Genomic DNA, 276,406 nt, shown 5'->3' with positions numbered 1-276,406 from the left:
TGGTCCATACATTCACTGTTGACTTGAAGCTCTAAACACCGGTGTCCCTGATCTCACTGCTGCTTGCATGGACGTGGTCCCTGTTCTCTGTATTTAAATGTGTTGAAATACACTTTTAGTTCAGTGTTGTTACTCATGTCAGACTGACTCACTGTTTCATGTAAGGATCTAAATGGTGACTCAAGACTGTCTGCCTCTCCACCATGGAAACTTACAGAAGTGATGAACCTGCTAGCAACCTAAACATGGTCCTGCTATGCTGAACTGGAAGGAACATGAGAAATCAAGCGATTGTAACTCTGCTACATGTCAAAGGAGAGCTTGTACTGTGCTGTACTGAAATTACGTTGGATATCTAAGTTGGAGAGCCTGGGGATCAGTTAATGGCAACATGACAATGTCCATTACACCAAACTACCCATGTTTAATTGCTTCCGTAGAGCCGGATCGCTCATGGGAAGGATTTTCCGCCACTGAGAAGATCTCGCGGTTACGAGTGGGAGGGGGTGTCTTGGATGGGGAACAAAGCCGTGGAGCTGTCGTGGACGGTGGGGTTTGAGGGACTGTGGGTTAGGGGCGAGGGGGCGGTGGGTTGTGGGGTCCCCTCCCCCTCCTCCTCCTCATATTCCCTCTCCTTCTTGCCCCTCTCTCAAAACGAACCAGCAACCATTGGGCAGCTTCCCAAACCGCTGTCTGACAACAACATGGGCAAGAAGAAAACCCCAGTTAAACAGAAGAGAGGAGAAGAGGAAGAGAGTCATTCGGTGGCCACCACTGTGGGAATGTTGGAAACTGTGCTTTCCTGAGGCCTTGGGAATCCCACACCAGAGCTGGAACCTGTGGGCATGGAAAATGGGGCCTGCCTCCCCTGAGAGAGGAGATGTCAGATGGAGAACAACATCACTTGATCACTTGGTGTGGGGGAGCTGGCAGTGACGCACTTTCTCTACTGTGCATCGGGGGCAGTTTGATATAACAGAACATCTAAATAATACAAAACAAAGGACAAAAGGTTTGTTTAGTCTGAGGTACAGAGGTACCCTCCAAGACATTGATGGGATTACCAACCTGACAAAGTGGGCAACTGCCCTGAAGTCCACCAGAGTCTCCAAATTAGGGCCTTTACGTGGTACCTAATCCTGAGGCCCTGACTTGTGGAGCATGGAGGGACCCTGCATCAAAATCTAGTTTAATGTCATCATCATAATTTGTTAATATTATATATTATATCATGCTCACAAGGTAAAGCTGCATTGTGTAGTTTTCTGTGAGCACTGCACTTTCTTATACTTATTTAAAGGCAACAGGATCCATACTCAATGAGTGGGAGGAACTTTGCCCTGAGGTCCCCCCGCAGGTTGATCCAGCCCTGCTTGGACCAAATGACACTTTATACTGATCCAGATGCTGGAGCAGTTCTCTTAGCCCTGGAAGCACAAAGTAAAAGTCTCAGTGTGCTCAAACTTCCAAATGGCCACATTTGTTGGCAGGGCGAACCTTGTGGTGCTGCAATGTCCCATAAAACTTAGTTTGTCTACATCGTATTGGTGGGAGTGATTTTTTTTTAGACCTCAGCGCTATTCAGAAATAGCCCTCACTAAATGTGGTGCCGTTCAGCGTTTTCTGCCTAATTTAATACTTGGTTGGTTTGGTAGAGCAGCGCGAGAATTTGGTCAGTTTCTGGTACTATCATAACCAAAGACAGAATGCCTGCACATGTGCTAATCGGAGTCACGACGACCAAAGATTTTACCACATTTCTCTTACGATTGTCAACTTTTATTGTTCGAAAATCCCACAGTTTAAAAAAAGGACTTTACTTTTACACCAGGCTAGTTGCTGAGTGTATTTACTGTTATTGACGGATAGTGTGTTTTTGGAAATGTACAAAAAATGTGCGACACAGTTCTGTCAGAGAGGGGGGTTCAGACTCTGTTAGAAGATCTGAACAGCACTTAGTTTGAAGCAGAGTGACACTTTTACTCTGTTGGCTCCCTGCTATAATTCTCTCTTGTTTCAGGATCATGTTCACTTGTCTCTCTCTCTCACTCTGTCTTTGCCTCCTGAGTCACTGTCAGTAGCTTTCTTTACCTGCAGTTTTTCACAGTGACTGAGTGCAGTTATTACAGACATATAGCTTTCATGGTTTTACAATATTTTTTATAATACTGTCAAAGCAACCAGTAACTAAATGAGCAAACAAATGAGCTCAAATCTGTCTGCGAGTAGGAGACTTCAGAATATTCGTTGAAAGAAAAATTGGATTAAAATCCTAAAATGTTGACTGAAAATAAACAAAACATTGAAAACCATGAGAAAAAAGAAGGCTGTCATGACGCCGATACCTAAACAGAAGCTTGCCAACAGCATGTGCATGCATGTTTGTCCCAGGGTGCAGGTTCAGCTGCGAGGCCACAGTGGAACACCACATCAAATCAACCATTTCCTCCACTGATAAGCAGCTTCCCAGATCTGCTGGAAAAGGCAAGAAGAGTTAAAAAAGACCTTTAAGGAAATGGTTTTGAAAAAACTGAGCTCTACACACTTCAACTTAAAGTCTTAAAAATGTGAAACATTCTTCATACGGTCTGAGACATTTTCTCCTGTTTGGAGTGTTTGTCTGTTTCAATCTTGAAAGTAATGTGGCTGGAATAACTGTGTCTCTGTGTGTGTGTGTGTGTCTGTGTGTGTGTGTGTGTGTGCGCTGTAATGTCAAAAACAATGAATCGGCATATCTCTTTGAACTGAGGCTATTCTGAGTATACCCAGGAGTAATAGACAGACACAGACTCACACACATAACCACATTTAGTATCACAACGTTCTTTAAAACTTGTTTTACTTGTGTAAAACTTGTTCTCTTGCTGCCTTTTTCCTATAATCCCTCTAAATGTCCCTAATGAGAAAACAATTCCAGATGCATAACTGCATGGTGTGAAAAACACTTGCACAAACTAAGAAGATAACGGCATTGCTTTTTAAAAAATATACAAAACAGAATCTGTGTAGACATAAACACGGCAGCTCAGAGAACAGAATATTACCCACACGTATAATGCAGAGTGAAATAACAAGGTCTTGATCCACTCTGGCAGTATTCAGCTCTTGATACAGATACATGATGATATAATGTGCGCAGGGAATAAAGAGTGAAGGGATGAGTGCAGCATTGCGTGACCGTGAAGCCAACATCCTGTCCTCAGTGAATTCCATGGAGGAGTGTGCGGCTCTTTTGGTTTCCGATGCTTTTTCTAGAGTCCCAGCGAGTGTGTGTGTGTGTGTTTGTGTGTGTGTGTGTGTGTGTGTGTGTGTGTGTGTGTGTGTGTGTGTGTGTGTGTGTGGGGAGAAGAGAGTGACTTGATTTATGTTTCTAGAAGTCATCTTTTGTACTGTGACTTTCCACTGAGACTAAAGTAAGAGGATATTTAAGTGTCTGACAGTAAAGAGAAGGCGGGGGCAGTGTTTTTACTGATATACAGGAACTGATGTAATTATCCATGCTGTTATTAAACTAGGGTTTGTCTGCACTGACATTTGGACGTTTTTACAAAGGTGTACGGGTAAAAGCTTTGCAGTAAGATTAATAAGACTGGATGTATTTGAATTAGACTTTAAAAAACAGCTCCAAAAAGGTCATTTCAGCCACCTTCACACATTCAGGACATTTTTCATATTGAGTCCAGTGTTGCTTGAAATCACTACTTGAAATGAATGCTGACAGTGGACCATGTGTCTGGACCATTGGTAATGGATGCATAGTGTAGTTTATAGCACTGATAAATCAGTATTTGTCACATAAAACTGGACATTTCCAGGAAAGACATTTTTACACGTCACAGTAGCAGAAGTATATGTGTAGATAAATAAATAAAATTATGATGGCTGAATTCCGTTTGGCTGCTTCGCTGTCAGAGTCCTGTTCCTAGGCATACTGGCTCCGTCGGTTCCCTCCCAAATGTAACACAAATCAAAAGAAGACACACATCAACGTGAGTTTCCACCCACACTTCAGTGGACATTTCGCTCACATGCTTCATCTACATCCTGATGCATTCAGTCTGTTTCCATCACACGTCGTCATATTTCGTTTTTAACGATGCATCAACTTTTCAAGAAAAACTTTTGCAATAGTTGGACTAGACTTTTTTTTTTTCTCTAGTATTTCAGCATTTCCACTCAGGTTTTTGTTTTTGTGTTTTTGTGCAAATTGAAAATAGACATAAAACAGGTCAGTGAAAACACACTTACTGTGCACTGAGCTGCTCAGTTTAGCAGCACACACATCTTTCTTTTTTCTCTTCTGTCAGCGTGTCCTCCTCTGCTGGGACTGTTCAGTGTAGTTTGTTTAGGAACACACCAAAGTGAAAGCTTTGTCTTGCCTGCAGTAATGCCTGTGGTGAGAATGTGATTAAAGAAGCAAATATTAAAACTCAGCGCTGTTTGACAACTAAAAACATTAAACTAATCAGTAAATGTAACGGCCATCTAATTGGAAAATGTAATTTATTAGATTAACAGGTTCATGCAGGACACTTTATCATGCGTTGCTGCGGTTGTTTCAAAATGAAAACCTCAAGTGAGTAATGACAGAGGCGTTAATATCTTTGATGGGATAAAAGGACACGATAGCATTAAAACTTTAGATTTTTGACTATCAACCTCTGCGAATGATTTACATGTAAGCAGATTCCTGCTGATACTATTCTGTATCTGACCTTAAAGATTTAGCTTTAGACAGGAAGAATTTGTCCTGCTCCGCTCCTCTCTGGGTTGAGTTGTCTGTGATGTGTCCTCTCCTGTGGTCTGAGAGCCAGGCAGCCATTAGCACAACCCCGTCTCTTTCATCAGCCCTCTGGAGGAGGTACCGAAGGACCCGCTGTTGACCGCAGTACGCCTCCTCTCTTATTTTCTCACCCACTGGCACGCCCGCTCTGTGGAAGAGCCCTGAGGTTTGTAAAAGCCTCAGTGAGTCAGTGACAGGTGAACAGGTGGTACTTCAAGAGCAGAAGTGGGAGCCGAGGGGCCTTGTGGCTGCTGTGCAGCTAAAAATATGAAGGGAACCACCTCCAATGCAAACAGAAACAGTTAGTGGATGAAAATATAAATATACGCTGCAGTCTTGTGACGAAACAACACTTGCATTTATAATCTTTATATTTTTGCATGAACATTTGCTCTTGCTTTTTTCAGCCTTTGTGGGAAACACTGGTTGTGGACGCAGCCTCTAGATAAACAAAGATGTGAGAACTTGAAGGTGCTTTTCAGACTTATTGCACAACAATGAACTTGACAAAATGCCCAAGAGAAAAACTCTCAAAATCCAAACCCATGTGTAAATAATGACAACCCCTACACAATTTACATAAGCCTGTACAGCCCATACAAAATAAATATACATGTTTAGCCCACGGAGCTCTAAACTTTGAAAAGAACATAAAACACAACAGAAATCTCACCGGAGAATAGTTCAGAAGTACCAACTTCATCCAAACAAACAATAAGCAAATGTTCCAAGTTGTTCCAAGTCACTATAAAAGAGAAATACAGATATGTCAAGATATCAAGAAATGTGCAGCAATAAATCCCAAGATAGCCACAACCTCATTCTTTGGGCCTGTTCTCGGTTGACTGTTTTCCAAACTGCCCTGCAGCCTGAATGATAGACCCTCCAGTCAGAGCCAGAGGTTACAATATTCACAGCAAATGTTTCGACGGGTGAAAAAACAAGAGCATACAAGAGGAGCAGCCATACAGGCTGTTTCTTCCTCTGCTGATGTTTTATTACTGTCATGAAACTGAGCACTGGGGTCCTCTTGACGCCATCTTACCACCTCTTAGTGTTCATGCACCCTTACTCTTTGATTATGTTTCCTTTTTTGCCGCTTAATCTATTTCATCTCCAGATGGTGACTTCATTTCCCAAAATGCTGCATGTACTTTATTTAAAAACAAAATAACAGGAATCTGTCTGGACCACATACTATGTCACAAAGACACAGCTTCCATTTGTGAGCAACGCAGTGGGGAACCATAAGGAGGCATCAGCATTAGAGTATTTCCATCTAACAACAGCAGTAGTTTTTTTGTTTTTTTTACTATCAAAGTCCTTTCACAAAATCACAAAATTGGCAGTAGAACATTTCTAGAAAGCGCAACTGATTTATATACTCACATTAACTCATAAACACACATTAAACAAACACTTATGAGTGAGAGAATTAGATTTTCTGTTCTCACAGTTTACTCACAAGAAAAAAACTGAAAAAATCAGCAAATAGCAAAATAAAATGGCACTTGATATTTTAATATTTGCTTTAATATCTAGCAGTATATGATACATTATTTGATATTTCTAATTTACATCTTTGCCTATAAAACATTGACCTAACAGTGTGAAAATATGTCTGACCGGGACTGCCGTCTGATCGAGCCACAGTCTGGACAGACCTAAAGTGATGGATTACCAAGCCTGCATCTGTGCAGGATCTGTGGAGGATGATTTTCATTCTTACAAGAATGAACTGCAGCAAACGGCTTCTATCAAGAACAAGGCCAGATAAACCCCCCGGTGCCAACCACGCCGACGTAGGTCCAACAACAGGTACAAACTCTGGAAAATAGCAGTAAGTGTATTTACACTGTGAAAGCTATTTACCTGCAGCAGCATGTTATACCTGTATCGTTGTACATTTCACTGGTCAGTATGTTCTTCATGATAAAGTGACTAAGATTCCAGATTTACAGCCCAAAAAAATCTCGAGCTCAAGTCAAAGACTAAGGTGTTCAGTTTGTGTGTGTGTGTGTGTGTGTGTGTGTGTGTGTGTTTGTTTGAGTGTGCATGTACAGTAATCAGCCTCCAGCACTACGGGTTGCTTCTGATTGTTTCTGTGTTATTTAATTTGGTCTGCGTTAAAGGGAAGAGGGGAGGAGGAAACAGGCCTGCTCTGCTTTTGTTTTTTTCATAACGCAATAAACATTTCAGATTCAGATCCTGTTTTATTTATCACAGCTCACGTCCACATCCTATGGTGATGGCTGCCACATTTCTAGGATGAAAGGGTGTGAAGTGTTTGTATGTGCCAGGAAGTTGTTGATGGGGGGAACGTGTATGTATACAAAAATATGAAGGTCATTGGTCAGAGAGAGAGAGAGAGTGGGTGTGTGGGGGAGGGGGTCTATACAGGTTGTTTATGGGAGCTTGAGGAGGCTGTATGTGTTTTGGTCTGTGTGTGTGTGTGTGTGTCTGTGTGTGTGTGTGTGTGTGTGTGTGTGTGTGTGTGTGTGTGTGTGTGTGTGTGTATTTGCGTGGGTGTTTCACAAGCGACGTGGCAAACTCTTTTTTCTTCTGTCGTTGTGTTTGATGGACAGTAGTCCTGCCAAGCATGTGTGTGTACATGTGTGTGCATGTGTGTGTGTTTACTCTGTCAAATGTGTCCCACATGTGGTTGCAGGTGTAAACACCCACACACACACCTCCTCTCCTCTCCATCACCACAAACACTGTTTGTCCGGTACATGTACATGGCATGTTGAATTTACTGTGGTTCAACAACAAGGATGACACTTTTCACCCAGACATAATTAAATATCGCCAAAATTACAAACAAATAGTTTAACTTTTAATTAAATCTTTTTGTTTTTCGAATTAAAAAAAGGGAGGTGTCAGTAAACATGAATTTTGGTATAAAGTAATTGCTAATGAATATCTCACAGTGGTGTTAACAAACTTGTTAACCTGCATTTGTTTTTGCGTTTGGTTCCACACTTGGATTTCACAACTTTATGACAAAAATGTGAAACTGATTGTTTCTGAGGTTTTTTTTTTTTTTTTGGCAGTATTTGTATCAGCCTACTGCTGAGATAAAACAAATACAAACACGCCACTAAATACAAAGCATACACACAAAGTCCTTTACAGTGAAAAAAAAAAGACAACAACAAAAATATGTAATTCCTCACAGCACCAGACGCACATTGCTGTAGCCATTTCTTAAAAAGGTCTACACCACATAGTACGGCAAAACACTCATCATCACTCACCACGGCTGTAAAGCCTCATCTAGCTGTGGCTTTTTGTTTTAAATTTACTGCCCTGTCTGAGCGCACCCCGGTCTACTTCACCAAGAGAGAATCAAGCAACCATCTCATTTCAACAAACATATTTGGGGTCTTTGTTGACAATAATCTAATCTGATGTCCCCGGGGGCCCCTTTGTGCTGAGAGACTTTCTCAGAGTCAAGACCACCGGCTCTCATGTAGTGACTGAGTGAGGCACTGACATGTTCAGTTTGCAGTTTGTCATTTGGATGCAAGCTCGTCTTTGCTAAATATTAATGCTGGGATATCCGGTCAATGCTATGAGCAAGCAAGCTTGGCAAGTGTACTGATGTTCCAGATGTTTTACACTGTACAATGTCATTACAGAAAAGGCCTCTGTGTTGATGCTGTCATCATAATCTATTCCTGCATAATACAATACAGTAAGTGTTTGCTGTGCTATAGGGCGTTATTAAGATAGGCCGTCTATTATCTCATCTTTTTACCTTTAGACCAGGAAAGACCAAGTGGCAACCCACTGTGTGAACTGCCGTTTTGAAGTCCCGGGTTTGAGATTTGACCGTCACCATCTTGGTTTTTTGAAACCAGAGGAAACCATATTTGGATGAGAAGGTGGAGCTGAGGAGGAGAGATTGGTGGAGCTGACCTGCTCTGTCCTCTATCCTGATTGTCTGACAGGTCGCTGTGTGTGGTACAGTCTGTCAGTCACACGGTAGCCCCGCCCTAATGCATACCCCGCTTTATCGTCTCTTTTCCTCTAAATGGGACCACAATTTAAAAAATGAACATCATGTTGTATTGAAGAAGACTTGAAACTAGAGATTGAGACCATAAACTCATTAGCAAAACATTTACTGAGGTAATGAATCAAGAGAGAAGTAGAGACATTCTCCTATAGACTTCAATGCAATCTGACTTCTATTTGCAACTAGTGGAGTTGCCCCTTGATGGTCAGCAGATAGAATGCAGGTTTAAAGCACTTCAGCATTGGCTTCACTTCTCATACCTGGAGTCTACGTCTATTTTTATACACAGTCTATGGGAGAGACACATATTGACACAAGCCAATCTAAATCATTTTCCAAGTACCAAGGCAGGTGAGTTTTACATCAATATCCTTTCCTCACACATCTAATTCAACATCTGTTTAAAGAGAAATAGACCAAAGACATAGATGGTCTTAAGGAAACTCATTAAAAATTTAACAGCCCCTCAGGAGAAGAACTGTAGTGTCCTGTAATACACACAGGAAGAATAAAAATGTCTCTTCATGACTTCCATGCACATGGGGGTAAATGCACAGTGTGTACATGCATGAAATTGCCCTGCACTGCATATCTGTAAATATTACTTACATACAACATGAATACACACATAGGACCCTCAGAAACGTCAACTACAAAGGTCCGACACTCATATATGGTCTCACAGAGATAGGAAAAGGTACTAAGACACAACAAAAAAAGATGCAACCTCATCTCTTTTTGACTCCCAGACACTAACAGAAGGGAAGACCGACCACAAAAGATGAGTTTACTTCACTGATTTAAACCTTTTGGTTCAGACATCTTTGATCCAAATAGCACAATGACTAAGTCTCATCACTACAGTGTGTTATTTTCCTTTGCTTATTTACTGATGGAGATGGTAAATTCACCAGTTTTCACATCAGTCCCACGCCCTGGATGTCCAGATAGGTTAGGTTAGCTAATCAGAAATCAAATAGATATAACATGAGTGGATCAGCATGTGTTCAAAAATATATTCAGGGGCAATTTACTTGACGCTCACAGTACGTACGCTTTTAACTGATGTGCTGCGATTGTAAAGTCCTCTGCAGGGATTTCTTCAAAGTCTAATTTTAAAGTAAATAACTGTTGCTTTGACATTGCATCAGTCTGCAATGTTCAACTTTAATTACCAATAAATAAATAAATAAATGACAGTTATATTGTGACGTAATGAGGTACCTATTTTTAGACTCCCTTTTTCTGACCTTCTCTTGTGTATTTACATACATACACTACTGGGAAAACCACCAACACTGGATTCCCTGGATGTTCTTATTAGTGTCTTCCATTAAACTTTTGAAAACTATGCAGGATGAAAAGGGGCCTATGTGGTTTGCAATATATGCTCCTACAGAGACTTCAAACCGAACCTTAACTAAGACAATGACAACAAAGCAGAGACGGCAGAAAATGATTTTTGCTCCTGTATCTTAGAGGCCATTCGAGGTCACATGAAGGACCTCCAGGACTCGACCTGAGCATCACTCACCCTTTCGCTCCTCTCCCTGCCTCCTCCTCTCTCCTAGCATCCCATCCTCTGGCCTAATTCAAAGCATCTTGTGGGGCGACTGCCTCGAAAAGAAGGATGTGGCTGAGGCAAATAAAAGAATCATAACAACAGGATCAAAGCGGTCGTGCAAATCTATTCCTTCTGGACATGGCGGCTTTTGCATGAAACAAAGAAAGTCAAAGACAAGACAGACAGGGCGATGCGCAGAAAGGGAAGGAAGGGATCAAAGAAAAGTAAAGGGGAGTAGAGAGGAAGAAAGGCTGAATCCTGAACTCTGTATCTTATGGAGAGGGTCATCATCAGCGTGTGCTGCTGTTTGATTGATGCCCTGCTCTGCTATTCCAGCTTCTTTATGTGTGTCTCTCACTCTGCTGAGTGTTGATCACCCTCTCGCTGCGCTTTCAACCGAACATCTGTGTCAAGACTTATCCATAACTCTGACCAGTCACGCTGCCTTTTATATCCTTAACTTAATACTTCACATGTTAATTTACTGTGTGTTTCTGTTTGATGGAAAGCTGAAAAGAGAAAACAAAGAAAACCAGCTGGCCTCAAACATGCAAAATATGTTGCAACAGCAAATCATGAACGTTTAATGTCAGAGCAGTGAGTTTATTTTCATGTTTGTACCATCATAGATGCACGAGTACAGTTCTACTCATGATTGATGAGCTGTCACAATCTTACAATTATACATTCTGCTGTTTTTCTCGTTTTTTTTTTTTTTTTGTTTGTTTTTTTTTTAACCCTAACAGTAAATTTAGATTCTCAAAATGGCTTTTGTGGACACATGTACGTGTTCATATATATAAAATGTATGTGTTCCGTGAAGTTGTGTGATACTAGTAATTAGATGGAAACTAAAACAAAAAAAACTCTCTGGAGTCTCAGTTCACTTCGGTCCATTTTTACAGATTTTCTGTGAATTCATTTTTGTCTCTGTTTAGTACCTTTAAAACTATTCCTCCTGCACATACATGATATCAGTTTTCACAACCCAAACTCAGCTCTAAGTCTCATTTAATCCATTCAAACAAATATAAAGATGCCAGAAAATCTAAATGCAAGAGAAACTGCACAAAATAGCACCTATACAAATGTACCAATCCTTAGTGATAACCACTCAAAATATTACCACAGAACAGATCAAGAATGAAAAATATAATTTCATTTTTTATACTCAAAAATGTAGCAGATGCAATAAATAAAACTATAATACATTCTATCAATTAGTAAAGTGTAGTTAACTCAGTTGTCTAGTCACTCAGTTTATTAGGAACACCTAGCTAAAACTAATACAGTCCTTAAATAAATCCTCCTTCATGAAGGTTATAATGTTCAGTTTGTGTTGCGACTTTGTTAAAGAGGCGTTGCTTCAACTGTGTGATACATTTTGAGGATGGAGTCTGTGTTGTATTGAACTGTACTGTGTGATGTTGACAGGTGTTGCTATTATTTTGTCCACCCCATTCAAATCAATGAGAGCAGGCTAAACAACAGACACACCTCAGTAGTATAATGCAGTACAGCACAAAGTGCAACCTCCTCAACAACTCTTTAACACAGTTTCAACAAAAACTGAAGGTTATAACCTTAAGGAATGAATTTGTTCCAGGACTGTTGTATAAGACTGACTTAGTTTGAGCCATTTGTTCCTAATAAACTGATAAGTGAGTCTACGTTCGTCTTTAAATGACTGAAAATATTAATACTTCAAAGTTTTAAAGATTTCTTCAGTTTTAACAGGTTTTCTTTACATGATTTATAAATAAAGTTGTGTTACTAAAACTAAATCATGCTCAGTGTATTCACTGATGTATAGACAGACTCCAGATGCCAGATAAATTGGGTTGATGCTTTCAGGAAAGTCTAGAAACAAATAAACTGAAAACTTTGCAAGTACTTTTGTGTTAACATTTTGTGGCACCAGTTGTGTTGTTGTGTGAAGTAGGATTAACCAAACCAGTAGGTACAAATACGACTGTGGAAAGAAGGCAGGAATTTCTTAATTAAGATCTACTCTTTCACCTTTTTAACATTATCCTCCTTATTCTATTCTTGCCTTTGTTGCTCCGAAAGTCCTTGATCTCGCAGGAAAGTCAAATCAGTGTCTGGAGATACTAAATATAAATGACATTTAAAAGAATAAAGGACACTAATTTTCTGCGATGGGTATACTGACCATTTGGTCCAGTAGTATAAAGCTGAAATGTAAATGCTCCAGCACTTCCATTCTTTCCCTGAACTCTCCCTGTTTCATCTCCCTCAGGCTGGAACCGAGATTTCTGCATTAGAAAAAAAATAAATCTGCACTCTGCACGAACTGCATATTTTTATCATGATGCATTGATCCTCATAATTCACATGGTTCTGTCATTTTACACTCAATTTACAATATGTTACAGCTTGGGAATCCACAACACATTTTCTCTAGCACAAAAGAAGAAAGAAAATTATGGACAGGCACAGGACAGAAAGCAGCGGGCACTGTCGATCGAACTGTGCGCTCTGTTTTGAAAGATGTAAAAGAAAATTAGGATTTTGCATGACCCCCCTCCCAAGTCTAGCAGTTCCCGGGAGGAAAAGAAAATGTGGAATTGCAGAAGTATTATTCCAAAAAAATATACACAATATGACCAAGAGTGAGAAATACATGTTCCAGATCTCTCTAAAACCCTCTTGTTTAGGTCCAGGCCTTTTTGTTTGACTCTGCAGAGCTGCCAGGGGGTCTACAGGGATTGGCAGGTTTACAGTTTGGGGGTAAGTGAGGCTGTTGGGAAATTGGGGTGTTTGCTGTGTAAAGAGCCACCTCCTGAAAGTCTCTCTGAAACAAAGAAGTCGCTGTGTGACAGTTCAGTGGAAGCTTCCCAGTCGCTGTATAGGCCTTTGTAATCACCACAAAAGAACATACCAGCAAAGTAAGTCCATAACTCATCCACACAAACAAACTCTGAAGTCGGTAAATGAGGCCGAACTCCAACCCCTGAAGGGTGAGACTTGGCTTTTGCGGTGTTGCTTGATGAAGGCAAACAATGCAGCTGTATGCCGGCGAGAGGACGGGATGGGAGACTGGAAAGTGGCAAAACATTTCATCAAAGGCTTCACAACACTGGTGTGAAATTCTAATCAATGCACCATAAATGGAAGATGTCTTGAGAAATTTGCTTCATGGTAAAATTCACTGGCCATATCCCATTTGTGCCGCTGGGTATTTTTGCAATCACTTTGGTGCGTGACAAACGTTTGGGATGATTTTTAGATTGAAAGCTGCTGGATGTTATTTCAGATCGCTTGGCTTCATCATGGTCTGTCCATAGAAACAATCTGTTAACAATTATGATGTAAAATCTCTATAAAAAAAAAAAACAAACTCTTTGTTGTTAGGCAAAGAAATTAAGTTTTTACATAAATCAAATTAGGTAATCAATATGAAGTTTTATCGCAGTTACAATAAATGGTGTTATCTAGATGTCTGTGAGACAAATAGACCTTTTTCCTCTTATTGTGTCATTGGCTTCTCGCTCCTCACATACCGACAGCGGAGCTTGGGTGGCCGACAACGGGGCTCAGATAAATCTTTACACTTAAGTTGTGAAAAATCCTCCGTGGTGAGACCCCTGTTTTTGGTCTAAACTTATCAGTGTATAGTTTGACGTGACTGCCAAAGACCTCACAGAGAGCACTTGTAATGACTGAGAAACACAGAGGCCTGAGGAAAAAAAAAACAAAAAAAAAAAAACAAAAAAAAAAAACCTTGGCCAAGGCCATCCATGACAGCTGGCATGCCACACGGCCTAAAACAATACACAATCTGTCCCTCCTGACAGCCATCAGTACACACTTGTACAGTCACGGCAGGGGAAGAACACACGCTCGCCCTGACATCTCCAGACAGCGAAAAATAAACGGACAGATGGAAAAAGAAGACACATAATGGATACCAGTGGTCAGGGAGAAAGGAAAGCTGATCTTCTTCTCCATCGCACAGAACGACGTCTGCACTGTCGTTGTGTAATAAAGATCTTGTTTGCCCCTCTCGGTCGAGACTCTTCCACATGCATGCTCCCTAAGTGTCACTGGAGAGTTAGCGCCAGGTCCATGAAAGCACTAGCCGCGGGTCATTAAAATACCTTTGAGAATATGGGATGCTTATCAAATAATATGAACCACATTGCTCCACTTTCCCCCTGTGTAAATGGGGAGTGTATGTGGGGTTGGGTTAGATATCGCTACCTTTTCAAGTGCTCTTTGAAGTCTGGGTCTTGAAACAAACGCCTGGGAAAGTGGAAAACTTTATACATAAGTACAGTAGAGTGCTGGCTTCTGTAAAGGTCATGACCTTAGCTGTTTTTCTTGTCTCCCTGTTTGAAAAAAAGTCAGAGGAGAGGATGGTGTTAATTCAACTAATGTAGGTAATGTATCTCTTCCTGTGTGAAAACAGCTGTGAATACATTTTGCAGGCTGAATTTTCAGATCAAATCTTCTTTTCTTTGTCATCTTTCCTTAGTTTTGTTTTAAACCATACAGCTGAAATCACAGACCTCAGGGAACACCATCAGATGCCCTGTAAAAATACCAATCATCGTCTCCTCATAAAACAAAGGGATGGACTCTCAGAAGAAGAAGGAGGATTTTCCATCATGGTCTTTTTTCCAAGCTTCAAATGTCCGGCTGATTTAACAAGAGGAGAATACCGGAACACCGCGTCAGTGGAGACAATGGAATCTGCCAAAGTCACTTTGTCTATTTTTGTCTTTTTTTGCCATGGTGGTGCAGCACAGGACTGTAGTTTGGGTATTTTCCTTTTGTAACTTAACTTAAAAAAAGAGTTATATCATAGGCTATATGGTACCTTCAAACCTCTCATTATCTATTGTTTCGAAAAAAAATTAGCAATAACATACCCAGATAGATACAGCTAGGGAAATGTGGGTGGTTGAAAACACCTACTGTAGTGGGAACTACCACAGAGTTCACACAGGTGTTTATATGTGTGTCTGTCAAATATTTTTACCACGATAGCATTGCGACCATGCAAGATGCAGCCACGAAACTTTACAGGTGTGTAGCTGAGATTCGAGCCATGAGTACTGAGTATTCATGTAATGATGCAGTAACAGCTCCTGATTACTCATAGGTCAGAGTGACAACATTTGACAGGCAGTCTCTAGTTTTCTGATATTGTTGATTTAATTAAGATTTAAGTTTGCTACAAATGGCTGACTCCTTAATGAAGGTGTCTCTAACTGAATTGGAAAAATAAAAAGGGCCAAAGTTTTCACAAACTACTCAGCAGATCCACAGGTTGGTCTTCACAAATGGCAGAAACGAACTGTTGTTGAGTTTATTTTTCACATCAGTTCCATTAATAATGACACTCCCTAACGACAGTTTCATAAGCTACTAGCCCATAAATATAGATAAAAAAATACAGGTACATTCTATCAATAACACTGAAATTAAAAAGTAAGTTCTAACACATGATATATTCCAAAAGGTGGTTTTCGAATAAGATTGTCCCACTTGACCTTTCTGCAGTGTACATCAGTGACTTTAGGCCTGTTGTTTGACTCATGCTCCACTCTGGATGTTGAATTCCTTCATAGTGCAGTTTAATCAGGTATTGAGTAAACAGGTCTGGGATACAGCAGCCTGACGCCGCTGTCTGTCTTTGACATTTCCCTCTGACGTTCTCAGTCACCCCGCCTTGGAATTCCTCCTGCATAGCTCACAGTCCTCTGCTTTGGGCCAAGCCGGATCCCCCGAGGCCCATCTTCAGGAGGAAATTATTTTTCATTGCCCCCAAAACACTGTGATCCTTGCCAGTTTGGCCCAGTCCACCCTAGTGCTAAGTCTTCAGGTTATAAGACTGAGCTTCCTCCTGCCTATGAGGGGGCAGCTGTGGGGTCAGGCCTTCAAGAAAAGCAGGTCACAACCTGAGCTTCACCACCCTGTGGCTCATGTGCCTTTGTTCCCTCCACAACCCCGAGTCTAGAGCCTCTAAAACAGTAGGAGCATCCAGTCCATCATTGCTGGGTCCCTGCAGGAACTCTTGTCAAGCTTTATGTTGGTTTTGTTTCATTTCAAGCAGGAGACACGGTGGTTTTAATGTCAAACAAAGGTTTCATGTTTTAATATTAAACTTTGTGTTTTCAGTGGTTAGCTTTTGCGACTGGGAAACCCTTACCAAAAATATTTCACTTCAAATAATCCAAAGTGACTGAAAATAAATTTTTTGCTGTTGTTGTGGCTTCACTTATGAGCCTCAGTGAACATTTTAAAAGTTTGTTTTTGACCATTTTTGCTGTAGCTGACTTATAGTCTGTTTGATGTTAATTCAGTAATTTAGAGGTTTGGGTACCCGCTCTAATTCACTGTGTGACATGTCATGACTTTGGCCTGGAGAATGCAGTGACTCATCAAATTGGCTAGATGGCTCCAGTGATTCAGGTGACTCAGCAGGAAATCCACTGACACTATTGATTACAGTGGCCATGTGTGTATTTTCAAAAATGTTTTGTTCATTTCCACAAGACAGAAGAGCATTTCTCCCACAAGACAAATGAAGGGGGCAGAGAGAAGGAGCTTCTGTCAAAAGACGCATCAAAACATTGTTGTAAGTGTTCAATTACTGTTTTAAATATAGATTTATTGCTTTTTGATGAACAGTTCTTAGTTGTTTTGCTGGAAACAGGATGAAACAGCTACTGTGGCTTTGTCCAAATGTAACAAAATCCAACTACTAACATTTTCAAGCTGCACCAAAATCGTACAAAGTGTAAAAAACAACAACTTGTGGTATTACAGGTGTTTATGTACTGGACTATTTCTTGGCCGGGAGCGTCTCGGAGGATATATTGTGCCAAAATCACTAATGAACATCAATATTAACAAGAAAATAACAAAAACTGTGAGCTTGAGCCAAACCATACTGTCGTCGTTACCCTTGGAATATACATCTTTTTGTCATCTTCTCGAGCTGCTATGAGAAATTGGACTTTGAGTCAGACTTCGGATTTCGGACTCTTGGCGTGTCCATGAAGAGACACTGGCGGACACACTGTATGAGGAGAGGGAAGAGGGTGGCTGATCAGCCTCTGTGAAGCTAGGGCCGAGTCTCCTGTTGTATCTCGCAGACCAGGGAAGAAGACTCGGATTGTCGGGTGTCTTCTCCGACCCACACTTTCTTCCTTTCTGTTTGATCCCTTACTCTCTGTGTCTTCCTCTTCTGTCTCTCTCAATTTGTTTCCCTCTCTACTCCCCCCTCCCCCTTTTTCCTTGTCCAACTGTGGCAGTTAAATACAATGAATCATTGATACTCATTTTTCTCTCATGGATGCATTTTCCAGCTCCTGGGAATCTAATTTCCTGTTTCTGCTCCTGTCAACTGATTGGTGTTTATGTTAAGAAATCTGTTTCTTATAACCTTTTTGTTTTCTCCTCTTTTTTCCTTCTCTCCTCCAACCGACCACATTCGCTCTGTCTTTTTTTTTCCAGTTTTACTCGCTATTGTCTATACGACATGTTCCAAGATTAGGCCTACTCAAGGATGAGGGGGTTTCAGTTTTGGCAGCAGTTAAACCAGTTAGAAAGTAGCAACACCTACAACATGAGCCATTTAATGCAATCCAAGCATCCATATTGGGGAAGGGGTGTGTGTACATTTGTGTGTGTTGGAGGTGGGGTTTTCTGAAATGGAAAAAGCACATTATTCCCGGATGGAGAGAGACCTTCTTCTTACACTCCTCACATTGGACATTGTAAGGTTTCCTAGATGAAGTGTTGTTCATTTAGATGTCACAAAAATCCTTACACAGTGCCAATTATCCCCGTTTGACATTGGACTAATATAGTGCTGCACTGACGCAGAAATCTGGTAAAAACACTTAGGAAATCAATTTTAATGAGATATAAAACAGAACTGTCTTCAGCTCATAATGTGCTGGTTCCTCTCTTCTTTCTTGCAGTGTAAAATTAGAGCATCATGCCACAAGCACTATGAGGTTAGAGGTCACTTGTGGTTGCACAGCCTCTATGGGAGACTTTACTTTATTCTGCTCACCGAGAGGAGGCTCTCTGCGGAGGAAGACTGACTGACCTCTGTGGGATCAGTTGAAACTTGGACCTGGACCATAATCCAATTAAACAAGGGTAACATTTTCTTTATTTTTACTTTATTTATCTGGGGGGGATTCGTTGAACATATGTGCTCCTTATCGGTAATGCCCTGCTTTAAATTTGAGCTGTTACAGACATTCACACCTGGGAGCTGCTGCTGAGCAGCTCCATGTGGAAAATTGGAGGATAAGCGCCTCGCTCAACAGATCCTGGATGGTGGCTGTTTAGTGAAGACAAAGGGACGTTATGAAGTTATGACACTAATTACTAACAACACTGTCCGATAGCAGCACACTGTAGCCTCCAATCTGCCCTGAACACATAGCTCTGCTCAGAGGGCGTATTGTCACCTCCTGTCTTGTAAACGCAACAATGGCTGAAGCTCTTATCAACCAACAATCACCATAACCCGTCCCCGTGAAAAAACCATGTTTGGTGGCAGAGACAACCTTAGAAATAACAGACAACCACTTAAAGCAATAGAAAAACAACTCCTATTCACTTTCTTGCAGAGACATGGGAGAATAGAGCAATACCACACTAAAGCCTGTATGGTAAACAAAAAAATGATGCTAGTAAATGTTTAGCTTAGCTTTGCAAAAACACTGGATAATGGGAAAACAGTTAGTCTGTCTTTGTCTAAATGAACAAAAATCCACCTACCAGCACCTCTAAAACTCTCTAATTTACACTAAATCTTATTTGTTGAATGTTTACAAAAACACATAAAAATGAGACACAACCAGTGGGACATTTTTATACAGATTAAACAAACAAGATATGATCTTGTTTGATCTTGAAATGAGTTTTAGAGGTGCTGGTAGGCTGGTTTTGTAACCTTCATAAAGAGCCAAGCTACTTGTTTTTTCTGCTTCCATTCTTGGCGCTAAGCTATGCTAGCTGGCTATAGCTTCATACTCACTGTAGAAACTTGAGAGGGGTATCAGTCTTCACATCTAGCTTTCACAAAGAGAAAAGTTTATTTCCCAAAATGTTCAAACAAATGAGAGAATGGATGCTGTATTTCAAGACCAGGGAGAGAACGCATAAACTCTTAATCAGTGTCAAAGCTTATTCTTTGGGGGCCATTTTGAAATACCCATGGGGTCTTTGAGGTGGTGCCACCAGGGAGGCAACGTGCTGTATCAAAAAGCAATGCGCCTCTCACATCTGCAAATGGATTGAAATATTTGCAGTGCTCTTATTTCCAACGTTGTTTCCTTTGAATTTTTGATTTAAAATCACCCATGCCTCACTGCTAATGTATGTTGTCTGGTGGTATGATTTGGTGCAGGCAGTAGGGTGCCCCCCCCCCAACCCCACCCTGCAACTGTCAACTGGCAAGTCAGCCTCTCACGGAAACCAGACGTTTAATTGTTTTCAGATGCTGAAGCTTTTGGTGTGAGCTGCAATGTGTGACTTTGCTCTGGTTTAAGGTTGGATTAATTCATTGCAGTTGATTAGAAATGCTTGCGTGCCTCGCAGGCTTGAAGTCTGAGTGAAAGTGGGGCAGATCGAGCTGAGGTCAAATAGTCATTGCAAAGATTGGGGGGGGCTTATTTTGAATTGTTTGTACCTATGAGCGGTAAACAGATGAATTTGCTTTACCTCACTTGCTTAGTACTGTGTTTGATAAACTCTCAGTCTCACAAATGTATGCCTAAGGAACTTTCAAATATTTGTATGTTATTATGAAGCAAATTTCACCCTGCAGGATAAAAGAAACCAAAAACACGACTTGGAAAATGACTGTAGCAGATGCTCAGTTAAATGTTGTATTGAGCTGAAAGGCTGCGGGACACATAAATACATAAAATCACTAACCTAAAAACACCTAATCTTACATCATTTCGACAGTTCCAGCTGGTTAGAGTTGGTTATTGAGTATTTTGTTAACACTTCCATGTTGGATCCACAATACATAGAGACACTGACTAATAAACAGATGACTAAGTAAGGATTTCCACAGAAAACTGGTGTTTAGTGATTCAGAAAAGTTTCCATTCACCAGCTTTTGATATGATCCTTTAAAAAAATGCTCACCATGCACTCCGTCTCATATTGCAGCCTGCTGTAGATCATGTGAGCCTCAGCTGAAAGCAGCAAGATCTAGACATATAATGAGTCTAGATGAGTTGAATGAAAATCAATCAGGAGAATCGCGTCTCGTGTTCTGCTGTGATGAGGAAACTCTAGCTCCACCTCTGCATCTCCCCAGCATTTGGTGGATGATTCAAAAAAGTTCAAGTCAATCATTGGGTGATTGTTCCATAGTCAGTTTCTAGTTTGACCTGTAAACTCTGATCAAGCTGCTGTGGACTTCTAATGTTACAGACTCTGAGTGACCAGTTCTGTTCTCCAGAGCGCCTTGGTGCAGTTGTGATTCCTTCCTGTTATGCAGGTTTGGCTCGATCGTGCCAACAACTTGGGGGAAAAATAATAGAGCAGTCATTATTCTTTCAGATGGGCCCTGATTGAAAGAGCTCTCTATATGTTTAACAGCCAAACCTTCCTCCGTTATGCACCCACTCTCTTTCCTCTCTCTATATCCTTGGCAAGAGCCAGAGTTTCCTCCTGGTTGAGATGTTTTTGTCATATGCCAGTTGAGCCGTACATTATCTGCAACTCTCTGCCTCTGTGGCACTTAATACAGCTTCCTGGGCTACATAATGCTATATTGCTGGACTATTTGGCATAAGGGAAAGAATATTTAAAAAATAGTGTCATATATTTTATGTTGTTTTATGTTGTCCGAGACATGGCATCAGAATACCCTTCTGGTGAGTGAATGCAAACTCTCAACAGCAGGCGTGAGGCATAAAATATCATTAAATTGGTAGTGGAGGTTTTATCACAAAGAATGTTCTGGTGGTGGCAAAAATGTGCAAAGCTTGATTTAAGTTTACATCAATTACTTCTCGCTCATCTTCATCCACTGCTTAGACAACAACAACACGTTCTTTGATGTTGATTTTGCATTTTCTGACACAACATAAGGTTTGGGTTCTGGTGGAGCTGTGTCACTAATATAATTCCAAATTTGAATTTTATATTAAAATGGAAAGCCATGATATTATTCAAACAAGCAAAGAAAAAAAAAAGTTTCCTCCCTTTTTTGGTTGCAATTAACTTCAAAGAGTTAATAGTTTATTGAGGTTTTTTTTTTGTACTATAGCTGCATCTGTGATTTATGTGCACATAATATTTAAAGAAATGGATTTGATATGAGATAAATGCAAGAAGTTCGCAAGTTCGCTTGTTATGTTCCCTTTTCATTAAGGCAAGGATCGGTCCCATCGTCGGTGGGGAGCATCTGTCACCAGAGGGGAGGCTTTCATCTGAACAGGAGAGAAGAGATAATTGGATTATCAGATAATCACCAAAGAGTGACATTAGAGATGCTCCCTGTTTGCATTCTTTGTTTTGTCTCTCTGGTCTCTGAGCATTCAACAACTTATTCATCTTCTGTGTTCAATGTTCCCTAACCTCAATTTGGACAAAATAACCTCCTTTGGGCACTATATCCTACCCACCACTCGACCTGTGATAATTGTCCCAAGTGTGAATGTCCTAAGCGACACAGTTTCTTTTCAGCTCTAAATCAAATCCACTCAAGCACTGGGTAAAAAAGACTGAAGTGAAAACAAGTTTCTTCCATTTTCTCTTAATAAAGATGGGAAAACATGCAACACACCTCGCTGACCTTAACAACAGGGTCAGGACAAAGAGAGATGAAGACAACTGGTGTGAAGAGGAGAGCTAGCAGCTGGTCTTTAGGGGCATTGTGTCCACCAACATGTCTCTGCAGTGACCTAAGACGCCCTCGTGCCTGTTAAGACCATCTCCCGAGTGTCATCTGTGTGTGTGTGTGTGTTTGTGTGTGTGTGTGTGTGTGTGTGTGTGTGTGTGTGTGTGTGTGCGTGTGTGTGTGTCTCCATGGACCTGATAGTGTTTTGTGCCAAGGAAGTGGAGTCACAATAGGAGCATATTCACATCTGGTTTCAGAGAGAGTGTCTCCATAAAAGATACCCTCAGACTCAGAAATCATCACTGTACAAGTCCTTCCCTATCAGAGCTGCATGTTTAGCCTCTGAAGATCCACCTGTTTTTAACCTAATTTGCACACATTTGCTTATGTAACTGTAATAAGCTTATAACAGAAGAACTGCAAGGCTAAAATGCATTGATGAGACATCATTTGAAAGGTAACATCTTCTAGTTTCTGAAAATGTGCTTGTTTTGCATGTGACTAAAACCCAACCTACACTACATCAGCTCATACGTGGTATTTTTATTTATTCATTTATTTATCTTTCTTTATTTTATTATTTATTTTTGTCCTTGCATTAAAACAATTTATATTTAATAAAACATAACTAGGATATACTTTATACAAAAACTATGAAAGGCTTCATGTCTACATCTTCTCAGAAACTCAGTTTTCAGGTTTCAAACCTCTGGGCCTAATATTATTGTTGCAGTTGCGCTTTTTAGTTGAATTTTTTTTTACAAGCTCCTATAAACCTCTCTAAAAGGAAAAATGTGGGGAAAATGTGCTTTAACTCTTTAATAAGAAACAGTAGAAAACATACTGACGCATTTGATGAAGCCTAAAAAAAAATCTTCTGAAACCATTGAAAACACAGCTGACTGTGTCTGCTGCTTTCACACCTCTCAGGGGTCACTGCCTGAGAAATGCAGAGCCCACCCTGGACGTGTGACCCCCGCTTGTTTGCTCTTATTGGAAACATTAGACTTCTGTCCTTCCCTGACGCAAAGAATTGCGTCATTACGTCATGGCGTTTTCGCTCAGGTACGCTCGGTGTAAGAGTTGCTCCATAACCTGTTAGGGATTTCTCTGACGATATTCACACCTCGGGAATACTTTAATGAGAAAAACACTTTTATTTCCGGGATCTGTGGATCCTTGCGGACCAATGGAGTTTAATAAATGGAGGATTGGACGGAGAACCCGGCTTCTGGATCATCTAACAGGTAGAGATGATAATTCCTGTGGCTGTTACATCTGGTACAGGATGCTGATAGATATTAATAAGTCATATTTATGTGCTTAAGGTTAGTGCAAAACGATCTGAATTGTAGGGACTCTGACCGATCTAAGCAGGTATAACATTCCTGTAGTGACAAAAGCTGAAGCATTTACACTTTCAGAGCCCTGGATAAATAACTTCCCAATAAATAAAGCTATTGATTGAAGATAACTGTCTTATGCAACAGGTGTTAAATATCAGCCTGAATCTTTGTGTCAAAAATATTTATATTACAGATACATTTACTTTGCTCTTAGCTTTAATCTTCCACTCAAATATTTTAAGTCACTTCATTGATTCTACACATATCATTTTATACACATTTTGGCCACATCCACAAGATATGTTTTAAAACGCATCACTTTTGGGCTGGAGTTTTCAATCCCCTAAAACTGAGACCTTTGGAAACGCTGCTGGCCCCGTTTTAGTTTATTAAATGTTGGGGTTTGTGTTTTAGTGTGTTATTTCTCCATTTAATGCTCATCTGGACAGAGATAGTTTTGGGAAAATAACCTTGATTATGTCATCAGGGTTATTTTAGTTTAGGGTTGAGATATATAGTGTGTATCAAGAAGTCTGTATGAAAAATTTGAGGTGTGGAGTTTGAAAGATGTGGGTGTGAAGCAGAATGAGAGATCTCAAGTTGCATTATGGGAGGAAAATGTAGGATCTAGGGTTTTGGGCTCATGACACATAGCAGGGGCTAAAAAGTCAGGATCTCTGAACCTCTGCCGCTTTGATTTTGACGGTTTGTTTTGAAATACTTTTTCCCAACCTCTTGGAAGTACAAAACTAAATTGCTGGAATGCCCTTTTACAAACATGATCATGAGTGTGTCTTGTTTTGGCCATTTTCCAGAGGTAGAAAAAGTTTTATGGTCGGCATGCTGACATCATACTAGACTATGACTTCGCCAACTATTACTAGTATAGTTTTCATAGTGACAACCTCAAATTTTATTGGGTTATGAAATGCTGTTTTCACTCTTTTCAAAAATACATGTGAACATGCAGGATGCCCTACGCTGACTTGATTCTTACACCAGAGAAATGAAGTTTAACAGTGTTGATATTGCAACAAGCATATTGTTGACGTCATATAACTAATATGTGACTTGGCATTTTTCTGTTCATTTTTCTCATTTGAGCTGAATGTTTAAACTTTTATTACACGCTGAGTGGGTTTCACAGTCCTGGAGATGTGGAAATATGCTAAAAATCTGTTTATAATTTCCAATGAAGAAAATTAACAAAACACAACACAACATAACACAAAATGACAAATCTCCATGTTTTAGAGTCAGGTGATTTTTAGAGTTGGGGGTTGGGGGGTCATATTGTCATCTGGTATTCTGTAGATGTCACCCCCGAAAGGCTCTGTGGCCTTTCACACATTCCCCTCAGACATACACCAGAAGTCTCATAATAGATACACAGGTTGGGATTAAAGAATATAACCCCAGGGTAAAGGGGAAGCCCACGATGTGCTGTACACACGTGCACACATATAAAGTCACATTATCTAAATACCACCTGTTGTCATACAGTATATACGCACCACTAAACCGATGTGTTTTTATCAAGCACAGGGCTGAGATCCAGCCTCAGGGTCGAGCAAGTCCAGGGAGAGGGGTGGTACCCCTGGAGGGGTGTTTGCTTGAGGCCCACTTTATGACCATGATGCTTTTTCCAGACCAGACCTGGGCCTGAAATGCAGACAGGAATGGGCTCGGAGCCAGTGAGCTGCTTCTTAACTTTAAGAATTAGAGTCACATTCATTTCTTTGGCAGGTTCAGCAGAAGCAGCTACCTGAGTCTGTTTTGACGGCACACTTCGCACACAACTCACAAATGACTTCAATTTAAGAGAGCGCACATTGAGCATGCGTTGCAGTTGCAGTAACAGTTAATGCAGAAAATCAATGTTACCCCAAATCCACGATTTTTTCTTTTTTTAAATGCAAGAGAGGTTTGCATGCAATCAGTTGAGGCATTTCCTGCATTATTTTCATTCAGTTGACTGGTGTGCCCTTTGATGCTGAGCACATACTGTTCATTGCATTAATGCTGATTGTAGCCTACCTTTAAAGGTAAAGGCCCGGGGCTATCTGAATCCGAATCTGTGGTCAAGGGTAACTTCTGCTCTGAGATATCGCTTCAATGTGCCGTGACACTCTAATGGGCTCAGTCCCAGCGCGGATCAAAGAGCTGTTTGTGGCCAACGCTGAAGATTACACTTGGCTGCTATGGCTGCTATGCCATTCTCTCATAGCAACCCAAGACTTATCCCAGAGGCCAAGATGTTTATCTGCCCTGTACCCAAACAAACAGGATGCGCGCCATTGAACAGAACCCTGAAATGTTAATCTTTCTTTTTGTTGGTACATTGATGGCGAGTGGACTATCTCGTGTCTGCTGTTCACAACTTTCACGTTGTGTGTGTGTGTGTGTGTGTGTTTGTTAGATAAAATGAGGCAGAAAGACGAAGAGACAAAGAAACAGAGAGAGAAATAAAGAGCTTGAGAGAGAGGTCTGGACATAGCAGCAGCATTATTACAATGCACTTTGGCAGCGATTCTGAGAGCTCGATCACAGTTTAGCAGCACAGCTCAGTAATTTTTAGGAAATGACACAAGCACTGTGTGAGCTGGGCCTATACAGTGTCCACAGTAACCCCCGAAGTATGTCACTGATTAAAAATCATAATATAATAAAGGACATGAAAGAGCAGGTGTGGATCTATTCTGATGTGCGTTTGATTTACAGTTTCATTAACTTCCTTGTTTTCCACACGGTAATTCCCAGGTGGGAAACAGCTTCAAAACCACAGACCTAATTGCAAGCATGTGGCCTTGCGCTGCGTCCAAGGCGCACTTGACTTTTCCATGCTGTCCGGTCCTCCGGGCTGACAGCCCTGGACGGGGTTTCACAGTGGGCCACGGTGCAGCCGGCGAGTTAAAGCACCACACACACGAATGAGGGATTTGACACGACAAGAAAAAAAAAAAAAAAAAAGATTTCACTTCTCAATCTAGATGTTAAAGACAAAATTGAAGATTTCCTGCTACACGCAGTTTGGTCCAAGCGGCTCAGTGATGTTTACAGTGAGTTCATCCTCCCTGTTCATTATGTCACTCGTTCTTTTTTAAACCCTTCACCCCTCTTGAATTGCTGTATCAACAATACGGCGGGTCTGAATCTGACAGGCGCGTCTCTTCAGCCCGGACCAAAAGCAAACCGAGGCCGTCAGCTGGGCGGGAGGTGCCGCCGGCAGAAGGTCCTGACAGGGCCCGCACCTCTCGATCGGCCTGGTCGGCATTAATGAGACAGCGCGCTGCGGCCTCAGTGTCACTGTGAGGGGCTGTAAGCTGTCCGGAGCGAGCCTCCGAGCCCGTGAACCGGCTCCCGAGTCTGAAAATCGTTTTTATGGAATGAGATAATTTCACTTTTTTTTTTCTGAATTATTTTAATTTTCCAGTATTAAGACTCTGGCTGAAAGCTACTGTATTTTACACAGGGTGAGCCTGTGAAGCCTTTTCTTTTACATAAGAATGTTTTTTGACCAAACATCTAATAAACAGCTCCGTGCCACAGGAAGTAGTGCGTCATTAACTCAGACGTTAAATTTGTACAATTGTTTCCTCTCATTAGAGCATCACGCCTCCTGCTAGAGGACAGCCGGGGTTAGAAATGTAAAGAAAGGGAACTTGATCAGGTTTTAAATCCGCGAACATTGACTCAGAGTTCAATAACAGTTACTGCACCAGGAGATCAGGGTGTTGTCCTTTAGGAGCGTGTGTCAGGCTCTCTGGGTGATTGAACTGCATGCTGGGACGGGAAGGGTTAGAGCAACACTGGAGCTGTAGGTTCATTAACTGTTGTAACTCAATCCGCTGGAAAATAGGCCCAACTTTGATGTGTTTCCTGAAACAAACAGAGCTAAAGTCTCAACGGGGAAATCAAACTCAGTGAAGAAGAATGCCGACAGGATTGTGGCCTTTATATTCAGTGTGAGCAATTAAACTTGTCTGTGCGTCATCTTTAAAACTTGTTTTTTCAATAGAAAATCACATCTGCAACGATTTAGGAGGAATACATTATTTGAACGCCTTATTAAACTTGGACACCTCAATGAAATGAGCGTCAAATAAGACCAACATGCCAGGAGAGGTGCCTTTCTGATTAAGATAAAATAATAATAATAATAATAATAACAATAATAATAATAATAATAATAATAATAATAATAATAATAATAATAATAATAATAATAATAGGCTAATAATAATAATGGGCTAATAATAATTAAACATTTACATATTGTGCATTTTTCTGGCAACAATACGGAGCTACCTTTTCGAAGTGAATTATAATTAATTCTTTTTTTATTTTAATTCTCTCCAGTACCTGTGGGGCCATAATGTTTGGTACTGTCACCGACTGTCTGTCTCCTGTCTCTTTGTCAGTCGTCTGGATAATTCTTGGTGGGATCAGCTGCTGCCTCCCTCTGCGGCCTGTGTTTGCTGCAACAAGCGGATTCCCTTTAAATTAGCATCCTGAAGGACTTTGTCAAATCAAAACCACGTGTTAGCAAACATACAGCCTTCTTGAATTAAAGTTCATCCCCCGAGCTGCCCTCCATCCAACCTCGGAGAGAGAAGAGCTCCCTTTGGCTATTTGATTAACCCCGGCGTAATTACAGCGTGCGTCCTCGCCATGGTTTGCCATGTAGTCAGTCATATCATTTGCAAATTAGGAGCATATTAATGTGGCTGCTGGAGCCGCATTATGTGGGACGAGTTGTGGTGGTACTGCTGGAATATTTTACATCTTGTAAGTCTGTTTAGTATCTGACTTCAGTGCGTAAAAATATGTCTACACCAGAATAAACCCCGAAGGCAGAAACATTCAAATGCTCATTCTCCATTAACATCTCGTTAGATTCTGTACTAACAAAAAGCTTTCATGTGTTTTTGACAGTCGTGTTTGTTGTCAGCCGAGCTTTGGATAGATAAAACAGTCCCATTCAGAGGCCACTGGGTTTGCACGGCCTGCTGCGCCATAATGCTCGGCTCAAACCCTCCAATGGCTGCTGAACACTGAGTGTTTTTTGTCAATATTAGCGGGACTACTTGGGGGGGAAGTTTATAATTGGACACGTGTTTCCCCCGCTTTTTTGTCGTTTGGAGATCAACTGATTCCTTTGTAATTCGTTTTTAAAGCAATGAACGATCCACAAGGAGGGGTAAAGTGGTCTTAAGAGCCCCCTTTCAGTCTTTAGAATTGGCCGGAGCGACCCGCCGAGAAACATGGAGGCCCTGGAAGTATTTAACCCAGGAGATGTGCCTCCGATGCTGTCACACGGAGGAGACTCGGGCACTTGCAGGGAGCCAGTTTATTAAGGGAAAGCCGGGCCCTCAGAGACTTCGTCCATCAGCCCTGCGCAAGTTTATTTCTGTCTGATCACTAAATACGATATTTTCATTTTACTTTTCAAACCATGGAGGACATACTCTTTGACTTCGACCACGATGGCACCACGGATTTTGCATTTTGGGGACAGATGGACCAAAACTTCCAGTTTCAGACCCAGCTGGACACCTTCCTGCTGGACTGCACAGCAGCCACAGGCCAGCTGTCCCCATGGTCCTCTTTCGGCTGTCAGTCCATGTTCCCGGACGCACAGCTGACTTTCACCGACCTCGACGTGCAGTCTCCGGGGGCGGGGGCCTGCGCTGAAGGAGAAAGCTCCTCCGTGGACGAACCCCTGGAGGTGACCAAGCGCAGGGCGCGACGGCTGGTGTCCCATCAGCCCTACAAGGTGCAGCGGCACGCCGCCAACATCCGGGAGAGGAAGAGGATGCTCAGCATCAATTCCGCCTTCGAGGAGCTGCGCTGCCATGTGCCGACGTTTCCCTACGAGAAGCGGCTGTCGAAGATCGACACCCTGAGACTGGCCATCGCCTACATCGCCCTGCTGAGAGAGATCCTCATGTCCGGCTGCGACCCCAAGTCCTATGTGGACGAGTGCATGAAGAATGGCTACAAGAACCAAACCAACGCCATCTGGAACACGAGTGGTGAGCTGATCACTCTCAATAGCCCGTAATGAAAATGTCATTAGCTAATGTTTGAGTCTGCGGTTGCAGATGAGATCAGAGTGATGACAAATCATCATATTAGGCCTAACATGAAAAATGTGCTGAACACTAATTCTGATATTATCAGAGATCAATTAACTGTTTAGTCGTGTTAGAGTAGCAGGAGTCTCAGAGGCTGATGCAGGGTTTTGGAAAATGTTTGAAAGGATGGTGTTTTAAAATCAATAGGACTGATATTATAGATTTAGATTATTGGAAAAGCTATTTATTAATTGATTAATACATTTACATCAAAAACTGCAAGCTTCAGTGTTTTACATTTATTCCACCTTTATTCCTCTTCTACATGAAAAGAAGCCCTGAGTGAAACATTGGTCATAAACACACCAAAAACATGAAATACTTCATCTTTAAAGTTTAATTAAGTTTCTGCTAATTAGCCAGGTGTATGTATTATTAGCGTGTTATGATAGAAAAACAAAGCACAAGCTGACGCTAATACCATGAAACTGTGAAATGATCCCTTTGCAGCCTGCAACTTAGACACTTTTAATGGTTCATTAAAATGTAATCAATTTTCAATAGGACAGAATGAATTAATTGTTGTTATTCACAGTAATCCCTTAAAGAAAATGTCAATTTAAGCAGACTTTTATCCCCAGGTGTGTTTCCCTCGGACATTTGTTCTTAAATAAGCCTCATTTTACCAAAACAGAAGTATCTGTACTCTTACTCCCTCCTTGTACTTAACCAATTCTGTGGGAATCTGCTCTGAAGCCTCTTTATGGGGGCTTTTCAGGAGTAAGTGTGCCCCCAGTCTTGTTAAACAGTCATTAAAATGTATCAAAACGTATGTGTTTGTCCTGCTTTTGTGTCCCTCTGCCCCCACGCTCCCCTTTCCCAGATCTGACAGCCCGCCTCTCTTGGATAAAGTGGGATTAACTGAAGATCGAGGGGCACAAGCGAGTGTGGAGATGTCGGCGTGGAGGTGGGTCGGGTTTGTCCCTCCCTCGCCTCTCTCGCTCTCTCTACATGTCAAAGACAGGCGGCCGGCGTGACAGAGCCAGCCGATCGACATCTGCAGACTTCTCACCGGGTCACACACCTCAGGCTTTCTCAATCCCATCCACTCCTTCGTCCTCCGTGGCTTTTAATATTCTAATTTATTGTCGACTGGTAATTGAGAGCCATTGTTTCTGGGGCTGGGGAGGGACAGGGGGTTGGCTTTGTTTGGTCAAATGGATGGCACTTGTGACAGAGAGAGAGGGGCACACTGGCATGAGACTGAATGGACTTCCTAAGGGCTCATACTTCTGCATGCAGCACTGAAGTGTTTTCTGGACTCCCGCTCATTAGGCTGCGAGTCGATGTGTTAAAAAGAGCCTTAATCATGTAAATGAGACGATGGGCATCAGAAGCAGATTGGTGCAATGTGTTTTAACATGTCAGGTGCTGTGTCCAATGATGGCAGTAAGGTTAATTGTCTACTGTTTGTTTCATGTGCAACCTCTGTCATCTGCTTTATTATTTATCTATTTATTTACTTATTTATTTTCTAATTATTGCTTATTTATGATAAATCCTTGTGCTGCTTTTTGATACATGTGTTACTACAAACTGTGATTATCTCTTGCTGTGTAACTTAAATGAAAAATATTTATTGTGCTTTACTGTGTATTTGAAGCTACTGTGAAAATGTCATTTTCCTTAAATGGATCACCACAAGAAATCTCCCACAGCATCACAGAGGAGGGATTTTGTGTGTTTGTGATCATATAAAGACAATCTATACCTTTTCCACAGTGGTTTGTGTTATTTGTGGTGAATTCTTTAATGTGTTTTTCTGTTGAAGGCTTTAATCTTTTACTGGGATAAAACCCTCTTCTGAATTATTGGCCTGTTAGCTGACTCTAAATCACTTTTGGATTTGGATGGATATTTCTATTCATACCAGAGGGCTAAGTTTATCCAATTTCTTCCAACAAACACCCCATGAATTTAGACAACACTTAATGACAGTGAGTGCGGCTGGAGAGCTGTGCTCATCACATGACCAGCGTCGGTGAAGGTTATAACAGGAGCACAGTTCCTCAGCGTGATCTTTATTCCCAGCCTTAAACTGCGTCTGTTCCTAACAGCGTGATGGATGGAGTGCTGGTGCACTTCGAGCCAACCATCGAAGTCGCTATTCAACAGGACAAAAGACACATGGGAATCCATACTTCTTTACGCCAGTGTCCACGTGTCCCAACAACTACAACTGGTGTCATCATGGAGCCATAGAAACTGGATGGATAACAAGTGGTGGAGGAAGTATTCAGGTGACTTACCACAGTGTAAAAAAAACATTACAAACAAAATATGAAAGTATTAGCAATAAAAAGTGCTTGAAGTATCAAAAGTAAAATTACTTATGTATGTTATGTAAAAAAAATGCATGATATAATTATTATCTACATAATATATTGATTATTTTTAGTTATGCATTCATGTGCAGAGCTTTATGTTGTAGTTGGTAGAGATCATTACTGTTGGGTAGGATAACTAAAAGTTATATATATATATATATATATATATATATATATAAACAATCAATTGCTGAGACATTTCACTCGCATGTCAACCTCACTCATCCTCACTACTTCACAGAGAATCACAGAAGTCATTGCACTCTTCCTTTGTTTCATATCAGTCTATTTAATAGTTGTTGAGGCCAACATCTCCATCCCTAAAATGATGTCATTAGGATAGATTATAGATTATAGATGGATTTTAATGTAACCTGAAAACATAGATGTATCAGTGGGTAAATGATCATCTATCTGCTACCACTTTTTCCCTACTTATGACAGTGTAACACAACCCTCAAAATTGTTATTCTATCATTTTGAATTACTGTTCGTGTCGTCATCAGTCTATACAACACAACATGTAAAGACGGTGACACTACATGCTATAGCTGAGTTTTTTCCAACAGTATTTTCTCATATTTTTGTCTCAGCGGGCCACAGATGCTGCTCCAGGTGTGTAGTCAGATGTGTAAAACAGGCGAAGGGAGTCAACAACAAACCTATTCTACTTTAGCACATGTTATTTTAGTGCCACTAAAGGAGCCCCGAGGAAACAATTCAGTAATGAGATCTCCACTTAGGACATAGTTTATGGGTCATGTTTAGCTGATGAATTTCTGGTATGGGAGTTTTGGTCACAGTAAACTGAAAATTACTGACTATTTTTTCTGGAGATCAAATTAATAAGACTGAACATTTTCTGTTTTTTTCTGTTAGGTGGTGACACACAATTTCCATCTAAAACAGGATGACATAAACATCAAAGATGTATTAGTACTCAGCAAAGAGGGGTGGAATTAAATTGGAAGCCTGTCCTCTTTGGAAACACTTGAACCAGTTACTTATATTTTTCCCCCAGTGTGTGTTCAAGGCAAACACTTTAGTGTTCCACCGCTCTTGCAGGTGTCCCAGATGTTGCCATGACTCCCTCAGCGTACTGTACACCTGTCTGATGTAAATGCACACCAGAGACCTTGGATTATGTGAGCAAGGGTTTACGAGGCGGTGCTGAAGAACATGATCAAAATTTGATCACAAGTAAATAAATACATTTTAAATTACATTATGGACCTCTAAAAGTTCTGTTTAAACCATAGGCCTCCTGATAGTGGTGAGCACCCAATGGCAAGCAACCTTTGTGCTTCTCACTGACCCCTGTGTCCCCTTGGTGGTATTGGTTGGCTAAATTGATGCCTAAATATGACGCTTTGTGTAGGAATCGATATCTTCATGGGCTGTGTTTTAAAAAACCCAACCGGTCGAGGCAGACGGCCGCCCACCCTGAGCCCGGTTCTGTTGGAGGTTTCTTCCTGTTAAAAGGGAGTTTTTCTTCCCCCCTGTCGACAAGCGCTTGCTCTTTGTGGGAACTGTTGGGTTTGTCTGACCTTGCCCTGTAAAGTGCCTTGAGATAATGTATATTATGATTTGGCGCTATACAAATAAAATTGAATTGAATTGAATTGAAAAAGATTGTATCACTAACTGTTGTGACAGGTCTGATACTTGTTGTATGGCTGTGATAGAAGGATGCACATGTCATAGAACTGAATTATTGCACTGTATCCTAAATATGAAACTCAAAAATGAGTGCAAATAAAATCAGCACTTTTGTTACTCAAAAGGAAATTTTTCAAGTTTAAAGGAGCTATTTGTAAGTTTTGCCATTTCTGTCTGCTCTTGCCAAGAACTTCAGCCATTGTTGCTCTACAATGGCTGAAGCGATGAGACAGTTTGAGCGGAGCCAGAGCTAGCTGGTTAGCATTCTAGCATCAGCAGAAGAAAAGAAGCTATAGAAATTGAAGTAAAACAAGAGGGTTACTTTCCACCTCTGAAGACAGCTCTTAATCAGCAAGGGAATGAAGTTTGACGCTGAACTCCCAACGTTTGTTCTACACTGGTTTGTAAATAGCTCTTAATGCTAACATTGGCTATGTAGCAATAGCAAAACTTACAAATAGTTCCCTTAAAGTGTATTATATACACCACTGGGAATAAAAATAAAATAAACTCAAATTAATATTTATAATGTTTTTACATAAATGTAGATAACCTGGGTATTATTGACAAAATAGTATCACCCAATCTTCTTCATAGTAGAGATAATACAGGAAATAAACACAAAGTATACCAATTATTTTCCTAGTTTAGATTTGTATAGTAAATAGTAGTAAATATTAATATATATATATATATATATATATATATATATATATATATATAATGATGCATTTATGTAATTTATCTATCCATTTAGAAATGGATTTTCAGTGTCACCTGACACCATGTAATTATATCTAACCATCACCACGGGAGCTCTAAATACCATTCAGATGAGATATGATTCAGCCGAGGGGAAAATTTTGGGAGCCAGAATGAGTAAGATTCTTCCCGTCTGTGGACTGCATCAGGTTTTCTTTTTTGAGGTAATTTATTGATTTAACATCCGGCAGACTTACACCGACAAACACTGTGAGGCTGTTCTGCCATCATTCGGCAGGTGTGTTTATCATGTTAGTGTAACTCTGGATTCTGGGCCCTTCCACTTGTAAATATAATTAGTGTATCACATCCTGTTGAAACAATGTAGGGGTCTGGGCAGACGAAATCTGAAACAGCTCTGTCAAAAGGTCACACATCTTTCAAATCAAAAAAGCCCAACAAATTTTGATTGTACCATTTGTTAGATACACAGTTAATCCTGTGTCACGTAAGACTATGGATAAAAGTTTATACCAAAATATATTTTAAATTTTGTTCAGCCCTGTTCGTGTTGGGACAAAAATGCCAAGAAGCTCATAAATATCACTTCCTCCACGCGGCGTCCACCGACGTAAACAACATTTGTTTGCCATACACTCACTGTCGTAAGAAGAAAATATGGCTTATATCAACTTATATGCACTGTACAATTTGGCACCGTGACAGCGAAATAAATATCTACAGCAGCAATGTAAAACTCCAAGTCTGTGTGGTCCGTAGTTCCTGCACATTTTCAGCATTCAGCTGCTTCTGTAATCCAACCTGTCCCACATGGAATCCCTCAACTCTTAAATCAAGGCAAGCAGGTCTTTCTAAGGAAAAGAGTTATTGTTTAAATGTATTATTTTATCCTCTGTTCTCAAATGGCCATGCTTAATCTGCTGCATTTTACAATACATTAACAGTAATTCAATAATAAGTAATACTGGCAGTGTTGATACCACAGTTAATTCTTTTTCAGACATCATGTGATCATTTCATCTGTTCACATCTAAATACGTTGTGTGTGTGAACATTTGTTATGGCAGTGCACATATATGTTCTGGTGAAGACAAAAGTTCATGTTTCTCACAAAGTTTTACAGGTGAATATGTGCAAAGAATTCAACGAGTGATAAAACATGTATTTATTACCACCCATAGTCGTGTCGCAATGGAGCTTTAAAGGAGCTATTTGTAAGTTTTGCGATTGCTACATAGTCAGCGTTAGCATTTACAGTTGTTGTACCAGTCTAGAGGACACGTTATGAGTTCAGCATCAGACTCCATTCCTTTACTTACCAAGAGCTGTCTCCAGCGGCGGCCAGCAGCTTTACTTCAATCACTTCTCTTCTTGTACTGAAATTAGCATGCTAACCAGCTAGCCCCAGGCCATTCAGCCCACTCCTCACTTCCTTTCAGTCTGCCCTGAGGGAGTAGCTCCTCTCAGAGGGCACATTATAACCTCTCATCTTGTTTATGCAACGACGGCTGAAGTGCTTGTTAAAGCTGCTACTTAAACAGCTGTTGATGCTAACGCTGGCTACGTAGCAGTAGCAAAACTTACAAACAGCTCCTTTAAAGAACCTGAGAGCAAGCTGCGCCCTTCAGAAGCTAAAGGCACAGACAGAACCTGTGACTGATGAGACCTGATTCAGCAATGGACTGAAAGCTAATCATACGTTATTTTTTAAAAACAGACTGAGCGTTAAATTAGACGACAAACATCCGCCCCTCACCAACAAAAATGCTGACTCCCCAGAAGCCTTGCACCCAGCTCTCATCACCATGGTGACCAAGTGTGTTGGCACTTTAATAGCTGTGAAACTCTAGTTAAATAGCTCACCTGCTTTTCTCATTACAGCTGCTCTTCACAAGAGCATGCTTTCAGCCTCTGAGCTAATAACTCAGATCAGAGAGTGTGAAAGAAAAATGCGGTGTTGTCTTTACAATGTGTCCCAGGGGCCTGCACTCAAGGGCCCTGAACAGTGGGGGGCCACGCATTTGAAGCCTTCTCAGATGAGCACTGAAACATTCAATAATTTCCTCCTTGAATCTGAACCGCAGCCCTCACTGTGGCCGGAGCAAACACACTGCGTCAGCTTTTCAGGCTCTCTGAGGTGTTGGCAAATGTGGAATGGATCTTTTTCATAGAGCTTAACAATAAAGATGAAGGGTAGAAATGAATTGTTTTATCAGTTTAGGCCACACAGAGCAGAGTTATTGTCCTGTAGTTTCAGGATAAACCAACAGTTCAGAGCGGAGGATGTCGTTGGTGACACAGGTGACACTGAGGCAGTGACAGTGGACTGTAAATGCCACCTCTGTGTTGACATCCGTTGAGCTTCACCCTGCCTGTCCCCAGCTCAATCAGCAGAACAAACAACACCACTGTTTACCCAGCCTTCCTGCACTGCCTCCCCCAAAGCGCCTCAGCTCAGTCCAACCTCCCTGCAGCCCGGTCTAGTCAGGCCACCTGGCTGACACATCGCACTGTGAACCTGGGGCCGACCGCCATGCTAACCTTGGCACCAGGGTTACAAGTGCAGCACTAATTACGCCACATTATTTGTGCAGGAGGCTGCCTCATCAGCACCCGAGTGCACGGTCCCTCTGTCATTTGTTCAGCAAATTTACTCTGAGCCAATCCAAAAGACCTGCCCCCCGCCCCCCTTCCCTCCTGCTTGCCCTGGTTAAAGTTCAGATTCTGGAAGTACTACATGCATAATGAATATAATTGTGTTGTAGCCAACATAATTGCTCTGGCAACACTGTTTTTTGTAACTGTCAAGTCAATGAAGTGCATTTGAGTTGAGTATGAGTATTGAATTTAAGGTCTAAGCTTCCATTATTGGACAAAAGTGATCGGCATTCTCCACAGCTAAACCATTTGTGTATACATACATAAACATGGAGCTCAGGTGGTGAAGCATTATTCATAGGGCTAGATGGTTTGAACTAAATGCCCCCGCCCCTGATCCACACACTGAACCCCCAGCTGATCCCATTGTGTGTGTATATGGAGGAAAAATGACAATGGTTTGGACAAAGGTGTCTGTGAAATTCATGTAAAACACTGCAACATATATTTTGTAAGATATCCTATCCAAGTATTTATATTTTTCAGCTTCTTTTGTCGAACAATCGGTGTGCTGGGACTCAGGTAGCTTACCTAACAGATACAGCATGTGCCTGACGTGGACACAGTACTGTATATCATGATTTCTTTTCTCTCTCCTATAGGGTGAAACGCTTCGGAGAGCTGCACTTCAAAGCTCAGCTTATTCATTGGACGGCCATAACTCTACAGGGCAGCAGGGCAGAGTCAGGTATTGAGCATACAGGTTTTTTTTTGGGGGGGGGGGTGTTGAAGAGGGGTTATTCTGCTCTATTTCCCCCTCCACCTCCAGATATCAAAGCAAACCTTGACAGTGGGGGTCTCTGGCGTCCCGGGCCCATTTCCACACAGGAGACAAAGCATCGAGCAGCGAGTCTGCATCGTATTAAACAAAGCCTAAATGCTTCAAGCTGTTACACACTCCCCAATGAAACCTTTATGAAAGGGCCCCTAATGCGATTTCAGAAACACCTTGTCATCAGCCCAGGGGCAGCAGAATGGAGAAGTGTGGATGTATGAATGAACGGGCTCTTGGCGTTACTGAGAATTACTGAAGAATGACTCTATGAGTGTAGGTGCATATAGTTTTATAGCCCAGTGTGCACCTCTCACCAATATTGCCTGTTGTTTCGTTCAATGTCAAGGCCTATGCTAAATACAGGCTTATTAAAAACACTGCTTGTGACTGCTGTTGTTTAATGCCAGTCTTGTTTTTTTTTTGTTTTTTTTCACATAAATGAAAGCCTGTGGCTGTGCCCTTTGGGACGCGGCAATAGCTGAGGAAGAACTTGAATAACAACTAACTATTTTTAGCATGAAAGGAAACAATGGTTAATAAGTTCTGAATGATACCATTCTTCTTTTGAAGTTACACAATCAATTACTTTTTTTATATAAAGGCAGTGATTTTTTTCATATGCAATTCAACACTAAATTCAGACTCCCATCGCGCTTGACATGCAAGTTCTGAAAAACTGACTTGTGAGTCACATTTTCACAACTTACTGGAAAAGACACAGAAAACAATGTTTTTCTCAGGGAATCGCCCACTTCCTAAAGACCAGGTTTTTAGTGAAGCTGATTTTTTGACAGCGTTAACATGTAAATGTACCGTTCTTATTCTTACATTTCTTTTTTAGCAGGTACAACCACACCTTTAGCCGCTGGGTATCATCCCAGCGCAGTTTGTTGGTTATATTAGACAATCAATACATTTTTCCTTAAAATAAAGTTTTTTTGTCCTGTTTCATGCTGTGGTTTTTACAAAAGCAGATCACAGTTACAGCTTGTTAAATGGGATTTTTGCATTCCTTGTCATGAGGTGTTTTTTGGCCGGTTTACATGAAATCGTTGCTCTAATGGAAATGGTGGGGCTACAAGTAGCTTTAAAAGGGATAGCACTGCTGCTAATAAAAAGTGTATTCTGTGCAATGAGAACCAGCTGGGCCTTTCCTCCGCTGAACATCTTTGGTTCATCTTGAATCACTTTCTGACACACACACATACACATACACACAAACGCAAAATCCCATACACACAAGTGCATGTATGAAAAGGCAGTTGTAGATAGGCCTACACTGATGCACACAATAATAAGGTGATAATGTATACTGAACACGTGTTAAAAAGCACATACACAAGCAGGCCCATGCATATGCTTGCACACAGGCCGCGGCTTCAGATCCTCTTGCCAAGAGCATTTGGGGTGAGCCTCACAAGCGTTTGGGGGGGTTGGAGTCAAAGGTAACTGATCCTGGCAGGCACATGGACAGTAAAATTCCACTCATCACAGCCTCTGACAAATCATCTCTTCCATAACTTCCCTCACACGTCTATAACCCTCTCTGTCAGATCAAAGACTCCTGTGAATCATCACGCATCCATACATTTGGCCTCTTCTCTCTGTTTTCCTCTGTATCCCTCCTTTTATGTTTCCCCTCTCGAAACTGTTTTCTGTCTCTCAGCGCCTCTCACTCTCACTTCTCGTCTCACGACCAGTCCTTTCTGTTTATGAGGCTGACGTGAAGGCAGAGGGCCGTGCATGAGACGAGGATGTGTTTTTCCCTGGTGTGACAGCAGAGAGGATCTGGGCTTATTAGGGCCATGCCCTCGACCCATGTGGAGCCGGTTTCAAAGGTGTCGGACAAGACAGAGGTGCGTCATCTTGCTCTGCTGAATTACGACCCGAGATCATCTTTGATCTGAGAGGCAGGTCATCCCCCCCCCCCCCCCCCCCCCCCCCCCCCCACTTCTTTTTGCCTCTTTTGCTCCTCCATCACCTCTCTCAGGTTCATGAAAGAGCCACAGGGACTGAACTGAGCATCGGGTGACAGATGAATCATTTACCTACATCCCTGATGGATTAACGAGTTCTTTTGAATATTACTGTCTGTATTTCCACATCGACACGTTTTCACAGGCCTGGCTGAGGTTTAAACGAGGCCTAGATGATCAGTTCAAGCTTAAATATTGCATTAGAGAAATTCTAATGCAAATCTCAAACTTTTAATAGATTTCACACCCAAACCAGAGTTAAATGAAAAGAAAAATAGTGTATGCTGTAATTCCAAAAAGCGCATATTAAATTATTAAACTTTTGCTTAACATTTTTTCTTTTTATTTACTCACACACTATATTTTGCAGTGGAATAAACAGAGTTTCAGTGAGTTTGAGACTAGGGCAGGTTGTTGTCCCAATCATTCACTGCCTGCCTTTTTGAAAAGGAGCTTGCTTATCATTACCCACAGCATGTACAGTGGGTGGAAAAGTGCTGGCCTGGGGGCCCGCTCTCGCCCTTTTACGTCTTGTGAAGTGTGTATATGTGAAGCCTATACCTCACAGACACTGTGCAGGATCAGCCTCTTGCTCAGCAAGTCTCCCCTGGGTATGTAGGCCTCCTGCAGCTGAGACAGGGAGGAGAAGGTCAGAGGGCATAATCAGGCAAAGTGTGTGTCATCGTGTGTGTGTGTGCTCCTGTGTGTGTGTATGTTCCTTCTTTCATGCGATGCACTTGCAGATATTTGATCTTTGCTTTCGTATTTACATGTGTGAAACATTACCTTCTTCATAAAGAGGTTGTATGAACTAGACCAGTAAAATGTAGCCACACTTTGACCTGTGCTGATGCATACCAGGGTCTGAATTAAGAGCTGTGGCACCGACTAAAAGTAGCATGACAGTCACCATTACCACTGCAGCCCAAAACACAAAGCAGACCAGGTTTCCTGTAGGCCAGGGGAGATTTCAAGGGAAAAGCAGGATATGTCCCAATACCAAGTGAGCACTCATGGGTTTAAAGTATGTTGTGCAACGTTCAGGAGGAACTCGGTTTCACCCCATTTACAGCGACCAGTCTCCCCGGATGTGCAAAACACACATAACATGGGCACATGCACTCAAGATACTGCAGTTTGATTATTTTCAGATACTAGTGGTGAACTAAAGTGTACGCTACAGTGTGAATTAGCAAAATTGCTTCCTAATAGGAGGCAATTATTCAGTACAATTTGAATAATGACAGAGTCACGTTAACAGTTGAAGCCTTGTTTCCTCACTGAGGAACATCATCCAATACAGTGTTCTTTAAGGGTAAAGTAGCCTGCCTTACAAAAAGGTAAAATATGTTTAATAATTAATCTCCATTAAGAAATCTTGTCTTAAATGAATTATTTTAATTCTTTAAATGATTTAAATTGTTTTCTTAAAAAATCTGACACAATAAAGCAGCTCATTCCTCCAAGAAAGCTGAGATTTATTTTATTCAAGAGGAATCTTGCAAGCAAGATAAATGATCTCAGCTCACTCAGCCCCAGATTTTTTCCCCCTGTTTCTTTCTTTTTAGATAAAAATAAAATGACTGGTTAAAGGCCATGATATGTTTGCAGTTATACAACACTGGCTTTAGCCAAAAAAAAAAAAAAAAACACAATAATATAGAGCCACAGAAATCTCGAGAGGTCAGTCAGCTGATTTGGACAAACTCTGTATTTTGGCAGTGGATAAATTCAGCTGTATAATATGAGCCACCTGTGCGCCGCTCTGTGTAGGGAAAACATGACATGACAGATGAAGAAGTGGAGCGCTGACAAAACGCACGGAGAGAGAGAGCGTCCGCTGGAGGTATCCGCAGAAACCGGAGAGCTCCTCGGTTAGTTTAAGCCTCCTTCCTGTTTGACTTCCACATTATAGGGACTGTGAGAACGCACAGACTTGATTCGATTAAAGATCAAGCGGATAGATTTCCTCCAGCCCGACGAATCTGCGCGTAAATCTGTGCGCTCCCTCTGAGCTGCAGTGAACACACAGTATTTACTGTGCGTGGCTGGTTTGCGTGGATATAAAAGGCCTTACAGTGCGTGAGTGGACTTTGACACACAGCCTTAACACTCCAGGACCAAATGGATTTTATACAGCAGTTAACTCGGTAGTTTTATTGACTCAGACTGATGTTTTACTTTAATTCAAAGCCCACAGGCCTCTGAGAGCAGATATTGTTGACTGTCTGGAGTAGAGAATAATGATAATAAAATTATATAATATGAGCTGAAGTTTTAAAAATAGCCTACATATAAAGATTTATTCAAGATAAATACCAGCATTTAAATAAACGCTTAACAATATATATATATTAGGCCCATTTTATAATAACCCAACCCATAATTAATAATTTGATTAATTCTGATTCAATGAAGTATCTCATTAAAAAAAAGAAAATAATATAAAAATGTTGTTTTGATGGGACTAACCGTGCACAAAGGGGGAAAGCAAACAAAAGGAGCAGCTCTCCGCCGCTTTTTGACTGTAAATAAGAGCCTTGTTTCAGTCATATCCCGGACACATGAAACCGCGACTGCTCCCTCCTGCTTATTAGCGGACCGGGACGCACACTAGCTCCCCCTCCGCCCTCCAAACCCCTCCCCTTCCACCCTCAAAACTATTTAGCATCTGAAACTGGGATAAAGTTTCCAAAAAAACTGAAGGAAAAAACTTCCTGCGAGAGGAGAAGCGTGCCAACCTTCCAGACTGAAACTTTTAAAAGCAAGAAAGCGCAGCGAGTGAGACACCCTGAAGTTATTCTCCTCCTCTTTACGGATATCTATACACTGCTGTAACCACGGCTTCAAAGGTGGACAACGTTTTTTCCTCTCTATCCCTGCATTTCTTCAAGAAAGAAATGGAAGAGGGCTCCAGTTCTCCGGTCTCCCCTGTGGATAGTCTGGTGACCAGCGAGGAGGAGCTGGACAGACAGCAGAAGCGCTTTGCGAGGAAGAGGAGACACAGTAAGAAATCCAGCGAGGACAGCAGCGGCAGCAGCCCGGGGCCGGTGAAGCGGGGGAAAAAGCCGAGTCCGAGCAGCACCCAGTCGTACGAGGAGCTGCAGAACCAGCGGGTCCTGGCCAACGTCCGGGAGAGGCAACGGACTCAGTCTCTGAACGAGGCCTTTGCGTCTTTGCGCAAAATTATCCCCACGCTTCCCTCGGACAAACTGAGCAAGATACAGACGCTGAAGCTCGCCTCCAGATACATTGATTTTCTCTGTCAGGTGCTGCAGAGCGACGAGATGGACAGCAAGATGTCCAGCTGCAGCTACGTTGCGCACGAAAGACTCAGTTACGCGTTCTCCGTGTGGAGGATGGAGGGCGCTTGGTCTATGTCAGCATCTCACTAGCACCCAGAGACCTTCACTTACTATGCCAAAGCGGTGGGTACCACAAGACCGAAAGCAAAGGAAATCCAATGTTATTAGTGTATAGAGCAGAAGTAGGAGGCCTAGAGGAGCTTGGGTTTTTATTCTTGGATTGGACAAATAATATCCTCACAAGACAATCACTGATATAAAACCAAATTTTAAACAACAGCATGATGCTGTAGGCAGACACATGAGGTAAATTACTGACTGTATCCTTTGAATTTTACTCACAAATTAATGCACTTTTCTGCACTAGTTTCTGTAAAATATGAGTAGGTGTGTGCTGGTGATTAGGGCACGTCTGTTGGATTTGGAGGGTGTCCTTTAAAACCTGCTGCCATATCTTTAATGCAGATTTAATATATATATATATATATGTTCTGAACGGTCACATGACAGAGCTGTGCACCACAGTTTCAACCCATGTGCTGAACAGCCTGAAGGCCCTGAGCTGTGCGGGCTTGTTATTAATGCGCCAGGTTTCACACTGAGGCCTCAGCATCTTGTCAGCGCCCGACAGACACATCTGCATCTGCATCTGGATGCTGCTGCTGCTGCTGCTGCTGCTGCTGCTGCTGTGCGCCCTGGCTCTTATGGTGACAACCGATCCATCAGATCACCTGTTGACACCTTTCAGGATCCCACAAGGATCCAGTCCAAACTGAGTCCAGTCCAGGATGTGGAAAAGGGAACAGTGTATTTATTTGGAGAAAGGGATCAGGCGGAGGGAAGTAGGTGAATTAATACAAATAATAGTTTTGGATCATTTTCACCTTCGAGGCCAGAGGAAGAATAGCTACGCCTCGTCTGTTTCTGTCTCTTCTATTTTTGACCAGAAAACGCATGAAATTAGCCAGTTGTGAGTTTTGCAGTTAATCCTTATTTTAAAAGCACTGGGCCGCACCAAGACGCAGCTGTGGTGCCACCACGGGTAATTTATATCCACAATAGAGGGCTTTCCTGTGCGCAGACCGCAGGAATGGGCAGCTCGGCAGGACATGAAAGTTCAAGCCAGTGCAAGACAATAAAAACAGAGGCCCGCATTAACAGGCGGTTCGGGTTCGGTCACGTTGTTTTGCAGATTTGCAGCCCGGTTTGCTCATTTCCACCAGGCTCCGTGATCCAGCACAACACCAAGACAAATGTGTCGTTATCACAAAAAACCTGACAGCGTGTGTTTTATGTTTTCACGGGCATGGTTTAGGAAAACTGAATTCCACTTTGCAGTTTAGCAACACAGGAAAAAATCTATCATCTTGTCTGTTATCAGGAGACACCAGGAAATGCCATCACAGTTTGAGCTTCTTGGAAAGATCTGACGGATGCGAATATACAACCATTCAGCTGAGGCCTCAGACATGTCTGCTGCAGATCAACTTAGGAAAATAAAGGCCCGGGCTGTTTATTTGGGGCTGAGCAGCAGCATAAAGCAGCTGATGCTAAACAACACTTCACAGTTAAAATAATCTAGGAGCGGGGTTTGTTTAAGTCTCAGGGGCCTGACCTGTAGTTTGACTGCTCATCAGCAGCCAACTCTGCTGCTGCTGCGGGGACAGCAATAAGCTGCCTTATTACAGGCCTGGTGATCTGTGTAAGCATAGTAAATTTGAAGGTGTTTTTTTTTTTTTTTTTTCCTGAGTAATCCTGAGTTTAATTGAGCTCTGGGGAACAACACAGCACTGAGAGGTGTCGTTTAGCTTTTAAGAATGTCTCTTTTTCCTTTAGGAGCATGTGAGGCACAGACATGAGGTGACCTGCTCTCTAAGAACAAACCGTGTTCATTTTGTTGCGTGGGTCAAATCAAAATCCACGTGGCGATGTTATTCATAAATATGTGAAAGCCCTTTCAAAATAAACCTCCCAAATCGTGACCTCAGTGAAGGTATATTTCGATAATAACTTTTAATGCTGCTCTGAGGAAATAGATGTTATTGTCGAAGGACTGGGCCAAAAGCAAAGCGTGAATTTACTCAGGTGCTTCAAAGCAAAGGCCAGAGAAACTGCAGCTGTAGGATCCCACTCAAATACAAAAGGTTCCTGCTTCTCTGTGGCCATATGGTTTTACTCAGCTCGGTGGATAATAATTGATTCATTAATGACTTCCCACACGCTCAGCGAGCCAGTGAATGTAAAAAAAAAAAAGAAAAAAAGAAAAAAGAAAGATCAGATGTGGCCTCAACTCACAGACAGGACAGAACCTAAAGCGTGTCTGTACGTGTGTCCATATCATCAGTGACGTTTCTGTGTCTCCCTCCTTGTCTCCATCGCAGACTGTTTACTTCTACAACGTATGAAGACCAAAGGTGTGACTGAAGAACCCATCGACCTCAGAGGCATGGCGGAGAGACGTAATGTGACCCACATCTGTGCGTGTGTGTGGACGCGGATCCACCGCGCTGCGTGTGCCTCTGTGGAGCTCAGACAGAGCTCTGCCATGCGTGGAGGCCAGAGGTGTCACAGTTCGGCCTGCACTGCAGCAAAGCCATCCTTAAATCCTGTTTTTTTTTCAGAAGGAGATATATTTTGTTTTGCAAAGACTTTAAACCAAAGTATAAATATATATATAAATGAATGCATATTGTACATACCTGTGTAAGTGCGCCTATAGCTTGTAAAGGGACCAATGCAATTTAGAGTCATTCCTGCATGGATTTATTTCACCGACTTTCTTTAGCAAGTCTCCAAAAAAACTCCGTCCAATGTACATTTTTTTTGTTTTTGCTTATTTATTAAAACACATATTTTTGAACAAAATATGCTTGATTTTTTTTTTAGCAGTAGATTTGAAGCTATAGCATAAATTCAGCTGAATAAATTCCAATAAAAGCAGTCAAAGTCATTACAGTTTCTGTAACTTCCATCCAACAAGATGAAAATTAGACCAACCTAAAACAATACGCCTGCTTATGTGAGGTTTCCCCTGATGGCTGCTAGATTAAGAAAGAAAGAAAGAAAAAATACTAACACCATTTTTATTTCCCTGCTGGGTGTGAGAAGTTGCCCCTTTTCTCCCCTCTGCGCTTGTTATGGAAAGAAAACGCCGACTTAAAAAAAAAAAAAAAAAAACACGACCATAAAAAAATACAGCTTCATTAACAGTGGAGGAAATTCGAGCCAGTTTCAAACTCAGGCTTATAAAATGCTTGTCCGCTTAAATAACGAGTAATCATTTGAAATGGCGATGCCTCTGGGCTCTTTAACGAGCAGGGAGCCCCAGCAAGCGCAGATAAGGACAATAACTCTCAGCCTGCAGCTTAAAAAAAAACAAAAAAAAACGGACCCCAACCAGACGACTGCACAAATTCCTTTGAATCTCTCCCGCTCACTCTTAAAACATTAAAACTGTTTACATCTCGTTTTCCCAGACGTGGTTAGATGCAATCTAAACGCTGAAAGCAGCTCATTGTTAGCCCAGTGCAAATGCTGGGCTGACTCTGCACTGAGGGTCTGCTGCTGCTGAAACCCTCACTTCTGAATAGCTCGATAATGACACCTCCCCCCCGCCCCCAAAAAAAAAAAACTAAACACTGCCCTGTCATTTAAACTGCAGTCAACTCACAGCATCTTACATTTTACAGCAGGCTTCACTCTCTCTCTCTCCCTCAGGTGGAAAAGTGCATCACAAAATACAAAGTGCTCAGGAGATCACAGAGGCCTCATAGCTGCTATAAAATCACCACTGATTTCCACAGGAGAACCGTACACTGGTGTGGAAACAGCAGAGTGTTTGTCAGTCTGTGTGTTCGTCTCAAGATGAGCGTGTGTGGTGCGGGGGGGGGACACACCTGCAGCCACAGTGGCTTCATCCTCCTGCTGGTTTGTGAAGATGCCGATGCACCGAACTCACATTATCCACTGATTTATTAGAGTTTACACACACACACACACACACACACACACACACACACACACACACACACAAACACACACACACGCACACGCACACACACACTTTTATCTGACATGTGCATGAGTGCAGTCTCACCGAGGGGGCATCCACACTTTGTTTGATTGATGCTCTGTTTCAGTGAATCATTTGTGTTGGTGGGTGTTTCAGTGAAACACTGTTGAACCTGCTCCTCGCCGAGTCGGCTGCAGGAGGCACATTGTGATTTATCTGACAGAGTGTGTGGCACTGTGATCCCTGTGACCAATTCTGATTTTGCTGGTTGAGGAATGACGTGGCTCTCCCCGTGTGAAGGCTGTGCATCAGGCCTCAGTAACTTCACACAGGCTGGAGAAACACAGCTGATCTGCAGGGCAGTGAAAACAGGGTCATACACGCGTGAACAAAAGTCACATTTTCTGCATAATCTGAAACAAATATTCCCACTGCCGCCTTCTGATGAACATCTCAAGCAAAATCAGGTGAAATCCTTTTATTGTAAAAATTTTTCACAATAACTTTCCAAACATGCAGAAATGCCACGATGTGCCGTCGCTTTTGGCATGGTGGTCTCGGATCCTGCCGGACTGCCCTTCCTACCTAGGCCGGCCTATCCATAGGAGCCTGTTTGATACCTGCTCATTATCCCGGGCCCTCACAGCTGAGCAACACAGAATCACCCGGGGCCACTGCTCCAGCGGTGCAAGAGATCCAGATGTTTCCCGTAAAATCAGACGGAAAAAGCTACAAAACTTTAATTTGCAGTAAAAAGGGAATAAAGTAAAGGTTTACACTCTGTGCGCCTCAAACGGTATTCAGTGCTCGTCTGGTTCAATAAAAAAAAAATAAAAAAAAATCCCAAGGTTAGCCTTATACCACTCTCTGAGGCTGATGTCGGCATGACTGAACTAACCCTGTGTGTGTGTGTGTTGGCAAAGCTGGAGGTCAGCTGTGTCGGCTGCCACCATGGCGATACACAGGCATTAGTCAGACTTTAAATAAGCTTCAAGCATTGATGCTTCTCTGTTTTTCTCCCACTCTGTGTTGCAGATGATAATTTTAGCAAGTGACTGTTCAAAGTGATGAATGGTGGTGATTAATAAGAGTCATTATTATCATTATTAAATTAGATTAAATGTTGGTTTTATTCTGTGGTTTACAGGAAAAAACATGTTTTATGCTCATAGAAGAGAAATTACAATAAAGTTTAAGGTGAATTTTTAGGTGAATTTAGGTATATTTTGCTATCTTTGTTGGGCCTTTTTGTTCACTTGTTTTATGTGACTGAAACACTGCAGCTGCAGTCATTCCCTCAGTGTTTCCTCCCTAAATCATCATATCTTGGTGCTGAGTCTACATGAGCCAAGGTTCCCCCAGAGAACCACTGTATTTCCCTTCTACAGTGAACCTGGATGAGTTTAGCTTTGTCCTGGTCTGTGCAGATATTTGACATCCAAACTAACAGAGCAACGAAACCAACAAAACCTGACGCAGAGTGGAGTGAGCGTGATGCCGCTCAGAGGAACCTGGCAGAGCCTGGGCTGTCAAGGCCGCCTGGATGAAAAGGAATTAGCAGAGGTTCTGGCTTTTTTCTTCAGCTCGTATCCGCCTTTCCTTCATTCCATCATTTAATCAGAGTCCCTGAGACTTTGATCCTGCACAGAAGGGCCCCGCCACATTTTCATCAGGCCTCAGGCTGGTGATTTTTGTTTTTTTCTTTTTTATTTCTCTGGAGTGGGTGGGTGCACAAAATTATATGCATTCACACTAGCTGTAGGCTTTTTCAGCAATGCGAAACTTGTCTTAAGGTTTCGACAAGTAACTTCCAATCACTAACTGTCCTCTCGAAGTCCATCTAGATTCCCCTCAGGACACTGATCTGCAGCCTCAAACCTCTGGTGGATGTAAAACCATAGAGAGACTTTATGAGAGCAACATGACATTGCCTCTGCAGACCCTTGAGCGTCTCTCAAACTGGGCTTCAGGAGAACTTATCATCGCAGCACCTGTTAAAGTATCTATTAGCAAACTGCTTGACCCTGCCCTGATCTTGGTGCTCGAGTCAGTGACCCTGTGAAGAGAGGAATTCCTCATGCACGGTGGCAGTAAAAGAGAAGAGATGATGCCACCCTGCTGATTTGTCCATATCTGTCCTCTGTCCTCTGGAGCTCACTGTGTGTATATTTTTATACATGACTGAAAGCCTCTGTAGATGGCATCCTCTCACCTCCGAAATCTCACTCTGCACCACGTGGCTCCTCAGGGTTTTCTTGTGGACTCTGGAAGCTGGGGGAGTGGAACTTAGACGGGGGAATATAGTTATAAAAGCAGTCCTGCTCCTGGGATACTCACTTTTTCCTTCTTAAGTGATGTAGATAACATGTCTGTGCTGCACGTCTGTGAAAACACCTTTCATTTCTGATTTGTGACTTCAAATCTAATGCTGTTGCCATGTGTGCAAAGTGTGATCTGTCATGTTGTTTGTGTATCCCACTGTCATCATAAAAAAAACAAAACAAAACACGGAGGACGATCACTCAGACTCCTGGCATGCAGAGAGAGCACGGCTGCAAAATGAATTCATGTTTGTGCTTTGAATCAGATCCTCTGTGGTGTATGATGGGTAATTTAGGTGTCCACCATGACAGACTGTCCAAACAAAGGCTTTTGTTGTTAATTTTGTAGGAAATAAAGAAATGCATTCTGTAAATAAGGTCCTGTGATGTGAGCGCTGCCTTTAGCTGCGCAGCCTTTGGAGAATGTGTATGTGAATGTGCTGCATTACTCTCCATGTGTTTGTGTGTGTAGCTTGGCTCTTGGCACTGAGCCTCTGAGCACATCTTCTCTTCTGGCGTTGTCCAAAGTCCATCTGGTCTCATCTTACACACACATACACAAAGTGCAGACCAAAGTTATATAAACTGCTCTGTTCCATTTCTGAATAAATCAGCCTTCACCAGCCTCCCTGCGTTTCTCCACTGGCACATCTGGCACTGTTACAGGCGGTTGGCGAAGAAGGGTATAGACCTCAGCGAGGTTCGCACTAATCATCACATTTCAGCGGCCACAAAGTAAGAGCGTATCTAACTTTAGTGTCAGTGATGTTAGCCAAACAATAATTACAGCCTCTCTAACCAGGTCAGATGAGGGACAGCTACAACATGTCATCTCAACAGGGAGACATTTTCGAGGCATTCGCTGTTTGTTGTATTCACAAACAAGCAACATCCATTAACAGTAATCTCTGCTCATTAATGTGTCAGATACATGTTGGATTTATCCGTGCCAGACATCCAGGGAGTCGGGTCAAACGTTTCAGAGTCACTGCTTTGGTCTTATCTTGGCTCTGCATCGCCAGTAAAGCACAGTTTTATGATAAAAACTGTAGGCTTTATTATTTACCATGGTCATGAGAAAACCATGAAGCAGCAGTTTGAGGTGGGTGAGGCACGTGAACCTCCACAGACATGACCTGTTCATTTTTCTTTCCTTCCCCAGTCGCAGTAACAGTCCCAGCATCCTCCTAACTGACCTTCAGCTGTAACATTTGATCCATCTGCAGGTTTAGGGAGGAGATGTGGGAAACCTTCATACTAAATAGGAAAGTTTTTGTCACTGTAGGAAAGAATAAGATTCCAATTTAAATAATAATAAAAAAAAAAAGTTCTCCTAAGACTGTTCTCCAAGATATAACAAGGTACCACTGGACAGTTTGAGGCTTAGAAAGAGGCCTTGTATTGTTCAAAGTAACTCTACATAAGTTCAAGCTGTTAGATGAAACCCCCTGGTGGCAAGAGTTCAAAATGTGCAAAATCCAAACAACAAACAACTGCAGGGCTGTCATGACAAACTCAATATTACCTCATATTTCATCTACAAACATTCGCACCCCGGGGGAGCACATGTTCCAAAGTAGCAGACAAAAGGTTTACGCTTTTGAAAATTAAAAAAATAAATTAAAAAAATGAGTTGATGATCAAACTTTAATCTCTAACATTTCCAACTCAAGGGCTAACTTACTAGCTTTTTTTGTATCACATGGTCTTCATCAGAACAAATCCATCTCTTTGATGCATTTATCAATACATATGGTGGGATGTGAAAGTTAGGAAGTGGACTTAATACCACACACACATATATATATATATATATATATATATATATATATATATACACATATAAAAAGAACAAACAGATGTATTTTCTTTTGTTTTTATTTGTAAACAAAATATTTTGTTCATTTTAAGTCATGTTGGTTTGAAGAGAATCTGGTAAAATGTTACTTTATAGTTTGTGTTTTTCCATAAAGGACATATTTCATATTTTAGCATCAAGGGGACATTTGGAGCCAGTTATGTGAGTGGAGTTAAATAAATCGAGGCTTGGCGTTTTGGTTTGTCCTATATCTTTAGAATAATGCCTTCATTGGTAGCTTGTGTAACTGAACTTTGATTTGCCGCTTTTACTCTTGACACCCAAGCTGACAGTGACCCAGCCTCAGCCCTGTGTCTGCAGCAGCTCCTCGCAGCCTCGTGTGTCCTTGTCCTTTTGATGTCAGAACATGCTCAGCACCAGACTAAACACACACAGTAGCAAGACAAGCAAACGCTGCACAGCTTTTCAAATACACTATGGATCAGAAGTCCCAACTGGACTGGTGGAACATCCACTGGAAAGAACAGCAAGCTCTCACAGACTGTCTCATGTACATTGCCATTGTTTCCACCTCCACGCTCGGAATAAAATAAGTTGAGGGAAACTGAGGATTAAATGTTGAATTTGTCAGCAACAAACTGCCTGGTCTAAAGACCTTGCCAAAGTGTTTCCTCGTTCACACTTCAACATTGATGCTTAGCAAACATGTTTGTGTAGGCTGTTGATTCAAAACTGATTCTAATGACTCTCATCTGTAATTAGTTTTATTTGTCGTCCCAGCAGCTGGTCAAAGCCTCATCGCCCGTTTCGAGTCAGTCCAACCTGCAATTAAAAAGTGCGGTGATGAGCACAGCTGGGAGGATGAGGCCTTTTTTTTTTACGCATATGGGTGAGTAATGACAGAGCTAACTGACAACACCCGGCACAGCATGAAGACGAGCTGCCGCAGACCAGAACGTCACCGCGGAGAAACAAGAGGGAAAACAGAGGGAATCCCTTAGTGACATTACAGCCCTTTGCTGTGGAGAGGAGGCGGCCATCTTGATGCCCCTTGGGAGGGGTGAAAGTTCAACTCAGAGGGCTCCACCTTTTCGCCGACCTGACCTTAGTGAGAGGTCACAGGGGTCGTGTGTTGCTACATAGCAGAGATGACGAATGCGTCGACGCCTACGGTGAGCTAAAGGTGAGACGGGCAGTCTGCGTGTCTCGAACGTGGTTGTTAAAGCATCTCCAGCCACTGAGGAACCATAAAGAGAACACATTCCCGTCTTTAACATCATCCTTTTTTACTTCTGGGAGCCTTTAGAACTCAGCATCTGTATGATGGTAAATATTGTGCCTCATCTCTCTGTTTAACCTCATTACCTCAAGGACTCAGAGATTTGCCTTTGACTCAGCATGGTGCCGTGATTTACGGAGACTGTGACAAGCCCACAAAGCTGTATTATTTACACTGTTACTCACTAAATTCAGAGTTTGACAGGAAAGCAGAGGAATGTGTGTTTATTTGAGGGGAGGTAAGGCAGGATTGGTTTTGTTTGCCTTTGGACTGTTGTCTTAGCGTTAGTTCCACCACCAACAGGGATTCACTACTGTTTATTTGGACACTAGCTCAGACCTTTGCCCTGTCCAAATGGGTGGCTAATCCCTGCTCAAAGCTACTGTGGGGCCCTTGCTGCCCTTCCTCTGATGCCGCCTCCCTCTGGATTTAAAGGGGAACTCCACCAATTTTCACACATCACAGTGTGTTTACAGACATCAGGGAGCAGATGTTGTACAAAGCTTTTTGTGGCTCCAGAGGGAGACGCGCAAAGGCCAATAAATTGCCTAAAGTGATGTCATTTGAGTCATCACTTCAAGACTTCAATTTTGAGAATGAAAAAAAAACAAAAAACAAAAAACTGCTCCCACTGCTCACTGGTCATCTCTGCTCAGACAACACCATCGAATCACTAACTGAACTGCTGGTAGTGGTGCATTGTGGGTAATGTAGGCACCAGGTTTTGACCTGAAGGAAGAAAGAGGAAGGAAAAAATATAATAATTCTGATCAAGTTTGATCCTTAAAAACTAAAACTGCCCATCATAAGTTACCAGGGTTACCATGGGAGTGTGATGGTAAATCAGTGCTGCAGGACAGTTAAGAATAAAGAAACCTGACCTGGAGAAGCAAATTATCACTGCATGAAGTTATCGGTGCTGTTGCAGTGTGCTGCTGTTTGCCATTAAGCCTTTTCTTTGCAATGAGAACCAGAAACCAACATTTTTAATATGAAAACCAGCCAGTGCACTTTGTCCAAAACAATACTTTATATTGTAGATGTCAAAGACAACATGTTAGAGCAAAGGTTCCCGAGAAAAATGTACTATTTCTGTAACAATGGTGGAACAAGTCAAAAACATAACTGATAAAAAACAAACAAAACATAACAAAACAAAAAAAAAAAACAGAATATGCATTTTATACATATGTAAACCTAGAACTGTTTGTTTTTGAACCACAGTGGTCATAGTGATAACTGGCTTATTTACTGGAATGGACAACTGTAACAATGACCAGGCAACTGGATGAAGCCCTTTTACAAGTCCAGATGTGACTAAGAACAAACACGTCTTCCCAAAAGTCCACAAAAGTCACATCTAGCCTGGTGTTAAAAAAAAAAAAAAGAAAAAGAAAAAGAAAAAAAGTCCATTCTGTAGTCGCAGTTTACATAGCGTCCCCCTAAAACAATTTGTTTTTCTACATAAATACAATAAAATCTATTGTCTGTGTTACAAGTGCTAGATAGAATTTTTTTTCCCGTTTTTTTTTTTGTAAAATATTCATCTTGAGTCTTTCAGGTTTGAAGATTCCATACGCTACAAGTAAAAGCACAACATGGAAAGCACCCGAAATCCTCCCCACCAGAGACAAAAGCAGTAAAAGAGATACGTTTGGATACAGTGAAAGTACTAACATCCTTCAGTGCTCGATCCCTTGTGCTGATATGTGGCATGAGACAGAGAGACAGACAGGTAGGCAGTGCATGCAGACATATGGATCATGCAGAGAGAGAAGAGGAATGGAGTGGAGCCGGACCAGGCCACGTAAGTAAACAGACAGTTCTTGGACCTGGCTGGACTGAATTGCGAGGGTTAAAACAAAGAGATTTGCCCCCCTTCTAATGAATGGAAATTATAACAAAATGGAATGTGGCTTTTTTTTTTTTTTTTTTTTTTTTTTTTTGGGTTACTGGACATTGTGTTAAGACTAACAGTGGAGACAGACGGCCAGAGTAGCCAGAGTGTGCTAGTTTTGGCTCCTTTTGAGAAACCAAAGCATTCAATGGTAGAAAACCCATGACTGGCACTGATGTGCAAAGGTTCTGGGAATGTTCTGGTCTGGGTTACCGAAAAGCATCTCATCAGCTGTATTTACATGCACGGAGATGTCAGCACATCCAGTAAGAGTAAGGTGATTTTAAGGACAGCCTGGTTATATGCATTTTTAACCACAAATATCCCTGTATGGATGATATATTATTATAATGTGAAGAAACAAACTGCCCCAAAATGACAAAAAATACAAGAGGAGGTGATGTATTTATAAACCAAACAAAATAAAACTAAAGATGTGATTAAATGCCTCAGACCTTTGTTATCTCTTGGGTAAAACCTACTTTATGTCATTAAATTTACTGCACATCCACACATTTTCCTTTGTTCTTGCAGACTTACAAAGTGGAAGATGCTTACAATGACCTTTGACCTCCCTGGCCATCTGCAGAAGCCATGGGAAAGGATACCACGGTGTTGATTTAGAGACACGTGACCTCAAAGGTGCATCTGCAGGAAGAGACGGCGTCTTTACGCCATTATAGGTCAGATGCATTCAGGCAAAATGAGAAAATCTACTAATTTACTCTGATTGAGATGTGAAAATGTAATCGTATATTTTCCTTAAGACACAGATATTTTGGCCCTATCACAGGAGAAGCCAGGAATGGATTTATGGTGTTTTGTGAGAAAGGAAAGACATGAGGGATCAAGCACCTGTGATCTTTTAGATGCAGGACAGTCTTACTAAACACCGGGCCACCCAGAAACCCACAGTCATCACTAGGATTACACAAGTGAGCTTGATTTAAAGGAATGTTCTTTCAAATAAAAATAAGGACATTGGGCCTGATATGAAATAAGTGGTGATCATGTGGGATCATTTTAAAGGTCCATCATAGTGATTTAATGTTCGGGAAGAGCATCTTCATGTTTCAATTCAAATCCACCCTTCCCACTGCTCTTGTTCTTTCAAAGATGTTAGAGGGTGAAGTTGTAAAGCTGTGAAGGAGAGGAACGGATCACCACTTTGGTCATTTCTGAGATGTGTAGAATCCAGATATCAAATTTTAGTCACATGTCTCTGAAGACACTGAAACTTTGGACGTGCCAGCCAAAATTTACATGCATAAACCTAAAATGTGTGGAACAGTATGACAACAGTGTGGGAGGCTGAGCAGAGGGCAAATGCACACCTAGTGTAACAGTGTTATGGTACCAATGGGATGAATAAAGCCAAAAACTAGTCATCAGTGTTAAAAGACAAAAAGACAACCAGTAAAATGCTACTTAACTTGTAACAAACTGTAGCCAAGTACAGCAAATGGTGCCTTCAGGAACACCCTAAAAGGGCCGACTGAATGTAGGACCCATGAAAAGTATACTTTTTCAATACCAACTTCAAAAACAAGATCATAGTATTTCATTATGTATAGATATATATAATATACTCATTTCTTTTTATATATAAATCTACTATGAACAGACAGTAAATACACAATTGTCCATCATTATACAAAGTAGAAACATTTGCATCCCGACCCTCCTCCCACAAAAACCCCCAAACCCAGAAAACATAGTCATGTAAAGTCCACTAAAAGGTGAGTCTGAACCCTCACCTGCTGTGAAGTACGTCAGCTTTACAATGTAACAGAACAACAGAGGAGAGGAACAAAAACAGAACATGTTTAGAAAGTACAAAAAGAAGTCACTGGAGTCCACTGAAGACCAGACAAAAGACACGGATGAAAGGAGCAGGAATCAACAAAAGTCGAGTAGTCATTGACAAACGTGTGTGGCAGGAATACTCAGGGATCAATGTCCTATGTACAGTAAACAACAGTAAACACCACATCACTCTGTTTCTGTTCACTGGAAAACTACATTAAACATGTGATTAGCTTTTCTTTGATGAAACAAAGACAGAAGGTAGTTTCCCAGAGGCCAAACACACGTTGGAAAGATGGTTACAGACAGGAAGTTAAGTTTTGCTCACTGGCCACACAGTGCACAGCGGCTGGTATAGTCACAATCACTCATGTAAAAGTTTTAAAAAGGAAAAGTAAAGTGTTTTACCTGCCAAAACGGATGACCAGATTTTACTACAACTAGGCTGGTGGCTGGTGTTTTGTATAATCTGGCTAGTAGGGTTGGGCACTGAGAGCCAGTTGGTTGCGTAAAGAACCCAAATTCAATAAGCACCGAGTATAATGAAACTAACTAATCTTCTACCCCATTTCTCCTTACATATTAAGACATTTGTAACTGAAGAACTCAGATGTGTAAGGCAGATCTGAAACAGCATCAGTTTTAATATAGAAATCCTTCTGAAACCCAACCCCAGAGGAGGATTTGTCGAGAGGAGAATCTGAGCTGCATGTGCTATGCAACGTTGCAGGGATATTCTTTATGCGTGGTCTGATCCCAACAGCTGTGGTCAAGAAAAAAGATGATTTAAAAAAAAAAACAAAAAAAAAACAACAACTATAAAAATATGTGTATACACTTGAATATTTATAAAGAGCAGCTTGTGCTTCACTGTATATGAACACCTGCCTCGTAGCACCTGACATTTGGGGAGCAGATGTGCTTAACAAGGGGCATAACAAGATGTGGAACCAGCTGTGAGAGCCTGTGGAGCCCTGGAACACCCCTCTGGAAAATCCCAGGTGGAATGGTCCTCGTTACCACGGAGACACAGTTGTCTTAAAGAGAGGGCTGGCCCAACAAATTGGCCCATATGTGATTAATTCCTCTCTATCACTCATTATTCTGCAAAATGTGACTGACATAGATGTAGAATTGTTATTGTTCAGTCTGTGTTACATGCTTGTGATTGTGAGAGGTTTGACTCTACAGAGACGATAGTCCATCATGCTTTGGCTTCACTATTGTCTAACGATAGTACATACAGTATGAACAGCATTCTAGTTTCCAGTACAGTGCATGCTACTTAACTCCTCCCTTGTGGAGAGCTGATGATATATGGTTACACTGAGTAATACTAATCCCAACTTAAACTTCCTTTTAAACTGAACCAACTCCAACTTGTGGCTGGGAACTACCTTCCAAGCTCAGATTGAAAATGGATTGGGGGGGGGGGGGGGGGGGGGAGGAGATGGGGGTACAGGGAGAGACAGAAGGCTGGTTGCAGGGAGATACGGGTAAACATGCCAAGGTCCTCCAGTCTATGTGCCAACAACATGCAGGCATTGGATGTCTTGCCAGGATAGAAATGTTTCAGGGGTTGAGGAGAGGAGAGTTCGTTCCCAAACCTGTTTTTAAGGCAAAGCTCTTTCAGTAGAGTTCAACAGAAAATACATCAGGTTTTTTAAAAAAAAAAAAAGGCACGAGCGCACAGTCTTTTACTGTCGATCATTTTGGAATCAGAACACCTGCTGACATTTCCCATCTGAGAAAATAGCAAGAAATTTGTCCACTTTGAAAAAGCAGGAATGATCCATCCTTAGTGCAGAGTCACAATCACATTAGCTCTGGTGGTTTGTGATGAAAGCGAGACGAAGACGATAAAGCACAGAAGAAGCTGAATAATGAGATAAGCAGACGACTGCAGATCGTCTGTGCATGGTTCTGACTGGCATTCAAAAAGTACATCTGTATAGTGTTTTCAAAGCACTGGCACTCGAGGTTGTCTGCGGGATGATGGCTGAGTCAGTCCTCTCATATCAGAGGTCTTGAAGAGACAATACATCGCATTGATGCTGATCAGTCTGTGCACTGCTGATCAGTGAATGCACCGCTCATCCTCAGTGATTGCCACTTGTGTCAATTCTACTTTGTTCCCTCCCATGAGAAGATGCCATCTTGATATGGCAGGGGTGAGACATAGGAGTGGCATTTAAATGGGAAATTGACCAGATGAGAACGCTGTCAAAGATAAAGTCTGAGTGGTCAAAGGCTAAGAGACGTTTCTTTACATGGGAGCTTCCTCTTCCATTGGCTCCTCTTCAGCCCTGGGGAAAAATAAGACCATAAACAATGTAGTATCAGTCACTTAAAGTACCATGACTGCACATTTTCAAGTACTGTGAATGCTATTATAAAGTGCTGAACTGCAGCCATAGCACCTGGGGAAGATAATAAGAACTATACAAACAGGCCATCAAACCAAAACAATGAGCTTAAAGAGACTAAACTCTGCAGTGTAAGTTGCTGATTTGTTGTTGATTAAATATAAAGCAGTGATTAGTGGAGATTTAAATAGACTAATATGCAATAAGATTCATTAGTCCTCGGGAACAACCAGGCAACATGCTATACCTCTTTCCAATATGCTTGTTGGCAACAGACAACGAGGCCATGGCGGAGACAGTCTCGGCTTCCTCTGCGTCTCGCTGGAGGGCTTCACTCAGTGAGCAACCGAGCGTGGAGGCTGAGCGCCGCAGTGACCGCCAGTATTTACCTACAAAAGACCAGGATACGGTAGAAGTGTAATTAGAACACTGGGCCACTGGCTACTCATTAGTGCGTGCAGACTGAGTGAGAACTGGGATTCATACAAACTAGACTGTTATTTATAATGAGAATACATGTAATAGGAGATGCTGGTGTATGTTGTGTGTACATGTTAATAATCCACTCACCGTGAACTTCAATAACTTTCTCCATAGAGTGGACAGCGTTGGCATTTGGTCTCTGCTGCAGCACCTCATCAGGGATGGGGTCCAGCTGCAACAAAAAGAAAATACTATCAAAAAACACTTCCTGCTTCACATTCTCTACTGAAAGCAAAACTAGTCACAGAATTATATCTTCCCACTTGCTGTGTCTCGTATAATTATTTAAGACACCTGTGCTGCGATGTAGCTGCTGCAGGGCAGACAACTTGGCACTGAAGCTATGCCTGTGGGGAAGCTAAGTGCATTAAGCATCTTGAGCCATTTTTATAGATATGGCTGAATATGAAATTTCATGAATGTGACTGACAGTTGTTCAGAAATCTCACTTGATCTAATGTGGTTCCCTCCTGGGTTAAAGGATCACTTTTGAATGTGGACTACAGCCCAGTGTTGAATCTCTCCAAGAGGTGGGGAACAAGCTCGAGCTGCTGACACAATAGAAAAAGGACCTGCAGGTGCACAACTCCTCCCACTCACCGCCAGCTTTGCTACTCCTTGACACAAACTACAATGCAGGCTTTGTAAAGTGTCCCACTCTAAGAACACATACTGTTGTACACAGATGCATACAAATGGAAAACTGCCTGCTCGCACAAACACATACATGCATACAGGCATACTCATGCACGCACTTAAACACAGACACACACCTCAGGGAGTGCTGCTAAGCCTATGAAACTCTCCAAGCCACAATTCAGAGGAAACAGGGATATTCCCAAATGTGCCTTCCCAACCCGGAATGATTCAATTTCCCCTTTGGCCGACTGCACATACGACACTTTCTCATCCCATTCTGTCAAACAGGCCCTTTCAGCTCTTCATTCCAACACAGACGACACACATCCCTCTTCTGCTCAATCATAACCCCGATGGAATAAAGGACCAACTGAGAAACATAAAGGAGACATAAGAGTAAAAAGAAAAAAAAAAAAAAAAAAGGTTTGGCCTGAGATTTTGGAGCAGAATGCCAGAGAGAGGAGGAAAAAGTCATCGCTGGTCGGTCTCGCTTGGCCAAGGCTGGAAGTTTTCTTTTAATTAAAACAAATAGTGTGTGGGAGGGGTTCACGGGGGCTGAGGGAAGAGGCAGTCTAGGGAGAGGGATACTTTAATCCTGCTGTGGCACGACAGGCTACATCATGCACACAGGAACGAACAGGGGTGCGTGCACACAGGCACAAACGTATACACACAGTTTGTGCATGAATATTTACATTGGGTTATTTGGTATTTGGCCGAGACTCTGATCCAGAGCAACTTACAAAAACGTCCAACAGCAGAGTCGGCTTAATTGCCTCACTGGCTAGAAAGAGAGAGCAGGCGACCTGCAGATTTTGCTCTGTGACTGCACATCCACCCCTCTATAGTTCAATAGTTTATCCAAGTAATAACTCAAAGCCAATCTTATATGCAACAGTTGCAAGCAGGAGGCAAAAGAACAAGCCCTCAACTGCGATTGTATGAACAAAAAGAGGTAGTTTGACCCACAAAGGGAACATTCCTGCTATAACTTGAGTGGGATTTACCACAGCAAGACATGTCAGATAATTTCATGTAATGTAATATTCAAAAACTGATGCGTATATCTATGGCACGTCATATCATATTTTATATAGTATGACACATCATTTTTCTGTGACAGCCCATTTAGGTTCGACTACCTCTCCAATCAGGTTGACTTAGAGAGCATGTGTCTCTAGTCAGACTTGCACTGACGGACAGTCGCTCTGCATCACAAAATGCAAACTCTTTCATTTTAATTTCCATTTCAATGAGACTGCTCTGAGACACAGTGGTGGCGCCAAGGCAGAGGTTTCAAAAGGTCGCAAGATTTAAAAAACAAACTTTCTGTTCCCCTTGTGATTGTGAAGCGTGACCACACCAGTGTAGCCCCCTGATTTTATTAACGCGGGGATATTTTTGGTCTGAGAACAACACTCACACACACCTGGGAGCTGCCCAGGAACGGCAAGCTATAGTGCCCAAGGGAAAGTGGTCTTTTGGACCCCACTGTATGGAGAACTTCAAGGCTATTTCAGTTGTGGTGAGGGGGGGGGGGACAGCAGTACTTATTCATCACTCCCATCTCAAAATTTCCTAGCCAGTCTGGGGACTCAAACCATCAATCTTTCAATCAAATCCCACTTTTCCAACCTTCAGGCTACAGCCGCCAACTTCTCACCATGCCCTTAGCCAGTTCCAGCCCAGCCCCACCCGGCCCATACTAACCCAGCTCCCTGTCAAAGCAGGGTCAGGGGTTCTCTGGGGTTTCGTGGGGTTCACCTCAAGGCAGCGTTGGGCGGGGGCAGACTGTCAGCTTGATTGACAGCTGGGCCTCAAGCTTATAAACTTTAATGGCTCTTGTCAGGGTACCCCAGGGGCCCCCACCTGACAGGTATGGCAAACACACATATGCACACACACAGACATGCACGTGCACTATATACAAGCGCACATTCGTCTGCTACATCTTCCAGCAGCGTTTCTGTTTATTGAGTTTGTGGTCCTGCTTGTGCCTGGACTTCTTCATCTTCATACCATCAGATGTCCTGCGGCTTTGAGAAAGAGGCAATGAAATGTCGTTTGAGGATGGTTTGCTGTCACGGCGTTGACGGATTTCTGAGTAAGTCTATTTGTCTGTGTGACACAGCCGTCCAATGCACAAGGTCCTGGCCAGCAAAGCAGAGACACCATGGAAAGCCATGAGCTGAGAAAGAGGAATGTGCCCCGGTAAAAACATTCCTGAGGGAGGCTGAAACCAAAACAGTGGAAAGAGGAGGAATTCCACTTGTTCAGCAAAAGAAAAGTGCACAAGGCATCCATTGTTTACTGTTGTGTTCATGTGCACATGTTGGCGGTCCCTAAAACCGGTTGATTATGTTATGCTAACTGAACAAGGTAATGACGTGTATTGTGCAAAGCAGGTGACCTTTTCGGAAAAGGGGTGTAGGTTTGCCTTGTAGTTGGGGGTTGGTGGGGAATAGTCAGACCCAAGGGGGGACAGGTGAAGTCAAGCGTCTTACTGTAACTGGAGTGTAAACACGCTGAATAACCTCATTGACAGCTGGTAACAATTAGCATATTAGCCTGTTGTTTATCAAATAATTGCTAACAACCATGGTTCGAGCTGGGCCAACATCTGTTTGTGAACAATCATCAATTAGTCCCGGGTTCAGAGTTGACTAGTGTAGTCGCCAATGCATCATTCATGAGCTATTTAACTAGGGAGACTTCACGATTACGCACTACAGTGGTGGGGGTGAATAAAAGAGGCTGTAAAGTCCATTCAACAATTTTCATCCCTCTCTTTCCCAGCTAATCTGAGCTGTTTTCAAAGGAAACCTAATGCTCATTATGGCAAAGCTTGTTTTAACCTGCCAATAAAAGCACAGATATATTTCTCACACTAGCGAGCTGTAAAACGCTGGACGTAAAAGCTACACAGGAGGTGAAGAGGATATAAGGAACACCTTTAGGATGTTTTGGGTCCAATGTGCAGGCTGCAAAAACCTGCCTTTTAACACTGCCACATAATAAAAGCACTGCTTGCGTAATAAAGTGATTTCTTAACCATTTATATTGCCCCCAGTTGCCCCTCTTAACTCCTCTGTACTTGTGCACATAGTAGAATACAGCAGCTCATCTCTCAGCCTAACTCACTGGTATATACAGTACGATTCCACCCATATTTTATGGTTATATGCTATAGTTAGATCAGAGATTTCTATTATGGTGACATCCTGGGTCCTGGACAACTCCAGACAATACAAACTCTCAGGCAGTTTGAAGCTTCATAAACAAAAGCACAGCTGACCGGCTAACCCAGCTGTGGTCCCATGCCTGAACCTGCTCGTTCCCTCCATTCACGCTCCAGCCAACACACACACATATGCACAAACTAAAATATATCCTCCAGAAAAAAAAAAAAAAAGACTACTCAGGGGACACATTCAGACAAGTCCAAAATGAAACCTGACTGTTGACCACTTGTTGTCCAGATCTGCTTTGTTGCCCAATCTTGCTGGTGAAGCTACATTGCACATTTAGGCCTGAAATTTAAAACAAGTCTTGCCTTAAGATTTCTTAATATTTGCCATAGAAGGCTATTACCAGACTTACTCAGTAAATGAAAAAAAAAAAAAGGCCTTTTTTCTCTCCCTCTTGCTCAATCCCCCACTGACGTTTTCCAGCTAAATTCCACGTCCATTACTGAGAACTTTGCTGGGATTATGATAAAAACACTTGCTTCCTGCCATTTTGATCAGATCAGGGACATTTTAGCCTCCTTTTTTCTCTTTGCTATCAGTTATCAAAGCTGCACACAACTGAATGATTTGCCTTTGTTCAAACAGCTGACATCACTTGCTGCCAAAGGGCCAACTGATGCACATCATGCGAACTCTGGAGCTATACTTAACTCAACAACATCTACATCTGTGTTGTTCATCACTTTATCAAAGCCATCTTCTGCCTAATGAGGTGTCCTGTACAAATCTTTCTATCAGGCTGATGTCATGATAACTTTAAAGGATCCCCAAAAAGTAAAAGCTAAGACCTTGTAGTTGTGACTTGTGTTCCACCGTAAAAACTGCATAGCTTTAATTGAAAGAGTGCTAATAAGGCATGATGCATTCTAGAAATTGCAATTCTAACCAATATAAAATATAAAACTATGCATATAGGGAAAATATGATTATTCTTTTGCAGACTTTGAAGACCTACATGGTACAGCTGCTTTCTAACAATAGTTTCCTCCCTCCCAACTTCAAATGATTACTCCATTTCCCTTTATTATCTGAACCCTAGACCCACGCCGACATTGCTGGGAGAGGTGTGAGGGTAACCATTTTCAGATGTGTACCAGTGATGGGGGCCCGGTCGAGAGGGGAGTCCTGCAGGGCTGAGGCAATTGACGCTCCCTGCCTCCTGCCGATTTTCGAATTTTCAGCTCCCTGTGGCACCCATCCAGTGACCTCCTCCAAACTCCCTGCTGGGGCCGGTGCTCCGCAGGCTGCTGAAACCTTAGAAGCAAAGCCCCTGATCCGATTCATTATTTTTTCAGCAGGGCGGTGTTGTGAGTAAGGAGAGTGTCCTTCAAACTGCAATTCCTGAGTACAAACCTCTGTGACAGCAAAAAGCATCCGCCCGGCTGATATGTCCATGAATTCATGAAACCTTAACAGCGGTAACGGCAGTTTCATGTAGCTTGGAGTCACTGGCGGGCACAGTGCAGGTTAACAGAGGTATTAGATTAAGCCTCTTATTGGTGCATTTCCCCTCTCTTGCAAACCGTGATCAAATAGAGCTGTTGGTTTTCTTTGACAGGTTTGGCAGGTTTTCCTACCTGAAAACATTTATGGGTTAATAACTTTGCACACGTGTCACTTCAAAATGGGTCATCTGCTTGTGGCCGGGCAGTGTCTTCATGTCCCACAAAACAGTGGACTGGTTGGTTGCAGTGAGTTTTATTAACGTGATCCTATGTTATTGTTCTGTTTGTTTTGCTCTGGCTCCAAGATCCACATGGAACAAGGCCATGCGGGTTTTTACGATTCCAAGAACCCATTTATAGCTGAAGCTGTCTGAAGGGCTGGAACAAGAGGCCTATGGATGCACAGATACCAGCTCCTATATGGCAGATACAGATTCAGAGCTCAACATTAACAATCAATGACTTTCATTCATACAGACTTAATTCATTTTATGTATAATATAACTATTTTTGTCCATTGGATAAATGTGACTAAATTTCATTTTATTTCATCTTTAGTATGAATGCTTCTTTTTGTATGTTCGCACTTTTATGAGCATGGATGTCAAATTAAAACTGAGGCAGGAACAACTAATTGTCCCAGGCCACTGACTACATGTTGTGTTTTTCATTACACCAATACATCGTTACACCATATCATAACTATATGCAGTCAAACAACTAATCTCACTATAGTACACACTCTAAAGTTGTGTGTATCCCTAGTTCGAACTGAAGAACCATATGCATTAGTAACACTGTTCAGACTGTCTCAGTGGGCAGAAGATAATGGCTTTAGCAGGTACAGAAGCCATTCCAATGACAACCAACACTTAGAGGGTGTGCTTGTGGCTGGGCCTGCAGCAACACTTCGCCACGGAATAAATGAAGTTAATGTGAGAGGATCGGTCTGATTCACTCTTAAGATGTGTGGTACTGACTCACTTGACACTCTTGGTGTTGATGCACTTCACTTTTTGCTTGTGTAGCTGACATAAAATGAGGAAAGGATTTTTGCCGAGTAGAAATTGGCAAAAATCTTCTTACTTCTTTACGTGATCATTAGTGAGTTTGAAAATTGGCTTCACTGCTCAAACATGAACTGAATTGTACAGAAATACATTGAAACGCCTCACTGACACATGAAGGCTTTGTAAACGCTTTTTCTGAAACACAAAAACACATCCACTGTGATCGTAAAGCAATCTCCCAAACAGTTTCACACAACAGATACACTCAAGAAAAATCACTCAACAAAGTGTCGGAAGAGAGGCACCAAACAGCCGTCTCACTCCTCTCTGACTGTATGCCTAAAAGCAAATCTGGATTTCATCCTGTTCATCAGTTGTCACAACAAAGAGCCCAAATCACATTACTAGCAGACCTTAGAGACACACTCTGATGCTCGACATGGACCACAAGCTGGACCGCAGGCTAGATGCAGCCTGGACATACAGCATCTGACAGGACGAAGGAGACACATGTACAAGTTCTCCTACACAAACAAACAGTCACATCCTCTTCTCTTCCCCTTAAGCTCTATAATCTCCACTCTGTGCCACAGCCCTTTCACAGTAAAACTCTGATATATCTTGGATGCATGATGTGCAGGGAGAAAATAAGACTGAGCAGTCCATCCAAAAAAGCACTCCAGCCTCTCCACTAGCTGGAAGAAAAGGCTGGAAGGCTGCGTTGAGCTGCTATTCTGTTGAGCAGCCATGAATCACAGAGAGCCAATGTTTGCTCAGCTCCTCAGCCCAACCTACACACTCCCACAATTAACCTTCTGCCTGGAAATCCTCTCACTCTGACGTGTGTGTGTGTGTGTGTGTGTGTGTGTGTGTGTGTGTGTGTGTGTGTGTGTGTGTGTATGTGTGTGTGTGTGTTGACTTCCCAGACAGAGGCAGTGCAAGAGAAGATGACGACAAGGCGGTTTTGACTTAAATAAAAGCTTAATGTTGAAGGAATGTGCGAGCCTGTTGTGTATATATCTATGTAGCACATCATACCGTTAGACTCTATCGTTTTTTAGGTTTGGTGATTAAATGAATTCCTGTTACCATCATCAGGCAAAATGTGTTTCAGCACCATTCACGCAAGTCACCTAATCACGGGACACAAATGTCAGAGTTGCCTGAGATTTAAATATTTACGGAAGGAGTTGGATTTTTCTGGCTTCAGAAAAAGAGGAAATCAGAAAGATCTATCATTAAAATTTTATGTTCACTTGTTTTGCTTTTTAAAGTCAACCAAAATTACCCAAATCTGAAAGTCCAGCCAGGAATAAAAATTAGTTGAGGAGAAACTGCATTCTGAAACTTTGATGCTGACAACTCGAATAAACCAGATCCTCTTCAGCTGCCTCTAGTCCTGCATGTTCAATACCTCAATGCAATTAAACACAAAAACTATGCTAATGTGGCTATAAATAAAGCTCATTCACTCACTCAAACATCTTCAATTAATTAGAAATAGCTGGAATCAATATGAACTCTACAGACTTTCTAGTTGTGTATTTATACTCTTGGATCCAACCAGATTATATTTTCTATTTGAGCTATTTAAGGGGTAGGCAATGCAGCTCAGTCCCTATTTCATTTCACACCAGCCATAAATTCAGAACCCTGGTGCCTTGCTCAAGGATATTTTGACAGTAATTTATACCTTCTCCTCTTGGCTCTCATCTTACCTCATTGCCAAGCAGAGCAGAGACGCAGGCTTCGGAGGCATCGCATATGGCTGTGAGGTCATGACCCCCCTCCAGGGCAAGCACCAAGCGACCGCCTGCCAGACCCATCAGCTGCCTGGTCAGGTAGCCAAAGCCTGTACACACAGGAAATGGCAGAAAAGAAAGAGGGAAGGAAGGAGGGAAGAGAGGGCGAGAATAAAAGAATGAGATGGGGAGCACTGCTCTTCGAGCTCCAACTTCCTTTTTGGATATCGATCAAAGAAAAAAGGGAGTTTGAGCATGAATGAAGGAAGGGGTGACTGCATCAGGGAGAGGAAGAGAGAAAGAGAGTGCACTGTGGATTTACTGGGGGCCAGAAAACAAGCCATAATATGAGCCAGGTTTAATTTTAATAAATGCAGCTTTGAGTTTAAGCTTGGTCGCAGCCTTTGATCTTTGTTTTTCAGGAGGAGGGGGAGTCTGAATATATGCATTCAGCCATACTTTCTTCCCCACTCAATTCTACCCATATCCCCTCTTCCTGCAATCCTCTCTAAACCACCCATATCACCCCCCCTCACAACCGAGACTCCTGCTCTTATTTGAGATCTGCAGGATGGTTTTAGAAAAGCTCTTTGCTGGCACGCCAAGGCCTCGATCTGAATACACAAGTCAGATGCACAAAATAAACACAAGATGTGTGTGCAAGTCTGACAGTCTATTCTGCTATCAGAATATATATGTTTAGTTGCACAGGGAGAATAGAACATACAGTATGTGTGAGATGTAGAGGGTTTGCATTCAAATGTGCATGCATGATCAAGTTCTTAGGAAAGAAACAGATGTAAAAAAAACTTTATCTACATGACATTTTATGGTTTAAGGGAAACAGGATAGCTGAGGTCAGCACTTACATTTGGCTGTGAGTTTGTATCCTCCCAGGGGTGGAGCATGTCCATCTACTGCATCAAAGCCTGAAGATACCAGAACCACGTCTGGAGCAAACTCATTGGCAATAGGCATAACCACCGTCCTAGAGTAACCAACAAGAAAATAACACAAAATAATGTCAGCAAAATACTGTATTTACTGTATTCAGACTGTGTAAGAGAGGTAGGTACATTTTATTAAGTCACGTAGCCTCCTGTATCTGACCAAGAATTGTGGCTTTATACAGGCTACTTAGTTTGATGCATTTGGTTATTGGCTTGCTGCCTTCCACATGAAGGCCAGAAAGCAGAGGTGGTTTAAAGATTCTGTGGAAAGCTTGGTGATAATTGAGGTGAAATGTTCCCTCTTCTCAGTTTACTTTCCCGTTGAGTCACATCTTTCTCAGGCAAGCCTATCGAATAGTCACACTTCATTTCATTAACAGATATTCTTGCAAAAACATGTGTCGCATCCACTGAATATGCTGTCTGAATGACAGGATTACTGGGCTACAACGATACGTGAATTACTCCAAAACAAATTAGATATATATCCCACGATAAGATACTGCTGCTCAGCCCACTCCAAAGTACAAAGTGCAGTACAGTCCAAACCACCGAGCTCGATGAGTCAGGATTCCAAGATTTCATGATACCATTTTTGGAAACTATCGCATGTGAATATAAACAGTTTGTTTTTTCCAACGACCCCATTTCTAATACATGTAGTTATATCAAAGCATGTGGAGCTCACAGCTGGACGTACAGGGTGATAAAGAGGCACCAGAACCAAAGCACTGAGAGCACTATGGACATCAGCTGATGTGAAACTGCTGCTGACTAGCTCCTGATTAAGCTACACTTACCTTAAAAATTATTTTACACCATATAGTATCATATTATAACAACACCTTAACCCTAAAGACGGGAGATATATATCAACTGAGAAGAAAGATCAACCTGCTGCCAGCAAGCTAAATGCATAATGATCACTGTGACCTCTGATGTCTAAAAGAAGACAAGTGGTATTTACTATAAAAATAGGTATATATGCCTTTAGTGTGCTTACTGTCCCTCTGATGACGGGAGGATATGAGGTACCCGGTTGGAGATGCTATGTGTCATTTTACGGCTTTTCTCTCCCTTTCATGGTTTTCTGAGCAAACATCCACCTAATGAATCTGTATGTACAGTATGTCTGCGTGAGGGAAAATTACCATGTGCACTTTTTGAAGTGGAGAGTTAGGAAATTTTGAGGCAGTAATAAACTAAAAGATCTTTCAGTAGAAAGGAGAAACGGAAGGACAAATAAAATTGCATGTGTATATGCAGGATAATTCTAACACTGGATGATGGGTGTGGTGAATGAGGGATACTTGTGCACAACCTTCATCTAACACACAGCTGGTGGAGAGGGAGTGCTCATGTTCAATGTGTCATACGCAGAAATCAGATCAACAGTGGGATTCTGTGTAATGATTCACTGCAAGTTGTGGCTGGAAAATCCAGACTGGTTTATATGGTGACCCTGTTTGACAAAAACAAAATACTGTACAGTGTGCAGATTTAATACTGAGAAAATTTTGCATCCATTAGATCACATAAAACCAGATGATGGAATTGCACAAAAACTTTTTTTAATAAAGAAATGATTGCAATTATAAATCAGGTAATTTACGCACTGCTTAAAGAAAAAAAACATTATATATATTATAACTATTATATAACTCTAAGTTTGGCTTTATGTAGGGGTATCTATAAATTAGGAATCTGCACTGAACTATGCCACAATACTAGAGGTGGTCTTCTGCAATCTTAGTCCACTTTGTGTCAAAGTATAGTATTCTGGTTTAGCATGATTTAGGATGTCTCACTTAGTTCATAAATAGTCGGACTTCCCAGATGGCAAAACAAGTGGCTCTCCCTGATTTCACTGTGGGAGCTCAGGTTCGACGTAGGAATTTTTTTGGGGTCTGGGATATTTGGGCAAGCTGTGTTTTGGTGAGGTCTGCGAGTGACAGAGTACCACAGGGTTCTGTTGTAGGTCCCCTCTACTTTGCAGACCTCAGGAACACGGCGTTGGTTTGCTGGCTGTGGGTGAGCAGCGTGCCCTGAACTCTGAGGCCACCGGTTTTTCCATCTCTCGTTCACCGCCAAATTATAACCCTGGACTGTGCACACCACACCCCCCACCACAACACAACACTCATACGTACACACAGCTGTCTGAGGGAGAGGAGGGCGGTAGTATTAGGAGCTCTCTGGTAGTCCCAGACAGCAAGGAAACACGGAGTGCGTGCGTCACTGAGTGTTAGCCTGCATCTGGCAACATTTCAGAAGAAAACGTCATGTAAAGAAGATGGAGGAGCTTGAGTAAGAAAGATAGAGATACAGAGAGAGAGGAGATGAAACAGGCCAGGGATGAAAAAACCAGGAGAGAGGGCATGAACTAAGACGGAGTGAGTGCAGTTATGAATGAACAGTGGATGAAAGAGGTGAAAATATGTCAGAGGTACAGCTAGTGTAAATGTTCCAACATTTTCTGGGCTTCAAGGCAGACAACAGTCAACAACACAAACCCATTTATGTGAAGACGTCACGGCTGACTCAACTATAAGATTAAATTAACAACCACTCTGCTTAGGGACAGTGTTATTGTATTTTTCAGCTTTATCGCATTTGTCACACATTTTTCTCCCTCTGTCTCCACCTACTCACAAACTTACATACACATGCAGCCTTGGCTCATTAACATTTGGGCCATAAAAGACCCCACACTAAAGGGAGTTGGCCACAGGCGCTTATGTGGGCTGACACACGACGCAAGAGGGAAACCTTGACTGCCAAGGATACTTTAACCACCACCGCCCCCCCCCCCCTCCTCCTCCAACCTTGAACATAAACAGAGACGGTTCTGCTCACGACGATGATGAAAACTGCTGGTCTCATCAGTTCCAGCCCTCACCCCCCGGAATAATATCCTGACATTTAAAGAAATAAAAAAGCCACAGTAATCAATTAGCAAACTGGCATAAAGGGGAGCTAGTGGTTTCGAGGAAGACTAATTGTGTGTGAATCAGAGGCTACGTATGTGGAGATGAAAAGGCCTTTTTGATAATTAAGGGAGGGGAGAGTTTACGACTGAGCCATAAGCTATGGGACATCCTGAGCGAAGAGGTTGTGAGCTAAACCGCCGCCGGGTCTTATAGCTTGATCTTACTGTGAAAGGAATTACTGGGATAAGCATGTAGTGTAAACTTTTGTTTGTTTTTGTTTAGTTTACCTAGCAACAGGTGTACGTGTGTCAGCTGAGGAATGGCGGGCCCGTGTTTATGTGCATGACAGAGTATGTGGGAATGTTGTGTGGTTATTAAACTTTAGCACCCGTTAGGTATTGCTGTTCATTAAGTTGGGGGACATTTAAAGGTCCCATATTTTACACTTTTCCTGTGTTTTATTTGAAGTGTTTATATCCGCAAGAAGATATATTTGTGGTTTTTAGAACTAAAAATCACCTCAGTGTAGTTTTACATCTCTCTCAGGCTTCTCTCTGGAGCTCTAGCGACACACACAGCCAATCAGAAGAGGGGCTCAGAGCCTCTCTTCTGACATGGTTGAGGGCAAGTCCTGATGGCTTGTTTCAAGGCTCAGTTTCTGAATACAGGCTTTGTGTTTTTCTCTGTGACACAGAGATACTTTCACAGTATTAATATAGAACCTAGACCTGCTTTATTAAAAAAAAGACATGGAAGCCTGATGACATCAACTGAGTTATTTTCTTAGACTTTAAAAAGCTCCTCCAGAGGACTTAATTTAGCTCCTGTCGCAGTTTCAGTAGTATTCCCATTGAGTGGACTGATTTTGATGTATAAAATAGATGTTCTCTTAAAGTCCTATCAGTGTCTGTGCAGTAAACTGTATGTGTGGTTTTGTTCCAAATTATAAATTGACTGTGATGACGGACAATAATTAAAATGAGATTAATTTAGCTGGAATGAATGCTGATGCAGTGTGTCGTTGGGTATGTTTCACCCAGCAGTGTGGAAACTTGTGCATCAGTGCATTATATACCGAAATTAAATAATACATTAGAAAAAGATACTGCTTCCTAACTGAATAATGACACCACTATTATCCAACAGATAATGCCAAACACAGACAAAACAAAACACAGCTTCCTTTGCCCATCAACTCCTACTGTATTCTGTGGACAACTAACTTCACGAGACTCAACAGCCATAGGTTTTAAGGTTTTTCTTCCTTTGTTCTGCTCTGACTAATTATTCCTCCTCTGATCCTGATGAGCACATTCACCTTTTGGCAACTGTCATTCCACAAGTCCATTAGAAATATACTATACTTGTATTACAGGTTAATTCAGCAGCAGTAGGTTTTGGCATGCTGGTCGTTTTTTGAGCCAAGGAAAACAACCTCTCTAGGGACAACTCATCTTTGTGTAATTGCTGTGGTCCTTAATTTATCCATTTCCACATCCTGATTATGTATTCTGATCAAATGAACTCCAAGTTTTCAACATGGGGCGGTCGTGAACCACTGGCTACTTAATAGACAAGAAAAGGCCTTTGTGACTAGATATAATCTGCTGGCATTTACCTAATGACCAATATTCTCTAATTCCAAGATTTCTAAAGGTAGTTGTCCAAACCAAGAGCCATTACCACTGGAGAGATTCAGCTTCATCTGGTCAGTAAAGGGCCAGGCGAGGCCCATTGTAGAAGAAAATACAGATTCCATCCTTTAGAGGGAGCAGTGCCCATCAAACCAGTCAACAAATGGTTAAACTGCAGAGCTTCAAGGCTTTCCCCCTCCGTTCATAAAAAAGTAGAGGAGAGCGGGAGAAGAGAGAGAGAGAGAGAGAATAAGAGAGCGAAAAACTCACACACGCACACTTACACTTCAAAGCCCTGTCATCTGGCGCTGCGGAGAGCTGGTTTGAATTAAGTTTAATTCTCCTCCTCTCTCGTCTTTCCAAGTTCATGGCAAAAGACGGAGTGAAGGGAGGAGGTGAGAGAGAGGGAGAGAGAGAGAGGGAGAGACGGTGCTTCTGGTTTTCATTAGGGCCAATTTTCTTATCTTTTTTCTCTGTGCTTTCTGGAGGCTCAAACTTGATCCCCTGCAAATGCAACGTGGCACAGGCCAGCGCAGGAATGGTAAGGTGCCGGCTGCGAGGCACGCATCCCCTCCCAGAGTAAGAGAGGGAGGAAGGAGAGGACCACAACACACAGATAAACACTGAGATATATGGAGAGAGAGAGAGAGAGAGAGAGAGAGAGAGAGAGAGAGAGAGAGAGAGAGAGCGGCTGTGTGTATCAGGTGTCCATCCACATGTCTATCTGCATGTGCTTCTACATGTGTATGCACTCTGATGTAAAAGCTGCATGTGTGAGCATTTGTGCAGCTGTTTAACGGTGCATTTCTGCATAATCATGCACTTTCATATGTATTTGAGCCAAGACCTGCATTTCTACAAGCATGTGCATTTGTATATATACATGGAAATCCAGTCTCTGTATCTGTTGTTACTTTGTCTGTGCATGTGAACAACCATGCTACATGTGTGTGTGTGTGTGTGTGCGTGTGGCAGATCTATGAGCTGCAAGACAGGTTTGTTACTGTCCTGTGGGGCCGATAAATTATCCACGACTGCAACAGCCTCGGGGGATTAATGACACCAAGATCTGAGGTGATACACACCCAAACTCTCCTTCTCCTTCACTTTATATCTTTGGACCTCTTCCATAATGCAAACAATGCTGATTTAATAACCTACAATTACATAAACACACACACACACACACACACACACACACACACACTGAGTGTGCAAGCCTCTTCTCATGTGTGTTCACTCAGATGCCTGCATGCACCCCTGAACAAACATAGAAAAACCAAAACTGTAAAAAATAGTAGTTCCAGATTTTTTGTGTCAACAGAGTAAACTGTTTTAGTTACTAATTAAGTTATGTATGCACTGATTGACTTAAATTCAGATGGACCAGCTCCAGTAATTCTCTTATCAAGAGTTTAGTGGCTGCTCCACCAATTTTACTCATTCAAATTTGTTAAGAGGTGTTTTCATACTGTACTCAGTTACTTTCTTTTATACACAGGAAGTGTAACTGGTAAGTGGTATTTAATTCATGTGAATAACACTATTCTTTGTGTATCAAGATGTTTAAAAAAATAGTATAACCAGGTACAGTATATTGTGAGGCATACTGCACTAGCTATAGGCTTCAGTGTTGGATTATGAATCATGTCTATACTGTGATATATATTAGTTGGTTGTCATCAGTGCACATGCAGACAAAGGGGTAGAAAGAGGAGGATGAGGAGGGGATGAAAGAATAAAAAGCGGAGAGAGGGAGAGTGAGAGCTCACAGGGGCCTGGGGTGCATTAACGGGCTAAGGTGTGCTTCCGGGGGGATTTTCGGCCAGTTTCTGGCTCAGGCCAGATGGACACACAGTCACAAAAATGAGTTCATCTTCAAAGAGTGCTGGAACCAATCCAGACCTGCTCCTCGCCAGCTGTATGAACCAGTGATGTGTAAGAGACGTGTACATGTCTGTGGTGAGTCCATGTGTGTACGCTTGTCGGCCTTTCAAGCTTTATGTGTGCATGTATGAGTGTGTGTGTGCATGTGTGTGTGTGTGTGGGAAGTTATAAATATCCCCAGACAGTGGACCTAATAGAAATCAGGTGTGGCATGAGGAGGAACTCCCTACCTACTCAACAGCTCCTGACAGACCACTTGACAAATCATGTAGTGCAGAGTCAAAGGCTAGAGTATGACTAGAAGAATTAGAGTGCTGCTAATTTTTTCCTTCAACACACTTACAGAGCACATATTTAGTGTTAGTTTAACAGTGAGGACCTACATCTACAGTATTAATGTCCAGTGTCAGATTCTCTGTAAGGCAGCAGGTGATACTATTGTCTTACCTGAATGCAGCTAGATAGTCTGCATCACTCATGGGAGGCTCCAGTCCTCCAGTAAAGGCCATGTTCACATTGAAGCCAACTCCTGCTCCACTGCCCACCTACAATGCATAAATGCACACACACACACACACACACACACACACACACACACACACAACACACACACACAGATGGGTTTGTAATGCATAAGCTGAAACCAACGGTTGGGCAGGGAGGAGAAAGACAGACTAGTGGTCCTTCCCACCTCGTCAGGTGCTCCGCTGCCTGGGAAGAAGTTTCCGTCATCGTAGCGATGCAGTGACAGGTAAAGAACGCTGGGGTCAGCGTAGAAGGCCTGCTGGGTGCCATTTCCATGATGAACATCCTGGAAACACCAAATAGCGACAGGTTATTGCAAAATTGGGGAAAACAAAGGGAAAATATGTTTTCAGCTACATCAGCCGAGTATTGCTAAAAAGAAACTGCCTCGCAACAAAAGGGACATCAAATGACTTGGAAAATCAAAGTGTTTCACAGAGACACGGCCATCAACCCTGCACCTGCACTAAGACCAAGGAAATGACATAGACTGTAGTACTGCAAGACAGTCGAGTCTGTATCTCAGCTGCAGCCTGTTGTGATGTCAAGAAAGGGATGGTCAGCAGGATTCAATAAAACACTCAACTTCAATAGTTGTTCACTTTTGCCAACAACATGACATCAATTAAATGACCTCACTGTCTACATCCCAAGAATGCTTTAATACGCCGAACCTAAAAATGTCCTGTTGGCTGGAGGCTTAGTGGCATGACAATGAGTTTGCTAGCTGCACTTAAAGTCTCCCTGTGACAGACAGGACAGGAAATGAAAAGGCCCTTCAAAGGCTTTTGGGAATGGCCATGACCAGCCAGGGACGCTGCTGAAGAGCAGCAATCCTATGCGACCAAGGCTTTATCATACCCTCTTATGAACTGTCCCTTTTTTAAAAAAGGGACAGTGTCTGACCTAAATAGCAAATCTTTCAAGCCCCTTCTTTCTCACACAAGCACAACCAGTGGTTTGTATTAGAAACCTGCAGAATGTTTTCTGAAATATAATAATTACAGAAAACACACAATTCAAATAAGAGTTCCTAATGCCACCATCACAACAAACCCCCCAGGTCAAGTAATAACAGTGACCAGACCAGGCCAAAAAGTTAGCAGAGCTCATTAACCCTAACACTGAACAGACAAGATCACAAACTGATGATGTGTTATCAGTCGAGGATCTTTTTTCTGAGCGGGGTCCTCGAGTAAAAGCCGTAGGGGTCTTTAAAATCCGAATGCTTTATGTCGGCAGATTTAATGGGAATCTGCCTACTAGTCTTGTGCAAAGTTGACCTTTTAGAGTAAATTAACAGGAACGCTCATAAAGTGGCCTGACAGGTACTGGAGGAAAGATTGATGGTAGTGTCACCAAAACATTGTGATTTATCTTTGAAGATTCAAATACGCTCTTTAAGACTTATACAGTGTTATACAGGGAAAAGCACTGAAAAAAAAACATTATAGCCAGGCAGAAGTGATTCCTCTGTGGTTATGCAACTCTACTATAAACTGATATACACATGTGTTTCAATGGCAATAATCCTGGTTTGGGCAAACAACCCATAGGCCTCCAAACCACTGGGAATACTCAATGAGCTCAGAGGAAGAGGTGGTGGTGCACACATGCAGAGGCGTGCATTCTCCAAACAGGACTCACCCAGTCCACAATGAGGATTTTACTGACGTTGAGCCTCTGCTGCAGGAGTTTGGCTGCAATGGCAACGGAGTTGAAGTAACAGAAACCCCTGAGAACGGACAGAGAGAGAGAGAGAGAGAAGACATTAACAAGACAATCTATTAACTTTCTGAAGTGGTATATTAAAAAACTCGATGAATACTGTATAAAATCCAGTGGTGGACTGCAACAAAATATATTAATCAAGTACAAATTTAAGGTACATGTACTTTAATTGCGTAATTCCCATTGTGTACAGCTTTTTTCTTGTACTCCACAACATCTGTCTGACAGCTTTAGTTACTTTTCAGATTACAATCTTACACACCCTTACTGACCAGTGACCATGTAGCTCAAAATTTGTTGATTTTGAATGTTTGTGATAAACTGAAGGATTAAGTGTTCATTTAAAATTCTCCTACTGTTTAAAAAACCCTCTTTAATTAGCTGGAAAATGCACCATCACAAAGCTGAAAAGGAGCTGTTTTTCTGAGCTCATGAAAAGATACATGGTTCTCACAGGACAGCGACACCACAAACATGTGATGATCTTATAGAATAAGACACATTGCCTTAGATTAAATCACCCAACAGTATATAAAGTGGTTCAAATGAGCTCAAGATTAAATATCTACATCAGTAAAATACAACTCACACATTAATGCAGCAGTAATATTGATTACTGATGTCATCATATATAATAGTAAAACTCAGACAGGGACCATTTACGGTAACTGCACATTGAGTGCTGTAAATACACTTTGCTAATAAAACCAACAAACTGGAATATCTTTCACTTGTAGAGGAATATTTTCACAGTGTGGTATTAGTACTTTTACTCTAAATCTGAATACTTCTTCCACTAGTGACTAAAACACAGAGATGGCTTTAAAGTGTTGCTCAAACCTGTCTGTTTAAAAGATGTGAAGAAATTTCTGCTTAATAATGCTATGATAAAGGCCAGATTTGATCTTTTTTCTTAGTCATATTTCTAGTTTACTTACATCGGCGTGCTCTCCTCGGCATGGTGTCCAGGTGGTCGAACTACAGCAAAACCGTTCTGTCGGGGAGAACAAAAACTCAAAGCACATACTCACAATTATATAAACCATATTTAATCTAACAATTTGTTTTTTTATTTCTCTTTGAGAAGCTAGAGATTAGGGGGTGTCGAGAAATCTTCCTCGCCGTCTCATATCCACTTGCCATGCACAGAAATACACACATGAAAAGAAGCACATTTTCCCAGCCTCTTATTTACCCTGTGAGGAAAATTTTGTCAAGATTGGATTGCACAACAAAAACATGTGATAAAATTTAAAAACTACAAACAACATTTATTTAATTTCATGACCTCCTTTCTACAAAGTGTGTCAGTCAATACTAAACCTAATACTTTAACCTAACAATCTTTCTCCGAAAAATGTCACCAGGCCTTAGTTAAAGATTTAGAAGTGTTTTTTTCACAGGCAGAGTAATTCAAAAATGTGCACACAGACACACACAGAAACAGATGCTTACATAGGGTCAGTTAAGGGGAGCTTTGTTAAGGCAGGGACCAGTGGGACTCCCAGCAAGTGTTTTTGGGGGCTCCCACTGCTATGTGGGGACATTAGATCGATGTTTGGGCTGATGTGGAGCGAGGCAAGCTGGACTAATGATGTTGAGTCAGCTGCTGTGGATTAGCAGCCAGCCGGGAGATTATTGTAAAGACAACTGCCTTAGCTGTTTTGAGGAGCCCCGGTTACAGCAGGTTGCATATTACGACATGTAGAAAGGTGAATGAGAGACGGGGGTGCAGAGAAAAATATCAATGGATTAAAATAGATGCGGGGAGAGAAATAAAACAGCAGATGGAGAGACATAAATGCGTGTGCGCGCCTTGAGTAGATTTATGGCATTCTGTGGACTTCAGAGAGTTGTTGGTGCAGGTGGAATCTGGTAATTTGGCTGCAGAGGATCCTCAGAGGACCATCTGTGTGTGTGCAGACATGAGTGAGTGAATATGTGTGTGTGCATGATCATATGTACATATGTGCACATATGTGTTAAGATCAGGTTAAGCTGAGGGCAAGTCAATACCTGTGCACTTTAACCCTAGCTGGAGCGAGTCCATATCATTCATGTTAAAGCTGAGTTTTACCTCCCGGGCTGCACAATATTTTTTAAACCGTGATGTTACCAATCACACAATGATCTGTATAGAAAGACCAGACCACTCTTCATAGTAATCATGCCCACGTGTAGCAGAGGTACTGGGTGCCAGAAACCATGTGGGTAATGCTATGGCGTGCTACTGTCTCTCCAAAGAACGTCATTAGTCTGTGGTATGTTGGTGCTAAGCTAACGCTAAGTGCGACGACTGCTCTGCAGGTGGCTGTGGTGTAATACCAATAAAGCAGGCCTGTTAGTGGGGACTGTTAGCGTTTGCGGTGCCCATGCTCCAGGCCTCCCTGCTGGGTTCAAACAGTAAGCAGCCACTGCCACAGACACAGGAAGGCTGGCTGGTGGGCAAAGCATGACGGGGGTGGGGACGTCTGTCTGGGAGGTGCTAACGAGACTTTGGGATGGATGGTTCTGGAAGGAGGGTTCTCATTTATTGAGGTGTTTGGAGGATGAATAGTACGCGTTGGGTGTAATCCATTAGCAATACTTTCAAATAAACATTTACACAATCACTCAGAGTGATGCACAGAGCTTTTCTCTGTAAAGGTATGTGGCTGTCTGAAAATGGAACAGAGCCGTCAAATCTAACAAGCAGACTAATGTAAAAACCCCTCAAAGTCCTCATCACAACTTATTTTGGTGAGGTCCATCTGTGCTTTGTGTCATGTTGGCTCCATCTTTAAGGTTGTTAAATGCTCACACAGAATTATTCACATACAAAGACCACACAGACACAACAAACATCCTTTAGTCATTCCAATTCCTTACAAAAAAAACAGCCAAAGCTCTCATTTGACTCCACGCAGCATCCAAACTAACCTTCAGTTCCCCTGATGCCACTTTGAAGACCAGCTCCACCACTGAGCCAACAGCCAGACGAGCTGCGCTGGATGAATGGACCTCATTCCAAATGGTGTCGCTGTCCACCTGCCAGAACGCACAGACACACACACACACGCAGTCATGTGTTATTTATATCACTTTTTTTTTTTTAAAGGAGCAAAAAAATATGCAACTTTGTGCTGTTTTCCATTTGTTTAAGAGGTAAGGGATATTTGATAGTGTGGTTTACAGTACTTCAGTGTGACAGCAATTGTAAAACAGTGAGCACATTTGAAATCATTTAGGTTGTAAAACAACAGAGAGAGAAACTACGAGGCAGTAAGACATACTTAGAAATTTAATCATGCAGGCAAATGGTCAGATCTGCATGTAGTCGACCGGACTTTCTGAAGATTTATTTTAGTGCAGCAGAAGGAGCAGAAGGAAACTGTAAATCTATGTTTGAAGATGTTAATTACTAGAGTTTGAATTTGAATAAGGTGAAAACATAAAATATTTTTTAAGTCACAAAACACTGTCATTAATTTCAAAATATGACAAATTTAAAGGTTAAAGTTAAATCTCTTTTGAAAAAAAAAAAATGTTGTTTTCCATTTTTTTGCAAATCAATGTATAATTAAAATGCATGTACATTAAAGTTGGACTAAAATCTTCACTGTTGGCAGCTTACTACTGATTTTTAATTTACCTAAAGATGTCACAGGATGTAGAAGTCTTGAAATATGGGAAACAAAATCAAAGTAAAAGCAAAACTTTTCTAATTTCTTTTAATGAACTTAAGTGGAGCAAAGTTTAAGAAAACTTGGACATTACTGCATTTATTCATGTATTTACTGAGTGAAAGTAAGATTTCAGGATTGATTGTATGCGTGTCTGTGTGTGTGAGCGTGTGTGTGTGTTCAGACACAGGGCAACCATTCAGTGGTCAAGCCTGATTAATGCTGAGGCACGGACGGCCCTCGGCCCCAATCACAACAGTACATCCACACACGTGTTTACAAGCCAAATGGACCACAATATTCTATGTGACTGATTGTAGGCAGGGGCCATGCACAGGATAATATACACACCCTCCATCAGGCATAGCAGATACTGCAGGCAGATGGAGCAGATGATAAACACAGAGAGAAGAAGCTGGCAGAGGAAAAGAGGAAAAGGAAACTCTGTGTGTCAATGTGTTTGAACTGTCCACACATGTGCGGAGTGGCGGATGCCAGAGCTCTGGCGAAGGCTTTCTGATGTAAACCCGGGGCTCTTCTACTTTGAATATGTTAACTTTAACCTGCCGGTCATCCATTCTGTCAGACAGCCCGGGTTTTCATCCACACTCGTGGCCTTTCAGTCAGTCAACTGGCCAAGTGCTGGATTAACCCCTCGCCACTCAGCTTTTCAACCGGCCGGCCCACTTTCCTCTCGTCTCCAGTGGCGGGAGCGATCAAGGCTGGAGGAGGGCTCCATAATAACATCCACAGGGAAGAAAAAAGGCGCTTTTTAAGCTGTGCCAAGAAAGACTTTGTCATGAAATAAAACTGCGGAGCGTTTACCATAGATTAAAAGTAAAGACGGAGGGAGCGGGGAGGCATAGAGAGCATTGTTGATGAGTGACTGTTGGAGCTGAATGTGAGGAGAGAAATGGTGGTAGTAGCTGCGTCAGTGATTGAGTGAGCGAGCAAATGAAGAGCCAAGTGAATGAGTGGATGGGAAACTGAATCATATATACAAGTCAGGTTAATGAGCACAAACAGATGCTGTTCTGAGGCAGCGTGTGGACAATGAGCGGTTTATTATTTCCCATGTTGATGTTAGTTTTGCCCCAAGCCAGGAGTGGGACACAGGCTAGTCAGGAAAAAGTGAAAGGGAAGCAGTGTGTGTGTGTGTGTGTGTGTGTGTGTGTGTGTGTGTGTGTGTCAGAAGTAGAAAAGAGCGGGAACGTGCTGGTATGACGGAATGATGGTTCTCCGTAGGCTGACAGCCTAATTTCACCCCCCTTCCTCTTTATGTGTGTGTGTGTGTGTGTGTGTGTGTGTGTGTGTATGTGTATGACAGGAAGACAACAATTTAGTCCCATTTGCCATTATAAAGAGCAGAACAGAGCAGCGCAGAGCTCGGGCTCTTCTTGTTCCCACCACAGCAGCAACAGTGAGCCCCGAGGGAGGAGAGACCGAGGTGGAGAGAGAGAGAGAGAGAGAGAGAGAGAGAGAGAGAGAGAGAGAGAGAGAGAGAGAGAGAGAGAGAGAGAGATCAGAGGGGGATAGATAGTCTAGAGGTATGGAGCACATATAAAAGAGTTGTAGAGAGAGCAAGTAAAGGGCAATGGAGGTAAGTGAGTGGGTTCTGGACTGGCCTTTGGAAATTCTCAACATTGTGACACACACACACACACACACACATACGCGCACACACACAGACACACACACGGGCATGTACGCACACACATACATACAGGTGTTCCTTTCTAACATATCTGTTTCAAAGGACAGGACTTCCTACTCAGAGCAACCATCTAAATCATTGCTTTAGCACACAAAGATCCCAAAACACACTGGTGTGCACACAAACAAAAACATACCCCCCACCCTACGAACCGAACACACACAACACACACACACACGCAGCTCGTATGCTGAAAACATCTGGTTATAATTACAAACATGGCGGAAAGGCAAGCAACAGCTTTTGTTGCCTCTGGTCCTTGAGGGGCGGTGTTTGTGCGTGCGTGCAAGTGTGTTAAGATCGTGTGTGTGCGTGTTTGTTTGGTGGAACAGGAACAAATGGGACTATTATTTACGCAGGGGGGCAGAGAGAGTGCGAGTGGGCGAAGGAAACAGAGTTATTATACCACTATTTGATGATGCTGAAACTACGCTTATTTGTTTCATAACAGAGTCAGATGGAGCGGCGCCAGCTGGGTATTGATTAGATTAACACAGTACAATCTATTACAACAATTTTCCACTGAATAAAGCAGCATGACTAACACTGGTAATTTGCCTGTAATATCAGACGCACAGATTTCACATACTTAATTAGACTGTGAAGATTCGTCATATGATGAAACAAGAATTTATGGGCAGACAGAGAGACGACTTACCCCTATGCCTCCACATGGTAACCTCACAAACATGGGACTCACTGAACCTGGGGGAGAAGGACAGACATTCAGAACCAGAAAAAGTCATCGACAAAGAAAGAGTAAAAGGTGAGGAGGTGAAAAGGTAAGACTGTGGACTTGCAGGTACAAATGGGTGCATGACCCCTGAAACCAAGTATTTGACTTTCTGACCTAATCTAACAGTGCGAGTACACAGGGGCAAGCTTTAATTGGGTGAGGTGAAGAAAAAAAAAGTATCTACCCCCTCTGCCTCTTCGGGGGGGTCAACATTTTAGACCAGAGAGGGATGTGTTGTGTCATAGAAAACTTAAATAAACAGAAAAAAGCTGACTCATATGATTTCAAAAGTACAGACAGAACTTTATACCTCTGAGGAAGCTGCTCTCTATTTTCCTCTGAATTTAATCTGTTTAACTGCTTATGTGTTTTTTAAGAAAGGTTGCAGCGTCAAAAACTGCTAAATGATTCACAACATTAAACTGATCTCAATCCAGTGTTGACAACCGGACTAGTGTAAAGTTTCATGAGTACAAGAGCAGACCTCTGAAGCTCAATGGGCACAGCATGGCACTCACATTACCAGGGTTAGGAGTCCAAGTCTCTTTGAGCTACTTGCTAACTTGCTAAAAATACAAGGATTCAATAGTGTCTGAAAAAAAGAATCAGTCCCGATAAGGTATGTCATATATTTTCTATGAATACTTTAATCCCTGCCCAGTTGCCACCTTTGTGGGTTTATTACTGTTTGCATTTTCACTTTCTTCTCCATCTCAAATGTGTGCACAAACCCACCTGCATGCTGAACCTTACACAGGAGTATCTGGTAATACCCTTGTGTACACAGTAATAATAAGGGGAATTTATGTCCTCACTGGAATGAAAGCTAAGATGACCACTGGGGTTTGTCCCCCAGTTTTAGCACTCACACACACAGAGAGGCTGATTTGGCTACACCTGCTCTTAAAGCCACAAAGGCTCAACCTAAGTGACTAAGCAGCCAGCGCAACTTTCAGTTTAACAGCTTCAGCGGCTCCTCACCTTATCGTAACACCTCCGAGACTTTATTAGATTGGACCTTTTGTTATGACACGGTTTTAGCATTAAAACTGATTCCTTTAACAGACGCTGCAGATTTGTGGCATTCACATGAACAGGGGAGACTCAGTCTGCTCAACAGGACAAAGTTACTGAAGACTCAATGTTGGACGTATACATGTAAATTCATCTTTACAGTGTGTTGTCATCGTCTTACTGTGCAATCAATCTCTTTGCCTAACTGGGACTGTACCAGCTGGGTCACCTACAGTGAAACACTATTACACTCAACACTCATTAATTTCAGTGTTTGCACAGTTTATTAGACTAATCTTGTGGGAGATCTGTGCTGTAGGTGGTGGAGCAGCGCACATCTGGATAATGTGTATGTGTGTTAATGTATGTCTTACAGTCTAGTTTCTGCCGCAGTGGGTTAGTTCCGTACAGCATGACGTGGGCTTCAGAGTGGACTGTTTGCAACTCCTCCAATAAGGCCTTCCTACCACGGATACACTGCACACAGAGTAGGAGAGAGGACAGGAAAAAAAAGAACATTTAATTGAGTCTCCATGCTCACCATTCAAACTGTCACCCTCACCCAAGACGGGGGCAAGGGCAGAGTGAAGCGCTGCATGAAGAAGGTCACATAGTGTGAGGTTTAGGAGGAAGAAGTGCACATATACAGAACTCAGTGGTGTCTGCAAGTCAGAATCAAGGAGGGGAAACTAATTCTGGATCATTCTCAAACCATAACCTCAAAGTGTGTGGTTTTCATTGGCAAAGCCTGGTGTCAGCAGAAAATGACTGAACACTGCCCCCTCCTGGTCAGGATGGCAACCTGCACTTGTGACTTGAAATTGATCTTGGCTGTGAAAGATGTTTTCAACATATGTTAAAATGACCAAAGAATCAACAATATACAACAAACATACACACAAGTGAAGAGAAAAAGTAACACAAACACTGCTAATATATCAATTATTTGATTGTTTATTATGTAGCTTACAGCATAAAATGCCAACATGTTTGCATGTTGCATCTGTACACAAATGTAATTTTATGGCCTATCCCTCCATAAACATGTTGTCTGTTTTTATTCTTTGTTACAACCTTTCATACTACTACATACTTTTATGCATTCAAAGACTGACAAGGATAATAATTTACCTTTCAATGCTAGATACTGATTGTTTCATTCTCTTGAATGTTATAATACTATGAATATTGTATAATAACCATGATGTAGGAACCACATTGTATTTTTTGTTAGTGCTGGGTTTGCTCAGTACTTTAGGCGAGAGAGGATAGCAATACTGCACATAGGTGGTGTGGACTGTTTTTGATACTTGACTTACAGACACATTTGGTTGCTAGGTTAATTATTTAAGTAATTTCTTAGGTGCTTGTTATGTTGGATTGAACAAAAATCTGTCTGCTCTGCTCATTACAAACAGCTGATCAGAAGAAACTTTGTAGATGCAAAACCACAGGGATTAATAAAGACTGTAATACTGGGTTATCCATCATTTACTGTGTCCATTCAACTCTGTTTCTTTGGAAGGGATCCATAATAAATGTATCCATCAAGCCTTCGTTCATACCTGTGTGTTTAAGTGTGACTGTGTCCTTACCTCGCAGTGCACCCTCAGGCCTGTTTCCTGTAGTCGGGACCAGATACTCTGGATGCGGCCGGCGTGCTCTGGATGACTGGTGGTGTTGCCACATATACACTGGTGCTTCTGCATCAAAGAGTCATACACCAGACCTGGAAAACACACACACCATCACACACAGAGAAAGATGTTCTATGTGATTATGCATCTGTGACAACACGATTCCTATCAACACACTATAAGACACTGAGTGTGACTGTCTACTGCACCTGCTCGAGAGGTGACTGGCGATTCTGTGCACTACATTACACTTAGAGGTTTATAATGTCAGGGAGCCTGAATACCTAGCAACACCTTTGTGTATACACACAGCCGCTGTATGTTGGCTCAACATGCTGTGTATTTCCAGGAAAAGATTTCCTCTAACCAGCAATCAGTGGGATGATGGAGTGTTACTGCATTCATATTTAGTTTCATTTCAGATTTAGTTGCAGCATCTAAAACCCTTATTATAATTTTCAACAGACCTGTAGTAAATCGAGGCTTGGCAGGCGGCTCCTGTACTACCATGGGGAAGGAGGCAGAGGCTGGAGATGACTGAGCCCTGGAGAGGGGGCGGTGTCCAGCAAAGCTGACTGATAACCCGGCTGCTTCCATGGAGGCTTGGTAGTTCCTCAACTGGTGAATCCGCTGCTGCTCTAACAGCAGAGCCTGCTGCTCTCACAGACAAACACACAGTGACATGAACCATGTGAAGGTTGGACTGCAGTATCTGTCTCTTGCCAGAAGATGGCACTAGATACTACACTATGGAATACACATAGGTTGACACTGTGTTACATAGAGACGAACTAGTTTTCTGTTCTACTACGCAGCTGAAGCAGCAAACCAACTGTATGAGCTTCACATGACAACACCAAACATTTCCAAAAAAGTAATAATGCAGGAAATTGCTCTCATTTGTTGAATGGCAGCTTATTAACCTTGAGCCCTGTGAATACACTTTAATGCGAGCCTTCAGTTGAAAGGACTGTTCACAGAGCCGTCTTTTCACAGGGATAATGGATGCTATTAATCTGAAACCACTTTATTCCCAATTATTATCTCCCTGTGATTTTTTTCTCTCTCAAACACTATACAATTATGAGCCATTATAATTCTTGCATGACAGCAAAGTGAGAAGTCAGACAGGTTTCTGAACACGTACTTATTCATGATTTTGATTCAAAGTGTCTCATGTAAGCGCTTGGAAAGTATGCATTTATCTGACTTAAATATTTGGGTGCTGTTTCCAGGCTCATCGTGTAGTTCTGTTATTCTATTCATAGTGTAAGGCATGTCTGCTTACACTATGGGCGCCATGGCGACAGTGAGAGGAGCGCCTGATTGAATTTGGCTGAGCGGACGGCAGGGATGGGCAAGACAGATGAGGACATGGTGTCCTGACTGTGCATGGGTGTGTGTGTGTGTGTGTGTGTGTGTGTGTGGCCATGCAGAGACAGAGAATGTATGATGGTGCGTCCATAGACAAGTAATGCAAAAGTGGAGACCCTCTGTGTAATAGCAGGTTTTTGTGTGGGTGTACAGTATGTCTTTTGAAAGTATACGAGTGATTGTACATATGGCGTCTCGCGAGGGAAAAGTGTGGAGGAGGTGCAGATGCCATAAGCCGTTCAGGAGAACACATTACTCTGCACTAGCAGTGTATGTGTAGTGTATGTAAGTGTGTTTTGTGTAACTTGGGGGGGAAAAAATGTAAATATACAGTAGCTTCAGTTCTGCCAGAAAGTGGGCTGGACAGTCAGACGGGAAGAAAGGCAGATCGAATTCAGAGTGTAATGTTTCAGTCAGTCACTACTAGTGCCATCTGTCACTGCTGTCAGACTCTTTCTATCCATCTATCCATCTATCCAAATTTAGGTTTTGTTTTCTGCTTATATAGAGAGACAGAATCTGATTCCACCTTCAGATGCAAGTATGCAATTTGCAGAAAGATCAGCTTCATTCTCTTGGTTTTTAATTTAACATTCTGACTCATTCTTCATTTCACTTCCCTCTCCCGTCTCTTTTCGCCCCACCCTCTTTCGATATTCTATCTCTCCAGCTTTTATCCTGCATTTATCCCCTCTCTTCCTCTACACCCACTCCCACCTTCACCTTCACCCCACCCCTTGTCCTCACCTGTCTGAACAAGAAGTCCTGCTCAGCCTGTCTCTCCCTCTGCTCCCTCTCTTCCTGCTCCTGGACGTCTGGGGGCTCCTGCTTGATTACCAGCCCCCGCAGCGGCCCTGTCTCCTGCACGGAGGTAGAGGAGGAGGACGAGGATGAGGAGGACAGCCCCTGGTGCTCTCTCAGTTCCTCTTCTGTCTCCTCTGGATGACTCTGATGCTGCCTGGCCGGGCCTGAGGCGCTGGAGCCTGCGGCTGAGACCTGATCGCTGGGCTTGGACATTATCTAGAGGAGGAAAAGAGAAGCTCCTGTGAGAGGTTTCCCAGAACACTGCTATGTTTATGGGTCTAATTTCCACTGGGTCTTGTGTTCTTAAAATAAACAAAATAATCACACACAAAAATCGTTCACCAAATGTCATGACAAAATTTAACTAATCGGTGTGAGATATGGGGGTGATAAAAAGCTAAAACAAAGAACCAGTGAGTGCAAACAGCAAAAACTATATACATAGAAATGTGAAAAAACCATGGCTGAAAAACGACTTTTTTATTTTTTTTAGTTTCACAAAGAAAATAAAAAAAAGAGAAACCAGGATCCAAAGAGGACAAAGAGAGAATTTAAGCTTTAATGACATGAGAACAGAGAGCAGGGGAAAAACAGTGTACGGTGCCAGACAACTTGCACCACTTTAACAAGCGTCGGTACACTGAAGATGTTTTTCATTCCAAAAATAGCCACCTGATCAGTTCCAGTACAAAACAAATGTAAATAACCTCAAGTTTAATCAAACAATAGCTGACATTAGGCAGGCACTTGTACTTTTTGTACACAGAGATAAACCAGATCTGTACTCTGGACTCTCTGGGTATTTATTTGTTTTAAAACTCCTCAAAGAATTTCTATGATTATCTGCAGTTCATATAGGTAAGTTCACTCTGCCTGAGGCTGCAACAGAGAAGAGAAACTGAGCGAAGGACACGAGGGAGAAAGAGAGGAAGAATTGCAGAGGGGTGATTTTAGGACTCTTATTGTGGCAGCTGTCCCTGTCCCTGTCGTCAAAGACCTCAACCTTGATGTGCAGGTCATGATTGGAGTGGACCACTGATTGTGCATGAAACACACACACACACACACACACACACACACACACACACAGACACAGACAGAGAGAGAGAGAGAGAAAAAAAGACACAAATACACACGCACACACTTGGCTGGCATATTGCCCAGGGAACAGTCCATTGACGTCAGAGAGCAGGCTCTTGCCTCATCCCAGTCCCTCTTCTCCAAACAAACTCAAAACACTCTTCCACTCCTGCTGCACCAGTTCTTGCTCTTCCTTTCTCTCTTGTTTTGCTCTTTCTCCCCCTCCTTTCAAACAGAGGAAATAGTTGCTGGGATATGAACCTTAAGGGGGACAGAGACTAAATATGCCTGTTGAATCTGTTGGAAGATAGAGAGAGTGGGAGAAGGAGCAGGGAAGGTGCCTGTATACACAAACACTTGACACCAGTTGACTCTACATATCTGTCTTACTTACACACACACACACACACACACACACACACACACACACACACACACTTTCACAACAATATTAGTTAAGTGAGTATACCACAGTGTTGCCTTAGCTGTCTGAGGTTATTCACGGTAGGCACCAGGCTCACGTTGGAACAGTTTCAAGCTTCTTTCATTCCCTTCTTTGCTGCCAACATGTCGGACTGTTAAAGCCAAATCTTACATTTGCAGGAAGGGCCCACTTTCCTTGCTGACTGGACTAAAACATGTGAACAAGGAAAGGAAGGAAGGCAGCCGATGACTCATGTTGTACAAAGTAGTGTGTTTCCCATGGTGAACAGGGTAAATAAATGGAACCAATCATAATGTACAACTAGGGTATTTGTAACATTTGCATTTTTACAGTACACAAGGAAATAATCTGATTTAATGGCAGCGATGATTGTCCTTATCACTATGATAAAAATCAATCATTCTGCAGAGACTGCAGCTGTCTGGAGTGCTGTACTTCCTCATGTTAAACAGAAAGTCTGTGTTGCAGTTCTAAAGAACCCGACGTGATTATGGAGCAATCTGTAGCATTTCCTTGTGCTATTTTTTATTCTGTTGTGTTGGATTACTGTGGGTTCAACTGCGTACATTAACATTAAAAAATATCCAATCCACTTAAAGAAATTAAAAAATAGATAAATTAAATTTAACACCGCTGTCAGAACTGGTTTCACAGCTGTTGGTGGTTTTACCGTTATAGGATATGATTCCAGCCCCAAAGACGTCAAACCACAAAATCTGCCAAAACCTGAACATCATCTGTGCAACTATTACGCAGATCACTCACTCAAGGCTATTCTTGCTTAATCATACACAGTATCTCTGCTTCTAATAAAGGAATATATACATGCTTAGATTAATAATAACTATTCAATAAAACGAATCACACTGCCACACTTATCTCATTCAGAGACTGAATGAGAAATCAAAGCATTTTCTTGCTGCATGGTAAAGTTGCATGTTGAAAGGTTAAGATCAGAGCAGATCAGTGACCTTTTCATGCAAAACAGAAAATGACCCCATTTAAGTGAAAGAACACCATCCTCTTTATGATTCTCCATAGCAACAATCTGAACTTCGAACTGAACAGAACACTTACAACTTGCGACAAGCATTGAGGTTATTGCGTTGAATTCAGCTAAATCCAGGGAAAATGCAAACAGAGGATAAGGCAAGTGGACAGACTGCCAGTGTGTTACAGGTCTGACAAACAGATACCTAAGTATAGTGGGAGGAAAATGGAGCGCCTGCAGAAGACCACATCAACAAACAGAGAAACATCAGCTGTCTCAATGATTCCACTGAGACAAGTGGGCTAACCACTGAGCCACCAATAATCAAAAACAAATGACTGCAATAATAAAACATCTACAATTATACAGAAGAGCCAAAACTGATAAAAAGGCTTGAGCATTAGAGTTTGTGGATTAATATTGTTATATCGTTACTGAAAGCTGCTGATACAGTCAGGGGGAAATCATGGGAATTACATCAGCTGCAGTGAGAATACATGTTTTTATACTTATTCCACATTTATACACTCACAAAGGTAATGAGGGAGTAATTTGTAGTGTTGTTCTATTGTAAAGTTAAATGTTAGGTGCATTTGCAGTGACCCCAACAGAAACTTGGACCCAGGGCTGCTTTGAAACAGATTTAAGGAGCTGACAGTGGTAGTTGATTCTGCTGATGACAGATGAGTTGCACATGTGGTTTGCATTTCTAGACATTATAAGCCTTTGATTTGACTCAATTATATTAGAGCAATAATTGTTTGAAAAAGTGTTTCTCCATGTTGCCTGTGAATGCATCTTTTACCCATGTGATGCTGGCCTTCTGGGCACTCCATACTTCCTGCGCCCAGACAGATTATGTAAGACATTTTTTTAATGGAAACTTTAAACAAACATTACTACACACTTCACTGGAGATCTCTGCAATGGCTTCTGTAGATTGGTGCTGCGCACCAGTGCATTGCCTAGTAATATCCAACTGGAGCGTCTGGCAACTCTCTGGACAAACCTTTGCTACTGTCCATTGAAGAGAATTGCCTTCATAGCCCTGCGAGCTCGAGGCTGCGTTTCAGTCACTATTTCATATTTTTTCTGTTGTCAGACAACATAAACAGAAAAACATGTAAATGAGAATAGCTTTACTGGTAATTCAAAATACTGTATATGTGAGCACAGAGAGTGGGAGAGACACAAACAGATAAAATACTGAAACCAGCTGACACTAGGCAGAATACCCACAGTCCAGCCATATACTAGGTTTTAACCTAGTCTTGTTTAATATGCAACGCAAACTCATTAAACACATTGTCATTTCTAAGTATTCTAGAAAAGAGCAGTAATACATCTTCATGTTACACTGGTTTTACACCTGAGCTTTACTTAATTAGCTGGACTCACAGCTGCCTGGAGCCCAGGAGCAGAGGGAGTCACCTACAGCCAAATAACACACAAATAGTGGAGTTTAATCCTGCAGAAACTTCAGCACACACACATACACACACCTACAGTGATGTAGTTGGTCATTTCCTTTGTGACCATATATGGAGGCAGCTTCCTCTAGAGCACAGTTGCCAGGGTGACAGGGAGAAGTAGGGAAACGTGAACACAGACAAGAAAGACTGGCTAGAAGACTTGCTGATTGCAGCCTGATTCATCCAGCTCTTGGAGCAAAGAGAGGATTCACAAACATTAACCAAATCAGTGTCATGTAGATGGACAAATACCGCTAAACACACACACACACACACACACACACACACACACACACACACACACACACACACACACACACACACACACTGAGCTACCTTGTTGATGATGTGCTGTTGCTGCTGCTGTTGGAACAGCTGTTTGTGTTTCTCCAGGAACTGCTGGTGCTGCTGCTGGACCACCAGCTGCTGCAGGGCCTGGGCCTGTCCACACTGCTGCTGGGGCAGAGGGGCCGACTGGGTTCGCCCCAGGGGACGGTGGCCCCGTGCAAGCTTGGAGACAGTAGGTGACGGTAGAGGAAGACCACCCAGGCCAACTGTGGTAAACACAGAGGGGTTAAAGCAACTTTTTTTATTATTTTAATAAAAATGGTCACATTTCTGTCGTTTTGGCCCCCATTAGGTATAATAACATTTTATTTGTCAACTTGATTGTGGCCTTTGTAAACAAAAAAAAATGTTCATATTAAAGCTCTGTGGACTTTTGTGTTAAACAAATTTGCAGCATCTCAAAATGTTTGTAATTAAGCTGCGGAGTGAAATGTTTTTCTTGCTAATAGGATTATAAAATGTCAAAAATAAGCCCAAGATCATAAAAAAGAATTTTAAGTGAAGACATGGCAAATATGAAATTGCATCAAGAGAAGTACTATTTATCTTAAAATACAACCACTACTTATAATTATTTACATTACTCACTTTAAAAAGCTTGGACAACAAATAAGTCTTGTAGTCATATAAAACAGAGAACCAATCATACAAAATTACACTGTAACTTATATCCTGTCATCTTACCAAGATTTTTTTTCTGTGCATGTATTACAACAGTCAAATTAAGGAAATGTGGAGTCCCCATAGCCCGGCTGACAGCGAGAATCTACTCTAAAGTATTATTATGGCGTGAAATTGCTTCAGGGATCTGCAAAGTCATTAGTTCAGAGACCAGCTACTCACTGCTGAGAAGTAAGGAAAATAAATATTGCAGTGAACACCGACCCATTGGATTATGGCTCTGCTCCAGCAGTACCATGTGTTGGAGAAGGGGGTTGTGACCAGTTGTGCCCCCTCCTGCCCCCTCCCTGTCCAGCGTTGAAGATGCCAAGTAAGAGGGCAGGTGGGCAGTGGGCAGGAAAGGAGGGGTCAGAGGAATGCCCTGCTGTAACGCAGGCAGATGACTCTCACCATCTTGGTGTCCCGATACCACCTACAAAGAGAGAGAAAGAGAGAGAGAGAGAGAGATTGAGACACAAGGAGGGAGAAGAAAAGAGGCAGGCAGGCAGAGAGAGGCAGATGGATGGAGACAGAAGGGTCAAATGAGACAAATGACACGAATGAGAGGAAGTGAGAAGGAGAAGGAGAATCAGAGGGAGTCTGTGAAATCTATGAAAAGACTTAAGTTTTGTAACCTCCATGTACACAACCATGGAGCCAACATCTTATTCAAACTCAGGATTCTTTATAAGTAATGATATATTGTACACTTGTATAATATTGTGTACCGAGCATACTCACAGTGTTAGTGAGGCCTGTGGCTGGCAGTCCCAGGGTGATGTTGGGTAGAGAAGGGGAGGTGTATAGAGAGAGTTGGCTAACTGAACCTTCCCTTGCAGCCAATCTCTGAAGCAGGGAGGCCTGGACACACACAACCACATGGCAGTAAATACTGACTCAGTTCAGATGCAAAGTAGACACAGTGTTACATACGGTACATTTCTTCTCACACACATGTATTCCTGTTTTACTACATTCATGGGGACATATCACTGATATAAAACATTCCCAAGTCCTTGACATAAACTTTACCCTTCACAACTGAATACCTAAATCTAAAATCAAGTCTTAAACCTCAAACAGCCATTTAACTGAACTTATTTTGGTCCCCACAAAGCTATCAACCCCATAAGTATACAAGCTCCCGGTTTACTGACCCCACAAATCTGGCAAAACAAGCCCACACACTCAAAGAGATTAAGCCCTGGACGCTGCCAATCTCCTCCTGGAGTCCTCTGGTCACCCGTCCGCCTCACAACCACAAAGACCAGCAGACACTCACATCCCTGTGCATATGTGATCGTCCACATGCACACACGCAATATAACCCTGGTTACCTCTCCTGGGCTGCTGGAGATGGTGACCCCGTTCTCATTGGGAATGTTGCTGGAGCTGTTGTTGGGGGAGCTGGGACCTGAACCTGGTGCACTGTTGCATGCAGACTCTAAAGTAGATGCAACACAGAAATGTGATTTTTAATCATAATATGATGATAATAATAATAATAATAATATTAATAAAAATAACAATTCACTATTTATATGAGACAATATAAAAAAATCATGTCGTTAGGCAAAATCCATACAGTGATGTTTCAAATATGGGGTAGAATTTGGCTGCAAGTGGTGGAAAAATAAGATTCTGGACAATTTTATCCTGATGTCGAATTAAAACAACAGTTGTCAAGAGTCACTCACCAGCCACGTCCAGGGAACGCTTCTTGGCAGTAGTGACTGGACCATCCTTCCTGCGGAGCAGAGGGCTGCTGCGGCGCTCGGTCACCTTCTGCTTTAGCCTGGAACGAACCTTCAGGTTGGGCTCCGAGGCTGATGAGATATAGAGAAAAACAAGGACAGGATGGAAGAGTTACTCAGAAGGTGGAGACATTTCAGTCTAGAGTCAGATAACACAGAAATGGGTTGTCAATGTCTGCTTCTGTTTACAAATGTGGTCCAATCCAGCAGTAGCAGACAACTGTGGACAGATCTACACAATGCAAGGGTTAATTATTTGATTTCACCCATTCTAAAAATATGAATCTTCTATAATTTTCAACCCATAAATGTGTTGAAAGTGACAGAGTCCCTCTAAACTGGCAGTCTGTTTTGTGGTCGACTGCTCGGCCACACAAGTGGGAACATGTTGGTGGGCATGTAGTGGGGCTAATGAGCTCGTCCCCACAGGCCACACTGTGTGTTGGCCGACAGATTCGGGAGCTGAGGTTAGCCATCATCATGTGACAGGAGGAAGCGCTGCAACGAGAGCTGAAGCAGCCAACTGGCAGCTTCCTTGACCCCACGCTTAATGATGCTGCCTCCATGCTTTGCTAATGAACACTGCTTGTAAGCGTATGGGTATGCGTGTGTGCCTGATTCAACATTTCTCGGGGACTCTGCTTGGAAACAGATGCTCCCATTCTGGATTTGCTATGGAGCTGTACTGGTGAGTAGCCTGACCTTTTCTGGCCAGGGCTGCATTGGTGTCTCTCTGCCAGACTACACCAAACACAGGCAGTTTTATTCTATTCCCTCCTCCACTGGCTTCCTTCCGTTCAATTAGCTAAAGCTAGACAGCTGACCAACTGCTGACCCCATGCTCGTTCCACGACCTTGTATCAAAGAGACCACACTACATTTCTCAGAAAAGGAGCAGCGATTGTTGATTATTCTTCTTTGTGTACTGTATTGCTTGTTAGAAGAGTTACTCAGAGTCATTTCAAACCCCTCCCGGCCCTTACGTCCTGCAGCCTTGAATGCTAATCAAGGTTGGATGAAGCTTCACCAAGTTTTAATGTACTTCAAAGAGGTGCAAGCACTATACCTCCTGGTCAATGGGGATGAGCTGACCCGCAGTGAATCTATAATGTCTAAGTACTTTTTCATATGCACTTTCAATTGTAGAGGGGAACTACGCCGCTGAAGTTATTAAACTCAATTATTTAAAAAAGTGCTTCTGCTGAGTGGAGGCCGCTCTTCCCAAGTCTTTGTTAATTGGGATGGGGTGTGTCTGGATAAGATGCATTAGCTGAACTGCAGGAGAAGAAAAGACTAGAAAAAAAGCACAGTGCATCCAACTTCAGTCCTTAGTCTAGTGCAAGATTTTGACACCACAATTACTGCCATAATTATTATAATATGCTTATGATTCCCTCTATTTCAACAATCTGTCATCTATAAAAGAAGCAGAACTCAAGTAGCTTTTTGCAGATTTCTGAGATGTGTTATCTGTGAGTCTGTTTGGTTCTGAATGTGCTGACCATCCCTAAATGAAATAAATAACCTTATCATGTTGTTGATGAAAGGAAGTGTAAATGAAGCACACTGCTGACTGTTTATCTCTATAACGGCTTCAGCTGACATCTTGATAATGCACATTAAAGTCTGAACAGCTTGAATATGAGCGGTAGCGTTGGAACCACCGCCATCAGAAGAGGACATGAGTGTCTCTTGATATGCATATGATAAATCATGTACAAACATTATGTTGAATATATCCCTTACATTATTTGTTTGTAATATCAACTAGGTGTCACAGGCAAAAATCTCACAATGTGAAGATCAAACTGACACTGGGCTGCAAAGGTGATCGAAACTGTAGGAGGCAGGACAGAGGAAAGAGGGCACACAGAAGTAGTGGAATGGAAAAGGGGGTTGGCCAAGGTTGTGCTTGTTTGTGTGCATCCAATTAAGAAATGGACAAGTAAAAGGAGGAGGGGCTGAAGAGAGAGAGAGAGACGAGTGAGATAAAGGGAGAAATGGAAGGTTAGAGGGAGGTTAGGAGGACAGTAAAGGAGAGAGAGAAGGAAGGTGAAGTAGGACTGTGGTCGCAGTGGGGGCGTTCACCTCAGGACACAGTGACTTTGAAGGGTGTTAATGCCGACTGGGCAAAAGCACACCAGTGTGCACACGTGCGAACACACTCGCTGCAGAGGGCCCAGACTGGTTTTACTGCTGACGCTGGCCTTTCACTACAGCCCTCCCTCCCTCCCTCGCCTCCATCCATCCCCCCCTCTCTCTCCTTTCCTCTAATTCCCCACTTCTCTCTCTTCCCTCTGCCATCTCTCCTTCATTGCTGAGTCTTTCTCCTTCGTCTTTTTCCCGTAAAGCAACCATGAGCAAAGGTGGACTTTCCGCCTCGTTACAGCATGCGTCACTGTCCTGCTTTATGATGGTGATGACCCAGACACACATCTGCAGTTTAAGAGGTTTCTTTTTTTTTTTACTTTACATCCTCTCTTGTCAGGTAACAGCGGGTCTTCTTCTGCGCTCTTGCGGCTGTCAATCCACAGTCCTGACATTATCACAGAAACATTAAATAAGACATTTCCACATTAGCCATATGTGGCCAAAATGGCTTTTAAAGGGAGGAAGTGAAGTAACACACAACAATCCTGAATCCAGGTGGTGGCATATATTTAATTCATATGCTTTATATTGTGCTCAGTGTAATGTCCTTGCATCTGATGGCATATCGATACCAGATTAAACATCTCTACAAGTGGTGCTTAGTATTTCAGTGGGGAGTGTAGGAGGAAACTGGTTCTCTCATACAAAACATATTGATCAGTTGCTCAACTGTTTTGACAAATGGGAGTCCCGAGCTGCTATAATCATGCTGGGGGAAGCCGTGCCACTCTTCCAAGGAGAGGCAGAGAGGAAGAGAGATTTATAGAAATCAATAGAGTAGTTTTCTGAAACTCATCGACAGTGCTTCCCTGAAATATCATATGTGGTTGATACATTAGATAGATAGATCAGATGGGCGTGAATGAACACACAGACACACATGTAGATGGATATATTTGTCTTTTACATATTTTCTAGAAACATTAAGGGGAAAGGAACCAGACCAAATTTGATTAGGGCCAGATTATTGCATAAACAGGATTAAAAGCCATTAATTCTTAGTTACAGTTTTCAGGAGACACTCTTTAAATTACATCAAAATATTTAACAGTCTCTCCTGTGAGCATATAAAGTGGATATGAGCACAATACAGCAAAAAGCTGGCTGACATTTTGCCTCTGACAGTTACAACTAGTGAGGCCTTTTCTTAAAGGTGACATGAGCTTGTTAAAGTCAGCGGCGTCTGTTACTGATTGTTGTGACACCCAAGTGATAAACGAGTGAGGTGGGTGGAAAAACAGATGGGGATTTAGTCCTTTATTTAGATTTTAGCTATTTAACTGCCACTTATAACATGTCAGAGCAGCGTACGTGCACCCAAGCACTCCCAGTTTAAAGTCCATTATCATCAGCATCACAGGCAGCACAACAGAGCCTGAGATTATGTCCGACAACCAGTGATGATTCAAATGTAGAGGCAAGGACTGAGTGTTAGAACGACAAGTCAGACATCAGAGGAGATGGGTCTAATCTTGGTCAGCAGGTAACAAACTGACCATCATGATAACAGCCACCATGCTGCACTGGTCTCCTTTTAAAACACAGCCTCTTACCCTCACTCACTCTCTGTGACAGGGGCATCAAATTGTAAAGCTATGCAGTGGCTTATGAAAGTGCTAAATTGCATGTGGACATCCTGCACGGTTTCAACATGTGTGGCATGGGAATGTCTGCGACTGTCTGAGAGAGTGTGCAGGGGCCGGACAGACTTCCTGCCGCAGCTTTCAAAGTGGCCCTCTGTGTTCTGACAGCCACGATCACAAAGCCTCTCAGACTTGGACAATGGACCCCTGTTGTAATATACTGTACGCCTGGACTTGTGAGAAAGAGAAAGAATTCTTTACATACACTTATAATTTACACGCATACATTAGCAGCAAAAAACGTCATGTGTGACAGTTCCAGTCGTCAGAGTGGCGCACAACTGTCACTCACTTCCTCTTGAGCACAGTTCGTCTCTCTGTCTGCCGGTCTAATCTGACCTATATCTGCTCGCTATTGACACAACAGTTCCTCAACAGCTGTGTCGTATGTGTGCACATGTGCAGTCAGTGCTTCCCTCTCTGCCTCTCCACACAACTGACACAAAGACTTCAAACTCCGTTTCTCCTAAAAACAAACCTCGTTCTCTTGCCATGTATGAACTCTACAGCTTTGTTATACCTCGTGTCAGGCTGAACTGTGAAACTGTGAGATGTGAATACTTCTTTGCACCGCTGGCGAACTGAATCTCTGAATTACATCTGAGTGTCCCTGAAAGTTGAAACTTGCGGTCTAAGGATGTGTGCCAGGATAAATCTCTCCTGCCTCCAGTTCACAGCAGGTGGGCAGGAGTGCAGAGTACACAGAGTTTAGCCACCAGCTGTGAAAGCAGGCAGCGATACTGCCAAAGCAGCTGCTGACGCTAAGTGAATAATCACAGCCTGGCTGTATTTGACATGGACAGAAGGACAGAGAAATAACAGTCTGAGGCATCCAAAAGGCAGGAACTGCGGTTTGTTTCCTGGGACACGTCTCAGAGCAGTCAAGGGTTGTTTTGTTGAACAGCGCGATCTGGAAGCTCTGTGAAGGACTGTGACTTGAATGTGTTTGTCAGTATCAGTGTGAATGAGTCAGAGCAAACAGGCTTTAAAAAGATTTTCTTTTTTCTTTAAAGGTCCCACATGTTTACATCTGTCTGTGATGGCCCCGTGATCTCTGGTCTCTCTTGGTCATTATGACAATCTTTGTAAGCCAACTTTCAACTGATTTTAGGGTTTCTAAATTCTACTTTAAATTACATTAACATGATTCATAAGACCTCATAAAATAACCTTGAATATCTTAGGGGCTCCTTTTAATCCTCCAGCGACCGGCTCCCGGTTCATCTCCCTGACTCTGAAACCCAATGAGCCATTTCAATTGCTTATGCAGGGGAAAAGGAAGATTAGGGTGTCCTTCTGGACAGTTAATGGGTAGTTGGCTGTGAGAGGCGGAGGAATGTGGATGTCAGGAAGTAACAAAACCTCAGCAGGATCACGGTGCTGGTCTGTACCTGTTTTGCGGAGAGGGAAGTCGTCTTTTGAGTCGTATGTGCCCAGCATCGGGTGGTTGTACGCTGACAATGCTGTCTGGGGAGGAGAGCTCTGGTCCAAAGAGCTGTGCTGGGTTTTTCTACAAAAAGATGTAAAAAAAGGAAAAGGAAAAAACATTAAAATATTATTACTATAACATGCAACATGATTTTAGTAATTCTTTCAAGGTAAAGTCTGGCTCCATGTACTCTTGCTATGCCTGCTGTAACACAAAGTGTAGTGAGAGAAATAGCTTCCAACACCCACCAGCAGAGTGTGGACAACATTGTGAGTGGAATGGAAAAAGAGACAAAGAGAATAGAGAGAAGCTATGGAGACGGAGAGCTGAAAGCATCCTCTCCTTTTTAGTGTAAGACAGCTAAGATCTGAAGGTTTAGTTTCGTGTTTGAAAGGTGAGTGAATGACGTGCAGAGACAGGGATGGAGAAGGTGAGAGATGCAGGATGACAGCAGAGATGAGACTAAAGGAGGAAGGACTGACATATGGAAGAAGAGAGGAGAAAGCAAACAGGTAGGAGTCTGAGGAAATTGGAAAAACAGTGAGAACCGTTTTCCTTACTGATGGCACACACCTAAAGAAAGCAGAAAAGCTTACAACCTCTTCAAATATTTAAAGCACATGAGAGGTGCAATCGTCTTTTCTGTCCGTCCACTTCAAACATGCACGCACACAAATGCACCTCAAAGAAAGTCAGCTGCCAATCACAGAGAACAAACACTGACAGAAAAAAAGGCTCCATCCTTCACCATTTTCTCTGCTGTGTAACTCTCACAGGCTGACGCCGATGTTGGAAACGTCTTACACATGCCCGCACAACAGAGGTTCACAATAGCACAGGTATATTTTGTAAAAGGCTTATAACACCACAAATACAACAGATACTCATATATATAGGGTTTCGTCAGTGTGGAATTCTTTTAAAGCCTTCCCGTATTTTCTTCTTTTAAATGCAGAATTATAAAGTAACCTTCAAAAATCAAAGATGAAGAATGCGAAAGAGAAAAAAAAGGGCATGATCTTGTCCTTCACTTGCCTTCCAAAGCAGCTGGAAGTTAAAGTTTACAGAAGTGTAGAAGTATGCCTTTGATACAGTACACATAAAAAAAGGTTCATTCAATCTTTAGCATTTTAAGCTGAATAAAATAAAAAAGGCATATTTTGTTTTTGACAATGATTCTTGCCGTGAAGAAGGTGTGTGTGTAGCACAGGGAAACAGTGTGAACATTGGGATTTTATACTGACATAAACTTGAACACAGACTTCATATTGCATAAATTAGTCACCGGTCCTCAACAAGTTATACTCCAAACCATTAGTGGCTCTGCGGTGGTCAGCTCTGACACTCACCCATACCAGTAGCGTGGGTCGCTGGGCAGACAGTGGTTTAGATTTCGCTGAGCCAGGGCTTTCTTCTTGTTCAGGACAAACTCCTGAAGCCGCATCTTTACCTCTGTACTGGCAACTGCACCTAAACATAGACAGAGGCACAGGGAGAGGGATAACCAAAGATTACCAAAGCATTTCTCCAATTAACTCCATTCACACTCCCACTATGCACAAACGCACAAAGCCCTGTATACAAAAATACTTTTTTCAGTATTGCATTTCTGGAGAGGATTCTGCTTCAGTGCCTCTACTGTACTGCACTTCCTGTTCAATCTGTGACACTAACATGAAGATTATAACAACATCGATCCATGCTTTGACAGATAATGGGTTTCTAGCTACATGCGGAGTGCACCATCTTGCATCAGAGTTTCACTAAAACTCTGGAGACGACGGTGGTGCTATGTGACTCGTCTCGATACACATCACGAGCTTCACTCAGCTCCAGGTCTCTCCTCAATTACCACTCTCATTTCACAGCTACAAACAAATTGTCCAGGGAGGGAGAGGAGTGAGAGGGAATGAGAGACCGTGAAGAAATATGAGAATCGGAGTGAGGAGAGCAATAAAGGGGGCAAAAAAATAGGTGTTTAGAGGATACAGGAAAATCAGCGGAGGTGTGTTTTTCTAAGAATGTCACAGAGGGAGTGATAACAGGTGATGCTAAACTGGAGAGAGAACGTGGTAAAAAGAGTATGTGAAAGCGACAACGGCTAATATATGATCTCTAAATCACGGTGCAGCTGGAAGTGCTGACATCCCAATATGTCCGCTTTGCCACTGTAGCAAATTGGCTTTTATGAGACTGCCTTCTATGCAATTTACTGCAGCACTTAACAAAGCTTCCTCTGTTTACAACCCAATGCTCTTTCCATAGACGTCAAACTGTAGGCTCATGTTGTCCAGTGGAGAAGGGCTGAGAAAAAGGACCTTTAGTGGCAGAAAATCCTGGTTCTAAATGTGCATCCACCATTAACTCTGTTCAGAAGGATTTGTATTCATCGTAGCCCACATCAGACCATTTAACAGCCACGCTAACAATAATCACGATAAAACACCATCTGTTGTGATGAGGTTATTCAATAAGTTATAAGTATAAATAATAAGCATGCAGGTTGTGTGCAGCAAAATATAAATAAAGCCAATTACAATAATTCTGCTTCATGCAAATATGTACACACACACACACCGGCGAGAGAAAAGGGAGAGCCACTCCAGTGGGTAAAAAACATTCAGTAACACAGGTGATCAATAAGGCAGGGCAAGGCAAGTCTATTTGTGCAGTAGCTACGTAGTGAGTCAGGTCTGTCATGTCGCCGTCTATTTATGTAGTTTAGAATTATTACAGGAACAAGAAAAGCAATTGGCTTGGCACAGATAGAATAACTGCCACAAAACTTGTGCAACTGTGTCAAAGGTCATGTAAGGTTCAATATCAGGAGCGTTTTTATTTGTCATAAAAAGTGGAAGAGCATTTTGTAGCTGAATCAGCATGAGAGTCAACTTTGGTTTAAAGGTTCGGCCACTGGTTTTATCAGTGATATTTACACACTAGTTTAATTGCAGAGAACTTGCTTTGTTCTATTAATGTCACCATGTTTACAGATCTCAGCACATACTTTGCTGACTACAACATTATCATAACAGATGCAATGACGGCCAGAGCAACACAAACTAGAATTACTGCCTCCTGGTTGTTTGCCTGTGCCAACCAATCAAGTTACAGGAAATATGGCCACAATCTCCCCTTCTTCTTTTCCTGAGATACAGCATTGAATCGTGGCTTTTGGAGAACATTATAATGTCACAGGGAAGGTGACCTTTGACCGTTTGGATATAAAATTTCATAATTTCATTATTTTATCCAATTAGACGTTTGTGTTAAATTGTGTCAAAATTAGCATATGAATTCCTCTGTTTTGGCCAAAATCGTGTTTTGCGAGGTCACAATGACCTTGGCCTTTGACCTCTGACCACCAAATTCTAATCAGTTTATCCTCCATTTGTGGCAAATTTTAAGAAATTCCCTTGAGGCGTTTCTCCTAAATTATCCTTTAAAAGGAATGTATGCCACATGATTGTCCTGCTCTCCTAGCCTCGTGTTGGCCGTCTTATTCTGAAATTCCCTGTGGTGAGTGAGCGAGGTCAGGCTGCTCTGACTGCTGTGCTGTAAGGACAGGTGCTGTGACAGAGGGGCTGTGAGGGTCAAGCCTCTGTGGCACCTGCTGTGATAAAATGACAAAGTGCTTCAGCACAGTTACAACAGATGTTGGCAGCGTTCAGGAGGTGGAGAGTGAATGTGCTCGGTCAAACATGACAGCTATATTTAGATCTTACTCATGGCACTATTGACACTAACACATGTAACAGATCACTTTTTATGCTTACATACTAGGAATTTCTTCAAACTTGTTAAAAAAGTTCAACAAATCTTGTTTTTGGCCTCGTGAATGTGATATCTCCTGAACGCCTCGAGGGAATCTCCAAATTTGGGACAAACATTCACTTGGACTCAAGGATAAACTGATGAGATTTAGGGGTCAGAGGTCAAAGGTAAAGGTCATGCTGACACCTCCGGCCACAACTCAAGAATGCATAATCTAATTATGACAAAATTTAACACAAATTTCCAATAGGGAAAAATGATGAAGTGATGACATTTTATGTCCAAACGGTCAAAGGTCAACTTCACTGTGACATCACAATATTCTGCTTTACTGGCCATTATTAAATGCTGTATATCAGGAACAGAAGGAGAGATGTGACCATATTTCATGCAGCCTATGAGGTGGTATTTCAAGCTCATCTTCAAAATCATTTCCTCAATGTGCATTTTCATCATAATAGAACATAGTGTATATTTCTGAGGCCCTGTGTAATGATGGCATTCAGTTACAGTCCAGCTCTACCTCTGTGACATATCCTGTTACTACAAGTGCGCAGCATCTCTCAAACTTTCCTTCACAAACCATTCTCTCTAACAGGTGCTACTTACTCTCCTGTCCCCTCTCCTTGTTCTTGAGCTGCTGGAGTTTGTGTTCCCGCTGCTGCTTCTCCAGCTGCTGCTCCTGACGTTGCTGCTCCATCTTCCTCTGATGCTCCAACAGCTCCTGTTGGTGTTTGAGTGCCAATAAATCCTGTTGGTGCTGGAGGAGAGTGAGAGAGAGAGAGAGAGAGAGAGAGAGAGAGAAGGATATTAAAGGAAGGAAGAGTACAAGGAGACACAGCAGATGGGGTGGGCAAAAAATATCAAAGCTGAGGAGATACTGTTTTGACATGGTGCAGCAATGACTGATTGTAAAGAATCACTGATTTGAAAGTTAGCTTTTCTAAAACGCATGACATCACCAGCCTTGAGTCCATAATGAGAGCCATGCTCACCTGAGGACTGAGCAGACTGCAAGTTATTTTCAGCCCAGACTCAGCATCTGTATTGGCTGACTTTGTGGTTGTAGCAACACCAGTGAGGCTTTTAAGTGGAATGAGTCACATACAAAATTCACATTGGGGCCAGTGGTCTTGTCATGTAGATGACTAAGCAGCAAAGTACTGCCACTGGATCAAACTACAACACCATACTCACTGAAGTGTACACATGCACAAGCTTCCTCCTGTCCTTCAGAAGGTGTCTTTCTGCTGAGCACAGTCCTACAGTGGCTGTCTCCAAAGAAGAACCTCCTCCTCAAACCTCATCCGGAGAGGAGGAGAGGAGGGGAGGGGAGAGGACCTGTATTTTCTTCCCCACCCTGTCCAACCAATTCACCTTGATGTGTTCCTGAAGCTGGGCTTCATGTTGTCGCGACAGCTGTTCATGCTGCCTCTGAAACTCTGCGATCAGTAGCTGTCTCTGGAGCTGCTGCTTGTGTTTCAGCGCCACCAGCTCCTGCTGCAGATGCTGCTCCTGGTGGCCTGTATGGAGACATACACAGTTCATCATTCTTTTTTTAAGATATTTTTTATTGGATAAGACAGTAGAGAGTGACAGGAAAGGGGCAGAGAGAGGAGGAATGTCATGCAGGAAAGAGTCGAACCGGCAACTCGCCTGCTAAGAGCATCTGCACTCATGTGGTACGCGCCCTAACCACTCGGCTATCAGGTCACCCCAAGGGTTTATCAGTCTAAGCATCTGGAGGATGGCATATGTTTGTGATCTCCAAAGATCACCCTGACTCACCCATGACTGGCCCGCGGCCTGGCTCGGTTGGTGCGGGACAAGCTGTGGAGGTGGGCGGTACAGGGTGGGTTTGGGGGACCAGGCCGAAGGAAGGCTGCTGGTGGTGGTGGTGAGGGTGGTCCACTACGCGCAGGTCCATGGGAAGGATGGCTGTGGTGGTGGGAGGCAACTGCGTGGGCAGCGCTGCCGTGCTCACGTCCACTGAAAGAGGAAGCCAGGAAGGGAGAGGACAGGAGGGAGAAAAGAGGGAGGAGAAGAGGAAGGAGGAAACAAACACATAAAGGTGGAGTTTGGTTAGAACAAGAACTCACAGTGCAGCTTCTGCAGTCTAAACACTGCAAAGAGGAAGATTTACTGTGGATTTACAAAAATATTCCATGAGCTCTCACTCTGACAGGTCACACACACACACACTGCCCACATGCACATTTAAAAAACGAATATTCATAAAAAAGAAGACTCTCCGCACTATATACAGAGTCACTTTCCTCTCTGAGGTTTCCTATGTACAGAACACCTCATGTGCCTCGGTGTACAACATGTGCAACGCTGCGTGAGTCTGAACTGTGAAAATGTTGACCCCAACAGCAGAGTTGTCTCTGAAGGTTGCTGAGTTAAAACAGAGTGGAAATCTTACTAGAGTGCACTACTGAGATCCTCAACAGGACTAAATTAACTTAAATGAAAAACTGAAAAAAAGACTTTTCATGTAACTTTCTTCTCATTATATCTGTCTATAGTGAATTCAAAGTCCAAGGTTTTGAATTCCCTTTAACAGCAGCCAAAACACCCTGTCCTCTCTCATCCAAATAAGACCAAAGACGACTTGTTTCATCAGCTGTCTGGACGCTGCAGCCTTGACTGTTGTACTCAATACTACACTCCACACTCGCCGTGGTTGCTTGAAATGTTAGAAAACTCAAGAATCCAGCCTATTTTATCATTGTATGCACTGAATAAGAGGAATAGCAAAATATCAAAATCATAAAATGTGTGAGATTAAAAGAGCCAGAGTAGATCGGAGCAACAGTGTGTGCTTTGCTGGGAGCAGAGTGTATAGGATGCCTCCCTTATATAGTGTTTACACACATCTGTACAAACAAAAGTCTCAGAGAAACCTTGTACTTACACTTTCTGTACACAAATAAGTCAAAACACACAAACCAAAAAAAAAAAAAGAAACAGACAAGCACGCACACAGGTAAAATGATGAAAACATGGCAGCAGAGAGCAAAAACAATCCTCCTGCAACATGAGTTTTGCAGCAGGGATTTGCTGACACGCATACAGACGTGCTGTGTGTGTGTGTGTGTGTGCGTTCCCACTCTGACTGTGTGTATGTGAGCAGTGACACTACATTTTGTTTGCTGTACATTGTGTGCGTCTCTTACAAAGACAGAAAAGTTGTGTCTGATATTGAGGTAATGCAATCACACACACACACTGTGCGACTGTAAAATCTGTATCCGACACAAAATATGAACGGCTGCTTGTGTCATGTTCCTTATGTTTCATTAAATCTCCGACATTTATTCTGCTTTATCTGAATAAATCCAGTGAAGTAGCCTGAGCCTGTAGTGCTGCTGATGCACGAACACGCACAAGAGCGAGCAAACACGGGAAAAGTAATAACCCTGCATCAACATGGTTGACATGCAGAAACTGGGGTATTAGTGCAATCAGATTATTTCTCCAAAACAAGCAAACAACACAGCGGCTTACACACAAACAGTAGTGCAACCCTACAACACAACACTAGAGGAAGAAGGAAAAAACTGCAAATAAAATATGTGCCAGCTTTAAAGCCCTGACATGTAACTGGAATTCCGCATGCTGGGGATCAAACGCTGTCAACACGCTACTTTGTTTATCACAAGTACTTGGAGGCTTCATTTTTCAATCTAAAATTGGTCAGAGTTAGGGACGGTACGCTGTGCATGTGGAGGTGTGTGAAAGTTGAATTCAGGCTATAAAAAGACAAACCTGTTACATTAGCCTGAGGTGAACCAGACAAAACAAATACACATGACAAAACCTTCAAACTCGTGCAACCGTATAAATTCTTGATTTGTGCTCGACACATAAACTCAACATCGAATCCTCCCGAGCAACATTCAGTCTTTTCTGATCAATATCTGCTCCGCGGAGAACCACCTCACCACCGTGCCACCGCCCTCTGCCAGCCATCAATACCCTGAGGCAAGTGGAGAGCATCTCCATATCACGGACTGTCCTGGCGTCCCCCAAGTGACCAATGAGGTGGCGATGGAGTTGCAGTTACTTGCTGAGATAGCCAATGACATCTTTGGTACTGGGCAGGTTTTCAGTGCGGGAGGAAACTTGACACCACCCAACGGGACAGCAGGGAGAAAAGAAAGGGTGTGGCCACCCTGGGCCAGACATGCTGGTGCTTCACTGGTGCATGTGCCTATGTGTGTTTGATTATTTCACTACACTTGTAAAGACTTGTTTGGGAGCTGGACATTAGGAGCAACAATTTTTTTTTGTTTAGTTTGAAAAGCTGAAAGAGCTAGGTGTTTTTTTGAATCATGCGAAGTTGAGGGTATAATTCAAAAGTTGATGCGATGTGTTTATTATTTTACAACCGGACAGTTCTCATGTGCATGATACCTGGACCTCTGACCTACAAATTTGTATGTTTGCCACTTCCACAATAACGAGCCAATAGGAAGAGAGGCAGATGAGAAGATGCCAGCCACCAGTGGTACATAAACAAACCCTCCTCCAGTGAACCATGGTAAACTCCTCCACCTTTCACATTTACAGGCTTGTACACGCATACGTATACACACATGCCTCCCAAATGTTTACACACATATTTGATAAGCAATAAACAACAAGGGCAAACAAACAAAACCTTTTGTTGGGCCATCAATCAGGTCAGTGCACTTCAAACAGAGTGTCACTCCACACACTGGGGCCCTTTCAGAGAGATTCTGGCGCCACGGTGCCACACATGCATTTAGCATTACCTTAATTAACGCCTTTTCTACTGTATATTTTCCCACATGGACTTGGTGAGCTTCGGACATAAAGCTCTTCCCTCTAAATGGGACTCTGGCAGGCCCCTGAAGTTTGACTAGCACTTGCTGTCGACGCCACACTATTTATGTACGCTACCCCAAATGCCTTTCTCTGCCGGCATGCCACAGGGGCTTCACAAAGGCTGTTTGTTTTCATAGACAATCAGGGCTCCCACCCCCAAAAACTACAAATTAAAAGATTTACACATTCTGCCTGCACAGCATCACATGCAATAACACAATCCAAAGAGTCCATTTGGGAAAAAATATACATAATCTATGAAAACCTAACAGTATTTATTTAAAACATTTACAGGCTTGTAATTTTGCTTCCTTGTATTACAGTGGCTTGTAAGTGACAAAATGTTTTCACAGCATGGATCAGTAAACTTAAAAATAAAATGATATCAAACACAAACGTTTACAAAGAAGGTGACAAGTTGCTGTGAGTACCTCTGCCAACTAAGGCCACCAAAACTGCTGTGTGTACTTGTGTGTGTGATAAGAGGCAGCATAAGAAACAGGCACAAGTGTGTGAAGGAAACAGCAACTGTGACGCCCAAACCTAGTTTCTCCTTGGGGAAAAGTACAGTAAATTCAAATCTTGAATGCCTATGCGTATGTTTTATTCTGTCAACATGGCCGGTCACTTACATCCTTGTGGTCAATGGCCGTCTTCAGCCACTTATCCTCGAGCCGAGGGGACTGCAAGTGCAGGCAGTGCAGAGAGAGACAAATGGAGGTGGTGTAATCACTGCTCAGCCCAGCTACTCGGAGGCTAACCACACTGGCTGGCCTATTAAGATTGCACTGAGAGCCATAGCTGGCTGCAGATTGTGATGTTACTATAGCTACACAAAGCTACACACAGCTGCAGTCAAACGTTTCGATATCCTTGATGTAGACTGATATGACCAAGTGCAATGTCCAAATTTCAGGAGCTGCAGTTCTTCTGATAAAGATGAAAGATGTCATAATATACCATAAATGAAGCACAGTGGGGCTGCAGAGATTCCCCCCCACCCTTCAATTCATTTAAGGAAACATGCTTGTTTGGTACACAGCCAAACAAGAATCACATCATCATGATTTTTATTTTTTTTCTCAGTGAAAATGAAAAGACCACGTGACCATTCCAACTGAAATCTTGATCACAATACCAAACAGAATAATTGCAATGTGATTTTTTTTTTTTGCATATTGTTTAACCCAACCTTAAAGTATTTACTGTGTGTACTACAGCCCAGACCTGAACCACACAGACTTGTTTTCTATTCCATTACATTTCAATGCCCAGAGTAAAACTTTTTGGTTGAATTTATGTGACAAATCAAATGTTTCTGGGAGTAGAGTTGTTTCAGGCGACCAGCTGTTTCAGCAAAACTGATGCATGCCATAGGATGTAGAGACAGAGGCTGTAACGGTATTTTCCCCCTGCACAGATCCCAGTTCGTCAGACAGGTCTGCTCCGGTCGGGTCTGAAAGACTGTTTTAAAATGCTGGGAAGAGGTTTTATAGCAGACAGGAAACACATCTGCGTCACGTCTGACTGACAGTTCATGGTCAAGCTGACATGGCTCTGTCACAGCGCTGGTATAGTTGTACCGTGACCAAAGCTACAGTGGCTCACTGAATAACAATCCCCAGAAGCTTGTTTACAGTAAACAAAGCTTTGTGAATGGCAGCAGGCCAACAGGGCGACATACAGAGCCCAGCAGGGTGCAGACACCTGTGAAGTAATTAGCCCGGCTTACAAGGATGGCACTTTGTGAATAGGCATGATATTATGGTCCTGAGCCAACGTGAGGAGAGATGGTTGCACAAGCTGACTCACCCTGACAGCACCGGGCATGACAATGCATACATTCCTGCTGAAGGCATGGCCCAGCACTGCAGCATACACACTAACATATACGTAGCAACAGTCACCACTCTAGTCTTCCAAATTCAATTGACTGCAATATGTGAAGAGACGAGGAAAGTCGAGCATGTCCTCATTTTCTTACATCACCACAAATTTTCTTTACTGACGGAAAAATGTCAGTAAAGAAAATGTGTGTTTTTCTATTGGTGACAACAGTGTAAGTATAGGTGGATTTGAAATGTGTCTGTGTTCTGGGATCTTCAGCAGCTCGAGGACCATAAATGACGGGCGGAAGTGAGATAAACTCTGTTGATTTCCAGACGGGAAATTGTGTTTACTTTGTGAAAATCCCACAGTTGTGAGGTTTCCTACTACAGGCAGGGTGATGTGAAATCTAGTTGAACTCACCAAAAAAAAAAAAACACAACTCAAACACAAGTGGTGAAAAGCCTCCTCTTCCCTCTCCCTTCATCACGCTCTCTCTCTCTCTGTGTCTCTATCTATCTGTGATGCCCCCTCCTCTCCCCCTTCCCCTCCCCCGTGATCAGGCAAAGATTATGGATCACACACACAGGGAGTTATTTATAGAGCAGGATTCCCGAGGGAGCCCCTTGCCCCACCGGGCATCTGTGCACTCAGACAAAACCCCATGCATGTTTAATCACAGTTCAGGAGGAACGGAGCGCACACATTCATTTACAAATCAAACACAGTGAGTGTGACAAAAACTAAGCTGCACAAAGACGCAAAAGTGACAGCGGCGTTAAGGCTTACAGATTAAGAATGAACTGTAATTGCTGACATAATGTGTCTCAGCTGTGAGCCGCACACGCACACACACACACACACACACACACACACACACACACACACACACACACACACAGACATACACAGGTGCTCACACAGGAGGGGAGGCAAACGCCATGGTGACTGGTGGGATGGTGACCAGCAGTTGGTTGGACAGGGCAGGAGGGGTGGGGCTAGAGACGGAGGGAGAGCCAATGATGGCAGGCAACTAATTCAACAAATACCCCGCATGTGCATTCAGCTCTGTGCTTTACTGTGAAGTCCAGGGTGGGTGTGTACGTGTGGTGATGTATTGCATGTAAGTGGAGTGTGGCACTTTGTTGTGCTTTGTGTCACCACCTCTCTGCTTTCTTCAGCTCTCTCTTCTCTTTCCCTGAGGACAGCTCGTCAGCGACTCCATTGGGTTAAAGCAATCAAGAGTCACCAATCAAATCATTCGAGGAATTATTTCGAGATTACGTGTTTTCAAGGGGGGTACACACAGATACACAACACCTTAACTAGCTCCATCACAGCTCTGTGTGCTCAAAGCTGAACTGTTGGTGCTGAATCCAGGTCAGATATAGACACATGAAGGTGTAAAAGCCCCGTGATGACACTACATGCAAACTGTCCACTAAGCAAAATGCAAATTAAATTCTTATCATAGGGTAGAAAATCTAATCTGGCCCGGAAATCTAATCTTTTACTCCTGCGAGTAAAGAGTGAATGAACTTCATGTCATTCATGACAGAATTCAACTGTTTTAAATACTTTTTCTGTCAAAAAATGTGCCGAACAATTAATGAAGCCCTTTCTACTCGCATTATGTTTAAAAATACAAACTTTCAAAACACATTTCTGCACACACAAAGAGGCAGAGACACAAACACACACATGTACACACAATGAGCTGCGGGGAGGGACAGACGCAGCCACTGCCATCTGCTCCATTCAGTTAAAGGCTGCAGTGAGTGGTGCTGAGCGAGTGTCTCCATACATCAGTACCATTCAATAAACACTGTCACTACTCAAAGCTGCACACCCACACAGCCAGTGAACACACACACGCACACGCACGCACACGCACACACACAGTAAGAGAAATCCATGCGCTAAACGAGTTTATATAAACACATGTGTGCTCAGGTATCACGCTCATACACAACAACCTAACATAACACACCAATGTGAATGTAATCAGCGGCACACACGAGAACTAAATACACTTTTCTTCACATGACAAAAACACACAAATTACAAACAAACCAGCTCAATAAAAACTGAATTTCAAAGATCCACATCAGCTTCCCAAACAACAGTCTGCACATAACAACAACATCTCTTACCCATCAGTTGTTTCGTGCTGTCCGGTCGCCGTGTGTTTGTGTGTGTCTGTGTGTGTGTGTGTGTGTTTGTGTGCACTGTACAGAATCTCAGCAAGAGAGAGAGAGAAAGTGTGTGTCTGTAGCCAAAAGTGAGGCTCTGAACAGAGCTGTAAAGTCCACTGTAGCGCCAAAATACAGCAGACCGAGCTGGTGGTGGTAGTGCGAAGAGATCTCTCTCCCTCTCCGTCTCTCTGTTTCTCTCACTGACGGGCTCTGCTCTGCGCTCCGGCTGCCACTGTCTCTCCCTCCCTCTGTTCCTCTGGTCCCCTCCCACTCTCGCTCTCTCTCTCCCTCCCTTCCTCTCTCCCTCTCTCTCTCTCTCACAGTGACATCAGAGGGCAGTCTCAGGCATGTTGAGCATTTTACTGGAGTCTCTCTCTCTCTCTCTCTCTCTCTCTGGCTCTAACTCACTGATCCGTGGGGAGGCACAGAGATTGTGACTAAATTCTCATTTGACTAAACAAACACTGTGGTTGTGTGCACTTTTTGGCCTGAACAGAGCTCATTGTTGTTGCTGCTTACATTTCTTGATGTGTGTTACTTGTTGCACACGAAGATATTCCTGGCTCTTTTTGTATCTGAAACCCTCCTACACACCAGCGGCCCCCCCAGCACAGACAGTTGTTGTGAAGCTGACTTGATGATAATGGAGGCTGCAACTGCAACACTTTACAAACACACACATCTGCTGCACCCACAGTAGACGCTGCTTACAGCTATGGCTTTGTATCCAAACTCAATATGTTGGAGTAGGAATTTGTGCTTGGATGTTGTTGTCGTTTTGTTTACATATTTTTTATGTTATAACTTGGTTGTGACTGGAGCTAAAAATGTTAAAATGACCATCACAGAAATATCTACAGAGGTGCACTGACGGAGTTAAACATATTACAAATATATATTAATATATAACATATAGAGCAAAGGTAATTCTTATAAAGAAAACACAAGAGAGGGAGAGAGAGAGAGAGAGAGAGGGAGTGAATCAGAGTTGAGACAGATTTATACATGGACGCCTGAAAAGACCGTCGAAGACCAACGATGAGGTTCGGATTGAATAATAATGAGGAGCCATTACAGCAGCTGGAGGACTGGGCTATTGACTGGCATCAGAGTCCACTAATGACAAGTGCTCCTCTGGGGGTGAGACTTGACATATGTCTTACTGTCATATCAATGGGCAGTGTGACACGAAGCCAATATTAACAACAGGCAGGAAACCAGCAGGATGGGACTGACTGGAGTATGAATACTGAGAGTCTAATTGTATAAAAATGACCACATTTGGGCTCCTCCTCATTTGCAAAAGAGTCTGCTTCATCTTTCCTTTTCCATCACACAGACTCAAAGGGTGAAGAAGGGACAGGGGGCCACTTTGTGAAGTGGTGCTGGCTGCTAATCCTGTGACGGGTGGCGGCAAATGTTTACACTTCGATGCAAATGTCTTCTGATGCATGAGAGAGGCAACTATCAGCGCTCGTTCTGATTTCCACAGGAAACAGAAACACAAAGGTGTTTTCTATTCATTTCACTACATCAGGATCAATGAGAAATGTTGAAAAACTGATCCTAGCAAACGATGAAAGCTAGGATCAGAGTATGAGCTGCCTCATTAGATCAACACTAAACATGCTGAAGAGCAATGTGTAAGGTGTATCCAGGTCAAGCAGAGTAAAAGAGAAGTGAGGGGATGTGTCTTCAGGCCAACAGTGGACACATCAATTTACTTTCACTTGTCAATACCCTAAAATTGCAGAGCACAATTACCTCATTATTTTACACCAGCTGCTTTTATATGCAGGGGGTCGATAATCAGCAACCTCTCCATCCCATTAACATTTATTTGGACATATTACTTTAAATAAATTAATAAACAAACACACACACACACACACACACACACACACACAAAGGTGTTTTTCCTTAGTGTAATTCATAAGAGCTCTGCTCAGGCTGAAGATGGCTGGAGCCATGGCAGGAATTGTCTGATGATGTCCTGACGTGTGATTGTCCAGCCCTTACGTCAAAAGTCAAAAGTCAGAAGTCAAAAAACCCTGACAAGAGAATGAAGGAGATGTCAATCTCATCTGTTCACCAGTGACCAGAGATCTGGGTAAACAGACGTAGTTACACTTAATTATTTAGTTTCAGTTTCACTTTTAATCAGACTCCAGTTAGAATATTTTGGTCGGCATGAAGATCAGAGTAATTATATTTCTATTGATCCCACTGCTGTTAATCATTTCTCAGTGATGCCTTCACTCACCTAGTTTTACATATGTGCAGAAAGTCACTATCAGAAACAAGTGGTTTGTTGTTTACATGGTGTTTATCCAATCTGGTTACTTCAGAAACCAGATTTTTTTTTTGGTGTGTGTGTGTGTGTGTGTGTGTTTGAGGTCCATGTGTGTCTGCAGGTGTGTGTGTGGGGTGGTCTGCGTCTGTGTGATGTGTTTGCAGGAGCTATTTCTGAAGTTCAGCATAGAATCCAGGAAGCCAAGTTCTGTTTGATCAGACAACACACCCACACACCTGGCTGCGATAAAAGTCTCTGTTATCAGCTTGTTGTATGGTGTTGACGTCAAAGGCTTAGCTAAGTTTCATGCAGCCATGGCACTGATAACAACTAATGCCGCTGAACCAAAACCATAATGGCACACACACACGCACACAAACACCTTTTCATTTTTAGAACAGGGAGAATCACCGTCGGGGAGGGCACTGTGCAGACTGCGAAACTGCGCAAAGGAGCACCTCATTAACTGTGGTAAAAAAATTAATGTATGTACATTGGGTTAGTGGGCAACTAACATGGTCAAAGATCAGCGGCGGTGAGCCAGAAGCTTGTCAAACAAAAACGAACAGTGGGGCAAATGTGGACGGCTTTTGAAAATGTTCTCTGGCCTTCACACGACCTGCAAAGAAGTAGATGGGAGGATGTTTAGATGGATTATGCAAGCAATCAAAGTTTCTAAATAACAGATTCAAAGAAGGAATTCACGAGAATCTTAAAAGATTGTGCACTCTGTCATAAACGATTACAACTTTTTTTCATGTTGTCTTGTGGTTAAAATTGTTTTGCCTCAGTTCTTGTGAAGGAGCACATCTGTACAGCTGTGAGGGACACATTCTGTCACATGTTTGTGAACCCACAGCAAGCATGCATATTCTCATATTCAAGTATGTACAAAAACACATGCAGGGTCTCGGACCATATGCGGGACTTAGTGAGTGAGGTAAGTACATCCATCAACTGAAAACAACAGATATGTATGGAAGCTTGTGCATGAAACCTTGTGTAGAGGGTGGTGTGTGACCTAAAGATAAGACAATGAATGTGTGTGTAGTTGCAGTTATTATTAACAGCCTGTGAGAGAATCAGACGGGGCGATAAGTGAGCATATCCGAGATAAATAGCTTGTGTAGCTATCTGCATCAGAGTCAGCGTGCGCGTGTGCCTTAAATAATGCATGTGGCATAATGATTGCAAGGCATGCTGAAGTACACAGCATGGCAGCGAGGCAGACAGGACTGATGAATAAGTAATGGACGGCGTCCGCCTCGTAATGTACACACATGTGCGCACACACACACACGCGCACACACACACACACACACACACACACACACGCACACAGGCATGCATTCAAACCATAACCACAAGCTGGTTCATGCTCAAGAGAGGGGGAAAAAAAAACCCTCTTATTTTTGTACCTTCTTATGCTCTTGTCTTCTCCCTCCTCTCCACAGCGACAGAGGGATGGTGGGAGGAGGGTTGCTTTTTTTCATCCATCTCCCCAGAGAACCCCAGACCCGACTCCAAATATGTGAGATACTGTGTCGTTTATTATTGATTTGGGTTATTTATAATACACACTCTCACTTCAACCCTGGCTTTTATCTCTCTGTCTCTCTCTCTCTCTCTCTCTCTCTCTGCCTCCAGTTCCATTGAGGGGTATCTCTGGGAAACTCAAAATACAATTGCAAAAAAAAAAAAATAAAAAAAATCAATACATTTTTTCAAAACAATCATAAAGCTCACTAATTCAAAGCAACAGACTTTATAATTACTATCTGAACACGCTGAATTGATTTCTATATTTCTAAATAGATTTTAAAAGGTTTTAAAGTAGAGAGTCCGGACCTGTCAGCTATGGCTGGAGCTACCACAGGTGACAAATAATCTCAACTGCTTTAAATATGTAAAAAACCAAAAACAACAAAAAAAAACAAAACAAAAAAATGATAGGGTAAAGAGAGGACAGACCCATATTAAATGGATAAAAAGGCAGAACTATTAAAATTCTTTATTTACACCTGAACGAGGAATGCAATTTGAGTAAGTTATATGTTTTTATTGCTTTGAACCCATCAACATTTACACTAGGGCTGCACAATTTATCAAAATATTATCGAAATCGCAATATGGCCAAGTGAAATATCGAAATCGCAGGAGCTGCAATTTTTTTCATAAAGGTAAAATGTGTTAAAATATTGTTGTGCAGTGTTAGCACCGCAAGTGATGTGGTGCTACAGAGACACTCCAGACTACAAATCGTGTTCTCCAGACATACAGGAACATGTTTGTTTGGTACAAGACCCAACAAAAATACTATCATTTTAAATTCTTTTTCAGTGAAAATGATTTTTTTTTTTGCATCATCATCATTCAGCCCTAATTTACACACATGAAGACCTTTATACTCAAGATCATTTGACCAAGGTTGTTCCAGACAAAAGAGGAAGTGTTTGGAGCAGTTACTGTGTGCTTGTGTTAGTCTGTGTTTGTTTGTGTGTGTCAGGGTGCTTCCACAGTGTATTGTGTGCTATGTTAAATAAAAAACACTCAAAGTGAGTATTGTTGTAGATATAACCCTGTGAGTTCGTGTCTCTCTCTCACGCATACACACAGGAGCTCACACAATCCTAAATTGGAGTTTGCTTGAAGCTGCCCATGTGATCCAGGTGAGACAAGCTCTACAAAAATGTAACTATAACAAGAATCAACTCCAGCTGGAGTAACTCTCAGTTATGAAGAAATCTCAAGGCTTCAAAACACCTTCTTAAAACCCAGACACAGTAAGAAAGAGAGATGCTTTGAGCTCTTGGCTGCAGAGGGGAGCTCCGTTCATTCATATTTTACGCCCTCTCCTTCCGTCTCAATGGTAATGCCTTCCCAGTCTGCAGCAAGCTTTGCAGCAGACGGAGAGCCATTAGCCGTCAGCGATGCTAAACTGAACTTATGAGAGATGTCAGCTCACCACACTGTGCACTTACAATCAAATGGGTCAGAGGAATGCCCCTGTGAACTAAAGCTGGACCCACAATCTCTTTATGGACAGAGCAGAGATTATAGAAACCTGCCTGATATGGGCCTTGTCAATAACGAAAACAAACATAGATGGTTACAAGTGGAGGACTGCATTAATAAGAAAGATGAGCCCAGTAGTAAGTCATGACAAGAGAAGACTGAGCATTCGTATTATAAGAAAAAAAAAACAGCCTGGTTCAAAATGTGTAATGTCATGAACCTGTGCCTGTCATGTAAAAAAACAGCCTATCCATGGCTTCACTCTTCACAGAGGTGAAGATCTAGTGATCATCTGTTATGTGGAGGATCTTGATAACATATTTACTCACAGAGGCTTTATTTAATTTATTTTATTTTACTTTTTACATCAGTAATTGAAGAGGAGAAAGTCTTGAGAACTTGTTTTCCCAGTTATGCAAATGCCCAGCTGTCTTCATCCCACAAAGAACACTGCTACACATAATGGCAGACAGTAAACATGGTCTTTTTTCTGTTGAACAAGTTTGTGGTAAAATAGTCTATCATCAGTCTCTTCACTGTCATCACTGGCAGCCATTAGGCCGTGGGCTCGGCTGTAATGAACTCCTCTTCCTGGACTGAGTAAGGCTAACCTCTGGCCATGGTGGTGTTGTCAGCCAGAAGCTAGCAAACCCCTTGCAAGAGTATGGAAAAGGTCTGAACCCTGAAGTGGTCATCCATAATAGATAGATTCCAGAGGGCTCTTCTAGATCCATATGACCCTGCTAGGGCTTTTAAAAGCCTTTACGCAACACACCTCAACATTAACGAGAGTTTAACAGGAAGTGAAAGGGCGAATGAAATATCCATCTGTTTACGTCTGTTACATCTGCACAAAAACAGATTCACAATAAACTCATCAAGTGTACAACCTAACCTTGAATACATCACTGCAAGAATTACAGAAACTACAGACTCTGATATGTGCCACCGCCTGCCAGCTCTAATGAGAATAATAACAGTTATTACTGAGTATGGAAATCAAAAAACTTTTCACAGAACTGCCTACTGCTCTGACGTTATCGGCTGTTGGTGTGCCAGATACTCATATGTAAGCTGGTGAGACATCTGCCTTAAAATTGCGAAAGGGGAAGCTAATGGAAACCACAGACGCACATCAACAAGTGAAAATCAAGCAAAGTGAAACCTGCTGCAGATTCCAGCAGTTCAGAGTTTCATCTGAGAGCCTCAGTTTGGCAGCAGGTCACTGGTCCTATCGCAGCATGACAAATGATGCTTGAACTAAATACTGAGACAAAGTGTACAGCTGAGTCATACCAGCGTTTATATCAGGAAATTACAAACCAAAATCAATTACTGTCATTTGGAAGTGGTCGGTGTATTCACTCGTGGAGTTTTCTACAATTTTGTGCTGCCGACCAATTGCTAAGCTCCCTGATAGCGTTGACCTTTGAGATAATGGAGGCCCCGCGGGTCCAGAAATGGAAGAACCTATCACACTGTTTTCTTCAGTAAGTTTTGACTTATTGTTCCGTTCACAACCGAGAGCGTAAGAAACTTCCAGCCCCAAATATTTGTAATGGCATGAAAATGTATTTTGCTGTGCCACTTTCTGATATGACCATACACATGCAGAGAGATGAGTGATGTTCTTAAGCATCTTCAATATGACCGATGATTATCACCAGCTGCTAACTTTTCACCCATGCTGAGGATAATAATAGCTGCTGTTTTAAAAACAGACTTAGACTAAAACTGTGTGTCTGTTTTTGGTCTTCTCTTCCTGCTCTCAGCCTGAACTGTACGAGTGCAATGTATTTCTTCACATGCTAACACAGCCCCACACTCCAGACGTCCTCCAAAGCTCAGCCAGACAACACAGCAAAAATACCAGGTTGCATGTAATATTCATGAAGTGGTAACATGGTAAAATCTTTTTCGCTCTACTACAGCCACATGAACACCAACTCTCGCTCTCTCCCACACACACACACACACACACACACAGTCCACCTGCTATAGCTGTCAGGATAATGGCACCGATGCAGATAAAGTGGGTTAAGGCATTGCCTGCTCTGCTGGAAGACAAAAACAAGTCTGGCTCTGAGCACTCTGCCATACTTTCTTAGACCTGAATGTGAAGAGTGTGCATGTGTGTGTGTGTGTGAGTGTCTCTCTTTAACCGGGTTGACATGAAGGCCACAACCTCAGGCTATGTCTGTGGATATAATTAGGTACTGGTGCACTGTCTTGTACTCCCTTTTATAACTCCAATCTTTCTCTCAGGATCAAATTTAATTTCACCTTTGCTCTCTGATAGTTTCAGGTTAGTTTTAGCATGTTGCCTTAAACCTTCAGCTTCAGAACAGTGAGTGGGCAGTTATCTGATGAGAACCTCTTTCAGCTTTAATTTTTACCCCAAATGTAGGTGAATGATCCTGAAACTGTGAAGTGCAAAAGAAATAAAAAAGACAGATTCAAGGAGACGAAAAAAAGAACAGAGAAGATTATATTTCAGTTCATCAGGAGTTCAAGAGGAACATTTGGAAAAACCCCTTGGGCAATGACTTTGACATGGTTGTTAGTGTGTGTGTGTGTGTGTGTGTGAGCGGTGATGGCTGAGCAGAAAAGAGGCAGCTGCCCACTGACTCAAGCCTACACGAAACTGGCACCAGGCAGAGGAATCCATGCCAGGTCAGGGAGTACGTGTGGGTGGTAGGGGGCTTTGGGGGCCCATCTGGGGAGCTGGCACCAGGGCCAGAGGGATGTGTGGGCTCCCTGGTGAGCATGTGTATACAAAACAGGTTGTCTTCCATCAGGAAACAAGGTGATTCAGGCAGGTGCTGTCCCACTGTTCGGGAGTAGGACTAAATATTCAATACGAGGTTATAATTATTAGACTCCTGATTCAGGACTATTTTTGGTGGTTCTGTCATGTAATTAATGCTTCATTGCTTAATACTTACACATTAATTCTGCTGGAACATTAACTTTCATGCAGGATCACTGATGAATAAATGCAATTATCGCTGGCAAGTCTCAACTTTTTTTATGATTAAAAATTCAAAAATAAGTTCAATATTTTGACCCATTTTCCTCCCATGAGATTTCGAGCATTTATCCAAAACTAGTTTGCAAAAAGTAAAAAAAAAAGAAATTCAGTGATGACAAGCAGGTGAAAATGTGGCTGTTACACAAGCGAATGAAACTCCCCAAATCTGTGTGTAGGGCATGTCTGGTTACATGCGAGCACAGACACACATATTGACAATGTCAGGACTGAGGTCAAGCATTCAGTCACACACAGAGACACAAAACCATGTTCCAGTGTGCAGGGAGGGAGGTAGCAGGGGTCTGGCTGGCAGACAAGTGTGTTCGCACAGTCATGGTGACCTACAGACGGGGTGTCGTCTGGAACACACCTCGCTCTCCATCTCTGGCTTCTCAGCACTAATCCTGCCCCCCCCCCCAGCTGCTTTCTCACCCTCTTTTTTTCACTCATTGCCTCTTTTCTATGAATGCATGATTAAAGATGATTAAAACTCAACACGTCGGACGGTGTTAATTGTTAACTTTACTTATTATGGAATCACAAGATAAAGATCTCGTAAGTCACGACCTACGCTGCTTCCTCTGAAGATTTGTAGCTTTGACAAGAAACTAGTGCTTGGAAAATAGAGAACATACAGAGGAGAAGTAATAAATCTACTGGAAGTGACTCCGGCAGTGCGATGACTGATGCCAGACAGGGTGGTTTGGGTATCTCAGAAAACACTGACCTGCATTCACTCTGTGATACTTACAGTTAATGTCAGTAAACATTTAGCGAGCTGCAGTTCTCTTTGTTAATAAGAGAGGTCAAAAGAGGAGGCCAGGCTGGTTCACGCAGACGGGAAGGCAACAGTAACTTGAGTAACTATGTGTTACAACAGAGTTATGCAGAAGAGCATCTCCGAACACACAACCTTGAAGTGAATGGTGGTTTCCAGGTCTGTCATGAACAAGAAACAGAGGCTGTAGCTGGCGCAGCCTCACTAACACTGGACGGCAGGTTCACAAAGATCTGTTAGACTGGTCTGCAGTGTTGGACCAGTCTTAGTTTTGCTCACAGATTAGTCTCATGTTAGTCAGACTGTTCCACAAGAAGACACCTTACCCACAGGCTAACTCAGGCCTAACACCAGCGTTACCATGGTAACAATCAGGCACACAAGTAAAAATCAACAAATTAACAGGAAGACGTGGTTCGTGGTTCATTTGGATAAAAGTGTCTGCTAAATGACTAAATGACTAAATGAATGAATGAATGAATGAATTTGTGGTCTGCTAACAATTGTATGGAGACAGCAATGAGAAGTTTTTACAGATCTTTTTTTCATATCAGATTTTTCTTTTTATTGTTTCACTTTTCCCAAGTAAAATGTCCTTGTAACTGTTGAATTCTCGTAAACTTCTTTGTGCAACGGATGAATTCAGACGCCAACCCGTACCTGAAGTCTGACAGTTTGTTGTATCTAAGCCCCCGGTCTCAATTTCTGCTGCAACATGCAGCTGGTGGGTTGGATTGATCTATGATCTATGGCCACATGCTGAGTCCCACGTGGGATTAGGTTTAGACAATAACAAAAGCAAGTCAGTTTAGTCTTAAAGAGAACCATCAACATGTTAAAGCATGCTTCATTGCTACAAGCAATACTGTGTCACAAGAGCTCAAATTACTGGGAAGATCTGCAGGATAGAAGCTTAATTTCTAGGACCATGTCCTTCTCTTTAGGGCCACAGTCTACCCATCTTGTAACGCCTATTTCCAGCATGATAACATACTGCATCACAAAGCACACACTGAACATGGCAATGAGCTCGGTGCTCATTTTCCAATGGCCTCCACAGTCAGAGGATCTCAGTCCAGCAGTGAAGCTTAGCAATAGGCAAGGTGGGCATTCACAAATCTACAATTCAATCATTGAGGCTTTCTCCTTTCTGGATCCATGCCACGAAGAATTCAGGCAACCAGAGAGGCGTACTTAATAAAGTGACCACTAAGTGTATAGTTAAGCTCTAGATGCAGAATGAACATGTAAAAATCAGAGGCCAAGTGAGCACAGATTTATAAATCACACACTGAGAAATGATTTGGAGTTGAGTGAGCGAGCAAGAGAGAGGGTTGTGATGTGTGTGTGTGTGAGAGAAAAAAAAAACTGGAGAAATGCAGATGCAGAGAGCGAGAGAGAGAACGGGCCAAAAATATGTTTCTCTCCACTTTTTGTGATTTCCTTTCCAGAGTTTTGAAATGGTAATGAACCGGCTGATATTTGCATAATGTGCCTTTCCTCACCCCTCTTCTTCTACTTACCCAGGCCCTCTTCTCCTCAAATTGCTGCTTTACTCCCATGCCCCACCCCAACCCGCCCCACCCCCCTCCAGACACCCACCTCCATTCATTGCATTTATTCTACCTACTTCTACCACTCTCAGGTTTTTAAGTACCCAAAGATAATTGACAAGTCTAAATAAAGATAAGCTGTTCAGTCAGGGGGCAGGAGCTGACCAACAGGTCTGCCACTTCCTGTGTGAACCGCTCCTCATCCTCTCTCAGCATGTTTGCCTCTCGTTCTGCTAAGCCTTACTATCAGCGCCGTGCAGACAGAAAGTGGACATGTGCACAAGGAATTAAGACTAAAAAATTTTTTTTTTTTTAAATTAAAAAAGAGACACCTGTCACATTTTCCGCTGATTGCGACAATGCACACCAGGCTCTGATTAAAGGAGCCCAAACAAAGCCCTTCTGTGAAGCTACAAAAACGCTTCTGGTCTACATTATCTGTCACTTCTGCTCCTTCGCCTGCCCTGATCTGCTCTTTCTATTTTCCTGTCCTCCTCTTCTTCCAATTTGTCTTCCTCTCTCCTCCTCCTCCTCCTCCTTCATCACTTCTCTCACCTTCCCCTCCCTCCTCCTCACTCCCTTCAGCGTCTGTGCTCTGACAGTTATGTGTGAGTGGAGCGTGGGCTGCTGCTAATTTGTGCAGAGTGGGAGAAAGCTGTTTTGGCTTGGGGAGAGAGAGCCGAGTTTAGCCTATACGCTGGGATGGACGGACAGACATGCCACACAAACACACACACACACACACACACACGTTTATCTTGGGTTGGGTGTGAGGACACTCATTGACGTAAAGCATTCCCTAGCTCCTTAACCGTAACCCTCACAAATAAATGCTTAATCCTAAAACCAAGATTCAACCAGTTGAGACACGGCCCAAATGTCCTCACAATGCACATACACATGCCCACACACATGCACACACACATGCCCATTAATACATGTTCGTCTAGGCTGTAATTTCCTGTCCCTCTCCTCATGTCACATGTGCACTCACAGATACTAACAGATGCTCAAACCCACATCTCGCATCTAAGTGTGGAAGTGACTCTGAAAGGTGCTGACTTCTGCTCCTCTTACAGTACCTCCTCCTGTGCGCACTTTAGTCATCCTGATTAATATGCTCCCAGATCTGTCTCCATCACCCAGTCTTCCTGATCCTCCTCCTCCTCCACCTCGCTCTCCCTCAATTTGAAATTTCCGCTACTTCAGTCATCCACTTTGATTGATGCTCATACTTACTTTTAATCCCCAACTTTAAAAAAAAAAAAAGGAAACACACACACACACAGACTGAAGGTCACCAGCGCTGACGGCAGCTGCTGTCATCTCATTACAGGCTGTGTTGAAAAAGACTTCACAGCACAGGACACATAAACACACAGGAAGTGCTACTGTTGCTCTTAGCACCCAGTTAATTCATTCTAACACATCAAACGAATGTGTTAATAGAATATTGTACTGTACCTATTCCAATAAAATGCTGTTGTGTCCTTTTTTTGGCAGGTATTTAAACATGTAGTTATTATTAGGTATCAGTACGAAACTCCGGCAGTTCAGTCCTACGATTTGACTCAGTGACCAGACTGTGAATGAGACTTAACGCCTGACCTACTAAACTTCTGTCTAGATGCTTTGGCTGCACAGTGCTGAAGTTTGTCTGCAGTTTCTAAATATTTTAAAGAGATACTCGAAAAAGTGTGAGATGCCTTCAGCGAATGCTGGAAACAAAGTCAAAACTGATCATTTTTTAACTGTTATTCACTAAACCAGAGAAGCAGCAGTAATGTGTAAAGGTTTTAGGCACCTTTGATTGATTGATAGATTCTTCTCCATCACACAAATACCATCAGGGAGTTGTCTGATCAGCAGCATGACAATGGCCCCAAACACACAAGCAGAATCATAAAAGACTCTCTGCCACCACCGAGCTCTGATATCAACACCGTGGAGTCAGTCTCGGATTACACGAAGGGACAAAAGTCTGAATCCACTGAGGATACTGTGGCTCGACACAACCTACCTGCCAAGTGGGCTGATAAAACTGGGTGTCAATATTTGCTGTGGTCGCAGCAAATATCGATTTGATTGAGTTTTTCTCTGCACTTTGTATGAAGTAGGGCTGAATAACATGCAAAAAAAAAAAAAAAAAAATTAGATTGTGATTATTCATCAGATAAAAATAGAAAAATGATGATGATGTGACTTTGCTGGAGTCTGGACCAAACTTATGATTTGTAGGCCGGGGCATCTCTGTAGCACAACGACACTTATTGTAACACATTTTATCTTTATCAAAACATCTGCAGCTCCTGCGATCTGGATATTGCACTTGACCATTAACGATTTTCAGATTTCAATGAATTGTTCAGCCCTCGTATGAAGTTATTTGATAAGTAACAACTATTCATGGCATTATTTTTTGAAAGCATCCTCACTTATTGTGCCTAACACGATAGTGCAGTCATGTACTTCTGCGTGTCACCTTTTGGCTGCCGGACTAAAAGCAACAGTTACATAACAAAAACAAAAAAAAGGTCACTTACTTAGAACCTGTCCTACTTATCACACACTATTTATTTAAATTTTCATTAATATGATCAGTAAATCTGTTTGTGAAATGAAAGCTGTGAAATTAATGTGGGGGTAGTTGCATCCAGGATAGTTTTTTCTCTCTCCGTCAAATGGGTTTCTATTTGTTTTTGTCAATGTGCCATTGTCTTCATATAGAAGACATGCAAATGACAAGGGTGTACGCACATTGCATGAAACCCACACTGGTCCCATGCAAATGAGGCAGCTATCACAGGTTGTCATCTGGCTGTCACAGAGAATCCTGGCTGCAGTGTAACTCTAAGACTTCAGCCTACATCTTTACCAAATAAGTTAAGTTTCAGTTTTACTTCTCCTTCTCTCAGTCTCACTCGCCTACGCTCTCTCTCTCTCTCTCTCTCTCTCTCTCTCTCTCTCCCTCTCTCTCTCTCTCCTTTTCTCTCTCTCTCATTGGAAAATGTCAACATCATTAAGTTAATTTCTGTTAATGCCTGGTACTAAAGACAGGTGTTTTAAGTTGCATTCAACCAGGGACAAGAGCAGGATAATAAAGGAGTCAGAGGATGTGTGTTGACCTGTTCAGATAAGCTGTCATCAAGAGTGTGAGGTATAAGTGTGTAAGTGTATATGCATTTTTCAAAGCTACTATACATCAATGAAAGGCAGTAAAATACTTTTTTTCAAGGAATTTCAAGGAAAGCTGCATCTTTCTGTCGCCAGATTGTTGATGAACCCTGTCTAAAAACCAGATCTATTTTTTCTGCAAAAACATGGTTTCTGAAAACCTGATTGAATACTGAATTTCTGAAAAAATAAATAAATAAGTAAAAATCAGACATAGAGCCCATGTAATTTCAAACCTATAGTATGTCCTACATATGTTTGTTGGTGTAATGTGTGTCTACATCTGTCTGTGTGTTTATGCTATTACACGTGTCACTGCTGCAGGCAATGAAACATGCTATTAACAGGTTACGGCTCCAGGTCTTGGCAACCATAACTATGATATCACTGCTGCATCAGCATGTCCTCCCGCCACATGGGACAAACATACCGCATGTGGGTTGATGACATGCTGATGGGCTGAGATCATCACACGTTCTTGTCAACAGGAGTGTGAAGTTCTAACAAAATGTCTTGTTTCACATGCACTTTTACATATGCGTATGTGCGCGGGCACGTGCAGGGCGAGTTCTAAAAAGATCACTGAATTATACTTAAAACTAAAAAGGACGTGCAACGTCAGCCGGTGGAAATGATGACATGCACAGGAGTAAATGATAAGTTTCCTGATAAACAGACACTGACGGAAAACATTACTGAGCCATCCATTAGCCAGCTAAGGCAGCCATGATCCCCCACTGAGCATTGAAGTTCTGTAATCACCCGCAGTGCATTACACATCAGTAACCCCAAAGACATGACTGCATCAATCACTCAGCTCCATGGGAGTGAAAAGGCTCCAGAGTCAGTACTCTGGAATATAAATACCAGACAAAAACAAGGAAACCTGACCAAGTCTTATTGCAAATGAGAGCTGAGGGAAGTCTTTGTTTCTACTTTCACTCAAAAATATAAAATATTTCTGTAATTTCAATCAAATGATTTACCCACTAAACCTGGGTATACCGGTCATTGTTCAGGGTTTGGGCTGAATTAGGTTGAATCACAGATTTGATAAATCAGTCTTTAGTATTAACAAACACACATTTACATGATGACACCTGGTACAACTATGTCTTCAAATCAACTGTCAACCATGAAACTTCAAAAAGCATATTAAAATTCAGTCTGCTGGTCCACTGCTTTGTAATCAAGCTGCTCAAGATTCAGCTCCAGTCAGGTTTTCATTCTAGCCAGTGATTTGACCATGTTGTAGATATAGAAAAATTTGCATGGCAAATCACAACAAAGAGACTGAAAACCACTGAGTTATCAGTCCATCAAGTCAGCAGTCCAGAGGCACATCTCTCTCTCTCTCTCTCACACACACACACACACACACACACACACACACACATAGTCCTACCAAAATGGTTGGAAATGGTAGCAGGTTTAAGAAGCTCCAGAGGCTGCTCCTTGCTGCTCAAGCCACCTGTCAGAGAGGAGGAAAAGTTTAAATGGGTTAAATGTGGTTATAACTGTGGCATCAAAACTAGACTAAAAATAGATTTAAAACACCAACATCTGTCCACACAACAAACTGTATAGAGAAACTGGACATGTGAGAAAACAACCAAAAATAAAGTGACAGGGCAGAGGCGTGTGGTTGTATGATATCTTGTTAACAAAGAGAGGCAGACAGACAAACAAACACACACACAATCTGTTTTCTCAATAGATCCAGCTATGGTGCTGAATTTATAACCAGAATGCCACTCAGTAGAGCGCAGACCTCTGCCAAGACGAAACATTGACCAAAATGTTGAAAAAGGCCCGATCTCGCAATGTTGAAGAAAGTAATAAAAAAAATTCTCCTTTAACTTGATCCACTCTAAAATTTAATGGGTTCCTCCCTGACCCATGCCCCAACCCTCCACCTCCACCTCCTCCCTGGTGCAAATTGGTTCAGTCATTTTTCCATAGCCCTGCTGACAAATAAACAAACACACAGATACGGGTGAAAACATAACCTTGGCAGACATCATAATTTCATCATAAGTTCTTAAAAAGTGGCTTTCTGAAACACGTCTCAAGTTAATTCTCAATTCTGTCTTTACTGCACAGTTCTGGACTTAGTTAAACAGGATACATTTCAATCATCTTTGGAATTGGTAAAATCTGAGCAGAAAATGGACAAAATAACTAAGGAAGATGAAAGAAAGAATTCACAAGTAATCAGAATCTGAATTTTTTCCAGCACGTTTTACAACATTCTTATCCCTAACAACGCAGCTATCCTGGCCTCTGGGATAAGACCACCTTGAGAAGTCTCAGACACATATACAGTTAAAAATTAAATGATCTGCTGTAAGTGTTTGTCTATTCCTCCCTCAGGAAATGAATCCAGACGAAGCTATGGACTATTCTGACATGCCTGAAAAATCCAAATCTGGTTAAAAAGGTGTCTGAAAGTCAAGATCTAGGCAGAGGCAAAGTGTACGAATTGGCCAATTGTGGATTTCATACTCCAAACAAATAGTAAATAGTGTGTTGTAAGAAATAAGGAAATGGATTCCTTGGTCCCCTGCCATTGGGCATGTCAGGACAAATTCTTATGGATCATCAAAAAATCCTTTCATTCAAGATTTCACCGGCCCTCTCTGTGTACCTGTAATTAGGGGTGCGCATAAACGTGTCCTGTGTGCGTGTACAGGGTCTGGGCTCACTGGCCAAACACAACCAGGTTTCAACCCTCACTCTCATGCTAACGTTACCTAGAATAAATCTGACCTCAGCATAGCTGTTGAGGGACCGGACACTACAGTCACTCACTATCACCTCTTGAGGTACAGAGTGGTATTATGAGATGTGACGGACCGGGGCTAGCAGGTTAGCATGCTAATTAAAGTGGATGCAGTGGCAAGAATATGCATGTGAACCTTTGGATTGACCAGGTTTTTTCTTTCATTGGTAATACATTTTGATCTGAACTTCATCTAAGTCACAAACAAACACAAGTCTTTGTGTCTTTGTGCCATTAACTATACACAGTGCTGGAGGAGAATGTAAGCAAACCCTTGGATTTAATAAGCAATTGAACCTCCTCTGGCAGCAATAACCTCGAACCAGCTCTTCCAGTAGCTGCTGATCAGACCTGCACAATGTTCAGGAGGATTCTTCCTACACAGCCGCTTCAGCTCAGACATATTCTTAGGATATCGTGTGTGAGCGACTCTCTTCAGCTCATTCTACAGCATCTCTACTGGATTAAGGTCTGGGCTGTGACTGAGCCACTCCAGAAGGTGGATTTTCTTTCTGCAGTAGATTTACTGTGGTGTTTAGAGTCATTGTCCTGCTGCATCACTGAACTTCAGCAGGGGGACGGACACACAGACATTATCCTGTGAGATGCTTCATAAACTTAAAATTAATTTTCCCCTTGATGATGTTGAGCGGTCCAAGCCCTGAATCATGATGCTGGGATGATGTTTTTATGTCGGTATACGGTGCCCCTTTTAACCTTAATTTCATAAAACCTGTCCATAAAACATGTTCCAAGTAGTGCTGTGGAGTGTCAAGCTGCTCTTTTGGAGAGAATTAGCTTCCTCCGTAATGTCCTGCCACGAACACCATGCTCCATGCACCATGATCTGTGTAGAGTCATGAACAGAGATGATAACCAGCTCCAATGATTCCTTTAGCTGTTTTACTCTGTTACCCTCAAATCTGGTTTCATTGATTTTTCTCCAGGTTTGATAGCTCCAGACTCCAGGTTTTTTTTTGCTCATGTGATTATGATTAGCCAAGGGGTTTACATACGTTTCCAACCTACACTATGAATAATTTAATGATGTTTTCAGTATGGAGAAGAACAATACAGTCGTTTGTGTTTTATTGGTTAAAACAGATTCTGTTTGCCCATTACTAATTTAGATGAAGATCTGACCATATGTGAAGACAAATTTATACATAAATGACAATATTTTCAAAGGGTTCACTTTTTCTTTCCACCGTATCTCTGCAACACAATATATAGACTTCTTTGACATAACGTCTAAACTTTTATTTCTTTGCATTCTGTTAATAATCAGTTTGTTTTTGAATGTTTTAAACTAAAACAATTGCATATTGTCCTTTGAAACCCTGTCCAGAGTCTCCACCCTTCATGTGCTTTAACTTACACAGGCCTTTGTCTTATAATTGTGCCGTTACAGATAATAATAAAACCAGTCGTAAATAACCTTTAGTAAAATGAAAAATCATCGTCCATTTGCTCGTGTTTTCTTTGCTCCAAATTTGTTTTCTAGACTTGTCTGAAGCTCGGAGGGGAACACAACCCTCCTTCCTTTGAACTAGGTGTTAACATGTTGTGCTCTGATTAAGTACAATAAATGAGAAGATACACTGTATTGACAACTGGCCTTCATGCTTTTTTTATGGTCATTGGTAATGAAAATGAAAACTCCAGCTTTGATTTCAGGGTGTTTTCATCCACATCACATAAACACTGCTGGGAGTACAGCCCTTGTTATCTACAGTGGATATTATTGTCACAAAGTACATGAGCTTAAATAAATACTTCACATTTAATCTTTGCCTTTGAAGTCAATGACAGACTGAAGTCTACACCCACGGACACCTGCAAACAATGATGTTCTACGATGCCTGTAAATCGGCAATATTCACTTCTTACTTGATTCCGGGGCTTTTTTTGCCTTCAAGCTGGTCTTTAGCAAGTGAAACACATGATCAGTCAGACTGAGGTCAAGTGACAGTCAACATAAGAGAGCTTTGCCTTCTCATTGTCCTGCTGCACTGGCCTAAAACTGTAGGAATATCTATGGAGAGATGAGTCCTATGACTCATTCACCCAATGAGAAACAACCACATATATTACATATCAAAGTCTGTTTACAAATCCTAGGGAGTACTACTGCATATGTGAAAAAAACGTTGTATAAAGCCATTTGTGGCTCCAGGGGAATGAAGTCTGACAAATTGCCTCAAATCATGTCACTTGATTCAGGACCTAACCAGACATCATGGCTACATTAGCCATAACTAGCCTAATTTCCAACATGAACTATTAGGGGCTGAGGTGCTTTGTGGGTAATGCAGACACCAGGTTTTGACAAGGAAGAAGACAGTGTTTCTGGTTCTGCTGCATCAACTTTGATATATTTCTTGATATATCTTTTATTGTGAGTCTGACAATGTTAAAGTTACACACATTAGTCAGAACCTGATTTCATTTCAACTTGATGTGATGGAGAAGAGACTAAACAAGTAAAAACGTATCAATGTCCTAACACCTTCTGACCCAGAGCAGACTATAATTAGCCGGCTGAACTGAACAGCCTGCTGACATACTCAACATTTCATTTTGCTTGGGGATTATTCCACCATTCTCATACCTCATACCAACTTGTATTCAAGTTCTTTTATTGAAAGTCTGTGCAATCGCTACAAAAACTTGCTGCAATATTTCTGCTTCCACCTGCAAACAGCTGCGTGGAAATTATGCAATCACTCAGCCTACATCAGTTTAATCTTAAAGACTGGCAGCTCATACCAACAGTGGGGTCAGTAATCCTGCAATTATCAGCACTTTGAGTAGGCAGACTCTCTTAGAGTGAAATATTTCAAACTTTGCCAATACTCAGTGGGTGTCAGCCCAGACACACCAGGATGTATTTAGAGTTCAGTTAAGAACGTCTGCAAGATAAGAAAATACTTCAGAGGTCAAAAGCTGAAGTTTCTTTTCCAAAGACAGCAACACTTCCCAAAGTGAAAAAACTTCAGGAGTTAAGTGTGGTTGTTTATATCTTTCATGCAAACATCAGAAATCTCCATCAACCACGTCCCTGAACCAGTGGAGACAGACACAAGGAAAGAAAACCTAGTGTGGAAGAAAGGAAAATGTGAGGGGAGACCATGAGACCATGTGCTATGTCACACATGAGCGAGCAGCAGCGCATGACATACCCACAACTACTATGAATTTTGTTTTTCTGGGTTGCTAGGTGCTATTTTCAGCCCAAGCAGACTGCTCCATGATTAATACATGATGGAGGGAGGGGCTGAATTAAATATTCATATTGTTCACACAAACACACACCAAATGCATTTCTTGATTTTCATATTCAAGGCAAAGCCTGCTTCCTTTGTGTCTTCAACAAGATTAGACGATGACAAACAAAACTACAGCAGAAAAGCAGAGAGAAACAAACAATAACAGAGAAGAGAACAAAAGAGAAGAGAAAAGAAGAGAAGAGAAGAGAAGAGAAGAGAAGAGAAGAGAAGAGAAGAGAAGAGAAGAGAAGAGAAGAGAAGAGAAGAGAAGAGAAGGTTTTACTGGATACAGTATGTGGATACAGTATCTGTGTGTGCAAGTCAGTAGGGTGGCAGTGGCAGATGGTAGGAAGACGACACCAGAGCTTGATGGGCGAAAGACAAGCCAAGCAATCACACACTCAAACACACACACAAAGGAAGAGTTGAAAGTGTAATTGAGTGTTTTGCATCTTCCCTCTGTTGCACTAATAACCATCACATTATTTTTCATTTTGCTCTTTGGTGTCCTCACAACCTTCTGCCAGGACCTGCATCATGATAATCAGAGTAATAGACATAAAAAAAAGAGCATGACTGGAAAGCTGTGGATGTACATGTGGATATTTATGTCTGAGAGAGTGTGTGTGTGTGTGTATGTAATGACAGCGTGTATGCAACATCACATGGAAGAATACACGTAAATGTGTGTATTTATCCATGTGTCCACAGGAAACATATCTCATGGAAACCCGGCAGGTTTGCAGGTCGTCCACTCATGACTGAGCAAAGCATGACCTCTGACACCTGGGGAGGAAGACAGGTCAAGTGCTCTCTGCCTTAACACACAGCGATGATAGAAAATCTCCATGGAAACCACAACAAACAGAGAGAGAGAGAGAGAGAGAGCGAGAGAGAGAGAGAGACTCTTGTGCAGACAAAGGAGGGTGTTCTTTCACATCTAGTTTTTTCCATTATTAGTAGAACTGAATATACTTGCTTTTAAAAGCACTTAGGTATAGACATGTGACCACAATGCGAGATTCTGTTATATACTTACTTTGTACTATATACTGTTAAATACTTTGCTGCATACAAGGAGGCAGATGAATGTTGAACAGTCCCTGGTTAACAACTGGGGTCACCATGTTGAGAACTTGAGTTAAACATGGCCTAGCATAGCATTGCTGCTCATCTTCCTTACGTTACATCAGGATATATAGTTGTTAAATCCAAGAATATCAGCACTCTGCTGCTGAAACAAGCTGATTCATCAATGAGTTGACTGAGAAAACAATTATTTATTATTCATATCAGTCATTGAATATCTTTGGACTGGCCAGGCAGGTCTGGTGACCATGGGAGAATATATAGGGTATTTTTCACTACTATTTTGTTTGAAGATTAATAAATTGATAGAAAAATAATCTTCAAACTGACTGGTAAGCAAAAAACAGCTCTCACAGGAATAATTTTAACATTTTGGGAAACTTCTCTGCTCTCTTGCCCAGAGTTAGATGAGATGATTGATACAAATCTCACATTTGTACACTAAATATGAAGCTACCAACAACAATCTCTTAGCTTAGCATAGCATAAAAAGTGAAAACAGGCGGGAACAACAACTAGGTTCTGTACAAAGGTAACAAAATCTGCCTAACATCGCCTCCTTCTACACGTCAGTAATTAACTTATTTTCCAATGTGCACAAAAATCTTTGTTGATAATTTGTTTCCATTTGATTAATCAATGGATTACATCTAATGACAATATGTATCTTACTAACCAACCACTGGTCATTTCCCCCTCCTCACTCCTGAATTACTGTCTCCCAAGGCCAGCCATAATGGATAGGGTTCCTGTAAGCTTAGTCCACTCTAGAGTAGACTCTGCGTGTATAGCCACACATTTGTCTGCAAAGCACTCTTGTCCACTTGAAAACAGGCACTTATCCACCCTGTCCAAACCACGTCGCTGATGCCTCTGAGTTTGATTGAACAGTTGTCCCCTCTACAGTGAAACTATTATCTGAAGTTACGGCAGTAACAACAGATAAAGTTCAAGAGAGATGAGACTGAGAGGTTCACTCCCTCTTACAGCTCGTTCTGTGGTCCGGATAAATGGAAAGAAGTGCACTTGAAATGGCGTGGACATTTAGTGGGAAATCAAACCATAATGAGAGCTATTTTTAGAAACATTAGTCTGGTAACTAGAGATATGGCACTTTTTGTATCACCAGTTATTACACTATTTAGAACAAATACCCGTAGGGCATTATAACAACAGTATGTAGCAATATATTTTCACACCCTGCAGGATGTATATAACATCCTGCAGGGTGTGTAGCACAGTTACAATGGAGGACACCATTATGTTGGCCTTGAGTCATGTGGACTGCGTGATGGATATTTTAATGCACTGACCTATGTGACCTGTGCCATATGCATGCCTGTCAGTGATAGTTATGCATATCCCCCAGTGACATGTGGGGATGTACATATGGCCAGTAAAAGTAGATCTATGCGAAGAAAAAGTGCATGCATGTCTCCAAGCCTAGATGGTAAAGTGATTTGCTCTTTTCATATGTGTCATATCCCATTTGTAAAAGCCTTGATGTGTTGACAGACTTCCTTGCAGATAGACATACGTGATCACCACATGGAAAAGGAAGAGGGGCAGTGCCAAGTTACCGTTGCCTGGCAAGAAGACAAGTTGGCTTAGAGGCATACAGGAAGCAGGAGTGCCTGCTTCAGTGAATGCACACCCGGTGTACAGTGATGGGGAGAACCCTTCAACAATGCAAAAAATATATAAAAAATAAAGAAGATACACAAAGCACACATGAACACTCATATAAACACTACACACTTGTGCATAAAGGGCACACTGAATGTGTAACTGAATGTGTGCACAAGCACACCTCTCCTCCTGCTAGACCGTGAAGGTGCAAAGTCACCTTGTTCTGAGCCACCACCTCCACCTGACCAGCAGTCACCACAACAGTGTGCCAGCCACGCCAACCTGTCTAGTCCACTACAACTCAGTCTGGTGTATTCTGAGCCCCCGATATCAGCGAGAGCTCTGCCACCATCCGCTCTGCCAACTATGCCATCCTGTCTGCTGAGGCTCCACCAAAATTGCCCTTCTGCTACAACCAAACTCCGAGCCAGTGCAAGCGCGTGCCAGCCACACCAACCTGTCACTGCCACCCTAAACCACAAGATAATATGGTTGGAAGCCAACATACGAGGAGATTCATTTCAAAAAGAGACATCTATCGTGTGACTGGAAAGAAAAAACTGTACTTCTCACAGATCAACATGCAGTAACTTTACTGAAAATGTGTATGGGCTCTTCTTTCGTGGCAGTTTCCTCATGGAAATTTACATTTCATCTAATCTACTTCACTGAAATAATCTGTTTACATGATGCTAATCAGTCACAAGACACATATAAAAAAAAGACTCATGACTCAAGAGCATAACAAGCAGTCACCCTAACCTGGATTTAGTTGCAGAGGAGCTAATTCTGTGTGCCCTTGAACCTCCCAACAACACTGGTAAATATCAGGCTGTAAAATGTCTCCTGCTGCCTTGTAAATAACAGAAAGTCAAATGACCACGGCTACGGCCAAATCTCAACACTAGGACTTAAGGAACACTTCACCTTGGTGGAACACTTTTCCCTTCCAGACTGAGTTGCCAGCACCCATTTAGGAAGTGTGTAAACACAATCATTTTCATGATTTAGTGCACATTTATGAGTGGTCTCACAAAGACTGTCACCACTATAATTCACTGTGAGGACATGGAGTTAACATGAGGGCCTCAGTGAAGACTCACATGCAGTTTTAAATCTGACACTTTTGTACCAATGAAGCTGAAGGAGAAAAATGATGTGACAAGATTATAATTACTATCATTTAAATATTCTCTTTGATAGATTGGTCTACAAATTAGGAATCAATAAATTGGCTAGATCATTCTTAGTTCATTGAAGATATACCAGTAGTGGTGTATATGTCTGGCAATAAGTAACAAGATAGTCTGTTGAGTTGATTCTTCAACTGTAAAATGTCCCGTCTGGTTTTTATCTTGGTCATGAGCCTTAAAAAACAAATCTAATCTCTATCAAAATTGTTGTTTACGTTTTTAAAATAAAATAGGTTTGATTTCTGTTTAAATTATTATGTTTGCAAATGCAAAGCAGTAAGAATCAAAAAGTGAGTAATCACATTTTTAGGTTTGTATTTATTTATATTTTCACGAAGCTGTCACTCTACGTTGCACATGAAGAGGCAGAATTCCTGGTTTGTAATATGAATGAAATACGCAACAGCAAATCTGACAAACTCCTATTTGCTTTGTTGCTAATTTGTCTAAGTCTATGCGCATGCATAACTTCTCACCACTGCCTTGCTAAAAACCACTTGTTGGTGTTGCGGCCATGTTTACCAACTGCTCAGCACTTCCTCTGGGCATTTTGAACCTACAAGACAAACCACAGCCTTTGACTTTATTTTTACTGCTGGACCTTTCGAGGTTTGCGTCTGTGTTTACATGTGTGTGCCTCTGTGTGTGTTGTTGTATATTTGTGTTTGACTCAGTAGCTTTGACAGGGACAAAGAAAGACTTTTTTTTTGTTTGTAGTACATGTTTGTGTTTATCTAGTATTTCATACTAGACAGGTCATCACAGACATACAAAACCTAAATTTAAACTTATTGACTAATATTTACCCGCATATCAAATCTCAATAAATTAATTGCTTGAATCCAAAATAATTAAACTGAGAATAGCTGCTAATAAAAATAAAAATAGTTGCTGTTACATTCTTTGTTATCGAGTTGAATGTGACATTATATTGTGGTATAGCAGCAGATAGGAAGAGGAGCCATGTGGTCCTACAGCAGGCCAGCAACATGAGTAAGTCCATGGGGAGACAGGAGATCCCTGTGATACTTAAGACGGGTGACGTGTGCGTGCGTGTGTGTGTGTGTGTGACTTTTCACTGCTTAAAGGGCTTAAAGTGAACCAAAAGGAGAGGAGACATCTGTGTAGTAATAGACGGGTCAGTGAGTAGAGAGAAGGGCCTTTCTGTTTTTAAGAGCATTACGCATGTGGACATCACATGGTAGATTACTCTTACTAGTTACGCAAATACTATAATATATACATATGCAAGATGACAATATACATATTAACATCACTCAGGCGAAGTACGGTCTCCGTGTGGGCTCCAGGCTGTGCCTCCACAGTGAGAGGGAAACTATTTTTTGCGGGCGGAGCATATCTGTGAGCTGTCTGTTTCCATCCCATTTTTACACTCGATACTCAGCGATGCCACTGAATTTCAGCGCGGGTGACTTTTCATCCAAGACAAACAAAAGCTAACAAACATGCAAATACAGATATTTAATGCTACAGCAATCGAACTTTATATCCATGTTTGCAGAGGGGGTTCCAAAAAGTGTGACAAATCGTATTTGATTGAGCTCATGTAAAGTTCCTGTCAAGACAAATCAGCAAATTTTCCAAACTGTAATATCCCAAACATCTGTGTTTGTTTGGGCAATGAGCAGTGGTTACTTGTGGCTGTGTTTTCAGACTGTTGTCATGGGTATAGAGGCATGTCTGACGTGCTGCGATCTAGTGTCATACTATACAAAATGAGAAGGCGCTACATGTTTTATTCTGAAGGCAGGAAATAGTAGTGGTGGTCTGCACTCTCTGCAGACACCACCAGATTAAAATGTAGGATGTGTTGTTTGTATTGCCCTTTAACAATCTCTGAGACTGTCATAACCTTCCCTCACTTTCCTCTCACTTCCTCTCTCACCTTATCTGATGCTGTCACCTTATCCTCAGTTGCACCTTCTTATTCTAGTCACTGAGCTTCACGCTGCAGGGAAAAGTGTGCATATTAAAGAAAGTGAGACAAACAGAGACTGGACATGAGCAGCTAGCTACGCCACCAGGCTGTGAACCACTGGAGTTAATTACACCTCTTGTCTCTAACAGTCTGTTTTCACACGAACTGTGTTTCGCTGTGTGTGCTGATGCCTGGAATATGGGTGTGATTCCCAACATGTCCACTCATGTTGAGTCACACTAAGTGTGTGTTACAGATGCCAGTGTTAAGGAGCACTGTGTGTGTCTATGAGTGTTTATGTTGTTGAGATTAGTTGGTATCTATAGGCTGTGTGCGTACATGCGTGGGTGTGCAAACAAAGTGAGAGCAATATAATGTTCATGCCTCTTTAAATTTGTGTTGTTCATGGGGTTTTGTCCAGCAACATGACTTTACTTTCTAAATGTTATTTAAAGCTGCAGTAATCAATTTATGGCTAATAGCAGATAGATACTGACTAAAACAAGCAAACAGACACACAGTCCTGACATATCATCGCATTGTTAAGTTGTTACAGATAATGCAGTGCTTGGAGAAACATAATTCATTGAAGCTAATGTAATGTTTCTGGCCACCTGATGAATCAAATCCAATATTCCCTCTGCTTTTAGCTCTGACAGGTATTGTACATTATTGGGTTTATCAGACCTCCAGATGGAAATGGAAAAAGAAAATTGAAAAGATAAAATATGGGACCTTTAAAATCAAATCTTCAAAGTTGAGTTTATCACTGCGAGATTTAGTACTGTTATGTTAAAGAGAGCATCTGAGACTCAAGTAAAGGTGCCAGAAAAACCAACACAGCAAGCTAAGAGGAGGCTAAAAATCCCAGTGGAGTACAGGCTTTTGTCTGTTCAACATTTTGGACAATTTGCAACCTCTTAATATCCACAAATCCAATAATAACTTAAAATCTTACGTAAATCTTGTAAGCTATGGATTTTCCTAAAATAAGCTCAGCTTCAGTGAAAACCACAGTTCTCGTTCTCCTCTTGCCTCAAAACACACGTTACGAGTACTCAGGTCCACCTTAAGATCCACTAAGGTGTTGGGCATATCAACATACAGAAGCAACACCCAAGACCCTCCCTCTCCAGATTAGACTAACTATAATTTAGACCCAGCCTGACTCGATCAGGTCCCAGGTCAGGTCAGTTTCTCAGGATCCAGTGAACCCCTGTTCCCTTATATGGAAATGTGATTTATGTTAAATTTAGATTAAGCCTTCCTCCCAAAATAAAACATACAAACACAAACTGACTTTCAAAACCCAGTGCAGTCTGTGCAAATGAAAAGGATCTGATCAGGTCCTAAACCGGACCATAATCTTCCCTAAACATTAACCAAGTGCTGTGAGTCCCTGGACATAACCATAAAAAATGTAACAATGTTGTTGCCACTACAAGTGGATACTGTACTGCAATTTCAGCAGAAAACAAATACATTCTCTGTGAACATTTTACAACCTCTATAAATTCACATTTCCTCACTACAGTCACAGAAAATTTCATCACAATATATGTTTCCTGCAAAACATCTTTGCTGTTGTACAGTACAAGGACATAATTTCCAGCTAAGGGTTGAATCTCCCAGGAGGAAAAGCAAACACTAATCCAATAACTGCTGGCAGTCTGTGATCCAAACTCATCAGAGAGAGAAAAAGGGACTGAAATATAAAAGTGCAGTAAAGCAAACAGAGACACACGTGGGGGAGACACACATCACATGAAAACAACAACCAGAGTGAGCTGTTGTCCCAGTGTCCCAGCCTCAGGTGCTGTTGACACGGATGTAGGGTTGTGGGCTGGGGTCAGGGGTTAGGGCGACACACTTCACATCTTCTAAGAATGGTGTGTGTGTGTGTGTGTGTGTGTGTGTGTGTGTGTGTGTTGTGACCAGTGAAGTGGTGAAAGCAAAACAGAAGCCAGCAGCATTAAAGGCCCCTGAGGCTGCTGCTCATGCACGTCACACGGTCAGGCCTGAATGTGGCTTTTCAATAAAAATCTGACAATTTGTCACCGTCACTAAAAATCAAACTTGCAACCTCAGCGCAAGAGATCATCTATGCTCACCACAGACCAGCATTATGTTTTGTTTTTTTTTACTGCACTGATGATCTTAACTGGAGCTGAAGCAGAGTGCCTGTAAAAGGGAACAAATGGAGCCGCTAACGCCACTATAGTTCAGCAGCTGATGGCCTCCTTCTCTTTGTCTGCCAACTCTGTTTTTGTTTCCAACATCTGCCTCTCCATCCGCCAGAATGTGTCCAATCAGTAGCTGTGCCACGCTAATAAAACACATCCAGAGGGAGGAAGAAAAAGCTTCAAAGGCATTCCTCCTGTCGATGCAGGAGCCTCCGCAAATCTCCCCAGGTTCCCTCCTATCTCCATTTTCAGAGCAAATCACAAATGTGTGTGTGAAATCCCCTTACACCTCACCATCACACTCCTCTCTCCTGCATCAACTCTCTCTGCACCCATCTCGTTCAATCCCCTTTCCCTTCTCACTAAAGCAGTACAGTGCATCTCCACAGACGACCTGATTCTAGGGACACTCTGTTCCACTTTCAGCTTTGCATGGCTCTGTCACAATTTTTTTTAAAAAAGGAAGTTGGAGAAGGCAAGAGTTAAGATTTTTAGACACATATCTGTACTAAGATTTGTTTTTTGTTCCCAGAATGTCACACTAATTTTGATCGCTTTATTATATAACAGCTATAATAAGTGACAAGTAGTATAGCCAGAAATACTATGATGGGAGGGGATTGCACATAATTAGGTGGCACAAGGATAACCTGAATCAGTAAGTTTGAAATATGACAGCGAGACTGAGTGAATTATCAGTTTGTCGGTCAGATAATAGTTGTACATAATACAACACAGCAGGCAACTTACATTCAGAAACTCCACAGTGGGCAAAAACTGTACATGCTAAGTATGTAGCTTATGTACAGCAGCTTATCAAATGAATACTGGCCAGCCAAAAACAGCTATCTTGTTTATCAAGAAGTTGGGAAGTAGGGAAGACTTCAGTATGAGCTGTGTAGCAGTATGGAGACTGAGGGCAAAACCAGCTTTAAGAATATTACATATAAAGTTGCAAATAAAGTATATTGATACCCAACATATCAGTTAAATGTTCACATAGAACATATTTGTTTTCCACCAAAACATCTGATCTTGCAGTACAATATCTATAACTACTACTGTGGTTTCTTACAGAAAAAAGTTCACAGCAGCTTCAGGTGCATGTTTATTTCCATTTAACAAAAACCCAGATCTTTCCCTGACCTTAACCAAAATGCTTTTGATGCCTAAACCTAAACACAGACTGAAGTCAGGAGTCAAACCCTGGTGTCTGGTGTCACAGTTCTGCGCTCTGTACACCTACCATCCACCCCACACTCCTCCCAGCGAGTTTGCTGCAGTTGTAGAGCTTCATTCATGCAAAGATGCTGCCTGCTGTTAAGATAAGAGATTTGTTTCAGCATGTATATCTGGGGAGTTTGTGGACTTTCTGGCCTTTACCATACTTTAATAATTAATAAAAAGCACAGTTGACAAAATTTCACATTCCACAACTTGTCACATGGTGTCATAATCAATATCAGACCAATGCATCACACCTGATATCAGTTAGGAGCAGAAGTCTATCGCATAATAGTGATCCGCAGATCGGCTGTGATGTCATCCGAATCTGCATCTACACATAAATAATCCTCCACCCACCCGAACTAATTACTGCCCATGATTTAGAGACTCTAACTTGATCACACATTACCATAATTTCTCAGTGGGATATGACACATGATCTTGCAAAAGCTAAATGTATTAGTTATCAATTACATCAGTAACAGAAATATTATTTTAGGGAAAGCTGAGCAGCAATAATAAAGAATAAGCCTAATTAGTTTGGGCCCACTTAGGAAAACAAGGCCATGTGTAGCGGTGGTACATTCCTAGAAGGAGGAATAACAGGTGCAGCACCAAGACCAGTGGGTCAGCAGAAATAATCCAAACACATCAGCCTTACAGCACACAAGAAATAAATCCCGCAGAAGTGGGCGTAGGTGTCTGCCTGCGCTTTCAAATGATCTACCACGGAGCAGTTTTGCAGGTTGGAGTGCAGGAGGAAGGAAGGAAGCAGGGGAGGAGGAGAAATCAGGTGGGCTGAAGGGGAGAAGGAGGAAGAAACTGGAACTGGAGACAAAAAGTAAGAAGGTAATAAAGAGAACATGAAATAACAGAGCTGGATAAAGTGGAAGAACAGAGAGAGCTAATGTAGCTCTGAGAGGTAGAACAGACTATAAAACAAAACACCACCTTTTAAAAAGATGAATATGAACCAGAACATTTTTTCATACAATAAGCCAGTACATTCCCAGTAATTAGGAAGGAATTTCTTACATGTGGCTCTCTCTGACGTCAATCCTGTACCTTCCCAGAGTCTGCTTTCTCTTCGCCTGCGCTGTGAATGTGTAGTGTTAGGCTGCTCTTGGCAAAGCTCCTGGACTTGGGTGCTAGGAGGGGTTTAGGGGGAAGGGTGGGGTTTCTTTGCTTGTTTAAAAAGCAAGGATGAGCATGGTAACCTCAGTTCAAGTATTTGAACTCTCATGTGCCTCTGTGCTGTTCGTGTGTGCGTGTGTGCATTTGCCAAATCGGTGGAGCTGAGAGGGTCAAAACGTTCAAAGTATTTACAGCGCAGTTCTTTAGCGTTAGTGCATTTTAATGACATCCTACATCCTGTATAGGCCTGTGCAGTCTAACAGATCATGCAACAAAATGAATACTGTATGAAGATGACCATTTTTGAGGTTTTTTGTGAGAGTCAGAGATTTGGATTAATCTCCTGATTGGTCAACTCTACCAAGAAGATGTGTAAAATTGGTGAAAAATAAATTCTAAAATAAGGGGTTAGGGTTAGGGTTGACAATAGATCTTATGCTATAAAAACTTTTATTACAGTATAATAAAAATAACCCTTCCAGAGCTGGTTCTTGGTAAAGGTATTCATGTTCTGAACTCATATAAATTGAAAACCAGTTGTGTGGAATTTGGACCTTTGACCACCAAAGTCTAATCAGTTTGTCCTTGAGTTTAAGTGTACGTATGTGCCAAGTTTGAAGGGATTCCCGTCAGAAGTTCTGGAGATATTGTGTTCACAAGGCCAAAATTAGTTTTATGACATCAATTTGACTTTGACCTTTGACAACCAAACTCTAATCGGTTCATCTTTGAGTCTAAGTGAACTTTCGTGCCAAATTTGAAGATGTTCCGTCAAGGCTGGGATATCATGTCCATGAGAATGGGGAGGATGGAAAACCAGAAAACAACATGCCTCCGGCCCTGGCTGTCGCCACTGTAGGGGCCTAAAAATGTGTCATGACCTCATGTTTTTAAGTACAAGTAACAACATTTAGTTGATGGCAGTCCTTTGACAGCATTCAGCCAGCACTGCATCAATAAGTTAAAACAGTCTCTAAGTGACATTATATGCAGCAGCCATCTGCTTTGTACTGTGATCTGAGTGGCTGCTGAAACTGAGACAATAGCTGAAAAGCAATCACTTTGGAAACTGAGAGGCATGTGTATGTGTTTGTGTGGTTTAGGGCTGCGTTCACCAGCACATCACATAAACCACACCAGGGGATTATCTGTAATAATACTGACTCACTCAGGTTTTAGCAAGAGTTTACTGTGGGATTACTGAGCAATCTGATGCTGAGTGGATTGTGCTGTCATTATGATTATTATTATTATCTATTTTACTGGGCTCTATGATTTATACTGTATGTTTCTTTTATCAAGTGTCCTGCTTGCACAAGCATCCAATATTACACCATAGCAGTGGATAATTTGTGAATTTCCCACTTGAATAGAGCACTGTTATCATGCAGCATCTGGACAGAGTCACATAGACAACAACTGGTTCAAATATTTGCAGTCATATTTACGCATAATTGCAGTGTTTTATTTGATATGCAAAAGACTTGATATTGTCAATGAATCTGACTTAAAATGGCTTAATAACTTTGGACAAATCCATTCAAACTGTTACACATGCTGAATGTATTTTGACCATTATGAAAGACTGAGAGAAAACACCAGTAAGTCCCTCACTGATAACCAGAATGTTCTTGTATCCATCCTCTCTCTCTACCAAATGTCTATGGGAACATGCCAACTGTGGGGATACTTGCCTTGGGCTCAGTTTATTTGTTTTTCCCCCTCTCTACGTGCCCACTGCAGGTTTGCTTGAGCTCCTTCGCTGAGCCTTGTGTGCAGATTCATGGTTCCCATGCCATCTGATGTCAACAAGCTCCTTCAGCAACACTAATCCACTCCTGAAACTCCCCTAAATCAGTCAGCGACCGCACAGAACTAGAAGACAGCCAAGTTTCTCACAAGTGTTGTTTGAAACTCAAGAAATCACTTCGTAAAAAATTGTTATTATCAAACAGACTGTTTGACACTTTTGCAGATGTGAAGAAAAGTGAATGTGGCAAAAACTGTTAAAGCTAAAAAAAGTGAATGACAACACGATATTTGTCACATACGTATAAACAACAAAAAGAATATTGTCTGTAAATGCATGTTTTTGAGTTAAGTTATTATCTGGTGCTGTACCCATATCTATGGCAACAAGATAAACATGGGCACTCTTTTTGTATATACGTTGTGATATTTTTGAATTTATTTTAAAGACCTCTGATGAAAATCATGTTTTTAACTGTGTTTTTTTATGTAATACAAGACACATCATGAGTGAAATTAGCAGTCAACGCCATGACTGAGTATTTCTACCTTGGAACTGCAGTGAACTAATGACAGTCTCATCAAAACGGATTCAGACAACCAGGATTTCATACGTCTTATAACCTCAGGAAGTTATAAGGGGGAGGGCAAAATAAACCTGAAATCTTGTCAGTACAGAGAGCGGGAGTTTGCATTAGTACAACGACTAACACTGTGTCAGCCACTGCCAGTTACAAGCTAACAAACAACATAAACAAATAAGAGATGCTAACTGTGCTAACTGTTCTGATTAACGTCTGCTAGTCATTGATTTTGGTCAGAACAGAGTCCTCATCAGAGTCTGGGTGTGACTGAGGCTCAAACATGTGGCTGAGTCTCTCCGATGTTTCCTCCTCTAAACATCTTGATACTATCGGCACTTTCACCAGTCAACCTAGTGTAAGCAGCGGTTTTGGGCGGGACGGAGGGCCTGATCCAGAAGTTCCTAATGAGGAAGTAAATGTAGCTGTAAATTCTAACCCCAGTTTTCCAGTTTCTTTCACTTTTTATATAAATATAAAACCATGTTAAACAAAATATTAATCACAGCAGAGTACTGTGTCGTTATTTAAAACATGTCTGGAGAGGAACTGAAGCTTTAATTTGTCCATGTGCACTGTAAATATAATAAAGTTTTGCCATGCATCATACATTTCTGTGTATTTTTTAAAACTTTTCACATATTACACAAGATTTAAATGTATGAAATGTAAAGTAGGGGTCATGCTGATGCCTGTCAAATTTCTGATGAAACTGTATACTGTACTAATATAATGATGTGTATTCTTTAAACATTAGAATAAAAACATCATTTCTGAACCTGTAAAATATATAAAATTATAGATGGACCTGTGATATGTGATACCTTCCTGTCCAATCTGGAGGATGTTTTCTCTGTTTACACAGCTTAACTAGACGAACCTTCAAGGTCAGCCTCTTCCCTGCTCTACACCAGTAAGTAGTCCATTAGCCTGCTCATCTTTCCTTAAACTGCTGGGATATTTGGGGAGGGGGTGCTGCCGAGGGGTGGGCTGAGATGACAGACTGTCAACACGGGCCTCTGACATGGCAGAGCACTGCCATTACTTTCATGTGAGAAGATGGGTTAATTATAAGATTTGGTTTCTAATATGGAGCCTTTCAGAGGAAGTGCAGAGCTTATAACCGGTAATTAGACATAAATCGTTTGACTGAAGCAAATGTAGGGATGTGCAGGAGGAGGTGGGGCTGAGTCAGATCAGGCTTTGTCTGTGGTAAGGGGCAGAACATATCATCCACTGAGAACACAATGTATTCTGAAATCTATTTTAGTGTTGTATTATGATTATTGATTGATAACAATATATAGTATGACATGGTATTCAATAATACAATATACTGACTTTAATATACGATCATATGGTTTTATTGATTTACACTTGAAGAGATTTGATTAGTGTAATGCATAGCAGTTGAACTCAGTCCACCGAGCTGAGCATCTATGTGACTATGTTATGTGAGATTTTGCTTTGCATTGCTACTTGCATTGCTGTAGCAAAAAAAAAGATCACCCACATTGCATCTTGCCCTACTGTATTCAAATGTCATGCACCAGTCCTTGCAGTTTATGTCAGACCTGTAGCACTGTCTGTTGTCATTTCTACACCCATATTTGCTTTGCATCCAAGCATGCACTAGGTTAACCATAAAGACCTCTTATCTTTTTGCCATGCTAGCAGCACAAGTCTAATTTGATGCGTCAGATAGTTTGTTACACACAACCATGGGAAGACTTTGTTGGTAAGGGTAGGCGCTTGAAGAACCATCTGTCTATTATAGGACGCAGTAGAGGAATGCCCAAGAGGAAACACAACAACAAGCCACAGCCTGAGGAGCTTTGAAAGCTTCTTTCTGCTTCTTACCGTCTTTTTAATAAAACAGTCACTTCCCTGTCACTGCCAGTAGTTCCTCCCTCATAGGATGTTATCTATTATATTAGCTTGGCAAGAGGGATTCTCACTTGCGAGAAATCCAGCTGCCTTGCAAGGTAAGCAAGACTCAAGGGATGGCAAAGCCGGTCTCTGTGTCCACTAATCTGGTCCAGTTTGGAATATCTTGACCACTGGATGGATTATCATGAAATTTGCGTACAAATTTAATTTCTTCTAGCGCCATCATCACATGAAATTTTTTATAATTTAGTTTTTGACCAAATATCTGTAAAACTAAAGACACTCCCATCAGCCTCAGCTGTTAGTGGTGTTTGAAGTGAATTTAAGAGACATGTCCATGCATCACGTGGTTTCATTACAGTGCCCATGTTAATTGATTACACCGGAAACGCTGCCTACGTGAGACGAGACTCAGCAGTCATGTAATCTAGAGATTGGGCGTCTCGTTTTTCACGTGTGATGTGCACGTCTTGCAGCAAAAAGTCATTTTAATATCATACCAGCAATCTTACACAAAATTTACAGCTTCCACTATAGTTGTCTATGTCTAATCTGAATATGACACAGACATGAAAATATATTGAAATTTCTTTTACCATTTTAGCAGCTGCATGCGTAGAGAGTGGCATTTTAGAGGCATTTACTGCCAAAAATAAATGAAATTTGCAATTCATATTCAAATCCAGTGCCAAACTTCTGATCTTAGCAGTCTGATCTTAACAACAGGCTGTCTAGTGCTGTCAAGGTGCGATAATTTTACCAATTATAAAGCCCACTGTACTTTTTGGGGAACACTTCTGGAGGAAAGACATGCAGTATGACTCTTCGAGAAAAGCAATCTAATTGGTTGTGTCCATAAAGTCTTCATATATGGGCCTTATGAAACATTGGTGAGAACACCCCTGAAAGCTTCACTAGGCAGCCAAGCTTGCTGCAGATTTTAAGTGGCTGAGATGACAGTAAGATGACACACAGGCAATGAAATGTCAGGATGTGAGTCATACTAATGAAGCAGCGACTTAATAAAGGTAGAAGAAACCCCTCTGGAACATTCCCAGACTAACAAATGTATTACCACTATGACTAAACAGGCAACAATTACAGCCTTTGACTGCTCGATTTTAAAGCACATGAAGTGTCAGTCATGACAGCTACAGTATTCACATAAAAGGGGGAAAATCAAAGGCCATGTGACAGCGTTTGCCCTGTACAACTATACTGAGAGTATATCCGCATACACTAAACGAACACGCACTGACCCACAAACACACACAGTCATTCACTGCCTATGATTGGCTCAGACCCTAAACCAATTATCTTCCTCTAATTAAAATTAAAATAGTCACGCTTGTTTTCATGCAGCATAAGCACACTAGAGCTGAGCTGAGAAAGGCTTGCTTGTTTATTGTGGACATGATGACAAAAGAGCCTTCAATAACGGGGGCCAACCTGACCTGTGCCAGTGAATATGGAGGCTTGTCTTATTCTCTGACCAGAATATTAGCAGATTGGTACCATGTGCTAAAACGCTGTCGGCTCGAATGACAGTAGGCTACAGGTGGAGATTTCTACTGTAACATGAACAAGGTTCATAAAATGCATCAACATGTCAACTCCCCAGGAATCATGCATACTGCAGACTCGCAGGGATCTAAACATGTCATGTCAAACTGGCCCGACACTAATATTGTTTTGACAAATCACCAGCAGTCATCTACGTCATCTCAGTTTCATGTAATGCTGAAGCCGTTCTAGATCAGCCTCCACAATAAAGGGTCCCCGTCTAAGTCTGAGAGAAGTGGCTCTGCTGGTAGCCATTACGGTTTTGCTTAAATTTGTTTTGGTGAGCAAATATGGGTGTTTTTAGTGTCTCTCTGGTCCTCTACTGTTTACCTTGGTTACCATCCTAGCAACATCTGCCAATTAGAATTTAAAGGTGCTAGTTATAAGTTTTCTCTGCTGCTGAACGTGTTTTCTTACGAGGAGCAGATGGTGGTGATTGTCGCTTGACAAGAGCTTTGGTCATTGTGGCGTTTAGAAGACAAGAGGTTATAATTAGCACTCTGAGCAGCACTACGCCTTCAGGGCAGACTGGAGGCTACAGTGAGTCTAGCTGGCTAGCATGTTAACTTTAGTAGAAGAAAAGACGTGATAGAGACGTTGATTTCCACCACTGGAGACAGCACTTGGTGAGTAAAGGAATAAAGTTTGATGCTGAACTCACAATGTTTCATCTAGGCTGGCAAACTGGTAAACTGCTGTTAATGCTTATGTTAGCTATGTCACTGTAGCAACACTTAAAAACAGCTCATTTAAACACAAAAGAAAGCTGAGACCAATGGGGTTGTCATCGGTTTCTAGGGTATTTAGTCATGCACAGAGTGATATTTTGACCTGATCATGCAGCTCAGTGAAAAGTCTGATGATTACTGACGTTAATATGATCAACCTGCTGAGAAATATGAATGTACCAGATTTTATTGCAATCCGTCCATTAGTTATTAGATACTTCACTCAACCTGCTGATGGCCGTAGACAAAAAGTCAGGGGGGCCATCAAAGTCATGAGGATATGTCATCTGGGAACCATAACTGTCTGTACAAACCTTCATCATCCATCTATTGCTTACTTTCCTCCACCCTGCTGACAGTAAGGAACGTGCAACAGCAAAAACAACACTGTGTATTAACGGCACATTAAGTGACATTACATGGGCCGCTAAGGTCAGGGTGATTACATCATTCAGGCACTGTAATCTAGCACTGCTTTTAGATCACTGTCAACCTTATTACAGGGTCTTTACTTCATTGGGTAATGCAGCTGCCTTGATCCCCGTCGATGTAATACCCTGGTCATAACGTCACCCGGCAGACCCAGGATGACACCGTGCATGGGGAGCTTAAAACAATAGTCAGTGTATGAAATGGGAGTCTCTCCAGAGCGTTAGTCAACAAAAAAATCCTCAAGTACTTCAATTTTCAGTCATTTTAATTTGAGCAAAATTGGAACCAATTTAAAAATTAGCTAAAAAACAAGGATCATGCGATTAAACACTTTCTACAACAGAAAATTACCATCACAAATTCAAGAGCAAATCTCTCTGCTGAGTTTGTGGTTTTGTTTACTTGTGTTTTCACATCAGACTACTCTGTGTCTGGTGTAGACAAAAGGGGATGGGGGGCCACATTAGATCTGTGCTAGCAACAAAATCCCCTCTGTTCTCTAGATGAATGTGTGAATAAATTTGTGAGAGAGGAAAACACTGGAGGGGTTGTACAACTTGTGTCTATTAATAGTCTCTATAAATAGATAAAAAATATAACTGTCTTTCTTTCCCTCCTCACTGTTCTGCCACGAACAATCCTTGCCTTACCTTGCACTTATAAAACTTTATCAGTGCTGAGTATGTTCTGAGCTCTAGTTCTGTAAATTGTGCTAGCTTGGCATTACTATTATAATTATAATAATAATTATAATATAATAATATATAATAATAATTATAATTATTAATTAATAATTATAATTATAATTATTATTATTATTATTATTATTATTATTATTATTATTATTATTATTATGCTAAACTGAGCTGAAACGCAGAATGTGACAATTGAGAAAATCAATACAGTCAACTTTTAATTTGCACACTTTGCGTTCAGTAAATAGTGTTGAATTATCTATGTAAAAATCTTGAAGATCTCCTTGCTATGCAATGTTATGATCAACCTTCTGCAATATTTATTTTGCTCCTAATTTGCTTACGTGAAGCTATTTATTTAACAATCAACAGTGGAGTTTGAATGGAGAATGACAGACAATATGGTGGTGGGAGGAAATTGTTTAAACATGAGTAAAAAGAATGACTGAATGAGATGTGAGAAATTTTTACTTTTCTACGTCTCCATTCAAGCACTGCTCGGCGTCACCTTCTGCACCCAGTGAGCTCGCTTCAAACTATCCACACACTTGTATCTTTGTCAGGTCATATAAACGTTCCCACAGACGAACCAGTGTTTGCGTGTATTACATGATGTGTCGGCATCTTCCACTGCATTTCCATGCGGGTGAAACGCTTGCTGTGTGGCTTGTCGTTGCACGGATGCTCATTAGAGTGTTAGCTTCCGGTGTAATCATGTGAGAGTGACAGTGAGGCTGACCGACGCTGACACAAAGACGAAATCTGAGTCAGGCTGATACAGAGGAGACAGTTTAGCATGAGCTAACCATTACTGCACTTTCAAATTTGCCCTAAATATATAGAAAGTTTTGACATTTTATCTCAGCAATGCCCAGCTTCCCACTGTCTGTACAACCTGTTCACTGCATGCTAACACTAAGCTCAACTGTAACAGTAGCATGGCGCACACAGACAAACAAAGCCTTTGTAGACTCTAACCTTTTTGACCATACTTGGAGATGAGCTTACAAAACAACAGGTGACAGTGAGCAACATTTTTCATTCAGCTAGACTGATCACACCAGCTCATTAATCTAGCAAATCCACAGCATACCCACGCTGCTTCATTCATCTAACGGGCTACTGCTTCTGAAAGCTGAAGAAATGAGCTTGCTCTGTTATGCTAATGGGTGAAAGAGAAGTCTGGTAAATTACAAATGTGGGAGGACGACAAACCTCGGTTTCATGAAATTTGACTGATGGCCGCTGCTGCTGAACTCGGTGATCTCGCACAGGTTTTTACAGCAGGGTTCCCTGCTGATGGGAATAGTGATGCAGTAACTGAGGTATACAGCTGTACTAGATAAATGGAAGCTCAATTACATATTGTTTATGATAAGATATGTTATAAAATAAAAGTACAAGAGCCACTGCGTTTACGAATGGTCAGGGTTCATTTTCAATCAGCTGGAGAAACATGCTATTATTATTAATGAACACTACAAATAAACTTTTAGAACATAACTAATTAAAAAATAATAATAAAACAGTGGCATTATATCTACTGAAGGCAGGAGTATATGATTCCAACTCCTGGTAATAGTGCCAATTTGTCAGCAAGTACCATCTGACAATGTTAAAGCTAATAACATATGACTGACAAACCATGAATTATACTGTTGACTGCTGTAGTTCATGGCTGAGCTAACATTAGATTCACAGACAGATAATATGAGCTGCTTCACAGCTCCGATTCATGGGGGCGTTGATTCACAGCAAAAGTTGACAAGCCTAAGATATGACTGTGATATGTTTAAAGGGTTTAACATGGCGACTAAACAGAAGCACTGTTCAATATTCACCAGATGTCTGTCATTTGTTGTCAGCTCTTATCTTGCTATCTGTTTACTAAATGTCTGAAGATGTAATTACGCAATGAGCCAGTTTGTTTCCCTAAGAAACCTTTGGCACTCTGCTGGTCTGTCTCCACCATAAAAAAGGCACAGTCAGTGGTAGCTAAAGAAAAATGACAGCTTTATATCATCAATATAATCGATTTCAAAGAGCTATTGTGGCATAAAAAGCAGAACAGTTAATGTCTCCTGCTCTGTAATCAACAAGCCTAACATCAAAGTCCCTCTTAGGGTTTCATTCTTCTGTGTCTCCCATCTGCTTCCCTCTCTATCACCTAACAAGCTCTTAAGAAAAAATATAAATGACTAAAAGGGAAACTTACATCTTCCATTGCCCTGTTTAAAAGTTCAGGGGTCTTTGCAGTTCACTATATGAAGCTAAATATACCATAAAAATAAACCTGACATTTTGCAAGTCAACCTCACAGTCATTTGCCCCCACGTATCCAAAATAGCAGGAATGTTTAGCCTAAACACTAATCCTGTCCCAGTGGCTGTGTATAGTGGAGGTAATAGCATGTAGCATGGCATGTGAACTGAAACTGACATTATTGGATTGAACTGAATATATGAATATAAGAAAATCCCACAAATCTGTAAAGACAGCAAGAGAGGAGTAAACAAAAAGAATACCTAATCTCTTGGAGAAAAAAATGTAAAAACCCGCAACCATTTACAATCACTGCTGGTTACTGACAATTTTCCTGTTATTAGGTAGAAAGTCTATGATTTGCTATGAGAAGGGATTTTCTCTTGGATCAGTTATTTATTTAAGGGATGTTTACTAAGTAGGCAAGATTTTTTTTTTTAAAAAAGGCCTTCAAATTTACACACATTCACACATGCAAGCTGCCAAATACAACCACAGGACTCTACTGTTGGCAGCTGAGTAGCTCCAGTGGCGCAGGAGGAGTTCAAAAGCCTTTCTGAGCAGAAGGCTCTAAGAGAGAGGAACATAATATGTTCACTTAAACAACCCTGATTTCCCCAGCTGAACCAGAGTTATGAATGGAGAAAACTCCTTCCTCTACCTCATACATTTTCAAGGTCCCATATTGTATAAAGCAGGTCTAGGTTATGTATTAATACTGTAAAAGTATCAACGTGCTCAGTCCACAGAGAAATGGACACAGCCTGTATTCAGAAACTGAGCCTTAAAACAAGCCGTCAGGACTTCTTTAACTTTGTGATGTCACAAAAAAGCAGTCACTGTGCTCAGGCTTGCCACCTGGACCCACCATCAAGCTTTGCGGGATTTGGTTTCTCTTAGTCTTTACCTAAAATCTGCTATGTTTTGTTCAATCACTCAGAAAAAAGTCAGCCAATCAGAAGAGAGGCTCAGAGCTCCAGAGAGAAGCCTGAGAGAGGAGATGTAAAACTAAATTCAGATGTTTTTTGGTTCTTAAAACCACAAATGTATCTTCTTATGGACATCAACACTTCAAATAAAACACCAGACAATTGTAAAGTATTGGACCTTTAAGACTAATCTCTTGCTACAGACCAAATTTCAACAGTTAACTGGAGACCAGCTTGTTTGGTGGTGGTAAGGTTAAGGTTGCGAGGTGGAGGTGCTTTACCTAAGGTCTCTTTTGGAGTGGACTGATTTGCTGAGTGACATCAAGAAATGGACAGGGTTGGGGTCAGGTGGAGAGTGTGTTCAATTATGATCTTCTGAGTGGGAAAGGCACAAAGAGACTCCCTCTAAAGCAGAGTCATGGCCCAGCCCCCCACTGCTGTCTGAGAGGGTTAGAGGAGGTCTCTATGAGATCACACTGAGCTGGCCTATGTCACTTACCGTTGCAAATGTTACAAAACTCTATGGGAGCACTTGGGGATTAGGACATTCTTTATGTGATGTATTTTAGTGGCATCAAAAAGAGCTCATAAGAACTGTCAAGGGTTTAAAATGCACAGCAAGAAGTGTGCTGCCTGTGCGGCTGAGTTACAGTGTTAAAACAGCCACAAGGTCTACACAGCCGTCTGCTATTCTCCCTTCACACACACACACACACTTACACAAACACCAGAGATCTGTTTAATCATCCTTTTGGGGACGCTTTAAGTTATTTAATTGAACTGGCTGGATCCCGAGTTGACCTGTTATAATAACTGCAACTTGTTACAGCAGTAGACCTGCTGTAAAGAACACCCAACTGCACTCCATTAAAACACCGGAAACTCTACTATGTGAATAAAGAAGTTAAGAAGGGCACTTCAAAGTTAAATTTTCTAATTATGCACTTTCTGTTTAGGTTTTTTGCTCTTCAGTATCTTGGGTATCTGGTGATTCTGAGTCCCGTTCATTACAGGAGAACCTCATCTGTGGATGCACTAGATGTGCTTTAGCTGTCATTTGATCAATTCACTGCTCTGACACTTCAAAGACTCCAGGCTGCAGATTTCACTTCTAAACAAGTGAATTTATTACGCAAGTACCAGAAAAAAATCAGTTTCAGTTCTCGCTTTCTTTCCACTGTTTGCTCTTGTTATCTCTCTCACGTCTCTCACTCTTTTTAGATGAGTTAAATTTCACTTTGTGTTCAGTGATTATGTTAAAAACAGAATCACTTCATGAAATCCCACCAGCACCCAACCTTAAACCAAGCTTGGAGAGTTGAGAAGAATGTTTTTGTTTTTTTACTGGGTTGCAGATTACACATCTCTCAGTCTGGAAGGGGGTGGGTGAGTGATAACAAGCTATTACAAACTCATGTAACTGAGTCAGTGGGAAAGACGTACCACTGTTCCTGGGAATATAAAAGCTGGGGTGTATTCCAGAAAACAGGTTTAGTTTACTTTGAAGCAAACTCTAAAATCACTTTAACTCTGAATCAGTTACCACAGTAACTTACTCTGTGAAGCTAACCTGCAGGTCTTCTTGAACAAACCCTGAGTTTCTCTCTTGTCTCCTCCCCTCCTGTCAGACCTGAAGAAGCTGTCCTTGTTCCTACAGTTGATATCAAGGAGCATATCAGAGCGCATTCATTCACTGAAGTCTAGTGGAGAACAAGATTAAAATGCCAGATGGATATTAGTTAGTTGCCTCAGGCCTATCAGTCAGCTCAATCAGTCATGAATGTAAGGACACAGACAGAGATCTCTGCCCTTATGTATTTCACATTTATCCTCAGCTCTGAATAAAATCCATACACAGCTTTATAACACTGTCAGGTTGTCAGGTTGTCAGTCAGTAGCCTTGCTCTGAAACGTTAACTGTACATTCCTGTAGTAATCACTGTAAAAAATACTAATAATAATAAAAAAATCAATATGAAGCTTTAGACATATTCCTCATGTTGTGACTGGTCGCACTACCACAGTTACGATACTGCAGATTAAGTGATGTTTGTTATTATTATGTGAGGATGATCGTATGGCAGCTGACAAGATTTTAAAACCATCTAAATGAGTGAGTTTCTGAATATAAACTGCCAAGAGATTTAACTTCTTTTACCAGCAGTTCAGTTATTAATATATAGGAACATAACTATATAATGTATAAAATATGCTGTTGAGCAATATTTTAAATGTAAAATAGGCATCTACAAATGTACGCTACAATCACAGCTTTATGAATAAACTCATCTTTTATCTGTTTGATTTTTATCTTCTGCTGCCACCAGCACTTTGTCTCCATCAGGTTACAGCTGAATAAATATAGTTAAAAATGTCATCTATCAAACAGTAGGAATCCAGCATTATCATCCATTAAGGAAATTCAAGTCTGTTAAATAATGCATGAGTGGACTACGCTGAATAAAATGTGACAGTGTTAACTTGTTGACTCTTGTCTCCACTCCAGCTCCGGCTCTTTACCTGCTGCTGCAGTTGTTCCAAAGATAAACGTGGACAGTCGCACATGAATATTTCTAGCTTAGTGGAGGCTCTGCTACTAATTTACCTGTTGCCATGGTAAATCATAGTATCACACTTCTTTTCATTCACCATGCGCTAACTGAATTCAGAGTGAACATACTAAGAGATGACTTTACAAACTCTGAGCACCTGTTCAGGGGCCAGGCCCTGTCCCAGGATAGGTCAACTCAGAGGTCAGAGGTCAGGGTTAGGTTCAGAGTTTGTTAAACCTGGAACCTGTATTTTTAAATCATCACACCGCCACTGTGAGCACAAATCTGCAGGGAATGCCAGTCACACTGAACACAACAGCACCATGGGGCATTTCTTGCATTTTTAGTTCACCATGGCACACAACAGAGTTTGAAGGCCTCTGTTTCAGGGCTTATCCTCGGATTAGTGCCTGGAAAAGTTCATTCTGCCCTGGGAGACCCAGGGTGCACTGAGCCCTTCCTAACACGCATTGTGTAACTGCTGGGAACTTTTGATTTTGTTTTGTTCATAGAAGCAGGAGGATTACATCCTCAGGGACCCACCTGACCCGCCTCCCTCTTCTCCGCTGTCCTCTGTTGAACCCATACAGTGGATTGACCCTCTCAGCCAAATGGAAAATACAGCGGTGCAGGGATTCTCTACTCATACTGTACCATGGTTGTTTGTGGCACAAAGATCCCATAGACAATGTGACCTCTTGCATTTTACTGGTTCTATAAGCTTAGCAGCAGATGTGAATCCTTAGGGGTTAATCGTAAAGGTCTTGCATGTTCTTAATCTCCATATAGACTGGACATCTGGGCTATTCTGACTTCTGTGTAATGCCCTCAATAGTCACTAGCTGTATCTGTGTAGTTTTGGCTCAAATATAAATCCTATAACTGATTACTTGTCCCAGGCCTCAGTTCTAAGCTATAATCATACTTTTGCCACTGCAAGAAAACCCACTAAGCTTTAATTATATGTTTTTTTTTCCCACAAAGCAACAGCACCTGTGGTATGTATACAGCTTCAAGGCAACTCTCTTTACTGGCACATTGTTGAAAGCCAAACACACTAAACAAGACAAAAGGTAGAAACAAAAGGTCAAAATGTTAGTTATCTGAGCAAGTTAACAATCCAATGCCACGATGCCTAATTTAGCTGCCAAATCAGCCATAAAATCCTCAAATGACTGATAGCGAAAGAACAAAAAAGAAGAGCGGTGGATCTTTGTTTATTTGAAAGAACAGTGCACAGCACAAAACCGTAATTCAATTCTGAGCTTCTCCTCCGGCAGAAGCAAAGCTTTGAATGCTTAATAAATTCTTCCGAAGGCTAAATTGCACACTTGTTTCATCTGGCAATGAGATTACTTGAGTGGAATATTCTGGAAAACTGTGGGGAGAAAGACAATAATGAGGCAGTAATCTTATTTCTCCACAGCAGCTTCCATTGTTCTCTTAAAAAGTCTTCTGTTTATTCTGCCTCAGCTCTCATTCCCATCCATCTTTCCACTGAGGAAAATTTTTGCAGAGCCAAGGATAAATGAGAACAATAACATTTCTGCAGGACTCAAATGCATCAAACACAGATAGAAGAGGGTGGTATTGTGTCCCCCTGGCTCTTTGGACAATGGACAAACTAGATAGTAGCGGCAGCTATGAGCGCAGTTGCAAACGTACAAAAGCACAGGACAGATGAAAAGCATCACTGTCTGTAAAACTTCTTTAATAACTTCCTCTGAATAAGCTCTTACACTCAAACTTGCCTTGGTTGACTTCAGTCGCCTTTACACAACTTCCCAAACGTTCAGACTAAAACATATCAATTAACACTCCGAGCCTTTTCCTTATGACGGTGGCCTCTGTAAATGAGGAATAGTCAGAGTGGGCCAACAGAGGTTAAGCTCCCTTTTTGAAGATTATGCTTCACTTTCCAGTGGCCTGGCCCAGGACTAGCCACTCTCTTCTAATCCACAACTGCGGGCTTTTGATAGCTCCCACTGTGAGTCTTTATTACAGTTACTGATTAAAAGAGGGAGAGAGAGACGGATATGGAAATTAGAGTGACAGAAGAGAAGGAAGGGCAAAGGAGAGAATTAAAAATGAATCCTATATCACAAGCAGGGGCCTAAATTATACAGCAGCTGACTCTGATTACTTCTAAATCTAATACTTAAAGCAAAACTAGAACTGTACAAGGAGACACCAGTAACACACTCCATAGCAGCGGGTGGTGGTCGAGAGACACTTCACAGTTGCCAACTAAAAAAACTACAAGAAAGGAGGTGACAACAACAAACATGAAGACCCATCACAATGTCCCGAGCTGATCCTAAGTATCAGTATCGTGGCTGATCCAGGAATATTTCAGGGAATCGATTTATAAAAAAAAAAAAAAAAAAAAAAACACAGATCAAAATCAGATCCTTTAATAACATTTTAATATTAATTGGGTGCAAGAGTGACTGACTGAGTTCAGACACTGAGGTGACGACGCTAAGAATCATGAGCACTGAAAAGAACTTCAGATAGAGCTTCTCACTGTAGCCGCCACTGAGCGTCAATTTCAGTGGTGAAAATGACAAACGTCTCCGGTGGTATGTAGTATCAGCTGTAACTAATTAATTTTTATTAAACTTGGCTGCCGTCGTTCTGTGTGCTCGCTGCACGCCGCTGTTAGCACTTCTCAAAGACAGTTTGTGAGGGAAGAGCCTCCACTCTGTGACACAACTGTACAACCACAAATGAAATGAGAAGTGAGTGTTTCTTTAGTAAAATCCAACAGAGCGAGACGTCTACTGTCTAACTTTCATTCATATCGAATCAATAATATAAGCTCATAAACTTTATATTTTTGAACCACCACCTTCAGTATTTGGATCAAGAAGCTCATAAAAAGTGTGTGAGATGAACTAGTCTACAGCTGTGGTGTTGTATGTCAGCATATGTTTCCTCTCCTGGAGCTGTTAGCTGCTTGAGCTACGCTGCTTCCAGTACACTTCACCACTCAACAGAATTTAATGCACCAGCGTCCTGTAATTACCACTCTGGCTGCAGAGGCCATTGTTACTGCTGCTGCTGCTGCAAAAGACACATAGTCCTGCTTTAAGCTTTAATTCTGTTATATTAATACAAACTCATTTGCTTAGAATTTGCTTTAAAAAAGGACAAATGTGACTGAAAATGAAAAATGTCCAGATTTATTTCTTATTAGACAGAAAATAGTTTCCCCAAAAAAAGGCTTAGAAAATCACACCCCTGACATCTTAGTTGTACTGTAACATAAACATCCTCAAAGCACTAATACCAAAATACCAGAAACAGACATGGCCGCAAAATTGGCTCAGACAAACAAAACAGTGAATAACACAGCTGTAAAAGAAGAAACTTTGATCCCACCTACTGATGTCACAGGGCTCCATCAACCACGATGGAGAAAACAATAATGATATTCTTATCTGGCGTGAGCTGTTTACACTGCTCTACGTTTTGTGAGGCTTATTGTGCTGTCAGTCCTCTCCATCTTTTCTCCGCTCCTCTCACAGACTGAGTAATCTCTAGGAAAAATAAATAAATAAATCGACACATGAATAATTCACAACCATCTGCCACAGATCAGCGGTCTGAACGAGACTCGGAAAAGTGAGGCGGTGCGTTTCTTGTGTTTATCTTAAAAACCAACTCCTTGCAGCGGCCCCCACCCTCTGCCTCAACACTGCACGGCTGCAACAACCGACTACAAGACAACTGCAACTCCCCACATACTGACCAGCTCATCTATAAAACTGTAAGTTAAGGTGATGATTTTGTTTTTGCTCCATACCCTCACTGGACTCTACGCTTTTAGTGTTGATGCATGTGTAATGGTGAAAGGGTGTGAACGCATCTTGGGATGGACAGATGGATGAAAACACACAGTAAACAAAAGTTATTCACGGGATGAAAAGTAGTAGAACAAAGGGGAAAAAAAAGTCCAAAGGGACCCTCAGCAATTTATGACTCTTCTCTGGGTCTCACTCTGCAAACACACACAAACAGTCAATAAACAAAACCTGCAGATTCTCCACAGGCAGCCAGCTTAAAGCACAACTACGACCCTGCAATAACTATATAATCTATATACTATATAATCATGGATAAGATCAGTAGAAGAGGCTGGGATCTAAAAAGTCAAAACATGACTATAGCAAAACCTTAACCCAGAATTAGCTTTCTTTTTGGTCAGAGCATACAGACGGGTTTAACAAGCTCTACAAGGCCTCCAGCAGCAGACGGCCCCTTGCTCTGTTTGGGTTCCAGGCAGGGGAGCCGCTCAGCATGACGATTTATTGACGCAAGATCCCCCCCCTCCACCAGGACCGGCCTCACTGGGATGAGAGAGTTTGTCTGTGTGTGTGTTCTAACTCTGGCTCCAAGGCCATAAACCCTGTTCCAAAATGCCAAGTAGCATGTCAACATGCCAGCCTCTGCCACCCAAGTTTAAGACAGACAAAAGGCCCTTCAGTGCTCTAAATGGTGGTTTAAGAATAGGAAATGATGATCAGTCATATATGGAAAAGGGCTTAGCAATGCTGCGCGGCCTGGAGGGCGACGAGGGGAAAATGAACTGCTAACAGGAGGTGAAACTCAAGAGTGAAAGCTTCATTCTTAATTTCAGAGCTTTTCAGGGTGGAGAAAAGTCTGGAAGTTCAAGAGTTTTGGCTTCACACAACATTTCAACAGAACTACCCCTTATGGTGTTAATGGGGAAAAGTTGTGCGTGTGTTAGTGGAGAATTTAGCTTAGTTCATATCATAAGAAATGTGCTTCCCAAAAGTGGGATTATGTTTATCCATAAACTGACATATTGTGGGTGAGTGTAAAAAGGCTCCCTCCAAGTAAGATGGAAAACAGTCTGGTGATTACACTGACGACTGTGGACTCACGCTGGGTCCATTTTTCCATTACCTTTAAAGTAGATTTTTGTCTGTGAAAGCTCAAGAAGGTCAGGTGATGTTTGAGAAATAACCAGTAAACTGACAAAGGTGAAACTGTACTCCTGCACCTTGAAGTTATTTTTTAAACCAAAAGACCTTAAATCAAAGACTTTAAGGATAATAAACATCGTGTGAGAAATGAGAACAGACAGAGCATGGAAATGATCAGAATAGGAGGAAAGTAAAAGAGGAAAATATGACCCACGCCAAGGTTCAGCTTACATAACAATGTATTTCAGTGAAAAGAAGAAGAAGAAGAAAATCACAGATCATTTCTTGGCCTGTGCCAGCGTTCACAGCTATCTGGACGGCCTGAAGCATCCACTCTGACGCAAACCCTCCTGGCCACGACTCAACCACGTCTCAACTCGCAGTTCAAGAGAAAAGAAGGTGATGCCAGCAACCCACGCTGTGCCACACAAGACCAGTAGCACCACAACAATTAATCAATGGCTGTGACATCATTGCGTTGAATACGACCGCTAAGACAGCCAAAGCATGATGGGTAAGGAGGGACACAATTGGCCTTTTGTCCAGTTCGGTCAGAGGTTGAGAGAGAGGAAAATGCAGATCTGCATCATGGTTGTGATTAAAGAAAAAGAGGTTTGTGAGCTGGAGCATTGGTATCTCTCACTGATGGAGGTCAAACACACCGGGGAGCCTGTTTTAAAGCCTGCAACAAGAAACATACTGCGAAATATAATTCAGGACCAGTGAAGTGTCATAAATGGGGAGAGCTGATCGACAGACATGAAAATGGACTAACTGTCATGAAAGTAACTTCAGCCAAGGAAACAGTTAAAATGTAAATGAATGAATCACTCCTCTCCTTATTTATGTACATGATGTTCTGTTGTTGCAATTATTCAAAGAGGAAAAACACGATGAAGAAAAGATAAGTTTGGGTGACCAACATTAGGAGACATTCTCTTTAGGAAGCCAATACAAAGAGGTACAGTATGATGAGATATTGTCTATATAATAAGAGTGTACTTCACTGGTTTGCTACTATCATTAAAATGTCAGGGGCAGAATGTAGATACTTTAAAAGGACAGCTGTAGTAGGAAAGAGTGACACAGCATTATATGTTTAAGTACAGTTTTGCAGCAAAAAAAAAAAGAAAATTGTCCCCTGCATTTCTGTTGTGACTGAGGGCAGAGGACCACACTCCTCCCATTCTACTGTGCTTTCCTCTCTCAGGTGCTCAGGCAAGTTTCTTTACATTAAATTTAGTCACAGCTAAATCGCTTCTATATCAGTGAGAACCAATCACTGTCTTTTAGTGTTTTCTTGTTGGTGTTGCCTGGTTCCACTTTCATTACCCGACTTAAGACAGTGCAAATTTGCTTGACAGACAAGAGACAATAATAAATCTGCACCTTACAAATTAAAGTTGTAAATACCTGAATGAATAACTGCAAAATATTATAAAATACGACAAAAAGAGGACATTTCATGGCAACAGTCATATTTTTCTGCTTCTTGGCAGCAGTGAACATGAGCGAAATCAGTTACACCAACCACAAAAAAAAAAAATGCTTGGACAAACTGTGCCCTTTCTCAGATAGCACTGTGTAAGTGCTGTTTGAACAATGCAACGTGCTGGAGGTGGTGGTTTTGCCAACTCTCTCAGCCATATTCAATCACTCCTTGGAAGATTGAAGAGCTCTTGTAGAAAATGTTAACTCAAAGCAGCAGGTATGGTCTGTTCGCCAGGGTGAAATCAAGTGATCACAAACATAATCAAAATGGCAAGAGGCTACAAATCTACTTTTTCAACATCACTGTTCTCTGCAAATAAAAAAATGTCTTAACTTTAGCTAGGACCAAAATGTCTGGCATTTTAATAGCTCCCATCCAAGTCAAAGCCTATTCCTGTTAAAGACTTCAAAAGTCAGCTTTTTAAGTAATGACTTCACCCAGACGTTAAAAAAAAAGGATGTTGTCAGGAACAGGGTTTCACTTATCATTTTCTACTGTTCTAACAGAAACTTAACACGCAAAACATTGACTAGGTTTAGGGGTTAGGTTTAAAACCATACTGAAGAAAATGAAACAGATGTTCTGGTTCCCAAGAAAGGCACACACACAGTATATTAAGATAGAAACTGCTCATCATCACAGCATTACCCCATATTTGCCAGATGACTCTGAAAAACATTGCATGCAAAAACAAGCCTAAAACCAGGTGGTTTTCCAACTATTTCCATTTGAAGAACAAAAAAAAAAAAAACTATATGCCTCACAGTTATATGCCTCCACCAGTCAGACTAGTTTCAGATGACATCCCTGTTTATCTAGATTCATATTAAATAATAACTACTTGTGTGAAATATTTTCATAATTGCTATGTGTGCTGTCGCCAGCGCAGAGGCATAAAAAAAGAAGTGTTCACTACAGACAAGCTGTATCATAAAAAAATATACACTCATTATGCAAATTCATTAGTCATGATCATAATCCCTGATGCCAGATGCTATTTTTATTTGAATGGAAGAAGGTTTCTCCTTGTCACCTGCACTGACAAGCACAGAAGAGTTCCCGTTAAGAAATACAGTATTTTCTTTTTTTTTAACATCTTACCTTGTCGACTGTGAGAGCTCATTGCTATGGTTGCTGGTGCCAGGGAGACTTGACGGGGGGGAAGGGGGTGAGGGAGGGGGGGAGGGGGGAGGTGAGCAGTGACGGTGTCAGTGCACCTCCGCAGTGGCTGTAATGACCACCATGTGCTTCCCAGGTGCTGCCAGGTCAAGGAGGAACAGAGGGGTGTTGATTCTCAGGGCCCCATCACACCTCACCACAGGTGGAGACCTCAGCTGTGTGTTGTGGAAGGGTTCCTTCAACCAAACCGTCAGGCTGTGAGAGGTAGATGCAAAAAAAAAAGTGTTTTCCCATGAACGGGCTATTCCAGATAGAAGTTCATGTATCTATTAACGCTGTAAAATCCCAGCTGGCATATTGTTCATCAGGGGTCATCGTGGGCTGGTGCACTGTGGGCCTTTTATCCCTCTCTAGCAGTTACTGAGCTAAACCCGCTATGTGTGGCCATGTGTGCTAATTTTAACAGGCCAGGACAGACCAAAGACCTGCAGGTCACCAGCCTGACCCCTGTTGTTCTTATCACTTCATGTCTATCTCTGACCCCAAATAAATATGCATACATCTCCTTTATACCTAATAAAGGCTTTTTAATCATGTACAGGAAGGTGTGGCACATATTTCACTTGCTACATGAGTTAAGTTTTAAATATGTATGGTCAATGGCTTCTCTCTGGAGCTCTAATAACAACACGTCAGTGAGCCTGTCAGTCATCCAATCAGGAGAGAGGCTGATTGGATTGCTGTTTTCTGGGTGATTAAATAAAGGTATTTCAGGTAAACACTCAGAGAAACCATTTCCTGCAAGGTTGGATGGTGGGTCTAGTCGGGCGGGGCTTGGGACATTGCTGAGAGTGGTGACTGTTTTGTTGTGACATCACAAGGTTAAAGAGGTCCTGACGGCTCGTTTTAAGGCTCAGTTTCTGACTGTGTGCATTTCTCTGTGGACTGAGCGCTTTGATACTTTCACAGTATTAATACAGAACATAGACTTGCTTTATAATCAAAAAAGAAAAATCTCGCTTTACACAACATGGGACCTTTAAAACATGAATACATGTTTAGCTCTTGTTTGATGTGGGACATCAGTCATGAGTGTAGTCATAACTCCATTATTAAAAAAAATCATTTGGCTTATTTTGGGCAAGAGAAAAGAAGAAGTGATGTAAAAAGGCTATGGCTTCCTCCAAATAAAAGTCGTATCACATCTGGTTTTAATCAAATGAATTTGGTCTAATTTGGACCATTTGGGTTCACTAAAATCACAGCAATACAACGGCTAGCCTTGTAAGTCACTGTCAGTACTGTTGCCACACCCAGTCACACAAAGTTTTTGAATTTAGTCCAATAGCTACAGTGTCGACCAAAAGTTTTCAAACAGCCCCATTTTCACAGTTTCTATTGAAAGTTAAGTTGTTCAAATCAAGTGAACAACCTGAAATGGTACAAAGGTCAATGATAAACTGAGAAATCAAGTAAATTTCACAGAAAACAGGCTTTTATTTCAGGGATTAAGAAATTAGTGAATTTATACAGCTTTCCTGCAGCAACGGAAGTAAATGAGCCTTCAAAATTCATGGAAACAGGTTGATGACTGACAAACGCTCCATCTGTTCAAAGGCTGTGTTGTAAAAAGCTGTGCACGACACCCTCTGATGCATTATTAGGACTTTACTGTACTGCAGGAAGTGGTACTGTGTATTAAGTGAGTAAAAAAAGGCAAGTAACAAAAGGAGGAGAGACTGGGCTGGTCATACAGCAAGATAATGACCCAAAACATCAGAAGAAAAAAAAAACAGACGATGGCTTCACACGATGGAGGAGCAGCTCAGTCTCCAGACTTAAATCAAGCTGGATTGGGAAGAACTGGTCAGAAGATGAAAGCAAAGCAAACTACATGTGTAACACATTTATGGGAACTTCTGCAACAGTGCTGGGAAACTTTCTGGACATTGATTCATTTCCAATGTTGAAAGAACTTCATGAGTGTGTTCAGCTGCTTGGTGAGTCAAAACTTAAATTAAATTCAGGATTTAAGAGTCCATGATTCCTTGTTTTTCAGTCTTTACTATTTATTTATTCTAAGCTCTAATTTCAGAGTACATAGAGACCTATTCTGTTATTTAGAGTAACAAGTGGAAAAATGGAAGTGTTCTAAAATTTCTCGTTCTTATGAAAAAAATTACATTTCATTAAACACAATTAATAGAACGTGAATTTTCCAGAGTTTCAACATTTGCCAGCTTCTAGTAACATGACTCAGTTTTATTTTTACAGCTTACATGGTCAGCTGGGGAAGTCAGTGCCTTAATAAAAGCCTCTACCCTGTAGCAGAACCCAAAATGAAATGCAAACAGAGGCCTTCCTGAAGGCTTAGACTTACCTCAGAGTCAATAGCAGAAGAGAAAGAGGAAGAAAACTTCTCATACTGTCTAGTGTGTGTGTGTGTGTGTGTGTGTGTGTGTGTGTGTGTGTGTGTGTGTGTGTGTGTGTGTGTGTGTGTGTGTTATGCAATCAAAACTGCAAGAAGTACATAAACACACACAAACACATAAAGGAAAGCCTCTAGCTATTCATATATACCCAGCATAAACTAAAGCTCACCTCCGTCCCATCTAACAGGTGTCAACATAGCTGAATCCAAACAAGTGGTAATGAGAGCTGCAATCAGTCACTAGTAATACCACAGAAGCCACAATAAAGTGTGTATGTGCTCCCTTCCTCTTTCTCTAAAATACACACACGGTCTCTTCGCTGTCGTCGTTGTTAAAGCTGTTGAACTGAATTACTGTCAAATGAATGAGTTCAGTGGAAAGAGGGTGCAAGCTTTGCACGGCCAAATAAAACCTCATGGAAACGCACCGCTGCCAGGATTCTCCAGGGTCTTACTTCACTTATCAGGAATTATCGTAGAAGAAAAACAGTCCCTTAAGTGAGTGACAAATTCAATTGTGGCCCATCTTAATAATTAGTGTGGAATGTGAGGAAATAAAGGCACTGTACTGGAGGGATAAACAGATATTTGAGTTTTTAAATCTACTAAAAATGAGTTCCAGTTTTGCTCCCACAGTCTCAACGCAGTGACACTGACATTTAAGTGCAACCTGTCAGCTTTCGTTCTCGAGTTTGAGAAAACAAACATTGTTGTGTTGTTATGACAAAGTGCTTCCTGAGCATTTTGCATTCACTCTGAAATTTGAGGGGAGAACCTAATAGCATCCTTCAGGCCAGAAGAAAAAAATACAGAGGGGGGGGGGTTTAGATGTCTGTCTGAATGTTGCACATGAGTTTGTAATAAACAGTCACATGCATGCAGACAATACTTGGACGGCCAGGAGGGATGCTCAGTGGGAGGGCTGATGGATTTGCTGAGGCGTGATGTGTCAGAAAAAAGTCGACCGGAGGGCAGCGAAGCTAATCTCAGATCAAGCCGCCTATTTTTGTCAAGGGAGTCGTCTGTCACACAAGAATTCAGACTGTGCTTTTACAGCTTGTCATACAATGTCAGCAATGACCGCGGGCATCGAGTCCTCACACTTCTTCTGCCACACACAAACAAACAACCAAAAAAAAAATGTTAAAAAATGGGAAGGGAATCCAAAACTATTCCCTTTCTGATGCCATCAACCTGCAGTTAGTGGCACTGATCTGCTGTCAGCTGTGCAGTTCTTAATGTTCCTTCCATATGACTTCACTTTTTCTAAAATTTAAACTGTTCTTCAGGGATCCCATTAAAAAATGGAACTTTGTACAACACTGTGGGTATTTTTCCTGCACTGTAGGGCCATAAAATACACCACCTGCATCTCTTCATGCGTCTCATATCCACAGACTGACACTTCAGATTGGACGAGATTTATTGCTGCTGTGCAGCAAAGTTTGAATCTGGAAGCGTTTCATGGCACTTGACAGGAAAACAGCTCTCAGGACGCCTTAATGGACTTCATTTCCCAAGCACTCTGAGCGCTGCCGGGAGTAATCACGATGGCATAAAAATAACATGTGGTCGGATAGTGAGCAGTAAACAACAATTAAGAGACCCCTTGCATAGCTCATGAAATGAATCATTGAAAATGCACTTACGCCATGAAGACGGCTTCTGCCTCTCGACCCTAATTGACCATGAATTATTCAGCTGGCGAGTGGGATTAGCGGCACTGCGAGTACGCTACTGATTGACATGTTCCTGATTTTTCTTTGTTATTGGCAAAAATATTTGATGTACTACCTTAAAAAAAACACATTAATCTAGAACCTGCAAAAACACCTAGCAAGACAAGGAAATAACATGTCTGGACTGTTGATTGTTAAAGGAACAAGTCAAACTGAACCCATCTTCCTGGAGCGCAGGGAGGCCTGAAGTCAGTGTGACACAGGTGACATGAGAGTAAAAGTGGGTGAGTGGGAGAAACGTGGCAGAGGGTGTGAGTGAGGAGATACTTCATCTGGCATGAAAGGACCTGCAGTAACACAATACTCTCTGCGGCTTGTTTGCAAGTGAGCGAGACCTGATATGACGGCAGGACATCGCATCAATCAGCTGTCGGCTGAACAGGGACAAGGTGGCAACAGGAGGAGCGCACACATCAAGTGGCATGGAGGGATCATTTTGCCCTCAGAGCTCCGACAGCCTGAGGGCAGCTGTGTGTTAGGTTCGACCAGGCAGCAGCTCAAACACAAACCAGTGATGGATAGGATACAAATGATCCAGCTTTGTGTGATATCAGGTTGGAATAATAGGGCATCCAAACGAATGACTAAAGATCAGTCAGTGCTACAGTGCTGGAAGAAAATAATACTGAATACTGAGAAGTGGCACATGGCAGAAAATCTTGATGTAGTTGCGTGACCAGTTGATGGTCACAAGAACACAGTGAGAACGGGGTGCATCCTGTACTTCATTACAATATTTGACAAAAGACCCTGATACATTAAAAGGGGTCAATTATACTTATTTCCATATTTGTATGCCTCCACATGGGCGACAGCCAGAGGCATTATGTTTTCAGCTTGTCCCTTTTTCCCATTCTCGTGAACACAATAGTTCTGCAAGTTTGGCACAAAGAAAGATTTTGGTGGCCAAAGGTCAAAGGTCACCGTGACCTCACAAAACCCATTTTTTTGGCCTCATGAATGTGATATCTCAAGACGGCCTTGAGGGAATTTCTACAGATTTGGCAGAAACACTGCCAATCACTTCCAGACCTCATGTTCATGTGATATATCAGGAACACCCCAAGGGAGTTTCATCACATCTGGCAAAAATATTCACTTGGACTCAAAGATGAGCTGATTATAATTTGGTGGTAAAAGGTCAAAAGTTCAAGGTCACTGTGACCTCATGAAATTTTTCGCCATAACTCACAAATTCACGCACTTTGACACAATTTCACAAAAAAGTCTAATTGGATAAAATGATGAAGTGATGACATTTTATATCCAAATGGTAAAAGGTCATTTTCACTGTGACATCATGATGATCTGCAAAAACACTTGTGGCCACTATTCAATACTGTAACACTGGAAATGGAGATTGTGACCATATTTCCTTCAACTTGGCTGGTTGACGGAGGCATAGAACCACAAGGCGGTCATTGTAGTTACTGTAGGACTCCACTACAGTAGCTTTGCATGATTCATATTTCAAATAAAGTCCTTATTTATCTCAAACTTCCAGAGGCCTGGCGCAGGGCCGTGCACCCAGCTCTTGTGAGCACCACCTCACCCTCTTACCATTGTGGAGGTCCTGAATGCAAACTGATTAGAAATGAAAACTTGTCAAACCCATCCAGACATGTTTGAGCTCGACTCTGCTCTGGAACATGAGAGTGGACGGCAAGAACATCTACAGCAACAAAGGTTACAGCACAACATTTCTGTTCCATTGATATCACAATATCACCCAATACCTGCTTATTGTGTGAGAGAACCATGGATTTAGTCTTTCAGTCACAATCCTTATGTAAAATTTGTTCTATATATATCCCTGTTAATTGTCATACATGTGGGAAGGTGCTAAAAAGTAGAAACCCACACCGCTGGGTTTTTGCCTATAGTAACACTCAAGTATTTGTTTTGGGAGAACGGGCTCAGCTTGGAGCAGATGACCATATAAAGAATCAGCTCATCACAGAAGAATAAAAAACCATTAGAAACCAAGTGTTCAGACCAGTCTAATGTCGGAGTTTTTGTCTCTCAGGCATAAGTTTCATATACGTTTACTTCATTATTTGAAACTCTGGCCACATTTAATATGGTCATCTGATATTGTAACATTATATAAATATGACAGAAAATGAGGAAACGCATAAGGCCCCTTTGATAAAAAGGTGAATGTAGGAGTACAACGGTAACATGAAAAATATTTCATCATGCACATCCTCTCAGCTAAACGGACGTGGAAAGTATAGTTTTAATCCAACGGTGCCTGCAACCCAGTTGAGTCTGTCAGTTAAAGTCGCCTTGCTACAAACACACATGACATGCCCCCCACTCTCTGCATTACATATTCTATGCACCCATACAAATTGGTGATATATTCATCAAAACACCAGCCCCCCCCCCTCTGCTCTGCTGATGCCTCTGCGCGGAGTGACAATGTCAGAGCCAAGACACCGAACATTAATTGTTCTGCTGTGCTGTATTCTTATGTAAATAAACTTTTCTCTGTAAGCTTACTGCTTGAGTTGAATATTTCACAGAAGAATACAAACGAAGTAAGCGTTTCAAATGATGATGAGGAGACGGGAATGTGTTTGAGACCTGTCACTTCAGATGAGCACAAATGCAAATCAAGACAGAGACCTCCCATGCAGAATTCTTCCAAATTAGTCACTTGAAAACACATTTGTTATACAGATCTGTGATGAATTTTTGTGATGCATTTTGAAACTTTGGTACAAATTGTCTCTGAGCATTCAAATTTGAACAGAGGGGGGGCTTACAATTTCTAAACAGCAGAGCATAATAATCAGGCTTGTATCAAAATGAAACCTCTATTTCACGTTCAGTCACTTCATTAAGTCTTTCTTTCAGCTTTGCAACACAATATATACTAAATATCTGCAGAAATACACAATGGAGAGTGTCTGAAAGCAACAACACAAGCGACAGGCATAAAGATCCACTTCTTCTGCATTATCTGTAGGAGTGGCTGACAGGCTGAAATGTATCACCTACATGTAGACGGGGTCTTAATTTAAAAGGATACAGCACCCTCCCCAGATGTGGTAACTAACCTCAGCATATAAATTAATCTTTCTGATACTAGTAACGGCCAGCAGCTTCTGTTGAATAGCTGAGTTTAGGACAGTATTATCATTAATCTCATGCCTGAAAGTGATGGAAGTAAAATGTGAACTTTACTGAGGCCGACCATCGTGACTTCCTCAAACCCAGACTGCCTGAACTCAAAAGTATGTTTGTAAGTTTTAGGCTAGGGGGAAAAATACTGGGGAGTGCCATGTTTCCCTTGCATGTGTGAGTGTGCATTCCTTTGCAACCTGCATGGAGAGAAATGTGGGGTTGGGGATTCAAATTTGTGGCATCAAATATCATGGCACAGCATGATGAAGCACTTGGACCAGCCCCGTCTGTTGTTATATAAAAGTGATGTGTGGAGTCTTTAGCTTCAAACAACATATTGATGAACATTCGATCTATCATCAGCCACTTTAGAGTTATGAAAAAGGACAGTCGTAATACACACACATCTGCTGATGTCAACGGACAATGAAACAATCCCCATGTGTTGCTACCGTGGCAACAAATACCAACTGTTCTGAGTCAAATAAAAAGTAGGAAGTAGCATCTTCCCATGCAGTTTGTGAAGTCCTGGTAATAACAGCAGCCTACTCAACTTCCATTTCTTTATAACTCACATTCTTTAAATGTCACTCTCACTTTCTTACTCGTACTGGAGTCAACCATGGAGAAAATCGAGGTAGTGTAGAAACAAAGCGCTCTACCAGCGTTGTGAGATGTTTGAACCTGTACTTTGGCCCTTTTTATTGCTTTTACTGCCAGCGTCCCTGACTTCCCTTGAATCTCTTGTCTCACCCATTATAAATATTCTGTGTAAAGGGCAGACGTTGAGGCAGTATTATTGGTGAATTTGAAAGCAATGTGGCAAAAGGCACACACAACTCTAATAAGATAATGTATGAATACTAATATTGCATATATGAATATTAAGGTCACAGTTATTATTTGTCATCTACACTTGTTCTGCTTTCTTTTACAAACAGATAAGTTGAAGCACATAAATATAAACATAATATAAACATAAATATGTCATTATATAAGGTAAAAGGAATGTCCTTCAATAAAACTCTGACATCGTTGGTTCTCTATCCCCTGGAGAAGGCTGTGTAGAGCAGGCCGAGAGCGAACAGTGGTTGTGGGAAGTAGATGTCAACTCCATCATTTTCTTGCATTTAAGAACAAGGGCACAGGTTTGTATATGGACGTTAGGGACATGTCCCTACCAACATTTGATTGAACTCGTTTGCACTGTTTGGAGTTATGTCATATTAAAAAGTTCTGATGAGCCCTCCCAGAGGCTGATTTTGGCATGGTAGCATCTGATTGCCTGAGAGGGCGGAGACTATCTAGAGGCTTATGTCACATACAAATATCGCACTGACTGCCGAACACGGAGGAGGTGAGAGCAGGTCAGTGTGCTGCCATCGGTAAATTATTAATCATGGGCTGCCCAGGTGGCTCACCTGGTAGTGCACACGCCCCTAAGGCTCAGTCCTTACTGCAGCTTTGAATCCAGCTCAGGAACTTCACTGTATGTCCCCCAACTTTCCTGACACTCTCTCACTATTTCACATTAAAGGCAAATGACTTCAGAAATAAAACTGTCAGTGGTATCAATCCATACCTGAAGCATGGGCGAATATTTAATATTTCATGTATATGCCTCCAAAAAAGAGACACCAGGTTCTTTTCCACCACTCAGAGAGTAATAGGTAGTAAACTAACCAGCCATGAGCCAAAATGATTTAAAATGAAAACCTGTTGTAGCTCCTTAATTTTACCTGCCATATATTATTAGATTGTAAATACTGATGCATCACTGGATTAGCAGCATTTTACTGTTGAGGCCAAGGTGGAGCTAGTTTTAAATGTGAAATCGGGGGAAAGGGGGAAAGCAACACTGATAGTACTGCTGAGTATAAAAATGTTGATGTTGGATGCAAAAATATTTTTCCCTCTTTTTCGTTAACAAGTAATTTCCTTAAGTTTTCTTTGTTGTCTGTTTCTGTGTATAGTTTTTATTTGAATATAAATACAGATTGTATATGTCAGTAAACCATTCGGCCTTAAAAAGGCCTTTGATTTGGAGGGGTTGCTGTGTCCCTACCAAACCCACACCCTTGACTCTTGCAATCTGGTATCCTCACAACTTGCCGACTGTGTTGTTTGTTTCCTTTGTGCCATGATATAGAGCAGGGGGATTCAATTAAAATTCGATTAAAAGTCCAGTTAGACAAAATTTCACCAAGCAAAAGTCCAATAATATGTTCTTTTCTCATTTCAAGGAAAAAAAAGGGCTGTAATAAACTATAAAGCAGATAATAAATAATAATAAGGAATAAGGAATAATAATGTTAGCAGTGAACCATGAGCCTCGTCACAGTATTACCAGCCAGTACATGCACAATATGAGCAAAGGAAAAAAGAACAGAATGACTCAATTGAGCAAACTTGAAAGCGTCTTTTGAAAGGCCTCATTGAGAAATAGTTCCATTCAAAATTTGCTTCCTAGGTGGAACAGTTACACAGACACACCACACACACACACACACACACACACACTGTTCTCCAACTGTAGTGGTAGGGTTTTGCTCCAGCTTTCTCTCAGCATCTTTTCTAAAGCCTGTTTTAACTGCAGTTAAACCCAGCCTGTGAAGTTGCCCTCACATGACCAGACCATGAAGTCAAACCACTTTTTAATGGAGGGAGCACTGACGTCCAGCACTGTGACTTCACACTAAACTGCTCGAGAAAAACACTGAGCCACTGAGTTCAAATTCTTTCAACTTTGACCTAGACCACTTAGTTCCTCTCATTTGGACTCAGGGCCTGACCGGGTGAAGAACAGAGTGCTCGGCTTTTATCATGTGGAGCTCCTCTATAATTAGATGCTGCAAAGACTTTCACTGCATGGCTTTGCATCCAGTATTGTGAGCAGTGTAGAGAAACCAAAATTCAACCAAACTGGGACAGTGGGGGGAATCAAAATCTGCTGCTTAACAGTCATATGACCAGATAGATTAGCAAAAACCAGATTTGTGCATCGTTTGGGGTTTTTTTTTTCCTCAATACTGCTGCAAAAAACAGTACAAAAAAAAGCACAAAACGATGGAACATTACCACCTGTTCAACAAGCATCTAGAAAAGAGATATTTTCAACTATTTTGTCGGCTGGTTCCCCGTGTCTTTACACAACAACATCGCACTGGTTAAGATAATAGCAAATTGTTAGCAAAAGCTAAAATGAATATCACAATTCTTGAGTAATGATAAGGAACTAGTAATATTATGAGCTGGATCAATAAGGATATGGATGAGATAAAGATAAAATCCTAACAATGGCCATCCCTACAGCTGGTTAGTGGCTGACTTTGGGAGGATGAGCAAATCCCAGTTCAAATCCCTTCACTAAAAGCCTTGTTTAACCAGTGTTACTTTGCGACCAGTCACGGAAATGTGAGGGACAGCTTTGATATCTTTTGTCCTTGTAGCTGCTGAACACACTCATAGAGCCATAAAGTCTTCTGCCTGCTGCCTTAAAATTTCCACTAATTAAGTGTTTGAGAAAATGTTTAAGCTATAATCTGGATTTATTGTTCATTAATCGACAGTGTCAGTGTGTCAATTCGATTTTCTGGAGGACAATTAATCATTTAGATTAATCAACTAATTGCTGAAATAGTCTATAGATTAATTGATAGGAAAATAGTCATTAGTAGCACCAGCTACTAATTCAATCAACAGCTCAACTGTTAGAGTGGCACCAAAATGAGGCACAAAAAAATCTGCATTTTGATGAAGTGCAGCAGATTCTTGTCATGCAGGAACTGGTGCCACATTGGCAACAGGTTTTGGTACCAAACCCTAGCAACAACAGCAACTGCAATGTCAGCTTTTTTTTCCTGAGAGATGTATAAATGTTGACCATCACTTCATCTTTCAAGCTGCTCTGTGATCACTGAGAGCTCCTTAAATAATACAGAGACAAATACAGAGGTTTGGATATAAAACCCAACTTTGGAAGATGTAACAGAATATACTACAAATGAATGTAATTATGGCAGCGTAAATGACAGAGCAGGATCCAATCTGTGATATTGTGTCTGTTCATATAATCAGTGATCAGGACAGAGTGTGCCTATGCAGGACAGGGTCATCACACTAAGCTTGTATCCAACACTACAATGCCAGATTTAATTCATAGCCATTAACATAACATCCACAACAAACAAGGATGCCTTCACTAACTGCCCACCACTTGCTAACTGTGTGTGGGGAGAGGATGGGTTCAAGGTCAGGACAAGGTCCCAGCGAAGCACAAAGGAGCTAAAACTGGTTTATTATTGGAGTCGTGAGGCACACTGGGGCATCATGGGGTGAATCTGGGAGAATGATTCGCAGCCATGAACTGATTGGGTGCCCACAAGGATCAACACAATTCATCAAGCCTAAAATCACATCAGTTGAGGCTGAGAGCTTCAGCATAGTTGCCCATTAAAAGCTCTGTGTCCCTTTTACCTCTCTGAATCTTCCTCTTGTCTGCTTCTACTGGCCAATATCCAACTTCCTCCCTTTTATGAAGCTGCGCAGCGGTAAGCCTAATGAGAAAAAGCAAAGTTAACTGTGCAGTGATTGATTTCATTGACCTTTGCATTTTATGCCTACATAATCCAAAAGTTTCAAAATAAAATTCAAACTGGAGATGGGTCGTGTAAACAGATTTGCAAAAAAATTGCAAATAGGCTGTGGTGGCAAAAAAGATACTCCCAAGTTTCATTTAAACTGTGTTAGAGACAAATAAATCAACAAAGATACAATAATATGCTGGATGGCTCTGGGCTGAAGGGAAGATCCTGCCAAGCAGTTTACAAATTCCCGCTGGGAGAACATGTCTGTGCATTACAGGCTCCTGTCACCTTATTTGTCCCTGAGCACAGCAGTGACATTAATAAACCCCATCAGTAGCCATTAGCATGACAACACCCACAAAATATCCACAAACAAGCAAACTTTCCCAGTGCCAGGTTGTGCTGAATGATGGGAGGAAGTTGGAAAGTCAGGCCCGAGCCCTGACAAAGCACAATGGGACTGAGCTAAATGAGCTTATTAATGAGATTACAAGAGGCCAACTTTAGTACAAGAAAAGAACAAGAATAAAGTGCTCCTAAACTTTGGTAAGATAGTGAAAAGGAAGTTGGCTCAAGAGTTTAACAATGTAATGGGCTTGATTTGATTCAGAAAGCATTAGTTTGATTACAAAATAAAAGACATAAAGAATGTGAAGAAAAAGAACCTGTCAGCGAACCCTTGCTGAGATTCAAGATCCACACACAAGAGTAAGAGTGTGTTTAACGCTCCTCAGGTTGTCCTGAAAGACGCGTGTGAAAAATAAGCATTATTATATAGATTCTGTTCAGACCCGGTATTAACATGCGTCTCGAGTGATCCGATCACAAGCGGTCAGCTCCAAGATCATCAGTTCACACCTGGCTTTAAAATGTGTCTCCACATGTGTCTCAATCGGATCTCACTTCCCCGCTTTATATGCAAAAAAACAGGTATGTGGTGTTGTTTTTAGCAAATCCGACAGACGGGTCCTTTGTCAATGTGTTTCTGTGTGCGTGTGTGTGTGTGTGTGTGAGAGAGAGAGAGAGAGAGAGCACAGGCGGCTGTGGAGGGGAACTGTTGCCCTTAAATAGAGTAGTTGCACAAAAAAATCTATCTTTTGTGTGTCCAACACTCACAACTTGCAGGCTGGAAAGGCGGCTTTAAAAAGTCTCCTCAGAGATGGAGAGCAACAGTTACGGTCAATCTGAATTCAGTCTGTTGTAATTGACTCCAGTGTTGTGGTATGAGACATGATCCATGCAACCGCAACATCAGCAGTTTGATTACAGCTGGGGACCTGGAGACCACAGATGTTCCTTGTCTTTCTGTCACATAAGACAAAAAGTGCCACTCCATCCTTCTGCATGATGGACATTAAAGCCAAAACATGGCTGGACTTGCCATTACTCTAAGAAGTGGCTCAAATGCATAACAATGCCAATGTCAAAGTTTATGTTATCTATGGATAATACTTTAAGATAAGGTTTTAGCTTTTAGCTTTAAAAACAAATTTTATTTAACTGGGGAGCTGTGTGCAGTGCATTGATTCATGCAGCTTCTCCTGGTTCCCTCTCTCTCTCACTCTCTCTCTCTCTCTCACACACACACACATGTTCAACAGTCCTTTGGGTGCACCAAGAGAAATCCCGCCCCTTTATGTACAGTATATGTCAGCTAATAACTAGTCACAAAGTGAATGGCAATTTAAATGTTTGCAGTGGGGAACTAGAATCTAGCACTAGCAACAGAATCTGATTCTATGAGGAACACTGCAAACTCTTTATATTTGCCTGTGTGAAAGTGGATTTAGACATTGCAGGCATCCATCTACCGTCCTCCATTATGTTTGTGCATCAAAGTCCCACAAGATATAATTATCAGACAAGTGTGCACACACATGCAAACTTCAAAATGCGAGGCTGTTACTTCAATTTTCTGCAGGTGTTTCAGCTACAAAGAGGTTTTCTCAGAGGAGGAAATTCACTCTAAAATTCATTAGCTGCGTGAAGTTTCTATGAATAAGGATTTTCCCACTGTCTGAAACATCTCACTGAAATATCAGGTGTTTGTGTCTGTCTCTCAGAATCAAACTTGAAGAGCTACTTTCTAAACTTACATTTTGTTGCACACTCTATAAATAGCATGACCACTTGTCAGGAAACAGAAAGGTGATATACATCATATTACAAATAAAACAAGAGTGAGAGTGAACATCACACACCACAGAGTCACTTCAACACTTCCCTTGTGGTCAGAGTCCTCCTGGTGTGTAGCAGACGGCAGGTTTCAGTCACACCCATTATTCAAGATGCAACATTTCGTATGGCTGCTGTGTATTATGATCTATTGAAACCCTTGCAGAGAACAGGCCTCGTCACCCCTTATTCCGCTGCAGTGGATTTCTTCATTTGACTTGTCGATTATTAGAGCCTGTTGAGAGGAGATAGTCTAAAATTAATCTGATACGAGCTACTGATGTCAAAGATATGCATTTTTCTCATATCTGATGTCACTGTAGTGGAGCTGTCATGTCGCATCTATTTTCAGTTTCAGGGCTTTGCTCAACTGAGAAGCAAACATGTCAGAAACAAAAACAACGACAACAGCAAATATACTGTTTTACATCTGCTCCAATCAGGGCTCCGCTCTCAGCACATCATCTTTAAGGAGAAGCACTCAGCCAATTTTTTTGCAGGGCTGCTGTGACCTTGTTTCTGTGGGGCCTGGAGTTTACAAGCACACTCCTCCAGAGCTTGTAATGCTGAGGGAATAGTTTCCGCTGGTGAAGGCTTAAAGGAGTCTCAGCAGAGCAGGGACACAGCCCTGCTGCTGCTGCTGCTGCTGCTGCTGCTGCTCTGCTCTGTTTACACTTCATGAAGACACAAGTTTACACCCAAAGCTGTGGCAGCGGCGGTTCAACCTCAGCACAAACCTCTATCACACAAACACTGCTTCCTCCTCACACACACACACACACTGGCGCAAGGTCTGGTTGTGTTGTCTGAAGAAATACGTGCAGAGGACAGTGTGCAGCTCGGCTAGCGTTACGTTAATGGTTAATGGTAATATCTAGTTCCTTTAAACGAGTGAAGTAGCTCACTTGTACACAAAACAACTGTAACTGGGTGACAAATACATCTGGCAACACCGTGGGAGGAAACAATGTGAGAAAGTATGACTTGTAAATGGACACTGAAAAGAAAATAACAGTAATAGCTGTGTAGTTATCCGCTGCCTGGAAGCCGCTTTTCCGACCTGACAGCTTGTTTGAGTTTGAAACGATGAAGTTACTGAGATGAAACCGAGAAGCCGAGCTAAGGTCGAGGAGTAACAATGTTGCACAACATTAAAAAAAAACATTTTAAATCAACTCCAAATTGTTAACAATGAACAACAATGTCCGTATTGCGCAACTCTTACACTTTCCCCTTTGCTGGCTCTGAAACACGACAGAGAAAGACAAGTACAGAGTAACAGCAGCTCGGCTCCGAAGAGGAAAAGCGCTGAAACCAACTACAAGATAAACACTTTTTTTTTTTTTTCTTTTTTTTTTTTTGGGTTGTTCTCTCTACAAGTTCAAGTCAAAGAGGGAGCTGCGGGACAGCGTTTCACGAAGAAGAAAAGAAAGAGCCAAAGAGACACTACCTGGACTGGACGCGCTCTGAGCGCAGCGGGGCTGTCTCTCTCCCGGTCTGCAGGCGCATCCACGGTGCAGGAGTTTAGGACCCGTCGGTGCTGCAGGAGCCTCTCAGCCCGCAGCTCCGCCATGCTGAGGTCATCACGTGTCGGACAACCTCCTGCGTTTCCGTAGGAGGCGGGGTCTGCGGGACAGGATGACTGACAGCTGAGAGGAGAATCAAATTATGAGTCCTCTGTTTCCCAATCAGCTGAAGGACACACTGAACACACACTGGGCATGTTTGAGGTTTACATGATGTTCCTTTACTGCCATCTTTATATTCTTTTTAATTCTGTTTTATATGACTGTGGTAATGAACAGAAAGTTAGAGTATTTTCTGTTACCCATGTATCACTATAATATTTGATGCTCGGTAGTCTCTTTATATTTAACTCATCCAATCTGTTCTAAAGGGAAACTCTATAGGGACATGTATGTGTATGTAAAAATTTCTTCATCTCTATTGCAATAGGAAAATAAAATTTCAGCATTGGTTGTGTCTCTATTGAACTCAACAATGCAAGATGTTGACCAAAGAAATTTTATATATTATATTATTATTATTTATTTTTAAATTATTTCTCAATCTCAAGCAAACAGCCCCCTGACTGCCATAAGATTTAAGTGTTGCTATATTCTGATTGGTGTACAGAAGTAGGTGAGATCACCTGTTTTCATCTGAGCACCACCAGCTTCAAACCAGTAAAAAGAGCAAAGAGAAAATAAAAAATACAGAAATCTCTCACTGTGGAATAACCAATAGTGATGCACAATCATGCAAAAATAATTATATGATTATGCAAGCCCTAATTACTCTCGGTAATAAGCTGAGTTAAAAAAAGAATTGCATTTTTTCCGCACCTTTAAAGACATATCAAGAATATATAAGGAAAATAATCAAAAGGTAAAACAAATTCCATAGATTCAGAGCTCATTATGAAACCTTATATGCATGCAACATAAGCCAAGGTCCCTGTTTACTGAAACATTCAGTGTGACTCTTTTCAATGCAGCAGATAATATGAACTTCCAAGACCTTTCCCATTACTAATCTGCAAAGTTCAATGCACCACTGGCACTGAATATTATAATCAGCTTTCTTGTGTAACCACCTTCTGCCTCACCTTTTTCTATTTAAACTGGTGATTTCCAGGCAGCCTTTTCCAGGATTACTCTCCACGACTGCAGGAGAACATGTGTCAACTTGTCACACTCAGCAGTTGTTTTAATACTTAGGTGGAGAGACATTTATATACCAGCAGTAGATTTTCCAGTTGAGAAAAGTGAAGCTTGTGTTCGTTCTGTGAAGCACAACATGTTTGCTAACAGTGATGTCGCATCACTGTTGATGAAGAAAATGATAATCTGTCTCCTGGAAGGAACAAGACTTGTATTGGCACATTTGCTGATTTAAAAAAAAAATGTTTCTGGAAATGTAGGATTTATCACCGCTAGCTACTCGCAAACAGCTTAAACTCTCTTTAAGTGTTTAAAGGCTGATTCATTGTGTCCAGGGAACAACTCAACAAGACACTGAAACCTTACCCTGTAACAGTGCTTTTGATTATCCTTATTTTCACTTCGTCTGCCACACGTTCTCCTCACTTTATGGGTGAGAAGAACACTTCCTTCAAAGCAAAGAAGCTGCTGATGGTGGCTGGTGGTGTCATGTTGTTGGCTCACTGAGAAATCAGAAATAAAAAAAAAACTGTAAATAAAAAACTATTTAAATTCTTCCACACAAAAAGCAGATTCTCCTCCAACAAACGCTTTCTAAATATTCCCCTTGCACAACAGCTGGTTCATTATGTGATGCTGAATGATGATGGATGCAAATTGTTCCCCATTATGCAGCTTTATAACAGTTAGAGTGGCTGCGAACGAGCCATGGGTAACACAGAAACACTCTGTGAACTGTAAATCTTCAGAGCATAATCACGAGTGGGTCTTCATGTCTAATAATATATCAAAATAAGACTGAAAGATTTAATCTAAAATAAGTAGATTATGATTTATCTCCCATAACATTTTTGAAATAAATACCATTTGTCTTTATTATTATTTTGTATGGGAAAGTATAATTATAATTATAATTAATCCCCGTTTTAATTTTTAAAACAGGGATTTTTTTTTTTTTTTATCTTAGAATTAAATGATTTGAAACAGGCAGTAATTCTGTCCCTGAGGAGGCCTTTAATTATCAAGTCACATCTCCCCCCAACTATTAATAAACATCTCACAGCTTAAACAAGTAGCACAGAAATCACTGACAAGTGTTGTCTTGAAAACGAAAATGACACCAGTGAAAACAAAAAAGAAAAACAGTGCTTTATGGAAGAACAGTCCTGAGTTGAGTCATGAATCTCCTCATCCCCTTCAAACACTTTTCAGCTACTCAGCATCCAGATAATTGGTCTGGAGCTGATTATTAGGACTGGGCAGGAGGAAGATTTCTTTCACGATCAAAGCAGAAACTGTGAAGTCATTCATCGTGTGAAGGATGAAGCTCTCATGGAGAGTGGAGGCAGTGGAACCAGATAAGAAACACTTGCTAATACACACAGATTGACATGAAAATGTGATGAATTACAGTTATGTGGTAACTATGTCCTCCAGTAGTGTATAACGTATTACTGCCCAGGCATGAAGGGACGCCTGACGTTGCCACAAATAGAGCAACACTAAGACCAGGACTGTGTAACCACTGGCGCTCCAGCTTTAAGAGTGGGGACCCATCTGAAAAGCAGTGGAACAACTCAACCCAGTGGAGCTGGTCTCTAAAGAAAACACTGACAGCATAATAAGTATCCACTCAAGTGGGCCTGTCTACATAAGCAAGTAAAGAAAGCTGATTTGAACATAGATGGGACAATTCAACCCGGCCACACTCTCCTCCAAAGGGAGACTGCTGACAACATAATAAGTATCCTCTGAAACTTGTCCATGGCTTTGTAAAATGGGATGCATCCAGAGTTTATCTGCTCTAATGAAAGCAGATATTGCTCACACATGATGCCATACCATGCAATATGATATACCACTAGCTCTTGGGGCAATTATAGAAGACGATATTAGAGCTCTTTTCTTGTTTCTCTCCCAGGAGCAGACTCTACATCTATCTAATGCCACCAATGCATATGATGCATCCTGTTTTTTGTACAAGTTGTACTGTACAATTAATTTCTTGGTGTGCCTCTTGTGTATAGGAAAGATACTTACAGTATTAAAGTCAAACATTCAACAATTGTGCAAATCTGTACTAAAATTCTGTGCAAAAATTTGAACATTCACCTCAGAGACCAGTTGGATGCAGAGAGGTTAGAAGAGTTTATTCTGATAAGATTCATTTCCTATTTAAAACGTGTTTGTCCTGTCATCTTGGAGCAGATTCATGCATCATTATCTGAACAGACACATTTACCAGGAAGTACAATTATTTACTGTCTTGCCAAGTACAAACAAGACATAACATAGCTGCTAGTGGGCTAACAGGTTACCTGTTTCCCCTTGTTTCCAGACTTTAAGCTGAAATAAGTGAACAGGCAGCTGGTGGTGTGTAGCATACAGAGAGTGGTATTGATCTTATCCAGTGATTTCGCTGGGTTTCTTTGTGCAGGCTTTCATATCATCCAACGATCATATCAGCTGAAGAGTATTTAAAGAATATTTTTCTCTCTGCTGTCTGTGCAGTCTATGTCACTCCACAGCTTTGCCCCTCTGACACCACCAGTGTCAAGAGCCTGTCTGAATTCCTTTTTAAACGGGATAAATATATTTACTGTGAATGTAATTGCTGCAGTTTGTGAGTTTCAGTTCTTTGGGGTTCATTAGGCTGCATTATGTTCCTTAAATTAAAAGTTCCCAAGGTAAACTGTGTTAGCTTTTGGTGTCTATGACTGAAGGGAAAACAACTGGAACACTACACCTAATGGGGACTTTTACCAGGCATTTCATAACGCGTCAGAATGTCATTTTCTATGTTACTTCATTTGACAGAGAAATGTGCCAAAATTGATTGTTATATTTCTTATTTTTTAAGAGTTTGAATGACAAGAAAATGTGGCAGGAGACTTTTTCCCACCTGTGTTGGCACCCGTCTTGTCAGTCTTGTCAGAAGAGCTGACACCTGTCTGGGTTTCAGAAAAAAATAGTGACAGTGAATAGAGGCTTTTACTGGAAAATTTAGCTCAGTGTCAAAATAAAAAACCGTAACGCTACGACAAACTTGAATGTTGTTGTTGGTAGAGACCCTGCAGCTGTGTTGTACACTTTGATGTTATAACTCAGCAAAGTGATATTAACTTAAACCTAAATGAGTCACTGTCTTCACAGTAGCACATTTCCACTGTCATTTGTGATATTTCCACAGTAAACTTTGTGTCTCAGATGGTTGAGCAACTGAGATAATCTCTGTTGACACACTGGAAAACAGGGTGAGATGTTTTAAATGTAAAAATTTACTTTCATGTCATTTCTATTGATTGGCATTAAGCTCAGGTTTTGAGGCTGATGGAAAAGGTTATCCTCACTAAGGCTTTTCAGACAATGAATGAATGGACTGTACAATGTTAGAAAATAAGATTTCTGCAGCATAATGAATGACAGCATTCACACTTGGTAATGTGCAGCGATGTGCAGAGTAAGGATGAAAGGATTTGAGAGGAATGAAAATCAAGCTTTAGTGTTGTCCTGTTGGATAAAAGTGAGTAAATGTAAATGTAAATGTAAATGTAAATGTAAATGTAAATGTAAATGTAAATGTAAATGTAAATTCACCCTGAATCAGACCTCAAGCATGACTACAGATAAAGTGAGGGAGGAGCAAAGTGTTGCAGCAGGGTCTAAAACTTCTACTTATTATTTGTTGACTCTTAATTTAATTTTTCTATGTATGTATTAGTTGATCTTCCATTCGAGGAAATTATGAGTATCGCAGTGCATTCTGGGTAAGATGTCCTGCATGAATCCATGCACTCCTGTGGCTTTTGAAGAATAGACATCAAAACGGACTGCTTGAGATGCTGCTTAAGATGGAATCAAAGTGCTGAGGGGAGGTGAGTGAGGACTGGAGTGCACATCAGACGAAGCCTTCCTTACTGAACGGGTCCATTACATCATGAAATGAAAGGATAAAGAATCCTAGGACAAAATAGAAATAATTTTTGGTCTGTCTAGTTGGTTAAATCTTCGATTATCAAGTAAATAATTAAATAAAACTAAACTGAGAGTAAGATAGACGAGCACACACACACGCAGAGGAGGAGAGAAGCCCCTCCTGACAGATCAACGTCATTGTTTCACACCATGGTTTGGACTTTCTTACAGTCAAGAAGAAATAGCCATCTCACAGTAATCATTCATAAGACTCTACTGTTAAAGCTTCCAAACTACCTCACATCTCTGCTCTCATTTAGATCTAGTATCCACGGTACACGACCCAGTAACTACCTAACCCTTGATATCCCTCATGTTTGCACTGATTTTGGCAGGACTGGTTTCAGGTACTATGCACCATTTAAGTGGACTGAACTGCAAACTGCCCTAGAGTCTTACATTTCCCGTGGAGATTTTATTTAATGTTGACTATTGTCAATGTTATTCTTAGTTTCTTAGTTTCTTGTGCTGTGAAGTTGTATTATGTAAGAGATTGTAATCTCAATGAGACTGCCTTATTAAATTAAGATTAAATCATTTAAAAAAAAAAGGTTGTTGCAGAGGAAGTGACGCCTCGCTTATCCAGGAACACATAAAAATATGAACACAAAACATAAAAACTGTTTTTGAGGTAGAGCCATTTTGTATCAAACAGAATCCCATTGGCTTTAGTTCAGTTTCTGTTAAGAAAAACAATATGCATTTTATACTGATCACACAAAAATACTAATAAGCCACAACTAATTCCTCTCTGCTAACAGAAGCAGCTTGCACACCCAAACACTGTCAACAACGCTCCAGAAATGCCAGCGCAGGCCTTTCAAAACACCTGCTTCATCAAATCTAGCTGCTTTTCTTCCAAACACGACTGGTGATTCAATTTGAGCTCCCGAGTCATCCAAGATCTGCAGGAAACACACACTGTGTGCCTTCATTGTAATATTGCTTTGACAGCAGTGGATGGATTTCCTGCACGGTGTGATGGGCAGATCGATTTTTCCGATCCCACGATAGCAGAGCATTCTCCAGAGCATTATCTTTTAGGAGATAAGCTACCGTTGGCACATTTGCACGCTGTAGGTTAATACAATTCAAACTGGGAAAGAAGAGCACAGGGTGGATGCCAGGGTATGCAAATGTGGCACACATGATAGAAAGGGGAAATTGCTGGTACTGCTATAAACTGCTGTGAGAGAACAGGGTTTTACTTGTAACCCTTGTGGGTTAATCTAATCATTTCCCTCTTTTCCATTATCTTATTTAATTTCAAGATTTTAGCCACCCACTGAAGAGGGGAAAAGGCTAACAGGGCGTGTGTTTGTGCATCCAGCTAACTTAATTAAGGCCCAGGGTTTTAGTCGTTTCTGTCGTGAACGCTCAGCATGTTGATTTGGCCCACTCGTCCATTACAGAGACGACTTTCTTTCACTCTCAAGCAAGGTTTCTGACTAAAGATAACAGTAACAGTAAGCAGGATCTGCATGACTGCATACTGACTGCTACAGGTCAGCTGATACTGTGAATAGTCCTGCAGGCTGTAATTTGTTCCTCTGTCATCTCAGCTGTTCAATCACAACAGAGTCAGGAAAGACAGGAAACACTTATAAAGGAGTTCGTGTTGCATGTATCAAAGCACATGATACATGAAATCATTATCACTGTGAGATTTTTTGAGCATTACTGGACCATTTTAGAAGCAGATTTTTAAAAAGTGGAATGATTTTCGTCTTCCTCTGTGTCCAAGTAAAAAGAATAATCAAAAAAGTGTCTTTGAAACAACAACACGGAACAAGTGCATTCAGAGATTTCAGGATTTCAGGGATGCTTTTTGAAATAGAATTGAATAGAATACAATGCCATACAATGCACCAGAAATATCAACCAACCCCCTCCCTCCCTCCCAAACAAAAAGAAAAAATAATGTGTATAATGACTGGAGATATGCAATGCAATTCAAAACTCTGTAACACACACATAAGTGTGTTTGTAATATGTAAATCTTCCACAGATGCAGGTTTAAAGAAGGGATAACCAACAGGAAATAGCACCAGCTTGCTATAATGTATATCCTTCCTCCACAGTTTAAGGTGCAGTAAGTGGATAAGAGAGATTAATGGTATCCAAGTCACAAAACACCAGCCAATCCTATTAAACCAAGCCAGGCACTGTGGCAGTGGTTCAGATGTGTGCAGCTCCGGTGATCCCTCGTGGGTCTCCTGACACTGAGGATCGCTCAGATGACTGTTATCATGCCTGCCTGCATATGTACCATCTCCCCATTGTATGTTCTCCTGTGTGTTTCATTCTCTCTCTCCCTCTTCCTCTTCCTCTCAGTTTTCTTTTTTTCATTGCAGTTCACAAGACTCTGTTGGCCTCACCATGGTCAAGTGTGTATTTTCTGTCATTCTTTTTGTCCTTGTTTTACATTTTGTTTCTCCAGCAGCAATCTCTTGCCATAGTTCATGACATAACTTAAGATATAGTACATACCTCCTTTTGATATACCATTTAATCTGTGTTAAATTGTGTGACATACTTTAAGTGAAATGGTTTAGACCCATGCGAGCCAGATAAAGTAACTTATGTAAATGTAAAATCTTTCTGAGTATATCAGAAATGACAGAATTTCACTATAATCTACTCAATTTATAGCACATCCATCCAGAAAATCCTTCCTAGATTGACAGCAAAAGACTGAACAGTTTGCTTCTCACTTTTCACTCACTTAGTATTTTTCATTAGAAGTGGCTGAATAGATAAGAGCAATAAAAGGGCTCAATATTAAAAAATGAAATGTGTTATATCACTGCGTTAGGTGTATATTTGTTGTCGGAGTTGTGTTGCAGCAAACTTTTGTCCCCCAGGTTCTGAGCACCTACACAGAACCTGAAACAAGCAATATATAATATTTACTGTAAGTCTGACCCTCAAGACAAAAGCTTTACAGAGTACGTTCCAGATATTGTGCTTGTCCACATAAACCCACACAGTGAGGCTCCTCAGGAAGAAGAGCACTGAGAGGTGTGGAGAACACTTTGAGCAGACTCACAGTCCTGTGACAGTGGGACAAACAAAATGCAACTCTAACCCACCAACAACACCAACAGAGCTCGAGAAGTGACAGTGAGGGGGCAGAAGGCACTTTGATTTATGTTTTCAGTACAGTGTCCGAACCAGATGTGAGCAGCTTTCCACGGTAACAGTGGATTATCATCTGTTACATAACTGGGGCTGTACACTTAAACCTGTTGGATAAAGAGTCACATTGTGCAATATGCTTGTGCAGTATAGGCAGGACAGATTGCACTACATGTGTTACTTGAATCACAACACATTAGCGAGTATTTGTGCCGAATATGCACCCATTTTGCCTTAAATAAGTTACGCAATTGCAAATGTGCCATCAATAAATCTGTGAACAGAGTCTCAAAGACCAAATTAAATAAAGTGAAAATCAAGCACTAACCTTGGAACCCTGCAGCTGTGATCACACCATTTCTTGTAACCTTAACACTTGAGAGATAAGAATTAAAAAAAAGCAAAACATGTGGCAGCACAAAGTTACCTCTGATCTGTCAAAGGGATTCATAGCACACAACTGCCCGAGCCAATTAAGAGTGCAGTTCTTTCTAATTACTCCACTAGACAGCAGAGTTTGCATGCTGTCTTAGATGAGATCATATCAGGACAAACACATACGAGCAGAGTGGTCTGTCAGTCTGACTGCAGCTGAAACTGTGTCATAAAAGTCAAGATGATCTCTTACATGCACAAACCCCTGCAGCGTGTCACTCCGTGGCTCTAAATCAGTGTCTGATTGTCTAAGGAGGGCGACCTTTGAAATAAGAGCCACTCACGTAATTTAAACCCAAGACCTGCATGGTTCACCTTCACTGCTAATTGCATAAGTGGTTGATTAATACCAATGGAGCTTACAACACCATGTTGTGTAATTATAAAACAGCAGGTGTTTACTGTTGCACTTTATTGGTATATACAGTAAATGAGGAGGCAGAGATGTTATACTTCCCTACACACAAGAATTTGAGGAAAATAAAGTGATTTTAAAGTTAAACAAGGTTTTAAATGAATACAGTACAATAGCACTGTTAAACACAAAATCTTAACTAGACTGAGTGTAAGCAGTCACACGTGACAAGTTTGAATGGGCAGATTTTACAGATCAGGTCGTTCTGGAGGACTGATAAATCCATTTCCCCCTCTATAAGCCATGTTGTGTTCACTTCAGCACACAAAAGGAGCCAAACAGTGAACACCTACAGGGAATTTCACCATGCTCCAGTCAACAATGAAATCCACCAGGGCAAGTGTACCTCTCACTCCTAATTACAGTGTTCCCCAGTGAAATCCTTTTTGTTCAGTGAAAACACTTTTAATGCAGAGGCGAATGAAACACTTTGAAACACTTTCAAATCAAGAAAAGCAATTAAGCAGAGAACTAGTATTCACAGCAGAGTTGAGCCCCGTGTTACAACAGGTAGTTTCATTTAAGTAATCTGTTCTGTCAGAGACGTCCAGCTGATCCAGTTACACCTGATGAAATCTTTAGAGATCATTAAATATATGAGGAACATGAATGTTTGTAACAAATGTCATTACTATCTATCCAGTGGTTGTTGAGATATTTATCTTATGATGGCGTCACAAGAACAGTGGAGATCATCCTCAGTGTCTGCCTGAAATTCAGATAGTGGACTAAAGAGGTGGACTTTAGAGCCATACCACTGCATTAGAAAAAAAAAAAAAGTGCATTATTGCCACAAATAGAACTGTTGCCTGGGTTACAATCATTGACAACATTTCCCTTCAATCTAGGAGGTGTGACAGCCACAATATTACACCAAGGAAGCACAGAGCACATGTCTTTGACACCTCAGACCAGAGTCCAACATGTGGCTCCTCTGGTTAAGTTTAGGGAGTGATGCTGGTTTTTTTTTTTTGTGCCTCACTGAAAATGAAAACACATCCTGTCTTGTGAATGAATCCAACATGAATTCAGTTTAACTACACTTGACTCTGTCTCACATGCGCAGCAGTACAGGCAGTGAATGGCATATGAGTCATTCAGTGACTCATTTGGCGGCTCTGTTCACTTGTTCCTCTTTCCATTTTTTACATTTTTGTATTAACACAGAGTGAAAGAATAAGAAAAATGTGCACGGGAGAGATAGAGAGAGGGATGGAGAGGGAGAGAGATAGAGACGGCATGTGACCAGCTTGAATGTTGAGGCCAGTGATATAGAACCAGAAATGGTGCTGATAGAGTGATATTGTTTCTCTTTTTTTATTCTCAAGCACAGACGCTCAAATCCACAGTGTTGTTTCATATATATAGATATGTTCACAGTTAGAGTTGAAGCATGGACGTCGTATTTATGTGGTATACGTCTTAAAGGGGCTATTTGTAAGTTTTCTCTGCTGCTGAATGTGGTTTCTTGCCAGGAGCAGGTGGTGGTGGTTGTGGCTTGACAAGAGCTTCAGCCATCATTGTCTTTATAATAAAAGCACTAATAATACGCCATCTGAGCACTGCTGTGTCTTCTGGACAGACTGGAGGCTACAGTGAGTCGCTATGGGAAAGTAAGCAGAAGAAAAGACGTCATAGAAACTACAGTTAACATTGACGTTTCCACCACTGAAGACAGCTCTTGGCGGATAAAGTGAAGTTCAATGCTGAACTCGCAACATTTCCTTTATGCCAGGAACACACTGGAGGACTGGAGGACAACTCTTTTCAGCATGGCTACAAAATTAAAAAACTGGCCTTCACTGAAAGTAGTTGTGTGCTGTGCAGCTGTGTCAAGCTTGCACGTGGGCGGCAGAGGGACGCACTGACGTCAGTAGGTGGAAGTAAGGCCTGGATGTGTCGTGAGAACTTGCAGCGCGTTTGTGAGTTTGGTTGTGTTGTCAGTATTTGCAGCACATTTGTGGATTCGGTTGTGTTGTCAGTATTTGCACAATGTGCTGTCAGATTGATGAAGATGTTTTCTGAATTTGTTTATGTCTCACATGCCGTAGGAAAGGGAAAACTCAGAAAAGCACAACAGGTCCTCTTCATGCGCTGGGTTTCAGGCAAAGCGCACAAAGTCACACTTGCATCATTGGAGAAGCATCAGCTGCTTTATTCATGTGTTGTCATCAGTGGCTAATTCATCAGCTGCTTGGCTACCAGCTGAGTGGGTGTGTCCAGTCATATTCACTGAGGTTCAAGTCAGCTGTTATGACACTTCTACTCTGCTTCTGCCACCACATCAGCGCCGTTTGTTGCAGCAGCTCTCATCCTATTCGTTAAGCTTATGTTAACCAAGAGTGTTTGTTTAGGAGGATTAGTTTTCCCAGCAGTGTTTTTGTCGCTGCTCTGAGAGCTTCCCTAAACCCACTTGTAAAAGCGTTTGCTATACATGGTCAATTTATCAGTTTTTTCAGACCAAACCAGTACTTACAAAGATCAAGATTAACCTTGGATTAGATTCATCAATTCATCATTATCATCTCTTTGATGACACATGATCACAGACTGATGATATGCAATTTAATGATGTCATATAGCATCATCTCTATGTTTCACTTAAAATTTCCAACTCTTCTGCCGTTTGGAGACACTTACATGGATGCTTGCAGAGACTTATAAAGGTAGCTTGAAATGAGCGTGGTTTAAAATGACAACAATTATGATATCAATAAAACAATAAAAGAAAGGCTTTGCTTGAGTATATACATCTATAGCACCGCTCTCGTAGAGCTAATTAAATTGCTCTTGTCTGTGATGATGCAGAAAGTTCCTGAGTGTCTGTTTGTTTGTTTGCTTGTTTGCTTGTTTGTTTGTTTTGAGTGAGGAGAGTGCAGCGCAGGTTCTGCTCAGCAGGATGAGTGATCCCAGCAGGAGAACGGCGGACTGCATCCTGTCATGGTGGGGCTTTCGCTAATTGTTTCCTGGAGACCAGAGCTACACCAGACAGCCAGACCTAATTAGGATTTTCAAACAGTCCAACCTGCCAGACGAAGTTGTTCAAACCCGCGCTATGAGCAGAGGAGCACAATGACTTTGCAGTGATGCTGTCACAAACAAACAGTTATACTCTTGTACAGATGACACATACTGTTGCATAACAGCCTGACAGTTTATTCTGTTCTTTTGGTTAGAAATACTGTGCTGAAAAAAAGACATAATTATCATTTTTAACTTTAGATGACAAAATAATGACATTTTCATTTGCTGAAAGTTGATTGTTTGCATCTTGATTGTGTCTAGTCTTATCTGCCCCCCTTCAATCTCCCTTCTCACACTAACAACTTAAAGTAAAGCAAAAATCTCAACAAAAAAGTAAAATATAGTAACAAAAACAGACTATGGTAACTCAATTTTCTCAATTTACCCCTGAAAATGAAGTTTTCTAGTCCTCAGAGACTCTAAACTGGCGTTGGCACTCAGTAAACACTGGTGAACAGTCTGTGAGCCAAGCTGTATGCCAGCTGTTGTGTGCCATCCCGCTGCATGCCCTTTGAAGTGCCACAGCCAACCAGGCTGCATGAAGAATGAGCCAAGACAGACTGAGGATGCCAAATAGCATAGCTACTGCCATGTCAGTACCCTAACAATAAAATGTAATCGATCTTTGAGACAGCAACAGCGTTATGGATAATACTGCATCACATGTCTGACCAGAATTTCCCCCTCAAGGACTGTGAGGATTATTAAGACAGGGCATAAGTACATCTGGTGAGTGGAAGAGACTGGCATGTTCAGAGGAAATAGCAGTAGGCACAGCGGTCTCCACAACACAACAGGACCCCTCTTTTCAATTTCCTGCTCCAGTTTCCATTCCTGCTTTATTTCGTGCAGGGACCTGTAAAGTGGGATTTGCAAAGGAAGAATGCAACATTTAGCAGATATGGCACCGCAGAGCACAAAACAAGGAAATTGATTCTGTCAAAGGCAATATTTGTGATAATGATCTCAATAGAAACATAGGGTGATTTCAAACAGGGTTAGCAGGATTCCCTCTGGAAGTTTTACTCCTAACACAGCAGTGGTCTCTAACTGGCTTTAAAACAAGTGCTGTACACTTCAAGCTTTATACCAACCCGTTACCTGATGTGCATTTTATTTCCTTATTCAAACTGAAGCTTTTCTTTAGAAGTTTGACATCAGGCCTGAGTTAAACAGTGTTGATGTACATATATTTTCCAGTATGATTTAGTGGCCATTGCAAACAAGTCACATCTGGGTGGCAGATGTCAGTGTTTTCATGAGCTGTATCTAATGAGTTGTATCCACACGGTTAGAGAGGCCTCCTTCTGAACAAACATTACCACTAACTTTACCTTTTTTAAATTCAGTTTTACTGCACAGTGAGTAAGTATAAATAGACTTTGCTGAAACTAGTTTTTGAGACTAATGCCAATTTTACAGTACATAAAAAACATATAACAATATATTAGCTAATATTTATTTCATTAGATACACAACATGTAAAATTACAGAAAAACAAAGATATATGCATATGATATATAACTGTCCCAATTTTAGCCCCAAATTTGCTCATTTTCTGTCTTTGCCAACTGTTATTTGTCCAATAGAAGCAGAAACATCATGAAAACTGAACTGATCGGGACGTTTTACAGCTTCAAAATAAACTTGTCAGTGCTCTCTAGTGGACAAACTATGTAGTGCAACACTAGCCAAGTTTCCTTGCAAACTTAATGCTAATTTTAAATGAACTTCCAGAAAATCAGCAAAAGAAAATGTAAATTATGTGCATTTCCATCTACTACTATTATGTGAATATTAGGAGTTGGACGCATCAAGATAAACAGCTGGTGGTGCTAATTTTCCTGTCAGGGGCCATTAAACCATCGCAGAACGAGAGGGTGCAGTGAGATGATATAATTAGAAGAGCTCCAGTCGCCCTGCACTGATCTGGTGTTTTCATCTGCCATTATTTTTAGTCTCTTCAGTGGAGAAGAAGCTTCAGTGTTTGATTGAGTAACATGCTCCATGTACATCATGAGTAATTCTCTAAGTCTGTTTGCATTGTTTTTTGCCTCATTTTCCTTTTATTACAACTTTTCCACTTCAGCCAAGCGCTGAAACATTTTTGTATCATTTCAACTTTTTCAACTTTACCCAAATTGAAAATGGACATAAAAACAAGTGAATGTACGGTTTATTTTCCAAAACTACTGTAAACAGAATTTATCATATAATTTCTTTTTCTGTATTGGCAGACACACACACACACACACACACAGAAATATTTTTACTTTAAGCTCATATCTCCAGGTATACTGGGCCCGGCTGATTCATCAGTATAACTTTAAAAAAGACCCAACACACAGCAGCAACTCCTTGTTTTGCTGGGGTCGTGTGTTCTTCTGTGTGTGTGTGTGTGTGTGTGTGTGTTTGTGTGTGTGTGTGTGTGTGTGTGTGAAAGATACAGAGAGAGAGAGGACATGTGCTTCAGTAATTAGACTAAGAAACAGACACAACAACACCCAACAGCTATTTATTAGACTGATTATTTACAGATGGTATATTTGAATTTTTTTTTTTTTTTTGACTTTTTGACTTTTTGAAATCTCAGTTTTTCCGATGCGATGAATGCAGTCATGGCAACATCTTGGGAACAAATTGTAACACTGAAGACAGAAATGGTTGACAGAGCTTTTTATGTTATGTAGAATGTACAATCATTCAGAATTGTCCATTATGATGGTTTGATTTATGATTCGGATCATTTTGAATAATCCTCTACTGTACTAGGATATATATATATACTGGATATATACTGGCGCCTGGTATAACCTGAATATTTACTATATGTTGCAGAAGGTGCTGGCTTTGGCTCAGCTGGAAACATTCCTACAGTATCACACTGCAATTATTGGAATGAAAATATTCCCCCTCCATTTTGGTAAGCTCCAATTGCAGCGGCCCATCCCACACCTTTTTTTTTAAACAATAATGTTTTCCTGAGCTGGTATTTCAACAAGGAAGATCTCAGCCTCTTTCCTGGGAAGAATGGAAAACACTCCCACTTTTCTAAAAAAAAACAACAAAAAAAACACCTTCTGCTTTTGTAAGGTGTAATTTAAGCGCTCATTGTGTGTCAGACTAGATAAGAACATCAGACAAAAGCTCAAAATTTAAATGTAAAATGTGACTGCACATCGCACACAGCCTGAATGTACAGGAATAACACATCAAAACACGAGAGCAAAGTGTGAATTATTTTCTTTCCAACTTGAAAAAACTTGTGTTGAGAGTAACTGTTCCATCTTGTGCTCATAAAAGCAGAGGGCTTACCAGGGAGCGAAGATGGCATGCAGCAGTTTGTAATCACCATCACTCTGCCTCCATGACACTATGGGGAGACGTCCACCCAGCAAGCATTTGATTAAAGCAACAACATAGCATCAAGTCTCATCTTGGTGCCAGTGCCACACACGGCATGGAGAGGTTGTGCAGAGGAGCAGATGTGTAATACATTTCTTCTGTTTGCCTGTGCAAATGAAGTTGTCATGGACCCAGATGATGAACAAGTGTCTCAAGGGGCCAAAGACATAATGTGACAACTATTTTGATATAAGATGAAAATTAAATGTCATGTAAATGAGTCATTTCCATGAATGTACCATGATTTATCTGAACATACTTATCTTATTTATATTATATCCATATCCACATAACTGATGATAGTACAGTAATCTATAATAGTTTTCTCTTGTGTTAGTGGTATATTAAGTGAAGTGTTCAACTGTATGACAGTTCTTTGCCACTTAGTAGCCGACTTTGAACTTTAACAAAGTCAAAGTACTTTACAATAAAGTGTATGAAATAAAGTATGTGAGTGATGTAATGTTTTGGAAAGGTTTTGCACATTCAAGGGCTGGTGTTTTTGTTTCTGGTGTTTTATTTGAAGTGTTGATATCCATCCAAGACGACATATTTGTGTTTTTTTGTACCAAAAACCATCTCAATATAGTTTTACATCTCCTCTCTCAGCCTTCTCTCTGGAGCTCTATCAACAACAGGTTGTTGAGCAGCTTTCAGTCTCACTCAGAGAAACCAAATCCTGCAAGGTAGGATGGTGGGTCCAGGTGGGTGGGGTTTGGGGCATGGTTGAGAGTGGTAGCTGCTTTGTTGTGACATCACAGAGTTACAGAGGTCCTGACGGCTGGTTTTAAGGCTCAGTTTCTGAATACAGGCTGTGTGCATTTCTCTGTGGACTGAACACTTTGATACTTTCACAATATTAATAAAGAACCTAGACCTGCTTTATGATCTAAAAAGAAATGGAAAACTAATTTCATACAATATGGGATCTTTAATGCAGATGATTGTCTGACAATCAGAGTGTTTATGCCAGTTTGTGCAATAAATGTATACACATAAGCAAACATTTATTCAACCTCATTTTCAATGGTATTGAGAGTCCACTTAAAACAAGATAAATGCACACAAACATAACTGACAAGAAAACAAACAAACAACAGCATAGATGTAAAAAAAACATGCAAATTGTAATGTATGCTTCTCTGTATTTAATGAATTATTAGTTGAAGTTGCTACTCTGCATGCAGCCTATCATATTTTATTTACTGAATCTACTGTGTCCAATTATTTCAATTTATTATATCAGTTGCAGCTACTTAGTCTTAACAGTGTCTTATAGGAATGTGTATAACCCACAGATCAGCAGGTGCTCATACATGTGCAAGTCATCAAACTTTCATGCAAGTTACTCAACTTGACCTAAAAACATTTCATGAAAACTCTGAGTGAATGTGTTTTCCTCCAGTCTGACTCATACCCCGTCCGGACAGACTCTGGGGTGTCAGATACTGAACGGACCCCTTGTTGATCAGAGCTGTTGTGTAGCAAGCAGAGGAGAGCATGCAGAACAGACACCCACCGTGAGATAATGCGTACATCCTGTTGAGAAGATGGGTCGCCCTGGAGACCAGACGTAGGCATCCTAGCAGGAGTGCCGAGAGGATGTGCAGTTGCTCTGCTAACCCCTTCGTCAAAGAAGAGCTGTTTGTGTAGATCATGTTATTGAGTGGGGAAGACATGTCTGACTGGCTCCTCCGGGCCACTGACACTGTTTTACCACTAATTTTGAGCTAGAAATAATTGGTAAAACAGAAATCAGAAACAAAATCCTATAGGTGTTGAATTGTGTTCTGAAAGTCGCTGGTTCATAGAATCTTCAGCTCATGTACTGTCGAGACCTGGAGGAGGACGATGGAAGCACTTAAATACTTTGATTTAAAATTACTACTCTCCGCCCAGCAGTTAAAGATGTACCACAAACTATCTAATAAATAAATAAAATGCTTTATTAGTCCCAGTGGGATACTCTGTAAGTATTGCATCAGCATAAAGCAGGTTATGGTGTCAAAGCTTAGTTTAGAGAAGTCAAATCTATTTCTTATCCAGAGCTCGAATATAGTTCTTGAAATGGTACAAAAAGAGAAAAATGTGTTAAACTACACTGCATCTCATTACTTTTTTTTTTTTACTTTTGTTGGTTTATAACCTTAGATAGTGTTAGTTTTTGTTTCAGTTCAATATTAATATTTAACAAATATGAAACTGAGCAATAGCATTGCAGCCAGTGTACAGAAAGTGATTTACTGGCGCCTCCCAGAGGTCATTCATTGACAATGCCACAAGCATCTGAAAACAGTACAGGTATAGTCTTTATTTCACAAATAAATATTGTAAAACACTGCAATAATCACAACATTACACTGGCAAACTGGATGACAGACTCATGAATCCAATATTCAGGGACTGTTTTGGTACATCAACAAGTGAAAGACAGAAACTGCTGTAATGACACAGGGACTGGAGTGACTGAGTGACTGGAACCATACTCATTTCTTAGAGCATGTATTAAATTGGAAATACACAGGGTTTGAAAATATTTTTTCAAAATTACATATATATTAATTTACTTTCTGTTTATTAATTTACTACTGACAGTTTTAAATTAGATTGTTAAAAATAATGCCACTATTATCAAGTGTCTTAATAAAAAAGTTGAATCTGGGCATGATTGTAATTAGCTTCTTTTGACAAGAAGCTGTGCCCATACATGTTTTTTTATGTTGGCATCTAAATGGGCAACCATGAATTCATCAGCAACCCAGCTGGTATCACTCCTGATCTGGAGGACCTGATCTGGAGCTGGTCAAAAGCACCCAAGAGCTGACAGATCGCCCTTGACTGTTAACGGAAATTTCACCCTCTTCCAAAACCTTCCTCACATTCTCTCCATCTTAAACTCTACAGCTGCACTCTTTAACTTCCTTTTTGTTTTCAGGAGTCCATACACAACAAAGATGATCCCTTGTACACTTACAAGAAGAAACCCAAAGATGACATAAAGTGCTACTTCAGCATCACTAGGTGAAAGCTCCAGACCCAAGAAGTCCACAATGTCCAGAGGCAGAACAGGGACGGTTGTATGAACAGTGTTCTCTATTGTGGTCACAGTGGGCGCACTTGTAGCTGTTGCAAGACAGGAACATGAAACATGCAGAATTTCATTAATATTTCTGTGGTTTAAATAATAGTAATATTAAGACCAGCAGCAGTATGTGTAAAATGTGTATATATATGTTGTGTGTAAGTATGTTTCCCAGAATTGAAATCTAGAGGCAGCACTACTTCCTTCAGCCTACAGTAATTGCATTGCTTTTGATTCTGTGGCCTTAGCATTATATTACCTTCGGATTCAGGGTTCAAACATTCATGTGGCCCAAGGGCTGGATCTGGGAAGCCATTGCAGGTGATGATGGAGGTGTAGCGAGAGGCTGATTTTTTCGGTATACGAGGGAGTGTGGGGTCGGAGCGGTTCACATAGAAAAGTCCAAATCTCTCAGCGTAGCCTGCAGCCCACTCAAAGTTGTCCATTAATGACCACGCAGTGTAGCCTCTCAGATCGACTCCATCCAGAACATGGGCTGAAAGACAACAATGATAATGACTACATTTAAAATGCATGTACATCCATTAAAAACATTGGGATAATTATCTGCTGCTCATAATACATAATAATATATTTATCATTGTGGGGGTTTTTTTCCATAGTCTTTTCCAAACTAAATATGTCAAATATTTATTGGCTTTGGTACCTTTCAGGGCTTGGTTAATGTAGTTCTCATAATAGTATTTTCTGTGTATGTCATTCAAGTCCACTGCTCCTCTTTCTGAGATCCCGTTCTCTGTGACATAGACAGGTGGGTTTCCATACTCATCCTTGATGAACTTGAGGATCTTCCTGAATCCAAATGGTGTGATCTTCAACCAGAAGGAGCCAGATCCAATCCAGGTGCGGTCGTGTGTGGTTCTAGTACCCCTGGATTTAAGATTAGATATTCTCTCAGCATTGCTCATACATGTCATACACATTTTTTCATGATATTTTCTGCACTGTGAAGTTAAAAAATGCAACCATTTAAGGTTATCAAGGTGTCTTTTTTTAATTCAAGCTTACCTGTCACCTTCATAATCCTGCTGATTTCCCAAATCAACAGGGGATGCAAGAACCGAGGTGTAATGGTTAAAGCCAAAGTAATCATGAGTCCCTTTAATCCTCTTGATTTCCTCAGGAGTGAACTCAGGAAGCCTACATCAAGGAAATGTCTTTTTTAAAACCCAATCTAGGATTTCTCCACGTACATCAGTCCTCAGACCAAAAAAATTATATTCATCTGTCACTGACAGTGCATATTTCAGAGTAATTATTTTTAGTTTACTGAACCGAATCATAAACCAAACTAATTGTGGTAGTAGAGCATGACAGAATGCATTTATTGATTGAATATATAGCAAATGTCTGTGTATGCCGCAATAATATTTCTGTGCTTCTGATGGTATAAACTGTTATTAATTTACCGTGACTCAGGGAGACCTGCAGCAAGGCTTCTTTTGCGAATGATTGTTTTCATTAAGTCGGGATAATCACCATTGAAGATGGGGTGGGCAAACCAGCCAATGAAGAACTGCAGAATAAATCAAGTGTGTATCATATAATTCTGTGGTAGACTCAGTTCTGATGTTTGCATCTGTTTGTCTACCTGCAAGTAGCGCTTGGCTGCGTCCACATCCTCCTGCTTGTACGGGTTCTGAGGCTCCACCCAATCAGAATTAATGGTAATGGAAATGAGGCCATGCTGTGTTGCACGATACTTGTCATTGTAGAGGTGCCAAGCCTCAGCATGGGCCTTGATCAGGTTGTGAGCTGCAATATACTGCTTTCCCACAATGCCTGAAACATTTAAAACATTATTAACAGCGTTTTTAAGCAAATTTGTTGCTATACAATGTAAGGATATTGACAACCAATAGACCACATAAAGGATGGTTTTTGTGGTTTAGAATTCTTAATGGGATCTCAAAGTTAACCAAAACAAAACAAAACAAAACAATTCTCCAAAGGATGTTCATATGGATCTGATCTGGCTTGACAGTAGACATTTACTGCATGTATGGTTCAAGGTGGATTTACCCTCCCTATATGTGTTCACCCATATCCTTGGGCTTCAAGCATGATTTCACATGGCTAAGACTGGGGCCCAGAGGGGTTATATATAAGCCCACATGTGGTGCAGATATCAAAAGATTGGGCCTGGAAAAGGTGGGGCCTATACGGGTCTTGTATAAATAACCCAACTGGGCTGCAGCCTAGTCAAATTCCACAGGAGCCACTGTGGAACCCCAAGGCAATGCTGAATGGTTTGGTGCTGATTGCACCAAAGATAGTGAGACTGGATCATTTCTAAAACTTATAGTAAACAGTGCTGATCCATAGAAAAAGAATAATATCTACACTGTAAGATAAAAATTGGTTAATAAAGGGAGTATGTCAAAAGAATGTTGTTTGGTTACCTGGAGCAAAGGTCCCATATCCATAACCGAGGTTAGCTACAATGTAGGGTTCATTTAGAGTGATCCAGAACTTCACTCTGCTTCCAAGTTGGCTGAACAAAACATCAGCATAATCTCTAAATCTGTGTACAATGGTTTCATTCTCCCAGCCTCCCACTTTCTGTAAGGCCAGGGGAAGATCCCAGTGGTATAGAGTGACCTGAAAAATAGAGGAAAGAAAATGTTGACTATATTACGGAACACTTTTCACACAGGCAAAAATGTTTGCATACTACATATTTAATTAAACGTTCGGTATCTTTATATCAACAAGAACACTGCCTACCTGTGGCTGAATATTAGCAGCTTCCAAGGCATCCAGTAATCTATGGTAGTAATTCAGCCCAGCTTCATTAATGTGATTGTTGGTGCCATCAGGAAGCACCCTGGGCCAGGACACAGAGAAGCGATAGTGGGATACCTTCAGCTTTTTCAGCACTTCCACATCCTTGTCAATCTTATTGTAACTATCACAAGCAATATCGCCATTGTCACTGTTGTCCACTCTCAATGGAGTATGGGCAAACTTGTCCCAGATACTCAATCCTTTTCCATGGGCTCTCCAGCTCCCTTCGATCTGAAATGCAAAAAAAGTAATATTATAGTACCAGCCATGGGAAACAGCCTGTGCATCCTACAGCAGCACTGAAAGAGAATGCAAGAACTGACACTGCACAATGCTTCTGTGAAGTGATTTCCACCAATGTGCTGGCATTGCCTACCTGGTAAGAAGCACTGGCAGTACTCCAGTTAAAGGTTTTGGGAAAATGTCCATAAAGCACCTTCTCATCATCTGGTAATGGGAAGCCATTATCCTTCATGACCTGGTAATAATAGTGAGCTGAGCGTTTGGGTGTCCTCGGCCGGTTTGAGTTGGTGAAGTCCACTTGGTGCAGCCCAAATCCAATTTTATACCCATTAAGCCACTCAAAAGAATCCATGAGAGATGTTGCTATATATCCTTTCACCTTCACACCATCAAGATTATGAGCTGCATAAAGAACAACACAATTAGCAATAAAGATTTGACATTTGTGGATAGATGGCCTCTTTTTGTACTGATGCCACACAATATGGTGACTAGTCCACACGCCAATAAGCAGCCATCGGCCAGATTTCAGTCTCAGAATGTTTAGTTATGGGACTTAATCAATTTATATTTTCTAAATATCTAGTAACTGGTGTATGCACTCACCTTTTAAAGCCTCATCAACGTAGGTCTTGTAATAAAATACTCTGTCCGTGTCATCAACTGTGGTCCTAGTGTCTGTAGCTACTCCATTCTCAGTAATGTAAATCTCTGGATCTCCATACTCTTCTTTGATCCAATTGAGGAGTCTTCTCAAGCCCCATGCTACAGCTCTCTGTTTACTGATGGCAGTAGTTGGTGAATCACCTTCCTCTGCTTCTGACAAATCCCGATCATATTCATAAGATTGAGGGGTAAGCCTCAAGGTAGCATGGCTTGCAATCCTTGTAGTGTAGTGATTTACACAGAACATGTCAGCAGTTCCCCTGATAAAGCTCCTTTCTTCCTCAGTGAAGGAAGGTATTCTTGACTCTGAAAGACCTTGGAGTTCACTTTTGTTTCCAACTTGCCACTTCATTGCATCAGGATAGTCACCATTCTTGAAAATGGGATGTGCAAACCAGCCCAGTTGGAACTGCAGAGCGCGGTCAGCAGCAACCACTTCTCTGGGAACATTAACATCTTTAGGTTCAATCCAGTCAGCATTGAGGGCTATGGATACTAGACCACCTTGGGATTTGCGATACTTATCATCATATGTGTGGTAGGCTTTGGCGTGAGCTTTTATCAAGTTGTGTGCAACTCTGTATGGTGCAATTCCTGGCTTTTTAACATTTGGTGGAATCTGTCCAAGTCCATATCCTGACCATGCAATTGTTTGAGGCTGGTTGAAGGTCATCCAAAATTTCACTCTATTGCCAAAAGAGGCAAAGCAGAAATCACAAAAGTCATTAAAAATATTAATCATGTCTACATTGTCCCATCCACCGAGGTTCTGCAATGCTTGAGGGAGGTCCCAGTGATAGAGTGTCACCATGGGGGTAATGTTATGTGCTACAAGGCCATCAATGAGTCTATTGTAATAGTCAGCACCTTCCTGGTTCAGTGAAGAACGCTGACCATCAGGAAAGATCCTGGACCAGGACAGAGAGAATCTGTATGACTTCACCCTCAGAGCTCGTAGCATGTAAAGGTCTTCATCAAGTCTGTGGTAGCTGTCACAGGCCACATCTCCGTTGGAATTACCAGGAATACTCCCAGGTTTATGGGTGAATGTATCCCAGATGCTGGGCCCCTTCCCATTTGCATTCCACCCACCTTCAATCTGGTAAGCTGATGATGATACTCCCCAACTGAAACCTTGTGGGAAGGTACCATAGTGGTAGAGTTTTCTCTGAAATTTGGTTTGTTTTGAGAATTTCCTCCAGACATCCATGGCTTGTGATGGGACTGTGGAGGGTGGCATTGAGGAGACTTTATTTGACCTCATGTTTTTTGGTTCTGGTGGATAAAACAACTGGTTTTTGGAAGCAAAACCATTTTTCTCAATGACTTGGGAGTAGAAGTAGGCAGACTGCTTTGGAGTCCTGGGTCTGTCAGGCAGGTCAAAGTTGACATGGTGGAGTCCAAACCGTTCACTGTAGCCTTGTGGTCCTTCAAAGCCATCCATAAGTGACTGAACAGTAAACCGCTGCACATTTAATCCATCCAAATGTATAGCTGTTGAGAGAATCAATACATTGAGCCACTAAAACTCATTTAGCATGACCTTCTATGACAACTGTTGAAAAGTTTGAAAGTCGAAAAGAAGAATATAGTCATGTGTTTACATTGTCCAGGACACAAACAATAATTTTCTTATTTCATTTGATCATGTTTTGTGGAAAAAGGTGCACCTAAAATGTTAATAAAACAAATGACAGAATCAACAACTCCCAACAGCATACCTTTCAGGGCCTCATTGATGTAAGTCCTCATGTACTCTATTCTGCTGGTGTCATTAAAAGTGTCCCCACTGTGCTCAGTAGGCATCCCATTCCCAGTTATGTGGATAGGCACTTTGGTAACATTCAAGTATTCTGTGGAAATGTAGTTTAGAAGCCTTCGGAGACCCCATGGTGTTGAATATATCCAGTCAGAAGCTGTAGAGGACCATGATGGGTCCACATGTGCCTGGAAGTCACCAACCCCCTGAGGACCAGGGGTGCAGCCTCCATCACTGTTGTTGACCAAACGAGAGGTATAGTGGTTTAACCCTAAAAAGTCAGCCGTTCCATGTATCCTCTTTCTCTCATCAGGAGTGAAAATTGGGAGTCTTGCAGGCTCAGAGTGGGGACACTCTCTTCTTTTCTCTTCAACTTGAGTCTTCAGTGTTGCAGGATAATCTCCATCTACAAATATAGGATGTGCGAACCAGCCCAGCATGAACTGCAGGTAGCGATCTGCAGCTGCTATGTCTTCAGGTCTGGAGGGGTCCATGGGCTCAGCCCAGTCGGAGTTCAATGCAATGCCCACTTTCCCTCCTTGTTTCATCCGGTACTTGTCATTGTATGTATGCCAGGCCTCAGCATGGGACTTCAGCATATTGTGAGTGACCTGAAAAGGCAAAACAACTGAGCATCAGAATGATAATGAAACATTATATATTTATATCAGAGTAATGACATTGCTCTCACCTGATAGGATGCAACCACATAGTCCTTTACTCCAGGGGGATGCTCACCAGTGCCATAGCCAGCATGGCTCACTACCCAGGGGCTACTGAATGTGTTCCAGGTCTTAACCCTGTCTCCAAACCTGGAGAAGCAGAAGTCTGCATAGTCCTTGAAGGCTTCAATAATGGAAGTGTTGGTCCATCCACCATAGTCCTGAAGCGCCTGAGGCAGATCCCAGTGGTAGAGAGTGACAACAGGTTGTATGCCAGATTCAATGAGCGCATTGATGAGATTGTCATAGTAGAGAGCCCCTTTCTCTGATTGGCTGCCTCTGTGGCCTGAGGGAAAAATACGAGCCCAGGAGATGGAAAACTGGTAGGTGTTGACATGGAGACCTCTCAGGAGGTAGACATCATAATCCACCTTGTGGAAACTGTCACAAGCTAGATCAGCTGTCTGATTCGCAAAAGCCAGGCTTTCATGACCAAAGCGGTCCCAGATTGTCTCTCCCTTTCCACCTTCTGACCAGCCACCTTCAACCTTGAAGGACTCACTGGAAGTGGCCCATTGGAAGTCAGCAGGGAAGGATTCTTTGAGGAAAGCATCTCGCTCAGATGAGGTCATGGTGGCAAAATTGCTCCAGGTTTTGCAGTAGGTCGTGGAACATGATGATGTTAGAAGATCATTTCTGTTGGAGGCAGCATCCCTTTGATGTGATTGGATTAAGATAAAGAGAAAATGTTGAATGTTGAAATGTTGAAAGTGAGATGAGATGTAAATACTTCAGGAGAAATCCAACATATATTGTTTTGCATTGACTGCATTGTTTTTTGCTTCACAAATTAAATTATCACACATGTACACAGAAACATTTTCACAGAGGTGGGTCAAGATTAAATCATTTACTTTCTAAATACCTTTTTGGGAAAGACTCAGCTGGATGTAACATATCTGCCATGTCAAACCCAAGAACATTTTGGTCTGTATTGCTCAGTGCTGTAAGAGTATAATGAGATGCACATGTCCTTCAACATCATAAATCAATAAGAATCATTGAACCATTTTAATGACATGACATAATTATAGACAATTGCAATCTCCCTTATGTATTAGATACATTAATGTCTGATTTACTACCAAACATTACTTACATAATCACAATACATTAGAAATACTTGTATTTTTTAAAGGAAGGCAAATTAAAGTATTGACCTGTTATACAACTTGGTTTTCAACTTTGTAATTTAAGTTCCAGTAAGGAAACAAAACTGAACTCAGGTTGTGACCCTTTATTTAATACATTACCTTTTAATATCTTGGTATCTGACAGGAAGTGATAAGGAGAACAGTCAGTGATGTTCACCTGATAAATGAGAACTGGTTTCTTTCCACACTTTTCCTACAAGAAAACAGTACCATTCAGTACAAGTGAATGTAACACAGCTGTCAGATTAAGACAGAAAGGTCTTATCATTTATTATTTAAAGGACTGGAGACTGTTAAGTGCTACATACCATGACAGTTTGCAGCTCCTCAGCCAGGTTTTGCCCATTGGTGCAGTCATATTGAACCTTAATCGACAGGAAATCTAAAGATTTCTGAACGAGAGGTGCTTGTGAGTGTAGTGGAGAGTGGAATGTTTATCACTTGTCTCTCACACAAATGAAGAGCTTGTTTATCAAAAATCTATATCTGTTAGGAGAAGTCTTGACATAGTATTACTGACATATTATTATTATCACACTTATATTTGATGTGACTGAGTAATCTTACCAGTTGCTGGGTGCCACAGATGATGGAGATTTTTCTGCCCTTTACACCAATGGATACTTGTCCATCTGCAATAAATTATATTTGAGTTCAGTTATTAATTTACCCTTTCACATTCATCACATTCTCCTCCCCCTGCATCACAACATTCTCCTTATCATCACCTTTGGCACATAAGGTAAATAGATATGAAAACCATTATCTCATCAAACACTGCCATAATCATTGTGAATCTAATAAAACTGGACAGTGACAGCACAGCAGAAGATAAAAAAATAACTTTCCCAAATTGTGATTATGTGTCAAAACAACTACTTTTGTACTTTTCTAAGAATTTAGTGTCCGGTGGTGATTATTTGCCTCTGAGCTAAGATAAATAGAGTAAAAATAAACAAAAATCAAGTATGGAAATGTGCATAAAATATTGTGCATCATTAAATTTGAATGTTTGTAAAGCTTCAATAATGTATCAGGGCGAGCACAAGATTAGAGGAAAAAACAATGGCACAAGAGGTTAAAAAAATACTAACATTTGCATGCTTAAGTTTTTAAATAATGACTAAGCAAATATTTCCCCTTTCTCTGAATATGTAACCACAGATTTATATTTCACATTCCAAACAGAAGAAATTATTAATGTTCAGATTTCTGATTCTGCAAGCCCAACACAAAATAAAATACCGATCTCCTACCTCCCCCAGGAAACAGCTGGTGGTAACGCTGGTAGATCCTGGTGTGTGCATTGAGAGCGTTTTGCAGCTCAGCACCCCTCAGCTCATCCAAATCACTCAGTGTCACCCAGGAGTCTCCCAGCTCTCCAAACTCCCCAAACACAAACTCTGCGTACTGCTGAAACACGTGCACCAGCTCCTGGCTCTCCCAGCCTCCATACCTTGATCTCAGAGCGACTGGCACTGTGGAGCCATGAAGAACAACCAGAGGCTGAAGGCCCACCTCCAGCAGCTGTCTCAGCAGGGTCTGGTAACAGGTAACCACAGCCTGTTGGGGCTGGCTGGGGAGGCCTGTAGGGAGAAGTTGAGCCCATGAAAGCGGCACTTTGAAGTGAGTGACCCCTCTGCTCTGGAGGTACTCAAAGTACTGTCTAGAGCCAGGAGGTATGGGATGACTGCAGTCAAAGGTGTCCAGCAGTGCCCCCTCAGATGGTTTTCCATTCAGGCCTCTCACCTGTTCCTTGGTCATGGCACCTGCAAGGAACATGGCCTGATGTTGATCATCATGTTTCTGGCACATGCACCCATACAGAGTTATAAAACACAGAGGAAGAAGTTTCCCCAGTAAAGACATATTGCCAGTGTGAGGGGAAGTGAACGAGCCCTTGAGCAGCTAAGCATTTATAGTAGTCCTGTTTTAGTCACAACAGCGTTACATAATAGTCACTACTGTATGCTGGGGTCACCACTGCTATGACACTTTATGGAGTGTTTGGTAAGAGAAGTCACAGCCTTGAGAGCTTCTGATAAAATACAAAGGGTCAAACAGGAGGCAGAAGAGATTTATGATGAACGGTAACAAACATCTGTGTAAAGGTGAAGGAGAAAATTCTAGAAAAAAATAAAGGACACAGTTGGGTTTACAAAGTGCAACATTAAATGTCCATAGAGAGGCTGGCTGTAGTAGTTGTGTTTTGACTATGGATTATTATGTCAAACAGTGTGGAAAAAGTACAATATCCAATTTAAATGCTCTTCTTTTATAGAGACCTCTATTATATTATAAATGCTCAATCTATAAAGTAATTTAAAATATTATAAAATATTGTTTTTATGATTTATATTATTACTGTTAAAAAAAATGATGCAAAGCATTTTTGCACCACATGGATGCAATACAAATATCAATATTACTGCATAAAAGACTTCAGGAAAACTTAATTAAATGATAGAATTACAGCAGAATAGGAGAGAAAAAAAACTTACCCCTCCATCTATTAATATAGATCATTTTAAGACCATATTCAGTGCTTCATTTTGTCCACCTGTCTTATGTGAACTTTATTGACAGGTAAGGTAAACAACTGCTCAGACTCCTAAGAAAAGAGTTCATCCTGAGGTCTGACAGAAATAGATAAGAAATAGATAGGGTCTGTTAAGTCACTGCAGGAAAAGATAATAATTGTAACAGCTGTACAGACATGGATGTAAACTAATTCTAGTTGTATTATATTCAGGCACGAAGGCTTTCCTGTAAATCATTAGAAATTCCAGTCAACTGAGGTACGTTTTTTTAATCTGACATGAAAAAGTATGAAAGTTGCTCTTGGCAATGAAAATGCATGTTTTTTTGTTTTCGTTCACATTCGTGCCAGCATATCATTTGATGAGATTTATGGCTGCCTATCAAACTCTTACTCATCATTCTACCTTGAATGTCTAAGGAGGCAGAGGTAGTTATTTCCATCTGGAGGGTTACTTTGTGTCATCTGTTTTACTGGGAAAAGCAATAGAATTTTTGTGTTGAGGAAAAAGTGTTGTCAGTGCGGTCTGCACAATACACTTGCCAATGTACACACAAAGATGCCTTGAGATGAAACATGATTGAGACAGAGTCTGTACCCAGTAACATGAATCAATCATGTCTTCCAGCTGCTTGCAGGGTGTATAGGTGCTCCCCTTTCAGCAGCATGTGCATCAAAATATACTGTACAATGCAACTGGATTCAACCAATTAAATAACTAAGTTAAAAACCACATGCAGCATGCAAACAAAACATGATTTGTTAAATCTAAATGTATTCTATCCATTTATTATGCTCATCCTTTGTGACACAAATACCCATGTTTGATAAATCTGAAGAATCAGCTGCTGCTTTACCCTCATGCTTCCTAAAAATAGTACAATCTTTATTAACAAAACATAGTGAAACTACATTTTTCATGGCCTTCAAACACAAGCAGAAGAGAGGGATGTAATAATGACTTAACATGTGAGTCCAGAGTCTTTACAATTATCACACAGCTGCAATAAAACACTATAAATTGCACCACTTGGATGTGATATTGATCTTAATTGTGTAACGATGCAATAACAAGAGAACGCTATTGATTTAAATAGCGTGACTATCAGTGGATAATATCAGTCTATCCTTTTCAAGCCACAATGAAGAACCTGTTGTGGGTTGTTGTGTGGCTGTGTGTCTTGTGTGGGTATGAGTGCTGGAGCAGTGGGGTGGATGGACAAGAGGACTTCATGCTTCTTGCTGGCCCTCAGACAAAACAGTTAGTGAGAAGCTCAGGCAGTGGAGTGAATGGTGCCTTTGACTGCAGTCATCCCATACCTCCTGGCTCTAGACAGTACTTTGAATACCTCCAGAGCAGAGGGGTCACTCACTTCAAAGTGCCGCTTTCATGGGCTCAACTTCTACCCACAGGCCTCCCCAGCCAGCCCCAACAGGCTGTGGTTACCTGTTACCAGACCCTGCTGAGACAGCTGCTGGAGGTGGGCCTTCAGCCTCTGGTTGTTCTTCATGGCTCCACAGTGCCAGTCGCTCTGAGATCAAGGTATGGAGGCTGGGAGAGCCAGGAGCTGATGGACATGTTTCAGCAGTACGCAGAGTTTGCCTTTCAGGAGTTTGGAGCACTGGCACATTCATGGGTGACACTGAGTGACTTGGATGATGTTTGGCATGCCTGGCAGCCAGCAGATGCTCCCAAACTTCTGCAAAATGTCCTCCAGCTCAACAGGAACATTTACCAGCGCTACCATCAAAGGTTTCCTGACAAAGGTGGGTAAAATAAACAGCAGAGGAGGAGATGATATATTGACTTAGTTTACGTTTTTTATTGTTTTTAATAGTTAAATAGAACAGAAATTACCTTAATGATCAAAGGTATTATGTAACCATGAATAAATAAAGTTATATTAGACTGCATTTTCAATGTGTCTTGAGAGTCATGATGACTTTATGACTGCACTGATACTGAAACCCTTCACCCCATTAGATTAACATGTGTGCTCAGATTGCATGTGTAGATTATCATGCCTTTGACAGTGATCAGTCCAGGTGATATCAGCTTTTTATGCTAAGCTGCAAGGTAACAGAAGTCTGCCAGATATGGTCCTTAAAATACATTGTGTTAAGAGTGTCTTCATGCTTTGTATGTTCACAGGGAGACATCTGTCAATTGGGTTGAGAGCTGGAGATGTGGCTATTATTTCTCAGATCAAATCTTCAACAACAGTAAGCTGCATCTTCTGTTCTCTTCTGTATATGTGTCTTTTGAACTTTCACCTTCCATTACATAATATAGACCAGGTGCTATTGCTGTTAGGCTGACCATGAAATCCCATTTGAAAATAGTAAATCAACACAAGAAGACAAAAAGCTCATAGTCAGTCAATATTTTGTGGCCAAACTCATATAAATCTCAATAAACTCAATAAATATGTACATTTGGGTCAGAGAACTAAGACAAAAAATTCAACTTTTTTTTTCATTAGATTTTACATACAGCACTTAAACTGATACTACACAATGTGTTTCCTCATGTAAGATCAGTATTGTATAGATAGTGCATTCTAATATAATAGCTGTTGTTTGTATTGTTCTGGAGTTGTTTTACTGATTTGTCAAAATTCTTAGTGGCTTCCCTGTCAAGCTTCCTCTTTGTACAGGTGTCCGTCTGGAAGTAATGGTCCTAGTAGTATATCTATGCTAGGAAGCATGTTGACAACCTTTAAAAACCATTTTGAGCCTCTCCTTATTTTAACCCTTGAACAAAAAGCACTTCAAGGTAATGTGTCAGCAAATTGTTGCTGTGCCTGTCTATGCCCTCTTGTGGACATGCATCGTAATAACAACACCCTTAGTTTTAACTGAAGCTAAATCCCTTTTGTGTATTTATTGAGCACACATTTTGTCTGTGTGCATCAGGCATTTTCTGTGTGAAAATGTATGAGCTTTCTGTGTTGTAGATCGTTTCTTTTCACAATCTAATGGCCACATGTTTGCATGTCAGCCTGTCCAAGGTGTTTATCAGCTCAGTCTCTAATGTCTGCTGTTACCTGGTGCAATGTCCTACTGGCATATGCTTCAGCAAAAAAAAAAAAAAATTACCAATAACACTTGCACGTTTTGGAAAATTTCATAGTCATATTTTGAGCCAGTGTGTTACAGCAGATAGTCTCAAATGGATTTAACTGCACAAGCAGTTTGTTTTTCATTAAGGGACAGGAGTGTGATAACAACCTATTTCTGTACTTGTCACCTGTTCGGAACAGGTGGATTTCCTGTCAGTGCACATTGAATATAACTGTGCCTCCACATCAAACTTTGCAAAGGAGCTGAGGAGCATACAGGTACAGTGAACATTACAAAGTCTCTCTTTTCATTTTGCATTTCATAGCTTGTATTGCAACCACATGCATTTTATGTTATGTTGTAGATGTCCAGTGGGAACTTGCCTATACTGATATACAAGATGACTGTTCATGATTGTTCCTACAGTCAATTTCAGCTCCTTGGCAATTTCCTGCAAGGTAATGTCATTACAGCTTACTTAATATTACTCTGGTATCTACATATAACATACAGATAATTAGCAATACATGTAGAAATGTATATATTTTTATATATATTTACATATAAAAGTATTACCTTCCAGGCATCTTTCTTTAGGCATTAGTATACATTTATGTAAAAATCCTGATTAATAATCTCCTGTTATCACTATTTCTTTCTCTATGTTACAACGCTGCCTCTCAAGCAGGAATTGCACAGATCAAATTAAGCAAACTCTGTACTCTCAAAGCAACAAATCTCTTTGAAATAATAAATATGCCTGTGGTTGTAATACCACTGAATATTGTGTGCAGCAGCATAAATGCTATCAAAATAAACTTTGAAATAAAATTTGTTGTGACCTTTCAACACAATTATAACACAATCTGCAGTAAATGCAACAGTTAAAAGATTAAAAGTAACAACATTACCTGAACCTATGTGTTTTTAACAACCGAAGAAGATAATGTTTGAGGTTAGCCAAGGCTAGTCTGTTGTTAACTGGAATATCATAAACTTTTACAGTACAATAATCATAAAGGTTTATTTTCTTGGAGGTGTTATCATATGGCAGTGATTTGTATAAATTGTTCTTGCTATGGGCCAGTAAAGTTTTACAAGGAAAATCATGTGCGTGGTGGTGCACAGCCTTAGGACTAGGATTTTCTATCAATAAGTTCATGCATCAAACAACACAATTACAGTTAATTACACAATCTGGCCAGCATTCAATACATATTGTTGAAAATTGAAAAAAATTGTGTTTTTTGTCAAATTTGAGTGTGGTAAAGAAATTTCAGAAAGCTAATTGGATAGATGAGAAATTAAGTCTTAAAAATGATAGCCTGAATTATGTGTTTGTTGTGGATATTAGTTAAGGCAAACTTCTCCAAAAAAGACAACAAACATTTTAGTAAATATTTAAATATTTAGTCAACTTAAATGACTAACGTCTGAAACTCTGTTGTGAATGCCTTTACAGTCCTTAACAACAATGACCTGAATATTGCGGGGTGTGATGTAAAGGACATGTTGGGTAAGCTGGACATGGAGGATGCTCAAGCTGGGTAAGAGTTTGTCCAGATAGAAATGCACTTCTTCATGTTCATATATTACCAAGATTTCTTCATGTTTATTTTCTTTTTATGACCTTCATTTCTCCAAAACTGACAGCATTCCAGATTATACAGGGAAGACAGGGTTCAGAAACAGCTATCAGAGTGTGTGGGATAAATTTGAGGCCCAGAATACAACAGAGCGAGATGCTTTCTTCAAAGAATCCTTCCCTGCTGACTTCCAATGGGCCACTTCCAGTGAGTCCTTCAAGGTTGAAGGTGGCTGGTCAGAAGGTGGAAAGGGAGAGACCATTTGGGACCACTTTGGTCATGAAGGCCTGGCTTTTGTGAATCAGACAGCTGATCTAGCTTGTGACAGTTTCCACAAGGTGGATTATGATGTCTACCTCCTGAGAGGTCTCCATGTCAACACCTACCAGTTTTCCATCTCCTGGGCTCGTATTTTTCCCTCAGGCCACAGAGGCAGCCAATCAGAGAAAGGGGCTCTCTACTATGACAATCTCATCAATGCGCTCATTGAATCTGGCATACAACCTGTTGTCACTCTCTACCACTGGGATCTGCCTCAGGCGCTTCAGGACTATGGTGGATGGACCAACACTTCCATTATTGAAGCCTTCAAGGACTATGCAGACTTCTGCTTCTCCAGGTTTGGAGACAGGGTTAAGACCTGGAACACATTCAGTAGCCCCTGGGTAGTGAGCCATGCTGGCTATGGCACTGGTGAGCATCCCCCTGGAGTAAAGGACTATGTGGTTGCATCCTATCAGGTGAGAGCAATGTCATTACTCTGATGTAAATATTTAGCGTTTCATTATCATTCTGATGCTCAGTTGTTTTGCCTTTTCAGGTCACTCACAATATGCTGAAGTCCCATGCTGAGGCCTGGCATACATACAATGACAAGTACCGGATGAAACAAGGAGGGAAAGTGGGCATTGCATTGAACTCCGACTGGGCTGAGCCCATGGACCCCTCCAGACCTGAAGACATAGCAGCTGCAGATCGCTACCTGCAGTTCATGCTGGGCTGGTTCGCACATCCTATATTTGTAGATGGAGATTATCCTGCAACACTGAAGACTCAAATTGAAGAGAAAAGAAGAGAGTGTCCCCACTCTGAGCCTGCAAGACTCCCAATTTTCACTCCTGATGAGAGAAAGAGGATACATGGAACGGCTGACTTTTTAGGGTTAAACCACTATACCTCTCGTTTGGTCAACAACAGTGATGGAGGCTGCACCCCTGGTCCTCAGGGGGTTGGTGACTTCCAGGCACATGTGGACCCATCATGGTCCTCTACAGCTTCTGACTGGATATATTCAACACCATGGGGTCTCCGAAGGCTTCTAAACTACATTTCCACAGAATACTTGAATGTTACCAAAGTGCCTATCCACATAACTGGGAATGGGATGCCTACTGAGCACAGTGGGGACACTTTTAATGACACCAGCAGAATAGAGTACATGAGGACTTACATCAATGAGGCCCTGAAAGGTATGCTGTTGGGAGTTGTTGATTCTGTCATTTGTTTTATTAACATTTTAGGTGCACCTTTTTCCGCAAAACATGATCAAATGAAATAAGAAAATTATTGTTTGTGTCCTGGACAATGTAAACACATGACTATATTCTTCTTTTCGACTTTCAAACTTTTCAACAGTTGTCATAGAAGGTCATGCTAAATGAGTTTTAGTGGCTCAATGTATTGATTCTCTCAACAGCTATACATTTGGATGGATTAAATGTGCAGCGGTTTACTGTTCAGTCACTTATGGATGGCTTTGAAGGACCACAAGGCTACAGTGAACGGTTTGGACTCCACCATGTCAACTTTGACCTGCCTGACAGACCCAGGACTCCAAAGCAGTCTGCCTACTTCTACTCCCAAGTCATTGAGAAAAATGGTTTTGCTTCCAAAAACCAGTTGTTTTATCCACCAGAACCAAAAAACATGAGGTCAAATAAAGTCTCCTCAATGCCACCCTCCACCGTCCCATCACAAGCCATGGATGTCTGGAGGAAATTCTCAAAACAAACCAAATTTCAGAGAAAACTCTACCACTATGGTACCTTCCCACAAGGTTTCAGTTGGGGAGTATCATCATCAGCTTACCAGATTGAAGGTGGGTGGAATGCAAATGGGAAGGGGCCCAGCATCTGGGATACATTCACCCATAAACCTGGGAGTATTCCTGGTAATTCCAATGGAGATGTGGCCTGTGACAGCTACCACAGACTTGATGAAGACCTTTACATGCTGCGAGCTCTGAAGGTGAAGTCATACAGATTCTCTCTGTCCTGGTCCAGGATCTTTCCTGATGGTCAGCGTTCTTCACTGAACCAGGAAGGTGTTGACTATTACAATAGACTCATTGATGGCCTTGTAGCGCATAACATTACCCCCATGGTGACACTCTATCACTGGGACCTCCCTCAAGCATTGCAGAACCTCGGTGGATGGGACAATGTAGACATGATTAATATTTTTAATGACTTTTGTGATTTCTGCTTTGCCACTTTTGGCAATAGAGTGAAATTTTGGATGACCTTCAACCAGCCTCAAACAATTGCATGGTCAGGATATGGACTTGGACAGATTCCACCAAATGTTAAAAAGCCAGGAATTGCACCATACAGAGTTGCACACAACTTGATAAAAGCTCACGCCAAAGCCTACCACACATATGACGATAAGTATCGCAAATCCCAAGGTGGTCAGTTATCCATAGCCCTCAATGCTGACTGGATTGAACCTAAAGATGTTAATGTTCCCAGAGAAGTGGTTGCTGCTGACCGCGCTCTGCAGTTCCAACTGGGCTGGTTTGCACATCCCATTTTCAAGAATGGTGACTATCCTGATGCAATGAAGTGGCAAGTTGGAAACAAAAGTGAACTCCAAGGTCTTTCAGAGTCAAGACTACCTTCCTTCACTGAGGAAGAAAAGAGCTTTATCAGGGGAACTGCTGACATGTTCTGTGTAAATCACTACACTACAAGGATTGCAAGCCATGCTACCTTGAGGCTTACCCCTCAATCTTATGAATATGATCGGGATTTGTCAGAAGCAGAGGAAGGTGATTCACCAACTACTGCCATCAGTAAACAGAGAGCTGTAGCATGGGGCTTGAGAAGACTCCTCAACTGGATCAAAGAGGAATACGGAGATCCAGAGATTTATATTACCGAGAATGGAGTAGCTACAGAATCAAAGACTACTTGGGATGACTCTGCTCGAGTATTTTATTACAAGACCTATGTTGATGAGGCTCTCAAAGGTACACTGAAATAATTACATTTCTAAAGATAAATATTGATGAGTGTCAGGACTGTTTAGATTTTTATATCGTTTAATTCTGCATGTGTGTGTTTTGATAACAGCTTATGACCTTGATGGTGTGAAGGTGAAAGGATACATAGCAACATCTCTTATGGATTCCTTTGAGTGGCTTAATGGGTACAAGGTTGGATTTGGGCTGCACCATGTGGACTTCACCAACCCTAACCGACCAAGGACACCCAAGTACTCCGCTCATTTCTACTACCAAGTCATAAAGGACAATGGTTTCCCTACACCAGATGATGAGAAAATGCTCTATGGACATTTCCGCAAAGATTTCATTTGGAGTACTGCAACAGCATCATACCAGGTGAACTGTTTACATGAAGGCTCTTCATTAATACCTGATCAGGAAATTGCACATACATTCCCCACTCTGTTCTTGTCTACTAAATCTCTGTTTTACATTTACTGTTTCCAGATTGAAGGCGGATGGAGAGCGGATGGAAAAGGTCTCAGCATCTGGGACAAATTTGCTCACACTCCTCTCCGTGTTTTCAATAATGATGATGGGGACATAGCCTGTGACAGTTACAATAAAGTAGAAGAGGATGTTGCTATATTGAAACAACTTAAGGTGACCCATTATCGTTTCTCCATATCCTGGCCGAGGGTGCTTCCTGATGGCACCACCAAACACATCAATGAAGCTGGACTCAACTACTACCACAGACTGGTGGATGCACTGCTTGCTGCAAATATCCAACCACATGTATAACTCCACAATTCTTGTAGTTCTTGCCAGCATCTCAAAAAATGTTTGCAATACAAAAGTTGGTAAATTTGGTAAATCTTAATTGTCTCTCCTTTGCTGTCAGATCACTCTTTACCACTGGGACCTTCCACAAGCTCTACAGGATATTGGGGGCTGGGAGAACGAGACAATTATTGCCAAATTCAAGGATTATGCTGACCTAATCTTCAGCCGTCTGGGCCACAAAGTGAAATTTTGGATCACCATAAATGAGCCATACAATATAGCCAATGTAGGCCATGGCTATGGAGCAGCTGCCCCAGGTATGTCTTATTGCACTGCCCTCTATTTCACACTCTACCTCACACCAATGTACGTATGTTAATTTGGTGAGGAAAACAGGTTCATAAGTGGAATTTTATTAAAACAGTATTGCACACCAGCACTGCTATTTATCATTTTGTTGTACTGTAAGTAGCACAGTAGATAAGCTCATTAGGGAAACTGAAAATGTGGCCAAGTGAAACATTAGAATCTGTGTATTTTGAAACTGAATCTGTTTTTTGCAAACCAATCTTAAATCTTTCTAGACCTTTCTAAGCCACAATGACAAAAAGAAAACAAAGCTGCAAACATGGCTATTACTCTGTGTGTCCAGGGATCAGTTTCCGACCAGGCACTCTGCCCTACATTGTGGGTCACAACCTGCTAAAAGCTCATGCTGAGACCTGGCACCTCTACAATGACAAATACCGGGCCAAACAGAAAGGAATTATCTTCATCACCATCAACTCTGACTGGTCAGAACCCAGAAATCCCTACAAGCAGGAGGACATTGATGCTGCAAGACGTGTGGTACAGGTACAATAAAAAACACAAAATAAAAAACTGAATTCATAGGAAATTTTACAGGTCTTATAGTGTACAGGCTCTTCTGTATGCACATTCTTTTCATGTTTTCCTACAGACATATAATAATGGCTGGAGTTTCTAATAGATGTTGTGCGTCTCTTTGTACAGTTCTACATTGGCTGGTTTGCCCATCCCATATTTAATGGAGACTACAGCGACACGATGAAGACAATCATTCGAGAGAGAAGTTTAGCTGCTGGTCTGCTAAAATCTCGGTATTATAAAAACTAACGTTAAGTTCTGAAAGAGAAACAATGGAACATTGTAATATGTAGCATAACAATAAAATAACTATGAAGGAAGTCTTTACTGTGTAGTTGCCTTTAAAACCAATTAGGAAGTACCTATAATTAGCAAAGTCAATTTTTATCTTGCTATTTTAAATTATCAGGTAAATTCACCTGTTTAATTTCATTTCATTTCTTTAGGCTGCCTGAGTTTTCTCCTGAGGAGATTAAGAGAATTAAGGGTACCTATGATTATTTTGGGTTCAACCATTACACCACTGTCCTGGCATTCCCTGTGGATTATGGAAACCTTCAGCACTATGATGCTGACAGGTAAGCAAGAACAACATACCCAAAGTACAGTAACCTCATGAGCTGAGCTATTTCATGAATGCAGCTCATGATATAGCCCAGTCAAATTAACCCAGCTAATATTCATGTGAAGCCCATAAGTAATCCAAGTATATTTGAACTTTAATATGCTGGAAATTAAATCATTTCATTGATTTAATTTCCACAGGGGTGCAGGGACAGTTGCTGATCGTACCTGGCTGGATTCAGGCTCATCCTGGCTGAAGGTCTCACCATTTGGATTCCGGAAGATCTTAAATTTTATCAAGGAGGAGTATGGAAATCCACCTATTATCATCACTGAAAATGGCATCTCAGAGCGAGGGCCTATTGACCTAAATGATGTTCACAGGAGCTACTACTATGAAAAATACATCAACCAGGTGCTGAAAGGTATCAAACTACAACTTTCATGGAATATATTTAGGATCAGGTCAGGCAGAGAGAGACAATTACCAACAATTTGAGTAAAGATGTGTGAATTTGTATTCCCTAAGCTGTTGATTTTCTCCTTCCAGCTTACTTGCTAGATGATGTGGATATCCGTGGTTACACAGCTTGGTCACTCATGGACAACCTAGAATGGGCCACTGGCTTTTCAGAGAGATTTGGCCTTTTCTACGTCAATCGATCAGACCCTAAACTTCCCCGAGTGGCCAAGACCTCTGTCAACCTCTACTCTACCATCATCAACTGCAATGGATTCCCTGCGCCCTCCTCAGGGCCCCATGAATGTCTGAACCCTTTGCCCGAAGGTAAACTGATGCAGAGATGTTCAGATACCTGTTTTGATTGATGTGAAGAATGTACAGTAATTGGTGAGCTTTAGAGGTGCTGGTAGCTGGGTTTGGTACCTCTGGGCAGAACCAGGCCAGCTCTTTCCTCATGATTTCAGTTAAAAAAGCGAATAAGCATTTCTTTAACAGAGCACAACATTCCGTGATAGTAGAAGTACAGTCACTGTCAGCAATCTGTTCAATATGAAAATGAAAACCTTGGTGTCTTTTCTGCAGGAACGAGTGCACCAATCACTGATGACACCGTGAGATTCCTGGGTATGAAGCTCTCCACCAGTGATGCTGAAGTTGGACTTAACGCCACTTTTGCTCTACTAATTGTCGCAGTGCTCGGAGCTGTTGGTTCATCCATTTGCTTCTTTTTGGCAAGAAAGCAATCCATGAAAAAACTGCATGTAGATACCTACGACATGAAGATGAAATTTTGAGTGCAATTACCAAGAGCTGAATAGAAGTCCAACATACACCAAATTATATCAGTAAATGTCTGAGTTCCATCTTAATATAAACACCATTTTATAAAATTTCCTGCATGCTACTAGGGTTTAAAATAAAATGTTTTTTAGACATTCAAGGTTTCAAAATTTTAAATCCTGTCCTAGGGGCAAGAGTGAGCATGTGTATTTCCTTTTATTTAATAAAATATCCAGTAAGTTACTGCTGTTCTCAAGTCTCAGTTTGTCCCCACAATCAATATTATTTTATTTTACAGATCATCTATAACACACTGAAGCTCATAAGGTCTGTCCTTGAGCTTCTTTTTATGGTAGCTCTCCTTCCTGTATTCAATAAAAGTGCTCTGAATTCATTACCGCACGTTTGTAAAACAATGTAAATGTTTAAGTAAAAAAAAAAAAAGAACCAAACAAGCCCACACTCACATCTTTAAACGTTATTCTACCACTGGCTGGTGGATAACAAATTTGCCACCTAAGCATTTCTACCAGATAAACTGTGGTTTCTTTATAACCTCCATAACTTTCCAGCCCCCCTGTGAGAACATGTGGCAACCAGAAGAAATAATAACTACACTACCTGCAAGGAAGGGCGTTTAAATAAGAGAGGTTGATTGTGGCTGCCACCCTATTCTTTCCTAAATATCACCAAATATCAAATTATGATAAAACTACAATTCCTGGGCTTAACAACATACCTTATTAAATATTTCATAATTTTATTTAATAAATAGATATCAAACATAACAGCACCTTCTCACCATCCACCATCTTAAGTGTTGTAAAATGCAGTATCTTTAAATATAAATTTCTTCTGTACTGACATTGTGAAACCAAGATATTGCATCATGCATGAAATATGACTTTCATGGAACATCTGTTCAATTGCACAATAACGGCTGTATCTTCTGTTACTAATCATAAGTTTGGTATCAGGATGTTGAATTTGGTAATTTAATAAGAAAAAAAACCACAAAAAACTGTGTTCTCAGAAGATACAGTTTAAACTGCAACGTTGGTTTCACATTAACACTGTTGCAATAGTTTAAGAGACTTTCTAACTTAAAATCTTTTAACATGAATGATCCTGTGAGGCAAACACTATTATAGTGCCCAGTTTGTGATGTCAGAAAGACGGCTACCATTTATCTAACTGGAGTGGTCAAATCATGGCAGCGATTTATAAACTACTACACAACCTCCTATACCTGGACATGTGCAAAGTTAAGTTTATGCATAACTGGAATTGCACGTAGACAATTTTCAAGCCAATAATTACAAGAGACTCAAACCATTTGAAAACTGGTGTCTGTTGAAAAAATTTATTTTAAAAACTAACCACAAAGTACTATCAATACAAAAAGTATAAAAAGTACAAAAAGCATTGCTCAAAAATAACTTGAGATGACAATATTTGAGTTGGCACTAATGGCACTGTGGGTATGATTCAGAATACAAAAGATGGCATCTTAGAATGCATTCAAGCCACTGAATTCACATTGAAATGATTATATCATTTATAACCCTCACTGAGAGTCTGGAACGGTCAGCGCACTAATCCAAAAAATCAGCACTTGGAACATTAACAGACATGGAACATTAACATGACATTATAGTATTATCCTTTATCTAACCAACAGATACAATTTCATTTGGGTCCATACTGAAAAAGAAAACATCTGTTGGTCAGATGATGTGTACCCATTAAAATAAGCTGCAGGTTATTAAGTATCAAAAGATGTTTTTACTTAAAAGAAACAGAAGAAAATAATAATAATTTTGCAGCTGAAATGATTTGTACCAAACCATTTTCAGAATGCACTAGTCCATGGATTGAATCAGGCTTTGGGGAGCTAAGACTGTCATGAATGTCATTCTTTAAAAATAATTATTAAAAAAAAAAATGGCCACAGTGACAAGAGCCTTTTTCAATACCACAATACTCTAAACTAATACAAAAATAAAGAATAGTATCAAATACAAGTTTAAAACAATACAAGACAATATCAAGAGTTACATGTTTTTCAAGCATTACCCAGGTTTGTTTACTCCTTTGGACAAAGGCACCCCAAGTGTGTTCCAGTTGCTATACCAGGCACCAGACTTGGGATGTTGACTGGCCCAGTGCCAACATTGTGGGAAAAAAAAATATATATATTTCTGTGACACACTTGAAAGAATCTTTGTATGAAAACACCTTGAAAAGTCTTCATCAGCATGACAATAAATCCAGTACCTTTCTTTTATGAGTGGTGCCTCGTCCAATAAACTTTTGTTTGCGTCTGCAAGCACTCACTCACTGATTCACTTCCTCACAAAACACGAGATTCAGCTCTTACAGTTTGAGCTTTTTTTTTTTTTTGCACTACAATTGGCTTGGCCTTACCTTGACAAAATGCCAGAATATGAAATTCCAGTTTAGGTCTAAGGCAAACTTGAGATGCACTCACTGTGAATTTCCAACAGAGAACAAACTCATAAAAAGAACTAATAGCTCTAAGTCTCACAATAAAAATAACAAAAAAAAATAGCTGCCCTGAGGGAGAAGTACAAGTTGACCTTAACCGTCCTTGTTGCACAATGGTAGTTTGTAAGCACTTTGGATCTTCAGACAGGCTGGTGTCTCAAGTATTGCTGGGTTGAGACAACCATTCTCCTCCTTTACTCGATGCTCGACCGTAGCTGGCCGTAACACTGGAAGGCTTGGGCTGACTTCATCCACCTCAAGCAAAATCATGACGTCGCACGCGCACACACACACACACACACACACACACACACACACACACACACACACACACACACACGCTCCTTGTTTGATTCCCTTATGTGCGCTCACTGCTCCTGGTGTGAACTGATCAGCTGATGACAACCTATGCACGGAGACCTGTGAACAGAGAAGAGGTGTCGGTGTTAGTAAGCATTTTGTCTGCTGTCTGTCACAGTTACACAATAAAGATGAAAGCCATAGTGTAGTAGTAGTGTGTGGAAAGAAAAGAACCAATAAAGCCTCACCTTTCTCACACGTACTGCTCTGCTTCTCCTGGGCGAAGTTTAGTCTGTTCTGCTCGACTGCGGTGCCATTGGACTCTGGGCTGCTGCTGCGTGAGGGGCTGTTCTCCTCATTCTGGTAAGCCATATCCAGATGCTGCTGGGCCAGTTTTAGGTGTCTGCGCAGCCTCTCCAACTCCCGCGATGAAGCCTCATCACCGAACGATTCACGGCCCGAGTCTCCCAGGTTATCCCTAAAGCCCATTTTTCCTGTTGGGTCCTTCTTCAGAGCTGTGTGGTAGCCCGGAGGCGCGGAGGGTTGGCGGCAGATGGAAGACCTCTGGCTGGCCAGAGCTGGGTGACGTGGGGTGGGAGGCCGAGGCCGTGGTGCACAAAAGCAGTCACGAATACCACTGATGCCAAGGTGGAGGATCTCCAACATAGTGAAGAGCAGACACAAGGCGCTGACGGCATACATAATGAGCAGGAAGATTGTTTTCTCTGTAGGGCGGGAGACGAAGCAATCCACTGTGTGTGGGCAGGGAGAGCGTGTGCATACATACGACGGTGCCACCTCCAGCCCATAAAGGATGTACTGTCCAAAGAGGAACGAGAACTCAAAGATGGCACGTGATAGCAGCTGAAACACGTAGACCTTCATCAAGCCATCCCTCTTGATGCGACGGCGTCCATCGTGCTTTTTACTGGGCTTCTCCACAACGTCCTTTTCCTTCTCTGGCTCAATCTCCTCCAGGATCATGGGGTCCTCCTCCCCATTGTCCTCCGCTTCCTCGTAATCCCGGTTGGCACCACGGCTCACTATGGGCATCCTCTTCCTGCTCCGTGGCCGGTAGTCATCGTCCTCCATGCGGGCGATCTTATGCATAGCAAAGCCAAGGTACATGATGGTGGGGGTGGTGATCATAATCACCTGAAAGACCCAGAAGCGAATGTGCGACAGCGGGGCAAATGCATCGTAGCACACATTCTCGCAACCAGGTTGCTGGGTGTTACACACAAATTTACTCTGTTCATCATAGTAGATTGACTCGCCCCCGACTGCTGTCAGCACGATGCGAAAGACGATGAGGAGGGTGAGCCAGATTTTGCCCACGAAGGTGGAGTGATTGGAAATCTCGTCCAACAGACGTGTGAGGAAGCTCCAACTCATTTTGGCTCTGGAACAGGGGGGAACCTCTCAAACCTGTGCAGAAAAAGACAAAGATAGTATTCAGATGTTTCAAGTCTTTACAAAAGTTGTCACCAAAAATAAAAGAAAGCATTATTTACTCAACATTAAAAACACTATATCTCAATAAAAACATTTAGTCATAATCACAGATAAATATGCTCAAGCAAACAAAATAAGTGATTTTAAATGATAGAGACATAATGGAATAATCAGTTTAGCAGGTGAAATGCTGACAAATATCAAGTAAGCCAGAGACAAAATGAACTTAAATAAAAATATGAGCCATCACCTTTGCCTGTACTCCTACACAACTATCACTGACTTACATCAATTAAGTTATATTATTAATTTCACTTCATGACATATTAAACTTGCTCATAGTGAGTCCCCATGTTATTGCACAGGAGTGCCACAAGGTGGAGCTATTGTGTCACTGAAAACAAGCTCTCTCACACCAACCCTCGGTGCTGTGACAAGAACAGTTCAGGCAATGTGTCAGTGGCTGCTATTATCTGATCGTTCAACCACAGCCTCGTTCATCTGTAGACTGTGGAGTGAAGACAGCATATACCAGGGCAGTGAGGAGCGCGTGTGAGGCACAGCACAATGATTGTAAGAAAGAAGTTATAAAGTAAGAGGCATAAAAACAAAGTTACAGAAATTAGAGCCCAACCAGGATTACAACACTATTCTCACTATTTCAAAATAGCAATATTAGCGTACAGTGATTGGCGCTAAAAAACAAGTTCCATTGTCAACCACAAGTAAATTACCACAGCTATTGTGCATGATCATTCAAGTCTCGCCTGAACATTTCACAAACACTCACCCAATGTCACGTTCATGCTGTTAGTCATGGTTTAATAATGTGAGTGGTGCAGCAAAGACAAAGTAAGTGCTGCCTGTTAAAACACCACGGAGGTTTCACACCAACTGAGACCAACCTCATAACTTCTGAGTAATTACCCACTATCATTAACTATACTACCATGCTTGTGCCACGTAGCTACACAAGTGTTTATAGCAACGTATACTTTTCAGATTTATTACAATACATTTATGTCTTGAATTGGCAGCAAAAGAGGCCATAGAAAACCAAACTACATGCATTCAAGTCTGTTTTTGGTTCTTGTTGCTCTTCTGAGTTAAAAAGCAATCGTCCTAAGTGTGTATAAAAATATGTTTTTTAAATCTTTGAATCTGTTGATTTTCCTTCTGCAGCACCTCATCCTTTATTCTTTTTTTTTTTTTTTTATAAATTGCATTACTTCAAGGCCATTTAAACAATGTGATGGCTTATTAGGCTTTTCCATTCAAGCTGAAAGTACTGAATCTGAGCTAAAATTGACAGTACAGAACCAACTGAGGACCAGTAAAGTAAATCCAAAAAGGCAGAATCTTATCTACCTGAAGAGCCCCTGAAGAAACAAAGGTTCATCCACAATAGAAAACATAAAACTTAAAAATGATTCAATTCATCTAGTTTCAATATTCCACTATTCTAATTATTCAATTATTGTGTAAGCATAAGAGTTGAACCAATAGAGTGGACATTTACAATCATAATAAGATGAACAAAAAAGCTCCATCAGGAATAGAGCTGCATGATATAATTCATTTGCTCAACCTTCAGTGATGCAGAAAATCAATAGGAGAGTTAAATTCCATTACAGCAAACCAGCACGGGCTCTGAAGGTCGGCAGCCTCTATAACAGTTTTCACCTACATACATAACGTGTTAGGCCAAATTACCTTCCAAACTGAATCCAAACAACGGTATTTGGTTGGTTGGTTGTTAAATATGAAAAGACAACTGCAACACTGTGTACACGATGTCCAAAGAAAATAATCTGTGTAAATACGGCAGGAAACAGTTGTAGTTATATGATAAAATTTTGACTAGAAAGTCTTAATACACAAGGCAAATGGCAGTGTTGAGGGACCGGTATACTCCATCAGAGCTGCTTGTCGGATATCGTTGAATCACGCCAACTCAACCACCCGAACCTTTCCCACGTTGGCGGATGGGCGGCTTTGTCCTCCTATTTCTGTAACTTTCCGAAAGCAACCATCCAACATTCACACCCACTTTATGCTTTGACTGGCCAGATGTGCGGCGGTGAGAAAGTCTGCTGCATTTGAACCTTCCTCCTTTCTGTTCAGATTAGGTTTAAACACTGAAACTTAAACATGGTCAGACAACACATCTTACAGACCATTTCTTTTCTAGTATAACCTGGTCATTCGGCTCTGTAATGTCTACATGAACACAGTACAGAGGAGTGCTGGACATTAAAGCCCCACATTATTAATCCTGTCCCATGAACTGGCCAACCCAGCAATATTTACAATGTTGCTTTTCTGAGTTAAGATTTTTTTTAAATTTAAATGGGAAATACACTTCTACTTCGCTGTGTGCATGCTGTGATGGCAGTGGCGCATTTCTTTAAATGAGTTCAGTGATAGATTGAAAATGTACTAAATGAAAAATTTTTATTCTAATGAACCAAATAAGGCAAAAATGACAGAGTACTGCTCAAAGATCCCGTAACACACTACGTCTGTCAAGCCTCTAAAGATGATTCATCACCTTCGAAGTGCTCCAGCAGGGATGCTCACTAAGAACTGTTTGTGTTGGGCAACTCCCAGGTATGAATAGAAGTACTGTGTGAATGTTACATTTGGTCACGTTTGGAGGAAGCTATCCTTGTACAAATAAAGGGTTAGAATGAAGCACACTATTTTCCATTGTGCAACAGCAATTCAGGTACAATGAATAATCTGATGAATCATCTGCTTCAAGAAAGACGTTAATAAGAACTTAGTCTTCTGCTCTTAGCCTCTTTGAAGAGATCATACATTTTCAGTCTGTAGTGGCATCTGCATGTAAGCTTTACTGTCCTGTTGATCTGTCCTTACCAGTGATGTTAGTATGCAATTAAACTTATTTTTTGCAAAGATTCTCCATAATTATCTCCATATAGTTTTATTTATATAGCTATTTATTCACTACTGATGATGTTTGTCTATTTACTTCTCACAGTGGCTACCACTGATATTATCCTATATCTGTGGTTTCTGCAGAGCAGCCACTGTGCAGCTATATCCTGCATGACAAACACTTTCACCTGAACAACAATAAGACATTTCTACTGTCAGGTTTCCACATGAAGATAACTGACAAAACTTTACTCAGTGGTGATATGTGGTTTTAAGCTGAAAATGCAGACAGAGGAACGTTCCGCACCAACTCAATTATAAATGGTGAAACAAAGTTTATGAGCTACCACAAAGATGATCTTTTTCTAGATCATCTAGTTATATTCTGACATCACAACAGTCATCGCATCAGTTACCTAAAATGTTAAGCTACATTGCTTTTCTGTCAGGCTGCAGGGAGTACGAGTAAACAGCACACTCCACTGTTTGTACTCTTGGTTAACGGTTAGGAGTTGCCGCAAGCCACAGTCAGAGCTGATATCAATGTTGAAGGAAAACCACTGCCTCGCACGCAAGAGTCTGCAAATGTGTGTCGAACTTGATAAAAAAAGGCAAACAAAAAAACAAAAAACTGTCGGACTCCCTCACAGAAACCGCTAATCAGACAGCCAGAGTCTAGAACTCTTAGCTAAAATATTGTTCTTTGTCATCTCCATAGTCATGTGTTATTAAACCTGTTAGTGCTGCTGTTCAGTCTCGTGGCTCCTGGTAGCAACTTGCTAACATTCGTTGAGACAATGCAAACAAAGTCTGTTTAAACATGAGCCGTCAAAGAGAAGCTGCTGTGTTCTTAATGTTAGTCTGTCAATTCACATAACAACAAACAAGCATCTCTCAGATCCCTATGCAAATAAGCAGCAGGTTTTGAGAGCATGTGTGTACACTATGTCTGGTTGTAGGGCAGCCACACCTGACAATTAACTTGCTATATCAAATGATGAGGCAAGTTTTGCTGGTTGGTTAATGGCCCCTCTCTTCTTTCAGGAAGATAGCTGCACAGCACAATAAGGTGCAATGATATTGTGAGCTTTACTACATATGCTAAATCCTTTTAAAGCACAAATCAAATACCTCTTCCTATTATATAGTGCAACAATGTGTGGAAACCTTCAATATACAGATACATCAGATTCTGCTAACTCCATAACGTATTACTCTACCCTTGTATAAACTACTCTACTATACTAGATTTCTTATGGCTAATACCAATATTAATATTTGATTTCTGGGTTTAAAAACTATGATTAGTGTATTGGCAGATAGGCAGACAATTTCACACCCACTAAAACTACATCACATCAGCTTCGGTCCTTTTCATGCCCTGTCTAATGACGCAGCCACGGACTATATGTAGCACTTCAAAGAAAACAGCCTGCTTCCAAGCAAGGAGCTAAGTAAAGCAGCTGAGTTTCCACGCTGGCCCAGCCCTGCAGAACAGAGAGGCTTTTGTGGCTCTCACATCTGGGAGCCTAGATATGGTTATCCCTCCTGTATCCCCAAGCCCTAAAGCTGCGAGGCCATGTGCTTGGGAAGGGAAAATAATAACCAGCATATGAGTTGAACTTAGGAGTGAGCTTCACTGAATACTGCTGGTGAAACAAGGCGGGGTGAATAAAATCATCTGCTCCTCACATCAGCTTCCACAATACCATAAAAACCGAATAAACAAGTTGCTCATCTACTTCTGGAGCAGAAACAAAATAGGCAGACAGCAAATTAAGAGGATATAGGCCTGGCTCTGGTGATTTAATTAAACACTGTAATAATAATGGAAACTAATCCAATTTAAAAGGAGCTTAAGAAAAAAAAAAAAATCCTCCTCATGGCTGTGGGACGACGTCACCATGGTGCCGCACATGTTCCCGCAATTATACCCGCGGTTAATGACGCTGGCGGTGGGGACCGCTGCGTCATACTGTCGGGATAAAGTAACTAAGTGATAAACTTTTAAAATATTTATATGAATATTATCCTGAATATGTGATTTATAGAGGGGGGGGGGGGGGGAATTCAGAGAGGGGGGGGGCAAGGCACGATCCCTTTGCGTTCTCCCATCACCAAATCCAGTCGCCATAGTTCAGATTTCTCTTTATTACCCAGAATAATTCGCATACCTGGAGAATTGTCACGGCAGGTGATGCTAGTGGCAACACAGTTTGCGTCAATGTGTCGTTAATTACCAACAATTCCCCCCCCCAAAAAAAAAGAAAAAAAAAACGTGGCTCATTTACGTCCTGTAATTAGCGCCGCATCCTGCCAGCCTGTGCGCCTCCACTCCGCTTGGCGGTCACGCAGCACGTTTACCGACGCTGCTTTGGTGAACGCTGGTTATCGAAACACCTTAGAAAGCGACTCAGGGTGAAAAGTTAAAAGATAGAAACTTGAGCTCAGGCACCATTGTTAGCAGAAGCTAAAAGGCTGGACGGGATGCTGCCGCGTCTGCGCAGCCGCGCTGGCTCCTGCGTGTTGTTTTACCTTCAGTCGCGCTGTGGGCTCCTCTGTTGTTGAAGTTGTTTATTTCGGGAGCTTTTCCTCCGGTTTCTCTCTTCATGAAAAGAAAGCCCTCCCGCTCTAATGTCAAGCCATCCAGTTGTTTTTTTCCCCTACGAGGAGCCTGCGTCCTTCCTCGGTTGTGTTGGTTGTACTGCGGGGTGAGGACAAAGAGTATTCCCAAATCCCCCCCTTTTCTCCTCCCAGTTTTCAGCCGGGCACCCCACCCCCTGTCTACGCAGAGTGGAGGAAAAACGATGGTCCGCCTGCATTCCTGATGCAATCTTTGCTTCGTCTTTCGCCTATAACTTTACCCTGGATTCAGACACTGAGAATAACCCACTGAAATCTGTGACTGAAAGTAGGGGAGGGAGGGGGGGGGGGGCACAAAGGAAACAAAACATGTCCTGTCTTGAGTGAAAACATACATGAAGCTGTAGGGAATGTAATGCACCTTACCCTTGAAATACACATCTTCTTTCAAACAATGAAAAGCATTCTCATTGTTACCAAAAGACCAAACACAAAACTCTCCTGTGCCTCATGTTACAACCTGTAACCTGTGTGCTCTGCCTGCGTTGCTGAGAGCAGCAGGTGAGGGGAGCAGCAGTCGCAGGAGTTTGTGTGAGGCTGCAGCCCTGCACTGCTTAACCTTTCTGCTGGGGATATGTGCAACAACATACGACCTGCTGATAGTGTTTGCCCCTCTTCCTGCTGATGCAGATGTTCGGAAGTTGTTGCTATCACAGGGCCCCTTCCTCTATGTCACACTTTCTTTGGCAAGAGCAGCATGTGCATTTCCTCAGCCCCCCCCCCCCCCCCCCTCAGCATCTCTTTGAAGCAACATCCTAACGCTTAATTCTGCTCATTACATGAAGACAAAGGGAAGTGTGTGCTATTCAAAGCCAGGATTTATGTCCTGGACCAGCTTGTGTCATGACAAAGTGGATAGTCACTGGTCTGATCTCAGCACTGTATGGAGTTGTTATTCTGGAGAAATAATGTGGCATCTACCATCTGCACTATGCTATTAGACTTGTATTCAGTCCAAGGTGAGATTTCCTTTAAGCAGCTGCATTTTCAGTAGGCTTACGCTGCACTTTCCCCAGAGAAGTGACTTAAATGAGATATGTGCTGGTACCCAGATTAAATATATTGCAGGCATCCAGGCAGAATCTGTCTCCCGAGGTAGTCACTCAGATTGAATGATCACATTGTCCTTCCAGGATCTCCTGAAATGCCAGTCTTCATTGCTTATACCCTCCCCTCCAAAACAAAAACGCAGACAAAGCAGATCTGCTCTACTCTCACATATTGCTTGTTGTGAATGCACTGCGAAGATAAGGCACCGTGGTCCTTTGTCTCATCTTTTCGATGGCTGGTGAAAGCACATTAAAAGCAGCAGTTATTATTTAATATCTGCTGCAAACAGGAGGTCAGTGGAGGAATGCAATGCCCTTCCCCCTTCTTGGGGAGCAGCTTAGCTCTATTGTGAGCCACAAGCGTGCTTTTATTCATTGGGTGTAATGTGGGGTGCCCTGCTTCAACCGAATGACAGAGAAAAATAATCTGCAGACCGAGCAGCCTGGCCTCGTGTCTCCTTTGGACTGAAGTTGGTTCTCTTGTTGTTTACACAGAAAAAAATCAATATTCATCAATACAGTTATAATTGATGAAGCATACTGGTCAGGTTTTTGACCATGCATGTTTAACGTTAAAACGTGAATTTTAACAGTATAATCTGAATACACACTGGACTCAGACGACACATATTTGCAAAAGATACACCATTATTCCTATCATTAATGTACTGTAATGGCCACTTTAAACCAAGGCTGTTTTTTACTGCCTTTATTTTGGCGATCACGGTTGTAGTCAGTACTGTACAGTGTCATTTTGAGGACTGGATGCACAGAGCTGATGCGTGATATGTAGCATACAGTCTGGCTAAAAGCTGCTTGCTCAAGCTGCCTGTGATTTCCCATTAGAGGAGATTTAAATGTCCTCGTACTGTTGTGGTGTCTCAGTGTGGGCGTTAGAGTTTTTAAAAGCACCCACGCTGGTATGGCTATGGTCTAAAACTACTCTTGCGGTGCTGTTACTGTTTTTATGCTCCAACTTCTCTGTATTGCTTTGTTGACAGGCATTTTTTAGTTTGACCACAAAAAATGTCTGGATTTGTTCTTTTCCTGGCTGCTTACTAACAAAAACGTTGCCCTTACATATCCACACATATGATGTTGCAACATTTAACATTTCTAAAGAGGTGAAAGGGCTTTGCTCAAGCGTCGCCCCCTGTTTGCTCCAGAGCCTGACCCATTGTGAATCATCCCTTCTGCGATGTTTGCTTTACTGACACGCACACAAACACACACACACTCAACACCCACAACTGGTTTTGTGCCTGAATGCTTGTGCAAGTTCTACTGAGAGAGCCATAATGTTCCCCTCCTGGCAGTTGTGGCCAGATATTTTGTCAGCAGGAGGAGCTGAAATGCTTGAGAGGGTTATGAAGATGGAAAAAAATATGGCTCCCACCCCAGAACTCAGTCTCTGACAGCTGTGATTGTGTTTCCGAAACTGGGAGACGATGTGTGTATTCATTGCCATATTACAAATGAAGGGATTCCTTTTTGCGACTACCATGTTTGCAGAGTGTAGGAACCACATAGGCACAGAAATGCTGAGCTACAGTCACATTAGGGTTCAGAAATGCTTGCTGTGTGCTCCTGCTGGTTTTAATCTTTTAACTTGCATTCTTGAGGCAGTCTCCCTGCCAAATAGCACAAGGGCTCAGCTCATTTTATTAAATGGCATTAGCACAAGGTTAACCGGGCAACCGTCCAAGATGACTCTAGAAAAATGACCAGCAGTGTCTTTGCTGTGGCCCAAAAACGAATTCCTTTCTCTTGCAGCCCGGCAGTCATCTGTTAAACTTTTTATTATCATTATTATCCATTTGTCCACTCCTCATGGCTATTTTCCAACCTTTACAATTCCTTTCCACAACCATTGACACTAATGTGAACAGAAGCCTTTGTTAATGTTCCGGTAGCAAATCTACCTGCACTTGTACGGTTTTTGGCCGGTATTCACAGGACTGAGAGCAATTAAGATCAGCAGTAAACCTAGACCACACTGTTACATTTTAATTCACAGTACAGCAGGAAAGTTGAGTTTCCTGCCAGCAAGACTAATACTTTCCATCTGTGTGATGTTTAGGAGTCTGTGCATCTCAAATAGAGCCTAATAAGGTTCTGCCTCAGATCAGGGTAACTCACTTCAACTTAACCCTGGAATATGAGAGATAGAGGAGGACTGGACTTTCTGCCATTGCTCGAGATGTGTTCTTGACAACATGATCTCAGGCCTAAATCACAGAAAAGTTAAAACATTAGGCTGTTAATGTTCAGTTATCATAGCTACTGTCCCATATATAGCAAAACAATAGTCAGAGGTTTACAATTACAAAGAATTTGATGTTAGAGTAGCTTCATTTCAAGATAAATGCTGTCATATCAAATTAAATGAGAGCTAAGAAACTAAAGGTTATGGGTCATTAATTAAGTTTGAGTTTTTGGGGTTTTTTTTCGAGTGGCATTTATATCTCTTTGAAAACTGCAGAGGAACTTTCCTCCGTGCACTCTCTGAATTGTTGTCTCCTGGTTTGTTGCTCCTTCCTTGCCACTTTACTGCTTTTTCCTTCCTATTCCTGCCTATCACCCCACTTCACAGGCAGTCCACACGGAGGGACAGGGTGACTAGGCCTGATGGGGGGTGGGCAAGCGTAATTTGCAAGGTCACCTTGTTTTTCATGGGGGAGGGGACCTGATGCTCTCAACAGTGAGGTTTCTTGTAAGGTTTTTTGGTGTTTCTATGGTGTCCAGAGTCGTTAAAGTGCTGTAATGCTATAAAGCATCCCGTCTGTAACACCATCCTTGTTTCACAGTATAAGAGTGGACAAAAAGCTGCTTTATATTGTCTGTGGGTGCAGAACCTGCTGCAAAACCCCTCTGTCATGCAGTTAACACCAGCACCCCTCAGTAGCATGGTTGGGTTACAGTTGGAACAGACTGCACGTGGGACACACAAAAGAAGCCCCAGTGCTTATAGGGAGGAGGGGTACTGAGTTACCATGGAAACAGACAGCCCTACCCCCGTAGCAGATGGTGGTGGTGAGGGTATCGGGGGCTGGGTGTAGTGATGGCGGGACCCAGAGATGATTATCTGTCCCAGGTTCACATCCTGAACAACTGCTTGTGTGTGTCTTAACAAAACAGGTGGCATATGCTTGTTTGTGTTAATTGTTGTTATATTGTTGTTATAAGGAGGAAGCTTTGTCTATGGGTTACAGGAAATAATGAGGTATCACTCAGATCAAATTTAAAACACTGGGGTATTTTCAACCATCTATTTAAATGATTTTGTTTTTTAAGATTTGGAAATACTGAAATTGTTGGCTCTAAAATGAACCGATTTCACCAGTTTTAACTGAAAAGGAAAAGTTTATGTTGAAACATTACTCACATGCCCCTGTGTAAGTGAAAGGGATATTGGTTGCTGCAATCATTCCTCTTGTCCATACTGCCCATTAAGAAATCCTTGCCTTGCATAACTACTCTAATAGAGATATGGGTAATCCACAGGTCTTGTTCTGTACAACAAATGTTTTTATGTTCATCCACAGCTGGGATGTTCTGAATTAGTTCAATCAAGCAGGTGTTATTCAGATTCAAGGTCTTCTTAATACAAATTCCCTCTTTGTGTTTCACTAACTGCATTTGACGGATAGTGGCAGGAAAACATAATTTGATACAAAAAAAACCAAAACAGTAACTTTGGAAGATATCCACTGAATTGATTGGGCCCAGGCTGCAGAGGGCTAATTCTTTAAGTGCATTTTTACAAGCACTGTGGATTGGGCCATGTTAATTCAGCTCTGCATCAGGCCGGTTCAGCAGCACAGTGGTCAGGCCAATGCAGACATCTACCAAATCACACAGATTCATCTAGCGATAAAGTTGAACCTGGCTCAACTTTTGCTGAACCCCAACTTCGCTGCGGTGACCATTCATCTCGGGAGATTACTTTGTAATGTGAACACTTGCAGAAAATTAAAGAAATTGCTGAAACAGAAGCTTTTATCAACTTTCTCCAGTCAGTGCAATATGTGAGTTTTCCGGCTCAGCTTGTAGCGAGGACATGTGCAGCACTTTCCTGGTAGCTGCTGCAGTTAACAGGATTTGCCCTCTAATGTCAGTTGGGTTGTTAATCTCTTCCTGACATGAACAAAAAGGCGACATTTTGAAAAGGAAAAACTGAGTTTTTCAGGCTTTTAAATTAGTCATCACATTAATGTAAACTTCAAATGTGCTAGCCAGGGAGCTACTCTCCTGAAGTCATCTCAGATCAGCACATCACTCCAGCATATATAGTTCAATATCTCTTTCAGTGTAGATAAATGGGTACAGTATTAAGGCACTGTTGAACTGAAAAATCCAACCCTATCCCTTGAGTGCAAATTCTTAGGGAGCGACTGAAAGAGTTTTAAGCTCTGTTCAGTTTTCACATTTAGATCACTGGAGTATTACACCAATACAACTTAGAGCAGAGTTTCACACACGTATTAGAGGAACAATCTTCGATGTTTTGGAGCAAACACACTTCAGACAGAAGAGCAAAGGTCGAAAGAAACACTTCAAGGAGCAGGAAATGTGGTTATAGAGGATGGTCTCTATGCTCCGTTGGCCCCTGTCCCTGCTGCTTACAACACATCTCCGAGCAGCAGATCCTTCATTACATTTGCAGTGTAAGCGCCCATAAAATTACTTTTACTGTCAAAAATGATTTTGCTTGAATTTTAATGCATGAATGATTTAATTGCACTAATTTTAACACCTTAATGTTATTTTTACGGCGTTTTGCTGGAACAGCAGCAGTGGTAGATTTTACGAGAGAGTATTATTACTTGCCCAAAAATGTTTTAATGATTTCCCACAAAATTAATATCTGAGGTAAAAGAGAGATAAACGTCATGTTTTTAAGACCACTGATAACTGCATGGGAGTAGCAACTCCCACACATTTAGTTATGTCTGTGTTCATGTAGATACTCTCCCTTAACAGACTCCATGTGGAACTCAACTCTCCAGCTGCCCACATCTGGTTTGGAGGTTTTGCAACATTGTAATCACCCAGGCTTGCCTCCCTCTTGCACTGACTTTCCAAGCTCAGTGACACCCAATCTTCTGTCTTGTCAGAAAATCACTCTGGCTATGTTTTATGTCAATACAAAGCACCATATTTCTTCCAAAAAAATTCAACTTATTAACATTCACTGAAGGATTAAGCATCAAACAAATGCCAAGATACAAAAGTAATTGCCCTTAATTCAGACTGTTACAGCCTTGTGCCTTTTAGTCATAAACACGCTGCGCTGGTGATGTCAGCATGACTGCTCCAAAGAGTCATAAATGCGTAAAACACTTGGCAGCCATATTGCCAAGTCTTGGAGTGAGGTCGGACAGAGAGGAATTATGGGGGTGAGTAAAACTGCTAAGATCACCATTGATTCAGCTTGTACAGCACCTCTCCCCTGGATGATGGGAAAATGAGATGATCTATCAAAGCAGCAGCAAGAGACTGCAGAGGAAAAGATGATTTGTGGTCTGGCCGTCCTGCGAATACAAAGTAACTTAGGCTGAGCTTCAGTTTCAAACTTACAATGGAATAATTTGAATTCAGTGCATTTGAAAATCCCTAATTGTCATGTATATCAGGGTCAGTTGTGAATCTTTTTTTTCCATCAATCACCTCATGTATTGTTTTTAAATTCACTAACAAGTAACTGATGGAGTGACAAGCAGCATTCACTTTCAAAACACGAGTCCGGCTGAGGAGTGGTATGTCCTTGCACTTGTGTGGTAGCTTGGACATGGCTCTTGTCCTGCACATGTGTTTATTCCATCAGGCCCTGCCCTCTCATGTCTCAGTGGTGATGTCATGAAACAAGAGGTTTTTGGGTCTCACAGCTTCTTGTTACACCACAGTAATATGCACAAGGTCAAAGTTAGACTTATGGGAGACTTTAGGTTTTTTTCAGGTGTGGGCTGGATGGGACATATTACACACACACTCTCCTCATGGTCAAAATGATCCCGGATGCAGAACCATGACTACAGATTTGCCTCGTTTTTAAAAGAAAGATGACTTATACAAAACGTATCATCCGCGTGGAAACTATGCTGACGACTGTTGGATGACGTAGCCAATGACTCTTCCTATGCACATTTGAATTCAAGGGTTGACCAACTACAATTTACAGCATCAAGAAAAGGACTGAGAAAACTTAACAAAAGAATATGCAATGGTCTGTTACTTTTCACAGTCATGCGATACAGTTCTGGGGCCGTTGGTAGCTCCTCATTATCACCCCATTGTTGCTTCATAAATGGAAATAAAGAGAGCAGGGTGTAAAGAGGTAAACCTAATTGAATGCAAATGAATGATCTCAAAAGGGAAGTCACTTTTCTGAGGTAGCACTTTTTTCTGAGATTCTCCCATTTGAGATGGGTTTGCATTTAGTGTTTAAGACACTAAATTACCCACTGGTTGAAGATGAGAAAGCAATTATCAAAATCACTCAAAATGTAGGACCATACAAGGACGTTGTGACTTTGACTTCAGATGGGGATGGGAGGTGTCTGCGGCTTTCTTTACAGTGTGTCTATCATGTATTGAGTCCATTGTGTCAGAGCAAAGTCAGACCTCCTAAAAGGAACGTCTGACTTTGCGCTTTTAAACTCACCTCATAGACACCTCAAATGAGTTTTAAATCGAAAGCAACTGGACTTGGTTATTTGTCTAGGAAGACGTTTCACCTCTCATCCAAGAGGCTTCATCAGTTCTTTCTCGCACCTGACCAGGCTGGGACTGGTCCAACTATCTGGTGTGGAGACCAAGCTATTTTTATCCTCTGGGAGGGGCTTTCACAAGGCTGATGATGTCACTGGTTCCCTTTGTGCTCCATGTGCCAACGACAGTCGTAAGTGTGACTGTCTTGGTGGAGAGTTGGTTTCGACTTCGTTAGAGCCCTATTGTGTTATAACAACAGTCGTTGGAGTCACATGCCACTTGTGAACAGTTGTTTTTCTTTGAGGTTAAATTGTTGAATCTCCTGGGAAGGGATGAAAGGGCAGCATTGTAAATTGGAGATAGGTGGTGTCTGAGGCGTGTGGTGTTGGCGTGTGGTGTTCACACACCTTTCAGGTGTGTGAACACCACACACCCACAAAAGCAATGTGGTGTATGCAGTCCAGTGCAATGAGGAATGCAAAGACCTCTACATTGGAGAAACAAAACAACCACTGCATAAACGCATGGCCCAACACAGGAGAGCTAACTCCTCAGGCTTGGACTCTGCTGTCCATTTACATCTTAAGGAGAAAGCCCACTCCTTTGAGGACAGCAAGGTTCACATCCTGGACAGAGAGGACAGGTGGTTCGAAAGAGGAGTGAAAGAAGCCATCTTTGTGAAAGTAGAGAAACCATCCCTCAACAGGGGAGGAGGCCCCAGACACCACTAATGACACAGCTGAAACCAAAGCTCAGGAGAAACACCATACTGAAATGAACAGGTTTAAATAATAACAATGATCTCATTTATCTGTAGGTATCTTCAGAACTTTTTTAACCTGTTTCCTTCTTATTTTCACATGTTATTTCTGTTTGGAGAGTTTGCTAATTTTACTGGCATGAAAACACCATTGAGAGGAAGCAAAAGAAGAAAAGACTTTAGCAGGATCATGTCTGGCTGTCTACCCTTTATACCATAAAAATACAGTAATAAAGTGGAAGCAGTAATTCTAAGTTAAAACATCAATCATTTTCCACAGTATTGCAGTGTATTCCACAGTAAGAAGTGGACAATGGTTTCATTTTTTTTACTTATATGACACAGTATATTTGTGGCGGGTCCTCAGCCTAATAAGCTGACAGTCAATCAGTCACAGCAGCATTTCCTGTGCCTCTCGTGAAACTTTGCTGACAAGTCAGCATTTTTATGAATGTGTGTCTTGTGAAATTTACTTTCCAGTCATAGCACAGTAAAATTCACCAGTGTTGTCAATATCGATAATTGAACAATCCTTTGATCACAAATAGGAATAAAAACCTGGCATCTTCACAGTTCTTCTAATATGTCGCTTTACAAGGGGAAAGCTGATGAGAATTTACTGGGGTCAAAACTTCTGGTCTGAACCATAGTTATAACCCAAGTGTCCCCAACCTTAGTTGCCATGGTAATCATAATACCACCTGTAATAATGTACTAGCAGCAGACATGTTGGACCCCTGTTGTCATGGTAACAATAATAAACATGTGGTTAAGAGGTTACCATGGCCACTAGTGATTCCCATAACTATGTAAAACTTAATATGACTCATAATAAGCTGCTACAGACGACCTATGAGCTTGTTTTTTAGAGGTCAGTCCCTTATTATTAGATTTATGTTGTAAAACGACATGATTTGGTCCCAAATTAAAAATCTTATTAACATCTATAATTTCTCTACTTTGGAGTGTCACTTCTCAACGTTAAAGAGTAAAACATTTATTGGCCAGAGAATATATGTAATTGCCATTTCATATGCAAAATGTGCACAACGGCAAACAGTTTGGTACAGATTTTAAACTTGTAAATGTAATAGTATTAATGTGAAGAATCTTGGGTTGTTTTCAGAAAATCTTACCAGAACTCAACAATATGACTATGATGGCAAATTAGGACCATTATGAGTTGAAAAAAAATTAGGTCAAGGAACTACATCACTTCACTTCACAGGACTGGATGAACCTCATCTTCCTGCTGCCACTTGTCATGTATTATGCCTGCAGTGGATGACCTAATCAAATTGCACCTTAGGAATGAGGAAATACTCATGATTAAACAATACATTTTAACCATTTGTCAAACATGCATATACCCAGCCAATAAAAGACACTTATAAATTATGATGAACATCAAAGCAAAACAGTGTCGATAGATTGATTCGGCGGGATATAGGCTGATTCTTCCTTTCCTCAAGAAGTTAGTTCAAGGTGATTGTTGACGCTGGATGATCATCACATGGTTCCAACGGCCGTGACGTGGGCTGTATAGCAGGTTTCTGTGTTTTTAATGGGAGTGTCCTATTGGTGGTTGATGTTGTCAGGAAAAAGTTCCCTTTTCTTCCCATTGGCGCAGCTTGTAATGCGCTGTGAACACTCATTAGCAGCTATAATTAACACAGCGACAAAAGCTAAAAGTAGTCCACATGTAAAGCCCAAGTTTAAAGATTGTTTGTGCAGTGTTCACTATCTGAGTGATAAAACACACAAACTACTGTAGTTGTAATTAAACTGTAACATGTGTTTTTCTTACACAAAGTAATATTTCAGAGATGATCATAATCTAAATATGAACAGGTTCATATTCAATTCATGGCAATGTCTCTTTATAGTCTTATGATAACAGTGGGCTAACATTGTGGGCTAAAAACATTTCCTTATTGCCAAAGCATAATTTGATTAGGTCATCAGCTGCAGGCATAATAAACGGCAAGCTGTGGCATATGTGGTGTGATGAGACTGATTCAACCTTGCATGTGGTTCCTTTTTTATTTTTTATTTTACTCTCGTAAAGTAACGACTTCAATCAAAGAAATTCTCTGAATGTTCCCTCCTTACCCACTGAACCCGTTGTATATGGCAGACATTCATTGCTTTATTTAATTTTCTTATGTGTACACTGTTAAATCAAATGTAACTCAAAATGACTGTTTATGCAGGAACAATTTTTTTGTCTTCTTTCTTAATTTCTTAATCATTTTATGACCCTTATGACCCTTATGAACTCCTCGGGTGGTCCTGACCCCCTAAGATAATGTATATTATGATTTGGTGCTAAACAAATTAAATTTAATTTAATTTAATTTAATATGTTGGGATTCACTGCTGTACATTAGTGATGACGTGTGGTGGTGTGTGACTTCTTACAGGAACATGAACACTGAATTTCTGGGTGTGATTCATAAAGTATATCTCAGCTCTCTCAGTGACATCATGGAAGATCAAATGCTTTTCAAAGACAATGACCAATCTAATTAATTCAGTGGAAAGAAGTGTACATGTAGATGACGTGTTATCCATCATTGATGAATGTAATGATTCTCTCTGACATTAAAGCGCTTCTCACATCACTTGTGGTTCACAAACCAAGGGAGGGTCTGGTGGTTTGGCACACGGACCAAAGTGGGAAAGATGACCCTGTTGCTGAACCAGTTCCACAAGAGTTCAGACTGTCTGAGCATCATGAGCAAACCTTGTCTCACCAGCTGACTAGCAAAGTGGGTCCAAACATTTTTACTTGAACTAGTCATTGTACTATCTGTCTGTGTGGTGAATTTCCACTTGTGTCTGGCAGATAAGTAAGAATGGTTGTCCATATAATCCATAATAACAGATTTATAGTAACAGCTGTGCCTCTTCCATAAGAATTTATACTTTTTTTCTGGTGAAGCAATGAAACAGCTGTAGGGTTTTAAAGTGTAGGAACCAGGCCTATTTGTCCAATGAGCCATGAAAGAATCCACAAAGACTACCCACTGAATGAAAAATGGTATTTTCCATAGACTGAACTCTTATTCCTCATTAGCTTTTGTGTTCTTAACCATTGGCTCTTTACAAGGGACAGAGACAGTTCACCCACTTTATATTAGCATGGAGAGCAAAAACTCTAAGAGCTCTACTCTGTAGAGGAACCACCTGAAAAACATTTGCAATACTCAAACAAACATAAGGTGCTAATTACGCACTCTGAGCTATAGGCTATAGGCTAATGGAGGTTTTGTTCCTGGGATATTGAACACTTTTTGCCAATTCGTGATTCATGCAGTTTCAGGCAAAAAAAAACAAAACAGTAAAAAAACAAAAAAACTAAACGTTGATCTCTTTGCAAACTCTCAGTCATTAAGCCCATTGATGGGCACATCTATCTTAACTGCCCAAACAACTCTGGACATATTAATATGGAGCATAGTCTTACAGACCAAGATATATTACAGGGCAGTAGCTATATCCCATAGCTATATGATGTCTATTCAATAGTGTTGAGCAAATTAAAGTGACTATAATTGATATTTTTATAATCACAATGTACATGAAATGACAATGTGAGAGGGACCTTTAATTGTGGTGATTTATCACCAGAATCTGCAGTTCCGTTCTTTATTAAGAAGGTTTACAGCAAGTTTCAGCTCATTAGCCATCCAGACCACAACTTTGCTATTTTGGTTCTCCCTAACCACCTTCGCCCTAGTGTCATTAACGGGCACAGCAGGAACCTGTATGAGAGAAAATCGCTCAGCAAAACCCACTGCGTAACATTAGCTCAGCGGCAAACAGCAGACAGACCAAGAGACAAAGTTAGTGACTAGCTGGTGACATTGTGGAATATTTAGCAGTGAAAGAGCCAGATATTTTCCTCAGGGGTTGGTAGAGACCAAAATAGAGCTAAAAGAGAGTGAATATTGTCCTTGGATTGTTGCTCTATGCAACTGCTTAATGTCCAAACAGGAAACTGTTCACTGTTTTGCTAACCTTGATATCCGCTACTTTAAAGGTGCCATTTGTTTTCTCTGCTGCCCGACATGGTTTCTTGTCGGGAGAACAGGTGGTGGTTGTTGTTGCTTGACAAGAGCTTTGACCATCATTGCATTTACTAGACAAGAGGTTATAATATGCCCTCTGAGCAGTGCTACGTCCTCAGTGTAGATTGGAGGCTACAGTGGGTTGTTATTGGAAAATTACGAGATAGATACAGGCTAGCTGGTTAGCATGCTCACTTCACATGATAGAGACGAGAGCTAACATTGGCATTGCTTTCCACCACTGGAGACAGCTGTTGGATGCTAAAGTCACAACGTTTCTTCTCACAAAACTTATGAATAGCTTCTTTAAGGTTATATCAGTGTTGTAATGACATGTCAATTATGTGTTCACAACTTGTTTCCACTGCCCTTTAGTGACCAAAAATAAAATCAGTTATTACTGGTTTGAACAATTAAACAAACTGTACATGGATAATTGAATACTTCTCAGCAGTGTGATGCAGTGATGACATTTCCAAATACTTTGTCAGCTGATCAAGCATGATCTTAGCTATGTTTTCAGTCAACAGTTTGGTGCAGAAGGGATTGAGTTGCATAAGCCAAGCCTGAGGCTGTTACAAAGGCAGTTGTTGTTTCAGGGGTGAGCAACTTGTGCGTGTATGTGCATATGCCTTTTAAGTGTCTCTGTGCATGAGTGTGTGTGTCAGTGAGCAAAAGGCAGGGTGTGCTGTCTCTTGTTTTGCAGGGTTGTGCTTAAGTAAAACTAATATGGAGGGACAAAGATACTGGTGTTTTAACTCTGACTGCATGACCCTAACATTGAAGGATACGTGTCCACTCAACAACCTTCTGTTAAACAGGTATTCTATGCAAGGTCATCAACACGAGCACTGTGAACAAATGCCAGTGTTGAGTCATGAACTGCTGAAATAGAGGAGAGAAGAAGGACATTTATCCACTACATGCGTTCACTCAGAGCTCATAATAATTGAATGATTGAATTGATTGAATTACAATTGTCCATCATCCTTTGCTGTTTTCACTGTATATCCAGGCACTGTGCAAACAGTCAATATGTCACTATAGGTCAAACACACTTATAATGCCTGGTGTACAGTATGATGCTCATTCTTGACATGAAAGGTAAATATTTGGCTTTATGAAGTAGGACTGAACTGAAGTGGGCTGAACTGGTTCAACTGGATTCAGAAAAATAAAGTTTCCATGTCACTGACTCAATCTTGGTCTTTGTCAGATGGGCCTTTTCTTTGTACATTTCCTCTGGCACATTGGGCTGTTGCCTTATGGGATTTACTTAAACCTATTATGTCAATGATTTATTCACTGGGAAACAAAAAAGCCAACCACTTGGCTGACTTTAGTGCTCTGTCAATATCATGGTGATTGTTGAACATAATGTACTTGACCACAGGCATACAGAATATTTTCAGCTCATTGAGAATTAAAGGATTTCTTGTGAGCTGTCCGATTGATGTGGCATGTGCATTCAGTTCACTGGCCTCTAAACATAGCCCCACCTAGCATGATCATCTTGCTAGGTGGAGTGATGGTGTGCAATGCCTTGATTATGGTCCTAAGGGTGAATTACATATTTTCTAACAAGCTTCTCATCCTTAATAGCTTACAGGCCAAACCTTTTTCAAACACTGCCACTCCTGCATTGCACATAAACCACTTGTTTAGCAAGAAGCAAGTGAGAAGTAAGGTTGTTCTTCAGCCACCTGGCACTTCAGGGGTAGCATACCTTTTAGTAAACTGCTGGAGTAGGAAGAAACCCATTTTACCATTGTTCACAACATAGTCAACAGTACAAAACTTAAGAAACTGACTTTAAATTTATGTTTTGAAAACATTTGTGAAATTATCATTTTGTGGAAAACAGATCAGCTCAGAGCTTCAGTGTCAACGCTCAAGATTCACACTTACCAGATTTATGTCAAAAGACAGTGAGCACTGGACACTATGTTAAATGTGCTGATATTTTTATTAAAATAAAAGTGTATCTCTTGATTTAACTCCTCAGCTAACAAATTCCCATTAGAGTGATTCTCGATTTTCTGATATAAAAAACCATTTGGCTCCTCATGGAGAAAGAATTAATGGTTCCACTACAGTTTCCAGCATTTTTGAAGAGAAGAGAAACGTGTCAAGATAGAACAGAGATTCAATGGAAACAGTTATTGCTACACTAGAACTTGTCTATTTTTGTCTTGACATTACCTGGTGAACTACAGTAACATTGCTTGTTTATTATCGACCTTTACTTGCATGTTAAAGTTGCACTAATGAATATTTTTATATTACCTGTGCATGAAATGACTGTGATAATGACTGAGTGTAATAATAAAGAGGCCGCTCGTAGCATTGTTCTCCTCAGTTTAACAGGTTTCTTTTCGCTCACTGTAGCCTGTGGGGTTTGTGGAGCTCAGATTTAGACTCACATTGAACTCTGCAGCAGGGAGCTGGCAACTAGCCAGTGAATGTAATGGAACATTTAGCAGCTAAAGCTACTCATTTGAGTTGGTGGAGACCAAAATAAAGCCTAAAGGAGAGTGAGAGTGCTATTGTTATGTTGCTATTTTGCAGCTTTAAGTGTTACTAGATATATCAACATTCAGTTCATAATTAAATTAACTAATATTTGGATTTGTTTTAGTGTACACAGTCTGTTCGCAAACACAACCAGGTACATTAAAATAAATTATAAATAAAGCAAACAGCACAGGTTTGTCATGCTGCACATTTATTATTGTCCAACTCAGTTTTCACTGTGGGGTTGGGACTTGGGGTCATCACCAGACCCTGCTCTGTTGGTTCTTTAAATGTGAATGGCAGACAAACTTAAGGAGCTAAAGAGTAACTTTGTTTAAGAAAGTCAGATACCTTGAGCCTTTCTCAGCCACTTAACCACACAGACTTCTTTCTGTGTCAAGCAAAAAAAAAAAAAAAAAAAAACACACCACCAGTGTGTGGGTTAGCAAAACATTTCTATGGCTCCTTCCTGCTCTGTGATAGAACAGGCATGCTATTTTCAACTAGACTTGGATGCTTGAAAATATCCTAAATGGCACAGCGGTTGACCTTGATTAAGACTTGGTTTTTGGAACGTATAAGCTGTGGTTCAGGTTTTTTGTGAATCATGCAGAGCGTAATATAAAACTGGAAATCCAACCCAAAGCCTCTGGCTCATTGCGTGATGACCAGTAGACACATTTTAAAATAAAACCATCTACGTAAAAACAGATTCTAAGTTTTAACAATCTGTCCTTTTTGTTCTCATACGGTGTAGGATGACTACAGAGCCCAGTAAGGAAGTAGTATGAGTAAATGGGTATTATAATTAAATAAGTATGAGTAAATGGATACTGCCTCACAACAGTGACAAAACAAAACAATTTTCACAGCTTCCAAGGGTATTATAAGTTATGCACATAGAAAAACATCCCGTCTTCCACTGTCTGCAGAATCAAGTGAGGATATGACTTTATGCACTTATTACTGGTAAAACAGAACAAAAAAGGTGATTAAAAAAATAAGCTAAGATAAAAAAAAAATAAACAAATATTAATTTGACACATAGTTTTCTAAAACTCAGATGCTATCTCACTGTGAATGTGTCTTTTACCTCCATAATGAGTCAAACCCCTTGTGTGTGGTCGCACAAGTTGATTCTGAGTCATAGTGCTTGTTATTGCATGCTAGTCATGTTAGTAAGCGGAAAGATTGTTAAGGTAGTTAAAGAGAAAAACAATTTTTGGTACGAACTCTGAAGATATCAGTAAAAAGTAAAACGTCTTCTGTCTGGTTTCTGTTCAGTAAAAAAGAAAAGAAAGAGGATTTTGACTTTTTGCACAGAAAGGACATTAATAAAAGTGCTGAGTCATTCTGAGTGCTGACTTTCAAGGATCGAGTTTAAATTTTGAAAAAGGTACTTGTCCTTGTAAATGTCCCCAAACTGCACTGAGGAGAATGGTTTATGGCTATATAAAGCACTTTGAAAAACCACTGTTTAGCAGTACCTCAGTGTCAGATAAAAAAAAATGAAGGAACTAAACGGGACAGACAGTCATGAAGGAAGTTAGTCACTGATTCAGTCTTTAATTTACTTAAATCCAGCTGATGACCTGCAGCTCAAATGGCAGACAGCACAGGCTAAAGGGAGTTGTCACTGTCACAACAATAGAGATCTTCACTGTCAAGGAGGAGTGGATGCTGGCTACTGTTTTCTCATCCAACTTAACCCCCCCAGTGAAATAGACAGGACCCACCAGCAGTATGTCCACAACCTAATCTCCAGCCATCAAACAGACAAAAACTAAAGCAAACAGTGGAGGCTGGGTAGAGTGGAGGATTGTCTGGGTGGTCCCATTTAAAACTGACAGTTCAGAGGGAAAATAGACTGGATTGTACGCCGGGTTCTCATTTGTAATATAACTTGTTTTTTTAATAATCCAGTACTTAAATAGGAGGAAGTGTGAAGAAATGGTTTATTATTAAAGTATCAGGTTAGCACGTCCAAGGACAGATATTTAAATAGCACCTGCTTTTATTATTCTCGTTACTCTTGGCTCATTACAAGTTATGCAAACGCTTAAGCGCCTTAAATTTTTGCTAGGAAAAATGCATCACTGGAAAGTGCAGAGGTGAAGTGAAACATGCTTCCTATGAGTAATGATAATGTAAATGACTTTAAAAAAATGTAACATAACATTGCTTCAACAGTATATCAGGCAATTCATTCAATTTGCCTGCAGGGAGGGTAAATGCTCTTTCTTAGGGGCCTTAGTTAATTGCACATTTACTATATAAATATATTTACAGATTTACAAGCTACAACCTCAAAAACCACCATAAGGTTGAATCAACACCTCTCTAAAACGAAACTGAATATTAAAACTTTCCTGAAGGTAGGATTTACTGCACTGCGGTTTTATGAGACTTTATTATTATTATTAGGTATCTTATGTTGCATCAATTTCTGGACCTCACTTAAAAATCATCTATTGATGTGTCTCAATCAGCGGACACTGAAATATAATATGATATAATATAGATTGTCAATATAATGTGTGGTCTGTTTCCTCTCAACTGTGTGTGTGTGTGTGTGTGTGTATAAATAAAGTTATTGTGACAAGGAATGCCTGGAAACTTTAACTGACTCTTGGAAGGAACTAAGGGAGGCCTTGTTTTCTCTTGTGCGTAGCCCAATCCTGCAGAAAGAATTCATTTCTATAGAGCTATGAATCCACAGAGGGGAAAGAAATCCCCCTCAGACCCTGAAGTCTATTACTTAAGAAAGTGTTTCACAAATTTAACCATTTTGTCACCAAGGACTTAGATTATGTGACTTGCTTTCCTCCAAAAACAACCAAGATTCAGTTTGATTGTCTGTTGTAATTTTATATGGGAGGTCTAATTGTGTATATAAAACACTCTTTGTATTGGGTAATTTGAGCTCATGAGATGGCTATGGGGAAAAGGAATGACGTTTGCCTTCTGTCTGATCTTTCAGGCTAGAATGTGCTGATTAGATCAGCCTGTCGTCTGACAGATGGAAAAAGACCACAGTCTTTAAATGGATGTGGTAGGGTTATATTGGGAAACATTTCCTTTTAGTAGGTACTGAAAGCAGGTACAAGGGTGCTGCGGGGTCACCAGGATCCACCAGTGAGTGAGCCTCGTGGTTGGATGTCAGCCAAACAGTTTAACATCTGTGGTGGGAGGTGCTTACATTCCTGCTCTCTTGTTTGTGTCAGCGCCACACACTCAAGGAAACACAGCCTTATCTATCAAGACTTGTAGTCACACACTGTAAAAGTCTATCTGAAAAGAGATTTATGATGAATTTTGGTTTGTAGTTACAAATTTCAGTCACACACTAGTTGCTGCTTTATTTGTTAATGATAATTTCAGATAAAGGTTTTCCATACCCTTTGATTTACTCATTTTAAAATAAAAGAACAGCAGACTTCAGAGATGAGTGATGCCCTAGTTTTAGTCTGTGGTGTGAGTCAAACTTCAAGAACGCTGCGGCCTAACTGTTCCATAATGCAACTCAAAAGCATCTTTCATTAGACCCCCGCTGCCTAAATGACTGTTTCTTTCAAAGCCCACAACCCTCCCATTTGTTATGTAGGCTTTCTGTGCAAAATGTTAAGTCTCAAACCCAGACCAACATAACCGTCATGACATCATCAGGGTTATTTTCTTACATTTTAGAAAGCTCCTTTCAGAGCCACAGAAAACATTATACAACTGTTCTTACAGACTGAGACATGCCCCTCAAGACAACTTCAGAAAAACTGAAAGACTGCCCCTTTAATTGTTCTGTTGAAATGTCCTGCTCACTTAATTATCAGAACATTTTCAAGTGTTATTAGTTTTTATTCATTGACTTCCTACTCCAGGATGTCCCACTTAAGGTCTGCACTGAACACAGAGAGCAAGACTGCTGCTGCCCTCCAGTGGACAAAGAATCAAAAATAGCAGTGTTACTGTTCAAAAAAAGAAAGAAAAAAATAAGAATGAAAGCAGGGACTTACTCAAGCCTGACCTGCAAGTGGGCCAACAGGTCATTTGCAAAACAATATATTTTTGTTGACAATATGTAATTATAACATATATATTTATATAATTTCTTTAAATGTTTTAAAACAAAATGGTATTTAAATGATCTTTAAAAAATGTTTTAAAAAATTTCCTTTCATGGTTTTTTTCTTTTTCTTTTCCATGTATTAAGGCCTATCAGGAACTTTTATGTTGTCTACGGCTTTCTGTTTTAATTTTGGGTTAAATTAATTTTTTATTTATTTCATAGCTGAGCATCCTATCCTACTAGAATAGAATATCAGAAGAGTGAACTATTTAAAACAGCATCAAATCATACCAAGTTATAATGTTCCATCATCAGCTTTGTTCTGCAGGTTAAATCTACCATTTCAACATCCTGTCTTCCATTATCCTGCTGTGAGATCAAACATATTTTTACAGAAGAAACACCTGCTTTTGAGATTGCATTACTTATGCAGATTGCTCAAGACAAGATAATATCTGCGGTTTTTAAACTTCCCTTGAAGACATACAGTTCACTAATCTAGCATTAGCAACACTAGACTGCACACATTACACAAAGACCTGTACCACGTCTCGGAGTGAAGACACCGCTGCCAAATAAATAGCTGTCCTAATAGACCTGTGTCCATCAAGAAAGAAAAGATGAAGCTTCAGCTTTTCATTTTTACTGTTTTGAAGAATTTGGTCCTAACCATTCAAGATGAAGAAGAGTGGGAGGTAAGATATTGAACTGAAATTAGTTGTAAAGGTGAGCCAATGATAAACACCTGTGCACTGGGTTATGTAAGGCTCAGAAATAGTTAGGAAAAAAACTATGACATATGTATGTATATTAATCTAAATATATTCTATGATGGAGTGATATGTGATTCTGTTGTTTAAAGTGAGGATACTAAGCAAATGTTAATCAAAACTAACTCAAAATTGTTTAAGAAGCAATATTCAACTTCTTCAGATAAGTTTTGTTTGAAACCAAATTCAAAATTATTATACCTGCATTACACTTCTGACTAGAACTTCACCACCAGTGTCAGCCAGTAAGCTGCCGTCCATGGATCTAAATTTCGTTTCACACTTCAGGAAATATGCTTACTCGCTACATACCTACACACGTGCCACACAGTGATGTGAGGACTATAGAGTGCCACAGGGATGATGTATTTTTATAGGCCAACCCAGACGTTAGCATCACCCTGGTTCCATTAGCAAAAAGCCAATGGTGTTTTTCCATTGGCTTTTGGATTATTGCAGAAAATGAGTTCTGCAACAAACAAAAATTTGTGATACTTACACATTTTGTTTAGCAGGACAATCTTCACAAATGAACATATCTTTTATGATTTTTGAACTAAATACAATTGCCAGAAGAGCTAATGTTAGGCTATAAACAAACTACACCATGGTCGCATGACTTCAATGTCACCACCACTAAACTTCAACTTGTGGTTTCATTCAGCTCTGACCTCTTCAATAAAAGCCTTTCCCCTCACAAAGTTAGTGACAGCGGACTGGTTGTCGTGTTCGTTTATCAACCCTGGTAACCTATGTAGGCTCATTTAGCCATTTGTTAGCTACCGACCTTTTTTAAGAGACATAAAAGATTAAAATCATGACTAGTGTCTTTACTGACATATTTTATATCATAGAATAAAACATGAAAATGTCTTGCGCTTGTGTTAACCACAGACCTTATTTCAGCCATTTAACCAAAAAAATTTCAAAAAACCCATAGACTTTGGGACAAGTAAACCAGAAGTGCTAAAATGCTAACTAAATAGGTTTTAGGGTTCATGCCAACAATGTTGTTTTTTCAGCCAGTCCCAGAGTCTGACCTCCCAAAGTGTTAGTTTGTGAGCTTGAGAGGTGCAGGTTGGCAGAGCCAAGCTATCTGTTAGCAGAATTGTTATGCTAAGTTAAGATTCAGGATCATATTTGATAAAAAGATATGAGTGGCATTGATCTTTTCATTTAACTCTATGAAAAAAAGCATATTTCCGTTAAGTATTTTTCTAATTTCCTTGAAAGCCAATCTCTACTGTTCCACTTTGGTAACATTGAACTTTTACTTCTGCTAACTCATCTGCAATTAGTTCAGATTTTAATGACTTTGTTTTTATTTAACCACAGGCCACAGAATTCTACTTCAATGGAAGTTTGTTCAATTTGGATTACAATACTACACTTTCCACGGATGACGGCAGCTCATCCGCTCCTTGCGACGTAAAGCTGCCTGGATTCAGTGGCCTGGGCTTGATGATCACCTTCATCATTGTGTTCGTCTTCAGCGTGGTAGGCAACAGTATAGTTGTCTATGTAGTTTGCTGTATGAAGCAAGGCAGATCCACCACAGATATCTACTTGATGCACCTGGCACTGGCAGACCTTCTCTTCTGTTTAACGCTTCCGTTCTGGGCCGTCAATGCTAATTCTGGTTGGATCTTTGGGAACTTCATGTGCAAACTCCTGTCAGGCTGTCAGGAGGCATCATTATACAGTGGCGTCTTCCTTCTTGCATGCATCAGTGTGGACCGATACTTTGCCATTGTGAGAGCTACACGTGTCCTGTCCTCCCACCACCTGCTGGTGAACGTGGTGTGTGGCGTGGTGTGGCTGGTGAGTGGAGTACTGTCCTTACCTGTGGCAATCCAGAGGGAGAGCATAGACGCTGAAGAGCTGGGTCAGACCATTTGCTATGAAAACCTAACGGGTGAGAGCAGTGACCACTGGCGTGTTAACATGCGTGTTCTGCGCCATACCATGGGCTTTTTCCTGCCACTGCTGGTGATGTGCGTCTGCTACGGCTGGACTGTGATGACGCTGTTTCACACACGAAGTCAGCAAAAGCACAAGGCCATGCGCGTCATCCTGGCAGTGGTCTTAGCTTTCATTCTGTGCTGGCTGCCTTATAACATTACTTTATTGATTGACACACTCATACGAGGCAGATCACATGCAGCGTGTGACACTCACTATCAAGTGGAGGTGATGCTGAATGTGACCCAAGTGTTGGCCTTCATGCACTGTGCAGTGAATCCAGTGCTGTATGCCTTCATTGGGGAGAAGTTCCGCAACCAGCTGCTCTTAGCTCTTTACAAGCACGGCCTCATCAGTAAGAGGCTCCTGATGGCTTACAGGAAAAGCTCTGTCAGCAGTGTAGCCAGCACGAGATCTAGAAACACCTCAGTTACGATGTAAGTAACTACAATTGGATGATTATTTACAGGCTTGGATGGTGGTCATTTTTATTAGTCCCTGCAATCGGTGTAGTGTAGGAGAGTATTATAGACCAAAATTTATTACTCCATCCAAGTGTTTGTACGATTTAAAAAAATATTCTTGCCTTAGTGGTCATGATTAAGTCTAATTATTGAGTCAAGTAAGGAAAAACGAAAAGTGTTCTTCCTCAAAAACATGAATCAGTCGTCAATGGAGAAAAGTATGGCACACCAGCAAAGTAGTGAATGAACAGCATGGTGGTGAAACTGATGCAATTATTGAGATATCATTGTTTATGTGGAAAAAAAGTGTGGTTTTTCCAAGCAAAAACAGCCATTTTAGACCTCCAATGATGTCATTTCCTAGTGTTTTTGGTTCTGAGAAATTGAGGCCATCACTGAAGAACCATCTTCTTATTTTTCAGTATTTTAATTTGAACACTGTGAGGAAGTTTTTTTTTATGCAAGAGAGTGCTAAAAACAAATAAAAAAAAAAGTTTCTTGCAATCAGGTAACTGAATCTTTCAAACAGGAAGAGGTGATGAAATCAGTTTTCCCTTTTCAAAAACAAGGTACAGTCTGTCCCTTTGTTAGTCGGTGTTCATTTAGGTAGATCTCTATTGTCTTTTCAAACTGTCAGTAAATGAAACATAACTGTATTCTCTGTAATAAATGGTCTGCATTACCTATGACAAATGAATGATGTACTTTGTCTTTTTATCTGAATGTGTATGTTGATCACGTGTATTATGTGCAGGTTATACATGCTGATATGATGTTTGCGTGCCTGTGCGTACCTGTGTAGGTGGCTTTGTGGCTAATGTGAAGGAGAAGAGGGGGGAATGTGGCTTCATGATAAATTCTGCAGAAGCAATGGTTGCAAAACAAAACGAAACAGAAAGGATGGGAAGTTTTTTCATGTACTGTGAGCATATGAATTGTGTCCTATTATCTTGTGTCACAGTTGTTTATGCAAAACTAATTTGAGTCAAAAGCCAAGTGAGTGTTGTGTCAATATTTTCCTCTTCCCCCAAGAATGAGCTCTAATGGTTCAGTGTACAGTTTCCTTTATTTCCTTTCTTTATTTTGCTACATTACAAAACCCCCACATCTCTTACTCATTCTCTCACTAATACTTTCCATACATATCTGCACTGTTTTAGTTTGGTTTGATGTAGCTTGTCCTGTGATTAGCTGACAATAAATCCTTAAACCTAAACCATGTGTGATCTTGCATATAAGTGCTTTCTTTAGTTTGTACAACACCTAATTTCTTCATTCATTAAATCAGTCCCACTATTTATGTATTGTGACAGTCTAATTGGTCTAAGGAACAAGCAACACATAAAGAGTTAAAAGTTTAAAAAAAAGCTTTTTAATTTTTAACACTCCCTCAACATCCAAAATTACGAGATTTTGATTTAGTTTTCAACAGATATGAGTCGAAACAAAACAGAAACAGGTTTCTAACCAAAAACCTCAATAATTCATTGTTATCTGAAACTGAAACATAATTTGTTTTCTCATATTGTGAGGTAAATATTTCGTTAATACATTATGTATGAAATTTTTCTTTTTACAAAAGTGGAAAAGAGGAAATAAACAGAGGAAGTTCAATATTTAGCAACATATTTTCACATTCTTTTCTTATCCAACAACTCACTTTTGTTTCCCTCTATTTTTATTATTATTATAAAATAATAATAAAAAATTACAGTACTACGAAAAATGTCAAAGTTACATTGCCACTTATCTCCATCTTAATATGATCCCTGTGATCTTATATAATATGAATATGTGAATTAATTAAAAGCTACGTGAATGACATTCTCACATCATATCAGGGTTACTTAAAAAAAACAAAACAACTTGTAATGGAGTGGTTCGGTCCCAGTCATCCCTGCGTCACAGTGTTACAGTTTGCAATCACTCACCTCACTCACCGCATGTTACATGAAGCAATCATTAGATTGCCCCTCTGCCAGAAGATAGAGCCGTTTTTCACCAATTGTTCAGTTCGTGAATCACTGAACTTGTTTATGTGGAACAACAAGCTGCCAAAATTAAAGCAGAGGTCTAATAGCCAGAAAAACTGAAAATATGTGTGAGGGCAGTCAAGTATTCAGAAAGGCCTTTTTTTACATGTCATTTTAACAGTAGGAAAAGCATAGGTCTAAATAATAATAATATAAAAATGATGGCTGAATGTAGCTGCTTTTGTGTCAGTTGTGCACACTGTCACGGCTTACTGACTGGGACACTTGAATTCAAAGGTGCTATTAATAATGTTGCTCGTTACACCTGTGGTGAAGGTAGAAGTAAAAGTCATGAAGTAATGGGTAGACAGGTACTCAAGTAAAAGTATATAAGTATTGTTAGGAAAATGTAATAAAGTAAAAAAAAACACTCAATTCAGAAAATGGCCCCTAAGAGTGTTATATTCCGATCTTCCCCCAAGAATATTCCAGTTAATAGTAAGCGCACACATGGTGGACATCCTGTGTGTTTAATCAAATGATCACAGACTAAATAACAAAGCCTAGTTCTAGTTCTAGTAGGTATATCCAGCCCATGAAACCCTGACCCTTAACCCCAGATCAGGTGTCAGGTGTTAAAGCCAGCCTCGTCATAGTGGGCGTGGCCCAGCCCGTACGTAGGCGGATATCTCGTTACCATGGTAACGACACAGTCGCAGCTCGTCTGCGGTTAGCTAGTGAATAAACTGCGCTAAAGTGGCCTGCTTTTCGTTTATTAACCACGGAGCTAGAGCGCTTACTTCCGGACCGTTAAGGTAATCCCGATGTATAATGATGGATGATATCCCCTGCGCCAGCGTTTAAGGTTATCCCTTTAGCAGAGGAGGTAACGTTAGCGGCTAGAGCTAAAAAGGTACATAGCGTATAGCTTGACTGATGCAGTAGTGCTTCCGTTTTGTTTTCTTTCAAAATAAAACCCCTGTTTTGTTGCTGAAGAGCGCATTGGTCTATGTCTTGAAACGGTGTTAAAAATTGAAACTACTTGTTGGAATTATACATCTATGGGATCTTCATGCTAATATTTTATCTGTTACACATAAGATGAGATTTCATTAACGCTGTTCAAATTCCTTACATAAGTTACATATGTGGTTTTTCTAAGTTGAATGATTGTTGTCATTAATTAACACCTCAGAGATAATTTTTTTTATATATACGTATGTGTATATATGTGCATAGTTTATAATAAAAAATAAAAAAAACATTCCCTTTTGTGATTTTGAAGGTGCATCCCTGACACCGGAAGTCAGAAGGCAAGAAACAGCGATAACTTATGTAATCTTTAGCCATGTTTCTATCAAGAGTTAACTAATTGTCAGTGTTTTAACATTTTGCGCGAATCACTGTTGCTAGGCAGCAGTGTCTTTACGTGGAGATAAGCTTAAACCGACGCATTAATCGATATCACTTATTAGCCGAGTAACGTTATCCCCGTCCGTTAGCAAACAGTAGCCTTTAGCTTTAGCCTCGACGTTTGATGGTGTAGTTGTGGTTTCTGTCGTGTTCAGCAGGTTCTGAGGAAGTTAGGATGTCCAGTGATCTCGCTGGCGTGTGGGAGGTGGCACTGAGTGATGGGGTCCACAGAATAGAGTTTGAACATGGCACAACTACTGGAAAGAGGGTCATCTACGTCGATGGAAAGGTATGGATACTCACAGTTTCTCATTACAAGGTTCCGTTTTTATTAGCGGTTGTTAATTACTGGCTTCACGCCATGCCACAGGAGATACTGAGGCGGGACTGGATGTTCAAACTCGTCGGGAAGGAGGCGTTCAATGTGGGCAAGTCTGACACCAAAGCGACCATCAACATTGATGCAGTCAGTGGTTTTGCTTATGAGTACACCCTGGAGATCAACGGGAAGAGCTTGAAGAAGTACATGGAGAACAGATCAAAGGTCACCAGCACCTGGGTACTCAACTTGGATGGCATTGACTGCAGGGTGGTCCTGGGTGAGTTCCTCTGTTTGCATATGATTCACCTACTGTCCTGATCATTGTGTTATTGTGACATCTGATTATTACAATGTCTTTTTTTTTTAACCAGCGCAGCCATATTTCAATACTTGGCTCTACTGAGCATTGCTGCAAGAGAATCGGCCTGTAAAAGTAAATCCACCTTAAAATGTTATGAGTATTTGAGTGTCATTCATATAATCAGTCAGGGTAGATGTTGGATTGTTATTAAGCATCGTGTGATTTCTGCCCCTTCAGAACTACCCACTAATATTATGTCAGAGCTGAGGCTAAGCTCTTTAACTGCTTTAAGCCCCATGCCATCTTCAGTCACCTCTGTCATCTGGACAAGTTAATCCTTCTTATAATTACACTGCTTACAGTTGATCAGGCGGCAAACCACCTGAAGCATGTACAGCACATACTGTACATTAGTGTGCAGTAATGATCTATAAATCTGAGCAGCAACTCATTCAAATTAACCTTTCAGCTGTGTACAAATAACATCTAACCTCCAGAAGCTGAAGAAAATACATCTTAAGTCGTCAAAATTAAAGTCCAAGATAAAATATATATATATATATAAAATAAAATAAAAACAGCCACACAGACAAAAATATACAACTACACATTTCAGTTTTTACATACATTCATACATATAAGATTTACTCCATAAATTAGGGTTACAAATACTGTGCCTTTAAATACAATGGCTTTTTTTAAAAGCATCTTCCATGTAATCAAATTTAATTTGGGGATCTACATCAGTGGTTCCCAACCTTTTCCAACTCGTGGCCCACTTGTAAATCTCAAAAATGTTTGTGGCCCACATCCCACTCCTTAACATTATGGAGGCCAGATAACTCACATTCTCAAAACACTTTTTATTTTAATGATAACGATCGAACATTCAGGACTGAACTGAAAGCAGATCAATTTTTCAATCAATTTTTTAGTTGTTAAAGATTATATCATTTTAAAACATTTTAAAATATTATATATATATATATATATATTAATAAGTATACTGTTTTGCTAACGATTTGCCCACTTGCAATACCTTTGCGGCCACTGATATACACAAATAAAAATGTGTCAATAATTCAATAATAACTTTTCAGGGAAATCCACATCAATACATTTGGTTGTTCTTAGAATGTCACAAAAAGTCTGTATGGGTGCAAATTAGGGTCAACAAGATTTTTGATCTGGTTTGCAGTTGCAGAACAGAAACCACTCAGAGCATTTCTCTTTTGCTTGCTGTTCTAGGGAACCAAAGTATGATTAGACAAACTCGAATATTCTCACAACATCTAACAATATTAGAAACAAACAACAAATCAAAGCAAGCTGCACACATACTACAACTTGTTAAGCACCTGTTTACTGGCAGTCACGTGATATATTTCCGTGGATGTTTCACTGAATCTGTGTGTATCCTCTCTAGAGAAAGACACTATGGATGTTTGGTGTAATGGACAAAAGATTGAAACTGCAGTAAGTAAGATACCAGTTACTTTTTCATGTTTATATATTGATTTGTTATTTAGTAAATGGGTACACCACTGAATTTAAGAAGCTGCTCTGTAAATCAAAATCAACAATTATAAATATCTGTCTCCTAAAGTTAGAAACCAAAGCAGTATGGTTGGTCCACAACAGATATTTCTACCAAACAATAAATCCTTTATGCGTAAAAAGCCTCAAACACCTTGTGGTTCTGCAGTTGTCTGCATTTAGAGCAGCTTCAGAGCTGCCAACAAGGAAATAAATGTTCACTTTCTTTGTCTACACTTGTGCCTGTCTTGCGCCTGCAGGGGGAGTTTGTGGATGATGGCACAGAGACACATTTCACACTTGGAGACCACAACTGCTGTGTGAAGGCAGTGAGCAGCGGGAAGAGACGAGACGGGATCATTCACACGCTGCTCGTGGACGGCACAGAGATAGCTGAATGCACAGAGTGACTGTGTACGTGTGTTTACATTTGTATGGAAGCTGGAGGTCTGGTATGTATGTGTGACTCTTAGTGTCTGTAAAAATAAGAGAGGGTGTGGAGTTGAGGAATGTCATTTAAAGGTGTTGGAGTCAGGGACCAATTGACATTACTATTGTTCTGTTATGTTTTGAAGGCCATTCTGTGGAGGGTATATTAGCCATATTGGTAAAGGCTGTGACCAATTTTGTGACAGGACATGACCTACTGTTTTAGAAGAGAAGTTACAGCCACATTTTTTTAATCACAAAAAGGGATTTACTGTCTCAAAATGTCACCTCACAATGAAAAACTTTCTTGAGTTGTAAATTGGTACTTTATATTGATATAAATACTGTTAATTTCTGTAAGATTTTCTATAGTGGAGGCCTGATGTGCCATATTTATCTCATTCAACCTGGCTCAGTTTGCCCTCCAGTCATTAACATGAACAGCAGATGTTCTGTTACACATGTACTGTACCTGATGTTGGAGAACGCAGCCACCCACTTGACAAATAACCTGAACCAGTAAACCCCAGGCTCAGCCTGTTCTCCCTGTGCTTAATGCTCATTTTCTTGTATTTTTCAACATTGTGCAGTAGGAAGATTAAAAACAACATTATTCATTGAATGTAGCATCATTCCAATGTGCACTGCTCTGGAGTGATCTTTGCTGATGTGTTAAATGGACTTTCTTTGATTAGTTCAGCTAAGTGAATTTACAATAATGTGTTATTAGCTTTGCTAATAGCTGACTGCTGTAGATTTGTCATAACATACTTGGGTTCATTGTCTGCATTTTAATGATTGCAACAGTTTCACAGACAATCAATCAGATGCCATCACTTGCTGATACTTTGGAGACTCCCTCTTGTCCTTAGAGATGTGTGGAATTCTGTTGTGCTGTCAATCGTCTCTTTATTATGTGAAGGCCAGATGTTGTAGTTGGACAGAATTTAAGCTCAGTGGGTTTTTTTTTAATAAAGTCATGGTTACAAATTAAGGATGGCAAAGTTCTGTAGTGTATCTGTAATGTTTGTTTACATATTGCAAAGAGAGGCATTCACTATTTATTGAGCACAGGTTAAAACACTTTCCTTAGTTTTGTTGTTTTGACCAAGAGTAATAATAATAATAATAATAATAATAATAATAATAATAATAATAATAATAATAATAATAATAATGATGATGATGATGATATTAAAAGCAAAGGTCCACTCAGTTGTCAGGGTCTCCATGACAACTGAGTAATTTTCTGCTGATGACTGTGAGATGCAGCTCAAAGCTACAGTAAAAGCTACCAAATGGACCTTAAGGTAAGAACAGTTGTGTCACCTTATCATTAATATGAGATTTCGTTTTATGTCTTTTATATGTCCTGTATAAAAGCATTATGTTTATACATTTACTTGATTTTGTTTACTGTTACACTACATGTTCGTACAATGTAAATTCTATTTAATTTCAATAAAACTGTGTGGCTGATCAGGTTTTGTTGATGATCCTTAAATTTAAATATAAATTTAATATTCTCTTAAGTGGTGTCCTGACTTACAATAAGGTGTGAAAACAAACCATCTAGATACCTCAAAAAAAAAAAAAAAAAAAAAAATAGACAGTGAATCAAAATTGTTTACATTGTTTAATCAACATCTGCACACTGTATCTGCCTTTCATCATGAATTGGACATTCATTGTCATAATCATTTTACAATCAGGTTATGATTCTGTACTTGTAGTAGGACTGTAATGTATGTCCTTCACCATCAGCCAAAGCTTTTCACCTGTCACATGAAGGTTTATATTATAGTCCCCCCATAATCAGTTTTATGTATATAATCATTAGTAGCATGTGCTGCTTTAATGATGTTTGATAAATGGTATTATGTCACGAAACAAATAAATGTAAGAAGTATATTTTTGCAAGAAGACAGTGCATTTTTAAATCTGAAACTTTGTTTGATATACAAATGATTGTGTTACTTCAAGTAATACAACTGCTGCTATTTAGAATGTGATAATCACTGAAAATATAACAAACTTGAACCAAACACTCAAAACCTTTTTAAGCTGCAGTTACGCAATGTTCAACATCAAGAAAAACAAAGCTGACATCTGTGATTCCTCTGTATTAATGCGATACTGGCCTTACTGTATCACCCTACAGGTGATAATGTATCTGGGCAGAGCTTGATAACTACTAAATATGACGGAGATATCAGGTCCTCCACTCACACTGTCATACATAATTTTGGGGTCTGTCCCCACGGCAGGTGGCAGAATGAGACCTGGTTTACCAGAGGTGGAGTTTCCTGTCAGCACCTCAGCCTCCACAAGGTACAGATACTCCTCGTTTTGTTCCTTCCACACTTCCATGGCCTTCTGCAATGTGCTGAAGTAGATGCCCTCTCCATATGCTGGGTCTATACACAGAGGAACATGCAGAAGAAAAATAATTGAATTGTGCTTCAGTCTTTTTTCTATCCGTTCTTCTCCAATCAGAAGACCCTACAAATGATCATACAAAGAATTAGGTTACATTATCAAATGAACCATACCTGTAGGTGGAGCATACTCTCTCTGGAATCCAATACGGCCAACCATACCACAGAACTGTGCAGGTATGCGCTGAAACATTCTTCGAGAGTTGGGATCCTGCAGCTGTTTTTTCTTGAGATTAAACAGTGTCTCCAGTGTAGGATTCTGAACTGTTTCCAACTACACAGAATAAAATCATCATTAGTCAAGCAGTGGTGAAAAATAGGACACTTGCAGCAAAAAGTTACACATACTGTACCTTTGACATCCACAGCCCCTTCTTTTGGAGTTCAGAAAATCTGTTTGAGAATTTAGAGCTTTGGGAATCAACTGTCTTTCTTTCAAAGGACACATTTTCCATTGACATCATGAACATGGCATCCTCTTCCTCTTTGACAAATTCCCCCTGTGTGTTGCAGAGCAACGCCTCCACCTGCAACCCAGCTACCACAACATCTTCATAATCCCCGCTTACAGTTATTTCTGCATGGCCATTCTTGAAAGACTCATCAATACAAACGTCTTTGGTCAGACGGGACAGCTGGGCAAATTCTTTCTTGCCGAAGTGCAGGATGAAGTTGTTACGGATAGTGACAGTGCCAGAGGATTTGAGAAGGCCACTGAGCCACCGTTCAGCCTCTCGGGATGCTTCATCAGAGGGACCTCTCAGGCTGATCTGTGGAGTGGGAGGTTTGCGTTCACGTAACTCTTCCTTGTGCCCCAAAGCTGACGGAGAAGACATAAAGACAACAATCACTGCCACAACTTAGGATTACCTTTACTATTATTATGAATAATTTCAGAAACAGGATTAGTCAAACATGCAGTTCAACTATGCAAATAATTTTACATTAGCTGCCCTGCATTAGCTTCATTGGTTTCTATGGCAACTCCTGCAATATTCCTTGTATTCTAATGTTTTTATACTTTCATGTTACTTGGAAAGAACTTCTGCAGAACCCCTACAGTACATTAGCCATACTATAGAAATGTCTTAATAACTTTATGGGGATACTCTAGTATTTAATGTTTTAGCCCACTATATAAAGACAACTTACAAGTTTCTAAAACTGGTTTCCATTCTTCTTTGTAGCCAACTTTTAAGATTGAGATATGCTTTAGATTGGTAAGCCATTCCAGTGAACATTTGTCTGCCTTTCTTTGTCAATGTTACTCTTTTTTCATTAATGGAAGTCATGCAATTGGAAACATGGGAGATTTGGACATACTCATTGTTGGTGTATTTAAGGACAATCCCAGATCTGGGATTTTAAAATCAGAGTACAAGGATAATGTACATGTAGTTGCTTCCTAAATCGAACACTTTGCTGATCAGCAGCTGATGACAGCAATGTTTCTTCAGGACTGCTGCTGCTCAGGAGGTCAAAGGTCAGTGGTTATAAAATAATCAGGGTAACGAATTTCCCGTCTCGCCATTATATTATCAGTACAATGCCTCCAATAGCACTAAGCATTCCATCACCATGAACTCCCCATCAAAATGCTTGCATTAGCCCTTTAATGCAAGTACTTTGATGGGAAGTTGATAGTGGAGTTGAACCTTTGTGTGCATTTAATATAAATGGAAATTTTGTGTTGTTACCCTCTGTGAAGCTGGGATGAGATGCTTTTTGCTTGAGAATTCTCATTTCTTCCTCAAAAGCCTGCAAAGAAAAGGTCATTAATATAATTCTTCTTTTCCACGAAGATACAAACTTTCTTCTTCAGCAGGTGCATGTATGTTGTAATGACATTCAATTACAATACTACTGATTTCAAATTTAATAACTGTAACGTGAGCGAGATCAAAGAAACTTAATAGAAAGTGTCACCTTTAAAGTCACTCGTTAGTACATGTTCTTTTCACTGAGTGTCAACATTATTCTTCTGCCCCTGTTTTTGTTCTTTAGCGTATTGGTTTTTATATCTAACTATTTAAGTTGTCTTTCTATTATGATTACTGTAAAGGTATCTTTATTTTAGCCACCCGTGGCTTGTGTGGTAATATTAGTCTAATTTCATGACAGTATTTGTGCAATACAACCTGAAATGTGTCATTGTCATGGGGAAATATGACAAAATGAACTTCCATCATAGTTGGGTACTTCTGTGCGAAGTCAGCCACGGCATGTGACATGATCTGGGCAGCTTCTTTTTTAGTGAACTTGAGGAGCCCAGTGCCGATGGCGGGAAAGGCAATTGATTTGTGTTTATTTGTAGCTGCCGTCCATAAGCATTCCAATACTGATTCGAAAAGGATCTGTAATGAATGAATGAGCAGACAGAGACATAGACAAATACAAGCTCTTATTATAGTCCAACCATAACAGTTTATATATGGTACATTACAATTTTCTTTGTCAACATGTATTATAGTCTTTCTTTGTCACTATATTCTGTGCAATGAGCTGTGTTTAATGCCACTTAAAATATGTGCTCTCTTGATATAATTAAGAAAAAATCAAACTAACTTAGTCTTGCAAACTGGGATACAATATATTTTTTTAGATGTGACAAATTTAATATAAATTACATCATTTACACATTTAGATATATCAAATAATGAATATGATACGTTACCATTCAATATTTCTCACATGCCCTAATCAGGCTTAAATTCATAATGTACCTTTTGCGCTTCCATGTGTCCTTTTTCAGTGCAAAAAGTGTGGAACACTTCTTTACATGGCAGGGAGTAGCCTTTAGTGACGATGATCTTTCCTTTAGGTTTGGCTTCACGAATCTCCTTTTGTATTCCATAACCAGCTTTCTTCAACAAAGCGCTGGAGATTTGACCATTTTTCAAGTCTCGGTCTAATGATGCAGTGTTTACGATGACATCTGTCTGAGAAGATAAAAAAGTCCTGAAAATCAATAAATATAGAAAAATACCCTGTTGGACATCAATACACAAAAATACAAGTAGCAATTAGCACTAAAACACATGAATGCATAGTACACATAGTACATATTCCACTTAATGATGAGGAAACATTGCAGATTCTTACCTGCTGTTCCTCAATATGACCCCACTTCAGTGTCACACGGACCTCTCCCATCTGAACAGTAGGTCCTGAGGTTTTGCCAGCTGCTGCCTGGCTGTACATCATGGGCTTGCGGGAGGCTAGTGTCTGATGGCAGGCCCTCTCCATTTCCCGAACCGAAGGCTCATCGTTGTTCACAAGGAAGATCTCTTCAGGACGATGTCTACCAAAGGAAGGGCCGTCATAGTATTCTTTCACAGTTGACACTATGACATCTGCACATAGTGGCAGAGGGAAGTGGAACAGTCCCGAGCTTATAGCAGGAATGGCAACAGTCTTCAGATGGTTTTCCTTAACTCTGTCAAGAATGCTCCTGATGGCTTTCCTCAACAGTGGTTTAGCCTGTGAAACTTCAGGGCCAGAGGGTTGCGTTTGTAGTTCTGGACCCACAGCATGAATTATCTTGTTGTACGGTAGTAACCCAGCATTAGTGACAATAGCTTCTCCTGTTTGCAGGGGTCCATGCCGTTTGATGTAATCTTCACTCTCTCTTTTGATTTGAGAGCCACCTGCATGGGACAGAGCTGCAGCAAGGCCGCCACAATGCTGAAGATTGACATTCGCAGCATTTACAACAGCTTCCGCCCGGAAAGCAGTGAGATCAGCCCTCCACACAGAAATCTTCAGACCTGACGGCAGCTTAGCTTCAAACCTTTTCTCTTGGACAATGGTTGGCCTTTTCTGCTGTGCAGGCAGATCTTCTTCAAAATCCACACCCTCGATGATGGCTACACATTCAAATTTGCTTTGAAGGATCTCACTCAGAGCAGGTCCACATCTCCTCACAACGTTAACTGAAGGCCCATGAAGAGGAAAATGTAATTCGGCCATGGCTCCTAAACAGAGCCAAGGAAAAAATTGGTGTCAGTGAATTATACAACACTCGTGTCTGGTTAATATATCTGACACTCAGTGTTATCACACCTTAAACATCATGAATACACCTGTTGAGTTTCAAAGTGGATCAAGACAAGAAAAACAAACGACTGACTGACTTCACCTTTACATGCTCTAAAAACACTTGGATCTGAATATGATAGCCAACAATTCAACAGTAACTGCATGTGAAGCACTAATTGGAAATGGGATTATTATTATTATTATGGCATTTTTGTCAAATACAAGTTCACACAAACAGTCACTTTATCTTTTGTCTTTTAATGATATTTCACCCTGTTCAAAAACATTTAATACACTGTTTTAATTTCAAACTGCTGGTAGTGTCATCAGGTCTGAGATATCCTTTTATTGCATTATTGCACTGAAAAGAAACTTAACCTACAGGTGACGCTACAGTAAATGTTCATTCTCTATTTAAATGCTGTTTCCTTTCACTCCAGCAGAGGGAAACACAGACCACTAATGTGCAAGAAGGCTGTTGCACCTTTTGGTAGAAATGTATTGTTTGGAAATTGTTCAGAGAGAAAACAAAACTGTTTTCAATATGTTTTATAAGCTATAAGTTTGCATTGGTGCATTCATATTTCGACATTTTTATGCAGGCTATAATTTAACATCTCATTTCTGACAAATATCCAGTGGAAATTGTGTCCGTCTGCTTCACTGTTTCTAAGTTTCAACCTGACGCACCGAGTTCACGATCCGACGAAACAAAGGGATGCGTCGTTTCATTGTAACGTCAAGGTTTAGCATATTTCCACGATGATCTCCATTCCGACAAAGCATATTATTAACTTTAAAGAAGGAATATTGGCTGTAATGCTCAGATACTCACCTGTTTGCGTCTGGAAAGTCCCGAGAGAAAAGGAGAAAGCGAAAGAGAGAGAGAGGGCGCGGACTTACCAGACTATCTCCCGGGATGTTTGCCAAGTTTTGCACAGGTTTAACTTTATGGTTTTTTTTTTTTTTTCCAAATGGCCAATAATTATATCTGTGTCCTGTCTTTTAGTTACAGCCCATTTTGCGTCGGCGCTTTGAGGCTGTTCCCTCGACAGCAGCGTCGGAAACAAAGTCGCCACCGTTTCATTTCCCGAGAAACAAAAGTGAAAGTGAGGCAGAGGCGGACGGGCGGGCAGTCATGGCCGACGCGTACTCCTATCCTCTGCTCGTCGAGCTCGAAGACAACAACACACCGAGGTTAAGAATTAAGTTAGTCAAATACTTTCAGAGTAAGAAATCAAACGGCGGCGACTGTGAAGTTGACTATGAAAATGGCAGCAGAACAGCGGTGCTGCGCTTCCGCAAGAAGAAGGGTAAGTCCCATAAACCCGCCCTGCACTTTGTCATTACACAAGAAAAAGTAATATTACCTCCATTAATATCAGGTTACTTCTTTTCTGAGATTGCTTTAATGTTGTTGTTTTTACTGTCTCACAGACCAGCAGAATGTTTTGGGGAAAGAGGCGCATCAGATCGAGCTGAGTAAAGGCGTTTTGAAGATGACAGTGCGCGTCCTTCCGGATGAGGAAACAGCTCAGGTAAGGAGGCTGTCAGCAAGTGTGGTGTGTGTTCTGTCCCTGTGTGCTTAAACAGACTATTTATAAAGACCCCACCTGATGTCGGGCCTGTATATGGCCTGTATGAGGGGCTCAGAGAGCAAGACAAAAACTCAGTCATTTCTAAAACATTCACTTTATGTCTTAACCACAAATGAAGGAGCATAACTATTCCTCATTTGCAGTGGACCCTCCGTCCCCTCCTCCTATTCCAGGTTTTAGTTCTTGCGAGAGTAATCAAGCTGTATAAGAATAGAAAGGCTAGAGAGCTCCCCCTGTACAGCTTTTATCTCCCTGTCAGTCATGTGACTCATCATAAACCCAAGGTGGTGCTGTATACTGGGATTTCTCTTCTTATCACTTCCTGCTGTTTGGGTCTAAACCAGAGGTACAGAACACATTTCTGTGTCAGGTTGTTATTGACTCAGATACTGATTCCTTTTCAAACCAACTGACATTTAGGAGATTGTGCCAAGTGAAACTTGTTACACAAGATGCCACAGTAATCAGTAACCATGGCTAAAACACTTTTTATTCTGTTCAGGATGCTCCATCTGACAAACTCAACAAGAAGTGTAAGTACAATGGTTTTTTTTTTGTTTGTTAGTGATAAAATGTCAAGATTTACTTATACTTGCTGTGTAAATACTAACACACACACACACACACATGCTCAGGTTGCACTATGCAACATGAGAAGATGAAGGGAATTTGTGGTAGCTAATAATACAGATATACCATGAAGTTAAATTACTAATCTCCTAGTGTTGTTAAATATATCTGGATAGGTAGCACTATCCAAATATTTTTGTGCAATCATTTAAAAGTTTTTACACCAGAATGAGGTGAAAACATGAGGCCATTCCTCAAGTCATAGCCTGTATATCTTGGTCTGTCACTGTGTCCATTTTCTGTAGTCAAATATTATCTGCCTTTTTAAGTCAGTCTCGCTCTCGCCCAAGCCAAACTTTTGTATATTTTTCTGTTTTATTTTTATCATGTATTAGTACACTATTTAGTACAGATATCACACTTAAACTTGTTTTTGATGTAAGACAGACAGTCAAGCACTGAGAGTTCATTGTGGTGATTTGCGATTTGATTCATTTGGAAAATATCTTCTTTACTTTAAGACATCACTGTTTTAACAGCATCCTATTGGCAATATCCCTGCTGACTTTTCCTTTGCCGTCCGTGTTTGACTTTCAAACAGCTTGTTAATGTGCTGCTGTGAACCCATCAGAAAAGGCTCACTGTTTTTCAGCTTTATATTGTTTCTGATCACTTCACTGATAGATTCAGTTTTGAGAAACTTAACATTCTCCCACACTTCTTATACTGGCTCACACTGGCGTGGTCAGATTACTGCCTGACCCTTTCACACAAACACACTGCATATCAGAAAAGTTCATTTCAGTTTCAGTTCTCTCCTTCATGCTCTGTCTCTCTCACCCCTCTTTCTCAGTCTCCCTTTTCTTTTGTTTAATTATACTCTGTTTGGGTTAAGTTTCATATGAACTTTAATAACATGAAAATAAAGTACCACAGCCCTGTAGTGTCTGACTTGTTTTAAGTCACGATGATGATCGGTCTATATAAAATGGCTGGCGAGTCACTTCCTTTCTTTCTCCCAGTCAGTGTTAACAGGACACACACAGACTCCTACTAGTCAATAGGCTATAAAGACTTGCAAAATCTCAAGCGTTGTGCTTTAAGAAGTGCTGATAACTTTGCAGGCTTGGACAGGCTGTATCAGAAAATAATTTACAGGTTTATCTTAAATTTGTTACTGTCACGGTGCTTGAAACTGTCAAAACAGAGACGCAGGAGGAGCTGTAAAATGACTCTTACACTAACCTAAGCACCACTTTAAAATTTGCAAGTAAAAGACAATGAATTTATAACAATATTTTTTTCAGTTGTATAGAAATCTTTATGGCCTAAATAAATCCAACGTGCAAGAAACACTTGGAATGAACTTCCCACAAGCAGAGTTTTTATCCATGTTTGGTTGTTAATTAGGGTTTTTTTTCTAACAAAATTAATAAATGTGTGTTCAGTCACTTAACCTTTATGTCTCATGAACAGCAGCTGTTGAGGCGAACAACGAACAGTCAAGTGCTCCTGAACTCACACCTGAAGCTGAAGTTCAGGCAGAAGCAAAAGGCAGAGACGAGACTACAGCAGATGAAGAGCTGGGCTCCATCTCGGCTGTCTTAGGAAATCTTTCAGAGACGTTGAGCCAGGAGTTTTTGGAGATGCTGGTGGAGAACATTTTAAGGGATCTTGACTCTTCAGCCGGTTCCCAAGGGTTCACTTTGGAAGTCATTCCAGCCATTTCCTCCGCTGTGGTTACTTTCCGGAGTGGAAAAGGTACTCATTTAGTGTGCAGTTGTATGAGTGTGGGTAGTAATAGTTTCAAAAAGCACAACTTATACAGACGTTTTCCTTTCGCAAACAATCAAGGAGGTATCTGTATAATCTTCAGCATACCTGTGGTGATTTTTAGCATTTAGAAATAATGTAAAGAGTGAGGTAGCATATTTTTGACACTGCACACATCGATAGACAATTTACGGCACTTACTAACATGATCAGTGCAGTAAGACATAACACTTAACATAACACAACAGTTTTCTTGTGAACAAAGTTATGTTTAAATTCTGTGTTTTTCACCAAAATACATTGTATACTCTTCTTATGAATGTCTTGGCAAGGCTGATGTCTTTTAAACACAAAGAGCTGTGTATTGTTGGTGTTATTTTATAAAAGTCCAAACTACACTTAACTTTTTATTACTGTCTCACAGAAAACACTTACTTCGTGACAAGATGTCCTCAAAACAGGATGTTCACAAATAAGCGGTTATCAGTCCGGCCTCTTGAAGTCACAGAGCAAGTTGCAGTTGAAGACTTAGAGACTTTCAATGAAGATCTCCTACAAATGTACTTTGAAAAGGAAGGTGGGGATGTGGAAGATGTCATGCTTAATGAAGTGGAACAGTCTGCCATCATCACCTTTAAAGACCATAAAGGTAGTGCGGTTACAGTACATGTTAAATATTACTGTGTCAGTATATGTGTTTAATAAAATCAGAGATTACCTTCTTCATATGAATTATAGATAATTTGACAGTTCATGTTTTTTTTCCGTAGCTGTTCAGAAAATCATGAAGAAGAAGCATCACATCAAACAGAAAGAGATCAGAGTGTATCCCTTCTATAAATCTCTGGGAACTGCCCTCTATGGCAAAGACAAGCCTTCACTAAAACTCCCTGCTACTATTCTTGAACCCATTGACAATACTGTCTGGAGATACCTCAGACTCAGTCAATCAGCAGCAGAGACCATTCACAGTGACTTAGGTAAACACTTCTGTACCGTAAACCTTGACCAGTCTCCTGTTTGCTTGAGCCCCACATCTGCACTACTTAAGGAAAAGGATGCCAAAGCCATCATCAAAGAGTGGGGGGATACTGTGAAGTCAGCCTTTGCACAAGCTGTGTCAAAATTCAAATCCCTGAAATTTCAGCCAGACCCAGAGGTATGGGAAGAGTCTGAGAAGAACATCAGACAGATCCTACAGCATAAGGATGTGGCTGTTGTACCTGATAAAGCCGGTGGTGTCTTATCAGTGGTTGGCCCTATGGATGATGTCAACAGACTTGAGCAAACTCTTCGTGAAGTTGTCAACAAGATTGTCAAAAGGGTGCAGAGGGAGAAATTGAGTGTAACCCAAGTGATTAAGGTCTTACCATCGATTTTCCACATCCTGTGTCAAGATGGTCTTCAGGACAAGTTGCTACGTGTGTACCCAGAACTCAAAATGTCTTTCAGGAAAGACAGTCCAGATTTGACACTAACTGGCTTAAGTGATGAGATCGTGGCAGCAAACAAAGTTATATATAATGAGATATTTGCATTAAAACGGCAGACATTAGAAATGGATAGCTTTGTGATTGATTTGTTGAAGGGTGAAGATCAAGAGGAGCTTACAAATGCCCTCCTGACATCTAATGGAATAAATGCAGCATTTGAGATCAATGGGCAGAGGGTACAGCTCCTTGCTGTTTCAGATGGAGATCTGAAGGATGCTGAAGACCACCTGGGAAAGCTGCTAATGTCTCAGTACATTAATGTTGAAGACAGTAATGTCCTGCACAAGCCAGAGTGGCTGTCTCTGGTCAGTCAGTTAGAAAATGCCAACAGTAAGTCATGCCGGAGTCTTCAAATCCGCACCACAGGTCAGCAAGTCGTGGTGACTGGCCACAAGGATAGTGTCATAAAAGTTAGTAGTGAGCTTGACGACTTCTTAAAGAAGAATGCTAAAGTTGAAGAAATTCTTGTGGTCAAGCCCAATGCCATAGTTGAGTATGTTAAAAAACTTAAAACATCTTTTGTGGAGCAGGTGGTGGTATCTTACAATACTGAGGCCATCTGTCTAAGTGGTTGTAGAGTTGATGTTGCAAAGTGCAAGACCTTGTTCGAAGAGTTGGTCTCTTCTGTGTACTTTGAAAGTTTAAAAGTCTCCAAGCCTGGAGTCAAGAAGTTCTTCCAGGATAAAGAAACTATGTATATTTCATCACTGTTAAATGAAACTGGCTGCTTGGTCCAACTGGTTGATGAGACAAGAGGTGGACAGGGTGATTTTGACCAAGGACATGTACCAAAACCTGTGTATCAGCTTAAGACACCTGAAGGAGTGGAAATAGCTGTTTGCAAGGCAGATATGTGCAGTTACCCAGTGCATGCAGTTGTCAATGCTTCTAATCATGATTTGAAACATAGCGGAGGTCTTGCCCAAGCACTTTTGAAAGCTGCTGGCCGTCAGTTGCAGGATGAATGTGACAAAATAATAAGCTTGCGGGGACAGCTCAAGCCTGGAGATTGTGTCATAACTGATGCGGGGGGGAAGCTTTGTTGCAAAAAAGTCATCCATGCAGTGGGACCCGCGTTTGATCCAGCTAAATCCCAGAAGGCTCAGGCGCAGCTGAAAAAAGCTGTTAAGGGAAGCTTAGAACTAGCTGAAAAGCACGGCTGCCTCTCTGTGGCCCTGCCTGCCATCAGCAGAAGCCAAGGCTTTGCTCTTGATTTGTGTGCAATAACCATCATCAAAGCAGTAAAGGAGTACTGTGATGAGAAGTACGATGACAACACCCTGAAGAAGATCCATTTGGTGAACAATGATGACGCAGCTGTTCAGGCGATGGACGGAGCTGTCAGACTTGAGTTTGGAAATCATGGTGTGAGTCATTCTCAACAGACTCTCCCTACCAAACCCACCAAGTCTCTACTGAAACAGGCTGGATCTGACACCAATTGCTTGGGTCAAGTGAAGACTAAAGAGGGCTTGGAGATCATTCTTACCCAAGGTCAAATTCAGGATGCTACGGTAATTTTTGATTTTTTTATTATCTTTAACTGAGATTAAGAAATTAGTTTGAGTCAAACATTCCCGCAGAGGGACTACAAATGACTGGAGTATGTAGCATTAGTTGTCATTAATTAATAGCTCTGACTCTCTGTAAAGAAAGTTGTAAAAAGAAGAACATGCAACTGATAACATTCTCTTACCACATTCTTAGACGGACGTGACGGTGAATACTGTGTTTGAAGACCTTGCACTGAACAGAGGGGCAGTTTCAAATGCCATCTTGAGTGCAGCTGGACCCAAACTTCAGCAGTTGGTAAATGCAAAGAATGCCAGTGGAAACGCTGGTGAGATCATTGTTACTGACGGCTGTAACCTGAAGAGCAAACACGTCTTTCATGCAGTTGCGCCTCATTGGGACAAAGGACAAGGCACATCTGAAAAGGTAAATTGTTGTATCTATGAAAAGACAAAACACACCATAAGGAATATGGCTTTCAGCTGTTGTGTGCGTAGTTTGAGATCACATGATTATGTCCTAGTTGCAATGGCTAGTAAATCAATATCTTGCTCCTACATATTAAAAGCATTTATGCTTTACCGTACAGATCTTGAGTGCCATTTTCAAGGACTGCTTGGAGAAGGCAGAGGATAGTGGTCTGACTTCCATATCCTTCCCTGCCATTGGCACTGGAAACCTGGGATTCCCAAGAGACCGTGTGACCTCTTTGATCTTCAATGAAATTTCAGCGTTTAGCAGTAAGAAACAACCTAAGCACCTGAAGAAGGTTGTGATCATCCTTTACTCAGGAGATGCAAAGACTATCCAGGTAAAGAAACAAAAGAAACTTTGTAGAACTTTTGTGTTCAGAGTGCTTAACAAAAAAAATTACCAGGGAAATTAACTTAATGACAAATCAGTAATATCGACCAGTAATATCTCACCTCTGCAAAGAGGCAGTGTTGATTATGTCTTTATTATTATGATCATGTTTGTTTGTTTCATTTGCATATATACAACATATTCCTAATATTTGTAAGAGCTTTGAAGGAAGATATCTCTCTGATTCTGTCAATAGGTTTTTAGTGATGAATTTAAGAAGATGTTCCCCAGTGCCTCAGGTGGTCCAGTGTCCACGAGTTCCCCACAAACTCCGGGTAGGCAACATTTTTTTCAACATTGTTATGTGCAATTACAATATAATTCTGTATGTTGGATTAGCAGATGTTCCCAAAACAAATATATCATTATGGGGTGAAATGCTTTAAACAGTGCATTTAAATGAACAAAAAAATTAATAACCTGCTTGTAAATGATAGACTTTATAAAGTAAAGTAACTGAAAAATGCTTTGTGTGTTAACTTATCAAAAGACTTAAATGCCTCAGCAAATTATACTGTACTTTTGTTGATCAATCAGACCAATATTTTGTTATTTGACAAAAAAAGCTTTACCCAGTGGGTTGTAGCCCTGCTCTTAATCCTTTACTTGTGTCTGTTGCCACAAGGTCCCTTCTCTAAAGTTGTCTCCAGCTCAGGAATGTATGAGACCAAAATGGGAAGTGTGGCTATACAGGTGGTCACAGGAGACATAACCAAGGAGACCAGTGATGTCATTGTCAACTCCTCCAATGAAACATTCTCTCTTAAATCAGGTAAATGACAGGGAGAACTGGGATATTTCATTCATGCACAGTAGTTATAATCTAGTCTAGCTCCCTATTTTGATTTAAATATAATTATTTATATACTGTATATTGGATAATACTTTAAAAGTAACAACAAGGCGACATATTGGACACATGATATTTACAAATTTATACATTAAAAAAGTACTCCTCACATTCGTCATGCCATCAAATTACTTACGATTTACGATTTTGTATGATATATGATATTTATTATCTTTCCCTCTCCTAGGAGTATCCAAGGCTATTCTGGATGCAGCTGGTCAGGCTGTTGAAACAGAATGCCAAAACCTTGGTACGAAAACATTTACACTTTTATGCTTTTATGACACTATAACACAGCCTTGACATCAGCCACAGTATAACCATATTCTTGCTTCATCAATTATTAACCCATTTCTGTAGTGCACTTCATAACACATGGTTGGTTAGAAAAGAGGTGTGGCCTAAATCGGCAAAAACATGGTTGTAATGGTTGAAAATCATTCATATCCACTGTCAATACCTTTAGGTGCCCAGGCCAACACAGGCATGATATTGACTCAGCCAGGTAACCTACGGTGTAAGAAGATCCTCCACCTGGTTGGACAGACGGACCCAGTTAAAATCAATAAGGTTGTGAAAGATGCTATTCAGATGTGTGTGAGAAACTCATACACTTCTGTCTCATTCCCTGCTATTGGCACAGGTAAGATTTACGTCTTCACTTTTATCCTCAAGTCCATCTCAGTGAAGGGGTTGGTTTATATAAATAAAACTCAGAAATTCTATGTTTGAAATTTTAGAAGATAATTTGGGTTTGCAGTCAGTTGGGATTTAATTAGGTTTGTATTCAAAAATATTTTCTTTCTTATTTCATGCTACAGAAAAATTTGAAAGAAATGTTCATGCATAAATTTTATTGTTTCAGAAAGAATGGTCACAGTAAAGACTTCTTGTTTAGTGTGTGTTTTTACAAGTTTTTTACAGTGTACCTTTATTCTGATGGTGCTTTTCTGCCCTCCTGCAGATATGGATTATCACAAGAGTCTGTAATTTATGCTCTACCATTTTAGGTCAAGGCAATGTACAGGCAAGGCAGGTGGCAGATGCTATGTTGGACGCAGTAATTGATGTGTTCAGCCAGTATACTACTGCCCCCCTGAAGACAGTTCGGATAGTTATTTTCCAGCAACCAATGCTGAAAGAGTTCTACAACAGTATGCATCAAAGAGAAAGCACTGACCCTAAGGATAAACGCGGGTTCTGGGGAAACTTTGGCACCAAAATCAAATGTAAGTACAGAGAAGAGAATAATTTTGGTTTTCATATTCCTCAATTCGTAATCAGTTTTGAAAGTTAAATTCTAAGGCAGAGCTTGAAATGTGTTCTTTCAGCATTCTTTATTAGTGACACAGCCAGCAAGCCACAGAAAGAGGGAGATTTCGTCATCGAGGCTCTGAAAATAGACCCAGCTTGCTTCCATATCTGCGGTGACTCTCAGGCTGACGTAGACTCAGCCAAGAAGTGGATCAACGACCTGATCACCAGTGAGCAAGACATGGACTTGATTTCAGACTCTGCCATCCTTAGCCTCTCTGATGCAGACTATCAGCGCATTGCTGACATCCAGAAGACCATGGGTGTGAGCATAAGGACTGAAAGCAAGAAGAACAAAGCCACAATCAGCATTGAGGGACTCAGCAAGGATGTACTCAAAGCCAGCAAGGAGATCAACGGCATGCTGAAAAAGGCGAGAGAGGAGGAGGAGCTGAAGAAGAAAGTGGAGCTGACAGGCACAATGGCAGACTGGCAGTACCAAATGCAAGGACATCAGTTTCAGAGTTTTGATTCAATGACCAACTTCCATCTTGAGCAAGCATTTGAAAATGAGCAACCCAATGTAAAAGTTACAGTCCAGGGTCAAGACTACACCGTCACCATACCAAATGGACCGGCCACTGATAGCCAGGGACGCACTCTGCAGATAAAGAGAATTGACAAGCTGAAAGGTATTCCACTAGTGGATGGAGACTTGCCATTTGTTGAAGCTCTGCTTGTATTATAAAAACTAAATTGTTTATTTTGCCACTAGATGAAGATGTACCTGAGCACTGGGAAACTATGCCAGCCAACACTTTGTGTCATGCTGTTACCATCAAGGCTGGAACAGCAGAGTACACCGAAGTCCAGAATCTGTTCCTGGCCACATGCAGACGGACCATTATAAAGGTAGTCCACGATTAACATGCTCAGTATTTAGTGCATAATATTTTTTGTGCCGTTACTGCCACTGATTACAGTAGAAAGTATTTATGAAGTCATTTACTTGCTTCTCCTCCATGCAACCACTCAGCCACTTAATTCCTTTATTTCCCTTGTCTTAGATCGAGAGGATCCAGAACCCTGTACTGTGGAAGAGCCTCCAGATCAAGAGGCGTGAGATGGATCAGAGAAACGGTCATCAAAACAACGAGAGACGTCTCTTCCATGGCACCTGCCACACCACTGTGAATCACATCAACCATTACGGCTTCAACAGGAGTTATGCAGGAAAGAATGGTGAGAACACCTTAAAAAACAGGGAATTGCAGCTAGTATGACAAAGAGTAACTAAATAACTTTCTGCTGTTGTTTCATTTTCAGCTGCTTGTTATGGCAATGGAACATACTTTGCTGTTGATGCTAATTACTCTGCCAGTAACACCTACTCCAGGCCGAATCAAAACGGTGAGAAGTTCATGTATCTCTGCCGGGTGTTAACAGGGGATTACACTCGTGGACAGCAAAACATGATCGTACCACCTGCCAAGGGCCCCGTCTCCATCCATAAGTACGACAGCGTCGTGGACAATGTGACCAAACCCAGCATGTATGTTATTTTCCACGACAGCCAGGCTTGCCCTGAATATTTGATCACATTCAAGTGATGCACTAAGATCAAAACAAATGCCTTAACTTTTACACTGCCTTCCGAACTTAAATAACTATTTGCTTATTATCAGCTGATTAATGTAGGTGTTTTCCCATTTACTGAACAGATTTGGTTTAAGTGAACAATGACTGTAACATTATTACAGTTATTTGGTTTACGAGTAGTCAGTAATGATCACGTTGGTCAGGTATTAGTAATAAGATCCATATAGTGCCTTGAAATGATCTCTGTGAACATACCATGGTATGGTCATAAAGAAGAAATTCAACCATGAAAAGAAGGAGGGGTGGGTTGCTTTGCTAACACAAATCTTTCTGCCTGTATGTTTACTGCACTGGACATTGTGCACAGAGTTCAGAGGCTGATGGAAATTACCAGCTCTCCTCTGGGAAATCATGTGACAGTAAACGTTTGACTGTGTATCCTTGTGCAAATCTGGTTAGCAATCACTTTTGGTTTAGAATGGGAAAATTGAAAGTTAACTGCTGTTCCAATAAACAAGCCTTCAGAAATAAAAGTTAATAAAAGCCCACTATGTTGACTGTTTTCTTTATATTCGATTTAAAGTGAATTAATCAAGCTCTCTTTGTGTCCATTTTTTGTCTATTAGAGCAACATACATGTCAGTTCAATTTTTGTGGTCAATTTCCTCTAACAAATATTTCCATCCATATTCAGTGAGTACTCATTTCCTGCTATAATGTGATGCTACACTTGTTACAGTTTCCCCAGAGCTCAGAAGTGAGTCACCTCTGTAGATCATGAACATCTTCAGGCCCTTGCTTTGATTTTGAAGGGTTGAGATTCTTGAGCTTGACAGATAACAGGAGGACCACACCGACGTTTACTGACGTTTGATGTTCATCGATGTTTTGGGAAGACTGTTTCAGTTTCAGTATCTTTTATGTAGTTTGCACACACTGTACATAAAACACATAGAATATGACTCATGGTCATGGATTGAACACAGTAATTAGTTTTACTTGGATCAGCCACAGCATAACTTTGCTGTTAATACATTTTGATATCCCAGTAATATAATAAAGATGTATATGTGTGTTAAAGTACATATGTACATTTTACTGATATTGCTTAAATACTTTTGCTTGCAGGATTTACTGAATTGTTTTAATTATAGGATTTATTGAGTATCCA

The 276,406-nt window shown here is 41.1% G+C and overlaps 10 protein-coding genes across 18 annotated transcripts; 6 read left to right on the top strand and 4 right to left on the bottom strand.

Moving 5' to 3' along the window:
- Positions 1 to 28,881: 28,881 nt before the first annotated feature.
- On the top strand, positions 28,882 to 31,429 carry LOC139633405 (protein Fer3). Its single transcript, XM_071503047.1, has 2 exons — positions 28,882 to 29,606; positions 30,532 to 31,429. Exons 1-2 carry the CDS (start codon positions 29,027 to 29,029, stop codon positions 30,567 to 30,569), a joined length of 618 nt encoding a protein of 205 aa, XP_071359148.1. The 5' UTR covers positions 28,882 to 29,026; the 3' UTR covers positions 30,570 to 31,429.
- An 11,090-nt stretch (positions 31,430 to 42,519) lies between these two features.
- Positions 42,520 to 45,996, top strand: twist2. The gene is made up of 2 exons (XM_071489580.1): positions 42,520 to 43,254; positions 45,513 to 45,996. The coding sequence occupies exon 1, from the start codon at positions 42,727 to 42,729 to the stop codon at positions 43,219 to 43,221; it is 495 nt and encodes a 164-aa protein (XP_071345681.1). The 5' UTR covers positions 42,520 to 42,726; the 3' UTR covers positions 43,222 to 43,254; positions 45,513 to 45,996.
- Positions 45,997 to 53,572: 7,576 nt separating this feature from the next.
- On the bottom strand, positions 53,573 to 179,345 carry hdac4 (histone deacetylase 4). 4 transcript variants are annotated; one of them, XM_071489305.1, is made up of 29 exons: positions 179,166 to 179,221; positions 175,431 to 175,510; positions 163,635 to 163,907; positions 127,669 to 127,734; positions 105,332 to 105,532; positions 104,921 to 105,066; positions 104,153 to 104,303; positions 101,119 to 101,239; positions 99,732 to 99,850; positions 94,490 to 94,618; positions 94,130 to 94,236; positions 93,534 to 93,653; positions 93,018 to 93,225; positions 92,121 to 92,338; positions 87,740 to 88,012; positions 86,086 to 86,272; positions 85,577 to 85,710; positions 84,356 to 84,458; positions 82,890 to 82,936; positions 79,775 to 79,882; positions 77,794 to 77,849; positions 76,772 to 76,859; positions 75,291 to 75,410; positions 75,047 to 75,144; positions 68,068 to 68,186; positions 67,175 to 67,308; positions 59,202 to 59,286; positions 58,879 to 59,020; positions 53,573 to 58,571 (listed from the first exon to the last, which is right to left on the bottom strand). In XM_071489305.1, exons 3-29 carry the CDS (start codon positions 163,654 to 163,656, stop codon positions 58,532 to 58,534), a joined length of 3,342 nt encoding a protein of 1,113 aa, XP_071345406.1. In that variant the 5' UTR covers positions 163,657 to 163,907; positions 175,431 to 175,510; positions 179,166 to 179,221; the 3' UTR covers positions 53,573 to 58,531. The 4 variants fall into 4 exon arrangements, with proteins under 4 accessions (XP_071345406.1, XP_071345316.1, XP_071345481.1 ...); XM_071489215.1 differs by lacking the exon at positions 163,635 to 163,907 and having other exon boundaries at positions 179,166 to 179,345; XM_071489380.1 differs by lacking the exon at positions 175,431 to 175,510 and having other exon boundaries at positions 179,166 to 179,317.
- A 17,640-nt stretch (positions 179,346 to 196,985) lies between these two features.
- LOC139627891 (lactase/phlorizin hydrolase-like) lies at positions 196,986 to 207,096 on the bottom strand. The gene is made up of 17 exons (XM_071489094.1): positions 206,461 to 207,096; positions 205,772 to 205,836; positions 205,513 to 205,596; positions 205,304 to 205,397; positions 204,916 to 204,994; positions 204,020 to 204,704; positions 203,291 to 203,939; positions 201,510 to 203,063; positions 201,037 to 201,305; positions 200,601 to 200,891; positions 200,276 to 200,474; positions 199,465 to 199,655; positions 199,283 to 199,389; positions 198,882 to 199,013; positions 198,520 to 198,743; positions 198,112 to 198,348; positions 196,986 to 197,893 (listed from the first exon to the last, which is right to left on the bottom strand). Exons 1-17 carry the CDS (start codon positions 207,071 to 207,073, stop codon positions 197,646 to 197,648), a joined length of 5,721 nt encoding a protein of 1,906 aa, XP_071345195.1. The 5' UTR covers positions 207,074 to 207,096; the 3' UTR covers positions 196,986 to 197,645.
- Positions 207,097 to 208,855: 1,759 nt separating this feature from the next.
- LOC139627750 (lactase/phlorizin hydrolase-like) lies at positions 208,856 to 219,343 on the top strand. Its single transcript, XM_071488858.1, has 17 exons — positions 208,856 to 209,510; positions 209,896 to 209,966; positions 211,007 to 211,084; positions 211,171 to 211,264; positions 212,269 to 212,353; positions 212,460 to 213,132; positions 213,213 to 213,861; positions 214,089 to 215,642; positions 215,746 to 216,014; positions 216,126 to 216,416; positions 216,523 to 216,721; positions 217,057 to 217,259; positions 217,419 to 217,525; positions 217,739 to 217,870; positions 218,058 to 218,281; positions 218,407 to 218,643; positions 218,902 to 219,343. Exons 1-17 carry the CDS (start codon positions 208,886 to 208,888, stop codon positions 219,111 to 219,113), a joined length of 5,703 nt encoding a protein of 1,900 aa, XP_071344959.1. The 5' UTR covers positions 208,856 to 208,885; the 3' UTR covers positions 219,114 to 219,343.
- A 1,103-nt stretch (positions 219,344 to 220,446) lies between these two features.
- gjc4b (gap junction protein gamma 4b) lies at positions 220,447 to 228,982 on the bottom strand. Its single transcript, XM_071488977.1, has 3 exons — positions 228,799 to 228,982; positions 222,156 to 223,335; positions 220,447 to 222,027 (listed from the first exon to the last, which is right to left on the bottom strand). The coding sequence occupies exons 2-3, from the start codon at positions 223,300 to 223,302 to the stop codon at positions 222,014 to 222,016; spliced, it is 1,161 nt and encodes a 386-aa protein (XP_071345078.1). The 5' UTR covers positions 223,303 to 223,335; positions 228,799 to 228,982; the 3' UTR covers positions 220,447 to 222,013.
- A 19,300-nt stretch (positions 228,983 to 248,282) lies between these two features.
- cxcr2 (chemokine (C-X-C motif) receptor 2) lies at positions 248,283 to 252,703 on the top strand. Its single transcript, XM_071488432.1, has 2 exons — positions 248,283 to 248,771; positions 250,182 to 252,703. Exons 1-2 carry the CDS (start codon positions 248,697 to 248,699, stop codon positions 251,247 to 251,249), a joined length of 1,143 nt encoding a protein of 380 aa, XP_071344533.1. The 5' UTR covers positions 248,283 to 248,696; the 3' UTR covers positions 251,250 to 252,703.
- Positions 252,704 to 253,913: 1,210 nt separating this feature from the next.
- Positions 253,914 to 258,726, top strand: faima (Fas apoptotic inhibitory molecule a). 3 transcript variants are annotated; one of them, XM_071488565.1, is made up of 5 exons: positions 253,914 to 254,060; positions 254,814 to 254,947; positions 255,029 to 255,257; positions 256,708 to 256,757; positions 257,078 to 258,726. In XM_071488565.1, exons 2-5 carry the CDS (start codon positions 254,834 to 254,836, stop codon positions 257,225 to 257,227), a joined length of 543 nt encoding a protein of 180 aa, XP_071344666.1. In that variant the 5' UTR covers positions 253,914 to 254,060; positions 254,814 to 254,833; the 3' UTR covers positions 257,228 to 258,726. The 3 variants fall into 3 exon arrangements, with proteins under 3 accessions (XP_071344666.1, XP_071344829.1, XP_071344752.1); XM_071488728.1 differs by having other exon boundaries at positions 253,918 to 254,060; positions 254,817 to 254,947; XM_071488651.1 differs by lacking the exon at positions 253,914 to 254,060 and having other exon boundaries at positions 254,587 to 254,947.
- A 143-nt stretch (positions 258,727 to 258,869) lies between these two features.
- parp9 (poly(ADP-ribose) polymerase family member 9) lies at positions 258,870 to 265,242 on the bottom strand. 3 transcript variants are annotated; one of them, XM_071488300.1, is made up of 8 exons: positions 265,093 to 265,242; positions 262,787 to 263,658; positions 262,408 to 262,623; positions 261,823 to 262,038; positions 261,382 to 261,442; positions 260,038 to 260,504; positions 259,799 to 259,958; positions 258,870 to 259,663 (listed from the first exon to the last, which is right to left on the bottom strand). In XM_071488300.1, exons 2-8 carry the CDS (start codon positions 263,651 to 263,653, stop codon positions 259,389 to 259,391), a joined length of 2,262 nt encoding a protein of 753 aa, XP_071344401.1. In that variant the 5' UTR covers positions 263,654 to 263,658; positions 265,093 to 265,242; the 3' UTR covers positions 258,870 to 259,388. The 3 variants fall into 3 exon arrangements, with proteins under 3 accessions (XP_071344401.1, XP_071344322.1, XP_071344249.1); XM_071488221.1 differs by lacking the exon at positions 265,093 to 265,242 and adding an exon at positions 264,558 to 264,837; XM_071488148.1 differs by lacking the exon at positions 265,093 to 265,242 and adding an exon at positions 264,626 to 264,835.
- On the top strand, positions 264,861 to 275,783 carry parp14rs1 (poly(ADP-ribose) polymerase family member 14-related sequence 1). Of its 2 annotated transcripts, none has more exons than XM_071488064.1 (17): positions 264,861 to 265,035; positions 265,160 to 265,260; positions 265,823 to 265,853; positions 267,370 to 267,651; positions 268,088 to 268,312; positions 268,434 to 270,670; positions 270,864 to 271,094; positions 271,258 to 271,479; positions 271,729 to 271,807; positions 272,158 to 272,304; positions 272,570 to 272,632; positions 272,849 to 273,025; positions 273,393 to 273,611; positions 273,714 to 274,328; positions 274,412 to 274,548; positions 274,704 to 274,878; positions 274,963 to 275,783. In XM_071488064.1, the coding sequence occupies exons 1-17, from the start codon at positions 264,861 to 264,863 to the stop codon at positions 275,244 to 275,246; spliced, it is 5,400 nt and encodes a 1,799-aa protein (XP_071344165.1). In that variant the 3' UTR covers positions 275,247 to 275,783. The 2 variants fall into 2 exon arrangements, with proteins under 2 accessions (XP_071344165.1, XP_071344113.1); XM_071488012.1 differs by having other exon boundaries at positions 267,367 to 267,651.
- Positions 275,784 to 276,406: the final 623 nt, after the last annotated feature.

Source organism: Trachinotus anak, unplaced genomic scaffold, assembly GCF_046630095.1.
Source record: "Trachinotus anak isolate AG129_WGS33_773 ecotype Australia unplaced genomic scaffold, CSIRO_AGI_Tana_v1 ptg000001l, whole genome shotgun sequence".
NCBI classification, from domain to species: Eukaryota; Metazoa; Chordata; class Actinopteri; order Carangiformes; family Carangidae; genus Trachinotus; species Trachinotus anak.
The sequence above is the reverse complement of the archived record's forward strand: the minus strand, read 5'-3'. Positions and strand labels throughout refer to the sequence as shown.

Coding starts and splice junctions, on each gene's coding strand:
- faima (XM_071488565.1), top strand. CDS start 254,834: ATGTCCAGTGATCTCGCTGGCGTGTGGGAGGTGGCACTGAGTGATGGG. Junction 255,258..256,707: donor TGACTGCAGGGTGGTCCTGG/GTGAGTTCCTCT, acceptor TATCCTCTCTAG/AGAAAGACACTATGGATGTT. Junction 256,758..257,077: donor GACAAAAGATTGAAACTGCA/GTAAGTAAGATA, acceptor TTGCGCCTGCAG/GGGGAGTTTGTGGATGATGG.
- gjc4b (XM_071488977.1), bottom strand. CDS start 223,302: ATGAGTTGGAGCTTCCTCACACGTCTGTTGGACGAGATTTCCAATCAC.
- cxcr2 (XM_071488432.1), top strand. CDS start 248,697: ATGAAGCTTCAGCTTTTCATTTTTACTGTTTTGAAGAATTTGGTCCTA. Junction 248,772..250,181: donor AAGATGAAGAAGAGTGGGAG/GTAAGATATTGA, acceptor ATTTAACCACAG/GCCACAGAATTCTACTTCAA.
- LOC139633405 (XM_071503047.1), top strand. CDS start 29,027: ATGGAGGACATACTCTTTGACTTCGACCACGATGGCACCACGGATTTT. Junction 29,607..30,531: donor CGCCATCTGGAACACGAGTG/GTGAGCTGATCA, acceptor CCCCTTTCCCAG/ATCTGACAGCCCGCCTCTCT.
- LOC139627891 (XM_071489094.1), bottom strand. CDS start 207,073: ATGTCTTTACTGGGGAAACTTCTTCCTCTGTGTTTTATAACTCTGTAT. Junction 205,837..206,460: donor CCAGCTGTTTCCTGGGGGAG/GTAGGAGATCGG, acceptor AATTTATTGCAG/ATGGACAAGTATCCATTGGT. Junction 205,597..205,771: donor TCTGTGGCACCCAGCAACTG/GTAAGATTACTC, acceptor CCTCTCGTTCAG/AAATCTTTAGATTTCCTGTC.
- LOC139627750 (XM_071488858.1), top strand. CDS start 208,886: ATGAAGAACCTGTTGTGGGTTGTTGTGTGGCTGTGTGTCTTGTGTGGG. Junction 211,265..212,268: donor CCTTGGCAATTTCCTGCAAG/GTAATGTCATTA, acceptor ATGCCTTTACAG/TCCTTAACAACAATGACCTG. Junction 213,862..214,088: donor CATCAATGAGGCCCTGAAAG/GTATGCTGTTGG, acceptor TTCTCTCAACAG/CTATACATTTGGATGGATTA.
- parp14rs1 (XM_071488012.1), top strand. CDS start 264,861: ATGGCCGACGCGTACTCCTATCCTCTGCTCGTCGAGCTCGAAGACAAC. Junction 271,095..271,257: donor GACAAGGCACATCTGAAAAG/GTAAATTGTTGT, acceptor TTTACCGTACAG/ATCTTGAGTGCCATTTTCAA. Junction 271,480..271,728: donor GAGATGCAAAGACTATCCAG/GTAAAGAAACAA, acceptor TTCTGTCAATAG/GTTTTTAGTGATGAATTTAA.
- twist2 (XM_071489580.1), top strand. CDS start 42,727: ATGGAAGAGGGCTCCAGTTCTCCGGTCTCCCCTGTGGATAGTCTGGTG.
- parp9 (XM_071488300.1), bottom strand. CDS start 263,653: ATGGCCGAATTACATTTTCCTCTTCATGGGCCTTCAGTTAACGTTGTG. Junction 262,624..262,786: donor GTCATATTGAGGAACAGCAG/GTAAGAATCTGC, acceptor TTATCTTCTCAG/ACAGATGTCATCGTAAACAC. Junction 260,505..261,381: donor TCATCCCAGCTTCACAGAGG/GTAACAACACAA, acceptor CTTCTCCGTCAG/CTTTGGGGCACAAGGAAGAG.
- hdac4 (XM_071489215.1), bottom strand. CDS start 179,224: ATGCGCCTGCAGACCGGGAGAGAGACAGCCCCGCTGCGCTCAGAGCGC. Junction 85,711..86,085: donor CAAGCCTCGATTTACTACAG/GTCTGTTGAAAA, acceptor TGTGTTTTCCAG/GTCTGGTGTATGACTCTTTG. Junction 75,411..76,771: donor AAATCCTCATTGTGGACTGG/GTGAGTCCTGTT, acceptor TGGTGTTTCCAG/GATGTTCATCATGGAAATGG.